Here is a 288,358-nt window from a genome sequence, read left to right as displayed (position 1 = left end):
AGTTCTCTGGGATTTGAAAGACTTAGGGATTCACCTATTAATTTAATAAATAATTCCGGGTATCTATCATATATTCAACAACAATGCAAAGTGCTAGAAGTTCAAAGATAAGATATAATACCTATAGTCAATACCCTAGCCAAATATGGTGTCTATAACCCACTGTAGTTTACTGGATATTAGCAATGGCAGCTTCAGTGTTCCTTGACAGATTAGGGCCCAAGTTGGCCACTATTGTTTCTCTTTGCTTTTCACTCTATCCCTCCCCCTTTTCTGTCTTCTAGACCTGAACCCCACTATCCTAACTTCTTGCTTTTGGTTTATCCTAACCTTGGGCCTTAACTAGCTATGGATCCTTCCAGACAGTGGTTCAGCTTCTGGCTATACTATTTCATGTTTCAGCCATCCCAAGTAAGCAAACATTCTTTTTGGTTTACCAGGTTCCAGCCCTGAGATTCCCCTTCTAAATACTGCTCTTCTCTAAGTACTCTTGCTTCAGACCCTTGAGCAAGACCTGAAAGTTAAACAAAAGAAACCAACATATAAACAGATAGCGAAACCGTTTGTGTGGGATATTACTCTGTAGAAGTCTACGAGGTATGTTTATGGCACAGAGGGAATAAGAAATACATCAATGTCTTAAAACTGTATAACCTAAATAATTTTACCACAATTTTAGAAGTGTTCTCTTTGTTCTCTACTAGATCTTCTCTATCCATTCACTAAGGACATATTTCACTGAGGACAGGTCTATGATGATATGCTCTGGGTATGCAATAGTGAGAAAGACCCTACTCTCTTAGAGATTAAAGTTCAGCAGTAAAAACAGATGTTGAGCAAGAATCACAAAGGTGTTCTGTGCTCTGAAGAAGGTCGAGGATCATTGGACTTCTGACAAACAGCCTTTACCTAGCCAGGCTTCTGGGAAGAAAGGAGCATCAAACTGTGGCTTCACATGACAATGTGCCAATTTCTTGTATACCTATAATCCATTTCTATTAGCCTACCCGAAATCCATTAGAGTAAGTATCAACATGAGCTACACTTTAACTCTCTTTTAGCATAAGGCTCTGTATTATTCAGAAATAAATATATTTACTGTTCGATTGCACTGAAATGTGTAAAACATTTCTCTTGCTGATTATATTTTATTACCATAAGTCCTTATGGAAACAAAACACCAAATGAACCAAAAAGTTAATGGACAGAAGTACATTCAGCTTTTTCCATAACATGTACCCCAACACACTGAGGTGGTAATTTGACAATGTACCAGGAGAAACTCACATTCACTTTTCTGCTTCACGTAGATAGATTTAAGAACAGTAGATGCACAAACGTATTCAATTTCCAAGATGTTATGTTCATAGTGGTTTTTAGGACAAACTACTGAATTGCTCAAACCTCACCTTTTCCACTAAATTAGAGGTTACAAGTAAATATGGATAAATCTATCTTCTATTATTTTTCAGCATTTATTGCATATCACATCTTACCTTTACATCAGTTTTATCTTGAATGCAGATCAGCCTCCACCACTGAGGGCCCTCTGTTACTGAGTATTTATTTACTCCCCCTTTAAATGTTCCACAGGAGACCTAGCATAGTCAACATTTAATAAATTCTTGGTGGATTAAATGGAATGCAATGAAATTAAGTGAAATATCTATAAAATCAGTCATACTAACTGAGTTTTGAAGTGATTGATCTCAAAAAACAGGTCTGGATACTGAACAGAAGGTCCACAACTGTATAAACATCCTCACCATGATTATATAATTATTTTTCTACAGAACATGGGGACATGAAAAATCGAATCACTAAATTATTTACTTCAATTGCTTTTTTTTTTTTTTTTTAACCAGTCTTTTCATTAAAAATGGTAACTAATTGTCTGGTTTAAATATTTCTTTCCTCCAACTAATTTGTATATAAAAGGAACAGCACCAGTGGAATGATCAAGTAAGGAAGAAACAAAAGTCCTAAGCAGCGCGTAGAGGACATGCCCTGAATTATCAAGGTTCTCTTGCTAATTGCAGCCCAATTCGAACAGATTGAGGTGTTGCTGTGTCGGAAGGAGGAGAGTCAAAAACCACAGATCCCAACCCTAAATGGGCACAGAGAACACACACAGCTCACAGGGAAGACTTGTCAGTACAGTTCCTTCCCCCGTGGAAAGCATTTTGTTAACTAGCATTAGTTTATAGCCAGTAGCTTTTCTAGAAGAAACAGGGACTCAAAACATACCCCAGTCTAAGAAGAACTTAGACTGCGATGTAGAGGTCATTGAGCAGAGATCAAAGAAAGCCTGCAGCTGTTCTATTCTGGTTGTCCTGGGGTGTTCTTTGATGTCTATATAACTGTTTGGGCTAAAAATCAGAGTCCCGTGGAGAAAGAGTCACTCCCACTTCTTCCACCAACTTTTATGGGTTTTACCAAGAAGTGGAGAATTAGGTAAACACTCAGGCATATCGGCTACTTAAGCATTTAGAGTTACAGGAGCATTTTTACTTTTGAGGAAAAGTGTGGTACATGGTTAGGTAGAAAGTGTACACAAGTTAAATTTTTTTTAGTACCTCCATGTTAGTGTAAAATTTCATAAATGAGAACCCCAGACTTTCAGGGATGAATCTGGTCCCTCTTTCAAGTTGCACATGTCATGTCCTATTTCTCAGACAAGGGCCGAATCTTTCTTTGTATATCTTTAGACATATACCCAGAAATTGTGAGATTAATATTAAACTGGGTAAACATATCAGCCACCGTTAATGCTATGTGTTACCATGACATTAGGCTTTGTCTTGCTAAGGTTTTATATATTTATTTTAAGCTCAGCAATTATTTCATTTAGGACATGTTGTTTTTGGTAATGATCCCTAAAATATAAAAGGTTTAATTGTGAGAGTAAAAGAGCGTCTACATGTGTTCAGGGGTTTAAGGGTAAATTAAAAATCTCTAATTTTCATACCCTCGTTGAGTGCACGTTTCCTAAGTCTTTTACTATGGCAGCAGTGCCAGCAGGTTCATTCGACCAAAATGCCACCAATCTGGCCTCCGTTGGCACATCTTCCGAGCCAAAATGAAATGGAAAGCAATTATTTAACAGCGCAAGCCCAAAGCCCCTATCCCACCATTCCTTTAACTATCTGGCTGATAGGTTTCTGTCTGAAACATCCCAATTAATTACAGCACTTCACACTTCGCTCTGACCGTGGAGACTTGCCAAGCCACTGACATTGGTCTGTCCTCTGTGTGTGTAAATGTCTCCAGGGCAAGGGAGTGCTTCTGAAGAGTGGCCACAGCGGGCGCCTCAGAACGTCCGCGGGCGATCCAAACAACAGCATGGCAGGGCGGCTCTGCTTTATTTCTCTTTAAAAGCCAGAGAGGCAGCACCAAGAAACCAACCTTTTTCCTCCACTGGGAAATTTCACTTCATCTCTGTGACGCTAAAGGAACACAATATTTAGAAAGCGTCTGATTAATGGGAGCAATGAAGACCTCCGAGGCAGGCCATGTATGAAATTGCTGACCCAAGTGACCCGTTGGTAGTTTACGCTGAAACTCACTATCTCTGCATTTGTACTCTATGAACAACACCTGACAGACTGCATAGATAATACACGGACCAACAGACAGATGACAACAAAATTTGCTTTTTGATTGAACACTCTGATGAAGAATTAAATAGTTTAAATAGGGCTTTTTTCATCTTTATTGCAATTCAGGCACCCTTCATCTGTTAATTGTGAATTATAAATACCTATTTTATGACAATTTCTGGATAGGCTTTTGCTTCTAAAATAATTTTTAAAATGTTTGTTTCATTTCTGCTGGGTTTTTGTCTTATTTTGTTTTCCTCAGAATGAAAGCAAGAAACTGTAAAGTTAAACTTTTCATGTCTTTTTAAAGCTTTGATACATTCTATTTCCTTTCAAAGTTTTATTTTGAGCAGTTGTTTTAGGAATAGGAAAATTAATTAGAATTACAGCTATTACAAAATGGAACGGGAAAGAGCCTGTGTTATATCATATACAAAGTACAGGGTCTGGTTTATGTATGAATTTTTTACAATATTCCTGGCTTCCCAATCACGCCGTGCATAAGTAGCTATAGGGTAGCCGGCGGAGGAGATTAAGGGATCAAGGGCATATTCCGTTCTGTGAGGTTCACCGTGGCTAACGCTGCTCCAGTGCTGCTTTTGCTCTTGGTTTCAAGGGGAACCTTAGCTCCGAGTTGGCCCGGATTATATTTTGGGGGCAACATACTGAACATTCTGGCTCGTGAGCTTAATATCTCAAGTGGGAACTGAGTGACTGTGCGTGGCACTCTCTTGCCCTGCCCATTTAATCTGTCTCTGCAGGGATGGGAGGTGAGGACACTGAGGATGAATTCTGGGAACGTTAAGAGACGCCTAAAGAGCAGAGGCGCAAAGCAGCACCGCGGTCAGGCATAAAAATGTCCCCAGCTGTCCATTTGGACACCACACACAAAGCAGAAAGATAAGCCCCCAAGTGAATTTATTTCAAAGTTCTAGCCTCATTCTTACAAAAACAGGCAAATAAAAGCTTACGTTTGTTATTCACATTAATAAATTAAACATTAGGAAAATGATGTGTTAATCTCCCACTGTCCTGTGGCTATTTCACTCCTTTCACACTTTTATGAGTGGGTTTCTCCAAGTATAATGTGAATGCTTTTGTTTATCAATCCTTGCTATTTGTCTGTTTTTAAAGTTATGAATCATAGTAATAGTTTAATAGTTTCTAATTCTGTTCAAAGGTAACATTTTTTACTTCAATGTGCGCTTTTTTTAAACATCCTAAACATAAAACAGTATTTCTCCAGGTGGATGGAAATTAAAATATAATGCTTTAGTATAAAGTAATTCACACCCCCAGCCCCACCCCAGACACTTACGGTGTATTTGGTGACAAGTTAAGGAGCCCACCATTTTGCAGAGCTGGGAAACATATCTGTTAACAAACCTTATTTGAATCTCCCCTCTCAACCATCTCCACTTTTGAACCCCTAGTCCAAGCCACAGCACTTGCTACAGTTCAGTACAGTGGGGTTACTGTTTCTCTCTCGTTAAGTTGGCAATACAGACAGTACGTTGATCTCTGGGACACTCATTCAGCAGAACTTCATTCAGCAAAAATTTATTGAGTGTCTCCTATGTGCTCAGCATTTTATGTTCCAGTCAGAGGGAACCACTTGCCATTCCTCCCACGCGCCACCCTTTCTAGTCTTCCTTCCTTTGATGGTAACAACTCCTCGGCCCAGATTACTCACCCTCATTACTTCATCACATATATCTCAGTTCAACTCTTGCCCATTTATCAAGGCACAGCTCAGATGTTTCTTCCTTTTGAAAACTATTTTTGTTTCTATCAGCGGGAGATGATTTGCTTCTTATTGGTGCCCAATAATATCTTATTTGTGCCCAGTTATGTCATTTGTGAAGTCCAGTACAAAATGGAAATGAAATGCCCCTTGTTCAAAACTTCCGAATTCCAAGAGTGGCAGCCGGGATCAAACCAAGCGTGGGCCCTGTGCGGCTGCACAGGTCTCCAGCCCCGTCTGTACCTCCACAACGCACTAATTGGCCTTCAATTTTCTTACTGCATGAGCTATTTTTACACACAGATTGACTTTTCTTTTTGAATATACTGTAGGCTCCTTGAGAATAGTGTCTGCAAATATTCTCACAGTAACCTAAAGTTAGAGTCTTGCAAAAGATCATATTCTAATTCTTGCTCCTGAAATGTAGACCATGGACTGACATCGCCTGGAAGCTGTGCAGAAGTGTAGACTCTCTCACCCCACCCAAGCCACTGAATCCAATGTGCATTTCACAAGACCTCCGTGTGGTTTGTATGCAGGTTCAAGTTTGAGAAGTTGGCTATATTTTTACGATATTCTGTTGTTTTAGTACCGATCCAGATTCCACTCCTGTGTGTTGTTATCTATATCTGTATAATATGCCACAAAACTTAGCAACTTAAAACAATGCCTATTTATTATCTGGCATTTTCTGTTTTTCAAGAATGTGTGCTGTGTATCTCGGTGTCTGTGCCTCAAGCTCTCTCCTAGGCTGTAGTCAGCCTTTGATCAGGAGCTGCAGCTTAACCCGGAGACTGGACTGGGGGTGACCTGACTCATTCTCAGGCACACAGGCCCCTTCGCAGAACGGTTTGATGACATGGTGAGAAATCCAAGAGGGAGCAAGAGAAGACCTTCAAGGGGAAGTCCCTGTCTCTTTATAACCTAATTGCAGAAGTGACATTACCTCACTCCTGCAGGGTTCTATTGATTTAGAAGTGAGTCACTAAATCCAGCCCACACTCGGGGAGGAGATTACACAAAGGCATGATAGGAGGAGTGAATCGCTGGAGGTCATCTTAAGGACCCTCTATTACACCCTCCCATTTAAGAGGAAATAAGAGCTAGAAAAATATAATTTCATCTGTTTAAGCTTTCTACAGACATTTTTTAAGGTTTTTTTTTTTTTTTTAAATCCTCACCCGAGGATATGAGAATATGTGTTTTGTTTTAAATTGATTTTAGAGAGAGGAAAAGGGAGAGAGGAGAGAAAGAGAAAAGGAGAGAGGGAGAGAGAGAAGCATCGATGTGAGAGAAAAACATTGATCAGTTGCCTCCCCCATGCATCCCAAAAGGAGTCGAACCCTCAACCTGGTACGTTCCTTGGCTGGAAATCAAACCCACAGCCTTGTAGTGTACAGGATGACATTCCAACCAGCGGAGCCCCCCGGCCAGGGCTCTAAGGTTGTTTTTTTTTTTTTTTATGTGTCCAAAGAAATGTACGTGCAACTCTCCCATACCATTTTAGGAATATGACATGTCTATTCGGCACATTTTTGTTTCATGAATAGAACACACTATTTATTTGGGGGTAAATATGAAATAATTTAAAATGTATGAATCAGAATTCTTTCATTTGCAGGAACCATAACCCAATTCAGATAAATATAAATAAAAAAATTTTAATCGAGTGCCTGTAAAATGAAGCGTGTTTGGCGTTTGGCATGGCACAGTTCAGCCAGTTTTACCAGGTTTCTCTCCCTCTTGCTCTCACTCGTATTCTCATTCTCTGTGTGTGTTTTTTCTTATTTGGAACTCATTCTCAAACAGATATTGTTGATGTGAAGAAACCTGACATTTCCAGACTAATGTCATTTTTACAACCAGAATTCCTATTAGGTAGCAAGTTTTGTTTTATGTTTTTTTTCCCCAAAATTCCAACTGACATCCTAGAATTAAATGTGTATCAGCCTGGCTTAAGTTGCATACTCTTTCTGGCCAGGAAAAGATATATATATAAAATATGTGAAGAGTCAGGCCTGGTATTGTGTCTAGGGCTTAGGTTGGGGCGTAGGGCCAGCCTCACTCAAAGAGCATGTACTAAGTGGGGGGAGGGGGGGAGTAAATCCTTAAAGAAAAATTGGGTGCTAAAAATTAGAATGGAGGTTGGTCCAGCAAAAACTGCATATGACAACTACAAATATTTATTCAATGCCTATAATGTGCCCAGTGCGATGTTGATACTAGGAGTAATTCTACTGCTGACTTGTATAGTTTTCTTCAACTTCTGAGAGGGAGACTCAAGAAGGCTGAATAAATGGTAATAAGGTGCACCAAGTTCCTTTAGCCGGTTCAGAGGGTAAAAAGAAAACCAAGCTAAGTGAATATTTTGCATCACAGAAATTTTTATAAATGTATATGGTTTTAAACAGTTATATTAATATAATTAAATAGCTTAAAATAGGGATAAAATATTTTTGAAGCAATTTTTTAAGGTAAAAATTAGAATCCCACACTATTGGCCTCATAAAAGTATAAACTCTGTTGCCACCTCCTGCTTTGGCTACGTCGTCACGGAGAGAGAGGACTCACTGCTTCCAGTCCAGATTTGCCTTTCTTTTTGATAACTTGGTGCCTCTTTCCCAGGAACCCTATTGAGGCCAGGTTAGGCTTAAAATAATTACAATGATCAAATATTATGGTGATTATTTTTCCTAAGCAATATGATCCTTAGGTAAGTCTTATAAATTTCTGAACCTGGTTTTGTGGCAGATGACAGGTTAGCTCATGTAATAGAATAGAGGGGGCCTTTATGTAACACGCGGTAAGGCAGTCATCCTGCCCACCTTTATTCTCTTACACTCTTAGGAGGTAAAGATCTGCAGGAACGCTGGAAGAATACTAAAAGTTACCGAAATAGACATGTTATTTTTCTGGTTTTAACCAAAAAGATAAAACTGGGGAGGAGCGGAGGGTCCGTGTTTGCATGCAGTTGTCCAGGGAATGGACACATGTTCGTTTCTATTTGCTTAAGGTTATGAGCTGCCGGATCACTGCAGCACTTGTAAATGATTTATGGAATGAGACACATTCCTGCTTAGCGCACAAAGACTATCGACTGTGCTGGCAATTACAGAGGCCGGCTGCTATTTTTAGTGGTAGAGTTACACAGGAACCACATTATTATTATATGGAATATCATGAAATATAAACTAAGCATCAACACAATGGAGTTCTTATGAAGTTATGCCTAACAGAAAAGTAGTGAGAATGATTGCGTTTCTTTGCAGTCTGTGCACAGATGCAAAATGAAGTAATTAACAGAAATCATACATAATTTTAGTGATAGCACTTGGTTCTGCATGGGACCTTAATGTTCACATGTTATATGTAACCCAAGTGTCAGTCTCATATCCCCCTTCAAGGGTACACATCCTCTAATATATTTGGACAAAATGGTCTGCCTCATCTGCACTCCCAGCCACGCGTTAGCCACCTGCTCCTCTGCTCACGCTGTCTGCTGGGCCTGGTGTATATTTCTACACCATTGCACCTCCAGGTATAATCCTGATCACTTCATTCCCTAAAGCACCACCAATTCGTGGCTGTATATGGGGCAAAAATTGTGTGGATTTGGGGAAATGGAGGGGATAATTTTCAGAGCATCAGAGCCCAGTAAAAATTTTAAATAAATTATAAGAAATTCTGTTTTCTTAAATATTTTTCAGTATTTCTTTCATGGACTCTTCAGACTTTTCTCTTACCTTCAAGGTTCATCTTTGCCCCAGGATTGCAGGTCTCTCCTTCTGCCCTTGACCTCCTTCCCACTATTCTTAAGCATTTCTATCTGCAAACCCCTTACCTCTGTGAACTCGTGTACTCTGCATTTGAAGTCTATGAGTCTACAGACCCATTAAATTATTTTCCCTGAAACATAAATAATTGGTCACACAGATGCATAAAATTAACACACACAGATAGGAAGCAAGATTGAGTGACACGAAAACACACAGTAAACAACTTATAGAAAAATATATAGACATAGGCAAGATGTATACATCACACACACACAAACTCAACATATGAATAACAAAATGAGACTGGGATAGAAAAGAGTGCTTTTATTTTGGTTGTCACCACTCATTAATTTGAATCAACCTTCTTGAAATATAACTTATGAGTTTACTGTAATCAAGAGAGTAAAAAAATGTTGTATACACCTAAAATATAAGCGTTAGTAAATAAACAGGGACCAAAAGATCAAAACAGTTACTAAATAAACAGGACCCAACTGTGGCATACTAAAGTAAAAACATATAATGAGCGTGCACACACACACACAGATGCACGCACACACACACACAGCCAGAGGAGCAAAGTATACAATAATTCAGGGGCATACAGCTCTAAGTGCTGATTACACGTTCTCATGATAAGCATAATGGAAGGATTTCCATAATTCCCATAGCCATTGTCTTGTCCCTGCTCCTTTTGGTGACTTCCTATTGACAATTTTAACCTGGCATCTGAAAATCGTCATCATCCTGTGAGTGGAGAAAGGACCCTCTGAGCAAGGGAGGTTTCAGTTATTGCTATTACTTTACTCTGATGTTTTATCCCCTTGCTGCATATGTTAAGTTTTACTGTTTCTTTTCTCCCCCCTCTACTGCATCTTTAACCTTCTTATTTTCCCTGTGGGGCCACCTCCCTGCGACGGGCAGCTCAGAGCTGGTAGGGTCCCGGACCTCCTCTGATCCCTGCCTGTGTCCTCCCCGGCCTCTCTCTCTTCTCACGCCTTTATCCAGCTCCAACACGAAAGGGCTTCCTACTCTCCCTCTGCCAACAATTCTACTCAGTCTCTGCTGCCAAGGCTGTTGGATCAACAGTCTCCTCCCTTAAAATATGGCTCCTTCTTGGATTTATTTTGATGAAATATGGTTTGAGTGAATATCTTTCCTTCAGAAAAAATCCATTCCTTGAGGAAAAAAAAAATCCTTTGAGGTTTTTGTTGTTGATGATGTTGTTTTGTTTTATTTTTAAACAGTGTCTCCAGAGAAACCAATACTCTGAAATTCCTTTATATTTACTTGAAAGAATCCTCCCCACCTAAAAAAAAAATAAAAATCCATATGTCAAAACTTGCTGGCTCTTTATGAATAGTAAAAGTATCACTTGAAGACGAACCACTTAAGATTTGATTGACCCGTTTATGTGTGTAGGACTCCGCTAGCCTCTAAGGAAAGGGTGGTCCTTTGATTGAGCTTAAAGAGACTGGCCCATTTACTTAATTTTCCAATGGCTACTCCCAGGACAACCTAATGGGGGCTTTTGTTTTTGTTTATTACAAAGTGCATTTAAAATATTTTGTGGCTTGTTTCATCCAGATATCAGCTTAAAAATCATCCCTTCGGATCTTAATAAAATTGTTCCAAACCTCTATTCAATATATCATGGAGAATCAAATGTCTTCCTCAAGATTTCTATGAATTTCTAAAGATCTTTTTGATTTTCAACTGTTTTCTTACATACATGTAGGGATTAACTTAGTGTCTAGATTGTCTTACTCTGTTTTTAAATGCTCTCATCGAGGAGGAACTCACTATACTATATTAAGGGTTAGAGAGATAGGAGCACATAGCAAGGCCCACAACTTAAAATTCCACCTTGGGTGGTTAAGGGAAAGGGAGAGATTAATAGGAAGAGTGCAGAGGATACTTAGGGCATTGAAATTACTCTGATACTTTAACAATAAGTACATGTCATTATACATTTGTCAGAACGCAAACTTATAAAGTGTACCATACCAGGCATAAACTCTAATGTAAAGTATAGTCTTTGAATGATAACCATATATCAGTGAAGTTCCATTGATTGTAACAACATCCTGAGTTCACACTGGTGGAGAAAGATGCTGGAAATGGGAGAGGCTCTCTCCCTCTCTCCCTCTCTCTCTCTCTCTCTCTCTCTCTCTCTCTCTCTGTAGCAAAGGAACAAGGGGCATATGGGAATCTCTGTACTTTTGCTGTGAACTTAAAACTGCTATAAAAATAGTGAGTTTAAAAAAATATTCCACATGGGAAACAGTCCTGCTCCTAAAGCTTAGCAGCAGTTTCCTTGGCTCAGGTTTTACCCCCCTACCACGCTGCCCAGCCATTTCCTCTCTCCCTGTCCTCTGAGCTCTCTCACCCCCCGCCCGAACATCTCTGCTTATATCCAGTGCAGGCAGAACTGCATTCGCCTTCACCAGCATAGCTCCTACACAACCATGCTGTCAGAATCTCCCCTGCAAGCTCCAAGTACCTTAAAAAGGTATTTTCCCCAAACAGACAGTTCTCGTCCTAAAGTTAGAATTCTGGAGCCAGCTGTTTGAGTCATTGAAATCTCAAACTCCATTCTATACAAATTGTGACCAAGGCTCAGATTGCTTGAAAGCAGCCCAGTGCTCTTTCATGATTTTGAATATTTTAATGCTTAAAATAATAAGAAATGTTCTGGTTCTATCTCTTCCCTTCTCATGATGCAGTGGGCAGGTCCATTTCCCATACCCTTTCTGTCTTTGAATGATTATTAAGAAAGGGTGAGCCCGGCCAGTGTGGCTCAGATGGTTGAGCGTCTGACCATGCACCAAGAGGTCACCAGTTTGATTTCCAGTCAGGGCACATGCTCAGGTTGAGGGCTCGATCCCAAGTAGGGGGCGTGCAGGAAGCCTCCAATCAATGTTTCTCTCTCATAGGTGTTTCTATTTCTCTCTCCCTCTCCCTTCCTCTCTCTCTAAAAACCACTAAAAGAATTAAAAGAACAAAAAAGATGAGTCCTTTGAAATCCTGAGACATTCCCAGCCACTTAATTTTTGAGCTTGTCTCTCTTAGAGTGAAAGTTAAATATTTCTGATTCTGAACTTGGGGTTCATTACTTTCCTTAGTTCTCTTATGCCTCTCGAGGTTCCAAATATTCAGTGTTCATCTAGGCAATCTAATTATGGTGCTGAAGAATTTCGACACCATAATTTCTATTCAATATACATATCAAATATGGGGAGATACATCAAAGGTTAAGGTTCCAATTTACCTCTACTATCCTCATATGAGTGATGCTGACTTTTGATCCAAGGTGATATCCAAACATTGGCTAAATCAGCTTTAATAGTGATCCTACTGCCTTTTTGTCATTGACTTTTCTACTTAATAGGGACTTATTTAATCCTGAAAATGTAAAGTAAAATGATTCTCAGTTGAATTGGTACCTACAGGAACATACTCATAGTCTGTGTATTCTGGGTAGTTTCATTTCATTTGTGGGACACAGTAGTCAGTAGCACATGAATTTAAAGTTAATATACTAAGATTACTATTGTCATAACTATCTGTACAGAGGTTTCAAAAAATGTTTTCTCAGTTATAAATATGCCCATACTTTGAAAAAAAGATATTGTTGTAAGTTTAAAGCCAAGTTTAAACTGTTGTTCTTTCTGTTGCTACTTGCTAATTAATTGTACTTAATTATAATTCACTTTTAAACATAGTCATTATGAAACAGTTAATTATTCCACATTATGGCAGATCTGAGTATAAAATAATGTATTCAAAGAACATCAAAATAATCTACTGAAGTAAATATTTTCCAGTGTTTGGTTAATTAGTACCCTCTACTGTTGAAAATTCTATAAAATTACTTATTTTCAATATATATTATTAAAAGTCCAAATTTAAAATCACTGAAATAAATATTATATTTAGCATTTATATTTTTCATATAGACTTCAATTTTTTCTGCTAAATATATATGTGTGCATTTATTAAAAATTATGGTTGAAAAATAGTTGTTATCCAATTGTGCAAACTTTATAAAAATTAGGTAAGAATGCAGTAAAAATATGACTTTTTAATTCTTTTAATTAAATTGGAAGAAGAGATATCAGTAAAATGCTTTTATAAGAACTGAGATCATACATAGGAAAGGTTAAAAAACATTGCAAAGGCTCTGTCTTGTATTATCCATTATGCCACTGTTTTCGTTATCTATTCTTGCATAACAAACCACCCAAACCCAAAACTTAGTGACTTAAAACCACCACCACCATTTTTTATTTGGCATCTTTCTACAACTTGGAGGCATCGTGTCTCTGACAGACATTTCTCTGTTGTCTGGGGTGGCTTGACTGGGGCTTGAGGGTCAGACATGGCTTCGCTCACATCTCTGATACGTCAGAGCGAGTCCTTAAAAAAGCTGTAGGACTGGCCCGGACCCTCTCCGTACTCACAGCCTTTCATCACTCAGAAGTCTCACAGGCACTTCTTTATTGGGCTCAATGCTAAGAGAGCCAAAACTAAAGCGACCAGGATCCTTAAGGCCTCCGTCTGGATCTGGCACAGTGTCAGCTCTGCCACACTCAAAGCTAGGCACAAGGTGAACCCCAGTTCTAGGCGAGGAGAAATAAACTCCACTTTGTGGCGGGGGTTCGACATGCATTTAGGGGAATGTGATGAACTGTCGGCTGGCAACTTTGCAGCCATCTCTCACAGTCACAATTAAGTTAGTACTTAGGGAAAGTGATGGTGAACGGGAATTTCAATGAGTTACACTTCAGACGTCAAATAAAAGAAAACAATATATTTAAGACAAGGCTGCTGCTTTTTAAGGCTTCTGAGACTCAAAAATATTATTTTAGGATGATAACAAACATACTGAGATGTTGGCCAAGTTAGATGTCAACTAAAAGCTACTAGTTAGCACCAGTTAATCAAATGCCACTGACTCTAGCCAGTTCAGTTTTGTTAGTAATCTATTTTAGGCACTCAGTATTTCCAACAGAAAGACATACAAATATTACAAACAGTGAATGATGTCCTAATAACCAAAATTATATATCAATTAGCACATTTTCAATTACCTACCACATTTGGCAATTAACATTTTGTTAATCATCTACTCTGCAATTTGATGTGACTTTCTAAAGTAATAGCTTACCCTCTACCTCTGAAAAATTACTGTTTACCATTGGCGAATATGTAATCAGTTCCTCAACTTTATATTTGATTTAGAAGTGCCTTGTGGTAATGGATTCACCTCAAGCAGGACTTGTTTGGAATAGTGTTCATATGTGAGGGCACACATTCCGAGTGACAGTTCTGTGGTTTGGATGTCCTCAATATACAAAAAGTATGCCAAAAATGGATTCACAGACATTAAGAAAGGATTTTTAATGACGTGCATTTGACAATCAGAATTCTTTTTATAGGAGTGTTCTCATAGCAGTGTAAGGAAACTAGAGCGTTATTTTGATTAATATGAAATCATATGAGCTGAGATTTTGAATAACACCCCAGTGCAGCACTTCTCTGTGCATTTTGGCAAGAAGTGTGGTGTAGTAGGAAGTACAAGGATTTTGACAGCTCTAACTTCAAATCTTAGCTCATCCATTTATTAGTGGATTTGTCAGCCATTGCTGTGTTAATGCTTCCTAACAAACCACCCCCAACTCTACAGCAGCAAACATTTGACGTGCTAGCTCCTAGGTCTACAGGTTAAGGCAGTTTGGCTCCACAGGGTATGCTCGGCAGGGCAGGTCTTCACACTGTGGTCAGGATGGGCTCGAGTTATCACTACAGGTGAGGTTTAGGTGCATCCTCCATGCATTGTGCCCACCCAGGGGATACTCTCATCACAGTAAATAGCATAAAAGCAAAAGACAAGCTAAACTACACAACACATTTAAAGCCTCTGTTCACGTAACACCCAATTATGAATATTCTATTCCCAAAGTCATGCAGGCAAGTCAAAATGAGGCAGAGACCGTACTGTTTCCTGAGAAGGGAGTAGAGAGGTGAGTTAATACCATCTGAATATTATTGTAATCTATTACAATACTTGGCCACATTGGGGCACTTTCCTAATCGTCTCTGAGTTTTCATGTTACCATCTGTGAAATAGGAATGATAATATAAAATTTTCAGAACTATGTGGGATGATCATACTCCTAACACAAAGTTGACTGGATAAAAATAAGTAGGTAGTGTTATTTAGTTCAATGAGGATCTGTGTGATGCAACAGATTTAGCAAAATTTGAAAGAAGTGAAATATTGGCTATTTTGAATTTACTGTCACTAATTAGTGAATTGCATTTACTTTTGTTAAAATCAATGTTGAACTCAGGCTGTTCATGAAAGTTCACGTAAAAACATTAAGTTCCATTTAATATAGTCATGAAGCTGTATTTAGATGTATGGTATTGTCTCAGTAATCTATCAGTAGATAAATTAACCAACAAATCTATATTAAATACTCTGAAAAATTGTGAAATTGTCATTGTAGAAAAGAACTGACAGATATAACGTAAGGAATTTCCCTTCTAGCAGCTTCTAATCTTGATAGAGAGTATAACACAAGAGAGTTTAAAACACAAATTAATGATGTAGATAATTAAATTGCAGAATTTGGAAGGGCAAAAATCTCAGTAAGTGGGTAATAAACATGAAAAAACTCATAAGACAGGAAGGACTATTGTTGTAACTTAATTGAAGGATTGGGTTTGAGTAATGAAAATGATTGGAAATTAGTAGCTGGGGGAATTTACATCACTATTACTATAATCCCAGCTCCCACTGTAAGGTATCTTCAGTACCTCGAGCTTTATGTAGGCACTTTACCTTCATGTGTTCATTATCAATCAAAGATGGTGATTGTCCCCATTGAAAAAGAGACTGACTCATAACTTAATTTTTAGACGTGCATCATAAGAGGTTTACAGACCTTTACAACTCTACACCCTCAGCTTTGACTATACAACACTCTCTCACATGGGTGACATACTTGGCTAAAGGAGAAAGTATATGTAGCATAACACAAAGAAGTAATAATTAAAAAGGAGGCTTAGTTTATATCATAAAGAACTTTGAATATCAGGCTAAAGAATATGAATGCTTCGTGTCAATAGGGGTTCATTGATGGATTCTGAGCAGGAGGTTGATGAGAATAAAACAGTGCTCTAAACAAGCCAATCTGACATAGACACGTTAGCTCACGTTAGATATGAGGAGATTATATAGAAGTTTATGCAATGGTTTAGCACTGTGTATGAAGGGTGTGCGACAATACATGGAAGGAGTGAAAGAGAAGAGGAATATTATGAAGGCAGAATTAACAGGATCTCAGGGAAGGCAGTTCTACTTTTTTAAAATTCCTCAAGTTATATTTTATATAATGTACAAAGGAAAAATTTCTTGGGATGATCATATAATATACAGCCTTTACTATTTTCTGTGTGTTTATGTGCAAACACGCCTGTAAAGAGGGGCCAATACATTTGTTCCCTTTCCCCTGGTAAGACATTCCATTGGCTCACATACATTATTGTTGAAAGACAGAAGCAGATGTTAATAGAAGTGATGTTTAATGATCTGTGACCCTATATACAAAGACTACAGCCATCATAGTCATCTGCTAACCACATCTATGAAAACTGGCAGTGCAATAGAATTCATGACCTTCAGATCTCAAGTACCAGCCTCTTTCCAGTGAGTTGAAAGGGCTCAGCTGGAAGGAAAATAAAAAAAGAGAGTAAACATTTGAACAAGTGTGACATCCTTCGTATTGGGGGTAAGTGATATATACACAGCTTTCTTTTACCTCTCATTTCCCCTGCAATTAGGGTGAAGCTTGTTCTCAAGGTGCAGACCAGCTGGGGTTCACAGAAGGGCATTACCACAGTTGGGTGCCAATCTTTAATGATGCAACACTGCCTACGTACACAGACTTCAAGGTCATCAGTAAACACGTGAAAATAATCACAACAAGTTTCTATTAAAAGCATCAATGATGACTCGATGGCCAAAGAAGGAGATTCACTATCTAATCAAATAGAATCTATAGACAGTTGAACATCTGTGACATTATATATGAGAGAAAGGGCAGTATACACATCAGTTGGAGGGTAAATCTCCCCAAGGTAGGTTTGATAGGTTTTGTTAATTATTACTAAAATGAAAGTTTCGCTTTGACACTGAGAATCACCAAGAGAGAAGCAGTTCCAAATTCTTAGGCATCCTGCCATGTTATGATTAATTTTACAGTCTATGCATGGATGTTTAGTTAGAGAAGAGAACTGTAGCTATCTTGTACAATCCATCAAAATAGTAGGAATAAACTGTCACTCCCAACATGAGCCGTGAACATGTTTATTTATGAGCCACTCTGTTGAAATTGAAAAAAAGAAAATCAAGACAGCAATGCATAGAGAGGCATCTGAAATGTTCTCTGTTAAGCGCTGGCTAATGGAAAGCATGCAACAAAGAGAACCTGGCTGATTTCCAGTTTTCAAAACTGTTGAGGACATTGGTTCAAATGGTTTAGGTTTCCTTTTTGACTCACCGTAAGACCCTTAAAATCTAATGGGAATGTCCTCAGAATTTGGCTGTTATGTCTAAAAGGAGAGTGAAATACTTTTTTTAAGTCTTTAATTTTAAACTTTAGTATTAAAAAATGAAAATATATATACCAACATGGTAAGTGGTTATCTTTGTGGAATAGTACTGTGGATGATTTTGTACCTTTTAAATTATTTTTTCTACATTATAAATTACATTTATAATGCTACATAAAACCAAGATCTTCATTCTCTTTTAAGTAGCCTTATCCCCATTTTTGGAGGACAATGATTATTAGCACAATGTAGGGACTCAACAAATATCTGTTAAATGAAGAAATGAATTAATTAACCAAAATTATGTCTAGCTAATAGCTCATAAGTAAATTGCTATTAAATTCCTGCTAATGTAATTATAGATATAAATAAAAGCATTCATATTTACATAAACTTTGAAAACTTTAGCTAAAAAAATCTGCTTATTATTAGCACCTGGGAGAAATTTCGACAAACTACAAGGCCAATCAAACTAAAAACAAGTAAAAGTTAATTGGCGACTCCAATGTGCTTTGCAAAAATAAGAACCATGCAAATGTAACAATATTTGATCCTCTTATTAAATAATAATGGGTCAAAGGGAAGGCAAAACTTTGATTACGGCAATATTAGGGATGTTGTCAAAGAGATTTTCTGATGAGGAAAACAATTTATTATTCAAAAAATTTGATCTAAGATGTTTTAAAACAAAGAACTAGGCAAAAACACTGAAACAAGTTAAGGTATTCAGAAAGAAAAGAGAGAGAAGAACTGATGATTCATGGTCTGATACTTTGTAAAAAGATGACAACTGGGGGAAAAAGAGCAAACCGGAAACACTTTCAGAGGAAATGAAGAATATTACTTGACAGAAGTGATTACAAAAGAAGTAGCAATCACAGAGGGTACATTAAAAATCATAAGAGAATACTCCATATATAATAAAATATATTTGAAAATATGGAAACCACTATTTGTTTAAAACGACATTAAAATGGTTTTCTAAAGTAGTAGAAAGCCTAGGCATTAACAAGTAACAAAAAACATGAAATAGAAAAAGTACCAAGAAACACCAAACCAGATAAAGCCAAGTCCTAATTATTTTTCTGGCAAATACTGTCGTACCTTCAGCAAGTAAATAATCTCTATTCCACTGAGATATATGCCATAAAACAGAGCATTCTGAATTTTTCCAAATGATTTTATGATGCTAGCATTACCCATCTAAAAATGTATGTAAAAAACTAACAAGCACTTTCTTGGGTCTTCCGCTTTTCGTCTTTTCCCGGGAACACTGTTCTTCAGGGTATGAATGCCTCTCACCAGGCAGCCTCAGAGGGCAGCTCCCCACAGCTCAAAGTCCTTCCCCGAAAACGCCCTCTAAGATTGTGCTTCCCAGCTTCTCTATCCAATTCAACCAATTGTATTTCACAGCATCACAATGTGAATTTCTTTTATGTTTTTTAAAAATGTGTTTTGTACATCTCTGGCCACTGGAGGGTAAACTCCATAAATACACAGCTGAAACCTCAGTGCCTTGAACACTGTTGACCATACAGTAGGCACTTAACAGATATTTGCAAGTGTGATGTCCCATTTATAAGTAGACATGCAAACATCTTAAATGGATATGTTAGATATTGATAAGTGGAATTTTACTTTTGGAAATTTATATAAATTAAATAATTTGATAAGTGCAAAGACATATATGTAAGTTATCCATACCAGTGCTGGTTTCTAATAGATAAAATGAGATACCATTGAAATACCTATCAGGACTGAACCATTTACAGAAATGCTGTATAGCTTTGCAAAGGAATTCCATGCAGCCATGGTACACAGAGTGATGGACGTGTGCATTTTCTGCTGTGCCTTTATACATACAAAAATGGAAACTATAGGCAAAATATTAACATTTTGTGCATATTAAAGTAATACATCCTTCATGTTTTGTTTTATAGAGAGAGTGATGCATAATGACAAGTACATAAATATCTTTAATCAGACAAAAAATGAGTAGTAATAAAATGGATAATAAAATAAGACTTGTCTTCAAGATATTAAATCATAGCACAAAGTTTTAATAATTAATATATTGTAGTATTAGTATAAGAATCAAGAGACAGGTCTAGCAGAATTGATATTGTTGATGTAAATATAGATAGTTGGTATTTAGAGTATGCCAAAGGACATATCACAGATAATTTAGGAGAAGGGATTGATTACTCACCCAATGGTACAGAGAAATGTGTCCAATGAGAGGAAAAATGCAACTTTGATTCTACTCTTATACTACATACCACATTTAAGAATAACAAATTAAATCAGAAAATAAAATAATCGGAAATTGAAATTACTTTTGATCTGTTCAAGAATTTAAAAGTATTTACTAAACATGAGAGCAGTGGAAGATATTATAAAGGAAAATACCCATTTATCTAAATACATGCAAGTTTGAAGCATTGCGTGCTGAACAAACACAATTTTATAGTAGAATTCTTTATTCATTCAATCAAATGCGAGGGCAGAACAAAGGCATTTCACATGTGAAAAGACACTCAATTCCTAGGTCTCTTTGGTAGAAAGATACTGAGGATATAATTTGACAGATACAGAAGTACAATAGACAAGAATCCATTAAGAGATCCAATATTAAGCTGATCTAATTCTTTAGACCTACAGTAGGCCAAAAGATCAGGGTTAGAGAGAAAGATGCTCCACAGAATAATCACTATGAAGGAGACAATAGAAAAATAAGGTATGAAAAAGGCATAAAACACCAGAGGGCAAAACAGGCAACTTGAAACTTCAGGAGAAACCAACAACTATAATCGAAAGCCACAGGTCAGTTGTACAGAAGCCAGTCGAAGACAAAGCAAGAAGACGTTGGTGTTCAAGAGAAAGAACAGAATGGAATGGGTACAGTAAAATTAAAAACAGAATGGCATTAGTACAAATATGAGTTATTAGAGTGAGGGAGAAAAGAGCACATATTAATTTTTTCCCAACAAAACAGAAGAAAGGCAACTAGCAACTCCAAGAGAAACCTACAATTGAAAAAAAAGGGTCTGATACAAGTATAAAGGAGAGCAAACCAGTGTAATTTTAGACACTCACAAGGCTTTAAACAAAGAAGAATCATTTGAGTGGCACTGGAATTGTAACATTGAAAACATAGACAAGAAATGTAATATAGAAGGCTATATGATCCAGAAGTAAATTTTATCTGTCTAGTCATAATCACATAAATAATGTCTCTTTATTTCAATTTCTATTTTCACTGATTTTTAAGAGAGAGAGAGAGAGAAACATTCATATGAGAGCAAAACATCGATAGGCTTCGTCCTGCGTGCCCCCTACCAGGGTCAGAGCTTGCAGCCCAGCTATGTGCCCTGACTGGCAACCAAACTGGCAACCTTTTGGTGCACAGGGGGATGCCCAACCAACTGAGCCACACTGGCCAGGGCTATTTCAATTTTTACAACCAACCTATAGATAAAGCAAGAAATATTTAATAAAGTGCAAAATACAGAAGTAAGAAAGAGAAATAGATTGAAATATCAGAGTCCTTGATAAGTTTGTTCATAAGCCACAAGGAAATCAAGAAGTGCTTAATACCCATAGGTTTAAGGATATGATTTAAAGATCAAATAATAATCAATAGATAAGTTAAAGATGGGTTTGCAGAATTAATTGGAGATGGAGATATAGGTGGAAGAGGGTATAAGTTAGCAAACACTTCATTTAGTGAAGATTCGACGATGAGATTTATTATGAGCAAATTATTTAGACACCCACATGTGAGTGGCTGAAGAAATAAAAATATAAATTGCAAAAGGGCGTTAACTCAGGAAAGTGGCCCTAAAATCTGGGAGTAATGAGCATTAAACTGTTGTGATCAGGTTAAAAATGTAAACTTCTATATTGTGATAGCCTACAAAGTAAAAAAAGTAAAAGGTCTAGAAAGTAAAAAAGGAAGATGCATACCTGGAAAATATTTGCAACACACAGGATAGCTTCAGGGTTAAAGACATAAATATCTTCTAAATAAGTAAGAAAAAAATGAATTTACCAATTTAAAAAAAAAGAAAGAAATCAGAACTGGTAACTAACAAAAGCAAAAATATAGTGAATAAGTATAAAAATTATTTCATCATACCAAATAAACCAATACTATATTTAATCAAAATATGGCATTTATTTTAAGCAGTTAAGTTTTCACAGTATTCTAAAATTTTATAATACCAATGCTGTGGTAGGGACAGTAATGTAGGTATTTCTACACATTGCATTTGAGGTGTTAAATGGTGAAAGGTTATAGATCAAAGAATGGTATATTTATCTAGTAGCTTGACTTTATAAATTTAGTTTTAGGAACTCATCTTAAAGATACAACCTTATCCATTCAAAGATTCATAAAATAACGTATTTCTATCAATATTATTTATAATAATTGAAAACAAGCAAATACCCAACTAAATGATTAAGTATGGGTGAAGATCTAATTAATGTTTTCTTTAACCATATAACAAGTGAGAAAAGCAGACACAATATGAGATTATTCAAAGCAGACTGCTCCTAGGGAGGAGGTGTGGGGGCTGGGTGGAGGTGGGCAAAGGCTGGGGGCGCATATCTGCCATGGTGTCAACAATAAAAAATTTAAGTATAAAAGCAGGCTGCTTACAATCTCAATTTTGTTATCCATATATGTTTAAATAATTTATATAATATATGTATTTATATGTGATTAAATTTATAAGTTTGCATGTATATATGAACTTAGGACCAACTGCAAAATGTTACCATGTCTGAGCTTATGGTTAATATTTATTATGCTCTTTATATTTCTATAATTTTAAATGTGTTCCTTTATATTAAATCAGACAAAATACATAGTATTTATGATAAACTAAAATTAAATCAAGTGAAAATACAGTTACTTTTATTTCACAAAGCCAGATATGAATTATATAATATAATTAATCTAAGTTGCAAAGCATTTTCAAGGACTTTACGAGAATTCCTGATGAGTGAGTAGATATGACTAATTCGTCATTTATGCAGCAAACTCCTTATTCATAAACAGAATTGAGTGTACTTGGAACACATGATCAAAAATTAGTAGAGGTTTATTTTATAAAGTTTTACTGGTTCCATATAAAATTTTAAATACCTATTTAGACTTAATTATGATTATAGAATTGCTCCAGAGACAGTTATCATATACATTTATAAATTTTTTAATTAAGTAAATTTATTTTCTTTTCATGAAAATTTAGCATTATTATCCCAGTAATTTTGTTTCAGTACCTATTCTGAATAATTTATCAAAGGAAAAGACAATAGGGATTTTTATTTAATTTCAATGTATTTTAATTAAATCAATAGACTATGTAAGTTATACATATACATAAAAAAAACTAGAATTTGCTGTAATATTATTTATTGTGGTAAAGAATTTTACACAGGCATATATGTTATAAACTTCAAAGAGCCTTAGATGATAGTCTGAGACCACTCACCTTGAGGGAAATATTATTTAATTTTACATGTACAACAATTTTTTTCTTCACTAAAAAGACAAAAGTTAATTGTTCAATAAACTGGAGGCATAAGTACCTGAATTGTTTGGAAAATGAAGACATTCTGTTTTCTTCTAGTGAAAAGGGGGGAAATAGAGGAGGGTTTCTGTAAATGAAGAATTAAAATAGATTGGGGTTAATGTCAGGAAATTTGAACTATATTCTGTAGGCCAAAGGGAAACATTGTGGGGTTTTTGGTGGGGGCATGACAAGATTGGGTTTATACTTTGTCAGAATATCCCACAGAGTTGCTCTGTGAATGAAGCATTCTTGATTTTAAAATTTAGTAAATGCATTCTAAGCTTATAGACATCTGTTTGGATAACTACAATGAGTTTTATCGTAGAAAAGGCTCTGAAAAGTCCTGCAACAAAATGTAAAATATGTTTAACTTTGTTAAACTCAGTTTTTGCGAACTATATTTTATTAGAAATTAGTTTTGGAAATAACATCTCACCTTCTAAATTATCTTTGAAAACAGCTGCTTTATAATGGCATCAATAAATTCTATAACGTAGTCTGAAATAGCAATAGAAGCCTTTACATCATGCATCATTCTCATGATTTACCAAGGGGTTTTACTTTTAGAAATTTTCTATATTAGGTTTCACTTGTTGCCCTAAAGCTTGTATTATTGTGTAAAAAAATTAATCTGGTTACTAAGTATACACAAAAGTAAATTCCAATAGGTTAAGATGTATCTAAAAAGTATAAAAATAATTATTTTAAAATAATAGTTATTTTCTTTATGAGATTTGCTATAGTCCATTAATTCTCTTAAAGGAGTTTATAAACCTTAAATATCAAACTCAAAGACAGTTTATTTTAGTGTTACTATGCATGTAAGCCCATAGAAATTATTTTCAAACCTTAAGTCATACTCTTTAATCTCCACTTTCTCCCTAACTGCTAAAAACTACAGATTCCATCCAAACTAAAACTACAATTTAGGATTTATGAAGGATTTAATTCATACTTTTTACACAGAATAGATATTGTGAGAATAAAAATCTATTTTACTAAATCATTTGCTCTCAGCCGAGCACTGCTCACACAGGCAGAATCAGAAAAGAGAAATATTAACATCTTTGAATGCCAGTGTTTGAAATACATCTTAGACTATTGACAGTTCTGTCTGACAGAGCTTTCTGACCACCTCATGAATTAGGAGAATGAACATATCCTTGAAAAGTTGGCCTCTTTTGGAAAAGTCATTTTCAGACGACTTGTCATCTCCCATTGTAAAACTCCTGCTCTGTGAAAGTTCTCTTGGGTCTTTATTTTCACTATTAGAAGAGACCAAACTCATTATGCTATTTAACACCTTGAACTAGACAGCAACTTGGCACAGGAAAGGAGTAGCCAGTGTTATATTTGCCATTAAATACAGGCACCTTTTAAACTATTCAGAGCGCAATTTTATTAAGCAAAAGGCATATTATTGGCTTAGGGCCATGTACTATAAATATTTCCTGCTCAAGATCGATTGATGTAGAATTACTTGAATAATGCTAAAGGAAATATAAAATAAGACCTAGATGTCAGATGATATAAAAGATTACATAAATGTCAGAAATTAAATTAAATTATTTCTAAATTATCCTTTGTGTATGACCTGGATATTGTTGAAATAGGGTCCATAGAGTCCAATCCCAGATATAATGAGAAGGTCGAATTTATACAATCTATAGGATGTGCAAAATTCCCTCTTCTCCAGGTGCTCTCAAAGTAGAATCCAGAAAAAGCAAATCAATTTTTGGCTCAAGAAAGAATGTGCCTTTCCCTTCAAATTTGGGAACATTAGCCAATCAATATCTGTTTGGATGTCCTTTCTTGCCTTTGTTACTCTAAATCAAGAGTCCTGAAAATTAAGCAGTATTAAAAGAAAAAATCTGAACACGCTACAATGAACTTTTACTGAAGCCAAAGTTTTCTTAGAGTGGCTACTAAGTGGTTAACACCAATCCTTTGAAAGATAGTGACACAGTCTCTCTTGCCTCCTTTTCTAAAAGATTCAGAGCAGCAACAGGACTTCATAAGAAAAAAGGGGAGTAACTATTTTGGAACAAATAAGAAGGTGATAGTTCTTGCAATTTGGGAACCCAAAAGCAAATTTCTTATGCACCAGTTAGAACTTCAACAAATAGTATTTGGGGCTAGATAGTGTTGTGTTCTTTGACAATGCAGCTTTCGCAATGGTGTATAAAGAGACAGAGAAAAGCATATTTGGGGCTCACATAATATATACCCAGGGAGATATAAAAAAATTATTTTGATGTATAAATATGTTTTCAACTTAACAAATTTATCTGAACAGATATGTGCTGTATTTTCCCCTAATTTAAGTTCAAAAGTTGGTTTAATGATTTTTGCTTAATAAAGAATATAATTTTGTCATTTGATATCCCTGAGACCAGCAATCAGTTCCACCGAAGCAGAGTTAATTTTTCTTATTCTTGATATAGGAAGTAAACAATGTCAAGAGAGCAAAATGTACTAGGGAATGAGGAATCTGAAGTACAGACACCTCCTCCTCACATAACCCCTCACTGAGAAGATTAGCTTACATGTGTTGTAATTTCCTAAACAGAGCACCAGTTCCTTAAGAACAGAGATAGTCCTACATAGTTGGATTCTGACAAACCAGCACATTGTGAGTACCTAAGAACAACTTAATGATCTACTAATTAAATTAAAGGTTAAAAAAAGTCTAATAATGACTACTAATTATATATGGATTCCAAAATTTCAACTTAATTAATTAAATAGACATAGAACAGGGCAGAGCATAAACATCAGTGTTTAAGCTGTTTCTGCCCACTTACCAAGTGCAATGAACTTGGGGAAGTCACCTCACCTCTCTACAACTCAGTTCTGTCTTAATTAAAATGACAATAAAACAATACCTACTACAGGGTTTTTATAAGTCTGTAATCAGATGTATGTTAAAGCTCTCTGTTAACTAAAGTCATTATATAAATAAAAGTATGTATTATTATTTATGCTAAAAATTAATGACAAATCAGCCCTATACCTATATACTCCAATAAAACTTAGGGTAACTAAAGATGATTAGTACCTCTATTTTTAAAAAGAAATGGTGTTTAGATTGAGAACACTTGAACATAAGGGTCTAGATTAGAAATCTATAATTAAAACTCAGGAAGTATATATACTATATCATATATTCCTGAACAATGATTTGATGAAGCTTATACATCTAAGTAAATTTAGAAAAAGACAATTAAAGATAAAAATGGAAAAACATTAACTCCTGAGGGACAGGGAAATAGTCGTATTTTAGAACCTATAATTTATTTAGTGTAATTGGTATTCAAATTTCATCTGAGCTTTAGCAAAATTGTTGCTACGAGCAGACTGAGACCAATTTCCCACAGCTGGTGTGAACTTCCTCGTGAAGGGTGTACAGCTGTAAGCCCTTGGACATGATTTTGCAGAGTCTAGCACACTCCCCAGTGAGTCTTCTCCATTTTATCTACACTGTCTCCAGCCACAGTCATACTTCCTTCATAACTAGAAAATCAGCTCACACTGAACTTTATTCTGATCCCGGTTTTTAACTCTATGTCCCTCAAATTTATTATATCTTATCTGGAAATATATGTATATTTTCACCCATTCTCTCCTCCTTCCTTTACTGAGTTAGAGGAAAATACAAAATCCTTCCTGTTTTCCAAGGCTAGTTATCTACTCGTGTCTTCTAGTTCCCTTGTGCCATCAATTTCTCTCTTCATTATATTTCAGACTCTTCCTCTCCCCTGGTGCCTTTGATTCAACTCAGTAAAATATCGATCTTTCTTAATGCAAAAATTACATTTCCAAATTTCTACAGCATCCTAGAGTAGAGAAAATACAACCTAGAATGTAAACTGAGCTGATCTTGAATGCCAGATCCTCTACCCACCACAAGCGTCCAGCAGAAGTCACATATTTTTTATTTCTCTGCCCTTCCAACCATATTTGAATCTAGCACGTTGTGTCATTGCGCAGGTTTTCTCTGTAATACTTTTGCTTTGATATCTCCCTGTTGGTTCCTTCCATAACTGTATAAAGTTATGCTTTGATTGCTTCCTTATTATTGACATTGCCTACTAATCTGTTTTCCCATCCCTCTCTTCACTGTCTCTGATCTATATTATACATTATTACAAGAACAGTTCCCCAAATCACACTTCTAATCTAATTTTTGTTGTAAAAAGATCTCAGTTCCTGTGCAAGGCATTTGAGAGATTCTAAAATATACCCCAAATGATTTTCCAACAATCTCCTTACAGCTGAGCTTCACATACACTCACTTTACAATGTCAGCTCAATAAAATTGGCCTGTGTTTTCCTGCCTCTGTGCCTGAAATTATATTTTTTTTTATACCAAGTTCACCCTTTTAAATTTTCTAAACACTGAGGGTGTCCTTGTTGCATCTTTAAAGACTCCCTTCAAAGTCTTCTTCTTCCAGTAAGTCTCCTAGGTTCCTCAACCAGAACTTTCCTCCACCCCTAACTTCTAGGAAGATTTTATGTTTTTACTTCAACATTTATCTTCTACCTTATACTTCTTTATCCATGTATATTTTCTTGTTCGGCAGATTCCAGCTCATCAACAACAGTCATCATGCCAGTTTTGTTTCTGCCCCACTCCTCATCAAGTCCTTTCACTTTGAAAATCCTTGGGATTCCATGTAAAGGGACGTTTGTAATATTTTAAATAAAATAAAGTAAATGAATGTTGACTTTATATATATCTGCAAAATAAAGAATATAAAGAGCCAATTTTTCCTTTCCTCTCACATGAAAACAGAAGTTCACATTCTGCAGCGTGTTTGTGCACACCGATACACACCAAGAGCCCATGAGATCTCATCAAGTTCAGGAGTGAAATCTTGTGCCAAAGTGATAATTTGCATGGTGGGTGAAGAGAGAGTAGATGACAGGGAGGATACAAGTCCAGTGAACCAAATCCGAAGTGGTAATTTTTACAACCTGCATAATCAGTTCTCCATATGTTTCCTGCAAACCCTAGGAAAGGTACTGTAGCCATGATCTCTGCCTTAGAGGAGAGCACATAAAGATTCACCTCTTAGTGGGAATAAATTTAGAAATAGAGAAGCAAGAGGAAAGCTTCTTGGCAACTTTTCCTGTAAGTATGTGCAAAGCTGAAAAGCCAAATGGAGAGAGGAGTCTGTGTATCACACACCACATGCAAAGTCATCGCACATCATAATGCTTTCAGATCGCATGTTCTTTCACATTCTCGGACACGGCACCACGTAGTGAAGCTCCCAGCAGCTGGAGGCATCCTGGTGCAGCAACGGTCTACCCAGAGCGCTCAGGGCTTCCTCTAGAGTTCTCGGCCGTAGTGGCTTGAGACAGATTGAAAGCTTTATGCTCACAAGTCGAATCCAGACTGTGACCTAAATTAATTTCCCTTACATAATTTTTAAAAATGTTTCAACTATTTTCAAGTCAAAGGAACCCTGTACAGTCTAAATTAGGGAAAGTAAATTGAGTTTACCTACTAATGGAGGTGTTGGTGCAAATTTTCATATTTCTAATATATAATTTTGTCTTTCCCTCTTGTCCCTTTGATCCTCACTGTCCCCCATCTGTCCCAGCAGGGGGCTATGGGCTGCCGTTTGAGCAAAATATATTTCAAGTGATTTGTTCACATCTCAAGGAATGATTTTGTTACCATAATTTTCAAATATATACCCTTTGGGTAATTTTCTTGAGACAGTGTCCCCATTATTAAAAAATATGAATACTTTTTTTCCTAAACTGGTGTGGTAATCTGGTTATTGGTCATGAAATATATAGTCATGAAAACAGCACATCAAAGGTGTTGCTCTTTGGGCTTCTGTGTCAGTGAGAACCCATCCCCCTTAGGAATTTCACTCTAAAGCAGACAAAGGCCCTTGTTCCTGCCCCTTATTGATCTCATGGGCTAACAGAAGTCCTACGGGAAGAATAAGCTACTTGCTAACAGATGTCTACATGGCTTTTCTAGTTGTGTTGGGGCGGTGGTGTGGTGGTAAGGCACAGCTTGTGGCATGATGGCATAGGTTTGATTGATCCCCAGATTCTCCTCTTCAACTGCTGTGTGATATTGGACGAGTTACTCAGAAAACTTATTTTGCATCTATTTAATATTCTGTGAAATGAGGATAATACAATTCACTTTCAAGGTGTCCTAAGGATTTAATAATATGACATGAGTAAAGCTGTCTAATGCCTTCACTAAAGATAAGTCTTTGTTCTTCTTCTTCCCCCCCTCCCCTCGTTATAAAGTTAATTCAACCACCGTTTTACCTTTCAGATGGATTACATGTGAGGGCCTGATTTTTAATTTTATCTCACATATGGTCCCTGTACCCATCTCTGTGAATATCTATTTCTAAAGCACTCTTTGCCTTTTGCCATTTAAAAAAGAAATGCTTATTTAAAAAAAAAAAAAAAAGTTCTAGTACACAAGCCAAATAAGCCTACAATAGTTCAGTTAATTCTCCTAACAGTTATTCAAATAGATATTATTTATCTTTAATCTATAAATGAGAAACTAAGATTTAAAAAGCTAAGTGACTTTTATAATACCGCGAAGGCTAAGCAAGGTTAAGTGGCTGCTGTAATACTGTAACATGAGGGAGCAGCGATTCTGGGAATTGAACCCACGTTTTCCAGTTTCAAGCTGAGTGACCTCTCTCTTCCCCCATCCTGGCAGAGCTTTACTTCACATAGTTTTCCTCCTGTCTCTTTAATGTACTTTTATAATTTGCATATTAAACCCAATATTTTGCCTTAGGCAGCTTCATCTTTCTGTTCTCCTTTAGGAACCTGGAGAAAACTCTTGCTATGGCTGTAAACAGGCATCTTTAGTCATAGTTACGTTGAGGCACTTATTGGGAGGGAGGGAGGGAGGGAGGGAGGGAGGGAGGGAGGGAGGGAGGGAGGGAGGGAGGGAGGGAGGGAGGGAGGGAGGGAAGAGGGATGGGGAGACAGAAGAAGGAAGGGAAAAAATGAGAAACTGAGTTACTGAAGGATCATCCTCATCACAAACAGTATGGACAGAAGTGGATTATTGATTATATTAGTATCTATAACTCTTTGAGTATATGCCATACCCTGGAGCAAATTTATATAGAGATAGATTAATAAATAATATATTATTAAACTCCCTAAAAATTCTGAGAAATAGATTTTATTATCTTCATTCCCAAAAACCCTACAAAACAGGGTTCATTATTTTAGATACAAAAATAGTCTCAGTGAAGTTAAATAATTTGCCTAAAGTCACATCATAAATTGGCAATGCAATGATTAAAAGCTTCTTCTATGTTGTGAAATAAAATGAATGTTTTTGTATGATACCAAGCAGTCTTTCTACAAAAATAAATCATGTATTCCCTTAATAAATAGTAATAACATGAAGAACTTTTTTAAGCTATCAAGGGTCTTTAAATATTAAAGCATATTTTTTCTAAGTATCTCTGTTCATTTTTGGAAATAATACCCTAATAAAATTAGTATCAAGAAATTATAAAAAACTATGATGTCACCTAAAAGAAGAGAATGCACATCTGATTTCTGTTGGAATGAGGGCTACCAAAGCACACACAAAGGGTAATCTTATGGAATATAAAGGGCCGAGAGTCTGAATGATTTTAGCAAATAGGACAGAAGAAAAAAAACAAAGAAAGAAAATCAGAAAGTGTCTCCACTTTTCACCAAAATGTTTATAGTTTCAGACATTCCTATTCTGAACCCTGATAAACAAAGTGCTTTTTATAAATGTTGTTCAGAAATAAACTCTGGGACATCCTCAAGACTGAGTTACCAAAACCATGAATGTGATCATAGATAAAGACCTTTAAAACAACAGGGATTTATTAGAAATCTATTTAGGTAAAAATGGCAATACACCAAAAATACAGGCTATGGCCCCATCTGTGACTAAAATTCTTAAATTTAGATGTATGATTGACAAATTGATAATTGTTTGGAAATACATAAACAAAATGTTAATAGAGGTTATGTCTAGATAATGTGGCTATGCATAATTTCAAATTTTATTCAGTGCTAGTTTGAATTTTCTAAAATGGACACACATATCAGCTTTTCGTAACAAAAGGCAATAGAGCTTATATCAAAATTCAAAGTTTACTTTGTTCCATTTTGGATGCTGATCATTCAGATATGGCTCATGCATTTCCTTCATTCAGGGAGATGCCACTACCAACTGACTGATAAAGAAAAAGAAAAATAAACTCCTTTTTCAAAGAGAAAAAAAAAAATAAGGGAGCCACTTCTTGGTTGTCAGTGTGATCACATCAGACTCTAAGACCCGAGGAGACAATTCATTTAGACTCTGTGCTGCACACAGAGCTACTGGTGCTATGCACACAATTATGACCATTGACAGTCGCTCAATCTCCTCTCTCTTCTGTGCCATTGCTGCCCTGGTGCTGCCTTGGCAGCATATGTAGGTTTTAAGTTGTCAATCATGATTCTTTTATATTCCCACAAAATGATAAAAACTCATAATATAAAAAGATGCCTGGTGGAGCAAAGTTTTTGCTGGACAATCACATTCCTTTCCCATGTGAGTTATTCTGTCAATATCCCATGCACCAAATGTGCTGCAATCCAAACAAAGCAAGTTTCCTTGTTTTAGTTTCCATATAATATATTTCAAAAACTAGGCTCATTTTTGAAGAATATTCAATGATTTCTCCACAAATTTCTGAGTCAGTCTGAGATTAAACAGGGAAATCAATCAGAACAAAATAAGATTCCTTTTGCCTTTCTATATCAAAACACTTCCAATCTATTCTCTAACTGTCCTCGGGAGTAAAATCTTCATTAAGCTGAAATACACACATTGCCATAAATCATAGAAAATATCTATCTCTGCTTTGCATATTCTGTTTTAGGCTGAGCAATCAATACCACTCACCATTTTCCAAAAGAAAATAGGTATCTTTTTTTGTTTTCAGTGTTTCAAATGGAATTTTCAGAAAACCTGAAAGCCAAAGAAAAGCTAAACAAGCACTAGATTACCATTATAATAAAAAGACTTTCAGTGAACTGAAAATTTAAATCTAAGTGTAGTGTGTGTGTGTGTGTGTTTCCTTCATGAAATAAAATGAACTAGGAGATGTTTACTACCCAAGAGATCAACTTTGAAAGCCCTAGAAGATTACCACAAGGAGGTCATAATCTTGGAATTTTAGGAATACCTACGTAAGGTATAAGTAATAAATTATTTCAGGAAGTTTCTGTCCCACTGCCAACCCCAGATGACCAGATATGTGGCTGGCCATACTGAATAATAAAGTTTGGGACCAGATTGTCCCCTTGAAATGTATGAACTGCTTGCCTTCAATTTCATTACTAGAGTTCTTCATGCAGACACTTCTCAGGAACCTCGAACAATTTACTATATCTAGAATTGTGTGAAATATTTACCTTGAAAATGGGAAATATTTCATTTTATACTGGAGTTTTGTTTCTTTTATTCACAGAATTAATCATATATACATTTAAAAAAACTTAATTTAGATTTTTTTTTGTACCTATTTAGTCTTATATTTATAGATTCGGATGTAGTGTTTTAATAGCAGTTTGCTCCTGGGAAAATGAGCCAAATATTCATAATAATATTTACTTATTCAAAATAAATGTTTCAAATTTTTGATGTTTTTTAAGTGCAGAAAGATTAGTATTCAATGTATTTCAATAAGTGGCTGTGAACAGTAGTTAGGACTTTGATTATATGTCTCATCTCAGCAAATCACCTTCAGAAACCTAGAGTGGCCTAACTTGAGTATAGGGCACTATTGAAATTACATTTAAAAGGCAGGGAAAATGTAGTTACAAGGTAAAAATGTAAGAGTAGTAATTACTTGGTCTGTGTTAGGGCAAAGTCATGAGACAGAGTCACAGAATGAAACCCAATTAGCAGAGGTTATAAAAAGAAATAAGGAAACACTTACTGTAAGTGCCTGAGAATCAAAAGAATGTCACTGAAGAGTGTGAGTCCACTACTTAATAGGAAAAGGGAAAATTATAGACTACAAGAAGGCCAACACGTCTAATTGCTCCTCGGGTTATTATTTTCTAAATACTAATAATTGTAAAAGGTTGTCTAATGTGATAATAGTTACCAAGGTTGAAGAGATCAAAAGGCAATGTCGGAAAGTAATAGATGGAGGTGAGTAAACATTATTGTAAATGTATTAATGGTATCCTGAGATGTACCAAAGAAGCATCTGATGCTGAGGTGGCAGTGAGAGTACAGGCTGGTAAAATAAATAGGAATCATTCATTCCTCTTTCAGTGGTCCAAAGGCGAGAATTATTCCAGTAAAACCTTTAAAATTGATAATCAGAAAATCAATCAGTTAGAAATGTTTGTTAAATGCCTATTATATTTCTAGGCCAGGCCATGAACTGCAGTGAATCTCTAACGTACATATGACTTATCTCTACTCAAGAGTATTCACTGCAGTTTTGGTAAGTAGCTAATGTATGTGTGCAGTAATTAAACAGCAGTTATGATAAACATGTAAAGTAGTAATAAAGGTATTCTAACCCATATATTATCAACAATCAAACCTACTAATGTGACACTAATAATAACTCCGACTACATCAACATTCAGGGAGTAGAATAAGTCTATTCTACCTTCTAATGCCTTTCTAATGCTCTCTTTGCCAGAGAGTTTTTTACAGGGTTCAATTCTCTGTGAAAAAAATATGATGGGTAAATAAATACTTATTGATGGATCAGAACATATAAATATACATTCTAACTTCCTTAGATCACAAAGTACTTTGCCTTATTAAGATCATAATAAAAAGACGATTTTCCCCACTTTATTTACCTGCATTCCTTTAAACTATTCAAAGACTTACAAATATTAAAAAGAACTTAAAAAAATATGACAATGATCAAACCTTATAGGGGTTTTATGTATATTTTATCTTTAAAATAGTCCTTGTTTAATTATTTACAGAACTTTGAGCCAACAATTAATAGTTGTGTATTATAGTGCTTCTAAAACTAAGCTTCTTGCTCGACTGGTGTGACTCAGTGGTTGAGCATCGACCTAGGATCCAGGAGGTCACAGTTTGATTCCCTGTCAGGGCACATGCCTGGGTTGTGGGCTCGATCCCCAGCAGGGGCCGTGCAAGAGGCAGTCTATCAATGACTCTCATCATTGATGTTTCTATCTCTCTCTCCCTCTTCCTTCCTCTCTCTGAAATCAATAAAAAATATATTTAAAAAATAAAAATAAAACACTTCTTCAACTTACTATTTACATCCTGAAACTCAGTGCAAAGCAGACGATGATAATAATAATTAGCAGTGTTTTGCTGTCTTATGGCTATAATGAAATATCATTAAATAAATCATAAATATTCTGGTAAAATAAAATTGAAATCTTTATAATCTATTTTAGAATGGCCTGTAAATAAATGAAAATAAATTTAGAAGTAAAGATAGATAGTACTTTCACCAAAAGAGTGTCACTATTGGTTTAAAAATTACACAAGACTTTAAAGAGCAAAGTACATAAAAATAAATAGAACAGAACAAAATACAGAAAACAATTGGGTGAGAAAAGATTTCTAGAGTAGTTTTCTAGGTGAGTTGTTTTCTGCTTCCAGTGACAGTAGTGAGTAGCATTCATTCAAGAGTAAAAAAGAAAGAACTCTTACCTTTTGCTACAGCATAGTTGGACCTGGAGATTATTATGCAAAACAAAATAAGCAACTCAGAGAAAGACAAGTAAACTGACAAACAACATAGAACCATAAGCATGGATACGTGGAACAGACTGACAAATGTCAGAGGGGAGATGGGTGGGGTAGAATGGAGAAAGGAAGGTGAAGGGATTAGCTAAAGAACAGATATGCATAGCCCATGGACACAGAGAATAGTGTGGTGATGGCCAAGGTGGGGGGCACTGGGTGAAGGTGGGCAAAGCAGGAGGAATGAAGGACATCTGCAATAATGTCAAAATATAAAATTTAAATTTAAAACAGAGTAAATAATTGATTTAATTTAATAAATTTATTAGTAAAATACATTTTAGTTCTTTCTCAAATTAAATAAAAATTATATGAATATTAATTAGCTTATAAAAGTTACTTTTAAAATCTCTTTAAAAATAAAAATGAAAACCTCAACAAAATATTGGCAAGCAAAATCCAACAATACATAAAAATCTGCAAATCAGTCAATGTAATTCACCACATTAACAAAATGACAGATAAAAATCATATGGTCATCTCAATAGATACAGAAAAGCCATTTGATAAAAATCAGTATCTGTTTATGAAAAAAACCTCAAAAATGTTGATATAGTGGTAACATACCTCAGTATAATGAAGGCCATAAATTAAAAGCTCTCAGCTAACATAGTCAATGGTGAAAAGCTGAAAGCCTTTACTTTAATATCAAGAACAAGACAATGACACTTACTCTCACTACTTCTTTATTTAAAGTTGTGTGTTTTATGTTATGTGTTTATTAAGAATTCTACACCATGACCAACTGGATTTTATTCCACAGATACAAGGCTTCTTCAATTTTCTAAAATCAATCAATGTAATCCACCCTATTCACCGGCTAAAGAAGAAGTATGCCATGATCATATTAATGCAAACATAGCATTTGACACAACTCAAATGCAATTCAAGTTTTTATTATAAAACTCTCAGAAAAATAAGACTAGAATACATCTACAAAAAATCTACAGCTAGCATTACACTAAAAGACTGAAAGCTTTCCCCCTGAGATCAAGATCAAGGCAAAGATGTCTGCTCTTTCCATCATATTCAACAGAGTGCCAGGAGTTCTAGCAAGTGCAATAAGTTGAGAGAAGGAAATAAAAGGTGTACAGATAAGAAAGGAAGAAATAAAACTGTCTTGTATTGTCAATGAAATAATTGGCTACATAAAATATTCCAAAAAATTGACAAAAACAAACACAACAAGAAAAAACACTCCTAGCACTAATAACGGAGTTTTGTCAAGTCTCAGGATCTCAGGGTACAATAAAGCAACTGTATTTGTATATGCTAGTAATAACATCAGGACACCACAACTAATAAACAAAATACATTTATAATGACTCAAAAACATTAAATACTTAAGTATAAAGCTGACAAAACATGCAGGGCTTGCACACTGAAAACTACACAAAACTGAAGAAGAAGACCTAAATAAATAGAGAGACATATCATGTTCATGGATTGGAAGGCTGAACATAGTATAGAAGCCAGTTCTCCCCAAGCTTAATGCAATTCCTATCAAAATCCCAGCCAGAGGATTTCTAGATATAGATAAGATTATTTTAAAATTTGTATGGAAATACAAGGAATCAGGATAACTAAAACAGTTTTGAAAAAGAATAATAAAGTAGGTGGAATCACTCTACCCAATTTAAAGAAATGTTATTTAGCTAAATCAATCAAGGTTGTGCGGCATTGGCAGAGCAATAGACACATAAATTAGTGGAATAGAAGACTCAAAATTGGACTCACACAAAAACATCCAAAGCAACTCAAGGAAGTAAAGATAGGCTTTTCAACACATGATGCAATTGGACATCCATAGGCAAAAGAAAACTTCACAGTTAATAGAAAAATTAACTCAAAATGAATCACTGACTTTTAAATGCAAAACATGACTATAAAACTTTTAGAAAAATAACAGAACATCTTGTGATATAGTGCCAAGAGAGTTCTTAGGCACTAAAATCATGATCCATAAAAGGAAAATGTAATAAGTTGGACTTAATCAAATAAAAAAAATTGCTCTGTGAAGGAGAGTAAAAAGATAAGCTACTACAGATGGGGAGAAAATATCTGCATACTACAGCAAAGGACCAGTATATAGAATATATAAAGAACTCTCAAAACTTAACAGTAAAAAGAAATGAATGAAAAAAATGGTTGAAGTCATAAAGAGACATTTCACTGCAGGGAACATGCAGATGACAATCTCACCACTTCTATTCAACATAGCACTAGAAGTCCTAGCCAGAACAATTAGGTAAGAAAAAGAAATAAAAGTTATCCAAATTGGAAAGGAAAAAGTAAAACTGTCACTATTTGCAGTTGACATGATATTATATATATAAAATCCTAAAGACTCCATCAAAAAAGCTGTTAGAATTCATCAGTTCAGTAAAGGTGCAAGATACAAAATCAATACTAAAAAAGTGACATTTTTATATACTAATATTGAACTATCAGAGAGAGAAATAAAGAAAATAATCCCATTTGCAATTGTATCAAAAGAATAAAAAGCTTAGGAATAAATTTAACCAAGGAGGGGAAAGGCCTTTATATTGAAAACTACAAGACTTTAATGAAAGAAATTCAAGAAGAAACAAATAAATGAAAAGAAACCCCATATCCATGAATTGGAGGAACCAATATTGTTAAAATATCCATATTACCTAGAGCAATCTACAGATTCAATGCCATCACTATCACAGTTCCAATGGCATTTTTCAAAGGAATGGAACAAATAATCCTAAAATTTGTATGGAATTCCATAGCCAAAGCATTTTGAGAAAGAAGAGCAAAGATAGAGGCATCGTGCTCCCTGATTTCAAATTATATTACAAGGTTATGGTAATTAAAACAGTTTAGTATTAACATAAAAACAGATACATAGTTTGGTGGAACAGAATAGAGAGCCCAGAAATAAATCATGCATATCTGGTAAATTAATTTACAACAGAGGAGACAGGAATATACAATGGAGAAAGGACAGTCACATGCAAAATAATAAAACTAAGTCATTATCTTATACCATACAAAAAAATTAATTCAAAATGGATTAAAGACTTGAACTTACCCAGCCAGTGTGGCTCAGTAGTTGAGTGTCAACCCATGAACCAAGAGGTTGTCGGTGTCATTCCCAGTTAGGGCACATGCCTGGGTTGTAGGCTTGATCCCCAGAAGGGGGCATGTAGGAGACAGTCGATCCATGTCTCTCTCATCGATGTTTCTATCTATCTTTCTCCCTTACTCTCTCTCTAAAATCAATAAAAACATATGGGGGAAAAAAAAACAAACTTGAACATAAAACGTGAAATATATAACATCTGAAACCATAAAACTCTTAGTAAAATACCTAAGTGGTAAGCTCATTAACAGGCTTGGCAATATATATGTTTTTAATCTGACACCAAAAGCAAAAGCAACAAAAGCAAAAATAAGTAAGTGGAACTACATCATGCAAAAACACTTCTTCACAGCAAAAGAAATAATCAACAAAATAAAAATACTACCTGAATGGGAAAAAATATTTGCAAATTACATATCTCATGAGGGGCTAAAATCTAAAATGTATAAAGAATTTATATAACTCAGAAAAAAAAATCCAATTTAAAAAGATAGGCAGAGAATCTGAATAGATATTTTTCCAAAGATGGCATATAGACAGCCAACAAGTACATGAAAAGATGCTCAACACCATTAATTGTCAGGAAAATTTTGTTTAACTGGATATATTTATAATAATTTCTTAACTGATTATTTTTAGTTCCCTCTCTTCTTAGACACTACTGAGTCACAGTAAGTTCTTGTATTTCTCCCCTAGTATCAAATTTAAAAACTCATTACTTTTTGTCACAGTTTATATCTGTGAAGTAATCAGTGAGCTTATTCTACTTTCCATGGAATCTTCCCTTTTCTGCTTATATTTGTGGCATTAATTCTACACTATAATATGTATCTATGTCCATTAGTTAGTCCTAGGTATAAAGTTAAATATATTATATGCTCATCAATAGTGCCCATGGCAAAGCTTCATCAATCGTCTCTTAGAGAGCTGAATCTTATTTTCTTATGATCTAGTTGGTTCTTCACGACAGTTACATGGGAACAATATTCTCATTTTTTTTTTCATTTTCATAAAATATTTACCTATAATCAAAGACTTCTAGCATCAATACTATATTATCTTAATAATTTTGCTTTAGAATAAATTTTAATTTATGATAGATTATGTTTCCCCATCTTTATTCTTTCCAAGTTGCAAGGATTCACCCATGTTATATGGGAATGTATAAGGGCACAAATTTTTAAAATCTCTATCTATGACACTTGAACTTGGATTTATGATCTCGGCTTCTCAACAAACATCTCCTTCACCAAACACACACACACACACACACACACACACACACACACACAATGACATTTGCTCCAGGAGTTTGGCATAGTTTCTAGAGATTTTATGTAAGATTCCTGATAGCTTGATATTCTGCTGGATAGGCATTATTAATTTTGCCCATTTCACAGTTGACAAAACTGAAGCTAATTCATTTTAATGAAATTGATCAACTAGATTATAAGTTTATCAGATATGTCTTCGTATACTTCAGAACATCCAATATTACTTGCCTATAAAGAACAAAAAAATTAATTATTGATTTGTTATTTACTTATTAAATAGATCTATTATTATGGATCAAAGAATTTATTGTGGGAAGGAAACCAACAGAACACTCTCACTATTTTGACAGATAATTATTAGCAAACATCAGGAAGAAACATCTTCTATTCTCTAGTTTGAGCATACAAAGTTGTGTTGTCAAAAATCTTGTACTAATTGTCTTTTAGACAAAAGCTGAGGTTTGGCAAGCTTACATATATAGTAATTGTCATTATCATGTGTGATTCATTAAAAACCCATAACAAAGCACTCTGTGGAGGAAGTTCTCAAAGCACTTCCCGTCTTCTGCTGATGTTATGCCTGTGAAGCTTGTTCTTTAGTCTGAAGCTGCAGCCATGGACTATTTTCATCAAACTCCCCTGTATTATATTCTAAATGATTATTCTTGTGTAAAAATGTGAGCTATCTTTGATTACCTCATGCCTAGTTGTGCTTTCTGCCCTTGCTTTTGGCTAGCAATTTATGTAGGAATACTTCATGTAAAGTTGTACCTAAATTTTTTTTTTAATTTCTTTCCCATACCTCTTAGATGTTATAATCAAAGTGAAATTGTAAAAGTTCACTTACTGGAGATGAACCATTTCAAAAATTTTTCTGAAATGTGCCTGAGAGAATTCCTTACTGCAGAATCTCTTCTGCATCAAATTTCAGTAAAACGACTGGCACAGAGCTGGTAAGCTCATCAAAATATCAGGAACTCCAACAAACAATTTCACTAGTATACAACAGACCAGAGTATATTAAAAAGTGTTTCTTCTAAAAGTCATAACTTGAAATTAAACATATTAACTGTAAGTTAATCACTTTTCATATGAGCACATATCCAATTCAGATTTATTTACTCCATATGACCTTTGTCTATAATACTAATTGTATAATAAGTAGAATGATTGTTATGTACTCATAAGAATTCAGGCAAGTGCTATATATATATTTGAGAAAAAACATTATGTCCCTTAATTTCCCTTAAGATAACATCCAATCAACTTCTAATGACAAGATGCTTTGTTTCTTTTTTTATCACTATTTATTAAGACTTATAGTGGATCTCATTATTATATAATCCACCATGTAAGCCAGATTCCTTTACAATATTTATTGTTTAATTATTATTTAAATCATTCTACTCAAATCAATCACCACACACTTCTTTATTATCCAACCATATGAATCATTCTAAATTTACCACATGCCTTGAATCTGCCTTTTAAAAAAATAAAATAGAGGCCCCTAAAGATAAAATTTTATTATGTCACTCCTAATATTAGCCCAATACTCACAAGTAAATAAAAAAATAAGTATATAAGAAGTAAACATGCCAAAAAAATCAGTATGCCTATTTATGCATAAAATATGTTGATGATGTTGATAACAATATTAACAATTTTTTACTACTTGTTCTGTGAGATAAGCACTATTAAGATGTATATTTTAATGATAAAGAAACAAGCTGAGATAATTACATGGCTTAGTGAAAATCATGTATCTAGCTAGTGGGAGAATTTGGAAAAAAATCAATTTTGATAAAAAAAAAATATCATTATGCTATACTGTCTCAGAATTTTGGAAAATCAGAAGGTGAGGTCTCATCAAGGTATGGAAGCCTTGAGTGACAACACTAAATATATCTTGGCCTTTTATAAGCGCTGTCAAAAAGTATGTTCTCACCTGCTATAAAGGTGGCCAGAATAAGGTATATCAGTTGTACATTATTAAAAACCAACCAACAAACAACCAAAATAATTTTTGGAGCTGTCATAATAACATGTGTTTGGCAGGGTGTGTGTGTGGAGAGGGTGGGGAGGAGTAATCTTTCTTCCTCAAGTGAAAGAAAATTGTTGTAAACCCCCATGTGGATGCACTGATGCTTAAATTCAAGGGTAGCTTTTTTACAGACATGGCTTTTAAACTTAGACATGGTGAATGACACATCAGGAACAGATTTAGGCTCTTCTGTGCTCAGGTAAAACTAGTACTGTGGCTTCAGCAGAGGTTTGTCAAGACCCAACAGATAATGGGATTTTCCAACCATGAAATATAGTGGAAGGTGTAGGTTATCAAACTACATTTTCTCTCTCAAGAATTACTTTTGCCATCTAAGAGTCACCACAATCTGTCTTCCATCATGTTCACAAGGGTCTTTTTGATCATAGTAATATCTAAAGAGAGTAGAGAGTTTTTATAATTAACAAAATTGTAAAGTTCTCAAGGCAAACCATATCAGTCACCTCTCCTGCCCCTGCCTCGGAATATTTGTTCTGTTGCCTCTAATCTCCTTTCACATGGATATGGCTAAAAAAGACATTTTGTACCTGTGCCCACAAAACCTTAAAGACCAATACCACATATCATGTGGCCAGTAAGCTAAATTGGCACCCAGAGCATGCCACCGAACTAGAAGCCAGAAAGCATACACTCTAGAAAATATAACATTTTTACCTTCTAGTAAAGGGTCTGGTTGGCATGGACTAGACTTCATCCTGTATTTTTCCAATATAATGTTTAACTATCAGAATTAATATATTTCATTTTGACTAGAGCATTAAGGTAATATACAATTAAGCGCTTCAGAACACGTCCAAGAATTCTTTAAAAAATAAAAAATAAAACAAACCTGAGATTCTTGGGAATTTATTTATGGGAGACACTCCAATAATTCAAATTTAACAAGAAACAAAGACACAATGGCCTTTTAAAGCTTGGAAAATATGCCTGGCTGGCATGGCTCGGTGGTTGAGCATCGACCTATGAACCAGAAAGTCACAGGTCAATTCCTGGTCAGGGTATATGCCTGGGTTTCAGGATCGATCCCCAGTGGGGGGCCTGCAGGAGGCAGCCGATGAATGATTCTTTCTCATCATTGATGTTTCTATCTCTTCCTCTCCCTCTCCCTCTTTCTGAAATCAATAAAAACATATTTTTTTAAAAAAACTTGGAAAACATGATGGCCTGTAGTAAAAATAAAATGTGAATGTAAAAATTGCTTTGGCAGAGTATTGAGGAAGGAGCTAAGGGGTTCCGAGTGGTTGGCGTGCTAGAATGAATTATTATATGTTATCAGTGAACGCCATAAGCTGCCTCTGCTCCCCAGGAGGAATTAGAAGAAGCTTCTTTCACTGAAGCAATAAGGGGTTGGTCAAGTGGTGAGGGCGCTGGCATTACTGACAGGCTCAGTTGTAACTTCGCTTTGAGGGTCAGAGTTGATGGTAGTGAAGTCACCTGGGTTCTTTACAGGCAAGAGAAAGGATAAGATTCTGGAACAGCACAAATCAGATGACAGCAACTAACTGTCAGAGGCAAGGTTTTTATAATTGCCATACAGGCAATAAATCCAGACTGGTAACCAGAGGTCGTGACTTACAGGGGTCTGTGCTGGTGGCTAATAGACATGGTGTCCTTGGAGTGAGAGACATGGATAACCAACGAGGGCGTCATTGACCTAGATAATTACAAAGATTAAGTGAGAGTGAGCTGAAAGTGCAGCTGATGCAGTTGAAAATCCCAGTGCCTCACCCAGCTTGTGTGCGAGTGGGCACGAAGGCATAAATCTTTGTATCTTATATCAGTGCTAACTATAAAAAGTATCTGGCAAAGAGGAGACACTAAATAATAAGGATAATATGACTCATTCAGCGGAGGTCAGACAGCTTTGGTCCTTGACCACTCCGTGCTTATGTGAGCGGAGTCACCGTTGGTGCTTTGGCCAATGGAATAAAAGTAGAAGTGACATGTGCCATTTCTGAGCAGGAGCTTTGAAAACTATTATGCTGCCTGATGCCTTGCTTTCCCCCCTTCCTTAGCATGCCAACGCCCTTGAAAGGAGCTGCGACACACTGGGTTCCAAGGTGAAACAGAGAAGGGGGGAGAGGAGACACAGCTGGCCGACGAAGTACATGGAACATGGGAAAATAATAAACCTTTTTTTAAAGCCACTGAGGTTTTTCATTTGCATTGCTAACCTCTCCTAATTTATACAACTGTCAGCTATCAATGCTGAGTAATTATAGCAATAATTTTTCAAAAAGGAATAATTAACAGTTCTATTATATATCTCATCATTCCCAGTGCTTAATTTTCACATGCTCCCGATGTTCCCATGACAGGGACAGAGAGCAGGACATACCCAGGTTTCTGGATCACGACTTGATGTCTCTTGTTTTAAAGAATGAGCTTGTTTTCCCTGTGGCAGAGCCTAAGTGTGCACAGGACTCATTTCAAGAGTGTCCCTGACAGGTGTTCAGCCGAGTTAAGTAATAGCTTCCTTATCGCCGTGTACAATAGGCTACCCATGTAAGAGTGCTTTCAATTTCAATATATGCCACCTCAAATGAATTCATGAGGCAATAAGTCAGGAATTTGCAACCTTTGCCTTCAAAATTTCATAAGGGAAGGCAGAGCAAGCAGCACATTCACTGCAGATTACATTGCTGGGTCTAAATCAGGATCTTCACCACTCACTGATAGTGTAGGGAAATACTCAGTTTCCTATCAATTTGCAGCAACTTTGTAGACCTATCCTTTATACAAATGCAAATACCGGCTCCAGTCTGATTTAACCTCATAAGGAGCTGCTTATTTGCAATGATAAAACGAAAAAAAATCTACAATAGTGTGCTAGGTAGTTCATATTTTTTATATTGAAAGATAGTTTCTTACAGGTCGAAATAACAATGACAATAAGAAGAACTCTCTTTCCTTACAAATATGAAGACCCTGATGAGTTCACTTTGGACTTGAACTGTAGCCTCAAGTTTTTACACTGTCATTAGTGCCTCGGCAGCCCACAGGCCATTGAACATACATTAATGTTTGTATTAAAGCCATTGATTCTTGTGTGTATTTCAGAGCAGGGAAGCATTAATTCAAGGAGCTTTCCTGACAGGTGTACCCACAGGTTGAGTACAGACTTTAAAATACAAGCATAGACTTTAAAATACAAGCATAGGATTAACCCCTTCTTTTCCTTCCAGTGAATCACTACTGTATGTTATTCTATCATTTTTCCTAGGGGTGAGGTGATGGGAATAGTCATTTATCCTGGGCCAAATCCCCACAATTGCTAATATAAATATTGCCTTTGTTCGTCTAAGAGACAATGAATCACAGTGTACTTTCCTTAAATTCTTCTCTCTATCACATCTCTTGGTAGTCCTGGATCAAAACCAGTTGGTTGTTTTTTTTAAAAAACAAAAGATTGGTAGTCAGACTTCCAGGGGGTAATGACAGTAAGTTACTACTTGCACATTGCCTGAATTAAAGGAATAATACTTTGTTCATCTAGTCTTAGGTATACCCCCACTTGAGCCTTCATGTTACCTCTTGAAAGACCCCCCCAATATCAGTTTTTAAATTGCTCACACAAAGTATTCCTGAGTGATTTTTAGCATATTATGGGATATAGCTTGGTGCTAATGCACTTCTTAGTATCACAGGCTATCTGATGGTTTCCCCTAATTAGATAGCTATGCACTCCTATTTTTTCCAGATATTTAATGCAACACATTTTTAGAGTCAGTGTCAATAGCAACTCCCAGTATCAAACATTACATATTCCTTACTCCAGCCATGGAGTTACTTATTCTGACAAGGATCTCATGGTGTCCACATAGATATTTAAATTCTTTCATGGGCCAATAGATGGCAAAAACACTTACTTTATGGGCTTGAAAGTATTGCCTATACTTCTCTAAGAAGAGGAGCAAAAAGAAAAAATGATTTTGGCAATTAGAAATTCCTAGACAATTGGAGAGCAGCTGCAGTAGAGTGACTAATCAAGGCAGAAGCTGTCTCAGGGGTACTTTTACTAATAATAGAGAAAGTCCAACAGCCGTAGAGTTTTCGAAAAAAGAAAAATTAAATCCATATACTATACAAAAATTATTTTATCATTTTTTCTCAATTCATTTATTGAGTGTTTCAATACTATCATATATCTTACTATATATAGGTCATATCTGTCATATATTGAAATGGTCAGTTTTGCATTTTGATATGTTTATAATTAAGTAGCTTTATTTTATTGAAAAAAGTCAGAATGTTTCCAAACATTCTAATGCAAATTGACTAATAATCTATTAAAATTTAGAACTCTATGTCCCAATTCCTTTACATATGCTCTTCAATACATTTTTACTTTCAAAATTACCAGTTCCCTTTCTCAATCATCACCAGAAACTTATAAGTATAAAGTTGTGAATCATAGATAAAAAAGTTTAGTAAGTTTATTAAAAAAAATTTAAGTGTGTACTAACTGTACTCTCTAGATCTCTACTACAAACATTTTTCTTTCTGTCTTACTTTTCTTTTTTTTTTTTTAATACATCTTTATTGATATCAGAGACAGGAAGGGAGAGGGAGAGAGAGGTAGAAACATTAATGATGAGAGAGTCATTGATCGGCTGCCTCCTGCATGCCCCCGACAGGGAATCCAGACTGCAACCCAGGCATGTGCCCTGACAGGGAATCAAACTGCGATTTCCTGGATCCTAGGTCAACACTCAGCCACTGAGCCACACCCTGCCTGGGGACAAACATTTTTCATAGAGAGTAATGACTAGTATTCCTCTTCTTGTCAGAAATATGTATACAGCACAATATAGTGGTCTTTACAACTATTTAGAGCTATTTGTTTTGGGGAAAATACATATTAATACCATGAAAAAAAATTTTATTAGTATTTTTTTTTAAATATCCAATCAAAAGTGGTAATTATGTTGGTCAACTGTCAAGTATTTGTGTAATTTTTGAATAATTTTTATTAATTGTTTTGATCTACACTGAAAAAAATCAGTATGCTTTTTATTCTTTTTCTATAACTATTAATAAAATGATTGCTCTCATTTATATTGCATATATAGACAATTTACAATTTATCATGCATGATGGGGCAACGTGCCTTCTTAACAGAATGCATGTTAATAGGCTTAGCTAAAGTTTAGTCTTACTATCTAACAAGCATGACCTCTTGTGATTTTGTTAAGCAGGTACATGAGTCTAGAACAGAAATTGTATGTAAATTTCCATAAACCTAAATGATAATCAGTATTTATCTTCTTAAACCAATGAAATAATTTTCATTTAAATTGGCAGAAGAAACTAGCTTCCAATTTAGCAAACCATGGTATAGGCTCAGATACAGACACAATATATTTTTGTAATAATTATTAAGTATTGTGTAGACTACTATATCAGTGGAGATACAGTAAAAAAACCAAAAAACCCAGAAATGATATCTGTTATTTCAACACAAAAGAAGTCAATATAAAGAATTGCTTAAGCTTATATTAGAGAACTGGAATTATGAAAAGGAAATACTGAGGTAAAACAGAAACAGTATCTGCTAGAAGTAGCCACCACCTTTGGGGCTGGAGAACAATGAGAAAAAGTGAGGGGGCGGGGAGAGCTGGGATTCCAACCTCTGAGCCAGGGGCTTAGTTCCTGACAACTCTGAGTGGTCTGGGTGTGGGCACAAAACTAGGCACTGAAATCAACTGCCCCTGCCAGGATGAAGGGTTATCGCTGGTGCCATACTATCAGGACCAACAATCAAAGAGGGCAGAGCAAGCCTTCAGTTCTGTTTTAGGCCCCTCTTGTGCCCCCTATTGGTGGAACCTAGCAGGGAGCAGCTAGCAATGTGTTTTGCAAGGTCTCCACCCAGCATCATGATACAGAAAGAATGAAGTTAAGAGAAAGAATGGATCAGTAAGTGACCATTATCTTTATTATTGTTATTATTGTGGAATTCTCCTTAAAATCTGAGGATTAAAATTCCATGATATAATGTATGCTTTTAAAAAATATACAGATCATGTGTCATAGAAATGTACACTTAAAACTTATATAATCTTAATAACAAATGTCACCTCAATAAATTTAATTTAAAAATTTAAACATAGACAGTGAAAAAGGAAAAAAATCAAGTTTGATGAACATTATTGGTGTATACTTTTGTAAACCTTCACATCGAATGCTTTTTACTTATATAAAATGATATTTTTAATGTATTTTCTCTTGGTACTTCTTAGCGCATTCTCAATTTCCCTCTGATTTTTTCACTTGAAGAAAAGTGATAGAAGCGTTTCATATCCCTGTTCACTCTCTTTTCTGCTCCTCCCCATAAGAAGGGCAGTTTAGCTGGCTGAGCTGCGCCATTTGTCAAGTTCATCAAGGAATGAGTGAGCAACACATTTAGATGAAAGCCACTCCTTTCTTATCCATGAAACAATTTATTTGCATATTCGTATTGTTATTGGATGACTAGTACAGATTTAATGATTGATTTTCCTATTAATGCCATATGCATCATTTATATTTCCGTTAAAAGTATAATACTAATTTTATAACACTAATGAAAATATTTTCCTTATAACTATATGTAGCAAAAATATATGATCAGTTGGAGTTTTTCTTTTCCCATTTGATCATTAGTGGCAATTTCTATGAAATATAAAAAAGAGATATTTTTATTTTGAAATTTAGAAAATTGTCATTAAGGTATTGTGATTAGGAAAGTTATTAAGTTCATACTGAGAGTGGTACTTGTGACAAATTTGAAATTAGAGACTTTCTCTTAGATATACTTTGTCCACAAGCAGCTGTAAAAAATGCTAAGTAAGAAATGCTTGAATAAGGGCCTTGAGGACACTTGCCTCCCAAGTAAAAGATCAGCTCAAATTAATTTATCGATTTCTATTTTGAACACTGATGGATTTACCTGTTTGTAAGTGGGGTCCTTAGTTAAAATTCCCAAATATTTTAAAGCAGTCCTTATATCTAAGTGAGTAAGCAGGTAGGAAGTTCTTTGGAGTTTTAGAGGATCTTTTTTTAAAAAAAATCCTCACCGGAGGGCATGTTTTTCATTAACTTTTTTAGAGAGAGAAGGTAGAGAAGGTAGAGAGAGAGAAAGAGAAACATTGATGGGCTGCCTCCCATACACGCCCCAACCAAGGATCGAACCCCCAACCTGGGTATGTGCCCAGACTGGGAATCAAACCCTGCACCTTTCAGTGTACAGGACGATGCTCCAACCAACTGAGCCACAACAGCCAGGGTAAGTTTTAAGGCACCTCGATTTCATTCCATGAGGACATGAGATTGAAAAAATTTCTATGACTATTTAATTTTAAAAAATATTTTAAGTTAAAAGATAATATTTTATAGAAAAGGGCACAGAACGTGTACAGTCCAATGAATAATCATAAAACAATTACTCATGTAATTTTCACCAAGGTCAAGAAATTGACCATTGTTATAGACGGTGGGCAACTTCTAAGACAGACCTCGCTGACACCGGCCTCCTGTTTATCATGCCCCTGTGTGGACTGGGCTTAGTGACAGCAAAAACAGAACAAAACAAAACAAAATGAGGCAGAGGTGACAGGATGCCACTTTTGAGATTAGGTAATAAAAAGACAGTGGCTTACCTCTTGGCATTCCTTCTCTTGTTCTCCTTTAAATCACTCACACTGATAGAAGTCAGCTGCAAAGTCAGAGGCAGCCCTGGGGAGAGACCCACAGGAGTGAGCCTGGAAGCGGATTTCAGAGGCCTGCCAAAACCACGTCAGTGATCTTGGACTACGATACTTCAGGCTCATTCAAGGTTTGAAAGAACCATCTTGGCTGACACTTTAATTCACCCTCGTGAAAGACACTGAGACACAGTCATCCAGGTAAGTAGTACTCTGATTCCCGACACAAAGAAACTGATTTAATAAATATCCGTTACTTTAAATGCTAAGTTTGGGAGTAATTAATTACACAGCAATAGGTAACTCATACTCTATTACCCAAAAGGCCCTTGCATGTCCCCTCCTAATTATTTCCCCTCTCCCCTCTCCTGTCCCCAAAAGTAACCACTATTCCTACTTCTAACACAAAAGTTTTGCCTTCACCTGCCTTTGAGCTCCTCGTGAATTCAACATGCAGTTTATGTTCTTTCGTAGCCAGCATTTTTTGCTCCACATTATATTTGTCAGATTCATTTTCATTACTGTATAGTGTCAGTTTGAGGCTCTTAGGTTTTTTGTTATGAAAATTTTTATGAATGTCTCTTGGTGCTCCGATTTATATTATTTCTGATTAGTATAAAGCTTCAGCTAGAATTTCGGTATCAAAGAGTGCGCATATCCTCCACGCTGGCCTGTAAGGACAAACTGTTTTCTACAGCGGTCTCGCCGATTTTCTCTCCCAAAGCAGAGCATCACGGTTCTCACTGCCCCACATCTTCATCCAATTTTGCTATTTAAGTTTTTTCGTTTTAACCCTTCTGCCGCGGGAATGGTAGTAATTCTGTGTGTTTAACTTACATCTCCTGATGACTGAGTGCTTGAGTGCTCTTTGGCTATAGAGTCCTGCCATGTACTCTGCGAATTTGCGCTTTCCTTACGGATTGCAGTAGTCCTTTATAAATTCTGGATGCAAACTCTCTCTTAGTTATGTGTTTAAAGTCACCTTGCCCCTCTTGGGGGGAAGGGGAGCTTGTATTTTTTTCTTCAAAAGGTGTCTTCTGATAAACAGTAGGTTTTACTTTAATCTGATTTCTCAGTCTATTTTTTATGGTTAGCACTTTTATAACTAATGGAAGAAGTCTTTCCCTTTCCCAGGGTCCCCCTTTAATATGTTAGAAATTGTAACACTTTACTTTTCATAATTATATCTACAATCTACCAGGAATTATTTTTCTGTAAGTGTGAGGCATGTATCAGATTTTCTGTTTTTCCCCATAGATATACAGTTGACACAAGATGCTTTATTGAAAAGACCACCTTTGCCCCTTGGCATGGTGGTGTCATCTACATGGTGACCACATATGTGTGCTATGTTTCTGAACTCTCAATTTCATTTCATTGGCCCCCATCTCTGTTGATGTGTCAATACACACTGCCTTAATTGTTATGATTTTATAAAAGAGCTTGAGTTTTGATATCTGATAGTGTAGGTTATCCAGTTTTATACTTCCTCTTCAAAATTTGGTTCTTTGCAGTTCCATGTTTATTTTTAATCAGTTTATCAATTTTCCCTAAAAAAAAAAAAAAAAATTACACCCTTCAGGATTTTGGTTGGGATTGCATTGAATCCTTAGATAAACTTAGGAAAAACTCACATATTCACAGCAATAGGTTTTCCAGTTCATAGATTTAGAGGCCAAGACATACACTGATGGGGACACCAGCCATGTTTAAGGTCTCTGAAACCTCCATTTATGTCAATCCAGTCCCATGTGAATCCCCAAATCTCAGCTGTTCACTCTGTTCCTCTAGTAGTAGCCTTATGGGCACGTTTACATAGAAGTCTTTGCTTTTGCCTCAAACCTACAACCAACAAGTGCCTGCAAGGACAGCTGTAGATCCTTAGCTCTTTTTTCCCCTTGCTGGAACTTTACTCATTTTAGTCTTTGTTGCCTCTGGAGTTCCCTGATGCCTTTAAATAAATGATATTCTATTTTTTCCAGGTTTCCTATTTTCTAATTGTTTTTGATCTGCTTCAAAATGCTCCATCTTACCTGAAAGTGAACTTCTCTAAGGACTTATATTTTATTTAGACCAGCAGCAATGGGTGATCTCCTTAATTTACTGAGATTGAGATGGTTCAAATTTTGGCTTCAAACCCTGTTAAGGCCAGGATATGTATTTCTTATTTCTGGTTTACCTTTCCTCTGCAATATAGCCCTTAGGAGATCCTAATTCAAATGAAAGGAGTTTTCTAGGGCTCCTATTTTGACAAGCATACATTTGAATTTCCATTCGTCGACATTGCTCATTTGTCAAAAGTTCTGTTCAGTTTGCCTCTAATAGCATGTACAGATGCCTCTAAACCTAGGAAAAGAGCAGGCCCAAATATTGGGTTTACTTCTTGGGGTTTCCATCTTTTCCTGGAACTTGGCCCTGTAATTCCTCTTGTCTTGTTAGATCTCCAATGTCTCAAAGGATTTGTTCTTATAAATTTTTCCTCAGCATTTCTAGTTCTCCCAATGAAGAAACCTGATCACATTACCTAGTTAATATTTCTTTAAATGCAAAAGCATAGAAAAATTTGCTAATGAGTTATTTTCACAATAAGGAAGGTATTAATTTTTGGACTTGGCTGAAAAAATAAAGTAGTCTGATTTGGTTTGGCATCTCTTTGTTTTGTTTGTGTTGTTGGTTTTAGTTTTAATGCTTTTGGCTACAGTGCCAAAGATCTGCTCTGTAAGTTCAAGTATTTGGAATGAATTTTTTCACTTGAAAAAATGGTAGCAGGGACACATTAAACATAAGGGCTCACCCCTGTTTTAATTTTTGAGGTCCCATTTAGTGCCTTCATTTGGCTGGTCTTCTGCCAATTAAAAAAAAAAAAACTTGAGCATTTTAGCCTTGCACATGCTTTGCATCTACAAAACTGCTTATAAAAATTTATAAAGTGTGCTCTTTAGGGACAAAGAAGTATTCCATTTTACTGCCAGTAATACCTCAGTCCAGACAGTATAGTTCTATGTTTTATTATTGAACATGGATGAACTTTACGAATGTACATATACCAGAACCCTGAAAAATCCATAATCTAAATATTCACAATCCCCCATTATTTCTGGGTATCACTATACCCTTGTTCACAATGTTTGCCTCCTCACAACCTGTGCATCAGGTTAAGCTCCTTCAGTTTATCGTGTTTGCTATTGCTCTAAGTGTTAGCATATGCATTTCTGCATTAGTTATCTATCGCTGTGTAACAACTTACCACAAAAGTTAGCAGCTTAAAACAACACTTTAGTTATTTTCTAAGTTTCTTAGGTCAGGAATCCAGGCATAGCTGGGTCCTCTACTTCAGGGTCTCTTATAGGCTGCAATCCATCTGTCAGCTGGGATATGGTCACCTCGAGATTTACCTGTGGAAAGACCTACATCCAGGTTCACAGAGTTGTTGGCAGGATTCAATTCTTTGAAAACTGTCAGACAGAGGATCTCAGATTCTCACTGGTGGTTGACCAGAAGTAACCCTCAGTTCCTTGCATAGAGACTTTTCCAAGGTACCATCTCTCTTCAGGAAACCAAGAAAGCTGAGAAGGCAACAGAGTCTGTTACTTTCTTATAAGGTAGAAGTCACAGTCTTTTGCAATCTAGTAATAATGTGACATCCCAGCACTTTTACTATATCCTATTGGTTAGAATCTAGTTACTAAGTCTAGCTTACATTCAAGGAAAGGGGATTACACAAGAGCTGGAATGCAGAAAAGCTAACATATGGAGGGAAGAACTGACCAAAAAAACATATACAAACGGGACTCATACTCTTCGTGATTAGTTATGTCCCAAGCAATCTTCCTGAGGCAGATTTCTGATCATAGCATTACCCTGCCCAGTAAAAATATCAAAGATTCTCTTGCCTGAAACTTTCCACAATCAGATCTTAGCATTCATTTCCAACTTTTCTATTTTTTTTTTACCACTCCTCATGAATTCCATGTTCTAGCCAATGCTCTTAGCTTAATTCATACAGTGCATGCTCTGCAGGTTTGTTCATGTTGTTCCCCTGCCTGTAACAGGTCCTTCTCTTACTACAAAGTAAGATTTTCAAGCCTGGAAATAGAATGGACAATAGAGGGCACATTATTTTTTTTCACTTATTTATAGAGATAGCACCAAAAGAGGCAACATGTATAAAACTTAAAAGGCAGGATTTCAGGTATAATAGAGCATTACTGAAAGCCTTCAAGGCTACCCAACAATGAAGTAAACTACCTCGAAAAGAGTGAGTTTTCCATTTTTTAGAGGTTTAAATGAAGACAAAAAATCTGTATATTACAGGGATAAAGGGGTTTCAGGGTTCAATGGGAGTTAAAATGAAAAGATTTCTAAACTAAACTACCTTCCAGCTCTTGAGTCCACAAATCCGTGAATTTATATAAGGATAAGAAAGCAAAACTATTTCCTTTGACATGCAAAGATGAGAAAAAATTATTTACATAATAAAATTTTAATATAAATTATACTTGCTATTTAATTTTAAGCTGTGGGTTTAGTGGATGTTCCAATTTTCTAATTGTTTACGAACATTAGCTGTTCGTACAAATTCTGAAACCTCCGTATTTCAATATTTTTCTTATTTATAATTCATAATTATCATAAAAAACAATGGAATTACCTAACATTCTAAATTTTAAGATAACTATGTTTGTAATTATTGTGCACAAATGAAAGGTTTTATTTATAGAAGAGGAAAGATAGTACAATTTAAAGACCTTGTTCCTATCAACTATGTTCTTAAGAATTTCCATAAAAGGAACTCAGTCCATATTTTCACATAATCTTTGGTTATTGCTCATTTTAGGTTTATTGATGAGACAGAAATTCAGAAAAATATTTATCTTGCTTTAGAAAAATTCACAGATGCAACAGCTGCCCAAACTCTTGTTGCTATTTCTCGAGATAAGTTGGAGCAAGTGGTGTACAAGTGTTGCTTTGAATCATTGCATGGGTAAGAAACCTCCAAAACCATGCCTTCTAGCTTTCCCAGAGAGACCAGAAGAGACAGAGAGAAAGGGAGGGAGACAGAGAGAGGTCAAAGGAACCAGGGATGTCCATTTCTTATTGGAGCACTGGATTAACAGTCTCTCCTAATGGTTTCCAGTAGAAAAGACCCAATCTGTAGGTAGAAACTGGGATATGTTTTTAAAAGAAGAAATTATGGCAATTCCTTTTATTTTACTTTATCTAAACTCTAAGATAACTCAAGTCAGAAACCCTGTCTAATTTGTTGTTATGGCAAGGCTCAGTATCCATCACACTCACACAAACATTTAAATAAATGTTCAATGAATTAGTAATTGAGAGAACAAATACGAGGACAGATGCATGGGACTCAAACAGTGTCCCAGTGTTCTGTTGGGCCTTAGAACTGCTGACTTGTCTGTTATCATGCTCCCAAGGATCATGTATCACAGAAATAAGGAGACTTGCACGAGACTAAACACTAGTATTTACTGACTCCCTGATGAGGAGAAGTAGAATTAGGTGTGGAGCCATCTGGCTGGACTGTTTCTGTCATATACGTGATGTGATTCGAGTCAAATAAACCAGGCATAATGAAACTGACTATTGTGTAAAGTTGGTGTTATGGCCATAAGACGACACACACTCTAGTTGATGGGGATGGAATTTCCTTTAAGAGAAATGGAAACTTCCATCTTGGGAAAAAGTTAATCCTGGGACCGATGGAAGTGGATTTTCGATTAGGGGAAGAAAAATTGTTCTGGTCTTCCTGGAGCCTAGAGTAGGTCAGGCTCTGAGATGTGGTAAGAGATGAACTGCCCTGTGGGTCAGGAGTAGGACAACAGGCAGCCAGTAAGGGGAGCCTGTGAAGGGTCTGGGCCTGGGCAGTTGTTAAAAGTCACCTTGTTCTGTACACCTTCTACTTTCCCAGCTGGTTGCTAAAAATTAATTACAATTTGCAGTATGGGACTCTGCCTTGTGTTTGGAAGGAAATGAGCACTTTCCAGAGTGTTCCAGTCGCAGTAGCGGGGAGCAGTCACCGGAGGAGTGGTGGCTGGTGGTAGGTCAACAACAGGACCAGCCCAGGGGTCAAACACTGTGGAAGTCCAGAAAAGAAAATCCCTGACACATTGTTTAAAACAATTCTTTAGACATTTAAAGAGTGGTCATTTGGTAACCAGTTACCTTGTCTGTAAAATGGGGTGATAATACTTGTCCCTGCTTCCCTTCATGGAAGTTAAGAAAATGTAAAATAATTAATGACTGTAATGTGTTTGAACACCTTGGAAGAAATATTATATATAAGCATATGATATCATGATTACCCTCATAATAAAAAGAAAAGAAAATATTAAAATAACAATAATATGTACATTTTCAACACCTGTGGTTGTATATGAAATATATAACTCTTTTTATTGTTTTCTGTCTAATCCAATGCACCTGCATTAAAAAATGTACCCCAATGGTCTAATTTTAAAAAGTACATAAAATTTAGACAGGTACTTATTCTTTTATTCACCCCATTGTGCCTAGGTCTCACAGAACATATTTTAAATAATATACAGCCACAAAGAGACCACTTCAATACAAATCTCAATAGTGTGGGTTAGTAGAAATTACTTTTTAAGGCAAACATCTGGCACCTCATAAATATATATCAGCTTTCATCAAGAGTTTTTCAAACTCTCCCCATATATAAGCATTATTAATTCAGCATATTGTACGTAGGTTTTTAAAGTAGTCCCAAAGCAGAATTACATATGTAAAATATGTGCTGTAATATCTAGGCCCGTGCAGTTCATAAAGAACAAGACATTAACCACAATGCTAACTCCTTTTGATTTAATGTACTCTGCTAGCTAACAGGGGTGATTTTTTTAAGCACAGATACAAGAAAATACTCCAGTTAAGCTTAAAGGCAGCTATTTATTCTGACTAATTTTTTTCCTCTCTTGTGACATTTAGCAAATTATTCTAGGCTTACATTTAGCTTGTGTCAAAAACATGTCTGAAATATTTTACTCTGGTTTATTTCTGTATCTGAAAGAAATTTTAAGAGACGATTTGCCTTTGTAAAGGCTGAATTCAGAACACCTTACCTGGTACTTCTCCTTTTCCAAGTATTGAAAAATAAAAGGATGTTCACTCACTAGTAGCAACAGGTGAAAGACCTAATTGTGTATCAGGACAGTAAGGCAACAATATGTGATCCCACCAAGTCTCAATAAGTGCCCTGTCACTGTCTGCCTTACATGTCTGAATCCCACAGGCTTGCTCACAGTGTGTCCTTAGCTGCCAGGGTAGTTGGCTGCCATGATAAACACAAAGAGATGGTCTTTGATACAGAGAGAAGCTTCCTGCTGCAAAGTCTACAGCACTGGCTCTCTCTCTACAGACCTCTGGTAATGGAGCTGGAAACTGACAAAGTACAACTACTACATATGGGACCTTTATTCTTCCCTCTTCATTTGAGCTTGAAAGACTGTCTCCCAATCTCTGACAAGTCCCATTTCACAGCAGAACCGAATGGTCCGAGAAAGATCTCTGTAAGGATAAACTAGTACAAAAAAATTACTGAGTGTAAGAAATGATAGGGAAGTCCAAAAAAGAGTGACTCAGAAGAGCAGTCAGAAGAGTTATGTTCTCTAACAATATTTTTTTTAGATAAAAAACATAATCAATGCTTCTTTATAGAAGTCAAGGCAGTCACACAACTATGAGGCAGACAACCAAAGGGAAAATCTGGTCCAGAAGAAACTATACAGAGAGCAAAATACAATCACCAAATTAAAAACCTCAATGAGGCAAAGATTAGCAAATTGAAAAGGCAGAAACTAAATGACCAACACAGTCACAGATAAAGAAGAAAATCCTGCCTTTTGTGGCAACATGGATTAACTTTGAAGGCATAATGCTAAGTGAAATAAGTTAGACAGAGAAAGACAAATACTGTACATTTTCACTTATACATAGAATCTAAAAAACGGCAAAGTTGATTGTCTAACTATTGTGCTGTGTACCTGAAATCAATACAAAATAATATTGAAAGTAAACTATAATTGAAGAATAAAAATTTTAAAATGCAAAAATGAATAAATCAAAATTTTTAAAAAGCCAAACTCATAGAAATAGAGAGTAGAATACAATGGTGGCTGCCAGGAGTTGAGAGAGGGGAAAATGGGGGGATGCTGGTCAAAGGGTACAAACTTCCAGCTACAGGGTGAATCCTAAGATACAACTGGTGACGTTAGTTAACAACAGTACTATATATTATACAATGAAAGTTGTTACGAGAGCAAATCTTAAGTGTTATCACCACAAAAATATTTCAATGTGAGAGGCTAGAGGTGTTAAGTAACCTTATTTAGTTATTCATTTCACAATATTTGTGTATCAAATCACCACATTGTTACTTAAACATACCTATGCTACATGTTGATAAAATCTCAATAAAGCTAGGAGAAAATAAGAGATGATATTACAAATATAATGCCTGAGAATTTCTATGACAAAATCATCCAATTAACAAAGCGCAATGAGAAAAGTACACAATTAATAAAAATAAATTCAAATCCAAACATTTGTTAAAACTTCCAAAGAATAAAAACAAGAGATTGAGTGCTTGTGAAGAACAATTAGATTGAGAGCAAATATTGTTTATCAAAAACAATAAAGGCGGAAGCCATATCTTCAACATGTTGTACTTAGAGTTGTATACCTAGATAAACTTTTGTTTCAGATCAAAGGAGAAATAAGGACACCTTCAGGGAGACGGAGTTTTACCTTCTGTGAGTTCTTACTGAGAGTATTGCTAAAGAATGTGTATCTGAAAGCAGTAAATTGAACTATGAAGTTGAAATAGAAGGTTGATCAAAGGCATTGGAAATCAACAAAACAGTCTTACGGAAGCACTGACTGTAAACAAATAATAGTAACGATAATATCAACATGACAAAAATAAAAATAATTTATGAGGAAACATAAAGTAAATGATTAAAGGGCAATATCAAAATGGAAAACATTCTAAGAGCCTAAGATCCTGCCAGATATCATAGTCTCAAAGTACATAATGCAAAAACTGTAAAAAAAAAATCAAAAAGAAGTTGAATTAAAAACATGGAACAGTAAAAACAGCTTAACAGATCAAGTTGGCTTGATAATCTTCAATTTTTTCAGTAAGGACCATTAACAGCAAAAGACAATTTAGTATTTTACTTCAATAAATATCCATGTTTGTTTAAATATAAAGCTATTGATTCCACAGCAGAAAAAAGTATTTCAGTAAAACTGATAGAGTTTCATGTTTCTATTGTGGCTTTACCTAATCCGCACACATTTCTATAAGGCTCTGAGTTATGCTCATCATAGAAAATGTCCTTGTCTTCAAGAGCTTACAGTGCAGTTTTACTGTTGCATTATTCAAACTGTAAGGAACATATTATTCCCAGGATAGTAAATTTGGCTTTATTACTCAGACCTAACAAAGTAACACATAACACATGCACATAAACTAGGGTTCCCGCAGCCTTTTGAGGTTGTCCAAAATACTAGAACATGCTTTTCAAATGTTTATTTAAAGAATTTTACTTCATAATGAATTAAGCTATCTGTAGGAAGAAAAGGGAGTTCCAGAATAGGTATTTTATTAATAAAATACTTTAATACTTTAAAGAAGAGAAAAACAAATAATCATCTGGAAAAATGCCAAAAAGATGCCAAAAAAGTGTTGTCTTTAGAAAATTAAATGTAGAATGGTACTTCAACATGTACAGGACAAGAAGGTCTATGCTCTCCACTTACGATTCCACATTATTTGAAAATTCTTGTCAATGCGATAAATAATTAGAAATAATTTGTAAAGGAAAACTTCCAGAAGATGCCATTATCTACCTTAAAAGTACCAAAAAAAAAAAAAAAAAAATCAACTTAAAATGCTTAAAAGAAAAAAAATGCTATGTTAGATGTGAAATATAAATATAAGGAAATTAAAAGTTTTCTTGTATACCTAATGGTATCTAAGATGTCGGTCACTGTAGCAACCAATGTCTAAAATATATGGGAATTACTTGTATGAGAAATAGTTATGAAAATATGACAACACTTCAGTGATGAATAAAAAAATTATTTTGAAAGACAGCTAAAAGGAGGGAGTCATACCAGATTTCTGGATTCAAAAAAATAAGATTTTATAAAGGTATAAGTTTTCCAAAAATTATCTGTATGTATAATGAAATTTTAATCAACATTTCAAAAGGATATATTTCAAACTTGACAAAAATAATTCTAAACTATATCTGAGAAAATTGATTGTGCTGCTCTTGTGCCCTCTCCCCTAGAGAAGGCCATACTTGTGGAAGGCATTGGGACTCTATGCTACACCTCCTGGATCAGGCATCGCACATATAGGTGGACTGAAAAGTTGTATGTGACCATGGTTAGTTAACCACATATCTTGATAGATGAACTATTTCATACTAATTTCTTGCAATGCTGTTATTTGTGTTTCATAATTGAATATCCACTAAATAGACCTTGGTACTTAATAATTGCAAATAAAGAGTAGACCAAGCTTTGACTTCTGATTTACTCCTTTATTAATGGCTATTAAAATAAGCACTTATATTTATGGAACACTTCTAATTTTCTAGGAACTTTACATGCATTTTCTCATTCGATCTCTATACAAATATCATATAATAGCTATATCGAGAATTCCATGAGAAAATTAAAGCTCAGTGAAATTAAACACCTGTTGTTCAGTTACGTATTGCTAAACTCAGTCAATCCCAAGCTTTTTTTGGCTCTAAATTCAGGCCCTTTCATTTTGCTGTTATTTTCTTATGGTTTTATTATTTATTTTATATCTTCAATCATTTTTAATATTTATGTTTTAAATTTTATTTCTAGTTTAGTCATTCTTCTCTTCACTGTGTCTGCCAGTTCTCACGTTGCTGTATTTGCTATGCATGAATAATTTTTTAGTCAAAAATCTATTTTATTATTTATTTATTTATTTATATTTATTATTTTCTTTTGGAAGCCCTAGAGTTGTAGAAATGTCACTGGAGAGATATTTTTGGCTTGTTTATTCTGGAGATTTCAAGGACTTCAATGATCCTGGAGCAATTTTGACATTGAATTGTTGCCATGTAGTTCTCAAAGCACGCAGGGTCTGTGCATTATCACTTCGTATTTATATGTAAAGTAGGCTTGGAATTTCAATTTCTCTTCACTGATCTTTTTCCTTCAGAGACAGAGACTGGAAATTGCCCTAGTCTCTTTCGGGAAGAGCGGGGAGAGGAGTGCGGAGCTTTCCGCAGGGCCTGCCTGGCCTGTTCCCTGCAGCTCGGAGGCCTTGCTGCCTGTCCTGGGGCTTCCTAGGATCCAGGGCCCACTTCTTCAGCCCTGCAGGACCCCAGACCCCAATCCCTCGGCCACCTCGGTATCGGCCTTGACTCACCGCTTTTGCGATGTTTCGTAATTGATTTCAAACAAATGTGGATTCCCTTTTTATTATTTTTAGTTTAGATATTTAGCTTTTTGAGTCTACTGTTTCCTTATGTTTATAAAGGGACAATTCTTCTCTCCCTCTCCATGTGAGCTGTCCTGGCACTCCATGTGTTTCTCATTTCTTCTATGGACTGAGAATTGTTTCTCTCTGCCCTCACCTGTTGATTGTGCTGCTTTCACTTCCTCCCAAGTGCTTTCTATTCCCTTACCTCCTTCTTATTTCTTGATTTCTTCTATCTGCCCTTTTTCCTGGGGTGCCTCTTCCTCTTTACTTATCTTAAATATCAGCCTGCACCTTTCCCCATCAGTTTTTTTCTTCCCATTTTTCATGTAACTTTTTAACTGTTATCTATACATTTTGTTCCGTTATCTCTTGTTGAATGTGATATAAGTCAGAGCTGGAATATTGTGCTTTTGTGTGTGTGCTTCATTGATTAGCTCAGAACACTACAAGAAATTGCAGCCAAATGGGGCTTAAGGGATCAAATTATAATGAAAAATTAATTAAGTTAATTAACTGCAACTTGGAGTTTGAAGTATAAAACTCAGGTAATCACTCCATTGGGTTAGGGGCTCCATTATTTAGGGTGTAACAAAGTGTGAAATTTAAACTGAAATTAGGTAATTTATCAAAATAAAAGTCTCGACTCTACATTCTAAACAAATATAAGGCATTTTATTTTTGGAGGAAAGGTATATTATGTACGTCAGGGCAACACTTATAATGCAGATATTCTGCAAATGTGGTTCTCATTCTAATATGTAAAGATGGTGAAAATTATACCAAAGAGTTTTGATTGTTGTAGGAATGGAGTCACACTATCATTTGGAGGTCGCCACTGAATAGGACCTCAGTTTGTTTAACAGAAATAGTATTAGCTCATAGTTACTGTGCACATACTATGTGTCAGGGACTATTCTAAGTGACTTAACTTTAATCACTCATCTCCTTCTACAATGACCCTAAGAAATAGGTCATATTATTATTTCATCTTACATATGGGAACTGAGGCACAGACAGGTTAACTTACTTGTTCAAGGACACGAAGGTATTTGGTTTTGGAGGTAGGATTTAAAATTGGACAAATTAGTTCCAGATTCTGGCATTTTAAGAATCATTTCACTTTAAGAAATATACTTGAAATCTAAAGAAACTACATTATAACAACCATGGAGTCCTCAGATAGTTAATATTAATCAAGACCTATCTATGTATTCTTTTAGCAAAGTGCATATTAATATTTTAATTATTTCATAAATGTCTATACTTTACATGAAGAGATAAACTTTTTTTTTTTTTTTACCTGAAAAGGAACTCATTAATATATTGCCACTATGGGGGTGTGTTGTACAAAATGAATTTATGGATTTTAGTAATACTATGAAAAGAGAAGAGCAGATGATTAGTGTAGTCTATTAGTATAGTTTAAGAGAAGTTGGAGGAAACATTCATCACAGGACCATCTTTACCAGGCTTTGGTCCCAGCACTTACTATAACCACCTATGACTTTATTAAGATAAAGACAAAGAGAGAAACAGGAAAAAATAGCACATATAAAGAAAATTATTTTGACAATCTTTATTCAAGCATAAATTAAGAAAAACAAGAAAAAGAAACAAAGACATGAAGAAAGGGAGAAAGTAAAGAATGAAGGCTGCCAGGGAGGAAGGAAGGGGGAGAGGGGAGGGAGGGAGGGAGGGAGGGAGGGAGGGAGGGAGGGAGGGAGGGAGGGAGGGAGGGAGGGAGGGAAATAAAAAGAGAAAAAAGGAAGAAAATGAGAGAAATAAAGAAAAGAAAAAGAAAAAAGGAAATAAAAGAAGAAAAGAAAAATTACCTGTAACCCAGCTTCTTGAAGGTCATTGCTCTCCGTATTTCGGTGTCTGTTCTTTCTAATAGATACTATGCATGGCATTAAAAATATGCACGCACACAGTGGCGTACACATACTCACTTGCAGGCTGCTTCTTTTTCAGACAGTAATGCACTGTCAACAAAACATGTTCTGTGCCATTAACCAATTATTTATTTTTTTACTTCTCACTTTGAAATAATTCCCAATTCGCAAAAACATTTAAAAATTAATACAAAAAGTCTGTGTCTTTCACTCATCTTCTCCAAATGCTAACATCTACATTACACTATAAAGTGATCAAAACCAGAAAATTACCATTTATACAGTAGTAGTACTAGTCTAGCTACCTCACTGAAATTTCAGCAGTTGTCCCACGCATGTCCTTTCTCTGGTCCAGGATCCAGTCAGGATCACACATTTCATTTACTTAGATGTCATTGAGTTTATTTAGACTGCCATTATCAGAGAAAATTCTTTAGTTTTTATTTTTCATTATCTTCACCCTTTTGAAGAGTACCGCCTGTTATCTTGTGGAATGTCCTTCAATGTAAGGCTCTCTGATGGTTCAGGTTATAGACATTTTTCCAAGTATATTGCAGAAGTGATGTTGTATTATATCAGGAAGCTCAGTGCATTATATCAGGAAACTCAAGTAACTGGTATGTCCCATCACTGCAATGGTTAAATTAATGTTTTGACTGAGATGGCATCTGCTATGTCTATCCACTGTAAAGCTACCATTTTTTCCCTTTGCATTTAATAAATTAGAAGATGGTTGAGATTATGTAAATACATTATTTCTCATTATACTTTTGCCCACTTATTTTAGCATCCATTGATAAATCTTGCCTAAAACATTTATAACTGCAATGTTTACCAAATGTTTACCAAATTTTCTTTTTCCATCATTCTTTCTATAATTTTTAACTTGAATTCTACTATAAGGAAGAACTGTTACTTATCTCTTATTATTTATTTATTTACTTATTTATTTTCTTATTTAAATATATATCATTATAGGCTCATGAATATTTGTTTTCTTTTGTTTTATAATACCTTACTCTTGTTAATTTTTTCTTGCTCTAATTATGGCAAATTTAGCCATTCAAACATGCCCCAATAATTTTTTGGCCATTCCCTTTCCCTGTACTTTCCCTGCCCTGAAATCTGTCATTTCTCCAAGGAGTCCTGGTTCCATTTGTTGGAGAGTGGCATTAGGAAACCAATATCCTGGCACTGGGTATGCTAAGTGCTGCTTGGTTTCCATTGTTTACAGCCTTTTAAGTAAACAGAGTTAAGAAATACATGTATGTATACACACTAATATACGCACATTTATATATTATTTGTCTATTTATATATCTACATTAAAAATCATGAATTTATTCTAATATTTCCAATTCCACTTCAACAACTCTTAACCTCTTGTCTTTCCTTACTTATAACTCCTTTCTTCCACAATAGAAAACCTGGCACTTATTACCCACATTTTCTACTCATTTGGTCAATCAAAAATACACTTAGTTTCCCAATTAGTTACAGATTCTACTACTGAAATATGACAGTTGTATAAAGTTATTTTTGTCTCTGTCAGATTATATAGTAAAAATATTGTTTTGCAGAGTTACAAAGAGTTATTCCTTTTTTTCCACCCCTTCAGTGCATTATGTTATTCATTTGTGATACTATTAAGCTCAGTTACATTCTTTAGATTTTATTTTAATCTCTTTCCCTTAATCCTGGTTTCTATTAATTTATCATTAACAATAATTTCAGGTATATCAACTCAGAAGAGCCTAAAATTCACTTACAGATCTGTTGTTGCCATGCTGAAATTCTTAATTTCTGAAACAGGGACCCCTCATTTTTGTTTGGCATTTGGCCACTCAAGTTATGTAACAGGTCTGTGTCCTAATGAAGGGATCAACATATACCTAGTAGGTGCTTCCACATTTACCTGCTTTTATTACCTTAAAATAGCAGCTTCCATCATCTCTTCTCATTCACTTCCCCTTATCCAAAAAAAGTTTATTGTTGAATTATTAATTTCATGGTCTCCTAGTTCTTAAGAAATATTAAATTCTTAAATACTCCACTACTTGTTCCTTCTTCAAGTTCCTCAAACATGGCCATATGCCTGCAACTTAGTGGATAGAAAAACTCCATCAGGACTTGTTAACTCATCAAGCTAAAATTGTGTTTATTTATGGTAGCTATCTCAAAAATGCTTTTATTTTCTCTCTACTTACATCACTCCTCAAATTTTTACAACATAACTTTAGTCCCTTAGAACTTCATTTTCAAAGTTCAACAATGATTTACCGATTGGCAGAATCGGCACACTTTCCCTTGGTTTTCCAGTCTCCTTGACATTGTCTTCATTAATTTTTTTCTACTTGAAAGTTCCTCTTCAACTGCCATTCATGATAGAACACTCATGCCTTTCCTTCTCTTCTCTTGTGCTTCCCTCCACCTCAGTCTGCTTTCTCTGGATATAAAAGTGGAACATAATTATGCTAAGTGAAATAGGGCAGTCAGAGAAAGACATGTATCCCATGATCTCACTCATATGTGGAATCTAATCACCAAAATAAGCTGAACAAAACAAACTGGAGGGGATCGACGGGGGGAAAAAGGGAGCCATCTGTAATACTTTCAACAATAAAGATGAATTTTTAAAAAAGGTGACCTTTTTGCCAACACCTCCAACTTAGTCTTAAGTCTTAGTCTTAGTCTCCAAATTACTTGTAAAATGGGTTCTAAGAAAAAAAGAGAGAGGGAAAAAAACAGAGAAAAAAAGGGGTAAGAGAATTTAAAAATAAATTTCTAATTTGTATCTTTATTGATTTCCGAGATAGGAAGGGAGAGGGAGAGAGAAAGAGAGAAAAACATCAATGAGGAGAGAGTCATTGATCGGCTGCCTCCTGCACGCCCCCCACCGGGGATCGAATCCTCAACCCTCAACCCGGGCATGTGCCCTGACCAGGAATCAAACCACAATTTCCTGGATCACAGGTTGATGCTCAACCGCTGAGCCACTCTGGCCGGGCAAGGGGTAGGAGAATTTCACAGCAAGATGCAGAGGTCGAATCCAGACCAAAAAGAATCCTGGAGAAGAGTAGAAAACTGAGAAGTCCTCAGGACTTCACCACAGACGTCTGGGAACCTCTCTCCAGGGTTCTGCTATTGAACTGCTTCAGTCCAGTGAGTCCTAACATTCTGGGAGGCTTCAAATTCCCAAAAGAGAGCATCTGATTGAAGCATCTTATACCTTGGATTAATCATCTTTGGTCCAGTCACGACGAGGAGAGTCATGTTCCCAGACTCTGGAAAAGACCCTAGTTGTTATCTACTGCAAATATTCACAGTACTTCCTACATTGAAGAAAATATTTCTGCTTTTTAATTCAATTTTGTGTGATATAGTTTAAAGAAGACATTCAAAACCTAGCCAGTAAGTACCCAGGAAAGAGTGGCTAAATTAAGATAAAATCAAAATTATATATATATATATATATATATATATATATATATATATATATATATATCAGGTAAGAGAAGAGTTATAGGGAGGAAAATATACAATAACAGTTTTCAAATATTTTAAACTTATGAATTAGAAATAGTCAACTTATTTCATAGCTCCAGGAAACAGAAATGAATGCCACAATGTAAAATATGTGTGATCATATTTCTTAGCTCAAAGTAAAGAGAATATTTTTAAATTACAAAGTTTTTCATTAACAACATTGTGAGAATTAGAGCACCCAATAAATATTATAGGCAAACTCAAATTTTCCTCTCACTGGAGATGTTCAAATTGAATGTTAACCATCTAATGTGGACTATTTAGAGAAATATGCTGATACTGCTTGAATATTCATAGTAATCACTGCCCCAAAACATAATTATATCATGTTGGCATTGGAATGGGTATTAGGTAATCTAGTCTACTTACATCACTCTATAAATGAACAACTGAGCCTCTATGAGGTTATGAGGCCACGAGATTGGTTAGTGGCAGAACCAGAGCAGAAACACCGTTTATGAATGCTCCACAAACCGGGAACAGAGGACATCTACAATGAACAGAGGAACATAATAGGCCACAAGGAGGAACACTGGTTAATCTTAGTCCTTAACGTCAAAGTTATTCTGACAGGCTAAAGCTATAAAGTTTGACAGAGCACTCTGTTCTTCTACGGGGAAATAGCTTAAGCTGGCATTTTTTTTCCAACCAGGATAATAAAAACTGTTTACATAACTTTTAAAATATAAAAATAATATAAAACAAAACCAAAGAAAATGTAGAAAACAGAGGAAAGAAAAATCACTGATAGCCCCACTCAAAGACAATTATTTTGGTACTTTGGCTTACCTAATTCCAGCATTTTTATATGTTTTTACATGGTTTTTCATATACATGTTTTTTACATTATGTGTATGTTTATACATGGTTTATATATCCACACTTCCCATATATAAATTCTGCACCTTTATTTTCACTCTTCTTCTAGGTATTATCACACACTTTTAAATAGTTTTTTTTTTTTCCTTTTTCCTTTAAAGGAGTTATCAAAAACCAATTTTAAGGAAATATCTTAACGAAGTGTTTTTAAATGAAATACTAAAATTTGATAGCATTTTTTCCTATTGTAGCAATGTTCAGGTACATCTAAGTCTCCATATTTAACTTGAGAAAATTTTCTAACTACTTGGGATGAAAGACTGTCTTTCCTCCAGAGTCATTCTCATCTGTGACTATTTTAGGGAGGAGCAGATTTTTGAGGGCACTCCCACAAATTCCTTGGCCATATATCCTAAGTTCTCTTCATAAGTAATGTTTCACCTCTCCACAGTGATACATATGGTGTATTAATTTTCCCCTAAATTAAACAGTGTAAGTGACTGTAAAATATCCCAGGTAAACTTTCATGTACATTTAAAGCTCATATAAGATCCTGCGTTTTCCTGTTTGGAAAACAAGTATCTCTTTCTTTCATAGATGAGCTGCGTTTTGCCAGAACATTATCTTTTTAGAGTTAATCTCGTGATAATTGAGCAAGACATGCAGGGGGTTGTCATCAGGGTGAAAATGAGTGTTTGGACGATATGAGGGCTGTGAAAGACACGGATGGAGACAGAAATGAGGCGTACCTAGTATTCACCTGTTTCATTGAAGTTGTCTTATGACAGGTCTGTCACTCCCAATTCTTTGCAGGGTTACCTCTTTCCACTCTACTGCCAGAATGGTGTTTTAAATGTTCCTGTGACTAAATATCTCAGTTACTTCCTTAACACAATATTCAAGGCTCTTTATGACTAGGGTGCCCATTTATCCTGTTTTGTTAGGAAAGTCCCAGTGTTCATCTGTTATTTTGGTGTCATTATTTACAGCATCCCTTTACTTTCAAAAGTTTTCCAATTTCAGAAAGTTTTATTGTCACCATACTCATGACCTACCTGTTACCGACCCTTTCAGTCCCTTCTGCTACTGTCTAACTTGCACTTTTAGTTCCATACCACATAATCCATTCAGCAACTGCAGACAATGTATATGCACTGAGTCCCCGCCCCTTTGTCAGAGCTACTTCTTTTATATGGAATGCCTTTCCTCCTTCCCTACTTTGGTAAAATCCTATCTTTTTTTTTCGTGGTCCAGATCCAAGGTCACTGCTCCTGTCAAGTCTTCTATGGTCCTCTCTGCTCACCCACTGCACTTAGTCTCTCTGCCACTTGAATGAAATGTACTTTGAGGTTCCAATGCACCAGTATATTTTGATCAATGTATACAATTTAATTTTTGCTAAAACAGAATATACGTAATGTTAAAGTGTCTAAGAAGTGAACATGGGCCCGGCCGGGCATGGCTCAGCGGTTGAGCATCAACCTGGGATCCAGGCGATCGGGGTTCGGTTCCCGGTCAGGGCACATGCCCGGGTTGCGGGCTCGATCAATGACTCTCTCATCATTGAGGTTTCTCTCTCTCTCTCCCTCTCCTTTCCTCTCTCGAAAATCAATAAAGCTATATTTAAAAAAAAGAAGAAGAAGTGAACATGGGGTGAAGGGAGTTCCTCATTATACCTCAGAGCGGGATACAAATGCTCTGTTTGAGAGTTAAGCAGAGTCTGATGTTAAGTGAAGGTTAAGAGTGACATGTGAGAACATCACAGCACTTGTTTAGATGGACAGTAAGCAGTGCAGCTCCAACAGCGGGCTGTGCTGCACAGCAGTGGTTTCTTTTACAGACACTAGGAAGACACGGTGGTGCTGTGCTAGTGACTGCACTGTAATTATTGCTCACCTGCTTAGTGTTCTACTGAGTCTTTTAATCACTTCAAGTATAGTGTCAAAACCTCTAGTATTCAAAACTGTGCTGTGGTGACCAAAAAAAAGAAAAAAAATGAGAGCTCTTCGTATGGTATTTTTGAATAAAAGACGACCTGAGAATATATTCTGCCACAGCCTAAGTGTGATCTTAGAAAAATTATTTAAACTCTTTAAACTAAGTCTCTTCTTCATTCAAAGAGGGGGGAAATACCTATTTTATAAGGGTTGTTGTGTTGATCCCATAAAATCATGCTTATAAAGGGCTCATGGAGTAAGTACTCACTAAACATTGCACCCCTGCCTAGGTAATCTTTGTGTACTGTAGTAGGTTGTGTAATACCATAGGAACTAATCAACTGGTGCACCTTTGTGTCTGTGGGGGGAAATGAACAAAAGAAAACCAAGATATTTGTAATACTTGACCGCAATGTGGTGACAGAGCAGTAGTATCAGTGCAAAGCAAAGACAGTGAACTTATCAGAAGAGATTCAAGCCATCCCAGGAGACACATCAGAAAATTGAAGGAGATCATGAGTGGAAAAGTATTCAGAATTCAGTCCATGGGAAATGAATCAAGCTAAAATAAGAAAGTAGTGTGACCTCAGTCAAAAGGGGCTAAGGCATCAATCTTCTTCAGGAACCAATGTGAAATGAGCTCATAAAAGAATGGCATCAAGTAATTAGCCTAATCTCCCAGGGAGAGTTTTTGAGACAGACTGTGGCCACCCAATCAGCGGTGAAATGTTTCTAAGAACATCTTATGAATAAATTAATTAACTGGGCCTTTATCTCCTAAGAAAATGAAGAGGGCATCCTCCACATGCTTGAAAATCCATTTGACCCACTTGATTGAGGTGAAGATCGTGCAGACCCTCTCACATGCTCAAGCATTTACACTCATGTAAACCCAGTGACTACAATGCTTGTCTAAGTACAAACACTGAATACGTGTTGACTGTATCTAAAACAGAGTACAGTTTTATTTTAACCATATCTTTAATCCTGCTATACAATAGGGATGGATGGGGCAGTTTCTACTACACTGGCAAGACTAAGAAAGGAGATATTTTGGAGCCAAGCAGACCTTTTTTTCATCTTTTCAAATCCCATTAGAAACATGTATGTTCCCAGGACCAGATCTTAAAACAATCAGTTTTTATAGAAGGTTCTGGGAGTTGCCAAAGATGCCACAAAGAAGCAATATACACATTGTTATCAACATCCCCTGGGGAAAGTAACTCAAATCACTTACCACTTGAGGAGAAACACAGTCTGAAATTTTGAGGTCTTAAGAAAGTCACCAAAATTCTGTCATAGGATTGTGTGAGCTCTTAAATTTTTATAATTTGATGGCTAGAAGATACATTAAAATACTTCTTTACTCTTAGTTGTACTCAGTGACTGCAAAATTACTATGCAAACAGATGATAGGCTTTTTTCTAATTTATTTGTAAGCATTTCTTTAAATATTGTACCTTAAAAAATAAATAAATACATAAATAAATATTGTACCTTAATAATATAGCTAGAATTATCTGATAAAGAGAATATCTAAATGGTAACATTAATAATAATATGTCAACAACCTGTGAAATGAGTTCCATATTATGCCACATGTTAGTGGCTGTAAATTAAAATCAAAGAAGTTATTTAAGGAAAATGATTGTGGAACAGCTTTTAATGTGTTTTCTTTTTATAATATTAGTTAATAAACATATTTAATTTCAAGATTAAATTTATAGGGTAATTTTCCCTGAAAAGAGAAGGCATATCTAAGTAATTCCAAAAGTATAAACTGGCAGATCTGTTCTCTTCCTTTCTGAACCAATCCTTCTTTAAATCATGATAATAAATAAAGTGCTTAGACTTCAAAGACTTTCCCTGTTGGGCAGGGAAAAACACAAAACTAATCCCATTTACTAAGAAAAATTGAAAGTAAGTTATATCTCTAAAAAATAAGAATAAAGAAAACAAATTTATTTATGGAAGGCTCTGGGGACTCCACATGTACTTTGGCTTGTGGCTGCACAACTCTGGCCTACTTTCCTCTTTTCTCTTACATAAGGCATTTTCTCTTTTCACTTACATAAGGCATTTATTGTGTACTCAAAGGATAATGTATGGAAAATGGGCCACTAAGTAGAAGGTAGAGAGAATCAACATACAGCTTTATTATGTTCTTTATTAATAAATTCCGCAAATACTAAATGAACACTTAAAATATGCCAGGAACCCTACCAGTGCAGGCAAGATTGTGATGGGGGGGAAACCCCACAAAACAAAACAGTATCCTGGCATTCACACACAAAGCTTCTAGATTAGTTGTAAAGATAAATATTAAATGAATTATTAATTAATTAAAATTGTAACTTGGTCTGTCATCATGAAGCCCAGTCTAGTAAACTTTGCTATCTAATGAGTAAGCAAATAAACTCAAAGGTTGGAAAAAAATTTACAATATGTAGTTCAACTTCTTCATTTTTACTCACTTCTCAGTCCCCTTTTACCTGTTAAAAACACACAATGCAACCTACAGATGATGTATCAATGCACCATAGAATTATACAGTTGAAACCTATATAATTTTATTAACCAATGTCACCCCAATAAATTTAATTAAAGTTTTTTTAAATGAAAAAAAATACCACAGAATAAATTTCTAAACCGTTAAGGAAAAGACAAATGCCTTCTAAGGTCACTTTCAACATTACAGTCTATAATTCAAACTTAAAGTGAAATGTTCATAAGTTAGCTCTGTTTTTGATGAATAGAAGCCTTGCTAATTACCGTGTTATGCAACTGGCATTGAAATTCAAAGCTAGAGAACATACAAGGAAACTTGAAAATGTTCTATCAGTTAGTTTGTAGATATGGCAGCAAGAGTAGCTTTCCATCATGCCAAACACCCCAATCTTTTTATTTAGTATTTTCAAGTTTCTGTTAATTAGGTGGTAGTAATACAAGTAACAATAATAATAATATCCGGGTGTCATCAGGTTTCACTGGACAGAACATGATGTTTGATTCTAATATACCTGAATTTAAATCTTGTATTCTATTACCATGTAAGTTTTCTAAGAGACAGTCAGACTTCCCTCACTTTAAAATTTAGAGAAATAATAAGCACTTCACAGTATTATTGTGAGAATTTTCTGAATTGTCCTATCTAAAGACCTTAGTATATAACAGCTGCTCAAAAATGTTAATTCTCTTTTTAATGATTAATTGACCCAAGTAAATGGTCTCTCCTATTAGGATGACTAACCCAGATTCTAGAATAATATACCTAACTGGCTACTCTGTATCTCTATTTGGGTGCCCAATAGACAACTCAAAAATTAACAAGTTCAAAACAGAAATCTTGACTCAATATCAGCCCCAAACCTTCCCTACCTCCAAACTGTTTCTTCCCTTAGATTTCTTCACTCATTATCAGTGGTACCTGGATGATCATATCACAGATATAAAAGGCAAAATTGATTCCACAGACCAACTGATAGAACATTTTCAAGTTTCCTTGCATGTCCTCCAGCTTTGCATTTCAATGCCAAAAACAGTGGCCATGTTTCTCTCATGTACCCCAAGTATGGCCATTTCCATTGAATGCTGACCCCCTCATTCACTTCTCTCTTGTCTCACCTGGAATATTGTTCCTAACCTGTTCCATTATTGGCTTTCATTATTGGTTTCCATTATTGGCTTTCACATGGCTCATTTCCACATGCTAGTTAGGGCAAACTTTCAAAAATATAAATAAAATACTGTCACTCCTCTGATTAAATCTCTCCAATGACTTCTTATTGTGGTTAGAATAAAATCTAAACTCATTGTCTTAGCCTTAATCATATCATTTGATTTGGCCTCTGCCTGTCTAACCATTCACCACACTCCAACCAAACAGACTTTCTTTGCTAAGTTCATTCTCTCATCAGGGCTTTTTCATATTCTATTTACAGTGTCCGTGCCCTAGTTTTTAAAATTGCTGGTCCTTTTTAATAATTCAGGTCGCAGCTCAAATGTTAAGTCCTGAAAGAGATCTTCCTTGGCCATACCATATAAAGCCGCAAACCCTCCTATCTCTGCACCATCACACCTGATCTCGTATTTCAGTTTTATTATTATAGCACTTATTTCCATGTGAAAGTATCTTATTTTATTATTTGGGTATGTGTTTAAACCTTTCTTGGAAGGTAATCACCAGAAGAGAAATCACCTTCTTGACTCTTACACTACCTGGTGTCAACTGCCAGACACACAGTAACCACTCAGTGAATGCCATTAGAAACTTCAAAATAGCAGATGGCAACAATAAAACAACAAAAATAAGTGCATATTGTGAGTAACGCTCAAATGTTCACAAATATATTTAAGTGTACTAACAGAAATAGAGAAAATAAAGAGAGATAATTACTTTGAAATTCTAAATCAGTGGAAGAAATGTTTGTATTTTAAAATATTGATTTAATAACCTTACTTTCCTTTCAGAAGCACTCTTTGCCACACATTGAATAATCATACAGGATCTAATTACTAATAATAAAGATATACTATTAAGCAATAATAATGTAATTATTATGGTTTGGTTTATAAAACAAAAAACATAAGCAAAATAACATCCCCTAGTAAAATTTTAACTCACATAAACATTTAAAGATCCAAGCAACCACGCAGTAGGCTTACTTATATGAGCAGTACAGTGTAATTTTAGCATTTAATAAATTAATAATAGTCATTGCCTTTAATGAAGGTCATGCAATTTTCTTCTTCAAGTCAATATAATAATTCTGAACTTTTATAACTCAGGGAAAAATTATATGGAGGCTTGAAAACTATTCAAGTAAATCATGAATAGCAAAGGTACACTTTACTATTGGAAACTTTATCAGTGTAAAAAATAAACACAATTATGATTTCATTTGTGCATTCTTGTATCTGTGAATACTCTAAATGTTGCCTATTAATTCTTAGAATTATGTTAAATATACTGAAGGAAGATTGGTTAATATCCCCTGAGATTTCCATGCAAAATAAATGTCTGTTTCATTTGGCTAGTCAGGTGGGAAAGTAGGAACACAAAGTCAATATGAATTTACATATCATACTGTGCTGTTTCCAAAGGCTCAGGAATATTCATTTTCCAGATAGTAATCACTCTTTCCACTTTATAGTTTGCAAACATCACATACATTATCTCATTTGCGCTTCATAACAATTATTTGAGGTAAGTATGGCAGAGTATTGTTTCATTTTTACAAATGAGTAAAAAGAAACATGAGGAACAAAAATGTGAGTAATTTTTCCAGATCGCATGGCTAGAAATGGACAAATCAGCAATATAGCCTAGGGTTGGAATTTCTATCGCAGAATTCTTTTCATCACACCATCCACCTCTGTTAATTTCCCGACAAGCAGGACATGAAGTAATTAAAGAAGAGTGCCTTGAGCTATTGCTACCCACAGAAGTGTCATGACATTCATGTTTCCCTGCAACAGCAGATCCAGTTCTGATTCTAAGCAGGAAGTGTCTCTTAAAAACAAGGGGCTAGAAAACCCTCTTGCGTCAACAAAGCTACAGAACCGAATACTAATTCTGCAAAGAGAAAGCAGCTGCTGGTAGACAGAGCTCTCAGAATAGAAGAGCAGAGAGCAGCTAGCTGGAAACTACTCTCAAAAGACAGCAGTTTCCAGAACATATTGAAATGAAGCACAGATTTTTGTAGGAATCAATTGATAAAGATCCAGTGCTCAAAGATTATACAAAGAGGAAGAAAAACAGGAAAAGACTAAGAATCTTGTATTAAGGAGCGTGTTTCTCAATCAGGCAGATTTGGGCAAGAGAAACTTGATATGGAAAGATCAAAACCCAGATTGGACCATATCACATTGTTAAATAAATATTACAAGTCTTATGTGAGGGGAACTTGGAAATATCAGAACCTCCATTATGCCTGTTATAGATCTTACCTGACTGCACTGTAAACTGTACAAAATCTTCCTTTGGTTTATGGATTTAGTTACTCTGGACAAATAAATCTGCTACCTTTTTTAAGTTCCAATATGAAGACACTTCTCTTGATATGTTTATATGAAGACACCTAGAAAACGCAGGTCCTATTAGAGCTAAAATTCTAGAGCTCAGGTTTGATTTAATTATTTAGTTAACCAAACTTATACCTTTCTGAATGAAGTTTAATTCTGTCTTAGGCTGACTGTGTCCCTCTGCTCATGGTCACTGCTTCCCTCAAGGCCAAGATTGATCATGCCTATGTCCCTCAAGGCTCCAGAAAGTGCTCCCTCCCCTATTCCCCCTCGGCCAAGGTGTGATAATAATTTGTCTGCTAATATGCCCCAGATTGTTGCAATATCCTTTGTGGTTGCCATACACCCACACCTTTATAATTAGGATCTCTATAAATATATCATTCTAGAATTAAGTGTGCCATCTGCTTCCTGTTGGTACTCTAACAGATACAGACCCACATAGTGCGAGACTCTTTGTTACACAGTTCTCATCACAATCATAACATATGTACTGTTGTATTTCCTATTGATACAAATGAAACTTGAGCTTGTAGAATTTAAATAGTTTACCTAATGTCACACAGACAGTAAGAAGACACCAGAATTTTGATATCGAATAATTTGAGCCAAAACCTCTGATATTTCCACTATTGCACTGACTCTTGAGTTTGTATTATATATGTATATTTGCACATGTGTATGCTTTATTGGTAGCAAAGATTATTGTAAAGTTTCAGAATGTTTGGGTGAAAAAAAAAATAGAAGAGATAAACTATTTCAAATCCTTTATAAGTAAATAAGGTAAAGAAACTGGGGGAAAAAGTAATTTGCTCAAATTCACAAAGGTATTGACTACCAGCCATGAGTCCACACACACACACTTTAAATAGAGATATGTAACATTCAATGACCTACTGATACAGAGGTAAAATGGTAAAACTACTTTGAAAAACAGATTGACAGTTTCTTAAAATACTTACTGTATGATCCAGAGATGCTACTCCTGGTATTTACCGCGTCCCGCAAGCATATTCATATTGTTACTCATATTGTTACAGCAGGCAGTTAGTTAGTTATTAACGAGGAAATTCAGGGAACAAACATCTGATTAAGCCAAATTAACTAGGAAGGGGCAATTTATAATCACTCAGGGAACAACCAGCACCTTCCCCTGATTAAGTGGGGAGGGGGAGCCCCCTGTGGGGTAAGCGCATGCTCAGTAGAAGTGAAAATGGTGACCATAAAGGGGAGGAGACTACTCTGGGAAAATGTGGGTAAAAAAGACCAAATAGGACAGGGCACAAAACCCCAGGAGATACAGGAAAGGTATTAGATAGGGTGAAAGCACCAGCACAGGCCTGGAAAAGCCAGGAAAGAGATTGGGAAGTTTGAAAAGAGGCCTGCACTTTCCCAAAACCCGAGGAAATATATATGGAAGTTGAGAAAGGCCCGTCTCTGGGTGGCAGCCCTGCTGGCCAGAGCATAGCGCCAGTTGTGGCCTGGGTGCCATCAGCCTTGGCGGGAAACGTACAGATGGGAAATTAGGCTTGGAGAAGTTAAGTAACTTGCCCAAGGTTACACAGCTAAGGATTTTTATGTCAGCTGGGAGCAGGGACTGAGCTAGACTTCAGGGGCCTCAGGTGCTGGGAGTGATGGCATTGCAGCTCTGGGCCCTGACTCTTCTGGGCCTGGTGGGCACAAGTGTGGGCCTGCGGCCTGGAAGTTAGACTTCTTCCACAGCAAGGGGGAGCTGAACCACCTGGTCATGGATGAGACAGCGGCAGAGGTGTATCTGGGAGCAGACTGGTAACATCAACCAGCTTCTGCTGCTGGACCTGCTGGGGAAGCGCCTCATCAAGTGAGGCAACCTCTTCAAGGGCACCCTAATAAATCTTACCACTATTGCTCAAATCCTCCTTTGCAAGTGTCCCCGAAATGCTTTTTCTGAACACTGCAAGAACCTATTCCAGACCCATCTTCCTCAGGTAACAATGTCTGTACAAAGACTTAAATATAAATGTTCATTGCAACTTTATTTGTAATCACCAAAAACAAGAATCAACCCAATGTCCATCAACAGTAAAACTGGTAATTCCACAACAGAATACTACTCAGCAACAGACAGGAATGACCTACTTACTAATACATGCAACAATGTGGAGTCTCAAAATAATGTGCTAAGTGAAAAAAATCAGTCCAAAAAAAAAGGATTTTCTGATTCCATTCACATAGAAATTCTAGAAAATTCAAGATAATATATAGTAACAGAAAACAAATGAGTGGCACCTGGGGACTGGGAAGGAGAGAGTGACAGGAGTGCGGGAAGGGTGGAAAACAAGAATTACAAAGGGTCATGGGGTTAATTTAGGGAATGAAAGTTGTGTTCATTATCTTGATCCTATTGACAGATTTACAAGTGTATACATATATCAACTTATCAAAATGTACACTTTATATATGTAACATTTATTGTATGTCATGTATACCACAATAAAGCTGTTAAAAAATTATAATGACTATGTATTATTTTTTCTATTTAAATTATTTTAATTAATTGTGATTACATTATTATGTATCCAGATTCTGACCTTGTAGCAGTAACATAGTGGGTAAAGAGTTTCTCTCAGGGGAAAGGTTTATGGAAAAAGTCCTATGTGACAACTTAGGCAGGGGGCTATTGCCCAGAAGTCTCCCCATGAAATCTAGCCATAAGAGGGGAAAAAAAATAAAGCAATGGGAAGGAAAGACCAGAGGATTAAGAAAGATGAACACGGGTTAGGAAGTGGATATGAGTTTGGGAAAGTCCAGGAGCACATGAAGGCCAAGGTCAGTAGTTGAACATCTAAGATATTCTCCCAGGCTGGTCACCTAACAAGTACAGTCTAGAGTATCTAATTAGATTTTTGAGGAGAGTTTAGAATATTTCATTGACTAGGGTAAAACAAGCGACATCTATTCTAAGCTAGGTAATGAATTCACCAATTAAATAAAAAAGAGATCTCTCAATGATACCCCGTCAAAGGGACTGAAGTCCTCATATTTAACTAAGAAAAACACTGTTTACATGATGTAAAAAGACTGTGTTGATGAAGTGGAATTGTGGCCAGTGAAGTTGAATTGTGAACATTTTCTTTCCCTGTTGTGTATATAAAATAATTGCTCTTTGAAAAATTAAAATCTCAATTTAATGATAATGCTTAGGGACTGAGAGTTCTTGTTAATTGAATTTTTTATTTATACAATCATGGATGACAATCATAGAATTTCACAGCTGGAAAGGACCTTGGAGATCATTTAGTCCAGCCTCATTTTATAGATTAGGTAACAGAGGACCAAGAGGTTAAGTAAATGGCCCAAGGTGGCAGTCAATTAGTGACAGAACTGGGATTACAAGAGAAACTTAACTAGAACATGCTATTTTGTTTTAATCCTTGTGATTGAAAAATTTTCCACTCAAAAATGTATTCATCTACTTAAATGTTTTAATATGAAAATACAGGAACTCTGAACCTACAGTGAGGTTGTGCCCCCAATTTCTTCTTTTATTAATTTATTTAACTCATATTTGTTGAACGTTCACTATGTTCTGGGGACTAATTAAGTTTTGAGGATAAAGAAATAAAATGTACAGAGCTCACAGTCTAAGGGATTGTCAGGAAGTAAATGTGATAAATTCCATGACAGATGTAAGCACAGGGGCCCTGAAACTGCACCAGAGGGGTATCTGCTGAGATGGAAAAGAATTGTGACAAATGTTGTATTAATATAAAGAACATATAAATTAGGGATACACACACACACACATATAAAGCCATAAAGAAAAACAATAAAGGAAATGCTTATCACAAAATTTAGGATAGTGATTAACTCTAAGACGGGATGAAGAAGCCCATTGTGGCAGTTGCCGGAAGCCCATTCAATTATACTAGTCATAATCAATTTCTTAACCTGGGGGGCACATTGTATCATTTTTTAAAATAAATATATACACTTGTTTGTGTACAGACTATAATACATTAAGAAAAAATAATATTTTAAGCAACTGAGAGATAAAATATTAGGAGAGTGAGTGAAAACTATAGTCCCTTTCATTAGCCAAGGATTAAAAGGAGATTCCACAGGAGCTCAAGGGGTACGAGGGGCAAAGAAAGTAAATATTTCAGTTTTTCTGGTCACCAAGATAAAATGATTCAAAATTAAGATAGGAGGACTACATCAATAAATATAGTTATGAAACTGAAGAATGTTAAAGTCTGTTTGCGAATGGTGGTCAGGCATTCCTTTCTGTTAGACAAAAGAAAAATGGGAAAGAGCTAATTGTGAGAAATTTTAGGAGAGAAAAAAGACATGGTCCTCATGGCAAAAATAATGTTCCATATTTGCTTAGCAAGGAAAGGCAAGAAGAGGTGGTGAGCGGGGGATAGGGGAGTGGAAGGGACATGGATGGGGCAGAACTGTCCTTCGAAGCTGGGAGGAAGTGAAAATGTGTGGAACAGCCTCTAATGGACACAAAAATTACCATTAAAGTCTATCTGAGGAGTAACAATGAACCTGCAGTTGATTACACTGGCTGTCTCCTGCCTTTTTTTATTTTTAAAACAATGATTAGCAATGATTAGCACGCTGGTCAGGGAAGTGGAGAGATCGGGGAGCTGAGAATAACGCAGAGCGCGTCTGGAACTGACAGAGGCAGCGAGGAAACACAGGGAGTAGGGCCGTGTCATAGCCTGGCCCACGGTACGAGATGTGGAGCTACAATTAGGCAAACAGAAGAGTGGAAAGGAAGAAGCCACTTGGAACTTAATCTGAACCCACCAGAGCAGAACAGGTGAGGACATTATGTTTTAGGATTCAATAGTTAGATTTGCTATGAGACTAACTACAAAGAGCACATGAAAGGGGGGCGGGGTGTAGGAGGTAGTGTGAGCCATGAATGATGTACAAAGAATGTCATAAACTCTACTTGGATTCAGACAAAAGTCAAAAGGGGTTTGCAAGAGCAGGTGTTAGATCCCAGCAGGAAGGCAGAGCACAGCTATAATCTGGTTGATGGCCCAGGAAATTTAGGAAGAAAAAAGTTACTATTCAGAAATAGGTCTGTAGGTGGGAAATAAGGACCCATTTAGCAGGTGGGTGTTGAGAAGCAACCTTTTGTACTTCTAGAAAGAAGTACAAAAGAGGCCAGGGTAAAAGGGACCCAGTATTAATTAGCCCTGCTCTGGGAACTGAACCCCTAGGGATAAGAGCAAGTTTGATTCTGAGCCTCTGCTCTGGAGCTTCAGGCTAGAAGAGCCAAGAGTAAGGCTAAATATCTTCTGATTGGTGTCTTAAGCTGTTCAGCTATTCTTTCATAAGTCGGATGGTCTCAGAACTGGGGGAATGTGAAGGTGTACTAGATGTGGACAAGGGGACTCAGTCCTATAATCGGGTTTGAAACAGTGGAGTCAAGAGAACTGAGGTAAGTACGGTCGAAAAGCATGAAAAGGTGGTTTAGGCAGAAAAGAATTAACATCAGGTCCAGGAGACTGGCGGGACTCAGGGCCGGAGCCACTGAGATGTCTGTGCTTGTGACTGATTCACTACGCTGGTTCTTCACGTTTTCTGCTAGTTCATATCTGTATCCAGGCTGGACCAAGTGATTTACAGTCGCTCGTCTTCCTTCTGATAGGTGCACTTCAAGGTCACATTCATCAGAATGTCAGGTCACGGGGGAGTATTTTCAAAGACTCCTGCTACTCTTAGGGAGCTGATGTGTTACCCAAAACACATGAGCACCTGTGCTGTCAAAAATGCTGTGCTATGTGAAAGTGCCACAGACACACATATCTGACTTCAGGAAAAGTGCAATCAGTTCCACACAGGAGCCATGCTTAATAGGAAAACAACAATCCAGTCACCCCCCCTTGAGAGTGTGGAACATTGTCAATCATTCCGGAAAGTTAAAAAGAGCAGGGGAGGGGCTACAATTTGTGAAAATGATTTGATATGTGAAAAATGAAAGGGTCAGATCCAAAAAATGAGAAATGTAGGAACAAATTTTCATATAAAATAGAGGGGATAAAGGTATATTTTTATTTCAGAACATGTTCCTTATTCAAGTGTATTTTAAAGTTTCCTTTACATATGAAGAATAGTCTTAAAGAGCCATGTATGAAAGCTTCACTGCAATACTCTGCACTGCAGAGCACACTATAGTGAAGCAAGTCTATCTGGGCATCACCTGGAGGAGGCGTGTTCAGTAAAATGCCAAGAGGCTCTTAAAATAATTTCACTAAAGCAAGTCTCACAAATGAAACCATGAGCACAGTGCTTTAGCAAAGTTTCAGCATATATCTGCATTTTAATACTTTGGAATAATAACTAGAACAATTGATTAGGAATGAAAATGCTACACTAAGCATCTATGATGAAAGTGCTAAAAAAATCTCCATTTCATTTTCTTTTTAAAATAATTAATTAATATTTGATAATTATATAACAATTAATTACATATTTAATTTTTCACCTCTTTAAATATAAGTAAAATATTTTTAAATTATCTACATTGTTAATATCTTGTTGATTGTTGATTTTAATTACTATCCACAGAAAGTTTAAAATTAGGTTTCATTTGTTTTAAGGACAAAATTTTCATGAAAGCTTTTTTTCAACCATATGTACCCTAAGAAATACTTTAATGCATCATAATTTAGCTTATGCTCTTGAATAAATAATTCCACTTAATGGAAAATTTTCTTAAAATGTAAATGCTATTCAACTTCATTCTACATAATTTTAAACTAATTCTACAAAAAAACCCATACATTTTTGCGAAAATGTGATTGTTCATTTTTAAGTTAGTATCACGCAAACACACGTACATACACAATTGGCTAAAAATGAACAAAAGGTATGGCTGTATAAAATACTAACACACACACACAGAAAAAACCATACACTTAGAATTTTTTCTAGAGAATAAGTAATCATGGACATAGAAGAGAATTTTATCTGTTGGGTTCCCAACAAGAAGCAGATGTCACAGTAAAACCAGGACAATTCCGAAAGCTACCTGAATATGGGGCTGTTACGGAGACGAGACAAGGGTCTAAGGGAGCCACGAAGCACAAAGCAGCAATGCGGGCTTGGTAGAAGCTGTGGAGCTGCTGCACCCTGACAAAAGCGAGAAGAGAGCAGTTACTGGACTGTTCTATTTCCAGAGAGAGAGCCAAGAGGATAAATACTTGAGTTCACTCCCGTCCCTCCCTCGGATGTTCTACAGGACTCTCCAATGGCCAGACCCAGTTAACAGCCTCTGGGCACAGGAGCCCTAAGTAGGCCACTGGCTCTTTTCCTCAGACAGAAAACCAGGTAGAGAGGGGAACAGAGGATCTAGAGGAGCCAACCAACAAATGGCCAAGCCAAAAGCTATAGAGCTAAAATTTTCCCCTAAATTAATATGTAAGGTGTTTAAATTATAGCAATTATTGAACAGTATTAGTAATTACAACAATTAGTAATTCAACCAAGAAATACTTGGTTGAACTACTTCTAGAATCTATTGCCACTATTGACAGAGTTCACAATCCAGCCCAATACAAATCTCATCTCTCCGTCGCCACAGTTAGAAGAGATATTTTCAGGGGTTTGGTTCGCACACCCGCATGCATTAATGTATTCAACAACAAGGTTCATCATTCATTCTTTCAATCATTAATCCATTCATCCACTCTGCCAGGCACTGTGGATTAAAAAAGGGATCTCTGCTTTGCAGAAATTCCCAGTGTAGTGAAATAGACAAATTTAACAACTAATTCGAAGACAATGTTTGTGAAAAGACCTCAGAAGAGGGATGCTTTTATCAAAAAGCTAATTTTTGACCTGGGACTTGAAGAAAGAATTATTCTAGACAGGAGAGAGAGCTTGTGCAAAAGAATAAAGTGAGAGGTTCTGGTATGTTTGGGAAACCACAAAAAATTCAGAGTGATGTGGGCACAGTGTGAGGGTGGGTGAGAGATGCAGATGAAACAGAAAAGGTGAATTGGGACCTAATTATTAAGGCCTTGCATGCCATGAAAATAGCTTAAATTCTGTCCTAAAGATAATGGTTTTCCTTTTTATTTTGCCATAATAATAAAAATACAGAGAGGGGATAGTGAACTTATAAACCCACAGGTCTGTCAGCAGCATCCTTAGCAGTATTCCGCTGCAAACAAAAAAAAAAAACATTTTAAAGTCATACCTTACTGAGAAAACAAATGAGAATCTTGCATTCTCCTCTTCTGTTGTAATAACATAAAAGGGATGTTTTGACCCACTTACAAATGATTAAGATGGCTATTATAGCAAGCCAGTTATGGTTAGCTTGAGGTTTCTAAAAACTCCCATGCGTGATCTGAGAAAGCACCCTCCCCAGGGAGTTTAAGAAGCAAATTTGAGAAGTTTCATAAGGCAATAGAGAGACAATGGAAATTGTGGGTGAGTGTGTGTGTGTGGGGGGGGGGGAGACCTTTAAATGATATAGAAATAGTGGGAAAACATCATAGGCACAGTTATAATGGAGAAAAGAGACCGTATTCAAGAAACGAAGAATCTAGTGTCTGGTAACACTGGGAGATTAAGAATGAAACAAGGGTGATTTCAAGGTTTCTATCTGGGATAGTTGGTCTCAATGCTGATGACATTTTTGAAAATCACAAAAAAAAGAGAAAAGTTTGTGAATAAATGTAGTGATCATAGCTGGGGAACATACTGAGTGAGTTTCTAGAGGAAGCCATACGGATAAGTAGAGATTTACAGAAGAATGACACAAAATCAGGTCTGGATTTCCAAAAATAAAGGTTGGGATTCAATGTCAAAAATTAGCCATGCACCATGTTAAAATACTTGGCTGTGGAGACTAATTTCACTTATTGAAACATTACAAGTTCATGGAGCCCTGGGCCATATGACAGACTTCCCACTTACTGTAAAGGCTGCACAACCTTAGAAGACATGCACAACCTCCTCCACCCCTCCGCTCATCACGGAGGCGCACCCCCTCATCTGCCTCACACATCTGTCACCTGTGAGCCCCTGATGATGTTTAAATTTGCAGTTTGGTGAAAGCCAGTTAATTAAATTACTTATAGGAAATAAAAGGAGGGGACTAAAAATGATAAAGGAAAAGAGATGAGAAGAGAGAGACAATGAAAGGGAAGGTGTGGGGGGAGGAAGAAAATAAGAAGGATGTTTTCCCTGAGAAACAGCTGAAAATTGCCAGGAAAGGATTGTAAGGATGGCCAAGTAAGCAAGAAAGGGATTGCGCTAGTCCAGCAAGTAAGAAAACAGAGAGTTTGCGATGTCATGAAAGTTAAGGGAGGAAAAATTTCCAATAAAGTAATGAGAAATCCCATGCAGTCAAGAGGTTCGATTCAAACGAGTTTGGAATTTTGGAGATTATTGTTATCTCAACGGGGGCTAGATTGCAGTGCACTTTAGGGGAACGGAAAGTGAGCCAAGACATCCAAGTAACCCGAAACATTCTTTTAGTGTGTGATTTTTTTGTGTTTTTGAAAAGTTTAATCCACATGATAGAGTACATGAAAAGAGCAGAAATTAATATACCAAGTTATAAATTTATTCTTAAACTTGAATTTAAATAAATTATACTTTCAGGATACACATATCACGCAAAATGACTCATGCTTTATTCTAGAATGTTACTTGAATGTGAGGATAGATGAAGATTTGAAATAAACCAACTTCAAGACAAGACTGAGGTGTGTTTTTTACTTGATCTTGATACAATTCACCCTGATTTTATAGGAATGAAAAAAATTATTACTGAAAGTATGTATTATGCCCAAGATTTTACAGATTATTTTCTCACCCAAATACTAACAGATACATTTGTGGAACAGTAGGAAGTCCATTCAGAGCTAATGGCCTGTCCTGCAGCTTCCCTGTATCCGTCAGGTTACGGCAGGAAACCAAAGACATACTCAAAAGGATTGTCAGTGGAGATGATTTATGGGAGAGACTATTGTACAAAGGCTCCAACACAGTTAAAGGAAAACAATTAAGACGGATATAGCTCAGGACAGGCTAAAGAAGGCCCAGGCTGAGTAAGGAAGGAGGGGGAATATTTGCTAGAACCCAGGTGAACACGTAACTGTAGGGGAAGGACAAGACGGGAACTGTGTTTTTAAGAGAAAAATAGCTACAGCCAATCAGAATGAGGGCTGACAGGAAGGGGGCTAGGGGGATAAATATGTCATACTCATTGTCCCCCCAATCTCCAGTATCTGGCCTTCTCTCCCACTGTCTAAACCCAACCAGAAGCCCTTATCCCAGCAATAGAGGTGCTTGATTTTCTCTCTCACTGTTCGGAAGACTCACACATTAGGCAGGTACTATAGCCTGTTTTTCAATAGCATCCAAGGTCATCTCTTACTTTTGAGGGAATTTGTCCTTGCTATTGTCTGTGAAGCGAGGGAAAGTGCTCCTGCTGCTATTGACTATGAAAGCCAGAGGGCCAGACCTTTCCTCTCGCAGCCCTCTGCCCACTAAGGCAAGAGACGTGTCCTCCCGAGACTCTAAAGTTAGAGGAAGGAAGCAATATTAACCAGGGAGTCAGGGTTTATTCTAGAGAGAGGAAGCTCTGGTCACTTTAGCAGCAGCAGTAGCTGCCTGGCCAGGCTATTCCTGCTAAGAACACTTACAGTATTTTCTATACTTTTATTACTGGAACGTCTTTAATTCAATCCATTACCCTAACCTAGCCTTCCAGCTTCTCGACAATTACATGAGCTCCAAAAAGTCCTTCCAATAAATGCTCTTGTTGGCGTCTGTTATGCGTACTCAAGGGCATCCTAATGTCTGTGGTTGCTGTTTGCAACACTTGAGTTGCTGGTTGGATGGTAACTGCTTTGCCCATGGAGTAGGCGGGGTTATTTCTTTGCACCCGTGACCTGGACCTGTCCCTGTTTGTTCTTTCCTTTTCACCCAGTGCTCAGGCCCCTTCTCAGTGCCCTACCTAGTGCTCCCTTCGCCATGACTCTGCCCTCATCCAGAGCCCTTTTTCCCCATCTCTATCCATTTTTTTTTTTTTATGTGTAGTATTTTTTTAAATCTCAATACTCATCTTTGGAAACATTTTCATTCCAAAAAGTTTAATTCCAATATTTGAATTCAGTTCGATGTGTATAACTGATAGAAGCTTGATGTGATAACCAATAGACGTTTAGGTATCAGAGGCCAGCTGTTCGTTGAGATACCTGAGATACAGAACAGAAGGACCATCCTGGCAGTCTTAAAAACCTCAGCAGTCAAATGACTGACTACTCTGCTTAAAAAGTGTAATGCAAGGGAAAGAGGGAAATTAACATTTTATACTTGTCTACTTTAAGTCAACTGCACTGTGCTGGCCACTTTTTGAAGTTATCTCCTTTCATTCTCACAGTAAGAGAGTTTAGATAACTTCTCCAAGTCACTGCTATTTTGTGACAGAGCTGGGATTAGATCCTGTAAAGTCCCACCCTTAGCTCCTGCCACACTACCATCCTGCCTCAGAATGACAGCTACCCCTTTAAAGACCCTGACACTCACATATGAGTGTGAGGAAATTAGTGGCAGCAGTCAGTTCAGTGACAAAGGTACAAGAGACTACATGGCACCTCACATTTCAAGATGAATTTTTGACAGCACAAAAGGCACTTTATTAAGAAGTCATGAATTCGATTGGGTTATGCTTAAAACATCTACTAGCAAGCCACTTCTTAAATTACCATTTTATGGGCTATGGTATTGAAGGAAAGGAAACTGAATAATTTGCTCATGTGTCAGAGGGAGTCTGCTTGTGTACCGTTAATGATAATGAAAATATCTGACATGTAATAACGTTCTGGTAACACTTAAATCAACCTGATTATACTGAAAACCTAATAAACAGTAACTACAGAGTTTTTTAATATGCTTCTGGCTGAAGTACTGCCAATCTATAAAATATTTCTGAATTCCAAACCGCAATGGATGTGTTAATCAAAATAGAGGAAATAAAAACACAGCTTTGATTGAGTACACTTTTAACATTAAATTAAAGAAAAATAACTGAAAATCATATTTTGAATGTTAATTTTAGGGAATTAATATTATTTTGTGGCCACGATGAGTTTCTTTAGTGTAATTGAATTCTTTTTGGTGATTGGGTTTCATAGGTGTGACTGGAAGCAGCTGGAAAAGCAAATCGAGTTTGCTCAGGAAGATATTAATGGCATTCTGAAATTCCTTATCCCCAAGAGAAGGGTAAAACTTTAAGCTAAATACTTGAAAGAATACACATTTTACATGTTTCTTTTATTAGTGATGAGAGTTGCTTATTAATCAATGTTTAACAATGTAATTACAGCTGTTTTAGTCTCACCAGATAACACAGAAATAAATGACCTGCAACTAGTGAAGTGTGCAGATAGGGTAATGAATTCTTTCCATCAGCACACTAATTTATTAGTAATAAACAAAGACCATGATGAATTAGGAGAATTGTAGAGTTTCTGAATATTGAAATCAAATTTCCAGATGAAAGCATTTAATCATTAGTTTTTCCTTCATTTATTTCTCTTCATGTCTGATAATGGATTGGGATTTGCCTTTTTGGACTGCATTAAATAGTTCATTGAAACCTCTTCTTTCATACTATTTGCAAGTTTACATTGATCCAACTCTTATTGTTACATATTAGTCTGACCTAATACTGAAAGTAGACTAACTTTAATTTCAATTAATTGAACTATTATGTTTAAAAGAGCTCAATGAAACACTATTTGATTAGCCCTGTTTTCTTAAAACTGGCTTTAACCACGTAGAATTCTATTTGAAGATTTCAGTTAACTCAAAGGAGAAAGACACAAATGCATGCACATTGTGATAAATATCACCACTATCCTACAGTGAGGGAAGTCATACACACCCCAAAATAGCATTGTACAATGTTTGTCATTTTATAAACACTCTTTGTTTAAATTCTAGTGTTCCTTTGAACTTCACTAGCATACAGTTCTTCAAATATGAACTTTACCTGGTGGCATACATTAAATAAATGCTCCTTCAATTACCACCAATTTGGAGGGCGAGGGAGTGGGACGATGGCAATCTCAATCTGAATTCCTAAGTTAGAAATGCGATGTTGCTTTAAAAGAAAAGAATTAGATGTATCATTGGCAAATATGTTCTTCCATACACTGGGCTCCCTTTTCATTTTGTGGATGGTTTCTTTTGCTGTGCAGAAACTTTTTAGTTTGATGTTGTTCCATTTGTTTATTTTTTCCTTTGTTTCTCTTGCCCTAGGAGATATATTAGTGAAAATTCTGCTACATGAGATGTCTGAAATTTTACTGCCTATGTTTTCTTCTAGGATTTTTATGGTTTCAAGATTTACATTTAAGTCTTTTATCCATTTTGAGTGGAGGGAAGGAAAGGGAGGGTATGGGGGACATCTGTAATACCTTCAACAATAAAAATAAATTTAAAAAAAGAAAATAATTAAAAGCAAGAGCTACTGAATACTTTCTTAAATTACTTAAGAAAATTAAGAAATTACCATACTTAAATCTATATATATTTTGTTGAACTGTATTTTAAGAAGTGGGTTCTAAAAGAAAGGTATGAATCCTGTTAAGAAACAGGATGGAGAGTGAGCTAGAAAGTGGGAAACGTAGAAAAACAAGAATGTGAAGAAAAATAAATTTTTGCACTAACTTTCTGCCCAGAATGGAAATGAGTCTAGCAAGAAAATTACTCTTTCCTGATGAGAAAGGAATTTTCAGAGACACCAGTGGGTGACACTGCCCCCTGTCTGAATCTGCACAAAGTTGGAGATAGTCTCTCCTCTAGCTCTGGTGCAGCCTGGTGGAACAGAACACTTTTTCCTCCAGGTAAAAGAGGCAAGTAAGCAGAGAGAGAACGACTCAGGTCTGAGCCCAAATTAATTCAGTGCTTTCTCCCCGTGATAACTTATGAAGAGGGTATTAGATGCCTCAACTTTTTAAGACTAGAGAGTGCAGCCTGAGAAAGGGCCAGAGAAATTAGAACTGCCATACATTGCTAGTGGAAATGTAAAATGGGATTCAGGCACTATGGAAAAACGTTTGACAATTCCTCAAAAAATTAAGTATAAAATACCATACAACCCAGCAAATCCACTCAGTATATACCCAAGAGAAATGAAAATAGGTACTTAAATGAAAACATATTCAGGCATGTTCAGAGTAACACTGTTCACAATAGCTAAAAGGTGAAAATCCAACAAAAGGAGGAATGGATAAACAAATTGTGGCACCCGATGGAATACTGTCCAGCCATAAAACATAATGAAGTCCTGATACGCGCTTCAACTGGTTTGAACTTTGAAAACATTATGCTAACTGAGAGAAGCCCGTCACAGAACACCACATATTGTAGGACTGCATTTATGTGAAACATACAGAATAAGTACCAGGCACAGAGGCAGAGCAGGTTGGTGTTGGCCGCGGGCGGGAGGTGGGGAGGTGCGAGTGCAGAGTCACTGCTTAATGGGCCTCCTTTCGGGTGATGAAAGTGTTTCAGAACTAGATAAAGGTGACAGTCGCAAAACATTGTAAAAGTACTAGATACCAGTGAATTGACCTAAAAATTGTCCATTTTATGTTCCATTAATTTCACTTCCATAAAATTAAAAGCAAAGAAACAGGAAAAAGCATAAATGATGGCGAAATAGGCTCCATTCCATACAGAATCGGGGAATTAAAATCAGGGTATCTACTTACTAAAAAATTCATACGATAACACAAAGTCCAATAAAGTTCAACAATCAATACATATAAAATCTCTAAATATAATAAAATGGAAAGAAATTATTTAACTTGATAAACATTGAGAACAGATATTTAACAAAACCTACCATTATAGTGTATGGTGAAATGTGAAAATCATAACACAAAAGTCAAGAACAAGACTAGAATGCCTGTGTCAGCTGCTGTTATAATGAAAATTACTTTGGACAGTTTAGATAATGCAACTGGAACTAAAAATGAAAAATTTTAAATATTAGAGGAATAAAAGTATATCTATTTACATAATTTATAATATATAACACCAAAATCCAAGAGATACTATATTACTAGTATTAAAATAAAATCAAATAAGTTAAGTAGATATAGAAAAAATATGCAAATGTCCATAAATAATTTCCAATAACAAGTTTAAAAGTAGGGCTAAAAAATTAGTATCCCAGGGACAATTTTAAAAATTACAAAATGCAGGAATAATTCTTTTAAGTATATGAAGGAAATTATAAAATATTATTGTAAGTGGTAAGGCAAAATCTGAACAGTTGCAGAAATATACTCTTCTCTGGATAAGAATGTTTTATATTATTTTTATTAACTTAAATCTAATTCAATCAGTATTTCAACACAATTTTTAATGTGGTAAAACAAATATTCATATGGAAAAATACATAGTCTATGAAGAGGTAACAAAATTAAGAAAGAGAATGAGTGAGAAAAATTATTTAAAAAAATACTAGCTTTCCTAAATACTAACAGTGCTTGCTATAAAACATTTTGTAATAAAAATGTGTTTTGGTTATGGGAAGATAGAAATAAATCAGTGAGCCCTAGAAGGGATGCTCAGTTGGTTGGAGTGTCACTCTGTACACCAAAAGGTTGCAAGTTTGATTTCCAGTCAGGGCACTTACCTAGGTTGTGGATTCGATTCCTGGTTGGGGTGCATATGTGAGGTGACCAAGCGATGTTTCTCTCTCACATTGATGTTTCTCTCTCTTTCCCTTCCTCTCTCTCTAAAAATCAATTCAAAAAATACCCTCGGGTAATGATAAATAAATAAATAAATAAATAAATAAATAAATAAATAAATAAATAAATAAAACAAAATAGAGAATTCAAAATGTAGATTAAGTATATATGATGACTCACAACACTTGTTTAAGCAGTTAGACACCTGAGATGGAGCTCAATCTCTCACTATATGAAAAATCAATTTTGAAATTAATTTAATGTTTAAATTTTAAAAATAAATTAAAATATTACAAGAGCAAATATCATTTATGGAAGAGATTCCCTTAATGGATTATTATAAATGCAAAAAACAACTGCAGGTTCAGATGTTATGACTTTTGCTAAAAAAATTTTTTATAAATCTAGAAAAGTGACCATATGGTTGTAAAAGGATGGGTAAAGCTGTAGTTAGGAACACCCCAAAATGTTAACATATTTACATGGGATTACATTGAAAGATGGGAGGTAACAAAGTAAGGATAGTGAGAAATTATTAACATTTCTTTATAGATCTTGGCATTATTTAATTGGATGTGATGAGTTCATGTTATTTTTGTCTTATTTGGAATACATTTTACAATGAAGAAATACAAGGTAAACCTTCTGAAATAGAAGGGTGGCTTCAGAAGTGTGACAGCAGAAGATTAAGACTGAAGAGAAGCCATTAGAAATTTGAATTGGCAAGAAGAAGAAAAGGATTCATCAGGCCCAGGCCAGGAACAGAACCACAGGACATTCTCACCACTGTAGGTACCAATACCATTTAGCTAAATCAGTTGCACAGGGTTCCCAGAAGACTGGGCAGAATGGCACAGATCCCCCAAGTGTCCATCCTACTGAAGGAATCAGGGATTGGGGCTCCTCAGATCTACCATAGAATCATGAGGGTTCCAGCACGGCAGAGATCTATACAACTAGCTCCAAGCGAGAGACGGGGGACTGGAGAGAACGAGGCACTAAATAGGGGTGCTTGGGATGGAGTCAGAATCTGGGCAAAGGAAGCTGTGCCCATTTAGAAAATTGTTTTCCATATCAATTAAGCCAGTGTGTGTACTATACATATATATATATACATATATGTATGTGTGTGTATATGTATATATATGTATTCCTCATTATTGTGGCCTACTTACTAGCCTAATTGATATATAGAACAATTATATATATAATTATATATATATAAAACTCATTAAAAGACTATTGGCTAAAAGACATCTTTTGTAAAATTTAACGGCAAACCACTGTATTCAGTGAGTTACATTCATCATTTCAGGTTGTTACAATTACTCTGGGAGATACATATTTTTATCTCCATTAGACAAATAAGGAAACATATTCAACAGCTAGGAGAAACATGCCCTAAGTCACAAAGCAAATAAGAATGGGGCTGGGATTTGACCCTAGATACGCATGCATATATCATTATGTATCATTCAACATTGTACCCAAGAGTACAACTATAATAACCTTTTTTATAGTGTTCCCTGAATAATATTTATTTTGAAGATATATGCCTGGAACTAAGAGCTGGACTTATTACAAAAATCACATTTAATTAGTGAACAGGCACTATCCATTTTTTTCCCTTTCATACATTTTTTTTCTCTTTCATACAATTCTTTTAACAGTATGATCTTGGAACTTAGGCCTGAGTTATTGAAGCTATAGTTATTGAAAACCTTTGAGAAAAATGAATGAAAGTAACTGCTGAGATGGAACAGAAAATTCATTATCAGTTTCTGTATAGTGGAAACACAAGGATTAGAACAAGGGCTCGGAAAGTTTGATGAGCACTACTTGAGGTTATGTGATGATACAACTTACATCTGAAGATGAGACAAAGAGAGAGGGTGATATGAAAGCAGACACTGAATTGAGATAATCATCAAACAAACATAGCTTCAAGGAATTTACACCAAAAACCATAAACCAATAAAGACCCTTTGCTGGGAGACATGACATTAATACATACGTATTTCCCAGATTGTCCAGATAGCAAACATGACAAATCATTAGTTGATTTAATAATTCCTTTTCCCGCAGGTGAAAATCTCTTTGTTGAAAGACAATGATATATTTACAGCATTTTGCAACTACATTCACCTGACCATCCAAAATCAGACGAGGTTATTAAAAATGACTTATAAACTGTGGGATCTACAACATCCCCATACAGTTTGTGGGTAGCTCTTTGTGTGCAAAGAACAGGTTAACCTGTTACAGGCACGTGGAGTATGTTTTTCTGGCCAGTTGCAGATGCATATATAAAATCTGACTGCTAAGTGGACTTCTACCAAGGCTTACGTCTGTGCAATAAGCTAAAAGGATCTTGCTCTATCAAGCTCTGACAGGGAGCTCTATTGGGAATTTCAGCTTCACATTCTTCCTTTTAAGATATTTCCCTTGCAAGGGACTTCAGCCTTGTCATGGCAGAAGCAAAGGGAGTTCTGTCCGCAGCATTTGACTATCACACATCTCAAGAAGGGCTGAGTTAGAATAGGAATTGGGCTTAATGCAATTTAAAATAACAATGTTTTCACTTTTGTACCTATTTTTCTTTTAATGGATTATCTTTTGGCCTCTTTTGTTTTTTAATTTGTTCTACTACAATTTGAAAATAGTAATCAACAAGTACATGCTAAAAGCAGTCTATTATGAGGGTAATTGAGCATTAAAGAACAAAGCTAGATTTATATCACAAAAGCATGCACTCTCCTTAAACAGGTCCCAGATTTGGGCGTTAAATGTGTTCCTGTGCTTGCTTCATATTAAAATATATATATATATTATCCAGTCCTCAGAGGTAGTTCAGGCACCCACTAGAGCAACACTGCTACCTGCTTTTCAGAAACACTCTATATTTCAATCAAACGAGTAAAAATGGAAGTCCTATTATAAGACATCTAGTTGTGTGTACACACACTTCCTGAAAAAGGACTTTGCTTACATCTTGATTTAAAGCAGTCTTCTCTCTTAATGATCTTTATAACATTACCAACATTTACTAATTTGCAAACACTTACTAGTCCCTGTATCTGCATTATTTTGAGTTGTGGACATCACTTGGCTCTCTCACGTGGAGTATAAATTCCATGAAGACAAGTATAATCTGTTCATTGCTGTACCCCCAGTATCTGCAACATAGTGTGGCTATGAAAAGGAAAGGGTAGAGGAGTGAAAGAAACAGCAAAGGAAAAGAGGGTAGGAAGGGAGGTGGAGAAGAGAGTGAAGAAATGTATTTGTAAATCTGCATCTCAACTCAGAATACTCAAATTAGCCAAACTCCACGTGTTAGTAAGTTTGGAGCCTGAGACTACTGAAACATGCTTATTAATGACTTGTAGAACGCACCAGAAGAGGGAGGTAGATGCAAACGTATTAATCTGCCAAAGTTTACAGTGGTTTTCAAAACTTTACTTGGAAAGTGTTTTCAACAAATGGTGCCAGAGCAACTGAAGCACGGGTCCCGATAAATGAACTTTTACCAGAATGTCATAGCTTATGAGAAAATGTTAGCTCAAAAGTATCACACCCGTAAAATGTAAACTGCCAAATATTTGGTAAAAAAAACATAGGACAGAGTCTTAAGTCTAGAGCAAGCAAAGAGATTTTAGGCTTGACAACAAATACAATTTATAAAAGAAAAAAAATGATACATTGGAGCTCTCCTTGTGAAGATAACGAAATAACAAGCTACGGACTAGGAGATATCATTTGTAAACCACACATCCATAAAAGGCCTTGCATCTAGAATATATTTTAAAAAGTTAAAACCTCTCAAACTCAACAGTACAAAAACAAAACAATGTAATTAGGAAATAGAAAAAAAAAAAAAAGATGTGACAAGTCATTTCACCAGAGGATAAACAGATGGCAAATAAGCACAAAGGAAAATGCTCAGTATCATTAGCCATTAATGAAATGTAAACTACAAAATGAGATACAGTATCATTACATACCTAAAGGAGTGGCTAAAAAAGAAACTGTGATAATACCAAATGCGACAAGGATTCAGGAAAACTGGATCACTAGTACACTGCTGATCGGCATGTGAAATGGAGAGCCCTGGCCGGCGTGGCTCAGCTGGTTGGAGCAGGTTCCTGTGCACCAGGTTTCGGGCTTGATCCCCACTGGGGAGCGTGCAGGTCGCCACGAATAGATGTTTCTCTCTCACATCAATGTTTCTCTCTCTCCCTCTTCCTCTCTCTAGGATCAATATTTTTTTTTAAAGAATGTAAAATGGTATAGCTACACTGAAAAAGAGTAAAGCAGTTTTCTTACAGAGCTAAACTTGTGCTTACCCTGTGGCCCAGCCAGCAGTTTGCACTCTTGGGCACTATCAGAGAAACAGAAGCTTATGATGATACAAAAACCTGTACATACAAGTCCATAGCTTTATTTATAGTGGTCAAAATCTGGAAATAATTCAAATGTCCTTCAGTGGGTGCATGGGTAAATAAACTGTGGTATACTCATACAATGGAATGCTTCTCATCAATAAATGGAATGAACTATTGCCCTGCCAGTGTGGCTCAGTGGTCGAGTGTCAACCCATGAACGGAGAGGTCCTAGTTCGATTCCCAGTCAGGGCACATGCCCAGGTTGCAGGCTCAGTCCCAGTAGGGGGCGTGCAAAAGGCAGCCAATCGATGTCTCTCTCTCATCGATGTTTCTATCTCTCTATCCCTCTCTCTAAAAAAAAAAAAAAAATCAATAAAAATACATATTAAAAAAAAAGAAAGAAAAGAATGAACTATTAACACACTCAACAACTTGGATGAATCTCATGGATATTTTGCTGAGTGAAAATGGCCAATCTCAAAAAGTCACATACTATATATGATTCCATTTGTATCACATTCTTAAAATCACAGAATGATAGAGATGGAGAATATATTAACGATTGCCAAGGGTTAGGAATGCTGGGAGAGGGAGTGAGTGTGGCTACACAAAAGGAGCATGTGGGATCTTTGTGGTGATGCAATAATTCTGAATCTGGATTATGGTGGTGGCTACACAAGGGGAAAAACTGCATAGAACTACACACACACACACACACACACACACAATGAGTGCGTGTAAAACTGCTCACATCTGAATATACTCTGTGGATCATACTGGTGTCAATTTCATGGTTTTAATATTATACAGTAGTTTTGCAAGATGTTAATACTGACAGAAACGGTGAATGGTATACTGTCTTTCTTTGTACGTTTTTTGCAATTTCTTTGAATCTGTAATTCTTTAAAAATGAAAAGTTTAAAAAATCACTTAGAATCTTTTAAAAAAACCCAAGCCCAGCCTGCCTTTCACACAAATTAAGTCTCTAGGATTGGGATCCAGCATGTTAAAAGCTTCCCAAGTGATTTCAATAAAGAGCCAACATTAAAAAAACAATGTTCCAAAGCAGTGGCTCTCATGGTGTGATCCCAAAATCAGAAGCAAAAGAATCACTTGGAAATTTGTTAGTCATGCAAATTCTCAGGCTTCACCCAAGGCCTTCCGGGTCAGGCACTCAAAGACTGGGAACTGGCAAGTCATGTTTTAACAAAACTTGTAGGTCCCTCTGATGTACACCGTCTCCAGCATGGCAGCCACTAGCCACAGGCAGCTATTGAACACTTGAAATGTGGCTAGTGCCACATGTTGAAATAATAATATTTTGACATATTAGGCTAAATAAAATGTATTAACAGATTAAATCTCACTCTTTATTTTCCCCAGCTCTAGTGGCATATAATTGACATATAACATTGTATAAGTTTAGGGTGTACAGCACCATGGTTTGATAAACATATATGCTATGAAATGATTACTATAATTAGGTTAGATGACACATTCATCACCTCACAAAATTACAACTTGTTTGTGACGTGAACATTTAAGATGTATTCTCTTAACAACTTTCAAGTATGTAACAGTATCGTTAACTGTAGTCACCATGCTGCACATCAGATCGGAACACACTCATATAACTGGAAGTTTGTATCCTTTGGCAAACGTCTTCCTTATCTATTTCTTCTTAATGTTTTAATGTGGCTACTACAAAATTTTAAATTACGTACGGCTTACGTTACATGTCTATGGAACAATGTTGCTCTACAGCAGTTATTCTCAGCCCTGAGTCTACGGTAGGAGGACCCAAGGAACCTGAAAAATAACACTGGTGCCTACACTCTGCCCCAGATTAACCTAATCAAATTGTTAATAATGGGGTTCTGCAGTTGATCATTTTAAAAAGTTTTCTGGATGATTTTAATGTGTTTCCAGGTAGGAGAATCATTGACCTAGGCCAGGTTCTAAGTTTTTTCAGCTTGAATTCCTTGTACTTGGGAACCTCTCCCCATCCCACAAATGCACCTTCACACATAATTTGCATATATTTAAAGGTATTGGCAGGCATCATATAGAGGACCCCTGCTTGACAGCATTTCTGATTTCCTTTTAAGAAACTTGAACTAAACAGTTTAATATTTTTTCATGTCCTTACATTTATTATCACACTTCATTTTTAAGTAGGTAAACTGGAGCTAGGGTGAGTGGTCCATCATAATCTTGCTGAACTCTCAGAGGTGATTTTTTTAAACTTACTAAGTATGCATAATGAGAACTTATCTTGCTTAATTCTGCCTTATTTCCCCAATAATTATCTGCTCTATTTGAATATTTATGGCTTTCTTTAAAAATGAATATGCATCCTCTGATATATTGTTTCCTCTCTTGAATTTCATGTATTAGCTACTCTAATGACCTTTAAAGACTTGAATTTTGATTAATAATGGCACTGCCAAAAATCTTGCCTCCATGTAATCTAGACTATGAGAAATGTCCTCCTATCTCTAGCTGGTGTGCTCAGTGGTTAGAGCGCTGGCCCACGTATGGAAGGGTGGCGGGTTTGATTCCCAGTTAAGGGAACGCACCTGGGTTGCAGGTTGGAGCCCTGGCCCAGGTTGGGGTGAGTGTGGGAGGCAGCTAATCGATGTGCCTCTCACACCCATGTTTCTCTCTCCCTCCCACTCTCTCTAACAATCAGACCGTCTATCTCACTGAAAAGGAACAGTCTGTTAATTGTGTGTATTTCTGCCAAAGGCTAAACAGTAGAATGTACTTTGTAAAGTGTCATGAATGCAGAGAGGGAAGAAATAAAAGAGGGGAAAAACAAGGAGGGAGAAATGACAAGGAGAAGAGATGACTAACTCTATTTGTATCTACTTCAATTTCTTTCTTTGGTGCCTGATAATTTTTTGAGGACAGGCCTTGGTTAAATTTATTCCCCGGTACTTAATTCTTTTTGAAGCAATTGTGAATGGGATGGTTCTCCTAGTTTCCCTTACTGATAGTTTATTATTGGTGTGTAAAAATGCTACTGGTTTCTGGCCCTCGCCAGTTTCCAGATGTTTATTTGGAATCCTGCTACCTTACGGAATTCATTTATCAGTTCCAGTAGTTTTTTGGTGGGATCTTTAGGATTCTCTACATATAGTATCAGGTCATCTATAAATAATGACAATTTTACTTCTTTCTTTCCAGTTTGGATGCCTTTTATTTCTTCTTCGTCTCTGATTGCTGTGGCTAGAACTTCCAGTACTGTTTTTTTGTTGTTGTTTTTTGTTTGTTTTTTTTTTTTTTAAATGAATCTTTATTGATTTCAGAGAGAGGAGAGGAGAGGGAGAGAGAGAAACATCAGTGATGAGAGAGTCATTGATCAGCTGCCTCCTGCACGCTCCCCACCGGGGATAGAGCCCTCAACCCGGGGATGCGCCCTGACCGGGAATCGAACTGTGATCTCCTGGATCCTACGTCGATGCTCCACCGCTGAGCCACACCAGCCAGGCTCCAGTACTATGTTGGATAAGAGCAAAAGTGGACACCCCTGTCTTGTTCTCCATCTTAAGGGACACACTTGTAGTTTTTGCCCACAGAGTACTGTGTTGGCTGCCTAATGACCTAGTCATTTCACTTCTGGGAATATATCCAATGAAACCAGAAGCACTAATTCTAGATAATATATGCACCCCTTTGCTCACTGCAGTGTTATTTACAACAGCCAAGATTTGGAAGCAGCCCAAGTGCCCATCAGTAGGGAGTGGATAAAAAAGCTGTGGGACATTTGCCCAGTGGACTACTACTCAGCCATAAAAAAGAAGGAAATCTTGCCTTTCATGGGTGGACCTAGAGAGTATTAAGCTAAGTGAAATAAGCCAGAGAAAAACCAGTACTATATGATTTCACTTATATGTGGAATCTAATGATCAAAATAAACTCACAAAGCAGAGGCAGTCTGTGGATACCGAGACCAGACTGACAGCTGTCAGAGGGGAGGGAGTTACTGGCTGGGTGAGAAGTGTGACGGGATTAAGCAAAGAAAAAAAAGAAAGACTCAGGGACACAGACCACAGTATGGTGATTGCCAGAGAGAGGAGGGGTGGGGAAGCAGAAGAGGGTCAAAGGGGGATAAACAGTGATGGAAGGAGACTTGACTTTAGGCGGTAAACACTCAATACAATATAGAGATGATGTAGAATTGTATACATGAAACCTATATAATTTTATTAACCAATGTCACCCCAATAAATTCAATAAATAAATGTAGAAGGACATACCGCAGGCGAAGGGGTCAGGGCTGGAATAGGGTACGCCTAGGCTTGCTAAGGGAAATAGCCAAATCTGTAAGTGATGAAGTAATCTAGAAAGGCAGCTAGTACACTGTCCAGTAAATATTTTGATAAGAAAAATGGCATCACATGTTAATCACTGCCATCAGACAAATTCAGGAAAACACAGTAGGTGGCAAGCAATAAGGGCACTGAAGAGCAGTTAATATCCAGGCAGACGGCAGGTGGGCCACGTCAAGATGTTATTTCAGCAGGTAGCAAAGCCTAAGGCGTAGGGCTTGGTTCTAGGACAAGGACCTGGCTAGAGGGGTGGGGTGGTGGAAAGTTTACTTAAGGGCCAAGGTAAGAATTAGAATACCAGATTTAGGAAACCAAATATAGACCTTGACTCAAAAATGAATCACTGGTCCTCCAACTATGTATTTCACAGTCCTTGAATTCCGCCTTCCTAACGCCAGGCGTAGTTTGCATAGAGACTACGGTGAAAGCCAGTTGGCTCTACTAGGTGTAGAGAGAAATATGCAAAATCTGTGAGCCACCTAGGTCTTGGAAATAGTGCATTGTATGTGTATCTCAGTAGTGGAAATGTTTCTGGGTCTGTTCGTTATTCTAGTCAGATACCTTTAAATGAATAAATGTGACATGATCAGCACTTCCTTTTAACTCTGGGATAAATGTCTTACAATAATAATCTGAAAAAATTAAATTTTGAATAACAGATACAACTAGAGAATATATTTTATGGTAATCTCTATAAATATGATAAAATAAAAGGTATACATTTTGCACAATTGTACAAAAATATATGCCATCATATTCAAATTCCATATACAACTTTAAAGATTTTTATATACATATCTGTAACACTAAAATGTATATAAAATGTATACTTTAATTTATGGTCAAAGATGTATTTCTTTAAGGCTCAGACTTTATTAAAAACATGTAAATAAGTGACTATAAAAGTATAAAGCAATTTTTTTATTTATTAATTTTTAGAGAGTAAGGTGGAGAGAGAAACAGAGAGAGAGAGAGAGGGAGAAACATAGACTGTTGCTCCACTTATTTATGCACTCACTAGGCGATTCTTGTATGTGCCCTGACTGGGGATTAAATCCACAACCTTGGGGTACCGGCACGATGCTCTGACCAACTGAGCTACCTGACCAGGGCCTAGAACAATTTAAAAAAATACTTATTTTCAAATATTTAAAAAGGTAGAACCCTAACATGGACCCTAAGCTTGTACCTCCTTCCCCTCCCCCCCCTTTTCATTCGTTATCCTTCACCATCCTGCCACATAGCCTTGGGAACAAGTATAACTGATTGAATCATAGGTGTTATTCTCTGAAATGGACACAACTACCAATTATCTAAAACGTGAGGATTTACTGCACAGTTTCCCAAAGGTATCTGAGGACATGCATATAATTATAGTATATCTTTATTCAAATTTAGAAAGTAATCCTTCTCTTGAAAATTTAACTCAAAGGTATATGTAAATATATGATAAATTATTAAAATACAGAGATGTGATAGTATAGAAACATTAAATCCAAGTTGAGATGTGAAAGAACTCTCATAAGGGGTCCTTTCCTTCTCTATTGGAATGCAGGGCCATTTCTTTTTTCCCTGTACTTGTGAGGCAGACAAAGTAGGTTTTATCTTTTATGGTTGTCATCTATCCTTAAACAAGTCAACTTTCTTCCATGTTTTTCACATCTTTAGCTTGCCTGTTAAAAGACTGCACAGAGAGTGACTATCAGATATTAAAATACTTAATTAAACTGAGATTGATCTGTCATTTCATCAATCTAAAATCAACCAGAGAATGTGCCAGCTTAACTTCGTAGCTTTAGCTAAAGCAATGCATCTATAAAACCAAACAATAGTAATAATGATCTCATAGAATCTGAGATGGATTATAAATTTTCATGATTTTTTTTATCTGACCTGAGTGCAGAGAAGGGGGGGGCGAATCTGGGACAAGACAGATGATAAAGGCCTTATCCTGCATTAAATCATCTTGCAGCTTATGGTCAGTAGGGTGATTATGAAGACATCATCGTGTTGATATGGCTGAAATCAACACTGCGTAAAACTGGCTATTTACCTATTTCTTTAAACATATGATCTTCTCTGCTTTTCTAAAATGAAACATGAATCACAAAAGAATCGTGATGGGTGTTAGGTCTCTTGAGTATTGGCCTATGCTTTGTCTGCATATGCCCCCAGTAAATATTTAATACTTGAAAACCCTATTTTTAACCGAGGGCTTCTGCCATTATTTTTGTTCAGGAATACTGTGCTATTTAGATTGTGAATCTATAATCAATTTGATCCACATCATCAAGAGGAAATATAGTCACTTATCTCTTTTAAGTTGGCTTGTCCAACTTAACAGGAAACCTAGCATCTCCTTCTCAAGGTTTTCTCTTCTCCATAGTTGTCTAAGAACTCGAGGAGTACACTCAGCCCAAAGGGATTGGATTTCCTCTAAAGATTAGTATGTTTAGTCCACTAGTAGCTTTATTTTCATCACTGCCATAATGAATAACTTTGAAAACTGGCTTTACACAGAATTGATTCAGTGTTGCCTTGTTCGATAGATCCCTCCCCAGCTATAGTGTCACTCCACATTTTAGCTACAGTGGTTGCTAAAGGTCTTTTAGTTCATATTTACCTAATTAGTAGAAACACCACATTTGCGTTGCTGGGTTCAGAGGGTCTTTGAGCCTCAGACATATGTCTCCACCCAGCAAATTTTAAGCACAGAATTCTCTTTCCCTCACAATGAGTTCTTCTTTGAGACTCTTGGGCTCATTTTCTTCTCAGTCAGAACTATTCTAATATTTTAGAGCTTCTAATGTCCTTGAATCTCAAATGAGATTGGGTTGGGGACTTGTGATATCTTTCCTACCAGGAGAGCCTTTGTCTCATACAAATCTTCCCAATGCCTCTGTAGAGAAGAGCTCTATGTGTCCAGTCAAGGGGCAGTATTAGGCACCACCCTTGGCAGTGGATAGAATTCCACCCTTAGTGGAGAGAGTATCCAGAGCTTTATGATTTTGCAGCCTAGGGGAAACTGTTCAGGAATTGTTTTCTCCATCACTTAGAAACTCAGTTTCTAAATTACTTTGACGCATAGAAACTCCTATTGTTAGACCTGCTCTTAGACCTCCTTGAGAGCAGCCAGGCAAATTTTGATACAATGTTAGTTTTAGTATTAACCACGGCAGAAAACTAGGGTGTATAGTGGTATCTAAAACGCTCCTCAAACTAGGGAGTTCTAGGAACTTCACAAGATCCTTAAAAAATCAGAATTGTCAAGTTCAAGAGAGCACTCAATCCCACGCCCGCACTGTTTCTAGGGTAAAAGTCTTTGGGAGTTAAGTGGGTGGAAAGTAAGGAAGAGAGTGTCTCTGGACTAAGTTCCTCAGATACTTAGTTTTTAAAAATTGGAGAGCGTTTTTCTGCAATATAATTCACCTTCTAAGGTGCCTTTGGAGCCCCTTCAGTTAGCTTGGCCTCTGTAGACTGAGATAGGTTATAGAACATTTCACAAATTTTTACGAAGGTCTTTAGTAGGCTGACAGAGGAAAGACAGGATAAAAGTATAAATAATATTAATTATATGTAAAGTTATATATATGTAAACATATATAATTATATATGTATATAATTTAATAATTTCCCCGTTCTTATTCAGTATGAACGTGATTGGTCAGGACACCCAGAGATTGTGGTGCCCCCTGGTGGTCATCGAATTATCACAGATATTGACACCTAAAAATCCACTAGGTTTGAAGAGCTAAAAAACTGCAAGATGAGAAATCATGAAAGCATGTAGAAGTAATTTGCATAATTTAAGCTAGTTCTTCCTATCAGTGCTGGTGATTTGCCAAGCCAAATCAAATTGGCAAAATCAAATTTTAAAAAAATTCTGAAAAGTATTGGACATGTGCTAATTTTTAATATAACATGCAACATTTTCTATTAGTAGTTCTTTTACTATTAGCCAAATAATAAACTTCATTTTACTTATCACTTTTGAATATTTTAAGTAATTAGAAAATTTCAGATTGACAATTTAGCAATATTCAACTGGACTCTTGTAATTTTGCTATACATTGTATTTTTATTTGTTAACCTGTCTTAAATTAACTCAGTAATTGTAGTTGAAGAATTATAATTGTAATCTTCTGAACATTACAACTTATCTGACCTCATAAAAGTGAATGAACTTCTATAAAGGCACAAAATATAGTGTTGACTTATGATTTAATTTCTGACCTCTGCCTTCCTATATGGCCAGCTAAATATAAGTTTAGAAGAATAAATTAAATTATTACTTTTTAAAAATGAGTTTAACTTATGTATACTTTTTACATTGGATTGCAAATAAATATTTTATATACACTACATAAATCACATCAATGTAAATATATGTGATTTTTCTGCACAGTAGAAATATTGTTTACATTTTGACTGAAATCACAAATAGAGAACCCAATTTTCTGTAATATCTATTAACTGAGACATAACATTTCTTTTCTGTTTATAATCAGTTTCTTCTGCACTGTACCTTTTCTAATTCAGTTTAAATTACCCCCTTTTCTGTGATGAACTTCTATTTTCACATTTACCAGCTGTGAATGCATTTAGACAGTAAATGCAAAAGCAGTAGGTTCAGAAACAGCCCTTTGATTTCATTGTTGCTGTTAACTATTTAGTTTGGCACCTTAGATTTGTAACATACTAAAGTGTTAGGTTGTTCCCCTACATTCTAAAGGCTCCTTTACTACATTCACCGTACACACACACACACACACACACACACACACACACACACACACAAGGCTTTTATTTGAAAATTCATGGAACTTATTTCCTGAAGTCTTTATAATTTACTACTAAGTAATTATTTCTCTCTTAAAATCACAAAATGTCTCCCCGAGATAAACAGTGAGATAAATGATAGTACTGAAGCAAATTAAAATAACATCTGTACCCTTATTTGATGTGTGTCTTGTATTTATACATTTATTTTCCTATATGTACAGTTATGTGTGATTATTAGTAATAAGATAAAATAACATGATACATAAAAATTGGGCATACTATCTTTGAATCTGAAAGTAGGAAAGTAGGCATTTTTCATCTTTCTACTATATATTAAGGATAGATGTTTCAAAAGAGGGGATATAAATGTAAATATTAAAGTTTCAATCTCTTTTTTCCATGTATTTAAAATTAGCTAAATATATGTAGGCTACTTCATCAATTGTATTATACAATGAATACGTAAAAATTAAGAAATAGTTTTCATAATCTCTGCTTTGGCTCACATGTGTTGGCTATATACACCATTTGGTATTGCTCAGGAAAATGACTTCTTGTCTAACTTATTTTATATACACACACACATTTATAGTACTTCTTACTATTTGCTTTAGGGGTAATTTGCAAAAATCATAAATATGAAGCCAAAGTAAACCATTTTTAAAAGTTATATAAAGTAATTAACCATTAAATGTTATTTTAAAATATGAAAGTTTTATAAACTGATTATTTTTTATTTCAATGCCTTCATGTACAAATAGGTTTATATGCTTTGCTACTAGTCAAATATAGTCTAATACCAATTTATATACTAAAATATATGCTGTATAGTAGTGTATAACGAACATTCTCCTCTTGGCTAAACCATTCACTTTTACTTAAATGCCATGACTTCTTTATCAATATACCTAGATAGCAAAGAAGAAAAACAAGGAGGGGGTGGGGGAGAGGAGGAGTAGGGGAGAAAACAAGAGAAGGTTGGTAAACTTAAAATGAGTATCACTGTGCAACTCTGCAGAGAAAACTGTCAGCAGCCTGGCACATGTGCATTTAATGTGAAGCCTCTTGTCTCTAAAAATAAAAGCGAGGCTGCACATGCCCCTGTGTCTGACAGAGAGAAGGGACACAATGAGGCAGCTCCCCATACCACCTACACTCAGCAGAGTGAAGGGTGTTACTTCTTTGGTTTCCTGGTTTAATGGAAAGGTATTTGTATTCACATCACTGAGTATTAGTCATTCAATAGATGAAAGGAATATTTTAAACTTTAAAGGCTACCTTGGTGTCATTTGAAGAAGTGGGGATGAGACCCTGGGGAAAGTGTTGAAATCCTGCAGAATTATTTTAACTATTACAAGTGGTTTCATATTTGTGAGTTTGTGGTTCTGAGATTAATAGTTTTATAGCCCGAGTGTGGGCATTTATGTTTTTAATTCTAATGTTGTACCTTACAGTTTTTACTCTTAAAGCATCTGTTTGTGTAACTACCACTCGATCTTCTCTGTAACAAGTGTACTTTACTTTTTTTTTTTGGTGTCTTTTCAAGGTTAATCTATTGAGCAGTATTTATTTTCTTTGTGTCCTTTAAAAGACACTTAGGATGCTTTTATATATAATTTCTAAAATATTTAATAGGTGTAATGCCTAGGAAAAAGTAGCATTTAAGGAAAAACAAAACAAAACCCTACAGAGCCAAAGAGAGGTTAGAGGCGAAGGAAATTTCATTTCTTTCTCGTTTGTAATTGCATTAGGCAAATAAAAACTATAGGAGACAATTTACCATAACATAAAAATTAAAAATCTGAGGATCTGTCATCTCTGAGAAGTCTGTTAAAAATACCAGAAATAACTCATTTTTCTTTATGTTTCCAGCTAGAAAGACAGGAAAAGTTTGGAGTCTTAGGCGAGATCAAACTTTGTGCCTATCATAAATAAAGTATAAACAACAGATTTTCTTCAAAAGGAAGAGATACAGAACAAGAACAAAATGAAGTACATCTTAAACGTGATCAACTTACTTTATGTGACCTTTGAAATGGATGATTTGACAATTAATGTTTTAAAGCTCTTCCTCTCATTATATTACTTACCTCTGGTGTTGCAAAGAGTCCAAAACTGCCTAAGGGTAAACCTATTTCTCTTTACACAGTCGTCCGCGACATTTTAGTTGGATGAATTGAAGTGGAGATGTTGATTACACTTTTTATTGTTTCCCTTGGAGAGATAATTATTGAACAATTATAGGAAAGTAGTTGCTATTTGCGAAAGACGTTTTGCTTTATGAATTTAATGCGTAATAGTATTCTTTAAAATTAATCTATGCAGCGAAATGGGAAAGGATCAAAGTGGGGAAATTCAAAGAAAACCTCAGAAAATGATAAACGTAAAAAAAAAAAAAAGAAAGATACGGAACCGTCTGAAGGTTCTCTCTTAATGTTCAACTTCACCCAACAAACTACAGTGAAAAGATAGGGCGGGGTGAGAGAGACACGTAAAACAAAAGACTTCCTTTCTCCACTCCCTTTTCCTCTGTTTCTTTTGCCAGAGCTTGTTGCAAACTCTTGGAAACGCTGTTTGAACATAATGCATGTGGTTACTTTTATTCTTCAGGGACTGTGCTGGGTGGTGCCTAGAGCTGACTGCTTTTGGAGTAACAAAAAGAGAAGTAGCAGCCCTTCAAGAACGGAAAAGAACAAAGTTCTCCGACTCGCGGAGGTTGTAACAACAAAAAAAGTAAAAGGCACTTTACTTAAAGGCACAGCTCATTTCGCTGTCGGGGCAGCGTGCTTGGTGGCTGGGACTCCGCTGGCATTGCCTCTGGTTTCTACACGATGTCACGGAGTAACGCTGCACAGGGGACTGTAAATTGGGAGCGTTATTCTCCAATTGATTCGGCTGCACGAGAGCCGGGGCTGCTAAAAGCGGAGTGGCCACCGCAGCGCGCACCTCGGCTGCCATCCACGTCCTTCCTCCCCGAGCATCCAGCACGAGCCCGAGCCCAGAACCTGGAGGGAATCCTGGACCCGCAACCTGACTCCGCTCGCCGCCCATTGGCCCGCTCCCCGGGCCCCGCCCCCGCGGCAGGAGCGGCCGTTTCGCCGGGACCCGCCCCTCGGCCCTGGGAATCGCTGCCTGGCAGGCCGGCTGCGCCTGCCACTCAGCCCGAGTGGCGGAGGCTCTGGGCTCGGAGCCCCGCCCCCTCCCCCCTAATTGATATTATTGGAGTGTGGAGCAAGCGGCGGGTCTGCAGTCGGAGACTTGCAGGCAGTGAACGCGGTGCGAACTAACAGGAGGGGGGAAATTTTTAAAAAGCTAAACGTGGAGCCGCCGCCGGGAGATCGAGAAGGGGAATCGATGCAAGGAGAGCGATAAAAAAAGAACCCACTTCGGAGCAAACAGCATTTAAAAAGCTGCGACTCAACTGAAACCTAAAATAAAACCTGCTCATGCACCATGGTTTTTCAAACTCGGCACCCTTCGTGGATTATTTTATGCTACATCTGGCTGCTCCGTTTTGCACACACCGGGGAGGCGCAGGCTGCAAAGGAAGGTAAGGTGATGGAAAAGCAAAGTTTGTTCTGACTTATTTATTTAGCTGTCTACCTGCGCGAGCTTGCTAGTCCGCCGGGCTGCCGACCGCGCCTCCGGCGCGGGGCGATCCTCCCCCGCTAGCTCCCCGCCCCCTCACCGCTCCGGCTGCCCCTGGGCGGGCGGGCGGGCGGCCAGAGGCGCCGCTCCCAGCCGCCTGGAGCCCGCGCCCCGGGCTGTCGGCCCGACGGGGCGGGATTTTCGCGCGGGCAGCCTGGAGGGCGTGAGCAGCCACTGAGGGCGGTGGGATGGGGCGGGGGGCCGGCCGGCGAGGTCTTTCTCTAGGACCCGGGGCGCGTTAGCTCCCTTGCTCTAGCCCTCTCCCTGTCCTCCGCTCTGCGTTCGTCTCGGGTGGGTTCAGCTGCGGCCGGAGTTGGGCCGGAGTTGGTCGGAGACTGGCGAGCGCAGCCTTCGTGTTCCCGCCCGCCCGCCGGCGAGCGGCTCAAGTCCGGAGCCTTGCGAGAGGGGCCGCGACTTGCGCGAGCTGGGGACGCTCGGGCCGCTAATGAAGTGCTCGCTGCGTCGGCGGCGGCGCGGGCCTGCGGTTGGCGCTCGGTCGCCGGCGCGGAACAATAACGCCGCGGAGGTGAACCGACTCCGGGAGGGCGCCCGGCGGCGGCGGCGGGGGACGTCTCCATCCGGCGCGCTAGGCGCGCGGGTCCCGGTGGCCCGGGGCAGCCCGAGCCCAGAGCGCTCCGCCGTGCCGGGGAGGCGGGGGGCAAGCTGGGGCTGTGCCCCTGAGAACGTGCTGCCGCCTAGGCGACCGAAAGTCCCCAAACATTTGCCCCCCGAGTGGTCAAACCCTGCGAGAGACCTGGACCCCGAGGGCTGGCTGCGGGTGGAGGGAGCAGGTTTCGCTTGGGCACCCGGACGCGCTCCGGTGTGGGTATGTGCTTCTCCTTTGAACCGCTGACAGAAGGTAAAATACCTTTCGGTGCCTGTAGTTGGAGCTGGGGAAAAATAAATCCTGTCAATGGAAATGCCTGGCTCCAAGCAGTGTCACAATTGAGCCCCCTCCCCACACCGTGTCTTCTGGGCTGTGAGTCTAAGGTTGATTTTGCGATGTTTTAAAAGCACAGTACTAATCATTCCCTGTTCCTGAAGTGTGGAAGGTGGAGAAACCCGATAACAGATTCAGGTCATGGCGGTGGTGGGGGCTACATATCGGTCCTCGCCTCATCTGTCCCTGACAACTTGGTGATTCAGTGCCATGCCCCCCCCCGCCCCCCCGTCCTCTTCGAGCATCCCTCTTCGTTCACCCAAACCAAGGTCTTGTCCTACTTCTTGACGCAGCCTGACCTTCTGACCCCAGTTTCCACACCCGCAACCTGTGTTGACTTTGAACCCATTCAGAGGAATTTTCAGAGAAAACCGTTGACTCCGATGTGTCGGTTACGCGTTTGCGGCTGAACCGACGTGTGCTAGAAACACACACCCAGCCACACCAAACCCCACATTTCTACTCTCATGACATTAGCGATTAGGAACATTCAACCCCGGAACCGTGCCCCGACTCCTCGGGAATAGCAGGAGCTGCGGAAAAGTTTGCACGGCGGCGGCAAAGCAGGGAGCGCGAGCCCGCCGCCCGCAGCCCCCTGGAGCCGGAGCTGTAAAGAACCGCATCACTAGGGGGAGAGGCCCCGCAGCCGGCTGGCCGCTCGCTGGCCTTTCTCCGGGTGCAGGCTACGTGGACGGGGTTCTGATTCCAGGAGGCTGAGTTCTTCCAGCGCTAAGTGAGATATTTAAAAGGTGGGCGGGGTGGCGAACGCGCCGGCTGCTCGCTGCTGACGCTCCCGGCGCTCAGTGGCGACCCCGAGCTGCGACTCCGGGGGCCGCCGAGCCCAGGCGCGGCCGGGCGCTTGCAGGCGGGAGCGGGGAACCGCCCGGAGCAGTGCCCGGCCTCCGGGGAGACGGGGCGGCTGGGGGAAGATGAGGCCCCCTCCTCCCCTTTCCCCGAACACTCTCTCTCGGGGCGATCAGTTCCCGCGCCTGCGAGCGCGGCTCTAAGTCCGAGCCTGGCGGCTGGAGGTGAAGCGCCGCGGCCGCGTTTCCTCTCGGTCAAGGGGCCGCCGCTCCCTCAGGGGAGGTGCTTCCCCAAAGGCTGGGCTCCTGCCGCCTCCGGCCGGAGCCGCGGCGCCCCCGGCTCCCCGGAGTGCCCGGGTCTGGCCGAGGCGTGATGGATGCGCGGCGCAGCCCGCTCGCCGTCTCGCTGCCCCCGCCCCGCCCCGCCCCGCCGGCGGCCCCGCCCCGCCCCGGCCCCGCCGCCCGCCGCTGCCCGCGCGGCCCTTGGCTGGCTCCGCCGCGGCGCCCCTCGGCCCGCTCGCCCCCCCCGCCCTCCCCGCCCTCCCGTGCGCTCGCGCGGACTCCCGCAGCCGGCGCCCGGCGCCCGCGCTCCCGGGCCGCCCGTCGGCGGGCGCGAGGGGCAGCTGGAGCCCCGCGCTCTGAGCCGCGAGGCTGAGCGCACCCGGCGGGGTCCCGGGGGGCGGGCGCCGGGAGGGGCCCGCGGGTCGCTTCGGAGCTGCTTCCGAGGCGCCGCGCGGGGGCCGCTCCGGTCCTGTTTTGGTTTGTCCCTCGGCGTGGTCGCCGTCGGCCCCGCGGGGCGGTCCTGCTCCCCGCCTGCGGAGGAACGGAACGGCGCTGCCCGCCCCGGCGGCCGGCACTGGGGGCGCCGCGCCCGAAAGGCCGCTCGTCTCCTATCGGCAGGGACAGCACGACACTGATGATAAAACAAATCGTCTCGAAACAAGAGTCCGCGGCACCCACGTTGTTTCCCTGTGCTTCGTCTCTGTTGTTGAGAACAAAAACAAAATAAACTTTAAAAGCTACTGCATATAAATTCACTAGTCCCGCGATTTATTGATGTTCAAAGTGCAAAATACAATTTCTGTGTTTAAAGTGTTTTTTTCCCTCCTTATTTGGGAGAGAGTCAAGTGTTTGTGACCAAAGTTTGTGTTATCATTGTCTCTCCTACAGTCTTAAGTGCAAAACATTTTTGGGGGAAAAAGTGTCTCTATCTATCATCTATCTATCATCTATCTATCTATCTACCTATCTACCTATCTACCTATCTATCTATCTATCTATCATCTATCTATCTATCTATCTATCTATCTATCTATCTATCTATCATCTATCTATCTATCATCTATCTATCATCTATCATCTATCTATCATCATCATCTATCTATCATCTATCTATCATCTATCTATCATCTATCATTATCTATCTATCTATATCTATCTATCTATCTATCTATCTATCTATCTATCTATCTATCTATATCTATCATCATCTATCATCTATCTAATTATCATCTATCTATCTATCTACCTACTTTTTTCAGTTACAGGGAATAACCTTGACTAGCATGAAGGAACTGAACACATAATCAATGTGTTCTGTTTTCTAAGCATAACACGTTTTCATTTCCTTTAAAGTACATTTTTCCCCTCTAGTGACTATTTAAAAGTTTGTATAAGCATGTATTTTATTAAAGCCCAAGTTTTAACATTTTGCTGAGGCTGGATGTTAACCGTATTTATATACTCGAGAATGCATTCACTGTTATTTGTGGGCAAAATTGCTCTAGAGTAAAAAATACTTTAAGAGGGAAAAACTCAGATAACAAACCAGTCTGAGCAAACAGCGAATGCTTTAGGAGGGTAATTGTCTTAAAAAGCAATAAAATATGTCAAATTGGAATTATGATATATGCCACTTGAATATGTTATAGCAATAATACCAGGAGCATTTGTTACATTTATATAAATTTAAATTAATTGCATTATGATTTTTGATAGCATAAAACTGGAATACAACTTTTAAAAAGACAAGTCAGAAAAATAGTCCAGTCAGAGTTTAAATATAGTATTTTGAGAATTAGCTAATACTTTGAAACCTTTGGAAATTAAAAAAGTAGAGATATTGAGAACAGATGTTTGAGTAACTGAGAACTACGCCTTGCAGATACCAGCTTTTTCTAAGAATAACATTGTGTAATATGGTGTTTAGTCATACTCATTTTAGTCAGAGAAGACACTGCGAAAAAGTTTAAAAAATAAACCGCAATTCTCAAAAGGTGCTAGGAAATACTTAGGGCAAAATATTGTACATCAATGACTATCTTAAGAGTAATTTCGAATTACACTTTATTATATTCATGTTATCATATTTTGCAAAATTTGGAGGGCTCGATGGTTTATAAACTCTTTATAATATACAGTTTCTATAGAAACAATACATGACAGCAATTTTTACCCTCATTTTTATGTTACTTTTGAGTTTTTAAATTTACTTTAATATTTTAATTAAAAGATCAAATATAAGATATTGTAATATATTTTCTTCCAAAATGGAGTAATGTACTTGTATCAAGTAGGTCGCTGTTCATGTCACTATTCATTTATATAGGTAACTGTTTATATATCTTAAGTCATAAAGTGATAATTATATAAAATGACTTTTACAATTGTGTTTAAATTTTGCATGTAACACTTGGAAATAAACCTTTTTTTTTTTTTTTTTTAAGTACTACTGCTGGATTCGAAAGCACAACAAACAGAGTTGGAATGGATCTCCTCTCCACCAAATGGGGTAAGCGCTTCTCATAAAATATTACACTTTATTTTTTAAAGTAAGACATAAAAAATTTTCCTTCTCCATAGTGGAGTTACTCACATTCTTTATATTTAAACAGTTTTAATTCCAAATATCGTATTCAGTATTCTGTTGTATTCGTCGTGAGACGTTTAATTCTTTAAGTAAGAAGAAGGTATACCTAGGGCTTGGGACATGGGTTTAAAAAAACTCTGTAGCCATAATCTTTTGAGTTCTCATTGATTGTGAGTGGTGTCATACCTCAGGTTCCAGGCTATAAATGCTAACTAATTACAGGGAACAGTCCTTTCAAAAACTCTTTTAAACCTCTCTAGTTGCTTTGTACTTCTTTAGTATAATAGCCAGGTGGGTAGGTTGTGTGTAGTTCTTTAAAACAGCATGTAATCTTTTAAAAACAGTTTTAGCATCATTCAAAATATACTTTAAAAGGTAGCTAAAAATGTAATATGCTCAATATTTTAGGATACAGTTTGCTATAAAATAATAGTTGGATTCTCCAAGTTATATCATGTGCTGTTATTAATCAGAAGTGATGGCAGAGCATTGCACACATTACAGTAAAAATCTGTTACAATAGGTATGAACAAAAGCAGTCAAATAAAAATCTATGAAAATATATGTAACCCTCTCACCCCCAGTTTTTAACCATTATGTTTTATATATCAGGAAAGATAGATTATTTTCTTAAATTTAGTTCAATGTCTTTGTCCTTAGGTTTTTTAAAATTGTGAGAGTGGGCACATACTTGTCCCTTATTAAGGGAGAGGGCTCTGAGAAAGCAAAGCATACCCTATTGTTACTTCAGTTAATCTTTGGCACAGTAAGACACCTGGAATCAAAGAACATGAAGTATAAGCGAGGATATAAAAAGTGTAACAAATTTTGCAAAGAAAAGAACGAAAATCCAAAAGGGGTTTTTGAGAACATCATAAAATCTATGTCATGAAGTAGAAGTCAGTTTAAGAATGCAAAATGTGAAGGATGAAAATCTGTTTAAAATATTCTGATTTTTCATTCAGTTAATATTTGAGAGATTGCTTACTATCATATTGTAGTTTTCTGTATTGGGCAAAATAAGTTATGAAAAGTTACAACTATTTTACAGATTAAGTATAAAAAGTACATGAAGTTTGAGGTAGGCATGCAATACTTTTCTTACAAGTGGAAGTTTTCCATGAGTAAAATAATGTACATTATAGGAAGACATTCACAATAAAAAATGAAATACCTTTCTTGCCAATGATAGATGTAGCCTATTTTCTATCATCCATCAATTAAAACAAATAGAGATAGAGGGTGGTTTTTATCTCTAAGGAGAAGTAAACTGATATATGATTGTAGTATTTCATCCATGTAATCCATGAAATGATAAATTATAACTGTCTATGTTATCTTGGACTCAGATGGGCATTCTGTCAGTCCAAAGTATCTGAATAACAGTTACCCCTACATATCTGAAGGAATCAACAGATAATATTAGGAAATGAAGATTGATAGTATTTTCCATATAGGAAATGGATTGGCTTACATGTGATTAAAAATCTAACTGGAAATAGTTATTAAGGTACAAGTTTCTAGAAAATATTTTTATAAGCAAATCATAAAAGCACAATATCTGAATTAAGACTTCTTTCTCAATGGTTTCATTTGTAGAAATCATTGCAGTTTCTCAGAAAATGAGATAATAAAACACAAGTTGCTTTAAATGCATTTATGTCGTGTCACTATTTGTTATCTATACATAGTTATCTTGAAAATTTCCTCTCAGGAATAAATTTTTAAATAAAAATTAAAATGAACTGGGATTCATAGGTTAGTAAAATTGATTTTTCATAGATAGAACAAAATAATGTAATTGTTCTTAAAGTTAGAAAAAGGAATTCTTAAGATATATTCCTTTATAATAATTAGCCTTGGTTTCTTCAAACTGGGAAATTATTAAAAAGAGCACATTTATCTTTGGAGCTTTTAGTATTTTAGTAGATACCATTACCAGTTTTACTTCTTTTACTAATTATAATTTAGAGACAAAAATCTACCTGTCTACATGAAGAAACTTGGTTGTATTTGGCTAAGTGCCATTCAAACAGATTATAAGCAACTAATGGAAGCAAAGGGAAAATATGCTCACCACTAACTACTCAAAAATTCGAGTTGTATTGAGTAAAAACTACACATGGTAATGGGTTCTTTGCTGTAATTGAGGACCTTTTATTATATGTATAATAAAAGTGTAGCAGTTATATAACATCACACAAGAAATTTCTGAATTACAGTATATTGCTAATTTGTCAGTTTTGTTTGTTTTCTAAGAAAATTTTAAAAGTAGGTATTAATGCTTTATAGAGAATTTAAATAGATTCTCAATCAAGTTTTACAGATAAAACTCATTAGCACATGCTTATTAGTTTATTTTCCCATCTGCTTTTCTTGAAACAATAGTTTAAATATTGCATGCTATATGACTTTGAACTTTAATACTAATATATTTTTATATTTGGCATTTCATATTGGGGAAATGAATAAAAGTAGATAACAATTTCATTAATAAGGCAGCATAAATATAAAGTGGGTAATTTTGTAATGATGGTAAGAAAGGACATAAAGAACTGGTATTTTAGGCTTTTGGGGCTATTTTAGGTGAAATTACTTTAATTGCTAATAGTTATATAATTAATATTATACACAGTTTAATAATATTTAAATTGTCAGGTCTGCTAAACTTACTATTTTCCTTTTTTTGTGACTATATATAATATGAGTTTTCTATAGCATGCATTGTGTCAGCATATCAGTGGGCATTTTGAAACATCTGACATTTTTCCTGTCACAAAGCTTATTACTAAAATAAGATTCAGGATGCTGATTTGCCATGTTCATTTGATTTTCTATTGAAAGCAATTTATTTACAACGATGAATCATACTTTTATATGAACACTATTTTATAGTTATATGGGTTTATGTACAATATTATTGATAACACGGCAATAAATTTATATAAATACTATTTTATAGTTATATGGGTTTATGTACAATATTATTGATAACACTGCAATAAATAAATAGCTCTGTAAAATGCTACTCTCTTATGTCTCATTTTGAAAGACTGTAAGAGTCCACATTGTGAATATCAACATGTAGTGGAATCCTTTTACATTTCAGAGTACGGTTGGCATTTTCTTCCCTATGTTTTTAGGTGCTTTCTAAGTTTAAATGTAATGTTTACACTTAAAATGTCAACTGAGTTATAAAAAATTCTGCTATGTGTCCATATGCATATGCATTGAACTGTAATATAAGTAATTGTGTTGTGCATTTTAGTCCATAAATATTGTAATCTCAATGGAGACTACAGATGTAAGCAAGCATGTGAAAAGAAACACTAATATAATACACTAGGAAACAGATATTAAACAAAATGAAATATTTGTTGCATGTACAAACAATGCAAGCAACCGAAATTCTCTGCCGCAAGGATGAAGTTGAAGGGAGAATGCTCTCTCCTCAGGTTACAGTGTTCGTCAGGGTCGGAATCCACTTCTTTCAAAGATGTGCATTTGTGCTGTAAAAGATTCCTCATGCACTCTTGAAATTAAAATGCTATTTTTTGCTGGATGACTGATGACCTTTATTTAATTTTGCAGTGGGAAGAAATTAGTGGTTTGGATGAGAACTACACCCCGATACGAACATACCAGGTGTGCCAGGTCATGGAGCCCAACCAAAACAACTGGCTGCGGACTAACTGGATTTCTAAAGGCAACGCACAAAGGATTTTTGTAGAATTGAAATTCACCCTGAGGGATTGTAACAGTCTTCCTGGAGTACTGGGAACTTGCAAGGAGACCTTTAATTTGTACTATTATGAAACAGACTACGACACTGGCAGGAATATAAGAGAAAACCTCTATGTAAAAATAGACACCATTGCTGCAGATGAAAGTTTTACCCAAGGTGACCTTGGTGAAAGAAAGATGAAGCTTAACACTGAGGTGAGAGAGATTGGACCTTTGTCCAAAAAGGGATTCTATCTTGCCTTTCAGGATGTAGGGGCTTGCATAGCTTTGGTTTCTGTCAAAGTGTACTACAAGAAGTGCTGGTCCATTATTGAGAACTTAGCTATCTTTCCAGATACAGTGACTGGTTCAGAATTTTCCTCTTTAGTCGAGGTTCGAGGGACATGTGTCAGCAGTGCGGAGGAAGAGGCGGAAAACCCCCCCAGGATGCACTGCAGTGCAGAAGGAGAATGGTTAGTGCCCATTGGAAAGTGTATCTGCAAAGCAGGCTACCAGCAGAAAGGGGACACTTGTGAACGTAAGTAATATGTGCTATTAAAATTCTACTTTCCTTTTTTTTTCTTTCAGTATCAAAGTCTTTAAGTAATAATAATTATTTGAACATGTGAGTCGTCCCTATGCCAGCAGCCTGATTCAGTAGATCTTAAGCAAAGTCACTATTGAACTTGCCAATGATTCTGCACTGTGATATCTGCACTAAGGGTATGTAATAAGTATTGGCAATAATGGTATTTGCCCTATCTTGACATAGAAATGAACAGTTGCACATTGAGCTATGAGATTTAAGAGAGGAGAGTGAAGTGACATTAATCAGGATTTAATGATAAAGTAATTCCTTCTGTTTTGAAACCCCCATCTTCTGGACTTGTGAGTAGCAGTAAAAAGTAGGTCGAGAGGTCTGCTAACAAGAATTCTACTGACAGGACAAGTACAAATACAGTTGCAGGCTTTTAGAAATATTTTTTATAAATACTAAAATTTTGATACAAAGTCATCACATTTCACTTGATAAATCTCTGAGGTTACTTCTGCCAAAGCATAGTTCTTTTCTGGACTAAATAATAAAATGAGTGTATTCCTGATAAGTTGCATTACAGTAGACCACATTTCTGTGGAAGTGGGCCAAAACAAAGTTTTAGTTATCGTAATACATCAGCTGGACGTTTTGTATTTGTTTTGAAACAATAATAAGCCTGTGAATTAGTGAACCTTATGTTTTATAAAACTGGATTTTTCTATTACATAACAGTATGTGGTCATAATAATTGACCAGTATTTTTTTTTAATTTAAAAGTATGTTACATGGACCTTCAAAACTTATAGATATTTTTCTGTTTGTGGATATCCTGACAATTTTCTTATTACTTATATCTCTTTTAACTTGTAACTTATAATACATTCCCAAAGCTAAATTTTATATATTCTTTTAGTACTAGCCAGCAGCGTAATTTTAATATTTGCAAATATTAGTTAATTTAGGGGGGACTGTAACTAGCAGTAATTCTTATAACTAAATTTTGGGAGGTAACAGTATGTGCAGATACTCTCTCATGTGCTTTACATATACTAGTTCATTTAATGAGGTAGATATCATTATCATCTCTACTGTACAGAATGAAAAATTTGGGCTATCAAAATAAATGGCTTGCTTGTAGTTAGGTTAGTGAGTAATGTTTGTCTTAGCTCAGGTTCAAACTCAGAGCATTCCGATTTCAGAGCCTGCGCTTTTAACAAGAATACTGTTCTAGTTTCCATCACAAAACAAGGAGAATCCTAGCAAATATTATTCTGTTTCATTGCTGAACTTAAATGTCTTGCTAACAGTAATTTGGTATATAAATCAGATTACTTCCCCATAAAATTCTCTTTCTAGTAGGCTAAAGAAGTAATAAAAAAAAATTTAGATCTATGTTGTCCAGTATGGTAGCCAGTAGATCTTTAGGTTCTGAAAAGTGGCTATTCAAAATTGAGACGTGATGTAAGTATAAATTATACTCTGGATCTCAAAGGTTTAGTTTAAAAAAAAAATGCAGAATGTAATATACATCGTTAGTAATTTTTTTAGAGAAATTGAATACAGTATAGTAATATTAAAATTAATTTCAACTGTTTCCTTTTACTCTAATAATGTGGCTCCTAGAAATATAAAAATTATGTATGTGGCTCACATTATATTTCTACTAGAGGCAATATTTAGATCCAATAACTGAGCAAGTATAGTTTTCTGTCCTAGTTGAAGAGTTAAATACTTCATTTGGATGATCGCTAGCATATAAAATACTTACGGCCCAGCACTCAGTTATCATCTTCTCCATAGCTGACACTGAAGTGAACTCTGCAAAGTAACTGCAGGTTCAGGTCCCATAGGACAGCTAGCAGCCTTCTTTTACACCCCCTGAAAGAGTCAAATCTGTCTACCCACTGTCTTCTTCCCCTTTCTGTCACTGGCAGTATTTCTTGCAGAGTAGAAAATCCTGCAGGTTCCATGTATGTAGAAATCCAAAACTGAAGATTTACCACTACTAGTAGGCAGAATGCTATTACACTGGGTAAGTATAGAAATATTCTTAGTTAACTAATCAATTTAATTTAATGAAAGACAATGTTCTTATTGATTAGAGGTTAACAATTATTTGAAAATGATGGCGGACTCAACAATCAGTATTATAAGAAAATTTTAAGAACATAATATTACATTTTAGCTATAAAAGCAGTCAGTTTTAGTAGTATGAAGATTTTGATTGATGTGAAAATGGAATGTAAAACTTTAATACAGTTAAAAATGGGAAACCTAAGAAATAATACAGGGATACGTATAAAAGTGCACAGTAAAATTTGTCTAAGGAAAGACTAGGAAATAACATTAATGTTTATATGTTAAATAACATTAATAACATTAATGTTCTTTTAATGTGTAAAGATTTTAAATAAAATTATAGTACTTTTTTTCATTGTGTATAATTTAACTCATGATTTCTACATTTACTTGTTAAGAAAAATAAGCAAGAATACTTGTAAGTATAGAATTGAGTAGGAAACACAGTCTTTAACTGCGGTCAAGAGATATATTTACGGTGAAGAAAAAGTCTCCAATTTCTTCCAAATGAGCAAAATCATCTCATTAAATGTGTACTATTAAAATTATTCACATTCATTTATTTTGGTTTGAAGAATTTGGACCTCATTTGAATACCAAAATTACTTTCACCTGCAAAATACACTGAGGTACTTAAAAATAAAATAAAATTACTTCACTGTCATCGACATTAATTATGTATTAGGATAGGTGGAATTAGGTATAAATAGTAGGAGTTTGTTAAAGAAACTGTGATTAAAGGAGTCAAGACACCTCCTTACCATTCATCTGTGAAAGACTACATTTTTGTAAGTTAATTGTTTATCAAATAACTTTCTTACTTTTTAACCTTGGTGATATTGACAAAAGAATTAAACACCTTATGCTTAACTGTGGCACTATGTTCATTTGCAAAATCACTTCCCTCCTTGGCATAATTCCTGGGCATCACTGTGAGAGTGCTTGCCCCTGGAATCAGTCCAGGCCTGCCTGGATAGTATTCCTCCTCTTTCCTTTCAGTGATCCTGTTCAGAGTTTGAAAACAAACTCTAGTCCCATACTGAGGAAAACTGAAGTGTTTGGGACAGGATGCTAGTGAGTCCCTAGCCAAATGAGGGTGGTTAGCCATTTAAAGGCAAGTTTATCTGAACACTTTCTAGAGCAGCAGGTCCTTGTGATGTTTTTAGAGTATAATTTGAAATTTGAACGACTAGAAAAACTGAATCACGGTTTTAATCAGTTGATGTAAGAGTTTCTTTCCTTTGTAATTTTGAAAAAATAACTCAAATTTGAAAACCAAATATTTCTCAAGTCTAATATATGGAGAACTTCTGTCTGATTCCTTAATTCAGTGCTTTTATGAAGATTTCTTTTTATGGTCACTTAAAAATATATAATTTCAGGTAGTTAACCCATATTAAATACAGGGCTTAGGAAACAGAGCAGTAGTAACTGGCAGGTGTAGTTTAAATCATTTAAAAAGGGGGAGATTCAAGGCATTCAACAAGGATAGGTCATAGATTTTATGTTTTAGTTCTTAATAGATGACAAGTTATTTTTTTAACTTTATTTTTATTGTGGACATTATTACATATGTCCCTATCATTTTAAGTGCTTCACATCTATTAACTCATTTAATCTGGTAGGTAGGCACTATTACGACACAGTTTAAAGGAGAAAAAATATACTTTTACTGAAGTATTACATTATTTATATAATTCTCACTTGAGGTTATGTTTTTATTGGTTTTTAGAGAGGAAGGAAAAGGGAGAAAGAAACATCGATCAATAGGTTGCCTCCTATATGTAAGAACCCACAACCCAGGGATGTGCCCTGACTGGGAATCAATCCTGCAGCCTTTTGGTATACAGGACGATGCTCCAGCTAACTGAGCCACCCGGCCAGGGCGGTTTTGTTTTGTTTTTGTAAGGAAACGGAAGTACAGTAAGGAGTGGGTGAAGTGCCTAAAATCACATAAGGAGTGGCAGACTACTGTTTAATCAAGGCCATTTTGCTCTAGAATCTTTGTCTGTAACCAATACACTGGACCTCATCTTTATAAATGAGCATGTTATCTATCACAGTCTTTTATAAAAATAAACTTTCTTTTAGGATATCTTGAAAGGTGATACAAATCTGAACATATCTTTCATTTATACTAATTTCAAAATACTTATGTCTGTCTTCCCAGTATCCTAAGTATTTCATCTGCTTTGCCACCTTCTTTACTATTCTAGTTATTTTGTTCACATGGCACTCAACATGTGCTTTGTAAACCACAACACAGTGTCACTTTATTTTGTTGTTTTAAATATTTTTTTAATTGATTTTAGAGAGAGAGGAAGGGAGAGGAAGAGGGAGAGAGAAACAACGATGTGAGAAACATGGATCGGTTGCCACCTGCATGTACCCCGACCTGGCAACAAACCCGAAACCTGGGTATGTGCCCTGACGACACTCAACCAGCTGAGCCACACCAGCCAGGGCATAGTGTCACTTTATTATTCAGAAAGCTTCAGGCTCCTAATTACCAATAAAAATTTCCTGCTTTTTAGGTTAGCATTTAAATTCCTCCAACATGACCCTAATCTTTTTTTCTAACTTTCAATCACGTTTATCTTACTTGAAGCCCCTGTTCCCCCTGCCTGGTTCTTGTCTCTCACTCTACCCTTAAGCACATCTGTAGATATTTTTATGATGTCCTATTACTTAACATTTGGCCCCAAATAAACAGAAAAACAAACTGAAACCTATTGTACCTTATTAATACTACACTTCCCAAACTTCTTCAGTGACTTCAGTCTTCCAAATTCCGATGGTGATTACTGGCAGTGCCATTCTCCTATTCTTACCATAATAGAAATAAGTTTCTCATATCTGGAGCAGACTCCTGCCCATGTTTGCTAGTTATTAGCATATCATCTTCCCTTGTTTTTTTTTTACCCGCAATGCCACCTAGTTTATCTCAGGCTGTGGGAATTTTCCCTTTACGTGCAATTTCACTTAAATACCACTGATGATCTCTCCTTGTGAATACTTATAAATACTTTGCCTTTTCCCTATGGGAATCATCACATGCTTTCTGATTTTAATTGTTATTTGTGGTTTCCTTTTACAGCTTCTAAGCTTCTTAACAACTGAAATTTACTTATAGTTTTCTACCTATCCACTCTAGTAGTTCCTTACACCACATAAATCTTCTAGTAAATGTTTATTAATTTTCTTAAAGACTTAATCATATACACCCATTGCCAAATTAAATATTTTTCTATTTTAAATTTATATGATTATTTAATTTCTAGTTGTGCATGGCTAGTCTCTATGATTAGTCTTAAACTTCGTGAGCATGAGAACCCTTTATTATATTTCATATTCTCATAACATATGGCAAGATGATATGTTAATAACTAGCAAACGTGGACAGGAGTCTGCTCCAGATATGAGGAATTTATTTCTATTAAAATAATATTTCCATTTATATTTATTCATTGTCATATTATTTCCATTCTATTTGTTACTATCTTTCAGTGTTTTCCTTTACAACTTCATCTCCCTCCTCTAATGAAATGAAAGCCATTTACCTTCTTTACTAAATGTCTATGTCTTGAGAAAGACAGAATTCAAACTATCTAAAATAAGAAGTTCTTAAAGTATATTTATTATTATCTTATATGGGAAAGTGACTTTTGTTATGAGATTATATTGTTTTGCTTCCAAATTATATATTATAAATATTTTCTTGAATTGCTAAACAAGCAAAAAATAATAGAAAGAAGCAAAACCTGAGAAATCAATTCCCAAGCTAATATTACACTCTATAAATTGGAAATTACGTAAATTTCCAAATATATTTCTTCTACTTGAGTTATAAGTACATCACATTACAATTTTTATACTATTGTTTAAATTATTCACTTTCAGCCCCGACTGGTGTGGCTCAGTTGGTTGGAACTTTGGCCTGTACACCGAAAGGTCACAGGTTTGATTCCCGGTCAGGGCACATGACCCAGGTTGCTGGAATGACCCCCGGTCAGGGCAAATGTGGGAGGCAACAGATTGATGTTTCTCTTTCACATCCATGCTTCTCTCACTCTCTATCCCTCTTCCTTCCTCCCTCTCTAAAATCAATAACAACATATCCTCCGGTGAGTATTAAAAAAAATTATTCACTTTCATAAGCTCAGAATACTTGTTTTAAGACATTTTTAAATAGGAAATGTGCATAGATCTAGAACAAGTGCCCTCCCTGTGCTCTAGTCCCACAGCCCTTTTCCCTAGGGGCAACTGCTATTCTCAATTTCTTCTGTCCTTTAAAGAAAAAAAATGGAGAGAGATCATTGTGATTCTTAAATTTAAAATCATCACAATTTTCTACAACATTGTAGACTTCATTTAAAATTATACTTTTTACTTATCTTTATATGTACCCACAGTTCATTTATCTAGTCCATAAATAAAGGACAGGAAGAAGGAAGGTCTTATGAAAATGAAAAACATAATGAAAGAAGAAAGTATGAAATTAATGTGTCTGATTTAACTTTCTATGCTTTATAAGCTCAGTTTATATTAGGGCTTTTATAATTATCCTAAATTTGGCAAGTATAGGGTCACTCTTTTACATTTCTAGTGGAAGTTTAAATTGGCATTAATTTCTGGCAGACGATATCATAATACAAATCAATGATACCTTAACATTTTGCATTTAATTTGATTTTTATGTCCAACTTCTAGCCATTTCCTATAAAATGATTGTCACTCTAATTATAATCTATAAAATATTTACTTTATTATGATAGTGTGTGTAATGTGGTTATTTTACACAAATAATAATATCATCTTCAAGGAAGGAATTTAACCCTGCTCTATATTTTTCTTTATGTACGTAAGTATTCATCACATGAGTCAGAGAAGAAAATTTCAGAACATCTTTTTTATTTCATTTTTTTCTCACATTTAAGTTATCCCATCCTCTGCAATATATCTCACAAATTTAGTTTTATGGTGGCATGTCTCTGTTAGGATATTCATGTAGTGTTAATACTTGGAAAGTAGAAGGTTACATGCATATATAATGTGCATTTTTTAAAAAATCTGGTAAAAAACATTCAACTTTGAATTTAGCGAAGTATAGTCATTGTTTTCTGTTTTTTACCTGTGATATCAATTTTGTTAAAAGTTATAGAATCTGAGAACCTGTATGTATAGGTCATAGTATTAATCCCAAATAACACAATTTCACGATAACCCAGAATAATACATACCTCAGTTGATTTAAATGTCCATTATTTTTCACAAATTCTGTGGTCTTTTTGAGAAGTATGGGAGGTTTATTATTTAGCTGACTTTGTTTAGTTGGAGGTCAATGATTGACATAGAAAATCAGGGAAAATCATTCTGGGGTACAGCAATTTGAAATTTTTTTAATGGAATTTTTTAAGGGAAGACAGTAATCTTCCCTTATCTGCAGTTTAGCTTCTCACGGTTTCAATTACCCATAGGCAACCACAGTCGGAAAACATTAAATGGAAAATTCCAGAAATAAACAATTTATAAGTTTTCCATCACACACTGTTATGTGTGGTGTGAAGAAATCTCACACTGTCTCCGTCCTGTTTGGGATGTGCGTCAATCCTTTCTCCAGAATATCCACACTGTATCTGCTACCCACTTGTTAGTCACCTGTGGCCGCCTCGGTTATCAGATCAACTGTGCTTGTGTTCAGGTAAACCTTATTTTATTTCAGAATGGCCCTAAAGTACAAAAGTAGTGGTGCTGGCAATTCACATATGCCAAAGAGAAGCTGTAAAGTACTTCCTTTAAGTGAAAAGGTGAGAGTACAATACAGTAAGATATTTTTGAGAGAGAGAGAAAGAGAGAGGCCGCATTCACATAACTTTTATTACAGTATATTATGTTTTATTTTATTATTAGTTATTGCCATTAACCTCTTACTGTGTCTAATTTATAAATTAAATTTTATGATAGGTATGTATGTATAGGATAAAACATAGTATATATGTACAGGGTTCAGTACTGTCCATGGTTTCAGGCATCCCCTGGAGACCTTGGAAGGTATTCCCCTGGATAAGAGGGGGCTACTGTACTATAGAGTTTAAATGTTTCATTTGGCTCATTCACTTATATTATTTACTATTGACGATTACATTGTATCTGGTTTCCAATGTATTAGAAAATCAGGAGGCTTTGAAAGGACACACACTGTGTTTTATATTTTATTTCATATGTCACCCAATTAACACCTAGGGTAGCCCCTCACCTATGGTGGTGTAAGACCTGCACTGCAGCCATTAACACTGGAACCTGAATTACAGCCTTCTATAGAAAACCTAGATCTGGGGAGAGGAGCACTGATGCTCTTATTAATAAAATATAATATTGATCAGATGTAATTATTATCTACATCTTTCATTCATTATTTGTTAAAATCGGTCAACAATCTATTATGTTAATGTTGCCTACTCTACTTTTAAAGAAGAGCACTCTTTCTAAAAGACTAGAGTAAGAGAGGGGCATAGGAGTAGGGGATAAAATATATCTAATGCATCATTAGATATAATGAAAATTTATTCTGAGAAAAAGAAATTTAAAATCAGTAAGTTCACTATACTATATATTTTCAAATGATTTATGTTTTATCTTTGTTTTAATAGTAGTTTACTGTCATTATCTAAACTAGTTCCCATGTAGACAATGACACCTAATGGCATTAACTTACCTAATCACATTAATTAATGACATTAATTTAAACAAGTAGATGGATTAAATAAATAATCTTAATTGATTTACCCTCTGAAACACATTTATTATAACACAACTGTTCTGTGGACATTCTTGCACTCCTTGAAGTTATAATTTCTTCCAAGAAAATTAGAATAATAAATTCTCAGAGTTTGAGTGTCACTCAAAGATTGCAATAGTTAGAGGGGGATTTTGGTCTTTTTTTTTTTTTTAAGAAATGGGACAGCTGAAGACCTCGTTTATAGTTCTAACAGGACATTCATGACAGATTCTAAAGTAAAATCAGAACTTACTCTTTCCAGTTTTTTTCCACTTCAACATAATGCATATAATACATATACACATATGTACACACACACACATGTACACACACACTCACACTGCCAGCCTCTACCCCATACTAGAGGAAAAACAAACGTTAACAAAATGTAACAAAAAAATTATCTTTTTGTACTTGATCCATTTTTGGACTTCTAAATTGTTATATACTAATCTTTTAATTTTTAAGTGCTGAATAGTTAAAAAAATATTTTCTCTGGAAAATTCAATTGACATTTACAAAGAGGCTGAAAACTCATATAGGATATTCTTGGATTATTGTATATTTTAAAAATAAAAAATAAAATAAAGCTTCCTTAGCAATGCCTTGAAGTTTTCTTTCAGAAAGCAAGACAATTTATAAATTTTGCTTAACTTTAAAATAGATTATCATTATTATTTTTTCAATTCTTGAGATATTTTACAAGATCATAAGAAGGTGAAGTTTAGCAATTAGCACATTTTGGATATTGTGACAGTTGTATATAAGTGTTTAAAATGAGAACAGTGGCCACCTCTGACATCAGAAGCCTAGAATTTCAGAGGGAGCAGAAACTGCTGTTTAGCCTGTGGTTTCTGACTGGATCTCCTCCGAGAAACCTGCCCCTCATTCTTTGCTCCTGCAAAATGTTTCCTTCAAAACTGAGCTTTAAAATTAACACAGGCTAAGCTTAGACATTCAGGCTATGAGCTGGAGCTGGGAATACGTACGGCTCCAGGTTTATGATGATGAGACAGTATTTTAGTTTGCGAAAGAAACCTGAGAGGAGCTTTCTAAGTTTGCTGCTTCAGCCATGCTCTTCCTGTGTCTGATGTTTATTCGGCACAAAGGTGATGTATGAGAGCGCTGTGTTTTTCGAGGCTGAATATAATGGCTGGATCCTTTTCCCCTTTGTAAATTTTCCCAATAAGACAACCTTGCTCTCACTTCAAATTCAAACAGCAGTCTCATTGATTTTCAGAATTATTCACCAGGCCATCACTGTGCGTGTTGTCAGTCATCCTTCTTTCTAATGTAGTTTATCTTTCAACGTGGTAAAGTGGATGCTCTTTGCCATCACTGCTCCCTCTGCTTTCTTTTCTTTCTGCATCTTTTCCTATAGTTTCATAGGCTTTGGCAGTAGCTTTTCATTTACCTTTCAGAAAATTCTGCATTCTCCCCGATTTAAAACTTTTTAGAATATACCTTCCCAACGATTAAGTGGATTAAAATAGTGAAAGTACATCTTCCTTCTCTGCTCTGTGTCTCTACTGAAATAAAAATATATAGCTTTTTTGCCTTCTTTACATGGCAGTGATTTTACATATTATAATTCAGTGTTGTACAAATTAGTAAATTAAGAAAAATATTGAATCTTGTTAATAACTATTACTAATTATCACTGTGAATTTTTTATCTAATCCTGGCAAATCTTTCTGTTTTGAACTATAATCCATCTTTTTATGTTTCTGTTAAAATTCTTAATTAGGTATAACAAAAAAATCTAGTTTTTGCCTCTTCAAATCATTGATAGTTCATTATTTACAAAAATTTATAAAATTAAACTTTTAATATTAAACTGAGAAGAGAGTTTCATAATGGAAAGGTAAAATGGTAAATTTAAAAATGAAAATCACTCATCATAATATATGGCAGAACTTGCATAACTTGAATTTTAGCTTGTTTTTATTGGGCTAGGAAAAAAATCCACACTTTGACTATAGTCTCTTTTGTAATGTTTGGACTGTGACTATATAATTTTAGAATTACCTCTAGCAGGCAATACCATAAAGAAACTCAGTCAAGGTATGTATACGAATGCCTAATCAAAGTTCTTAATCATTATTTTTTCAAAAAGCTGTATGTAACAATTTCTGTTATTGTGTGTTTAAATCAGAGAGAGATGGCGACTGAACAACAAAGGAGAGTGTACTAATAGTTTAAATAGTTTTTCCTCCAGGAAGGCAGATTAAGGGTGAATATGAAAGAGGCACAAGGTTAGAAGACTGACACAACTTCTGATCTTTAGTTTTTTAAGGATTTTCTGTCATTATATACTCTATTGCAGAGACAACAAAGTACGTGTTAGGTATGTAAAAGACAGCATAAATATTCAGGAGCCTGTGAATACAGCCCATTTAAGCTTATATGATACCAGCTGAGACAAGGTTGAGTTGGAGAAAAACAAAGCACTAATGTATACAGAGTTCACATTGAGCACATCTTTTATTGCAGCCACTTTTTTTTTTCTTTTTACCATTTCCTAATGTACGAGATGAAAACACACACACACAACAAACAAAAAACCTAGTCTGCTTCTACATATAGACTAATCTACACTGAAAATAATATACATTTTATTCATATAAACCAAGACGGCATGATTATTATTCACTAATGTCAATAGCTAACTGCCCGTCACTTGAGTCAGAGTTGAGTCTGATAGAATGCGGACGCTGATTGATGGACAGATCCTGAGAATCTACAGAGGCAGACTGCTTAGGTCAGTTGAACATATAAAATCATCCTGGACTTGACTGAGCATGAATAATCTTGTTGCTTTTTTTTTTTAAACATTGCATAGTACCAAGAATTCATTTGACTTTTAAGATTAATTTTAGATTTTTAGCATAATTATCAAATAAGAGTAATAACTGATTTGATTTTTTTAAAAAATCAGGTCCTGGTGCTCTAGCTCACAATTTGATTTTGTTTATTGTCTTACAGAGAGATAAGTAAATAAAATAGAATAAAAATTGACAGTTGCTTTGCAGATACATACTTGAAATTATTGGAATTTTTCTTAGAGAAATACTATTTACTTGAGAAAATAAAAGTTAAGAGTCATTGAGGTGTATAGTCTATATGATATTTAAGATAATAGTGAACTGTGTTCTTGAATTTCTCCTTGAATGACTATCAGCATTGTATATTTTTGATGGATTCCTCAACCATAAGAAGTGTATTTCTTTTAATGATAGTCATTAATAATATATCAAAATCTTTGCAGAAATTTTAATTGTTATTTTCAACTGTAATTTGTTAATTTTCTCAATTTGAATGAAAGCATTAGCACTTGAAAATAATACACAGAATTTCAGAATCATTTAATATAGTGTTAATAGTTTTTATTTAAAAGTGGAGGGAAATGATTATATTTTGTCTGCAATTTAATGAAAGGTTTAACTTGAATTATAATTGTTGCAATACTTGTCTTCATTTTTGTGAAATTTTTATTTTCAGTTCTCTTTTTTGTACTCATATTTTAGAGCTTCACAGTTATAAATCCATATGTACTCAAAATGTTTATTTTTTAAAAAGCAATTTGTAAGAACTTTTTATCTTGTTTGCATATGCATTTTAGAACATTTGAATTTGAGGTTATGTAATTTCTCTCACATTATTCAAAATCAATAACAAACCTCCAACATATTAAAATAGCTCATAGTCGGCATCTCAAAGCAACATGTAATTTATTATATCATTGCAGCATCTTTATTAGATAATAAATATTTTTATGTATTTTTTAGTCAAGGAAGGCCATATTTCAGAGTTTAGCCACTAAAAATGGAAAGCAAAATACAGTTCTGAAAATTATATAGAATATTTTCAGGTACATTCATTTTAAAATATGGTTGTCAATACTGCTTATATAAAATGACTCAGAAGGACTTTTTTCCCTACCTGCTGAATATTTGTGCAAAACATTTTACATGCTAGTCATCACATAGACATGAGATGTTGATTTTGCCATTCAGAAGTATACCTTGAGATTATCTCAGAGTTAATTTCTACAAAAGAATGACATTGGGAAACTGAGATAAATAGTTGAGCATTTTCTGTGCTGACATGATGTTTGCCTGTCTGCTTGCATCCTTTCCAATAGACAGCAGAGACGTAATTACAAAAAAAGACATCTGTGCCAGGGTTTAGCTAGCCAAAGAGGGCAAGCTCTTGTGTTTAAAAGGTAGGGAATCAAATCGATGAAAATGTCTGGACCTGTTAGCGCCAATAAAGCTGAAGGCTGCTGGGAAGCTCAGGGAGGGTCTTTTGTTGTAGAGATGGAGAGACCCAAACTACGACACTTTAGGGGAGCAGGGTCAGCGAAGGAGATCATCCATCTTCCTCAGTGGCAGCTTTCTGTCAGATCCCGATTCCAACCCTGTCCCGTGGAGGAACTAAGCCTTTCCTGTTGACACCAGCCGATTCTCAGCCAAGTGTAAATGAAGCTAATATTCACTGACCTTATGCATAGCAAAGGAAGCCCTGTGTGTCATTTGAGAAATAATGTTATCTGACACTTCAAAAAGTGAATGATGGACTGAGTGTGTTTGTATGTGTGTGTGTGTGTGTGTGTGTTTGTTTTTGTTGGTCAAGTAAGCAAATACATCTTTTTAGCCACTCCATAGTTTTACCTGATTTTCACAATAGCCACAGATCTTCCCTTTTGACACCAATTTAACTTTGTGTTATTTTCATTTACACGTCAAGATGTTTTCACATGCAGAGCTTGAGTGGGCTGTAGAGCAAGCTTTTATTTGGCTTCCTTAAGTTTCTATAACAGTGTCCAGTCACAGAAGAGAAGATTCAGTTTTTCACTAATAAAATATATAAATTTCCACAAAATTCTGAGTTACTAGTTCACATTCAAAACATAATGAAGCAGAATATATTTCTTTATGATTATAAAAAGTGGAGCGCTCTCATTAGAGAGCACGTCAGAAAGGGTTTATCATTTTAAAGCATTGTCTTAAAATTATTATTTTTAGTTAGTAATGTCTATTACAACCTAGCAGACTTAGTCTATAAAGCAATATTTTCCTATATTTTTCTTACTGAGGGCTATATTTTAAATTGTATATTGTGCATATATTCTTGCTCTGAAGGATTTTTCCATAGTACTTTAAAAAAATTCTTGCGAAAATGAATTAAACTGTTCCAGTGGTCATAAATGTCCATTTTATCAACAATATTAAGTAGTTATGTACACTGCAACTAAAACATTACCAAAGACAAAAATAGAATACTTGTGATAAATTAAAACAACCATTTTAAAGAATGTGTAGAATTTAGGGTTTAGGGGAAAAACACATGAAAGCATAGTGTTGAATTTTCAGAGTTCCGTGGAAGGTGGCAATCTGACATGGTGGATTTTATGAGAGTCTCCAGGATGAATCTGCATCTAATTGACATCAATCATGTTTGAACTGAAAATAAACAGTTGTAAAACTTTTGGAATCTGTGTATTGATTTTTGGTCACCTCATCAGTCTTGTTTATTTGTACTTATTAAAGGAGGAGACATGTTTTTTGTTCCACCAAACTTGAAAAGACAGCATTTGATCAGGAAGATGTATTCTTCTTATTTTTTTACAAGTAACTAAAATCAGATGAGATCATACACAAAGTTTTCTCCTGGCAGTGTTCCAGAACCTAATCATACAAAGACACTAAACATGTGTTTAGTCAGTTCTTATGTTTTCCCTCATATCTGCCTGAATCTAAGCACCCTTTTAAGCAAAATGATGCTCAGAGACCAGAGAGAAATTATCCTTGTTGATAGTAACTTCACTGAGTTCTGACATCTCTCTCTCTGTCTCATCAATTATATACTGCAGGATTTGAAAATGACGTACATATAAAATGCAAGTATTAGAGTTGTAGCTTTGTTTATGAATTGTATACACTTACAGACATCAATTATTTTCAAAACAAAGAGTAATTTTGTAAGTTAAGTTGTTGTTTGTGGTGGTGGTGATGGTGGGGAAGGGGATGGACTAAATTAAGCTGATATTCAAATATCTTGAATTGCATTATTTTGTGCAGTGACTCCTGCAGATAAATTCAGTGGACACAAATGCACACAAACTGCTCCAGAAACGATAGCAGCCTCCAGGCGATGGCTTTTCTAAATGATCTACATAGTATAGTAGCTCTCTCTATAAACATTTGTAAAAAGTTGTCTGGAGTACAAATATAATTTTGCTTAAATTTTTTATATTACGTTGTCATAGATTTTTCGGATTTCTTCAGAAATATGATTCAAATAGTTTCCATAGTAGAATAAAATAAGGAATAATTGCTTGAAAGGCCATAGATTTTGCTTCATGGAATCAGTGGTTAATGGATTTAGCCAGGTGTTTGAATCTAAATTGAAAAGGCCAATTGTACTTTATGATCTGCAGGAGTCAGATTAGATTAGTAACACTAAAGTTTAGAAACTGGAGTGTCATTTCATGCTGCTGTTAAGGCTCAGCCCCTTTGCCCTTAGAACTTCAGTCCAGTTAAGCCCTGTAGCCCAGTATAGGGTTTTTAAAATATGTGAATCAGTGTATTGTGGTGTCATAAAGGCCTCCGGTAACTTTCTAAAATTATTCCTTGTTGAATAATTTGAACTAGTGGTGTCATCTCACAGGATTTCTCAGCTTATTCTTAGAGACATTATTTGGATTGGAAACTTCTTTGAGACTAAGAAGGTACTAAACATTACTCATGTACTAATATAACAATCATTAATTGAGCAACATTACTCAACATTATAGTAGGTGCAGTATTTACATACAATACTGATTATATTTCAGATTTTTAGGAGCTAAACAATGCCTGAAATAATTGGGATTCCTAGAGTCCTGTCAGAAAGCCAATTGTTGAGGGCTGTGACTTGAGAAAAGATGCCAATAGAGGGTTATTAAAGATGCCTGAGGAAATCATGCCACTTCAGTATGAATTATGATTTGCTAGAACAAGTCTTAAAATGAGTTTCAAAGATCTTTAAAGTCATTCAGGCTGTAGAATCAGTGCATCCTTTCCCAGAGTTGATTGTTATTATTGCCATATATTATTAAATGAAATGAGATATTTTGCCCTGACTAGTACTAGTTTTGTGATCTGTAAAGGAAGAGGTTGCTACAAATTATTCAATAAATAAGTTTATATAAATGTTAAACAGTTATTCCCAATAAAAAATTTGCTTCTATTCATTTTCAAGGAAAAATTGAAACATATTTCAGGTAAAAATTAATTCTTAATTTTATATTTTATTGTATTTTTTATTTTTAAGACCTTACATGGGAAATGTATGATATCAAAGTACACATTTTTAAAAATAACAAATTGTGCATTATTGGGTAAAGGAGAGCTTAACATACTTATATTTTTAAATATGAAAGAAATTACTTTGCATTCAACTCTCCCCACCTGAAGAAAAGCTTTTCCTTGGTAGTGATTTTATATACTGTATTAAAATATACTAAGTGTTACTTTTGTATGTTGAAGCAATTTATGGAAAAACCTGGTAAATGGGTAGTATTCAATTTTAAATGCTTTCTGTTTTTCCTGTTAAAAAGTAAAAAAAAACAAAAGTGGGACAGGTTATTTGTAGTGTAGTCAGCTGGAGAACTATCAGGTGAGTAGTGACATCTCTGAGAGCCATGGGAGTTGCGTTTTCCTTTGTTTCAATCTGGAGGAATAAATAAACCGGCAGCTCCAATACTTGGTCTGACATTTCACAGGACAACTGAAAAGGTAACCATCCCTTTGAGGGCATGGTTGATTTTACTTCTGATTCTTACTGTGCTATAGGGATCAAGGATTTCTGGCAAAGCTTGGCCCATGTTTGAGGTCAAGAAAAGGGGGTGATTTTTACTTTCTCCACCTGCAGGTCTCTGAAGTTGTATGTAGATTGCAGTTTACTCTGCACTGCTTTGTCAGCATAGCTGTGGCTTTTTTGACAGTTTAAAAGAACCCTGAGAAGGAAGGATTTGGGTGTAAAAATTGTTTTTTCTGTTGAGTGGGACACTACTATATACTTTTTAAAAATTTGAATTGTAACGTAGAATTCTGAAAAAATTTGGTGTCATTTTATATTGAAGGAAATTGTCTAATGCTGCCTGATGCTCCAAAGTATAATCATTATAATGGGTTTAAATCGAATCGCAATTCAGATCTTGGGATTTTAGTTTTAGGTTTTTCTATCTCCTAAACCATGAGGAGTTTAACTTTTATTCTATTTTTAATTAGCTGGAAGTTAAATGAAGAAGAAATAGATTAGAATAGTGGATTGTTTTATTCTGTTGCTCTTTTAGCTAGTTAAATAACTAACTAACCAGCTTTCTCCATTTCTCCCTCCCCTCCTTTCAACCTTTCCTTCTGTTATATATTTATATTTGTAAATATATATTGTTCATAACTATATAGACATATTCATAAATATATAGACAGTTATCTCAGGTCCACAGGCTTTGCAGTAAATCCTTTCTTATCTGGATCTTTTTCTTTACCACTGAGGAACTGGTTCCTTCAGTTCTGCCTATTCATGCTATTTCCCTTAGTCCCTCCTCTGTTCTGCTCTACCAAGGTATAAAAGTTGACATGTTTTTGTTTATTTCTTGGACAGTGGTATCACATTAGTAGTTTTTCAAGTGAAGATGACATTGAAGTTTCCATTCATGTTCTTATACCTGTAATGATCTTTCTTGCCCTCAAGGAAGAGATGCTTGTTTTGGAATCTCTGTGAACCTCTCGAGGGTTAGTACTAGGTATAAAATTCCAGACGGATTATTCTCATTACAGTGTACTCATATCAGGCTACATGTACTGTTAGGCTAGATTTAAATATTTGTTGACAATTTAAATTACTGCCAAAATTTAATGCATTTTACTGAGAAACAGTGATGACACTGACAGGAATATAATATATAGCGGGCTTAGAGATTCTTCAGTGCTGCATGGAGAGTAGAAGATCAAACAAAAAAAATACTGGGTTTAACAATAATTCAGTACTAAAAACGCTATTGGGAAAAGATGCTTGGAATATAAAAACAATTCAGTTTAGTTCAACCAACACTTCTTGAGTGCTTTTTGTTTATAGATTACTATGATAAATGTGTTAGGGAGAGATAAATTTATATGAGTTTATGGATTGCCAAAAACACTTAAAATTAATAATGCTAACAGTCAAGCAGTAAATATTTAACTCCATTTGAGAAATTAATTTCCACCTTATATTTTTTTTCCCTTTTAAAATGTCTAACCAACAGGAAAGTACAAACAAGAGCCTAATGAATACTCTTAATGTTCAGACTCTCCAATTTTTAAAATATTGCCACATTTTTATTTGCTTCCCTTTCTCACCCTTGTGTGTGTGTATTATATACTTATATAGCACATATTTACATATATAATTTTTTTTTTCCTGGCTGAGCCATTTAAAAGTAAGTTGCTGATGTAATTACATTTAACTCCTAAATACTCTAGCATTTTTCCCAAAAGAAAGACATTCTTCTACATAAACATAATATATTTCAAATGCAAGAACTTTAATATTTATTTAAAGGTTTACCTACTAAAGTATTTGTATGTTTATTTCCCATTTACCTCAAGCTGTCTCTTACAGTTGTTGGGTTTTTTTTCCAATTCATGATACAATTAAAGATCTCATAATTGTTTTGTTATTATATTTGCTTTCTTCCCTTTTAATCTAGAACATTCCCTCAATTTTTGTCTCACACCTTTTTTTAAGATTGTAGATCAGTTACTTCTTAGAATAATGCCACGCTGTAGATTAGCCTGGCTGTCTCCTTGTTATTAGATTCAAGTTAAATTTTTTGGCAGAGATACAGCATAGTGGATGTGTTTTACTTCCGATTGTATCACATCATGTCAGCTTGTCCCCTAAGTTTGGTGACTTGGTTAAGGTTATGTTATTGTGCGTTTACTGTTTTCCCTTTGTAGTTGATACTTAAAAACACTATAACTTTCCAATTCTTTGACAGTCTTTAACCCTTGTTTTATTCATTGATAATAGCAGGTGAAATCATTTATTACATTGATACTTGCAAAATGTTGATTTTCTAATTTTCTTATTCCTTCTATATTTCATAGTTTGTTTTATTCTGTAAGAAAGAGTTTTTTTTCTTCCTAGTTGTGATTTTTTTTTTTTAATAGTGCTATGGACTCACAAATTCTAATAAAATAATTTTTAAAGTGAGTTTCTAGTTAAAGAAGAATGATTTCTACTTAAAGAAGAATGAAATTGAATATTAATTATATACTTTAATGTCATAATTTTTAAGACTGAAATTCAAGCCCAGATCTTTCAGTCTTTGTTCTATTATTTTTTTACTTTTTTTTTTTTTGCCTTTGAAGAGAAATTTAATGCATCTTTATTGTTATGAAGACTTCATAATGAGTGAATAAGTATTTCATTTTCAGGAGGCTTTTTGAGACATCTTTCATATTGGGAACATAACCCAATTAATGTAATTAGATAATGGTTAAAATATTTCTCTTTGGTCTAGAGATACAAAGAGGTTCAAGTTCAGAATCTGTCACCACGTAGCTGTGTGAATGGGCAATCTGTTTACTCCCTCAAGTCCTTGGTCTCCTGAATTCAAATGGGAAATATTAATATATCTATTTCAAGAGATCGTATATGGACCAAATGATCTAAAATACATACAGCACTTGCACATGTACAGTGCAAGATAAATATGCATAAAAATGAGATGATGCTTGCCAAACATTTAGTACTAACACATGGTAAATGACCGATAGATGTTAACTACAATTGTTATTCTAAAAATTGCTCACTGTATTTCTATTTTGGTAAGAGAGGCTGGAAATGATCCAGAAGCCTTATTAATTCTCCCTTCATAAAGTGTCTTCAGTCTATCCAATGCACTTTTTTCCCATTCTACTGTCACTATCTAAGTTTAAGCCCTTGTCTTATCTTCCTTAGAGAATATCAGTAGCCTCCTAATTTTTTGTTTGTTTTTATTCTTACTCCCTTTCAATATTTTTCTCTACTTCCCCTCCACAGTAACTTCTTTTAAATGCAAATTCAATCATGTCACGACTTTCTTTAAACATATTTACTCAAGTAGTTGCCAAGACAGTTCTTACCATGTTATTCAAAATCCTTTTTTACTTGCCTCTGTTTATTTTAATATGCATTGCTTAACTATACTGAATAATTTGAGGAATCCAAAATGCTTTCTTTCCCCTTGTGATCTCCAGATATTGTAATTTTCTGCCTATTTTGCCATCTCTTTGGGGGAGGCTTTTCTAATCTTATCATCCTCCACTCCTCTTACTGTCCTCTCCCCCACAATTTCACATCCATGGGACCAGACACGTTTCCAGTCTGCATCAGCTTTATTGTAGTTTGCCCCCATTAGATTATAGGTTACTACAGAATGATGGCGCTTCTTCATATCCATTAAAAATAGCACCCTACCTGGCTCCCTAGCTACTTAGTAAATAGAAGAGAAAGGCTTAAACATATAAGTGTAGTTATTTAATTAACTTCTATACAGCCCAACACAAAAGTCACAGTTCTTATTCAGTGTTCAATTAACTGCTAGTTAGCAGTTAAGTACCAACATGCAATTTTTGATGATGATGATGATAATATGGATTTTCTTTCAGGGCAAGAAAAAGATCTTTGACTCTGAAAAAGGGCCTACCAACCTAAGTGTCTGAGAATAGGGGATTCAAACTATTATAAAATAAGCACCAAATGAAATCTCATATAGGCTGTCAAATCATATCATTAAATAATAATTGTTTACATGGGAAATTGTTAACAATATTAGGCCAAGTAAAAAGCTGTGCACACAGAGGTGTGATGTCACTTTTAGTAAAAGACTGGGAAAATAGCCATAAAATTCTTAATGCGGTTCCTCTCTGGCCAGTGGGATATAGGTTATATTTCTTTTTCTTTGGATTATTCTATCTACTTTATGTTTTGTGCAGAGATCATGTATTACTACATACTATACATATGTATATGTGTTTGTGGGTACAAACATACCTATCTAATCTATCTATAATTTCACAAAGCAACCAAAGGGATATGGATAGAACATGACAAAATTAACCCATCCTTGCCTTGGTTTTTACCCTCATTAACATGTGGGATGCAAGTACGTTTTTGGTGGTTGTTTAAAAATATGGAATACCACTCTAGTAGTTCCACTCAAGTGGTATTCCATACAGTGTTTCTAATTTTCAGTAATATTTTAGTATTAATACAAACACACGATCTAGACCAATTTAGTAAACGTATCACCATAAATGTAGAGGCTAAACAGGGACTTTGTGGGGTTTAAACTTAACATTTATTAAGTCCCATAAATGTTACGTAGTATCTAACATTTATGATTTTTTCTGACTGCTGGATGACAGAGAAATAGATTATGTGAACACACTATAATATGTAAAATACATAAAACTATATGTGTGCACCCACACATATACATTTTATATTCTTATAGGTTACTAGTCCGTGAGTTGTAGCTGTTACTAATAAGCTATTACACATTTGGTCCATTGCATTGTTTGTGGCAATGGGTGTTGCTTATAGAATAAGCTCTAAATGAGTAGCATGAATTCGAATAGGTTTTACATATGACTTCCCCAAATGTAAGTATCTTTTTGTTGGAGGAAGAAATTGGTATATAATTGCATATTAATTCCAGAAAGAAAACCAAATTAATTATAAAGTTAACTACTAAAAGGAAGTAGTTATATTGTAATGATCATTTTTAATGGCATATTGAATCTTGCCATATTATGTATATTACACATGCATTTGTATTTGTTAAGGAACTAATTTTTCATTGTCTGATAATGACATAGTCAAAATCTCTGTGTTTCTTAGTTCCAATAAAAACAGTTTTTAGCTTCTGTGCCTAACTTTCAGTAAGTTTGTTTTAAGGAATTAACACTTGTTTTCATAAGAGACTACAAAGAGTATTTTAAGGAGATCAATCATCTGTGAATCATATGATGAAGTATAATTTATGAGTTTTTTAAAAGATATATAAATGTGCAGCCTTTAGCCCTGCTTCGTCCTGTATAATTTTGGTAGATCAGCCTTCTCTACGTAGATGCGCTCAGGTGATAGATAACATCGGAGGATTTTGATCTTCGATGCTTCTGCAGCACTGGGGAATTTGTGATTAGTAGAGAAGATGGAAAAGGCTGCCCCACGGCTTGTGTTTTCCCATCACAACTGCTGTCGCCCACTGTAAGGGTTGCATCAGGAGAACTTCTGCTCCTGCTGACATTGTTCGCCCAAATTTATCTCCCCATCCATTAGCTGGAAAAACAAAACTGTACAGAGCATCTGTTCTGTACACTTTTAGATAGACTGTATGTTCATCAAAGTATAAATGTTTAAATAACTAGTTACAATGAAAGTCAGAAAGTGGTAAATTCTGTATATATTCTAATTAAATGAGCAGACATTTCAACTGCAGAAAAAATAAAGGTTTATAGGAGATGATACGTACTTGAGTTTTAATAGACAGATGTGAAATCATACAGAGGCACCCCCAGGCCCGGTGAACTTTAGGACTAATGGTGGGGCATGCATGAAATTGCAGGTCATACTTGGTGATCAGATAGCTGGGATGTGTGTGCAAAGGATTAAATAGTCATAAAGCTAGGAAAATGGAAGAGAAGTTGGATTAAATCTTGGGCGGAGAGCTTTCTATGTTACAGTATTAAGGAATTTATACTACCTTTTGTAGTTATGAAGAAATCATCAAGAATTTGTAAAGGTGCTGCGAAGGCCTGAGGAGAGGCAGGAGCGGGGTGGAGGGTGTCAGTGGGGGGGAAAGAGGGGACATCTGTAATACTTTCAACAATAAGAAGAATTTTTTTAAAATTTAAATAAAAATAAAATTTGAATAAAAAAATAATAATAAAACATGGGTGTGAATTGGGGGGAAAACCAGAACACCAAAAAAAGAATTTTTAAAGGGGGAGGGGTGTGCATATAATCAAAGCTGTTCTGTAGTAATCACTTTAAGGGAAGCTGAAGACTGGATTAGAGGTGAGAGACACTGAAAGCAGCAGTATGTTTTGGAGTGACTCAAGGTAAAGACTGTGAATAAGGACCCTGTTACTGAGAAAGGGATGGAAGGGATGTGTTACAGACATATTATGGAGATAAAACTAATGCCTCAAAAAACAAGATATTAAGGATGAAACATGACTGGAGAGTTTTTGACCTTAGCTTTTACCACTATCCTTTGTAAACCCACTTCAGCCAAACTAACTAACTTAGTTTGTCAATAGTTTCTAAATGTAGCTCTTACTTTTTGGTTTCAGTATTTTTTATTGTGCTTATTTTACTATCCTGACACTTCTTTTCTTCCATATCCTCATAAAATATTCGTATATTGTGTGTCCATCAAAAACTCAAGTGTTAACTCTTCCAGGTAGCCCTCTCTGATTTTCACGGTCATACTAATCTCTCCTTAGAGATCCAGAATATTTTATTTGTATATTTCTTACCAAAAAATAATTACCTAAGATATTATGTTTTAGTGGTGAAGAGCAAACGTTTTGGAGCTAAATTCATATTCTACTACTTACTAGTTGTGACCTTGGACAAATTACTTCATCTCACATAATCTCAGTTTCCTCATCTTAAATTGGGGAATCATGATAGAATCTGAGGAGTCTGAGTGATATCCAATATTAAATTATATAACGCCTATGTATTACTGAGTGACATTCCCAGAAACAAAATAAGTGTTTGGTAAATATGTTAGAAGTGTGAGGTGATATGAATTACCTGAATGATTTAAGGCAGTGGGGAATGAGACTCTCCCACCAAATATTGGGCCAGTCAAATTGAGCATTCTTAATGCTGGCTCTTAAAATAGGATAAAGACTTTGATTGGGTGCAGTGGACAAATAAGGGAAAAATCATTTTAAATACCCACTTTTGCTGATGTCTCATCCTTGGTCAGGTCAGAAAACCAGGCAGCCTGGGCTTTTCCGTCGAAATGAACGTGGCTGTGTGCAATGTCAGGGATATCTCTGGGAGTGACTTGGGTATGCTAGGTCCTTGTCAGAGATACTTGTGAAAACAGCAGTAGTTGAAAAGCTGTGGAGACAAGTTCAGTTAAATCCTGGTGAGAGCTTTCCAGGGAGCCCCATAAGGGTCGGCAGTACCTCATCCCATCATGGAACAGTGCTGAGGGCAGAGACCAAATTTAAGTGAGCCACGGAATTATTGGGAAAGTGAGAAAATGGCTGGAAAGAAAATAGACAGTTGGCATGAAGAAAAGAGATGAATGACTAAAGTTGTCAGAAGAGTGGATATAAATTTCTCTAATTATTTGGATGGTCCACATCAAAGTGTTTTCTTTCCCCTCTGGAGGGTTTATAAAGAGAGACAGAGTTTTGAGAGGCCAGTGTTAATGACTTTTTGTATTCAAAGTTTTCTAAAATTATTTGATTGATAAAATTTGGATGGTTGACTTTACGATAAACCCTTTTTCCGTAATTCTTGGTCATGTTTATAGCAGTGTTGGCAAGCAAGGCTGGGGAAATGATCATCTAGGCTCCTTGAAGGAGATGGGCAAAAACGCAGGATGAAAGTGGGAAAGGAAGGAGTTCCAAGGCTGAGATCACAGTGGGAAGTTCCAGAGTTCGTGCCTGGGAAATGAAAAAATTCTGATTGATGATGATGGCTTAGGTATGGCTGTGCTTGCTGACAGATGGAGATGCTGTCAATTTTTCTCTCCGAAGATGGGGCAGAAGACAGGATGGGAGGATCACAGGGTGTAAGAAAAAAGAGTAATCTGCCACAGAATTCCAGAATCTAATCATCTTTTCTCCTAACTTATTAGCCCATTGGGTTTCACAACCTTTGATATAACATTTCTAAGCGTTTTATTTTCTGATTTAATTTGTGATTAATTTGCTAATATTTATTCTTCAGTTGTCAAAATTACTAAATACATGAGTTAATTGCAGTGCCACAAGAGGCAGCTTCTCTGCCCTACAGAGTAAGTCAAACTGAAAGGTCCCTGCTTTTAAGGACATATTTTGAAATGCAAAGGATTTTCTAGACTAGAAGTCTTTAGTTTGCTTCAGAGAGGGTAGTAAAAACACAATATGATCTTTTAAAGGCATATGCATTAGATCTTACTTGTGTTTCCCAATTATAAAAATGAGATAGACATCACTTACTTATCTAATAACTTAAAATAATGGCTTGCTTCTATTGCTTATTTTCATTTTAACTTAAAATTTATCACCTTATTATTTTCTCAATTTATAATTCAGTAGCCAAGGACAGATTGCACGGAGCACTGAAAGTAAATAGCAAATGTGATCCTTTAAAATGAATATACCTGTGACTAGAACAATAAAATTTTTTCAGAAAAATCTACTACGTATTTCTTCCTAAAGAGGACTTTATCATTTTTAAAGAGGATGCTTTTCTGAAAATGTTCAGGAGGAATTGCTTAATGGTAACTGAAACAAAAAGCGAATGAAAGCAAGCAGTTACCTTCTGCAGAGCTTTTAATAGTTACAGTGAAAAAAGAGGGCCACCTGCCATGTTGAATTTCATAAGTATGAATGATGTAGAGATACTTGCCAATACATTCATGAGTAGGTGAAAAAAGAGGGGTTTTATATAGTAAGGCAAACCTTCAAATGGAGTTAATAAAAGACAAGGCTTTTCTTGACCGGGTGGAAAGTTATCTGCTATATAGAAGGGCCTACTGAATGAAACATTTGTCCTCACATTTCTTTTAATCTGCTGTGAGGTTCTGCCTGTTACCTCACTTGGGATAATGTGGCAGTTTTGTAAGGATGAAGAGAATGTTACCCTTTCTCCGTTCCTTTAGCTTCTCCATGCAGCATTTCCTTGAATTTCACAGTACCTGCCTGTTTTTAGCAGCTCTAATTTCAGACTATCACTTTCCTGGACTAAAGTGTAAAAACTGATATTCTCGTCTCCTTGATGGAGAATATTCAAGAAATGCAATCCCAGTGAGAATCCTGCTTACTAATGGATATTTCTTTCTCCAGGCTTCTTAAAAAAATTCTGTTTCTGTTTCAACTCTTTAATAGCTCCTGTGCTTTACAAACATGGGTTAAAATGCCTGGTCTCCCTGCAGGAATGCTTTTGTGGTAGCATATTGCTTTTGTGTTGTGTGTTGTAAGTGGTTATTGTGCACAGCTCACACCTTAATAGTTTGAGTTGAAGTATCTTTCTGGGCCACTACAAAAATATTTACTTTGTCCTGTGACTGTTTAGAACTGAAGTGCAAGAATCCAGAGAGGTATAATAGGGTTTGAATTGGTTGGTGTTTTATGCTTTGTTTTTTAAAGCTAGTAGGGTATTGTTCTTATAGATTGAAAAATGTTCAATGAAAATAAAAGATTTTGTAAACATATTAGAGACTGTTTTGTAACTGTGGCAAGGAACCCAGGTCCTTGGCACTAAACGAGGGCACTCTAGTTAATGTGGAGGAAGGCTAAAAACAAGCAAAGACAAAAAGTTCTTACAGTTTTAAAGTCAGTTTTAAGCAAGTTGTTACTGTGAAATATAGCGATTCTAACTCAGTTCTAAAAACATTGGCAAAGGAGCTGGCTGGTAAAATTTCAAAAATCTCCAAATTTTAGAACTTTGGTTATATCTAGGTTATTTAGTTATTAGAGCCGTATACGAAAGCTAATTTTACTAAGGGGCTCATCGTTGTAATTTCGGGACCTCTTAGCCATTTCCTTTTGTTATTATTTCATTGTAGTGACTAAGGTGACATTCATTCTGTTGTCATTATTAATAGCTCCCCTTTCACTCTTGAAAGGGTCCTGGTTTGGATAATAAATTACACAGTCATCTTCTGTATAAAGCACTTAGCTTCCTCTTTCAACGCATTTCATGTGTTTCCAAAGTAATCGCTTTTTATCAGTATTCTTATATATTATAGCTTTTTAAAAATATAAACTTAATGTTATTTATCATATCCAAAATAAATTTATATATGAGTAACTGGTAGTTATATCCACTAACAAAAGTAACTATATTGCCCGGAAGTTAAGTTATTAAACTGTGACTCAGGACTTCATATTTCATGATAGCAAACTGATTAATTATAATTTTTTGGAGTCCAATTTAGAGCTGAAAATATAAAGCACCTTATAGGATTACTTGTCAAATGCAGCTAAATGGAAAGAAAAATTATGTTTTGGAGAAAGAGGCAATTCAACTTTTTTACTTCACTGGAATTAATGTGGGTTTCAAGTGAACTTGCATGAAGGCAAATTTGATTTTCATATTTCATTAAATATTTATGTTCTGATCATACTGCCAACTAACCCATGTGAAACATAATTTTAGCCTGGACAGTGCTATTAGATCTCTTCTTCCTGTATTACTTATATTAATATGAATGTCTATTTATAAATTTATTCACTTAGTTATATTCAGTATAATCAGAGGTTATGCTTTTATTTCCATTTCTATGTGGAATGATCCCTGAATATACATGTACATTTATGAAATGATTAGAAAATTACACTTGGCAGTCATCAGGAGCCAGAGTGTATAATACATACCACATAGCACAGGACTTTGGCAAAGGTCTGGATCCAGGAGAAACACACCACCTGGTTCTACTACCTGGTCACATCATAAGTTGGTGTAAATTACTTGATCTTTCTGAGCCTCCACTTTCATCATCTGTCAAGTGAGGGAATTTTCCTTGCCTTTGCCTGTCTCTCAGGATGTTGCGAGGACCCTCTTTGCTATTGTAAGTCAAACTGCATTTTTATTTTTTACAGTATTTCAAAATTGAGCCTGCTGGTGTGTGCTGGATAATTGGGAGGTGTGAGAGTAGGGACTGGAGGCTATCAAGTGAAAATCTGTTGGTTCTTCCTCCAAGATCTACTGAGTGTCCCGCTCTGTGAACAGACTCGGGTGTCCCATTACGGGCCCCCGTCTTGCACCGGTAGCAGGGCCGCACCCTTCTCTCTGTCCTTGTGGCTGCCTCCTGCTAACTTACTGTAGCCAGAGTGACCTTTCCAAATGTGAGTCTTACCACAATACTCCCTTCTTAAAATCCTTCATAGTGGTTTTCTGTTTCTCTTAGATAAAGTAAAAGCTTAACCCGCACCCTGCCTTCTTTTCGAGCTTCATCCCTTGCTTGTCTTCCACTTGTGCCCTACATTACACCACAGTGACACTCTGCCTCGCCTCAAGGGTGCCATCTTTCTCCTCTTTGCGCTTTCTTTGCCTGTGAATAATCTCTTTCCACCCTTTTGTAAAAAAAAAAAGTATCTTAGTCTGTAGGTTTCAGTTATAGCAGAAGAGATGACACCTATCTGTGTTCCTACAGTGAGCCCCTTTCCTAACACGTTTGGTTCATGCCTGCTCGCTTAATTATTGTCTTCTGCTAGACTGGGAGGTCTGCAAGGGCAGGGACTGTGTCTTTCTTTCTTCCCATCACGCCTGTAATTCTTCTCATATGAGTCAGGTAAAAAGTATTCAGTATGTTTGTTGAATCAGTAAGCAAATGATTACAGGAAGATAGTACATACAGTAAATAAGATGAGCTGTGATAAACATTTGACCCAGGGCTACTGTAACAATAGCATCAAAAGAGCAATGGACAGGAATTAACTTAGTGTGAGCGTCAGAGGAAAGCGGAAACATCAAGCTTCCTCCTTTTGAAGGAATGACAAGTTCAGGTTTGTTTGTTTTTTTATTTTGAGTTTTAGGTTATGATGGGCTTTATAAGTGGAGGCACCTTACATATAGCTGGACATTTGAACTAAGAAACATTGAGATGGGAGAAGGGATGGTGGTAATAACCATAGTCCCGTCAGCTTGAATCTATATAGCACTTGTTTTGGTTTTTCAAAACTTCTTTTTTTTTTTTTTTACAGAAATGTCAAATGAGGTTAATTTCTTAGCAAATCATCTAGTGCTTTAGCTGGAGAAATTTGAAGAAAAACTAAGTTTATGGAAGATAAAACTGATTTTTGTAACAAAGTTATCTTCTATTTTTGTTTAAATATGGAAAAAAATCTAGCCACAATCCTTTTTATTTTGCTTAGTTACGGAGGGGTTATTAACAAAGAGATGACCAGGACTCAGAAATAAAACTGACAGATACTTGTTTGTGGTGAAGGAGGGTTTCTCAGCAGTAATACTATTGATATTTTGCACCGGATAACTCTTTGTTGGGAAGAGCCCTGTAGGATGTTTAGCAGCATCTCGAGATGTCTACCTACTAGATGTCACTAACATCACCCCCCTTATAGGTAAAATAATAAAAAATGTCTGCAGTCTTTGTGAAATAGTTCCTGGGACCAAAATACCCACTCTAAAAAGTAGTACACTACATAATTAAAAATTATATCCCTTGTCATTGATAGGAAAACATTGTAATATATGGGAGCCTCGTAATTCCCATGTAAGTTGTTTCTAGATCTTTATTTGGTCATCATTAATAAAATGTAAAAGACCAATGTGACCACTCCAAGTATTGCTAAGAATGAAGGGGTGAGGACTCCTGGCTACTTCTCTCAGAAAGCAAAGACTGCTAAGGAACAGAATTGATGGGAACCTAAGGAAAGGATGAACGACTAATTTGTGGCTTGAGGATCTGCTTCAAAGAGTTCATGGCTCTGCTTGCATCTTTGACTTGGGGCTCAGAAGTGAAGAGTTGAATACTTACATTTCCCCAAAGGAGAGGCTGCAGTTAGAGGGTGTGCACTTACATATATGGTCATCTTTATTTTTGTTCTGATGCATTGATATGGAAGACAGTGAATATTTATCTTATAATAGAAGGACACGATTTTCCAAAAAGTCGGCCACATATATTCCTATAGGTGGGAGAAGCATCTTCGGCATTTTCGTCTCACATATTAGTATCATTTACTTTCTCAAAAGATTCATGTCAGTTGTTTGGCTGCAGACTACCAGTATTGTAAATATATGAAAATGAAACTACAATTTTTCACTTGGTTACTGCTAGTGATGGTATGGCATGCTTTCTGGAGTATGTTCTTTCTCTCTTATCTTCAGACTTGTTATTAATTATGAGAAGGCCCTACCTTCTTCTGCCTAACTTCTCTGAAATCACCATATCATAAATCTCTTATAATGAAGGTTCTGTTGGCATCTGGCTAAGGGAAATAATGACAGAATAAGCCCTAAAAGTACTGTGATTTTTTTTTTGTGGTCATAAAGGAAGTGAATGGTAGCTTTCATTTTTCTTAGTAGCCTTTAGAAAAAAAATTGTCAGATTTTGCACATGTGGATGGAAAGCAGATTGATATTAAAATGTATATGGACTTACATCACTGTTAAGGGTAGCAAAGAAAAATCGTGGACTGGAAAAAAAGTTGTATTATCATAGAAATCTGTTCTTTTTATATTACATTTTCCCTCCCCTCCCTCCCTCCCTTCCTCCCTCTCTCTCCCTCTCTGTCTTTCTCTCCATGAATGTTTTATCTATAATAGCTGCCTGCAAGATACTGGAGCTTTTCTTTCCCCTTCCAAAATGTTTGAGTTTTTATCAATCTTTCTTATGTTGCTTTATTTTGGCATTAAGTGACAAGTTGCACAGATTGAAATGTGTTTGGCATACTTCCTTTTATTATAGGTTAGAGTTGTATCTCTGCCTAATAAACATGCTAAAGAAAGTATGTTTGTTCAGAACAAAAACAACAAAAGGGAAAATAGGTTAATTTTCCAATGAAGGTTTTTTTTAAATGTCATTTTAAAGAATTCAGTATACATGATTTTTTTAGTTGTTGAAACTATTAGAGGAATTTCTAAGCTGAAACTTACAGACATTTAGCTACATGATTTACATATTCATGCAGTTAAACAGATTATTTGGAAAAAATGTTGGAGGATATTCAAAATGTTTGTTTTAGTGGAAGCAAAACTATCATAATTTTAAAAAAGTTTTCTTTAATAACATAATAATGATAATTATAATATTAACTGACATGTATAAAGTGCTTAGTATGTCCTAGACAATGTTATAAGTTCTTTAATTTAGTCCATTTAGCGATTTGTTAGGGAAAAAAAACTATTATTATTCCCAGGCAGTTTCTTATGTAGTGTTTGATCCATGGGTTTCAATGCAAGGTATTTGACTCCTAGCCTGAATTGTTAAATAATATTCTCTACTGTTCTATAAATGTTTTCTTAGTCATCAATACATATTCACACATATACGTTTCTTCTATTTAGGCAAATAAAATTGTAATCTACATAAATACTCGTAAAACACCAACATTCTGGGCAGTATTAAAGACATGTTTAGTGAGGCATGACACTCAGATGGAAGACTTTAAAGGGCCAAACTTGTGAAATATAAAGGAAATATAATTAACATTTTTATATTTAATTGGAAGAATATGTTAACTATCTTGTAAGATTGTAATGAGGGCCCGGCCGGGCGTGGCTCAGCGGTTGAGCGTCGACCTAGGATCCAGGCGATCGGGGTTCAATTCCGGGTCAGGGCACATGCCTGGGTTTCGGGCTTGATCAGTGACTCTCATCATTGATGTTTCTATCTCTCTCTCTCCCTCTCCTGTCCTCTCTCTGAAATCAATAAAGATATAGTTAAAAAAAAAAAGATTGTAATGAGGGAATAATATACCCAGTGTTAGATCTGTAGAGATATAAAGATATATAGATATGGACAGACATAGACAAAATATTATATATAGTGCTTAATTATAGGAATGGGAAGAGAGAGGCCTCCTATCAGTTGCCTAAAGCAGAGGTCATTTACGGCTTCACTAAGGATGTGTGGTTTGGAATTTTAGCAAATACGTTTGTGATGAATCTTCTTCAGGAAGTTTACCACATAGCTTACTCCTTGATATAAATATCTCTAAATTTGAGCCTGACTGTAAAAAAATAATAATAATAATACTCTACTTCAAAACCTTTTGTGAGACTCCATATTATTTGTGTGCTTTCTGTTGGTGGGGAATTTAATATTCTACAGATTGTATGTCATTCTATAGATTGTGTGTCATTTAGGGATATAATGTAGATGGAAGCTTTATAAAGGAAAGATACAATGAAGATCAAGGTAAAGAGTAATCAGTGCACCTCAAAATTCTCATTTTACAAAATATTTTATATGACATAACTCTATCTATTTGTTTGATAAGAGAAGGATTTCATTTTGGGAAAATCTAAAGGCTTCCAAGCTTATGTTGATACTGTGGCTAGACATATTTCTTTAACATCTGTAGCTTGAAAAGATCTACCTTTTAAGCCTCTTACTTAAAGGACTACTAATTTAAACTACAAAATAATCATGTTGAAAAATGGCAAACAGAACAGTCACATTCTTATAAAGGTAGTCCTTTTTCCTTTTATAATTGTTGAAATTTGGTAAGGACAATCCTTGCTCTTGTCATGTTATAGGTATTGTTCATTATTGTGAAATGAGATGAAAGCACATAAAATATTTCAAACATCAGGTACCCCCTTTTTCTATTGGTATACATCCTCTCACAGAAGTGTGTTTTTCACAAGTTCTTGTAAAATGCTAGATTATCCCTGTTACATGGGACTCAGTCAGTCACACCTTAGATTTTTAGACATTCTGTTTATTTATGCATATATACAACTAGTAATCTTATCCGTCTTTTGTTGAACATGTACACCAAAGGGCAATTCAACTTAAATGTTGAAAAATAGATCTATTCCGAAAATATTATCTGACCCATTCCACCTGGACAGTATGTCTCCTATGACTATATCTTCATAGCCTGCCATCTGCTTTTCTTCTGTATGTTCTTCACCATTGCATTTGGGTACAATTTTGGAACTTTTTCTTTCCTACCTTATTATCTGTATTATGTTTAGTATGAATTTATATTTCTAAACCTTTAGGTAGGTTTTGATATGATTTGATTATAATTAATTAGACAGATTTTATGCACTATCAACTTTCTCTACACAATATTATTATTACAGTACCATTAGTTTAGAAGTAGAATCAATCATCATATTCCAGAGAACTTTCAACAAATCATTTTATTTGGAAATATTCACATTTACATTATTATCCTTTACCTGGAGAAAACAGTATTTCACTTCTAAATTTCTCAATAGTTTCAGATTTAAATATGCAGGGGTATATATTGAGTCCAATACTTTGTAGTGCTTTTCTGAGCTCATTTTTAATGTTAAGGTGCTTTGTGTTTTTATCCAGTTTTCCTGTTACGTTTAAGTTTTAACTTGAAAGAAGTGAAATAATATATATATATATATATATTCATATAAATAGGCTTTAACCCTTAGTTTTGTGATGCCTCTCACCCCATTAGTCATAGACTAAATGAATTAATTTATCTTAGCAACATATGAAATTGAATGAGGAAACAAAAATGTACAGAAGGGTGTATGTGTATATATACATATATATATATGTATATATACACACACACACAGATATATATATATATGGTTGCGCTCATAATGAAAAAAAATAAACGATGTAATAGCCCACTGTATTAAAATGAGGGTTTTTTTTTTTTTTACTATACAATAATTGTTTTTAAAATTTGAAAGAGAGCCAGTAAGAAATAAATTGAAATCATTTTTCATAGTGTAAGGCATCAGTGATATTTCTGTGTTTTCCAATGGAAATGTTAATGATAAGAATTTATTTTAATAGTGGCCTGTCTAGTTCCAAATTACTACCATAAATGAAAGAATTTGTGTACACGCTAGAATATAGCAATTCTAGATTATCTGAAACTATAATATTCTTGTTGTTGAGTTTGGAGGACGAGTTAGTTATTCTTAAATAAAGAACTAAACTAGATGTCTTTTTCATATCTAACATAGTTACTTTTTATACACTTTACTAAAAATTATATTAAAAGACATTCTAGCAGTACCTACATTATCTGTTTGCAAAATGCTCTGGATGCAAAGTAGGTAAGATACAGATAGAGCTGTGACAGATTATTTGCTTGGTATAGAGAGAAAAATTAGCAATGGACTGATATTCTGTTATCCACTTACAGAATTTTACTATTTTCTATCTCTAATGATTGTTTTTCTCACATATATGTAAATATGTACATATACATATGTGTATTATGTATACGTCTGTTTGCTTTTTGTGTATGTGCGTAGCTAACTTCTTTTTTGACTAAAGGATTGAGCTCAGCAACATCATTTGTTGTAAGGATTTATTCTGCCTGTGATTTTCTTTTATTTCTAAAACTTAAGGATTGAGTGAATTTCCTCATTGTTCTGATGTATCTTTTTTAAATGTCATGCTTCAGGGTAAACTGATTTTTTATGATCTTTGGAAAATTTTCTACTGACATCACAGAAATGATTATTTATCTCCCCACATGTTCAAATGGCATTAAACTGCTTTAGGGTTATTTGCTCCACAAGACTTAGTATTGATCCACATTTTATAACTGACTAAATAAGAAAAATATAATCTTTACAAAATAGCTAGAAAGATTGCTTTAACTGATGATTTTGTTTTAATCATTTTGGAAATTATTGCAGAAAACTGATGGTGAAAAGGCATGTCTGAGACTGCTTCAAATGGAAGGACTGTTTTAAAATGTAATTAATTCTTTATTTTGGCTGTGGATCTTAAAGACCTTTCTACAGATAGATTTAAATATATTGCAGGGGAAAAATCTTTTATTGATGAATCACTCACAAAAGAGTCTAATTTTAATTCTTTGACTTGAACTAAAATATGTTCACTTTATTAAACACAATGAAATCTCAAACATTTGTATTTATATGTATATTTCTTGTCTTGCTGAACATCTTTGAATTTGAAGTAACTTGCCCTTACGTAATATTCTGATATCGCCAGATCCACTATTAGAGTCATTGAGAAACAAGCCAGTAACTGCCACAAATAGCTCTCCAGGTTAAATATAATTGGTCAATCACATGTCCCTACACACATTTCCTGCATGTCTACCTGCGCTGAGTAGTTTTCTCACTTAACATCGATGAAATGCTACAGCTTGGCAGGAAAGGTGACTTTAGAATCTATATTCACCACTGAAATAGGAGATAGTTGAGCACATTGTAAAAGATACAAATTAAAGCACAAAATTTTAATTTATATAATATAACTTGTATGAAATACCAGAATCTTAACTAGCTAAAGCACATAATCAAATGCTTATACATACCATTTGATTGTACGTCAAAGGTAGAATGATATTTAGATATCATCATATTGGATTTTTAGCAGATTCATCTTTGGTCCATTGTCCGACAATGCAGAGAGTAGGCAAACAATCAGGGAAGGAATAATTTGGCTATGTTTGCCTAATAATTTTTGTTTCTTGTGTAGATACACATCTGGAAATGGGGAAGTGGCTCAGTGTTTATCAAGGTAGAACTAGAGTGAGATCAAAACTTTGCATGGAAAATTACATTGTGACATAATCATAATAGTAATTTATTGAGTGCTGTTCTCCACTAGGCACTGTGCTAAGTCCTTCACCTGAATTATGTAGTTCATTTCACAACAATCTTATGAGGTCATCTTGTTACCAGGTTTCTCTGTGTTAGATGTGGAAAAACAGGGCTCAGAGAATTTAAGCAAATTTACAAAGGTCATGCAGCTAGTACATGCTGGAGGGGAAGCCAAACTGATCATTTATAATAAAGGACAAGTCCTATTGCCTTTTCAGATTGTTGAAGTGAGCCCTTATGTGATGAAATTAACAATGTATATTATTCAGAATATAAATTTTATCTTTTAAGAAATGTTTTAAAAATGATTATGTCTAAACAAGAGTAGTTTTCAAAAGAGGAATTCTCACTCGTATATTTTACATTATTTTTTTGTATGTGGGGCCTACATTATCTGACCTGATATGTTTTCAAATCTGTGAGGAATAATTTAGCATAATAAGAATGAATAATAAAACTAAAATTACAAAACTTATAATAAATGTAAGAAATCTTTGAAAATGAACTTGACAGTGGCATAAGTGCTATAGTAAATTGTGCTGTGTCTCAAATCTTCCTAGCACCAGTTGCTGTTTAAGACTTCTCCTGTTGCATCCTCTTGTTCATGATGACAGGACCTGAAGGAAATCTTTTAGAAAAATAAAATAATACTGTCAAAAATAAGCCACCTTTTTTTAGTTACTACAAATAAGTAATGAATGTTTGAGTTTGGTCAGTTAGTTTCCCCTAAGTGTTTTTAATCCATGGCAGCCCCATAACTATACTACTTAGCTATACATTTGAATTAGATTTAAGATTACTGTAATTTTAGTTATTTTCCAGTGGGGTTACTAAATTCTAAGATTTCATACATAATTAATTTTTTTTTTAATCTATAGGTTGATCTCTCATAGTGGACCTATGAGGACAATATTGAGTGAGATCCAGAAGGGTCTGATTTCATTTTGAATCTTTTATGGGAGTTGATTTTAAGTAATTTACTTCATTTTCAAACTTCATTTCTGGATACTTTTTTTGCACAAACCAAAATGAATGTGCACATTTCTGGGAACCCAGACAGGGTTTGACAACAGTGGTACAGTGCGAGTTAGAGGTGAATTGTGAGGCAGAGGAGTTCCTGACGCAGGGGCACGTCTGTCAGGAATGGCCCGGGAGGCAGGGCCCCCTTTAAGAACCTGTCTTTCACGCCCTAGCTGAGGCACCACTGAAGGACTAAGGGGGTGTTCATTTGTATGTGGGGTTCTGGGGTGGTGGTGATGGTGATAGAAAAGTGTTTTTAAAGCATTTCATTGAAGACAGTTGTATGGGAGTTCTAACAGCTAGATAACTGATTGCCCTGTTATTGTTAAAACAACCTTTTTACAAATAGAAATATAAAAATAACTAGTATGTCTCTAGTGCTTGATAATTAGTAACAAGGAAACAAGGTCATGGGAGCCCAGGAATGTGAAGTGACTTTGTCTAAATTACATGCCAGTACGTGGCGGAGTGGATTTGAACACAGATCACTTCCATTAATACCCAGTTCCCTTTCTCTGTAGCACATTCCCTCTTTAACACAGCCAAATATTTATAAAGTCGAGTAAGAATAAAAAAGAGATTTTAAGTGTTCTAACGTGGCATCTTTTTATTTCTTCTAAATAATTTTTGTAACGACATCAGAATTATGCTGACATTCTGATAAAATAAAGAGTATTTTAATGCCAGACCTCAGAAAAACCCTTAGCATATTCCAAACTGATAATTTAACAAAGGAGAAAACACGGTGTTTGCATAATGCTTTATTTCCTTTTAGTCTAAATCTTAAAAATAAGACTTTTAAAAGCTTCGTATTTCATACCTGTTTCTTTTCCACTATACACTACCGATAAAAGCACTAAATTAAGTGACACAAATAAATAACACCTATTTAGTAATGCCCCGAATCGAGTTTTCCCGTTTAGTGTCACAAACCCCCTTACCCTGGGCATTGGGCGCCTGGGCGCCAGCTTTTCCCCTGCGCGCTCCTCCCTGCCGCGGCGCAGGTGAGCTGGGCGAGCCGGCCGGTGCCTCGCCAGCTGTGATAAACTCAGGTGCGTCGTGGTGTTTCCATCCTGCCTGCCACTGCTCCTTCTCAGTGTGAGAAATCGCAGCGTATCGGTGACAGGGGGTCTGGCTTTCAGGCAGACTTTTGTAATTATTCCCTCTGAGGCACTGTCAATAGGATTAAAATACTGGATCTGGATCTGTCTCTCCCAGATGAGGTCAGCACTTCGAGCAGTGGGAGTGCTATTTCCACAAGCTCTGCTTCCCCCTTTGCATTATAGAAGCATAGACGTTAATATGACACAAATATTTGAAAGCTCCTATGGAAACAGACTCGCTTTGCCTGGATTAAGTAAAATGTCCATCTGCAATAAATAAAATAGCAGCATTCATTATAATCCCTAACTATGTATGTATGTAGATTCTATAATATTAAAGCCCAGAAACTTTCAATTACAGAACAAGCCACTTATATAGTTCATAATTAATAAACTTTTTGCAGCTGCATAACTGTGGCCGGAAACATCTGCAAAGCCTCATATTTTACACACAGACACATATGTATAATTCCTTCAGAAAAAGTTCAATTGTGCTTAAAAGCACAGGTCTGGAAACAGAGTAAGACCTGAGGAAGCTGAATCTAGTTGTATTCAGTTAGCTCATGGAAGAAGAATTGAGAGGGTTAGGAAGGAAGGAAGCCAGCCTTTGTCTAGCTAAATGATGTGGGGGAAACAATAAGAATATTTAAAATCAGTTCAGATATTCACTTAAAACTCACTTTGTAGATAATGTATTAAAAATCTCCCCTAAATATAAGCTTGCTATTGATAAGAATCTATTTCTTTTAAGTTATAAAATTACTCAGATAAAATTGCTACTCCTCAGATAAAATATGTTATTATTATGTGACTCTAAAATTACCAAATGGGTAAAAAGAATATGTTGATTATAGATTTTCCAAAGTTTTAAATAATTTATAGTTAATTTATTTTACCTAAATGCAGCTTTATAAAAATAGATCAATATAGAATATATGTGTTAGAAGGGCAAAGTAATATATTATCAATAGATAAAATTTGGAACTTTTTTCTTTGTTTACTTAAATGTTTAGTTTGAAGTTGTATTATTAATGGGTTTTATTATATATAACAACTTTACTGAGATATACTTCACATGCCATACAATTCACCCATTTAAGTGAACAATTCCATATTTTTTTTGTATAGTCATAGAGTTGTACAATTCTCACTGCAAATTAATTTTAGAGCATTTTCATCACCCTCAAAAGAAATCCTGTACTCATTAGTAGTCCCTTGTCATTTCTCCTCACTGTTCCAGCCCCTAGCAACCACTAATCTAGTTTCTATCTCTATAGGTTTGCCTGTTCTGAATATTTCACATAAATGGAATTATGTAATATATGATCTTTTGTGATTGGATTTCTTCACCTAGCATAATGTTTTCAAGGTTCATGCATGTGTGTCAGTATTTAACTCCTTTTGATTGCTGAATAATACTCCATTGTATTTATTCATTTATTATTTGATGGGCATTTCCGTATTCCACTTTTTTGGTTATTACGAGTAAGTCTGCTATGGATGTTTATATGCAAGTTTTTGCATTGCTGTATTTTTCCATCTTTCTTGCATACATACCTAGGAGTGGAATTGTTGGGTAATATGGTAATTATGTTTAACCTTTAGAAGAACTGCCAGATTTTTTCAAAGTGGCTGCAACGTTTTACATTTCTAGCAGCAGTGTATAAGGGTTCTTATTTCTCCATATTGTTCCCAACACTCGTTTTGTCTGTCTTTTTTATTATAGCCATCCTACTGGGTTTAAGTGGTATTTCATTGTGGTTTTGATTTGCGTTTCCTAATGGCTAGTGATGTTGAGCATCTTTTTGAATGTTTATTGGCCATTTGTATACCTTCAATTGAGAAATATTTATTCAGATTCTTTGCCTATTTTTGATTGGCTTACTAATGAATTTTAACTTTTATTTTTCTTAGAACTCTAATTTTTAGATTTTTCAATGTCTCATTTTACCTCCCTCATCAATTTTATGGTGGAGATATTTTGTTATGCATTCTTTACAGATTTTGGTAGTCTGAGAAAAGACCTGGAACCTACAGAATGATGATTCTAAAAACCCGGAAACGTTTTAAAATATAGAAATGTCCAGGCTCCAGGAATGATTTGATTACTGTGACAGGGCGAAGGCATTAGTGTCTTTTGAAAGCATCCTTAATGTGCATTCATAGAGCATAGCTGATGAAGATAATGGATTATCAGTGCCTGGATGTCTAGAATGGTGTCCAGTATGTCTGAGATTAAAATTGGAGCTTACGATTTCCAACAAAATAACCTGTTAAGGACCAGGGAACCTGTCTTGGCTGTAGAATTCTAGAAGTATGTGGATTTTCTGGGATAGGGCCCTTACAAATATAATCAGATAAGATACCCTCTGTGTTTACCCTTATAGGTAATAAGGGCAAGTCTGAGCATCTCTACCCTCACTCAAAAGTAAGAGATATTCCATTACACCTAATTGTTAGGCTTAAAGGGTGGAAATCTGTCCGTGGCTTTTGGATGGCCTTTAGCATTGTTCGTTGAGAACACAAGAGTTTTTAAACCAGTGCCCTCGTTGTTCCACAGGCTGCCTCATGAGGTATATACTTAAAGACCTGGTGCCTGTTACTTAAACACTTGCCGCCCATTGAAGACAGCTGTGGAATGTGGGATTGTAAGAATAATTTAATTGAGAATCAGAGCTCTAGGATTCTGTATCAATTCACTTATATATTTAAATACCTCTGTGTTCAGAGATATTTTGTCGCAGTACTATAGCTCTTAAGTAATTGATTTACAAATGGGAAACCCTATTGCCTTTTGTGTTCTTTTTAATGAATTTAAATTCCAAATATTATTTGAACCAATTAGGACAATATTCTTATGTAAAACTGTTGAAATTAAATATATTAAATTACATTTATTTCTTTGCAGTAGATACTATAACAGGTCTTGTAATACAGTATATTGTAATATAATTTAGTAGATATATTGAAGTAGATAATAATGTTGCTGTCTATTAAACAGAAATTTCATGGTCTTCCTTGATTTCCTTTTTCTTTGGTATTTTTTCATTTAAAGAACAGATCAGATGAAAACTTGCTTAGTATATAAAATCTGACAAGATTATGGTTCTTGGCTCTAGAATAATGAATTTATGTTATTTTATTCATTAAGGCCCTAAGGGCTGAAAAAAAAGTCAAAGGAATTAATCCCAGGCCCTTGTGGTAACACTGAAAAAATACTATTACTAAAATAATAGGTAAAAGATTTTTTTTTACAAAAGTAATCAAATATTGAAAACAGATTTTATACATATTTCCAATTTTCATCAATACAATGAAATATTATCTAAAGGCATGTTGAGCACACAATGCAATATACAGATGATGTATTATAGAACTGTACACCTGAAACCTATATAATTTTATTAACCAATGTCACCCCAATAAATTCAATGAAAAAGAAAAATTATAAACGGGAAAAAATACAGTGTTCAGTTAAAAAAGCAAAAAGCATCAAAAGGCAGGAAATTAAAATGGTATGTTTTTTATTGTAATTAACTTTACCATAGACACGTACTATATTAATTAAAGTCTGCTTTGAGTTCAAATGCTGTTGAACAAATTGAGAAATAAAGCAAAGGAAGAAAAGTTTTAAAACTGTGATTTCACGATTTCTAGAAAGTTATTCCTGTATACTTTGTAGTTATATATGAAGGGAATTTGTCTTTGATTGAGGCTACAGAAGTCCTTTACCCCTAAAACCTTTTTGCTAGTGCTTTTTAGAAAACCAGCTGCATTTATAGAGGAGAAATTGTGTTGATTTCCAGGTAGCCTTTTTGGGAGCAGCTTGGAGAACTCATCTAATTCTTCCTATGTGGTTGACTCTCAGATATGTCACTTCACACCAGTTTCTGTCACTGAGTATTTTACTGAAGCTATTTCATGTAGCTATTTCATCTAATTTTTTAAAATATGTCTTTATTCATTTCAGAGAGAGGAAAGGGGAGGGAGAGAGATTGAAACATCATTGATGAGTCATTGATCCCCTGCCTCCTGCACGCCCCTTGCAGGCAGGTGCCCTGACCGGGAATTGAACTGTGATCTCCTGGATCATAGGTTGATGCTCAATCGCTGAGCCATGCTGGCCAGGCTAAAATTTTAATTTTAAGAGCATCTGTTACTTTCTTCCCAAACTTTTTAACCACCCAATTGCTCACTGTTATTGCAAGAGACGCATCTTATGTTGTTGCATGTTCTTGACTTAATACCATAGCTCCAGAGATTTTGTACAATAGTCTCCCTTGTCTGTGGGGGATATGTTCCAAGACCTCCAGTGGATGCCAGAAACCATGGATATTACCCAACACTATATAGACTACATTTTTTTCCTATACATCCCTACCTATAATAAAGCTTAATTTCTAAATTAGGCACAGTAGATTAGCAATAACAACTAATAATAAAATAGAACAATTATAACAGTGTACTAAAATAAAAGCTATGTGAATGTGGGTTCTCTCTCTCCAAATCCTGTTTGTGCTATTACTCAGCCTTCTTCTCGTGATGGTGTGAGATGACACAGTGATGAGATGAAGTGAGGTGAACGAAGCAGGCAATGTGACATTGTTTAGGCTCCTGTTGATCTTGACAGCACATCAGAGGAGGATCATCTGCTCGGGCGATCCTGGATCGCGGAGCCGTGCCAGTTGACCCTGGGTAACTGAAATGCAGAAAGCGAAACCACGGATGAAGGGGGCTGCTGTACTTCTTTTTAATAACTCTAAATTAATAGTTTCCCTAGAGGTTAAGTCAAAACTGTCTTGTTACAACTCATTATTTTCAATATTAACCGAACTGAAACAAAATATTACTTCCAAGAAAAAATGTTAAGACTTTTAGGACCACATTTTTCCAATATTGCTTCTATCATTATCTGTTTAATAAGAGCCATGCCTGTACTCCATAATTTTGCAGGAATCGTCAGTGCCAAAATTCATAGTGAAATTGAGAATACCCATTTAATATCTCTTCTGTAAGGTATGCTAGGATATTATTTCATAGTTTTCTAAGTTAAAATAATAGCTTTAAATTAGTAAAGGAGTATAATTAAAGACAATAGGGGCACCTTGGAAATTAATTTTTAGGGTTGCCAAAGCCCTTGAGAACCATTGAATAAATGCCAGACTTGGGCTCATTCAGTAGTCGACGCGGGTGGAATAGCATATGGCTGAGGATCAGTAGTCCTGTGTTCTAAATCCAGTTTTAACCCAGACAAACAGAACTATTTGAAGAACTCAGGTTACTTTTGCTTCAAATCTGCTTTCCCATCTGTTAAAGTGGTAACAGAATTTAATGTAATATAAAAGTTGATGATAAGGATTTTAAATTTCTCTACATTAGGTACCATACATATTCTACAAATCATGTATGTTGAGCAAAAAAATGTACCTCCTTGTTTGTGAGAAAAATGGGAATAAGCCTTTAGTTAGAGGCTTTTATTGACAATGGAAGATAGAAAATTTGGAGGGATTCCACTAGGTAGTTTGCTGCCTAGTAACCTGGAAGACTCACCTAGTAGATGTTGAATCCTGTGTACCCCCTGTGTCCCTCTTCCTAACCTCCTCTCCCTGTAAAAACTAAGTAAATGATGTCATCAGAGGCTCTGAGCATATAACTCTTCTCTGTCTCTCCCCTCGAGCCTCCTGTTACTGTCTCTCTTTTTCTGTTTTTAATTCTCTGGGTCTTAATGTTATCAAGTTGCAGGTTGTGAATAAAGCATTGCCTTCTCTATTTTATAGATGTTGTATCTGGACTTTGAATTACAGATAATACTTAGAGCAGGATACAATGAATATTTAAAGAAAGGAGTTTCCATCCTGAATTCTTTAACCGAGCAGTTCACCATTCTTTTCTGTGGCAAGATCATATCTTTGGAGACATTTTTAAGTGTTATATTTTTATTATATTATTTTGTAATCAATCTCATTGTTTTCTCTCTGTGTCTTAGATTTGTAGTAATTGCTACTGAGAACATGTAAAGATGCATTAAGCTGCTTTGCTCAATATGTTATGAGTTTTTCCTCTTGTATGAAGAGAGGAAGCCAACTAAAGGCAGACTGGCTTCTGAGCTCAGTAGTGGATGGTATATTTACAAAGAGATGGCTATAGTTCTGTTTCCATATCTAACACTTACCTATCACAGTGTAACATATCTTTAAGTTTCTAAGTTATCTAAAATACCTATCTTGTTAATGTAAAGCGGCTTTATTTTCTTAAAACTCAGAAGGTGATTTTGAGCTCTCAAATGTATCAGCATGTGAGCAAAAGTAGAAAATATTTTCTACTGGAGAATATACCTCCTTGATAAGATACGATAGCTTTTCCTACCAAAGAGTGAAAATGTGATTAAGTTACTGAATAATGCCCAAGTTAAGAACATTAAGTCAACTTGAATATAACAATTTAGTTATATTTGAACTTACGTTAAATGTTATAAATCTATAAAGATATGATTTATTAATTTCTGTTAAATTTGAAGGTCACTAAAACTTAAATATTCATTTAAAAAATATGAAGGACAAATTGAATTTATTATATATATTTAATGTATCATACCATCTATTAATAAAACATTGTTGAGATAATAAAAATTTAATTTGCTAAATTTTAATTGAAAATGAATATATAAAACATCCAGTGACAGTAAATGGTTCAAGGTTTCTTGATTTAATAACAAATAGGATGTAAGTGAATAAAAACAACCTCACTAGAAGGTGATAGAGATGCTTTCTGTGCCTGTCTGTCCGTTGCTGAGAGCATTTGCTGTATTAATGTGACTCTACCCTAAGCCTCTCTTGGCTGGGGAGAAACGGTCCTGGTCTCTTTACAGTTGATGGCTTTCTCCTTAATTCTGGTGAATAGGTTTCTCCTATTTATGGGATTTCATTATTTTTAGTAACAAGGAAGTTCACTTAGTGGAAACCCACCTGCCTTAAAAGTTAAATTGGTTGAAATTATATTTTGAAGTTTCCTGAAAATTTGAAGGTAATATATTTATATCATTTTCAAATGAAACATTTTACAGCATTATTTCTAGTAAGTGATTAAAATTATTTCTTAAATTTTTCATTATAAATCAAATCAACAAAAAACATTCTTTTACAGCCATATTTGGTGAAGAAAACATAACTTTTGAGTGTGTTAATGCAGTTTAGCAAACAAAAGTTAATGATATTGAAATCAACGTTACCTTTGATTAAATATCCTAAGATTTTGTCTAAACAAATTATGCTTGTGTTCAGTTTTGGGCTCTGGACTTTAAACTGATGTGAACTATAGGTACAAAATTGGGTTTTTATTATTTTTGTCTTAAAATGGAGTATTATAAAATTGGGTTATTGATATACACTAAACAAAATTTTATCATAAACAGCTTGTTCACAAATCATATTTCATATTTTATTCTTTGCTAAATAGTAATGAAATTTTAAAAAGGTCTACTTGCTCTTATGTTTCTATTTTCACTTTCTTTTGCATACCCAGCCTGTGGCCGGGGATTCTACAAATCTTCCTCTCAAGATCTTCAGTGCTCTCGATGTCCGACTCACAGTTTTTCTGATAAAGAAGGCTCTTCAAGGTGTGAATGTGAGGACGGATATTATAGGGCTCCATCTGACCCACCATATGTTGCGTGCACAAGTAAGTTCACAAGAGTCCCTTCCTACATTTGTACTATTGTGACATCACTGAGTTAGGCAAAGAATTTGTGAATATTCTTAATTATTATTAAATATTTAAAAATTTTTCATGAACCTCTAAAGCTAAACAGTAATGCAAAATACATCTTACTTCAACTTCAGTTTAATTTTTATGTCTGCAAAATAAAGATGCATTTTAATAATATTTTTCACATCTATTTAATAGGAATCATAAAATGTAAAAGTTATTTATTTGAGTCTTACATGTGTATGAAATGTGAGTAAAAAGTAATGGTTTCTAAATTAAAATTCCATCACTAAATAGAGCAAATCTCACATCTTGGTGCTTCAATTAATGAGTGTTTGAAAGTCCCAAATCCAAACCAAATTCCAGACAGTCCTATAAATCATTCTTGAGCACATTAAAAATGAATAGATGTATTCTCTGTTATACGGTTAAAAGGAAAACTGTTTTTAAACAACCTCACAACTGTTTTTTTTTTAGGCGTATTAACTGTTGTTTTTTAATTGCTTGGAAGTAAAATAGCTAAAGACTGTGGCAAAAGTACAAAGACAGTTGTTATCCTGTTTTCATTTTGACATATTAAATGGAAAATAAATAAAGCCTCTTGCCAAGTGAATTCAAGGAGGCTTTTATATGGCTTCTCTAGGAAAGGTAATGAAACGTTTATGTGAAAGAAAGCATTTCAACTCGTTTTCTCTATGGTAATTGAGCCGCTGGCTTAATGACCCACATGGTCCTTTGGTGCATTTTGTTTGCCTTTTTCTATTTTTGTTTATTTGTTTGTTTATCTTTGGTTCCTGAAGGGCCCCCTTCTGCACCACAGAACCTCATTTTCAACATCAACCAAACCACAGTCAGTTTGGAGTGGAGCCCCCCTGCGGACAACGGGGGAAGAAACGACGTGACCTACAGGGTGCTGTGCAAGCGGTGCAGCTGGGAGCAGGGCGAGTGTGTCCCCTGTGGGAGTAACATTGGATACATGCCCCAGCAGACCGGCTTAGAGGACAACTATGTCACCGTCATGGACCTGCTGGCCCACGCCAACTACACTTTTGAAGTTGAAGCTGTCAATGGAGTTTCTGACTTAAGCCGATCCCAGAGGCTCTTTGCAGCCGTCAGCATCACCACTGGTCAAGCAGGTAGGCTTTTTCCTTTGCCTCCCCTGAGGGAATAATGTCCCTACATTAGCGAGGTGTCTCGCTTGGGTATTTAGTTAACTTGGCTACACAGGACTCGATTATTCCAGCCTGTTGATTATTCACACCTTTAACTTTTCTTTGTTATTTCTCCAGTTGCCTGTTAAACCATTACTAGACTCATTAACATCTCCTCCAGAGATCTGGCAGGAGAAGTAAAAGGGATAAATTGTAAACCAGTTAAGACTGCTCTAAGACTAGAAACTCTGTTGAAAAATCCAGAGGAGAGTGGGTACATTGGGTAAAACGAAATGCAGGGTATCACTGGCATTTTTACCTTTTTGTGTGATATGTGCTCATGATCAAAATCTACATGAACATTAGGAACAGTGAAAGAGTTGGCTGCACTGCCTCCCATAGTGTTAACCAATTTTTAACCAGTTAGAATGTGATATTTGAAATATATGGCAAGTCTGCTTTAAATTTTGCACGAGGGAATTTTAAGTTCACCAGGAGATTTGTGATGGTATTGTTTGTAACATTGAAATAAGTACTTGGGAGATCTCATGACGATTTCAAAAGAAATGAATTAGAATATATAATAACCATGATTATGAACTTCTAGTTTAGCCAAAAAGCAGTTTTCACTTATTTTCTTACTGGCATTTGAGATGCCCTGTTCAGTCATTTTTTGCTTTGCTACCTATGTTTTGGAAAGTACAAATTGGGAAGGAAGTTTTATAAATTGGAGACTTTCTAAACCTTCAGAAAAATATTAACTACTGAGGAAAATTTCAGAAATTGAGGGCTTTCTCAACCTTTTGAAAATGCTTGCTGCCGAAGGAAGATGCTATGCAGGAGATGCAGCCAAGTGCTATGTCATCGTCATTAATAAAATTGGACTTACACTGGAGCCCTGAGTTGTGTGAGCATCATAATAAGCTTATAACAAGGTCTTCTTGATCTTTGGCTGGCTGTCAAAAACCAGTATTATCCCAAATTCCTGGACATAGACTAATCTATTCTTCATTTCTATGCCAATTTTAACAGAGTTACTTATTTAAATTATATCTGCAGAATGAAAACTATGCATATGGTCTCCTGCTTACCATTTTGAACAGATTAGTAGGGTCTTATTCTAAAGATTTCTTTTCGATATTTAAAAGGCTATTGCAAATTAGATCTCCCATGTAAAAGCAGCAGAAGTCTGGAGGTATAACAACATAGAGACTTTTAAATCTTCAAACATTGGGCAAAAGAAATAACTAATTTAACTGATATTTGGATTGATGCATTTTACTTGCCCTACACGATTTACTAGTCTTTAAAATGTTGTTGTCGTTACGTTTTTACTTATGTTGCTGTACATTTAAATTTGTCATCATAACTCTGCAGCGAGTGTATCTGAGACACTTTAGGTTCATGATTGTGATACTAGCACTATCTTTAGAACCATTAATAGGACTCTGAGGTCTACTGAACTAGAATAACTGCTTACTCCTGCTGATATCAAGGATATAAAGGGACATTTTAATTTATTTTTGAATACAACATACAGATGCTGAATTGATACCCCAAATAGATTTCACCAAATAGGTTGTCTTTGGAATTAGTTTTCTTGCTCTTTAAACGTCAGTGTTTAATTTTTCAAGTTTACACTAACACCAGCTAAATGGATCATAGATTTTCCATAAATTTCCAAATCAAATATATCACAGTAGTTGGGTAAAGTGGCTTTGGGCGTTGATTCTCTTCTCTTAAGAGTAAACTAGACTTGTTTGTCTTGTGGGAAGGAGGTAATTTAAATGTGCAAAAATTAGATTGTGCTGTTCGCACGATTCTGTAAATATACTAAAAAAATATTGAATTGTGTACTTAAAAATTAGTGAATTTTATGGTATGTAGATTTTATTCCAATAAAGCCATTAGACTTTTTATGAAGAATAGATATAATAAAGTTAAAAAGCAAACTAGGTTTGCACTTTTATACTGAAATATTAATGCACAATTGCCTCGTCTCTACTCCATCTCAAATACTAAAAACCCATGAATTTTCATTGTTACACTGTTAGCTTTTTCTGTTAGCTTTTTCTACTTAAAAAAAAAAAAAAAAGTGTTTAAATATGGCAGCAAGCTGTGGTAATTTTAAAAGTTTTAATTTATTTTTTTAACAGAACAGATTTAGAATATGTAAGTGACTCTTCTACTCAATTTGTATACCACTTCTCCCCCTACATGCATCACCAATAGTTTTGCTTTTTTTTTTTTAAAGGGGAGTGATTTGAAACTTTGTGATCCTTGAAATTCTCATTCTCCATTTAACCAAACAGCAGCACCTCCCACCTAGTTTATGCCGCAGTCACTTCGGGAATGAATTTAAACCTCCCCCTCTGGTTTGTTATCCCTCTCGTCAACCATCCACTGTGCCTAGTATAAAACAAAGAATCTGAATGGGGAGGGGGCAGGAATACAAAGGAAGAATGGCGCAGAATCAGCCTGTGTTTGAAAGGCAGCCTGTGCTCTTTGTAGTTCCTTTTCTATGATGTTTGGCGTCTGGAGCTCAGACCCTCCATAGCAATGTTTGTGGAAATGGAAATACACTGAGGACCCTCTGTCCTTATTGGTGTTACAGGAACTGTGCTCCAGCCCCAGTTCTGCCACTTAGGAGGTGTGTGCTCATGGATGAATCGCTAAAGTTCTTTGTGCGTAAAATGGGGATAAAATAATATCGAGCTTCCTGTATTATTTTGTTAAATGAGACAATATTAGAGAAAACTTAAAAACCATTATTACATAACTGTTATTTCAGCGAGTAGCAAGGTGAATGCTGATTAGCCCTCTTTTTATGAAACCCTTTGTGAGCATATGTCAAGGCAAAACATTCTAAAACCTTTATCTATTGCAGGGTGGGGGGAAATAATGGAGGCCCAGAATTGTCAACGATGTGCTACAACATTGGAGGAGGGAGGAGTTAATTTTGTTTGGCCTGTATAAAATGTAATTCTTAAGCCACAAGTTATTGTAAGACTGATGTTCTTATTTAGACCAATAATTAGCTTTAAGATGAGAACGGTAGCCAGAAGCATACTATGTGATATTCATATTTAGGTAATTTTTTTAGTTGCTTATCATGAACATATGACTTACATAAGCTGGCTGATATATATTCTTTTTATTGTTGTTTTTTTGGGAATGATATTGACCTAGTAACAAAGAAGTCACAGGGATCAAACTTACATACTTGGGAGAGATTTGAAGGACATATAAGTGAAGGGAAAAGCTCATCCATTTGATTTATGGCATGACCCTCATTCTTCTTTACATTGGAAGGCTCTCTTGAACAAATATGGTCGTAATCATTACATTTGTGTTCATAAGAGCTGACTATTTAAATGCTGCTTTTCAAGTACTGCTTCATCTAAGAGTACTGATGAGTGTGTGTCAAGTACTGTGGAGAATGCTAGGATAGGAAGGTAAAGAATGGTCCTATCCTTATGAGGAGCCCATACTGTATGTAGTAGGATATATATTCATTTCACAACTCAAGATAGGGCACTTGATGCCTGGCCGGCATGGCTCAGTGGTTGAGCATCAACCCAGGAACCAAGAGATCACAGTTCTATTCTGGTCAAGGCTCGTGCCCGGTGAAGGCCCATGCCCAGTTTCAGGCGCGATCCTCAGTAGGGAGTGTGCAGGAGGCAGCCAATTGATGATGTTTCTCTCTCGTAGATGTTCCTCTCTAAAATTCAATAAAAAAATATTTTAAAAAAACCACATAGGGCACTTGAATAAAAAGTGTTGCCTGCTGTAGAGCAGTATTAGGAAAAAATTTCAGAAACCCTGAAGGACTGTTTGTTTGAGGAAAAAAGGAAAGTCCTCACAGAAAAGATGCCAGTCAGTCTTGAGGTTCAGAATAGATATGTATTTGCCAGGAGGAGAAGAAATGTTATATTTGAGGACCTCTCCCTTTAAAACTTTATAATTGGCACTGTATTCCATCCATAGACCAGTTGGATTAACCTAAAAATGGTCTGCAGAAGTATGAAAGTTAATAAAAACAGGCCACCCTAAAATTATGGCTTCTTTCTGTAATACCTTTATTCACTGTGGGATCATTTAAACAGTCAGACAATTTTAACTTTGTTAGAAAAACAACACAAAATTATAAAATGTGGTCTTAACTCCAAAGAGACTTAGGGGCGTAGCAGTGATTCTTTGGGTCAGTGATTACATTATGTTTGTCTGTGTCTTACAATCAAACACAATTCTTTTTTATTTAAATATTAAGAAAAATGTTATTGAATTTATTGGAGTGACAGTGATTAATAAAATTATATAGATTTCAAATGTACAATCCTATAATGTATTATCTGTATATTGTGTTATGTGTTCACCACCCAAAGTTAAGTCTCTTTCCACCACCATTTGTCCCCCCTTACCCTCTTCTCCTCCCTCCACAGCCCCCTTTTGCTCTCCCCCCCACAGCCTTCCTCCCCTCTGACAGCTGTCAGTCTATTCTCTGTATTTGTAAGTCTGTTTCTATTCTGTTTGTTAGTTTATTTTGTCCACTAGCTTCTACATGTAAGTGAAATCATATGGTACTTGTCTTTCTCTGATTGGCTTATTTCATTTAGTGTAATATTCTCCAGGTCCATCCCTGCTGTCACAAAGGGTAAGATTTCCTTCTTTTTTATGGCCAAGAAGTATTCCATTGTGTAAATGTAGCACAGCTTTTTTATCCACACATCTACTGATGGGCACGTGGGCTGTTTCCAAATCTTGGCTATTTTAAATAACGCTGCAATGAACATAGGAGTGCGTACATTCTTTCAAATCAGTGTTTTGGGTTTCTTCAGATATATTCTCAGAATTGGAATCACTGAGTCATAAGGCAGTTCCATTTTTAATTTTTTGAGGAAACTCCATACTGTTTTCCACAGTGTCTGCATCCGCCTGCATTCCTGCCAACAGTGCAAGTGGGTTCCCTTTTCTCCACACTCTTGCCAGCACTTGTTTGTTAATTTGCTGATGATGGCCATTCTGACAGGTGTGAGGTGGTATCTCATTGCATTTCTGTGATGATTAGTGATATTGAGCATCTTTCCATATGTCTGTTCACCATCTGTATGTCTATTAAGGTCCTTTACCTTTTTTTAATTTGATTGTTTGTTTTATTGTTGTTGAGTTGTATAAGTTCTTTATAAATTTGGATATTAACCCCTTATCAGATGTATCAGCGAATATGTTCTCTCATTCAGTGTGTTTTTTCTTTTTTTTTAAATATATCTTTATGATTTCAGAGAGGAAGGGAAAGGGAGAGAGAGAGATAGAAACATCAATGATAAGAGAGTCATTGATCGGCTGCCTCCTGCAGGCCTCTGACTGGGGATCAAGCCTGCAACCCGGGCATGTGCCCTGACCGGGAATCGAACCACGATCTCCTAAATCCTAGGTTGATGCTTAATCACTGAGCCACGCCCGGCCGGATTGTCTTTTCATTTTGTTGATGGTTTCCTTTGCTGTGCAAAACCTTTTTGTTGATGGTTTCCTTTGCTGTGCAAAACCATTTGTTTATTTTTTCTTTTTGTTTCCCTTGCCCAAGGAGATATATCAGAAAAAATATTACTATGAGAAATGTCTGAGATTTTACTGTTTCAACTCTAACACTTAAGTCTTTAATCCATTTGGAGTTTATTCTTGTGTTACAGGAACTTTTAAAATTTAAAATGTACTCAAAAAGATGTCATAGTTGAGTCACTTAGCTTCTTTGGACTCATGTAGTCTTCATAAGTAAGACATTTGAGACAGAAGACCTCTAGGATCCTGTCTTATGTCCATAATTAAATGGACATAGTAATAATACAATACAAAATATACATTATGCATTGTTGATTGCCAATTATTGATAATTGAGTACTATGTGTACAAATAATGTAATGTTTAGTGGGATTGATAACTATAGAAAGCATTGGGAAGCAAATAAGGGTGAAAACTGTAACTTCTTGAAAGGGGATCTAATTTCCCAAATTGGGCTCCCCAGGAAGGAGAAACTTAGATGAAGTCTAGTGTGCAGGAGCTGGATTAGGGTGTACACTTGTAATCAGTACCATCGGAAGAGAGGGGCAGGGAGTATTACTGAGCAGAGAAGATGATATATGATGCAGTCTCATTGTAATCCTCAGCCTACATCACGGGGAGCTCTCTACCTATAAGGGACCTTAAGATTGTCCAGAATTGAAGAGATAATGGCAGGCTTTTATACCTCTGTGATGTCTAGACATTGGCTGCAGGCTGCCCTAGTTAGGGGCAAAGTGTCATTTTTTCAGACAAAGGAATTCTAAAAAGAGCTCAGGAAACTGAGCTCTACTTTCTGGCAGCTAGCAGCTGGGCTAATAAGTTCTTCAGTCCTTCACCAGGGGGAGTGTGGGCAGTCCATCACGACATTCTTACAGATAGTTCAATCATGCAAAAGAATTGAGAGGGCAAAGTTCAGAGTGTGTTTAGAGAATCCTGGTGTAAACTAGTGAATAAAGATTTGTGGGAAAGAATAATAGAAAACTTTATTTTTAGGAAAACAGACCTTTTTGGTACACAAGGGGAGAACCTTGTTTTTGAAGAGCCAATGACATAACTGACCCAGCTTAAGTTTTAAACTTTGTATATTTTCCACAGAATATTTGATGTATTACACAAAGTCATTTCTTACATAGAGATTGATAGATAAGTATATATCTATATCTATGTATTTATGTAGAAGACATTTTCTGAAAATATGAGAAAGTATTAGCAAATCTGCCATTGTTGTGCAGGGAAACATCTTAATTTCTCTACCAAGATATCCTACAGAGTCTCTCTCAAAAAATATATATATATTTCCCTCATCACCACTTTTGTGCATATAACACATACACATATTATCTAATTAAAATTTCAGGTAGTCCTAGCCTGTTAGAGGGTCAGCCTGCAGACTGAAGGGTCCCTGGTTCGATTTCAGCCAAGGACATATGCCTCAGTTACAGACCCGATCCCCAGCCCTGGTCTGGGTGCATGCAGGAGGCAACCAATCGATGTGTCTCTCTCACATCAATATTTCTCTCTCTCCCCCTTCCACTGTCTCTGAAAAGCAATGGAAAAAATATCCTCGCGTGAGGATTAAAAAGAAATTGTTTTTTCAGGTAAATTGGTAAAGTTGGTAAGATAAGTATTAATAACATTTACAAGTAAACTGTTGGATTTTACAGTGTATGACTTACAGTGGTCACATAGTAAACGTATAGTGGTGACCTTGATTATTGCAATCAAGTACACTGTTGACCTCAGAATTATTGTGCCATATAATCTTATCATGGGCTGCTATCGTAAATAATTTAGCTCTATAATCCTGTATCTGGGAATTTGCAGATTGATTCGATGGCCTGGTGATAAATTACTGTTCAATGAAAAGGGGACTTACTAATAAGAAGTGTTATTTCCTGAGGATATTAATAACAAAAGTAATCTCTGGGAGAGAGTATTGGTAACTATAGTATTTGCCTTTTGGCTATGATTTTATTGTCCTTCAAGAAACTATAAAAATAACCCTGCATATCTCAATTTGACTAATTTCCCTTATGTTTTCAAGTGCCCAGATCTTATTTCACTGTCAAAATTAAGATTTGCTTCAGAATTCCCTTTACTTAGCTTTCTGAAATATTTATATTAAGTGTCAAATGAAATATAAGTATGGAGTTATATGATATAACATACATAGTCAAAATTACTTTTTAAAAAAGAGAGTACCAGAAGTCATTTCCTATATTTGTCAGAATATCTTTACACATATTTATTAATGTGGCTCAACTGTGACTATTTTTCTCATAAATTAACTCAGATAATTTTTTTCAATGATTTAAAATAGTAGTCCAAGTTATAAGTAAAATAAATTCCATTTAAGTTTATATATTTTTGTATTCCTTAGGATTATACATAAGCTCGCTTTATATTTTAAGGGAACTTGATATTAAGAAAAAAATATTTTCTTGCTTGAGAGCATTTACTGATTATATTGAATAATATTAATGCAGCAGCCTTCATAAGGTGAAACAAGATATAAATGCAAGAAAAGCCACCACCACCACCAAAAATATTTTATACAAATAGTTTTAATGTTCAAACATACATACATACTCACACTTATGCAGTCTGCAACAGAAAGATCAACTGAATGGGATTCCTTTACAACAGTAAACCATTCAAAATATACATTTCTGTTTGTTCCTATTTTATAAACCTGATGTATCTGAAAGGCGGAGCAAATTCAGTCATGCTAGTAATTCATGCCATAGTGCATGATATTTTAAAAATGTATATGTTTTGCTTAGCAAATAGGAATTTTAGATTATTTGAGTGAATTTTAATTCTTTAATATTGAAGTATTTTGTTACACTATTGGTTAAAAATTTTATGTGTGGATACATTTACAGTTTTTCTTTAGTGTTCGTCGGTAATTAAAACATATATAAAGGTAGATTTTTGGATACTCTTTGAATAAAATTTTTATTATGGGAAATACAACCATGTCGGAATTAATACTGACAACTACAACTTATTGAGTGCTTATTATGAGCTTGTCACTTTACATGTAAGGACCCATATGCCCAGACAGTATCTTTACATCCCAAACTTATTATGGAAATTTAGGAGAAAATTACGTCTTTGTGTGATACTGACTTACAGTATTTCATGCTTTTTTTTTTAATCCTCACCTGAGGATATGTTTTTACTGATTTTTAGAACGAGAAGAAGGGAGAGAGAGAGAGACAGAGAGAGATATCAATTGGCTTTCTCCCATTCTCGCCCGGACCGGAGATCAAACTTGAAACTGAGGTATGTGCCCTGACCAGGAATCGAACGTGCAGCCTTTTTGGTGCACGGTGCAGGCTCAAGGGCTCAAGCATTTTCTTATAACATTCTTCACATATTATCTGGGAGGTGTTTGTCTTCTCAGTTTGTAAGAAAACAGTGGCATCTTGGTCAGTCTTATTCTCTAGGCCCTGTAACATATTGGACTCAGGATACATGCTTAGTAAATCTGTTGAACAAATTCATAAATTCTTTATTGTAATATGAAAAGAGACTTTATAAGATTATTAAGATTAACATTTGAAGGTTCATTTAATTCAAATTCAATATAATTTTATTTAAATTATGCAGTAAATACATAGGATAATGATTTCAAATATAAAATTTTTGCGATTTGGCCTCGAAACTATAGACATTTTTAAAATCTTAAAATGAGTTTTCAGCCATAACTTGGTATCTAATTTAGGACAAAAGCTTAAAGTAATCCTGTTATAAAATATTAAGACATAAACAACCTTTACTTTTGAAAACTTAGAATTCTTCATATTTTGAAAATCTTCTGAAAATAGAATTAATTTTTGTCTTTTTATATGACATTGAATGTAGTAGAAGCATGAACGGAAACCAAGATTTGAGATTTTTTTCATTAGTGTTTAGGACTACTATTTTAAACACATGATATCAGCTTTTCATATGTTATTTTAATATTTTTTATTTAGTAATTTTTGACTGCTTCAGACTATAGCATATACCTGTTCTGTGATTTTCATAATTAAAATATATGTAAAGAAATGCCCCTAAACAACCTGTGTTCTCATCCTCACACATTCATCTTTATCTCACCTCCATGTTCTTCAGTGCCCATACCTTTGTGAGTTGTCAAATCACCCCTTTCTGCTTTTATAAATATGTGTAATGAACTACTTCTATGTTGGGCTTAGGGTGAGATGTTGAGCATACTGTTTAATGGAAGGACTCTAGACATTTGAAAGAAACCTAATATAAGGTATTTTAAGTAGCCTCTCATTTTCAATTTAAGACATCTTAATCTTTTTCTTAATTTTTTTAATCTCAGCATTGCTGTTTTGTGGATAATGATATTTAAGATCTGGGAAGAAAGAGCTAATTTGTTCATTAGCTTAGATTTAATGCTGCTGTAAACTGAATTGTGTCCCCCGACCACAAATTCCTAAGCTAAAGCCCTAAGCCCCAGCATGACTGTATTTGAACACAGAGACGATAAGGAGATGATTAAGGTTACATGAGATCACAGGGTTGTGGCCCTGATCCTGTAGGTTTAGTGTCCATATAAGAAGAGACCCTAGAGAGCTCTCACTCCCTCTCTGCGTTCTTGTGCCCAGGAAGGGCCATGTGGGTACACGGTCAGAATGTGGCCACATACAAGCCAGAAACAGCCTTCCTCAGACTCTGAACCCTGCTGGACCTTGAGCTGGGAATTCCAGCCTCCAGAACTGTGAGGAAATAAATTTCTGTTTTTTAAGACACCCAATGTATGGTATTGTGTTATGGCAACCTGAGAAGGATAATACAAATACCCACCCTTGAGATCATTTAGTTCTATATGATTATTTTGAAGGAAGGTATTTATTTTCCATATTCATGAGGATAGCTAAAGTGTGCACACTTTTGTGGATGGGGCAAGGAGTGTGTAACATTTCTATAACCCCCCCTCCCCCCCTTAGAAAAGTGCTAAACTTATCCAGGGCAATGCATTAGTTAAGTGGCAGAAAGACCAATAATAATATATTTCTTTTGGTATCCAAGACAGTTTTATTTAACAGAGACAATTCATTATCTAGTAAATTATGTGATACACTATATTGATGGTAGTAGAACATTTGATACAAAATAAGTTATGAGATTTGTCCCTGAGTTTTCAAGCTTGATCAAGTTCATCACATTCTTGGCAATGTTAAACGAGAGATCTCTACATGATTAAGAAGTGAATGCTGTTTCAGGATTTTCTAGTGAAAAAGTTTTTACAGTTCGATATTTTGGAGATTTAAATTTGTAACTTGTTAAATTTAAGCTTCCTCTAAATAGGCTCTTCAAAAATGTATGACTTCCCATTGGGATCATTATCCTGGAATACATGACAGAATTATGTAAAGTAATTCTTATTATGTATGGTGTCCTTACAGGAGATCCTTCATTTTGCTACTGTCAGTTTATCAAGTAGAGATTACAGCAAATTAAAAATGCATATAGATAATATAGAAATAGTATCTATAAAGAAATAGCCACTTTACTTTTAAACTCAAGAAGTTTGTTAAATTAAGATACAGAAAATCTGTACCTGAAATATGACTAACCAGACCACCTACTCTTTACTTTTAGGGGAAATATATACAAAACAAATTAATAGCATGGACTTAAGTAAAATATGCAAATTTTTTTCAGTATACAACCATGGGTTAATATATATTGAATTCAGTCTCTTTTTCTAGAGGTATTAAACAATTAAGTAATTTAACAGCAAAACATATGTAATATGGTATAGCGTTACTACATTAAGAATACCAACTAATATTTGTGAAATATTTTTAACAGGAATTGAATCAAGTGGTGATTTTTCCTTAAGTTGAAGGAAACTAGTTACCTAATTTACTTGGTGGTGTTTCATAGTTCAAAACGGTTTTTACCTGTGAGTTGTTTGCTTAGTTCTTATAGAGTAAACTATTCTAACCATTTCCCCAAAGTGTTATTAAAGGAATAGCATTGATTTTTTTCTCTTATTTTTTGAAACAGACATAGTTTTAGAAAAAATTCATTTCATAGTCATAAATCAATAACCTGCATTTCAGAGAATGAAAAGCCAGTGGATGGTAATTTAATACATTATTTGTATATAAACAGGTACACATAATGTGAATTGATGATAATACAAACTTGGGCGCATACATTTGAAGTACATATTTAGGCCCCCCCCCCCCCTCAGGTCCTATTTCCTACACACTGATACACCCAACCGTACATACCATTTCAAGCCCTGGATAAACTGGGGGATATAACATTGGAAAAGGTAGGAGATAATCTTTAAATTGACAAGCATTTATTTGTTGTTCTGTTTTCAGTACCAGTGTTAACAGAGAGTAAATGTTGATTATTTTATTCCTTCCTTCATTGGTGATAAATTGAAGCACATTCGATTCAGACAAGCAATCTGGTGGAATGATGCAGAGCCACCCACAGAAACATTTGTACTAATCAACCAACGCAGTAAATTAGAGCTACAAGGAAAAGACATTGATCCAAGAGGATCATTAACAGTTTTAACCAACTGATCTAAGTAATGGTGTAAAGGAGAGAACACTATCAAGATCTTGCTTTTCAGATCTGTCTATTCCTACTGCAAAAGCTGGATTGCTATTTGTTTCTATTTCAACTGTTTTATGACTTAAACTCCTTTTGTACTATTGTAAGCAAGAAAAAAAGGTCAATTAAGTGGTAAAAACCCAGGAAAAGCTATCCATATTTCCTGCACCCCATTTACAAAGAGGTCACTCTCAAAGGGAGGGATAATTGCAGCAACCCAACAAAATTAATCAGGGAGAAGGCAGAGTGGATGATGTATATTCTGTGACAAAGTGCGTGGCAGGGATGTACATACAAGGCTCCTTGCTTTGTTTAAGACACAGGGCTAGAGAAGGAGATCTGAGAAACAGCATAGCTTTAATGCACACAGTTCTTAATTGTCCATAGCATGTTGACATCAGATAATTAGTGTCCTGATTTTTAATAATATTTGATAATGAACTTCAGCATGTGGAAAAATGAAAAATCATTGTCGGGGCATAGCATTCATAATGGCAGTCACATATGATAATAAATGCAAAGATACTGGTTAAGCCTTTTCATTATTGAAGTTTATTCAAGTGGTGCTAATACTCTTAAACATAACGGCCTTACCTTCTGTTACATCATGTGTATATCGTGCATGTGATCTGATATACTTATGTGTATGGGCATGCATCTGGACATTTGTATCTATATGTACTTTTTTGCTTCATATGTTTTATGAGTGCATATATATTCCTAAGTGAATGGGTGTTAGGATGGTGGTGGAATCTAAATGTTATACATCTGAGAATCATAAACCCCTGGATGGTGAGTTAATGAATGACTTTCCTTGGGAAGAGAAGATGAAGGTATAATTTAAACGTCTGAGAGAAGTTTTGAGAACACCCAGAGTTAGGAGCTGACAGAATGTGAAAAGCACATGATAAAGACCAGAAAGAAAGGTGAGGCTAGTTGGATAGGAGGCCTGTGACAGCAACGGAGGGAGGCGACATGTCCTGAGTCAGTCGATCATAGAATCAAATGTTACAGGAGGTCAGTACCATGAACACAAAAGAAAGTCTATTGGATTTGACAGTTTCGAACTCTGGGAAACAATTTTGATAGAAAACTTGGGGTAGAAGATGTTATAATCATGTTTGTCATGGTGGAAAGCAAAGTATAGCACTTTGTAAAGGAGAGAACACTATCAAGATCTTGCTTTTCAGATCGGGCGGTTACTACTGCCAAAAGGCTTGCTACTTGCTTCTATTTCAACTCTTTTAAGACTTAAACTCCTTTTGTTCCTATGTGGTGTTAAGTGCTCAATGGTGGCCGACTTGAATTGTAATAGATGACTGTTTATGCTGATTTCATACAACATTCATCAGACTGGCAAGGACTCTAAAACAGAGCATGAGTCTGAGTTTTGTTTGAAAAAAAAATTACTGCCTTTTTCCTTTGCTAATACATTATCATAACCTTGTTTTCTCCTTGTTTTGACATCTCTTCTAATTTCCCCGTATCCCTGACATCACTAAGAGCCCACATTTAGCCTCACATAAATTTCATTGTTGAGAACCCAATAGTCTCAGAAATAGAGGTCAGAAAAGGTAAGCTGTTAATTGTATGAAGATAAACTATACATTTATAACGACATCTTCTCTAATATATTTATCATTCTTCATATAAAATATTGCTATAAAATCGAATGGGTTGTTATCTCATAAAGATTTGGTCTGTTACTATATATAGATATATAGTTACATACATACATTTTTTGTTGTGCTTTTAGTTTTCATATTTCTTTCTAGTCCTAGTTTCTTTTCTTTCTCACAGACATTTTAAATTATGCCCCATATCATGTGCTCCCTTATAAAAAAGTAGGAGATCCACCTAAAAGTTTGGAAACTTTATTCTTGCTATTTATAGTATGTTAATACTACTAAGCCTTTATCTTTTATTTTTTACCACATTACCTTTAAAAATCATATAAACTAAGAACAGGAAGCCATAATGCCATTTCAACAGACCTTGGGATTAACATGGTTTGTGAGTCACTTCTGGTGCACCTGTAGCATTAAATACCGGTGTTATGTTTAAAAAGATACTAACGGGCCTCCTTGAGAGTGCTATCTCACTGCTCTGATGTTTCATTATTTTCTTCAGTCCAGGGATGAAATGGATGAACGGATCTTAATTATAGTGTCCTGGTGACTCTTTTTTTAAAACCCACTTTTCTGGATAAGCATCAGCTAATCTAACAAATCATGAAAAGTTTACTTTATAGTTTGGTTGGGATTAAGTTACTAACTGGAACCTGCCGGGAGCATAGAGAGCAATGTGTGCTGATAACATGCGTTGGGTATTTACCACACCTGTTTTCAATTTTAATCAGTAACCTTTAGGAATGGAGAACTATAAACAAAAGATTCTCTGACAGATGTATTTTCATACGTTTACCTCTAGCACTTCAAACATAAACGGGCCCCATGTATCAAATTTACATACCTAAAATCTAATTGTGTGTTTGCCTAAGAATCTCTGTACTTCTGAGTTTTCTCCATGTAGAAAGAACTCTGTAAAATTTATTTTTATTTGCAACAATGTTAGAAGTATGTGTTAGAATTAGGTAAGAGCATTCGTGACGAGCCCTTTAATTGCCTGTAGGTAATAGTGCACCATAGGTTTTATTATTTTGATTGCTTTTTAATTTGAAGGGTTTTTATTTTATACTGAGATGGATGATATATTGAGAGGAATTTGACTTCATATTTTGGTTTGTTTTAGTTTAAATAAAACATAAAGTGTAAACTTTTGGAAACGTTACATAATTATTTTAGGGTTTGTAATAGTACATTAATATTTATGTTATTATTTAAAGATTTCTGTTGAACAAAAATACTTCAACTTGTATGCTAAGGTTATTACTTTTTCCTGACAGTAATTGTCCTTTTCTGTGAATTCCATAAACCCTCAACAAGATGGCATGGTTTTGCTGTTTAGCATTAGTTTGTTCTTTCAAACAAGAAAAGTGTTAGCATTTTCTTTATACAGGTCACTAAAAGCAGAACGTGTTCATTAGTTAAAGTGAGCAAATGAGTAACATGTAAACCCATATTTTTCAATCACTATCATTTAATTGGGCATTTTGTTTCATCTATCTGCTCTTAGTGTGTAGTAAACACACCTAAGAGAAGCCAACATGGAAATTAGACTTAGCATCCCTCTGGGTAACTGAAATGACCCTGCTCTTGTTATAAAACAGTATATTTTTTATTATTCTTAGACTGTAAATAAATGTATTGACAGTACAAAATTAATAGCCTATCCAGGAAGACTTTATTTAATAATGATGATATAAAATATTTTATGTCATTCGATTTATCTAATTTATAACTCTGATTACCCCAGCATGTCTTTCATCTGCAAGAATTGCTCCCTGGGGACTAGTCAATTTATTAATTCGTCACTTGTTCTTTTATGGTTGCAATCCCCATTATAGTATGAACATGGAGCAATATTTTCTTCTGAAAGCTGCCAGCCGCCTGGTTCCAGTCTAGCTGACCTTTTGTTTGTAACCATGATCCTAATGGTTTTTCGATTGGCTTCTGTTTCTAATAGGTTATGTTACAATCTACCTTTTTGTCTATGATAGGACAGCAAGAGTGAATTCCACGCCTGCAATTACAGAGTTTTGTAAAAAGGAAAGACCTGCTTCAAGTTAACCTGTAGGCTTTTGTAAAATGCCTTTTGATTTATCTGTCACCTGATCCATCAGCAATGAATAATTTTCATGGAAGGTGCACTTTAATTACATTCGCATTTGACTTGCATTATCAAGCCCTATCTAGGTAATTAATCTCACCAAGTATCCAATTTCGGCCTTTATTGCTGGCAGGCAGGCCTCCTGAATTATGTGTCCGTGAATGGGCTTTGGGCCTTTAACCAGGCAGACCCTGAAAGAGATTTGGGGTGTTCCAAATGCTGGAACCATGTCTTAGAAGTTTTTTTCTTAGATGTTTTGATTAAATTATATTTGACATCACAAGTACACTTCCATATTCAATGAAGCCTATAGATTATTATAATCATGAAAGCCTTCACTTCTAGGTGTAGCCAATCTGCATGTCATTTTGTATGTTGTGGACATGTGCTAAATTGTTAACCGTAGCTAACATCTTTATCAATCTTCTGATATAAATTTGCCAAAGTTACCACCTAAAATTTTGGGGATAAAAGATGGTTAGATCAAAATTAGAATGCCTTGCAATTAGCACACTTTCTACAGTATACTCTTGTTTTCTACAATTTTCTTTATTCTGAATTAAAAGGTATCTCACCTTTTATGTTTTTCCTATCTTTTTATTTTGATGATATTCATTCGTTAATTACTTACACTGATACATGCCAAAGTTCAATGATATTACCAACTTAGTTTACACACATACACATACAATAATTCTAAAAAATATAATTTGCCTTTCTGTTATAGTCTTGTTTTATAATTTAGTGAACACATGAAGTGTTTTATAATTTTCTAATTTAGAAATTATGTTTATAGTTTACATAGTGTTTTACTTCTCTGAATACATCTGAAAAATACCAGAGCTCCTTGAAAATTATAAAATATAGTATCAATAGATTGGCTGTCTGTTTGAAGGAGATCTAAATATCTGACATCATTTTAAGCCAAAGATTGCCTGATTAGCAGAAAAGAAGACAGCCCAATCTGTACTAGACCAAATAGGTTATAATGGTTACACAGTGAGATATTTTGAAAAATTTGGACTGATGATACTGGGGAAATGATGAGTACTTTTTCAGCTTCTACTATTACCACTATATAATTAAGTCCATAAATCTCTGCTTCTACCCCTTACCTCTTTCACAAAGCCCTGCCCCATACCTCCACAAGGCTGTAGGTTATGATGTTATAAGTATTTCATCATCAAGCCAAAACTCTACATGGCTAAAATTTAACTTTATTTATTTTAAAATCTTTTAATGTATAACTTCAATTTTACCCTTTGTAGTTTGTGAAAATAATTTAATGCATTTTAATGTAATATATATTAAATATGGATTTGTAAAACATTTAATATTGCTTTGTAAAAATCACATAGTATTTCTTTATCCAAGTGTTTACCTTGCCATTTAGAAATGAGTCTTCTGGTTTTTTCTTCACAGTGATTTAACTTCAAGAATAAATATATTTTACCATCCATGATATTTCTGGGATGGAGATGCAATAATTTAGTTCAATATTATTTCTTTTAGATTTGTTCATATTAATTGCTTATAAGCTACAAGACAGTTTAACTCAGGATTTAAGTTGGTCAGGAAGATTTGTTACTGAATTCTTCACTATTGTGAATTCCTCAGTAAAGTGTGTGCATGTACTCATATGTAAACATATACACACATGGACACCCAGATATGTATATGTCATGTTATAAATTAAAAAACCATTTATTCTATGAATATACTATTAACATATCCTTCCCCGAATAATTAATTGGGTATATAGTATCTGTTAAATAGTTAGATTTCCTCTTAAATATTAATATTCAAACACATAATTTATATGGCTTTTAACATCTGTCCCTACCATTTAGTTTCTTTATGGCACTTCTGAATCATGAGAGTTTATATTTTTCAGTAAGTGGTATTGTTCCCTGTTACACCATTTTGAATTATGAGTATAATTATTTATATTTGTTATATAAATAATTTAATGTTTACAAATAAAGGAATTGTAAGAGAGATTATTTGAATAAATAAGAGAGATTATTTGAATAAAATCTTGTAGTGAATCAGTAGGGTCTACTTTAGAATTTTAGGAATGTTTGTTAACTAAAAGCATTTCATCTGTGTTATTTTGCTTCTCTTCTCTATATTGTTCGATGTAGATTTTTCTCAGTGTATTGACTTGCCAAAAAAATGTATTGCTTAGGTTGTTTACATAGTCAATAAATATATTGAGCTGAGCAGATTGCTTACCTACATCAATATAAAGTCAGTTTATATATAACAGTGCACTGAGAAAAATAGATTTAAAAAGACCTATCAGACAAGTTAGACTTAGAACTCTGGATTTCAAATCAGAATTTTTCAGTTCAGGTTACCAAGCTGCTTTTTTAACTTGGGCAAGTAATGCAATCTCTGTATTTTACTAATTAATCTCAGTATTACATGAAACAATACATGAAAAAGTGTTTTATAAAATAAAAACACTTTGCAGCTTTCAGTTGGTGGTTTTGCTATAATAGAATGGAGTTGTCACCAGCTATGCTATAAATTTAACTAAATTAGCAAACTAATGCTGATTATACTACAAATTAAAGTTGGCTAAATTCTCATAAAATATTGCCTTCTCAATAACCAAGACTACAAAAATATAGACTTTTCTATATACCTATTTATGGGCAAAATCATCGTAATTCAGGGAATTCTAGGGATTAATAAGAGGTATATTAGATATAATTGATTTCTTAAAATTCACTTTGAATTCTTAAGACACTATCTCACAATAAAAGAGTTTTCATATTGTTATACTTTTAGAAAACGATGGTAAATATCAATGCTATGTTTTATCCCCTTTTTTTGAAAAATTAAGTAGTGTGAAAATATGTTGGCACCTTATGGTACGATATGCGTATGTATATGGATTATGTAAAATTTAACATTTGTTTAATTTTTCATAAATTTAATTCTCTAGCAATACAGATAAGTATTATAAACACATATAATTTTCTTTATCAGAATACAGGGCGTTTTCCACTACTGGACTCGGCTTATGTTTTATTTTGCGAGTAAGACAATGTAAAGTTGGAAGAGGGTGATTTACTAGAAATAAATTGAAAAGATTCTAAAGGTCAGTAATTTCTAGGTGTTTTGGTTTTTAAGATATATCCTAGTGTGCATCTCTGTTAAATAGTAAGAGAATGAGAAATGGCTCATCTTTGTTTTCTATTACTATTTAATACTCAGATATAGTTGATAACTTTGAGGAAATTTTAAATATTTGGGAACATCTGCGTTTGAAATTTAAGCCCGCTTGTGACATACTGAGGTTAGGTGAAATATGACTTATTGAAATACTAATTTAGAGAGAAAGTTTAATTTTGATGCTTCAAATATGTTATAGAATCATGAGACTATGCCCTTGTGTGGTTCTGTACGAGCTTACGAAAGTGCCGGGAAATTGCTCTCACTTAACGTATCTGACTGGCTTCCAGTTTTCCCTTGGTTCTTTCTTGGCTAGAAAATGAGCCCTCGACTGCACCTTCACGCACCCCCCCCCCCCCCCCCCCGGTTAGATTACTTCAAACTATTGCGAGTGGGGGGAGGCAAGAAATAGGAAGCCAAAAGCTGTAAAACACAAGAAGAAGAGAAAGAGGAGAGGAACGTGCATTTCGTCTTTGGACAGACTAGTGTATGAGAGCAGTTGCAGCAGTTCTGTAACTCAGAGGCCGTTTCTTTGCCTTTACATTTCTCCCCCCAGGGGTGTTGTTGATGGGGATTTCCGGCAACATGACAATATTCTTGAGCCTCCCGTTCTAGACTCTCGTGCAGTTTGGCGTGTTAGCTCTTCTGTTGGTCTTCTCTCACCCCCCCTTTTCCTCTCTCCTTGCTGCCCTCCTGCCTTCCCATTTGTCTCGGTGGCCAGCAGCTAGGCACGGGAAGGGCCTGCTACAATGGGAACCACTATTCCCAAACCCCAGGTCACATGAATGGTGAACAAAGAACAGGTGGTTCCGTGAGAATTCACTTTGCCTGCAGGACAGGATGCTGCTGCTTTTTTTTGGCCCTGTGATAGTTACTTCTCTCTCTGAGGCACATCTCACGTGAGAGCTGCAGGCTTGAGATCCGTGGTGGGAATAACTGCAGCGTTGTCTGTGATACTGTCCTGTCTGATAGGGAAAAATATTGGAATATTTTCTTTGCCTGTTAGCTTTCTATGACAGAAATCTCTCGGTCATCGACTAAATACACAAATCTGAATGAGTGTTTTTAAAAAGTAGTTGTTTGAGGCTCTTTGAAAACAGAATTTCTTTCCCTCGGACACTTAAAAATTTTTATAACTAAAAAGCAGCACTTGGTCCAATTTATTTTATATTTGTAAAGGTAGCTTTTCCTAAGGGTAGATTCGGTCCGAGAACTACCCACAGAAAAGCAGGTCTCATTTCTAATCTGTATCCCAAAGAATAAAAGTGGAGTCTTTTGTTACGGCGTTATTCAGCCAGTGTGTAAACACATCCACTTACTACAAGATCTTGTGATTCTGACCTTTTGGAAATGGTGTGCGGTCACTGGAACCTTGCTTTTGATCACTGGTAATCTTCGACATTACTGAGCAGCCTTATCTTTGAGGATCTTTCTCTAGCTCAGAGTCAGTCTCCCGTGGGAGAAAAGTAAGGTTTTGAATTCTGGATCTGAAAACAAAGCAGCCTTGCACTCTGCTGTTAAGATATCTCCCGTGAAGATTCTCACTGCAGTGAATGTGCCTTCAGCCAAATGCAGAAAAGCGACCCAGTCACTTTCAAGTGCCCCTTTATACTTCACACCTGCCTTTTTCCCAATGACTCCCAACCCCTGTCCCTTACAGATAGCAAGCGTCTTTGTTTTTTCTTTCTTTCCTACTGTATATTATAAAAAGGTGTCCAATTTATATCACTCCAAACATCCTTCAGACTTATGGTAAAATTGTTAAATTTGAGGAAGGATGCCATTCAAAGCAAGAGATTGCTCTTGGCTGCTTAAGTGGTAGCAGCTAAAGGAGCTGGTTTGGGAGGAAAACTGTTCTCTTCTGTTACAAGGTGTAAAAGGCTTTGTCTAGCTATACATTTAACTACTCACTAGGTTTTCAAAGGGACAAGCACACTGTGTCAATGCAGTTTGTAATGTGTGGCAAATGCATAGAACCTGAAACTTTCGTGCATGCCTTCAACTCGCCTGATTTACTGATGATAAAGTCGCTGAGGCGAGTGTAAGGAATGTTCCTCTGGGCAACCCTAAAAATCAAGGGCAGTGTTGTAAATAAAGTTATACGATGGTTGTTATTAGTTTTTCCTTATATTAAAAGGTCTCTCTATCCGTATTATGTTCAGATCTCTAGCCCACCATCTCTGTAGAATATCAAGAGATGAAAAGGGAGTTTCCCCTGGAGTGATTTGTATCTTAATAATCTTTTTCATTATTAAACAGATTCTATCTCTAAGATTTTACTAAATACAAAGGAAATTGATGTAATTGATTTATGTTAGTAAAATATTATTAACATAAGAATTTAGAAAGTATAACTTGTTTCCAGGTATCTGTTTTAATTGCTATAAATAGCATGGGATTTAAAAATAAAAGCAAAAACTGGAAGATTATAGGTTAATTTTTGGGTCCAATAGGTTTTCCCCTTTTGCTCCTTTCTTTTTCTTACTACCTTATATCTTTTCTGGTGGTCTCCCTCGTAAAACACAGGTGTTTTTAAATATAATTATTTCAATGCTTTTTTAAAAACGTAATTCCTTATGTCCCATATGACACCCAGAATTTTAAATAATCCTTTGTAATTATAATGTAAATACCAATGAAATGGTAAAATTTTAAATAGAATCCATGTCTGAGGTTTTGTCTGAGGGCAGAAAGCTTATATTACAACCTTGTACAGATAATACATCACATGTGTAGATGATTATGTTTACTTTGGATGAAAAGTTTCATTTTTTAAGTTCTAATACTAAAGTTCTAATACTAAAAACAGAAGTAGAGAGAATTTTTATTTTTCTTGAGTTACCCCCATACATTTTAGGAGTAGAAAAAGTCAGATTGGAGTTACATAAAAGATGTTTAGGGATTCAGTTGTGCCTGTTAACAAGTTATTGTCTCCCTAGGTACCAAACTCGCAACAGTTTTGTGAGGCATGTTATTATTCAGAATGCAGGCAGAAGTTAAGCAAATTGCCCAAGGTGATAAGGCTATAACGTGGCTGGGTGAGGAGACCAATGGGGTCACACAGGCCCTAGGTTATATTTCCTCTCTCTGTTTGATTTTTGTAGTTGTGCTGTCCTATTTCTGGGGGTGGGGGGAGTCAGTTCTAAAAAACATGTGATGCATACTCATATTGGGAAATTTCTAAATACAGTCTGCATATCCTGATCTGCACTACTTTTGGGTTAAGTGTAAAGGTGAAATGTGCAAATATATTTGTTGTTACCAAGGAAAGAAATCTATTTGCCTCACACTTTGAACCTGCATATTTGTTGGTTTGATTCAGAGCATCCTAGTTGTAATGCATGGATGATTTCAACCCAGAGGAGGAGCAATGATAACATCTAACATGCTTCTTTGGACATTTTTTCCAGCATTAAATGTCAGATTTGCTCCCTAATTGGAAAGTATTTCAAATTGTAAGTGTAGTATATGCCAGTTAGAGAGTTATCTAAAGAAATATAAAATTAATATAAATTAAAATATGAAACTAATTTATATTATTTTGATGAATTTGAACCAACATTTTTTTTTTAAATGAAAACTTTTGACAGTCCATTTACTTTAAATCTTTGACAGAGTATATTGTTGATCATATCAGTTTATTTTAAAATTCAAAAATATCCTAAATAATATTTTGACTTAATTGTATTAAAAATTTTAGGCATTTAAAAAAATATCTCTAGCTTTTGCCTTCAAAATTTAAGGAGTACTATTAGAATGTGTACAGAACGAGTACTAATATTTATACAAACTTGTTTACTTTTGCCTTGCACAAATATATTCCTATATGTAGCAAAAAAGTTATTAAATTTATAGTTGAGTTCCTATGTAAAAGCTACATATAATAAAAATATAAGCCAGCTAGCAAAGAGAAGAAGGGAACTTGCCAGTATTGTAAAAGTTTATATCAGGTTAATGATTGCAAATACAAAAAGTTCACCTTCTGTAAATAACTGATTATTTTTATAATGTATTCTCTTTGTAGCCATAGCCAGAATTAGCAGAAATGTAACCTGTCATAGTGAGGGTAAAAAGAGTTATAATTTCCATTATTGCATTTATTTTATTTAATGGCATTATTATTACTTTATTAATTTTCTCAAGAAGACTTATTATTTATATTTATTGTGTGCTTGATTGATTTCCACTCCCACCAGGTCCACTGAGCTCCGTGGTAAACATACTTTGAGTCCAATTCTGTGAGAATATTCTTAAACAAGTGTTCTTATTCAACATGTTTTCTAAAGTCAAGCACCTAACAATATCAGGTACATAGTAGATGCGTAATACATATTTCTTGGAAAATATATTGATACATAATTTATATTGAATTGAATTATATGAATAAATTTGACTTAGATTTGTCTATGTTCCCCTTAAAGCAGAGTTGATAAGATGAAAGCCTATTCAATCAGTATTGGCTTATGGATACTATGGAACAGATAAAATGACAGAGTGGTTCACACTAGCAGCAGAAAAGTGAAAAATAAATACTTTTGAAGAAATAGTACATTGATAGACTGAATGGACAATGTAGTTGAATTGCTGTTTGACACACACACACACACACACACACACACACCCCTTATATTGAGGAACTTATTGGGTGAGAAAATGCCATTGCCTCAATAGTTTGTATATTTCAGGTAAAATAATTCTTTCTCAGTTATTCAGAGTATTTCTTTAACTCTCCATGATCATTTCTGTGAAAAATATTTATGTGTATGTACATAAATAAATCTACTATGCACTCTAGAAAGACTTTCTTTTTCTAAATAAGTTATAAAATAAAGACCTATGTGTATGTTTGATTCAAGTGAACTCTGGGTCATGCTTTTTATATTTGTTTTCCACTAAAGATAATATCTGCATATTTCAGAAGGCATGTGTTCAAGAGTTGCAGAATTTGAAAAGGGTTTATGGGTGAAGGAAACTGAGAAAGGACATTTTGAGTTACTAGAAGGAAATCACTGGAGAATTTAGAAAACATGGTTTTATTATAGTGGTGTGAACATATATGTGGAAAATAAAACTAGCAAAAAACTACTAGGCCATCTTTGTTGACTTCTTTTTCTAAAGTACAGTGATATCCCTATTTGTAGTATTCTGATTTATACATTTTTTTTTTGCCAAAAGTTATACCTAAACCCTTATGGGTTTACTTCATTCACATATTGCCAGTGTACACTCCAACATTTGCAGTACTTCAAATAGCCATTGCTGTACTGAAATGTTTGATTTATATGCCCACTTTCAGATGTGAACTTGATCACATTTTGAATGTGGCAGATCTTCTAATTAAAGCCACTTAAGAAATACTCAGCATTGATTAGGTGTGTTTGTTCTCCGTAATGTAAAGTCCTAAGACCAGGTTGAGAGTAAGGAGTCAATACATCTTTGGCTCCTTTTGAGATACCTTCTAGGCTGATGCCCAACTAACAAAGAAGAGGATAAAATATTTTGCCCTTGAAGAGAGTCACCTTCATACTATGATTACCATTTTATGCACTGTGTCAAAAAGAATTTTAATGACTCTATAACATTGTATAACAAGGATTGCTCCAGTTTCCTTTAGTAATCTCCTCCCCTCATCCTGCTAACTGGGAGTGACATTTCCCTCCATTCCTCGCTAAGCATAGGTTTTCTTTGGCCAATGTAAAATGATGGGTCTGGTTATACTTTAGGTGAGAGTTTACACTGCAGTACAGGCAGACCTCACTTTATTGTGCTTTTTACAAATTGAAGGCAAGAAAGACCCTCCACGGGCAAAATGACTATGTCTCACTTTATTGCAATTCTCATTTTCTTTAGTGGGTTAGAACTGAACCAGCAATATCTCTGAGGTATGACTGTAATTTAACTCAGTATTATTGCTTAGTGTCTCTGTTCCAAGCATGAGTCTTTGGTTTTGTTTGTTTGTTTGTTTTTTGAGTCTTTGTTTTTTTTATTTCAAGTCAACTGTTGAGTGTGCTGGAAAGATGATAGGCCTTCTAGAAAGTTGACCTGGTTTTACTTGCTGGTTGTGCCACATTCTCATTGTATAAAGTAGGCTGCATATAGAAAGGTTATTTTATACATAGAGTTATCAAAAATATTTGATGAAATAACAAGAATCTTTGAGAACATCCAGGAAGCCACTAAATTTATTTAACCTCAGCCATACTTTCTAATGGATGCAACGTATACTTTGGGAAATGTCCCTTATTTTCAAAATTTTACAAAGAATACCTATGTTGGGAAAGTACATGAAAAATTCAAATATATCAGAGTTCATGGGCCATGGTATAGCACTCACATTTTTTTATTAGGTGTGGAGCAAAATTCTTGGGCGATCTCTTGAACCATATGATATTACTGTGCTGGTATGTCTAAAAAATCACAATTTTATTTCCATATTTGCATTAATATTGCTTTTGGTCTGGCTCAGATGTTAACTGACAAAGATTTGCAAGCTTTTATGTCTGAAATAAAAACTACTAATGATCATCAATTAAAAATTTTAGTTATTTTGCTTAAAAGATAAATGATAAATGTTTTGTGGCCAGTGCCTCATTCAGAATTTGAGAAACATTCGGTAGTTATATATCTTAGGTATGAATTACTTACCTCATTACAGTAGAGATCTGAAGAAAGAAGATATTTATTCACTGTAACTGATAGTAAAATATAAAATTTCTAACTGAGACAAAAGTTAAAAGTTAATCATAACAAAAACACACATTACTTTATTAACCTCCGTTCCATGAGGAGTTAGTTATTTGTGTGTGTTAAAATGACGAGACTTTCACAATTACGGTGTCTTCACTGCAAGTTGGTTTTGATAATGAAAGATAAACATGGATTTTTTATAATGCAGTTTTGGTTCATTTGTTCTACAAAATGTGCCTTTTTTTTTTCTCATGCTTTCTTAATTTTATCTTTAAGTAGGAACTTAGAACTTTTCCTATTTTGTTGTTTAGTGAAAGCATTATTTTGACCATGGTGGATGTGTAGTTTGCTAAAGGAGACAATGCCATCTTTCACCCTTCTGTCCCCAGAGAATCTTTCTCCTATGATTAAGTTGTGTGCTTAGAGGGGATGCATTGATTATGTAGAGCTCCCATGGGAATTCTCTAATGAGAATGTATTATTGCCCAGAGTGCACAGTGAGCCCCTTACGCTTTAAAATTGCTAAAACTCAGGAACCAGTGTCCTAGGAGAAATCTTGTTATCCAAAGATGATAATGCTGGGTAAGACTGGCTACCTCTAAGCGGTAAAAATCAAGAGGGTGTGGCATGTGCTGTCCTTCTAGGAAACTGTGGATTCTGGCACACCAAAATTCTTTCCAACTGGTGAAAATTCAGTAGTGAAATGTTTTCTCTTAAAACTTTCATTCATTCTTTTATCATTCAAAAATCTTTATTTGGTATTCACAAGTTTCATGCATTTTTTTTAGGTGCTGGGGGAAAAGCAGTAGACAACAAAAAATCTGCTTTTAGTGGGAATTAAATACACAGGGTAGAATAAAGTCTATTAAATGTGTAAAATATTTAAAAATTAGATGATGTTGTCCAAATAAACTGTAGGAAAGGCATGAGCAGAGTTTCAGAAGGGTTGCAGTTTTTAAAAGGTCATCAGAAAATGCTTCATTGAGAAGATGACAACTGAATAAAAGCCTGAGTAAGATATGAAAGCAAAACCAAAAATAGGAAGTGTTCCAGCCAGAGGTACAAGGTGTGCAAGATCCTGAGGAAAGAAGATGCTAACACGCTGGGCTTGTTCAGCGAAGAGATGGGTATACCTGGGGTGGAGAGACAGAGGGGAGTGGAAGTAGAGTTCAGTGTTAATGTGGTTGGAGGATATTGTGTTGGTTCTTCTAGGTCATTGTATCCACTGACTTTAGATGGAGGTGGAAAGCCACTGGGGATATGAACAGCGGAGCGACGTCAGTCTACTTCCAATTTATAATAATACCATTCGGCTGCTACATTAAGAATAGATAAGAGGGGCTCAAGGATGGAAGCAGGACATTTGTTTGGGAGGCTATCGCAGTGCTCTAGAAGAGAGATGAAGTTGGCTTGTGCTGTCTATTAGCAAGGGGATGGTATGGAGTGGTGGTCAGAATCTGGATGCATTTTGAACATAGTCAACGATTAGCTGACTGTGGAATGTGCGATATGAGAGCGAGAGACCAAGAGTGACTGAGTATTTTAGCCTGAACAACTGAAAAGGTGAAATTGCTAATAACTTAAAAAAATTTTTTTTTACCCATGATTGGATTTTTTACATTTTATTTCTTGGTCATTTTAATGACAGGTATCATGAGAATACAACTGAGAAGGGCTATTTCCAGGTACAGCAGATTTGCAGGGGGTCAGGCTTGAAGGAGAAGCTTAGGACCTCTGTTTTGAACTTGCTAAGTTTAAGATGCCTAGAATTGCTTCTAACTGGATATACAAATCTGGAGTTTGTGTTTGAGGTCTGGGTTAGTGATATAAATCTGGCATTATCAGCATAGATCTGGAAATTAGAGTAATGAAACTAAATGAGATAATGGAGTTAGTATAGATGAAATTTAAAAAGAGAGTTCAGATCTGAGTGCCAGGACACTGAGTGGTGAAGAGCAATCAGAAAGAGTGACAGAGAATGAAAGGCCAGTGAGATAGGAGGAATGCTCAGTTTAATGCCCTGAAAACAGAGTTATTTCAAGGAGGAGGCAGTGATCTGTGCCAAACAAATGTTAATAGCCCTGCAAAGTGAGGAGTGGGAACTAAACTTCAGATATAATGAACTCAGCATGAGTCTAGCGGTCATCAGAACATCTCATATATTCACATGATCGCACTAATCTGTAGACTAAGGGTGGCTGACATTCAGCTCTGCTCTACACTTGTCATCTCTACCTGGGAGTATTGTGCCCAATTGTGAAGCGACTCAATCAATAATATGAATTCCAGTTGAAAGAATGGGGTTAACTAAATTGGAAGAAACTGAGGAACATATTATATTAATCTTCAAACAACTATGAAGTTTTTATCTTAGAAAGTTTTGGTTAGTTACAGTTTGTTGTTTCTGTCCATTTATTTGTTTGTTCAATAAATGTCACAGGCCTATGAGGTGTCACACACTCTGCCAGCCACTGGAGATCAAGGAGTAGGCAAGGAAGACAAGATTTTTGTGTTCATGGAGTAGACTGAAAACTTTTAGTCCAAAACTGATATGCAATGATGAGATCCCAGGTCTCTGTGTATTCCTGCAGTAATAGGAAACTCGCTCACTAAAAGTGATGAAGAGGGAAGAGAAAATGTAATCTTACTTTAAAAATTCAAGGAACAGTGATTTCTCAGTTTTAAAAATTGCTTTCTGTACTTATAATTTTCTGTGAATTACTGGAAATCATCACAAATGGGGAATTTTAGATCACATGGCAGTCAGCCTTTCTTCTAAGTTCAAGTTAGGGTATTCATTAGATATTTAATACTCATATTAAGTTCATTTAGGATAAAATGACACTGATTAAATGACACTGAATATTGTGGCAATGTTGAATTGAGATTCAGGTTGTGTTTTTACTCATTTGTTAAATAAACACATACTGAATGCCTACTATATGTCAGGTAATTTGCTGAGAGCTGGGATTCAGTGATGAAATGGTCATAGTGTCTCACAGAACCTAGGTTACTGGGGGGAGAAAGATATCAATCTCTTTCCTTTTTCCTTCCACTATCACTGTGAGGTTATTTTTAAGAGTTCTTATGAGATATTCATTACATGTTCTTAACCTAGGAATAGAATTATCTGCTGTATGGCTAATGTTTTGTAAAGGCATCAGGCAGTTTATAAATCCAGAATTATTGTTCTTGAATCTTTGATGGATCTCATTGATGGCAAAGACAAAATGTTATGTCATTTTTTCACTAAGCGTAGGCATCAGATCTACATCTATCTTGAGCCAGCAAAGAAAACAGATAATTATTTAATCTCGTGTGTTTGATGATAACCATTTTTCTTGGCAAATGCTTGAATTAAGCAAGTTGTCTTCTTTGATATTTCTATGATTCAGAGTCCTTTTTTTAGCCAATTAAATATATTCAGATTCTGCAAAGTGTGTCTGAGTAAATATAAAATATCAAGCATACCAGTGTGTTCAAAACAGTTTCTTTTCTTTTTTTTTTTTACTGCAAGTTTTAAATGTATACCTGTTTGGGATATTAAGAAAAGTGGTAGCTCATTTTGTTGGAATGTTTTATAAATTTCCATTACTGATTATATCTTTTATGTTTTACCTAGGTAGATATATAGTGTCCCGAAAAATGTATACACACACTTTGAATAATTATAAAGGCAGTGTTTATTAAAATACATTTAATTTTCAAAATTGAACTATCAGCTGTTGAAGTGTGTATACATTTTGGAGGACATCCTGTGTATTTTGGCAAAATCAGGACTAGGTGTGGAGAAGGGGAAGCAGTGTAGTTTAGGAAGATGTTTGTTGTATCCTAACTTTTAGCATTTTAAACAAAGCTTTCAGTTATGAAAATTTTTAGATGATTGATCCTAGCAGATATTTATTTCGAATAAGTACCCATCACTGTTTTGGCCTATGTTATCACGCAGCTGGAGGGGCTTGGCATTTGTTTTGATAAAGGGGCACACTATCCCTTTTAGGACAGGTGAAGAGTTTTTGACTTAAAGAGTTTTGATTATTAAAATAATATATATGAAGTGACGTAATGTTGACATTTCTATAAAAGCCATTTAGAAATAGTTCTTTCTAAATTCCATTGCTCTCCCATTTGGAATTTAAGATTAGAATTGAGCTATATTTTTCAAGTATTTTCTTATGTACATCTATTATACTTGGCAATTCCAATTTTTTTCTGCTGGTAGACTCTTAAAAGAAATTTTGGTCTACAGCGTACGTGTTTGTATGTGTTGTGATATAGATCTTTTGTTTTTTTCTCCCTAGAGGAAGATCAGAGATAAAGGCTAAAGGGTGTTTTTCTTGTAAAATACCTGAAGAAACTCTCTATGTGTACTCACTTTAAAACTCATCTCCTCCCACCCACACCCATTTTTTTATCCTACATTACCTCAGTCTTAGAAAAGGCATATTTAGGGGAAAGAATTCTTTTAAGGATTTTTATTAATAAGTAGAGAATAGAATAGTAAGGGGAAAATTTGTGGGTACAGGGTTTGCACGTGCTCCTTCTCCTTACAAAATAAACCTCTTCTACCCTTGCAGTAAGCACACACGCATTTCCTGCTGCTTTGGGCCAAGGACTTAGACTTGTAAGAAATCTCAAAGATCTGAGTGCTTTCAATTTGCTTACCTAGGTGCTAAGAAATGCAGATCTGTGTTTCTCTGTATAAATCTTGAAGAACATCCTTGAGTCTTTTTTTTTTAAAGTTTATCTTTATTGTTGAAAATATTACCCCCATTGATCCCCTGCACCCCACATTCACCCACCCCCAGACCTTCCCCAGGCCAATGTCTGTGTCCATGGGTTATGCTTATAAACATACAAGTTCTCTGATTAATCTCTCCCTGCTCACTGCCCTTTTCCACCTTCCCTCTGAGACTCCTCAGTCTGTTCATGCTTCTATGTTTCTGGATCCATTTTGTTCATCAGTTTATTTTGTTTATTTTATTCCACATATAAGTGAGATCATGTGGTACTTGTCTTTCTCTGACTGGCTTATTTCACTTAGCAAAATACTCTCTAGTTCCCTCCATGCTGTGCCAAAGGATAAAAGAGCCTTCTTCTTTACAGCTGCATAGTATTCCATGGGGTAAATGTGCCACAGCTTTTTTATCCACTCATCTACTGATGGGCACTTGGGCTGTTTCCAGATCTTAGCTATTGTAAACTGCGCTGCTGTGAACATTGGGGTGCATAAGTTCTCTGTGATTGGTGTTTCGGCTTCCTTAGGATATATTCCTAGAAGTGGGATCACTGGGTCAAATGGCAGGTCAATTTTTAATCCTTTGAGGAAACTCCATACTGTTGTCCACAGTGGCTGCACCCGTCTGCATTCCCACCAGCAGTGCCCTAGGCTCCCCTTTCTCCACACCCTCGCCAGCACTTGTAGTTGGTTGACTTGTTGATGGAGCCATTCTGACAGGTGTGAGGTGATACCTCATTGTGGTTTTTATCTGCATCTCTCTCATGATTAGCGACGTTGAGCATTTTCTCATATGTCTCTTAGCCATCTGTATGTCCCCTTTGGAGAAGTGTCTATTTAGGTCCTTTGCCCATTTTTTAATTGGACTGTTTGTCTTCCTTTTGTTAAGTTGTATGAGTTCCTTATATATTTTGGATATTAACCTTTATCCGATGTGTCATTGGCAAATATGTTCTCCCATACAGTGGGCTCCCTTTTTGTTTTGTTGATGGTTTCTTTTGCTGTGCAGAAGCTTTTTATTTTGATGCAGTCCCATTTGTTTATTTTCTCCTTAGTTTCTCTTGCCCTAGGAGATGTATCAGCAAACATATTGCTACGAGAGATATCTGTGATTTTATTGCCTATGTTTTCCCCTAGGATTTTTATGGTTTTACATCTTACATTTAAGTCTTTTATCCATTTTGAGTTTCCTTTGGTGTATGGTGTACGTTGGTGGTCTAGTTTCATTTATTTGCATGTACCTGTCCAATTTTCCCAGCACTACTTATTGAAGAGACTGTCTTTACTGCATTGTATGCTCTTGCCTCCTTTGTCAAATATTAACTGACCATAATGGAGTGGGTAATTTCTGGGGTCTCTGTTCTGCTCCACTGATCCTTGATTCTTTTCTTGACCATGTGAACCCCTCTGACTTTCCCCAACATACACACACATATTTTTTTAAAGCATGGCCATTAATGTTATCTAAAAGTGTTGTACACAATTCTGAGAGTATGCAGTTTCCTGTTTCCAAACTTTTCCTATTATATTGTGTGAATTTTCACTAATATGTTATATGAGTTCTGTGATCCTATTTTTACCTCAATGACAGTACTGCTATAGTTTTGTACTTTGTGTCTTTCATCTGCCCTTGGGTTTCCTAAAATCTAATAATAGTTTAGAGATGATTCTTCCCCAAGCTAAATATGTTAGCCACTGAGGTTTATGTAGTATTCTTTAGAACCATCTTAGATTAATTTGATTTTCAGGCAGAAACTTTTTTAATTATTTGAGATTTCCTTGGTTACTCTGCATAACTGAGGCCCAATTAAAAAGATTCTGAACTACTTATAAGCATATTTCCTGCTAATAAATTCATATGTAGGCAAATAAAGCTATCCCAGGACAAACAATGCAGATTTAAAAAAAAAAAAAATCCTTCTATCCACTCACATTAAATTTACAGGTTTTTTTCTAAGCAAACACATCAAAAGATAACTATCAATACTTCTCTGAAAATCTCAAAAATATTTCTTGTGCTAAAAAGCTTTGCCCCTTTACGGATGGCTGAAGGTAACTTTTGGCAAAATAGAGCAAGCAGACCACTGATAACACTTGGAGGTGGTTTTGTATTCAGGATGAAATGCATGTGAAATATGTAAGTGGAAGGACTCCTGGAGGTAAAATTTTAATATTTCAGTTGTAGATAACTGTCTTTGAAAATATAGCTCTTTATACAGATTTGGTGTGAAAATGTTTAGTTGAGCAGATGGAGATCCAGCTGGTAGAGTATATGTTTGTCAGGGTATCTGGCATTTAGCTACATCCAAAAATGATATCAAACCGAAAGATGCTAAAGAGCAGCTCTGTGTGAAAGCCAGTAGGATCAGTTAGGGGTAGTGTTCCCTCATTTCTGATTTTCCAACCTTGTAGGAATATGTTTTAATTCAGATGGAATTTTTTCCACTTCAGAAATAAAATCTGAGGATATGTAAATAAAATTGTCAAACATCTGCCTTTCCAAAATCTTGATTACTAAGACCAGGAAACACATGCTACTTTGTGTGTTCAAGTTTAGTACCTAATGAATAGCCTATATCTGCAAGCATACAAAATCACGCACATTTCCCAGAACTTTATATTCAATGTACTTAAAATCATTATTTTGGTTTCAAGAGCTAAACTGTCAGAAGTGGCGGAGGATAATGAATAGAATACTGAGAAAAAGAAGGAAAGCATTTGGGGAAGGATGGCAGGGGTCCCAACGATATTTGAAAACATTTTACCCTGTCAGATGCCAGTATTTAAGCCCACACTGAGGTGGATAAAAGGCCAGTTGAGTGTGGAATAATAACATGTATGTTCCTAAGTTTTAGAGCATGTACATCTGGTTGATTAATATAGTCTACTTATTCATTTCTTTCCTAGAGAGATGAATATTTAGAAATAACCTATTTTAACAAAATTATTAAGTACATGTACTCAAAATGTTCTGTGTTACACACGAGAAATTGTTTGTTTGAATTGAGATAAGTGGGCAAAAGCCATAATTGCAGTTATAAAAATTTTTCACATCATGTTTTTTGTTTGTTTCTCCCTTTGGATACTGTATTAGTAAAATCTGAACTCAAGCTTTTAATTTAAATTCACTGAAAATGACCAGTTTGATGGACTGCTATTTATATGCATCCTAAATAGCATTAATAAATGTATTTAATAGAACTGTTAAAACTCATATGCACACATACCCATGTGTTCACACACACACAGTGGCAAACAGAATATCCCCTAAATACTTGAAGCTGCTTACCATAGGTAGTAAAAGTATCTGCAAGTGGCTTTTGGAAGGTTTACCATAGAAATTTATGTGAATCACTGAATCCAAACAGAAGTTTTGATCCTGATTTGACCCAATGACTGAACTCATGATTTAGGAACCCAAGTTTTAAAGGTATAAGTCAGGATAAGATAGTCACTAATATGCCTCCCTGATTCAGCCTTTAATATAACCAGAGCTAACTGCACTGCTTTAAAATATTCCCTTACCACAAAATTGGGCTGGGAAAAGCATGTCCGTTAGTGAGCATGGAGTAGTTAGTTCAGATTTAGAAATTGTTTAAGGAAGAGCATAGCATGTATCTGCAAAACTCTATACATCTATTAGAAAAGCACCCCTCTAAAATAAAGGGCCTCTCCAGGGAGCTTTATATGTTAAAAAACAGGATAAAAAAGAATCAATATTAATAGACTATAAAAGATACTTGCTTTTGATTTTCATGCAATTTGTTAGAATATTTTTTCTTGAATTTTAAAAATAATGCATATTTATGCTATATTTTCTCTCTTTAAAGGCCTGTCTTAAACTTTGTTTATATCTCTTTTCTATACTATAAGTTATACACAGTATGTTATAGATATGTAATATGCAAATTACATACAGTATAAATGATATGCATATACTTTTTTAGTTTTACACTTGTTCATATGGAAAATGATACTGTAATTAATAAATTATAATACAAGAATAAACTCTGTATCTTGCATTCTCACAACTGTAAACCTACTTTTGCTCCAAGCTGTGTGTGTGTACATATAGGTATTATATATATAAAAAGGTGTGAGTGTATGCATCTGTGTGGTGTGAAAACGTGATTGCTTGATTTACTTTATACTAAGTTCTGTATTAGGTTCTTTGCATTCATTATTTCAGTGAATCCTCACAGTACTTACTTTACTCTAAGTAATATTCATTTCCCCATTTTATGGATGAAGAAGTAAAGGTGTATAGCATTTGAGTAACCCAAGGTTGTACAGAGACAGGAATCAAACTCTAAACATGCTTTTAATGACAATGCCTAATAGCCTTTCCAACTTATGAGTGCTTTTAAAGGCCAAAATTAAGTCTTAAAGGGTATAGTTTAGATATTTGCCTGAGTAATTGACCAAATAACTTGAACAATTTCTAAACAATTGGCCGGTTAATGTTGAGGTTAGTATGGAGCTGTGTGGACCATGAGACTTGGAGAGGAACAATGCTCTGAAGGAAGTAAAGTGTACTGAAGATCCATACAAGCCCAGTGGGGTCAGCTATGTCAGTTCCTGAAGGTAAACTAGAAATCTAGGTGTTCTGGTGAAATCTTCAGATTTAATAATTTCTATATAATAATGCAATTTATAAACAAAAAATTTCCCAACTGTGTCAAACACCACAGATATATTAGGAAGGAAACAAGAAGTGCATTAATTTTTTAACACAGCTACACAGGCATTATGGGTTGAATTCCAAAGGAAAATAGAGTCTGAAACAGAGATATGTAGGCAGGAAATTTATTGGGCACTGCACTTGAAATAAACAACTATAGGATGCAAAGGTATTAGGACTGGGCAGAGGAACTCATTGAGCTAAGATTCTGCCCCAGCAATGGCTTTAGCCAATCCCATTGATTAGGGCTGGGTGGGCACTGTAGATTTGTCTCAGTTGGGGCAAGGAGCCAGACCTTTATGCCATCCCCCTGTCTGCTATTAAGTAGTCATTAGATATGCCCCTGCTCGGGGGGGTATGACCTTGGCCCAGGTGGCTCTTGTCAGCCTAGAACAATTTTCAGAAAGACACTCAGCAGTAAGCTGTCAGTCACCAATACACTTAATACCAAAGAAGAGATGCCAGGGGCTCTGGATGGTGCACCACAGCACACACTACAGCCTGCCATCCAGTCTAGCCCAAGCTACTTTAACCACCTAAGTCATCTAGTAACTGTCCTCTGACTATTCCCTATTAATCTAGTCCCTTCACCAGAAATGCCTCTCTTCCACCTCTGCATATTCACATTCTATCCATCCTTAAAAATCTAAGTCTCTCTTTTTCTATGAATCTTTATAGATCATACTCAGCAACTGTGATTGATATACACAATCAACAAATAATGTATTGCTGTTGCATGTATCCCATTATTTGATTCTTTGAATCTCAAATGATGTCCCCAAACTTCATGTTAGGTGCTTGTTACAAATGCAGATCCTGGGACCCACAGTGAGGAGATCCTGATTTTTCTAGGTAACTGGGGTAGAGCCCATTTATATACATTGTTTATATGTATGCAGGTGATTCTTATATAGCATTTTGAGATACATGAATTTAAAGAAATACATAAAAATACAGATTTATATACATCTTCAGGGCATGGTTTCTGTCCTGTACAGCTCTTTTTAAAAGTGTTCCTCCTAGCACTAATGATAAGTAAGTAAAACTTATTGCTATTTTATTTAACAGTTATTACATGAGAACAAAATATAATAAAAATATATAAATTCTTTTGTAAACCACGGAACATTTTATAAATGAAATAATATTTTAACTAATCAAAATTATTTTGAGAAACTTCTGACTTGGTAAGTTCCTACAATCCCGTATTTCATCATTTTAATGCTGCCTCAGGACTTGGCTAATTGTGTTGGGCCATCTTGTCTCTAAAGCATTAAATACTACTAAAACTGTAAGCTTTAAATATAATTTTCCAAATTATATTTTCCAACTAATGCTTATGAAATTTCATGTTATCAAAAATAGATTTCTTCATTATAAAATATATTTCCCTCAGTTTTAATTGCACATCCGACCTGTGCCTAATACTGTCTTTTCTAAACCACGTAAGAGATAAGTAAGCGTTATATGTCTGCCGAACCTGGTTTTTCTAACTACGTTCTTAAATATATTTACTAAATATGAAAGGGAATTGTTTTCCTCCCCAGTGAACTAAAATTGCGTTACAAATCATTTTGTGCTAATGATTGTATTCTTTTAAAATAGCCAAGCATATTTAGTCTCTAATCACTTTGCCTATCACTGTAATATAATGTTAATTTAAAAGAATTCTCTTTTGGAATGAAAGAACTAATATGCTGAATCTTTATTCGAATTGTACTTATATATCAAAGTGCTTTGCTAAGCTTTTGTTATATCTGCCAAATATTCTAATATGCTGAAGCGTCTTAGTTTTAAAATATAACATTTATTAAAGCACTTCTAGGTAAAATAAAACCAGGCATGAAAATATAATATCAGATAAAATTTCTAAAGCTGCACAAGGAAGTTAATTAATCAATGAAATGGATCAGTAATTTCTCTTCCTTAAATGAGGAACCCATTCATCCTAGCACACAGTACATACTACATATTTCACCCTGAGTCCATCTTTAATTGTCTACCATACTTTCTTATTGCAATATTCTACCCATTTTAATACACTGTTCATTATCTAAATATCTAATAAGTGTGTATTAATAAGAGGGATCCTCAGCATAGAAAATTAATTTTTCAGCTTACCACAGGAACTCAAAAAAATTATAAAATATACTATTTTGATGTCTTATAGACATTATTTTTCAAGTGAATTTATAATGATCAGTTATTGGTTACTAAAGATTATTAGAATACCTTTAATTCTTGGTTGCTAATATTTGCAGTCTCAGGAACTCCTGTTGACTCTGCCTTCCACATATTTATGTATTTATAAAATATACATGTAGAATCTGACCACCTTTTTCACTTCAGTGTCTGTCTGGCTGTTCCAGGCCACCAGCACTTTTTACCTGGATAACTGCCAAACTTCCTGAGAAAGTCTCTGTTCTTCTACACTTTGCCTCTGGTGGGCCATTCTCAGCATGGAAGCTATGCCCTTTTTAGAGCATAGACAATTCATTCCTCTTCTGAGGAAGCTGCTGTAACTGCCCATATCACTCCGAGCAAGAGTGCAAGTTGAAAGTCCACCAGGCCTTGGGTGGCTGGCTCCCTGCCACACCTGCTGCCTCCCTGTGCTCTCATCTCCTGCCGTTGCCCCCTCACGCCCATTCCAGCCCATCACCCCGGCTGGCCCTCATACACACCAGGAATGCTCCCGCCTTTGAACCTTGGTTCTGGCTCTTCTTGCTGCCTTGGAGTTTTCTTCAGCTGGATGGCTGTTTGGCTAGCCATTTCATCTCCTTCAGATCATTGTTCAGATGCTACGTAGTCAATGAGGCCTGTCTGGACTACCTATTTAATATGATCATTTGTAGCTTTTCAGCACCCTGCACCCTGACCCTTGCTCTGCTGTTTCTTTTTCCTAGGCCACTTTTCACCCTCTGCGCTGTACAGTCTCTTAGCTGTTAGGTTTATTGTCTATCTTCCTTATTTGTGATGTAAGCTACATGAAGCTATAGATCTTTCTTTTTCTTGATTTCATTTCTCTGACTCAAGAGTGTTATGAATATAGTAAGCCCTTTATAAAATATTTGTTAATTTGAATTGAATTGTGAAATTAGTAGGAAGAGGAACTAAACACATTATTTATATTGAAGAATTTAAATCTAAACTTAAATAACAGCAAAGACTGAGAAATTAAGACAACGGAAGAATTACTTATCAGAAAATACCAACACTTTCTTTCTTTCTTTCAGCCACAGTGTAGTTTCCTAATTCTGAAATTTTAGGCAACTTTAAAATAAAATTTTTAAAAAAGGAAAGACTGACAAATGAGGAAAACTGCATGAAGCTTTAAGGACTAACCCCACTTTGTTATCACCATAAGGGTCACGATATAGACAAGAAAGGGGGGGGACTTTTTTTAAATGACAGTATTGTTTTATCTCCATTATTTCTTTTATTTATTAAAAAAACTTAAATTACTGTTGAAATACAATATTGTATTAGTTTCAGATATACAACATAGTGATCAGACATTTATACAACTTACAAAGGGAGCGCCCTGGTAATGCATTATTTCCTAAAATTGTGTTTAAAAACTGTATGATCAAAAACAAAATTGCATGATTAAGGACATCTTTTAAATTAAATGCATTTACTTTTATTAAAAATATACTTATTTACAGGGTTATCTGTCTTTTTTTTTTTTTTTTCATTTCTGGTGAAAACTGCATTAAGGAATATCACTAGTCCACAAATCTGAATTTAAATACCATGAATTAGGGAACTGTGGGCTCCAAAATACCTGATTCTAAGTAGTTTCTGCACATAGCTTTCACTTTCTCACCAAGCAGATGGCAGCATCGTGGCAAACTATGGAGACATGCAGGCCAGTTGATTCTGCCATGAACTGAAACTGTGCTCAAATTTGTAGGCAAAATAACAGCAAGAGAAAAACTAACACTTTGAGAGCCATATTATGTACCAAGTACTGTGTTAGTGTTTTCATATATATTATTTCATTTAAGAAATCCATGAGTTAGCAAGAGAGAGACATTAACACATAGAAGTGCAATATGTCTTATACATACAACGTTTTTCTTCGGGGGGGGGGGGGCAATGCTGTAATTGGATTAGCTCTTCAGGCTTCATGCAGTGTAATATTTAATCAAAAGGAAACAGTAGAGCATTCTAGATACAGAAAATGATTATGGAGAAGGTATGGGGGTAGGACAAAGAGGTATGATTATTGGATGGCTTACTTAAAGGGAGATGAAAAGTTCCAATTCATATTGTAACCTCATTAGATTAGCTATTTCATCTCTTTCTGTGGCTAATGACTCTCCGGGGCATTCTTAAGCCAGCTGTGACGGCAGCAGGAGCCAGTTTCAAATATTGTAGGTGCTAGACAGGGTCAAAGATTCCTGCTTTTATAAGAGCTGAAGGGATTGGGGGCAGGTAGCATTGACGTGGAAGGGGGATACAACCTAGCTCTGCTTTAATTCTGGTAAAACTGATTCTGCCAAAGCCGTTAATATTTAAGCTTGTAATTATGTGAAACTCCGTGACCAAGTATAAACTCTGCTTAAGAACTAAATTTTCATATGCCAGGACCTTATTAAAAGATAGTTCATAGTTAGATCAATCACTTTACTAATGTTAAAATGGAATACTCTGAAAAATGTCTATGAGGACCCACCATGCTTCATAATTCATGTATAAAAAGTACCAAGAGCAGCATAAAACTGGGTCCTATTTAACTGTCCCTCAAATTAGGACCTTTCCTTTTTTAACAGCCTTGTTTTTAGTCTAGCTTCTATTTGTGGATTATATCTAGAACTGACTTCCACCTATCATTCATGGAGAAATGTGAATTCATTTCCACATTAGTTTATTTAAAACATAATTAAAATAGTAAATCTTTTTTAAAAAATCTCTATAGTAAATTCCAAAGCCAGAAAGCGATGGGGTTGCTGCAGGATTGTTTTATGTCTACTCAGGCAAACATACAACTTGTACAGTAGAGAATAAAGCCCTCGAAAGCACCTGCTCTGAACCTTGCTCCCATTCTAGCAGAAAGAAAGAAGAAAGGAAATCCGAAGCGTCTAGCACATTATTATTTGTTTGGCAAAGAGCAGCTAGGGAGAAATGACCCTAGTAAAAACAGCAGGTAGTTTTACTAAATGTACAATATGAAATTACTACATTCCATCTTAAGGCTGTGGTTTAGTTTTCTCTTGTCAAGGCTAATTATTATTTTCCATCCGACTTCACATTGTTTTCAAAATTTGTTTTTATAGCTACATCATTTATATATTTAGAAGCCATATATATAAGAAATATACTGAGAATCTTGAAATGAGCAGCATTAATTTATATAATGTAGAAACTCAATAATCTACAGGAAGTTATTGAAAATACACAGGTTTTCTAAAATGTAATCAGAAATAGTAAAAATATATGCCTTAGGTTTACTTAGTCATTTTTACCAACTGGTATAGAAAGTAATTGTTTTACTCAGTTGATATTTTACATGTAAATGATAAATCACATATCTAATGAGCAACTTGGGACCTGATAGGTAGACATTTAAAAGAGTAGATAATGCTAAAAAAATATCAATATTCACACTGAAATTGTAATGCACATAATTTAGAAATTCTGTAAGAGTAGTAGTATATAATCAAATACAAACAGTATCAAAACAATAGCTTTCAAGGTCTCTCAAAATATCTGTAGCTCCACAAGGAAGAACTCCAAATATTTTCAGGTTGATTCTATAAGAGCAAATTCTAATGTTATAAACCACTTGGCATGTTCAGCTCAGCAAATGGAAAATGTATAAGGATTTGGTTTTCAGCATTAAGCTGTTTAGGAAGTTGGAAAGGGGACGTTATGCTTATTCTTAAACATAGTTAATCTGCTACGTATGCATTATTAAATAGAAAAGATTTTTAGAAATCAACTCCTGCCTGCCTTACCAGTCCTGGTGTGAGAGAGTAAAGCAGGCTCATCTAATTATTTGTTGGCTTCATTCTATTATCAAAACTATGGCAGTGCAAAACCTTCCTATGATGGCATAAATAAATCATTCGCTTCCTATTAAATTGTTTTCATTGTACCTTCTCACCACTTTCTAAAAAGGTAAGGGCTTATCTTTTCCATTTTCTTTTTTAACTCAGAAGAACTTTAATTTCTACAGTAGGACCATGAGAGCTACATTTTAGGATCCTCAGTCTAGGAGGCCTACTCCTACAGTACAGTTCTTATAATAAAACTCTTTCTTTAAAGGGAGAATGAAAAACTGAGTGAATTATCAGCATTTTTATCATGAGTAAGAGAACACATGACAAGAAGCTTAAATAAATTCATAGGCCATGAAATTGGTAAGGCAAACGCATGATTTTCTGTAGGTAAAAAACTGAACAAGGAAAGATCAGCAGATAGTCAAGGTGTTCATTTTAGAGTTTTAAAATGGACACATTGAAAAGTATGCAGCAAGAAGTTGGGTGATGTATCCACAAGAGGGAAACTAAAGTGACAGATGTTTTTCAAATACGAAAAAGAGTTGATCATTGCTTTATACAACCAGAGAATTTAGCTGAAATCAAAGTGAACCATTATTTACAGGGAGATGGAGCATTTTTTGGGTCATTTTTGGATTGTTAAACATTAAGTATTTTATCTTTAAATGGCCTAAATTTGTAAAGTTTAGGCCCCTTAAGACAAAAATAGACCACGCAACCACTGAACATTCCTGTGATTATGTCCTTCTGTAATGAGTATATCTATAAGATATTTGACACACAGTTTAGAAGAAATTATTGTAGTTTTTATTCAGTGCCTAAGTGATACATATTTTAATCACGGTCTTAAACTCAATGAAAGAACTTAATATTCTGTTTTTTCAGATTTTGAAATTTTGTGTATATCCACTTATCAACTCATTATTTATTGCTATTTATTTAAGAAAATCTTATTGGCAGCTTAATGTTAATTTTTAAGTTTTTGTATATATCAGTGATTTTTAATATTTTTAAGAAAAATTTTGTAAAATCATTGCAATATTTATTAAATAACTATACTATTTTATAACACGCATACTTTAGCTTCAGATTATTATCAGCTAAACTATATCTAAATGCAAAATTCAGGGGTTTTTAATGGATGTAGCATTATACAGGATTTTTTCCATGTAACACTTTTTTTTTTTAAGAAAGGAGCAATGTAACCTAACTGAAATTTCTCAACATTTATTTTCTAATGTAATTTATTTTTATGTATTAAAAATACCAAATTACTTTATTTTCCTGAATAAAAATAAATATTTCCTATGGAATATGCTTAATTAGCCTCAGGGGGGGAAATGTGAACACAGTAAGATTGTTTCAATAGGACTGTCTTTAGAAACATTCTCAACAGCCAGTCCCATGCATGCTGAGACAGCTGTTGTTAAATAGAACTCACATCTTATAGGAACCAGGCAGATACATTCTTTACAATATTATCATCTATTTACAGAAAGAAAATTATTCAAAGACTTGGTGCTTATTGTTAAATTGTTTTACGAAGGGGTTGTTTCAATGTACACTGTATATAACAGAATAGGAGAGAACCTGCTGTGAGTTTTGTTTTGCTTTGTTTTGTTTTTAACTTTTATGAGATTACAGAGTGAAACACTATGCAAAAAATTGATGTCATGTACTAGGAGACTTTTCCATTGCTGATTTTGATTCAATTTTCAATGTGTTTCATAATGAAACTGAAAAATCACTCGGGGGGTTGAGGGGTACAACTTGCTCCATTGAGGCCATATCCAAAATTTATATGAACTGGACTCATGTCATAGGCCAAGTAATTTATTCTAAAACTCAGCACCATGAAAATGTAAATTAATTATAATAATTCATCTTTATTGCAGACTTTTCAAAAACATACCTTTTTGCAGTCTTTTTAAATGCATTTGTTAGATGTCTGATAAAGCAATAAAGCCTTCCAGGAATTAAGGACTTTGAACAAAATGTAAAGTGACTAAAGCAGTTAATATCCACCTCTTAGAATTTTTTCTCCATACCCCTAATCTCACTTTCTGTGACTTTAAAAAAATTTTAAAATGTTGTTTTCTAATGTTAGTGAGTTTAACAAAACATTTATCTCCAATGTTCATTTAATTGTGCAACTATAAATGTTCATTAATTTCAGAAGTTTGTTAGTGCTTTTAATTGCTGGCCTCTACATGAACATTTATTTTGTTCTTCATACTTATCTCAAAAATAAAGTGTTTTCTCATAATATAATATTTGGGTAGATATGTATTCATTTCTCATATACTTATGTTTAATTGTATAAATTTTATAGGATCATAATTTATGCAATTTGAAAAATAGACTTTATTTAAATGGTATATATATTAAAGATGTCTTTGTTCCGCTTTATTAAGCACCAGGGACTTTTTGCATTGTTTAAATAAAATGATCATTTCTTTATAAGCCATCAATTTTTATCAAGATTAACTTTTCTAACGATAAATATATGATATAGAAGATTTTTAAAGTAGCCATCGTATTATGAGAATTTCAGAAATTAATGTTATTCTACCTGTATGTACTCTTTCAAGAAAAAGAGATCTCTGAAATGTATTAAGATATTTGAATTATTTATAAAAATTGTAAAACTATTTGAGGGGGTATTAAATATCATATGATTTCACTTACATGTGAAATCAAAAAACAAAAGCCCGGGCGGTGTGGCTCAGCAGTTGAGCATTGCTCTAGTATCCAGGAGATCAAGGTTCAATTCCCGGTCAGGGCACATGCCCGGGTTGCGGGCTCCATCTTCAGTGGGGGGCATGCAGGAGGCAGCCAGTCAGTGACTCTCTCATCATTGATATTTCCATCTCTCTCTCTCCCCCGAAATCAATTTTTTTAAAAAAAATAAAGGAACACACAAAACAGAAATAAACTCATAGATACAGAAAATATTTTGTTGTTTGCCAGATGGTAGGGGAGTTGGGAGGATGGGTAAAAAAGGGAAAGTAATTAAGTAAAAATTGGTAGTTACAAAATAGTCATGAGGATATAAAGTATAGCATAGGGAATATAGTCAATATTATGTATACAATAACTGTATGGTATCATATGGGTAATAGATTTATCGGGGTGATCACTTTGTAAGTTATATAAACGTCTAATCACCATGTTGTACACCTGAAACTAACATGATATTGTATGTCAACTATAATTGAAAAATTTTTTAAATATTTTTAAAATTATTTCCAATAAATAAATAATTCTACACCTAACTAAACTAACTAAATAATTCAACTAACTAAACTTTTATTATCAGAAATAATAGTGCATTAGTTCTACTAATTGTAACAGCAATACTATTTTTTCATTTTGTGTCCTGAAATCTGTCACGTGGCAGCTGGAGCAGGTGATGAAGGGTCGTCTGCTCGGCATCGCAGTGAGCCACCGAGACAAGGCCCTAGTAGCCCAAGCAAGAGGGAAGGGCGATGGCTAGAGCCTGCGAGGAGTGAGTTATCGTGTAGCATATCACTCAAGAGTGATTAAGCCTCAAAAGATTAAAAATGGTCAGCATTTCATGAGACACAAAGAATATGCTTTCTGCTTGGACAGCGTCGGGCTCCTGTGACTCCACCCTGTCGGTCTGACACTGGAAGCTCATTCTGCTCCAGTGTCTCTCCCCCCTGCACCCTCACCGGACACTGCAAGCAGCATTCAGGGCAGTGTCCTCTCTTTATTTTCATAGTGCTGACGTCTGAACAAAAGTGCCCACATCCATATTCATTGTAAAGAAAGAGTGATATTTGAGAACTAGGTAGAAACTTTTTACCTTCACTATTTTCAAGTAACCATAAAAGGTACTTTTGTTATTAGTAAATCTTCCTGGTTTCATCCAGACTCAAAGGGCGGTTGCAGGCTTTCCCCAGAATAAAAAAGACGGGCTGTGATCACGCAGTCATCGAGGGGCAAGGGACACGGCCATAAGGATCGGCCTGTGGTAATATGTAGCATACGCGCATGTATGTTTTACCGTGTTTGTTCTTATCTTCCCGCTGTCTGCTAACTGCCTGATCTGAATGCCGTGAGGTTAAATTTGTATTAATTTACCTAAGGGGAGCACACATACTTGACTCAAAAATTATATAGTATAAAATTTAAAAATAATAATTTCAATTTTCATTAAATAAGTTCATCTCCTTAGAAACATTTTATTTAGGGAGAGAAAAACGATGAAGTTAAATAATCTTTCAAAATACCCGTTGCTGAGTTACTATGGGTGTGAGTTAGTCCAGGGAGAGATAAAAAATACAGCAGAGAAAAGTTATTCACAACTTGTTATCTGAGATGGAACAACTCAGTTCATTATCTGATTGGATTTCAAGGTTTATTATCTTTGATTTATTTCTGCTATGTAAGTGTATCTATCTACTATGATATTTGCTATTAAAATAAATAGTAATTTCTACTAAAAGGATTAAATGATGTGGTTTATCTTCACATATAGTTTTCCCTCCTTCAAGAGGGAATTTCTCTCACCCGATGAAGCAAAACCCAGTGTTCCCACTGCAGGTCATAGAGTTTAGTTCAACTTTGTAAGGAACCTGATATTTAGCAAACTCTCAGAGCGCATTCTTTATATTTTATTTCCGCAGAATCTAACATTATGGTTCCTTTATCCCATTAAATGAGGTAAAATGTAAAATTCTCAATATAATTTCTGGCACATCAGCAAAATAGTCATTCAGCTGGGACTCATGGGAGGGCTTATGAGGATACAGACATGTGGGCTTCCACAGCTCTCCAGTCAAATCATACTTTTACAAAGTTATTTTAAAGTTAGAGACATGTTTGGACTTATTCAGATAGCATGAATCTAGCATAAATACTGATTTCCACACTAGTTTTTCTTTTATGTAAAAATATTAATGAGCATTTCTACTTTTTTGGACCAAACTGTATTTTATTCTGATATTTTATTGTGACACTCATTATAGAGACTGATTTATTTTAAAGCAAAAAGATTAGGTATTAACTGAATATCTGCTAATGAGAGTAATGTGACTCTATTAAGTACTGTTATCTCTGTGTGAACATTTAGGATATATGGGAGGAAAATATTTTTAAAAGTGTAAGTTTGCAAAGATGGCACTAATGGAGGTATTGACAGCAGAAAAAGTTGTTTTGCTTAATTGCCAGTATCTATTCCCATTGGTAATAGGATAAATTAATGACTTGTGATTTTTATTTGCTTGGCAGTTACAGTACATGTTATTTTTTCACAGTAACCTAAATATGTCTAATAAGTCTAAATTAGCATTAAAACTTATGAGAATTAGAAGGTAATAGTAATCCACTTTCACAATAACTAGTTATTTCTCATTAAATTGCTTAATTATATATATTGTGCTTTTTTTTTTCCAGAGAAGTATTTCTTACATGGGCATTTTAGATTGGAATTGCCATGTGGCTTCTAATGGTTATACAGAAATTGTAGGAGAAAAGATTCCTTACAAAAAGCGATTTATAACCACCATAGGTCACTGTGGAATTATTAGATTTTAATCCACAAAATTCTGTATAATGGAACTGCTTCAGCCTCTCATATTATTCCTTGGGCTTTGACTTGCATAATTTCTCTTTTCACTACCATCACCTTCTACTTTCCTTTTTACCATATACTGTTTTCCCTACTTAATCAGATCTTCTCCCATCAGTAAATCCAGCCCATGCTTTTCTTCTATGAACCCTTTAGGTTTTTCATTGAATCTATGGATATGTATTTTATATCAGGAAGCGAGAGTGGGGAAGGTATAGAAATAATTGTGGGGGAAAAGACAAAAATTTCAGTCCTTATGGTGCTGTAATTTATTTTAAAAATATTTATTTTTCAGATAAACCCTGAGTTACGAGTGGAGATAACCAATGACGTGAATAAACTATATGGTCTTTAGAAGCTAAGAAACAGGAATAGGGAGTAGAAATGGGGTGGTGAGGCGGGGGCTGATTGACAATTTTAAACAATAGTAGCAGGGGGAGATTCATAACAACGAGGAGGAAAGAGAGCAAACCATGGACATGCCTAAGGAAAGAAAGTTCCAGACGGATGGATGGAACACTGTTTGCGAAGCCATATGTGAACTCCCTGCCTGGTGAGTTGTGGCAGCAGGGAGAAGACTATCGCTAAGAAGCAAAGGCGAGTTTAAAGTACAGTAGCAGGCAATGAAGGCAGTAGCTACCCTGGACTTGGCCTTTTTACTGAGGTGTTGGGAAGCCACTGCAGAGTTTCAGCTGGGGAAGGACATAATCTGACCTAGGGTTTTATATATCTCATTTTCTCCACTCATATCTTACTTAACCTAATTATATTCCCCTTTAAGTCAAGGACGTCAGGTATAAGCAGTCACTTTCACATCGCCTGTAGCACCTAGAATAAAGTCGGAGGCGCGGTGCATGCAGTGAATGGTCGTGGATTTGGTGTGGGAGGTTGGAGCAGGATGGCTGCGGACTGGCAGCTCCAGAAGGCTTTTCCACACAGCATTCGTGCGCCCTGTCGAGACAGGCCGTCCAGCAGAGCTTGCTTTGCTGTCTTCAATCTAGAACAAAGAGTAGACTACAATCCTCAGGAGCCTCTCTGTTGTCTTTCAGAATATGTAGTTTCAACAAGTGCCCCAAACTGGGGACTTGTGCGTAACGGCCCCTGCACCCTGGGATGCCTGTGAGTCGTTTACTCTTTTCTTTAGTGGATCCTGTGACTTAATCAGAAAATGTTCCTGTGTTCTCTTCATTTGAGTGCAGTGAGGTATGTCTTTAACATCAGATACAGAACCATCTTTCTCCTGTTCGTTTCCCAGACATTTATGTTTTGCAGCATGTGAGAAGCATATTAAGTGGCAGTTAGGTTTCCACAGACGGTGTTTGACAATTCAGCCAAAGAAAATCAGAGGGAGGAATTCATGGGAAAAGGTGACTTAGAGAAGAGAGGTGGAGTTCCTCTAGGCATTCATAGAATAGAAGGAGTGTTCCCTTGCCGTGCTTTTTCAGATTTCAGAAATAGAGTTTCACCTTCCATTTCTCCAGGATTGTAAATCACCTTTTTACAGACAAAATTATGAAATTAAAAATCTCCAATAGAAGTCTATTTAATTTAAAAATGCAGAGTAGATATTATACTGACCCATATGCTTTTGTCTCCATTTTTTTATTTTTATTTTTATTTTTTTAAAAAATATATGGTAAAAAGTTTTACTTCTTAATGTAATCTGTATGCTAGATCTGAAATTTCAGCCATCGACAATATTTCCCATATCTCCACTCTGCCTTATTTTTCTTGCTAACACTCCTCACTATTAGCACAGGATATATTTTACTTATTCATATTATTTCATGTGTATATCCTTACCCCCATTAGGATGTAAGTTCCTTGGAAGCAGATACATATATTTTAATCTACTGCATTAAGTATTTGTACATTAAATGAAATTAGTAAGGTATATTTCAAATTATATATACAGTAGTGGCTCGGTTTTCGAATGTAATCCGTTCCAGAACCGTCCGAGTTCTGAAACGTTCAAAAACCGAGGGATCCACAACCAACAGCTGGGCCTCAGGGTCTTTCCCTGAGCGGAAGCCATGGGGCATGTTCGACTTCTGAGGCGGGTTCGAAAACCGAAGCATTTCCTGCCGGGTTTAGGGCGTTCGGAAACCGAGATGTTCGCCAACAGAGACGTTCGAAAACCGAGGCACCACTGTATGTTTCGTTTGTTGTCTTTTAACTTTATATATGTTACTGTTGACAATTTTTTTTGAGTCTATCTTTTGCTTAGTGGTTTACAGCTGTATTATGATGCTTAAAAAAATTTATTCAGAACAAAGTTATAAAATACTTATTCATATGTTCTTTTATTAAATGGACTAGATTTTATATTAAAATTTTAAGTTATTAAGAATATATTTTGTATACAATGTGAAAATATTTTTAACTCCCTACTCCCTACACTAATCTTTTCAGTTGCTTTAATACAATTTATTATAAAATTAATTCTTCTCACACTATTTAAAATGCTAAAAATTTTATGCCTAGGCCATGTAGAGGCTGGAGCCTATTTGTGGACATTCTAGTCTTATTTAATTCTTCATTGTTTGTTTTCTTGGCTAATTGACATCGTTTTACTTATTATAGACTTAGAATTTTATATTTTGTAATTTGTACCCTAATTATAATTATCTTTCTTAATATACTTACTTTTCCAGCTAAATTTTAGTCACTTTGTGTTGAGGTTTTTAAAAAAAATATTTTGGAGTTTACATTGAATGGTCATTTTATTGAATTTGTGGATTAACATGAATAAAATAGATAGCTGTCCAGCATGGAGTCTTCTCAGGACATATTCTGTTCCTTTATTTAAATGTTTCTGTGTAGCTGAGTAAAGGATTATTGTTTTCTTTATATAAGTCCTGTTGATTTCTTAAGTTTATTCCTCAGTGATTATTCTCAAATCAGTTTTATGTTTGAAGGAAAATGAAATAGCTGTTTGACTTTCAGAGTTGCAAGACAAAGTCTACAGTAAGAAAGCTGACTTTTTATTTCATAAAATTTATAAATGTGTGCTGTATCTTGAAGATCATAAAATACCGCATGATGAATAATTGATTTTGCACTCTTTCTCAGCCAATTTAATGTACTGAGAATTTCTTGAAAATGCTTCACACCTTGCCCAGTAGACCAGCTCTAACAAAAAGGCACCTGTAAGTGGGACTGTCTTCGTTTCTGTTCTTTGTAGTTCTAATACGTGGATCAGGAAAGTGTTGTCTGTGGCTCCCCAGTTAGTAGAAAATTGACATACTGGGAAACTGACCATAATACGAGAAGAACTGAATTCTAGTCCACTTTCCTACTAAGTGACCAGTTCCCTTCGACAAGTTACTGCACTTTTTTGGAGTCTCCGTGTCCTCAACTATAGAATTCAAGATACTGAATTGGAAAATATATTTTAATGTATTGACTCTGCTCCCACTATGACTGTTGGCTGCATAGGTGACAGGGAATAAGTCGAAGTCCCTGTCCTTATGGAGATTAAATTCTAGTGCCCCCAAAACCATTCTGATTCTAACATTCTATGTCTGTCTTGCAAAATGTGATGAAGTCCGGGGAAGAACTAAGCCATAAGTTATAATCAAGAAAGTTTTATAAAGCCTTACAAAAACTATGCTCAATAAATCTTAATTTATGTCCCTGTTCAACATACCCTGAAGTCAGAACTTTTCCTCACTGTGAATTATATTAGATTGAGATCAACATAAAGATCACAGTAGGACAAAAACAAAGGAGACAGAAGTCATAGGAACAGCTTCTCCGTTTACAGGATCCTCCTGACCTACTAAACATCTTCTGGAAAGAGAACCTCTGAAATCACACACACCTAAACCTAGAGCTTGTTAAGTTGCGGGCTAATTTTGTTCCCACCCAAACTAAGGTAATTCCAACTCTAATCAATTGGGAATTACATATAAAATATCATAATGGAAATAAGGGCGAACTGGGCATTTTTGACAGAGACATACAGAAGTAGCTTAAAAAGCATTGAGTAGTTTAAAAATTCTAGTAGCTTAAAAAGCATTTAGCTCAAGCTTTGTACTGTTTTCGTTCAGGCTGGGAGATATGGTGTATAGGGACCTCAATTACTGAGTTCCTGTCTTTAGCAAATAGCTGCCCTGTAGGTCACTAAGTGCTACTGCTGACAAGGTTGTGTATGAGAAAGCTTTTATTTTAATAAGTAGTGGCAACTTGCACTCATAAAGAACCTCCCATTTCTCAAAACCCTTCTTTGGTTCGGAATGGCTACACGGAACTGCAGTGACCTCTGGAACAGTGGACCTACACCATTTATTAACACGGGACTAGATGGGGCATGAAAAGAGAAGAGACTTTTGAGTAGAGACAGAGCACCAAAACTTATAAAATGTGGCTTGGGGTCTTTATGGCCATATTGAACAAAGTGAACTTCGGTTAAAAACCGTTTTTCTTAAGATTCATATCAATAACCTACAAATAAATAAGCTCGCTTTCCTCAAAAGGAAAAATAACTTAGACCTAGTTTATGTCCTTAGTGTTATAGATTTAGTGACCTTAAGAAGGTTAAATTATTTTAACCTGTTTCCTATCTATAACATGGTTAAAATGCCTTCTCCAAAGACAGTTTTGACCATTAAGTTAGGTAATTATATAGGTACCTTCCTCAGTATGCAGCATTCATCAGTTGGAAAATGAATAGTGGTCAATGTGAAAGCATAATTTTAAAAATGCAGTTGACAGTTGCAGAAACAAATACATAAAAATGTACAAGGGACCATATGTTATGCAAGATTTTATATTAAAAAACTACAAAACATTTTCAAATGACATAAAGACCTAAATATACAGAAAGTTTGACAATATCCATTGCTTAGAAGTCCTCATACTATAAATATATCAAGCCTTCTCAAGTGAATTTTTATATTCAATGTGATTGTAATCAAATTTACAATAGATATGTGTGTGTGTGTGTGTGTGTGTGTAAAACTTAATCAGTTAATCAGATTTCTGAATTGAATGAAAAAGAGAAAATGAATAGGCATCATTAGCACAATTTTGAAGAAAAAGGTGTGGAAATGTGTTATAAAGCTATGGAATTAAAAATATGCTCTCAATAAAAACACAGATAAGTAGCCTAAGAAAACAGAACAAATGTCTCAAATGTATATAGAAATAGGATAATATAATAGAGGTGATATAATTAAATAAAAAGTACTATAATACCATTTATTGTACTGTACACAATAAATAACAATCAATTTCATAGAATAAAGACAATTGTGAAGAGAAAAATATAACAAACAATTTTGAAGATAATACAGAGGGCTCTCTTTACGGCCTCTGATTAGAGTAGGAATTTCCAGGAAACCCAGTCCATAAAGAAAAGGTTGATAAAACTAACTATAAAAGTGAAAATAGAAGCCTCACAGTAGGAGGAAATATCATGTATATTTGATAAAGGAGTAGTGCCCAGTATTTATTTGGGTGAAAAATTACAAAATACTAAAAAAATAAAAACAACCTGTCAAATACATGAAATTGGTGAAATAGGAATGGCCAATAAATCAACAAAATTAGGGAAGTATAAGAATGAACAGCAACAAAAGACGATTTAACACATAAGAATAAAATGTTAATTAAAAATGTAATAATCTCAGGGGTTGTCAAGAACACAGGAAAATGGAAAATTTTGTAAATTTCAGGTTGAACTAGAAATGTATAAACCTGCTTAGAGTGATGTGGCAATATCTATCAAACTGAAAATTCTCTTACTAATGAAATTCTAGACACACCCACATGTTCAAATGGTTCACTGTATCATCTGCAATCAATTAATTATAAATATAAATGGAAATTAACTTAAGCGTCTATTAGGAAACAATGGCTGTTAGATAACATGTTTTTAGAATATGTAGGAATTTAGACAGATTTCTTAGCCAAGTTTTGTCCAAAGTGTCCTCCCCATTTCAAAAAGTTATCACATTTTGTGGGATTTGAAAGATTTTTTCAGGAAAAACAAAAGTTAATTTGAAGCATTTAAATCTTAAACTTTGAGAAGATGGCCACTATACAAGCCAGTCTAGTTTTAATAAAATGTGTGCAAACAAAGCAACAATATTGATTGTATCATACTTTCTGTAGACCTCCTGAACTTTGACTTACTATCAATGCCACACATGAAGCCTTACCTATTAATATATGCATTGAAAACATTGGACTTAAACTAAGCATGTAAAATTAATAATTAAACGAGCTATATCAGTTTTTGAGAGCTGATTAACTACAATTAATATAATCAGAGATTCCTATGATGACATATATTTGTATATTTTTTAAAACAAGGCAACATTTAACTACAAGTTTGTAGCACCATAGTCATATGATTGAAAACATTCCCATCAATAACAAGGTTCAAACTAGTTACCCATGAAAAAATGTGCATTTCTCCAACAAATATTTTTCAGTTTTAGTGTATTGATAGTTATATATACATCAACTTTTAAACACATCTGGATGGAGTTTATTTTCTTAACCAGTATTGACATTGGATTTAAAGTTAGCCTACCTTGTCATATTGTCCCTGATGAACTGTCCGTTTAAGGGGTCAGGAAAATCCTTATTTTTACATGAGAAAAATTACTTTAGTATATTCCATTCAGAGTCCAGAGTTAAAACCCCAGCTATATTGTCATCTCCACATTCAAAATCATAGTGTATTAAGACTTTTTCCACAGCTAATATCCTTGAGGTTGACATCTTCTTGTGACTGAGTAGATAGCAGCAAGAAATTCAATTACCACAAGCCGGCTCTGTCATTGCACCTGTCTGCTTGCTCAGGAAATGATTTGTAAATTGGGCTTTATCTTTCCTGTCCCATAAATCTCCTGTCCATAATTGACACTTGTCACCACAGATGAATAGTGGGAGAGAAAAAAAAAATCAGAAAGTAAATGAGAAGCCCACCTGGGAAATGATGTCTTGTTGCCTTTGGGAGTCATTTACAAACAGCAGTATCTACGGGCCAGAGTTTTTATCCACAAGCAGGTGGCAAACATTTTGCTACTAAAAAAATGCAACGCCTGTGCTGAATCTCAACAAAGATAAAACAGAGGAACAATAATTAATATATGAAATGTTTTCCAGAGAATGTAAACATGTCTCTCAAGGTAATGGAAGCTTTTGTTTACTGTTTGTGATGCTCACTTATTGCTGCTGCACATTTAAGTATCAGGTTTGTGTCTGGCTTGTCAAAGTGCATTCATGAAGCAAGCATTTTGGCTGCCTTGGGAGTTGATATTGTCACTTGTTACACAACTCAACATCAGTTCAAAGTTGTTTGATACCGGTGTCAACAGATTGATCTAAAAAACACATAAGAATGACAATGTTTTCTTTCATATGTCAAAGAGAGAAACAAGGGATTTCATAGAGATGATCTTGGGAGCGATCACTAACTGTAAACACATGACAGATGAACCTGCATACCTGATTTTCCTAAATGGCTCATTTAATTTTACATTTCTTTCTGAAGCTTATCTCATATTATGAAACACTCATATTTTAAAACAAAAAAGTTCAGAATTTATTAATAATCTCTTGATGCTGAAATACCCGAGTCTTCTAAAAAATATTTTAAGAATTTTTAGTTATTACTAAAATTATGACTGTTTTAAATAAAAATTATAAACACAAGTGCACACACATTTAACAGATAGGATATTTTACAAACTAAATTATGAATAACAAAAAAATCATAAGCATCATAAATGGCTTTGCATAGCCTTTTTCACATATTCCTGATTTTTTAAGAATTTCATTCTTAATTGTACATGATTTTATCAGTATTTTTTAAATATGCAACTTATTATTAGGAAAAAAAGAATTCTTTTTGAATTTTGCAAGATCCAGAATGATTTATTTCATCTATATGGTTTACAAATATATTCTGACTTACCAGGATAACATCTTCATCACTCTCTTTGCTTGCACACATCAGCACAAAATATAAAGAGTTTATATCTCCTCTAAAATTAGACCAAAGATCAAGAATGGAGCATTGGCAGGACCTAGATTGAACCTGAATACCTCTCCACTAGCTACTGCTCCTCTCACCTGTGGCTCGCTGGGTTGTTTGCCTATCTGCCTAGTATTTACAGAAGTTGTAAGCAATCTGTTATTTTTATATGACAAAATGAAAGTTTGAGGAAATTAAGTTGCTTTTCTGTAGGTTATTATTAGTGTAAAATAGATGATTTCTTTGTGCCTACTTCAGTAGGCTGGGCTTTTACACACAATGGATATTTTGTGGATATTGATCTAAAGCAGTAGGTATTTACAGCATAGTACAGAGGTATTCCATAACCCTTATCAGGGTCAGCTTTGTCATTTAGAAACTGAATAACAAAGGAAAACCTCTCAGTACAAGTAGAATGCTGCGATTTACCTGCCTTTTTAAAAAATTAGAAGCTTTCCAGTAACTATTATATCTGCTACTAATCTAATGAGTATCATCAGTCTGGACATTGATATTTAAAATATTAAAGAAATAACAACATTGGGAAGCATTGAAAACAGAGGTGTGAATATTGTTATATTCATATGTAAAAAAATTGTTTTAAAGTTTCTTTAATGCATTACTTTCATTTTGTTCCACAAACATGTGAAATACCTGCTTTGTGTTTGGTACCGTGCAGTGTTTGGGGATGTAACCGTGAACAAATATAGTTTCTACTCCAGGGGAGCTCATATTTTGGTAAAGGAGGAAGGGATATAAACAGGTAATCACCCTAGTTAAAGGATATACCAAATACAAAGAAGCTGAGCCTCTGATTTGCTTGAAGTTGTGAGCAGAAGCTTGCTAGCAGACTAGGGTGTAAGGATTCCCATGTAGAAGAAATCGGGCAGCCATAGCCATGAAGTCACGAAATGGAAAGTACAGTTTAAAAAGAGAGAGTTTTCCCTGTTAAAGAAACTCCAAGGTGTTTTGCAAGCCTCGCATATAGATAGGAGAAGGAAATAATACGTAATGACGCTGGAAAAGTAACAGAGGCCAACCATGACAGACCGGTATGCTGTGCTATTACTATGACAGCTTCCATTTATTTTATACTTAGTATCCTAAGCCCTGCACATCTTTTCTCACTGCGTGCTTTCAACAGCCCCTTAGAACGTGACAACATTATCTCCATATAAGAGGTGAGAAAACTGAGGCACACAATAAAATGAAATAATGTTCTCATATTCACACAGCTCAAGGTAGCCAACACCATGATAGTTAACTGAGGGTTTTACAGGCACTTTACAGCATCAGAATAACATAAAGCAAAATATGTTTTAAAGAGTTATAATTGATGAGTTTAAAGAAGTGTTATGGTCGTACTTTCAAATCACTTAAAAATAATAAATCAGTTTATTAGCAGAGAAAATTTCCTCTAATCGGAAAAACTACAGCTTATAATTAATACCCAGAGTTCAACATATAATACTTTATATTGTATATATCATCCTTACATTTTAATTTGTGTGAATGATTTTAAATTTGGTAGAGCATTTACCAAGTCATATTCCCTATTAACCCACAAATAAAAAGAAATTAAGTAGGGCATAATAATTGAATAAGACAGTACACCTCTGCACCTCAACAGATGCCTAAATATGGTATATCTCTGTGGACCTACATTAAAATATTCAAGGTTTCAAACATATTGTATTTAAAATATTTATGTTAAATTTTAAAATGCCAGTTTGCATTAGAATAATGTAAATGAACTGAATGAAGATGTTTCTTGATGTGCTGTTTTATAAAGTCAATTTGGCTAGGTTTATTTCTTCTTTAAAATCTTTCTTAATACTAACATTTATTGAAATGTTGCTAATTGCTAAGTATTGTGCTAAATGATTCACATTCATTATACTTTTGAATTCCTGTAACATTCTTATTATTCCTATTTAAGGTCTGATAAGCAGAGCTGGGATTGAATCTTTTCTGTATTACTTCAAAGGTTTTAAAGTTGAGGAAGGAGCATCTTTAACAGTACATTTTCTTTCCATTTATTAAAATTACACATATATATACATACATATACATATGCATATATGCACACATATATAAACATATACATATATGCATGTGTGTGTGTGTGTATATAAACAATACCTAATCTGTATGTTGTGGTTGTCATGCTGGTGGTTAATTTTAAGCATCAGAAATCAAATTTAATTTAGACTGATTTGCAAGTACTTTTCTTTTTAACTCTGGAACATGATGGAGTTACATTTTCAGTGTGCACACCTGTGTGTATATGTGTGTTTGTGTGTGTGTGGGGGGGGGTGTTTTCCAAGTGACCTTTTGCACCTTTTATCTAAGGAATAATGTACAGTTTCCAAATGGATCATTGGGTAGTAGCTAACAAATGTTTCTTTTCTTTTTTTAAAAAAATGTATCTTTATTGATCTCAGAGAGAGGAAGGGAGAGGGGGAAAGAGAGAGAGAGAAACATCAATGATGAGAGAGTCACTGATCGGCTGCCTCCTGCAAGCCCCTGACTGGGGATCGAGCCTGCAGCCCGGGCACGTGCCCTGACTGGGAATTAAATTCCGATCGCCTGGATCTTCGGTTGATGTCAGCCTGTGAGCCACACCCGGCCAGGCTGTTTCTTGTTTCTAGAACACATAAGCTGATCACCTGGCACCAGAAAATTGTTCCCTGTCTGTTATTTAGTAGACTCCTTTTGAATTGATGACTGAACCGAGTCATCAATCAGATAACCCACACCCTTGTATTCCCAGCTACTGTGTACTGATTCAACAGGTGGACAGTGAGGAAGCTTTTAGGAAAAAAATTAATTCATTTGAAATATAGTGTTGGAGGAGAGCATCTACCTGGACCTATGAACAAGTAGGTCCTAGAACAAATTAAGCCTGAAATATCGCTGGACTTAAAAGTAAATAAACTGAAGCTGCCCTGATTTGAGCACATCATGAGAAGGTAGGGTTCTTTGGAAAAGACAATGATGCTGGGAAAAACAGAAGGCAACAGGAAAAGAGCAAGACCAAATATGAGATGGATGATTCCATAAAAGAAGCCATAGATGTGAGTCTACAGGGGCATAGCAGACTTGTTGGGGACAGGGCATCGTGGACATCACTTACTCGGGGTCATCAGGAATGGGACTTGATTCAGTGGCACTTCATAACAACTGCTATTTAGTGATTAAATATTAATTTATTTTACATCTTCAATAAAATATTTTATTTGGCTGTGTGGTTAGATGCTTAATGGTAATTCTTTCTTGTCCTTGACATTAAAAAACAACAACACTAGAATGTTATTAAATTCAAGTTTTTATTTTAAAATAATGTAGGAATCTTTCATTCAAAATACATTCTTAACTACAAACCATATGGAATCTGCCTCTCATTTTTCATTCGTGTGTAGCACAAAATATGTTATATAATTGCTTTTGTTTGCCATCCAAGACAATGTAGAACAGAAATGAGGGATGTGTTCAGAAATATGATGCAGTTTTCTAAAGAAGTGTACCATTGGACAAATTTTATTACTGGGCAAAATAGAAAATGTACTCATTTTCCACAACTATTAAGCATTTGTCAGTCAGTGAATCGCAAGTATTATGTGAACATCAGCAGGGTAATATTTGCAACATAGACAATTGGTATATATTTCAATGTTGTATTTATTTCCTGCAGTTGTATGTTTAGTTTTGTTTTACACTAATAAGGAATCAGATTTATAATAAGCAGAATTACCTTTAATGAATCATTCCTGCAACTTTCTGCCAGGCCCTTAAACTGAAAATGCCAGGGCACTGGGCACCCTGCAGAGCCTTGCTATTGCATTGAGTGAGATAAGATTATGTGAATATGTAATGGAAGGTTCACATAACCCTGCATTGCTTCATTCTCAGAGAACAAAAGTTGTTCTGGAGCCTTGATTGTAGTCTGTGGATAGTCTACTGATTTAGACAAAGAGATCTAAAATGAAATAAACCTAAAACTAAAAATAAGAGGGGTTGGGGGGAGAGGAAAGAATTTTTTTCTGTTTTAGAGGAAATTTTAGATTTGAATTTTATAACAAAAATTAACTCTGATGACAATAATCCCTTGAAATTAGACCTGGCAAATTGATCCACAGAGTTGAGGAAACGTTTATTGCTGTTTATGGATGTATTGGTCATTGTTTCAGTAGAAAGCTGAAGAGTTACTAATTTCATACCTTTATTCAATATGGAGTTAATTTTTAGGGACTATAGCCAAAAAAATTTCTGAGACTGTCGTATATAACTGAGAAGTATCTTTGAGAATGTACAAATCATTTTTTCACAATACTTTTTTGTAGTCAAACATTATGGAAATCATTAGCCATAGAATTATCAATATATGTTGGTATAAATTACTTTTAACCGTAAATATGAAGTTTTTATGTAGGTATTATATATGTATATATATGCACATTTCATTTTCCCCCCAAAACAGTTATAAGACCAAGAGAATGTGTATAAACTAAAATATTTTATCATAACAAGCATTTAAATAAAAATTGGGGGAATTGAAACTAATATTTTGATGGGCTTTGTTTTATTAACAAGTATGTTATATATAACCAGTAATTTTATATGTCCTGTTTGATCTCCAAAATCCTGTGTGGGTACACAGTGTAAGATGTAGTGAGAGAACTTGGTTGCATTTGGAATTTTTAAAAAATAATATAAAGTAAGGTCTCAGAATACTAAGCAAAATTATGCTAGGTTTTAAAAGCTTTGAATTTAAAATCTTTGAGTTAATAGTTTGAACTCATTAGTATCAAAATTTATCTTAATTATATATTGAAAATTACCAAAATATTGCTGACTTTTAAGTTATCATCCTAACATACATTGGTATCATTAGTTTGTTTTTTAATCTTTTGGGATTTTATGATATTTCTCCTTAAAGAAGTGTAATATACATAGCAATCAGTAGTCAAAAAATAAAGTCTGATCTTAAGGTATATATACAACTTAAGAAAGTTCTATGAGGTATTTTAGCCCTTTAATTTGAGAGGATAATTAACTAGAAATAAAATTAAATTTGCTTCCTAGAGGAAATTTTTAGGTAGTTGAGAGTTGTTATTTATTTAGTAAACCGGAATTAAGTGTCTACGTAAAGCTTGGAAACTGTGATACATAGAAGGGACATTATTTGTTACCAAAATCATATACGACCCCTACCCCCAGCCTTATGGAGCATACTAGTCTTCTAGTGGGGGAAATAGACATTCATCAGGTAATCATACAAACTTGTCAGTTTCCACCTCTACAGTGCTGTAAAGGGAGAATTCCTAATTTCCCTCATGTACGTTTACAGTCACTCCACACTCCCACACCAGACCTACCCAACTACTAATCTACTACTAGTCTCTCTATAGGACACTCTTTCGAAACATTTCATGTAAGTAGAATCACACAATGTTAGTCTTATGCATCTGGCATCTTTCACTTAGCATAAAGTTTTTGAAGTTCATTTACGTTGTACCATATAGCAAGTCCATCATTTTGTGGATTTATATATTTCCCTTGTATCCCATTTCATCCGTCTACCAGTTGAACCTTAATGTTGTTTTCACTTTTTGACTAGATGAATAATATTGCTATGATCATTCAAGTTTAAGTTTTCATGTAGACCTATATTTTCATTTCTTCTGGGTAGACAATTAAGTGTAATTATTGGGTCATATGGTAACTTTATATTTAACTTCTTTAAAAAATTGTCAAACTTACATTTTCACCAAGATTGCATGAGAGCTCTAGTTTCTCCATGTCCTTGTCAACACTTGTTATTATCTGTCCTTTTTATTGTAGCCATTCTAGTGAATATCAAGTGGTGTTTTAATATGGTTTTAATTTGCATTTCCTTGATTAAAAATGAGCATCTTTTTATGCAACCTTGAGGAAATTTGACTTGTTGGTTAAGAAGAAGAGGCTTGCTAAGGAAACAAAAGAATTAGCCATACAGAAAAACTAGAAGAGTGGTCATGGAAGCCAAGGGGAAAAGAGGAGAATATTAATGCCTCCAAGAAAGGTGAGGACCGAGAAAAGTATTCACTTGGTTAGATGAGGGCATTGGTGGCCTAGGAGCAACTCACTGGATAGGATGAAGTGGACAGATTGGAGAAGATTGGAACATGAATGGGAGTTGAAGAAATGGAGGGGGTGAAATCTAGATAATTTCGTTGGCATATTTGGCTGTTAAGGGGAAAAGAGGAATTCCTCAGCAAATGGAAATGGATATAAGCTTGAGAAAGAATTTTATTTCCTGGGAGAAGGTTAAGTTGGTGTAACATCTATTAGGAAGGATCCAAAGAAGAGGAAGACACTGGTTATATAAAAGAGAAAGGCTAATTTGCAGCAAAATATGTTTATCGATTTATTTAGCATATACTGAGTGCCTAAACCTGCATGGTACAGAGTTCCTTGCTGGTGCTGGGGATCAGTGTGAGGCGCTCATCCTCACGAGGATTTCTCAAGTATATAATGGCTAAATTAAGTCATGATACTGATAGGTCTTCTTGTAAAAAGTTCTCTATTATGTTCAGTTAACATGTTATTCGTGCTGCCTAGTAAATGGCTTCTCTCATTGACGATCTGTTTAAATCACCTGAGATGACTTTTTTTCGGGATAGTGGTTGTTGCCCTGTTCAGGTATCTTCAACTATCTGGTCCTACAGGGAAAAGCTTTCCTGAAATAACTATTTGACGCAACCAAACAGAAAAGAAAAAGAAAAGAAAAAATGTTTCTCACCCGTCTTCAACTTGACAGATAAAGATTAGTGGTATCACAAATATCTCTCCAAGTCCTGTTTTACATAACCTTACTTTTTATCCGTAACCTGGTGCCTTCACTTAGGAATCGGCATCACTTCTCTTGGTTCTTTCTGTTCTGTACGTATTCAGAAGAGAAAGTAGTTGAGGTTGTGGGGACAGGAATCAAGTGAGTGAATGCTCTCCCTCCCCCCTGCTACTGGGATCAAGATGAGGGTGGCAGACACTGCTAGTTTCCTCCCTAATATCAAGTTATTTTTTCTTATTTACTATCTTTTTTTTTTTTTTTAGAGCAGCAGCATACCCAGCTTAAATTTTAAGAAATCCACGTTCAGCCTAGGGAAAGAGATGAATGAAACCTAAACAGGAGCTTGCTAGAGTTTCCTGGAAAGGTTGGCTGTCCTAATTTCAATCCCGAGCACCCCTGCATTGCCGTTTCATTGCCTGCCGCAGCTCAGATGTGATCGCTTTACCGTAGCAGCAACAGCAGCATGTTGCAACCCTGAGAGACGGGCCATGAGAATCATCTTTACATCCTTGAGCCACAGGAAAAAAAATACCAACTGCCTATTTGTGGAGCACATTCTTTTTTTCTTTTGCACAAGAAAACAAACAAACCTTAAACCACTATTTGGGTTTTCTTATTTGCAGCCAAAAACAGACTGTAACTCAGGGATAGGCAAACTTTTCCTGAAAAGGACCAGATAATAAATGTTTCATGCTTTGTTGGCCATATTTTCTCTGTAGCATTCCTCACCTCTGATATTTTATCACGGTAGCAGCCAGAGACAGTATGCAAACAGGTGGATGCAGCTGTGCGTCAATGAAACTTTGTTTACAAAATCAGGTGACTAGCCAGCTTTGTCCCCTGGTCTTAGATCTTCACTCTGATAAACGGTGAAACTGTATTTATTTGCTAGTTAGTTATTGGGATGGTTATTTCCTGGTGGCTGGAGACTATTTAAGAATAAAGTCAAAACTCCATATATGGAAAGGGGAGGAGACAAGCCAAAGCTGATCGGTTTCTGGCTAAGAAACGGGAGAATTTTAGGAGGATTTGAGAAGATCTTAATTACTTTATTGAAGAACCTGTATTCACTATAGTAACAAACATTTTATTCATTGTATTGTTTTTTTGTTTTGCCTAGTTACTAGTATTAGAACTGTTTTTATTTCCTTTTCTATACAAATCTGTATTTTAACAATATTCTAGGTCACATACATAATTGTGGGCTAACCTGGAAGTCGAAGTGCTCTTTTTGATATTGTCCCTATGAGAAATGAAGTCTAATTACAAACAACTAAACTACAATTAACTTTTGGAACCAAACTTAGTCATAAATTAGTAACTCTTCTTACATACAACTGTTCATTATAAACCAGATTTTCCCACTATATAAAAGTGACTCCTTAGTTTTATGTCTTGATTTTTAAAGAATTTTAAAGATAGTTAAACTGAATGCTCAGCTTTCTGTGAAAAATAATAAAATAATAAAATAAAATAAATAAAATAAAATAAGTGACTCCTCAGGTATTGGCCACTGTAGGAAATTGCATTAATTTTCTCTTGGTACTAATAAATTAATGCCATGGTGCACCATTGGCATCAGACAGGCTTAGGAAATTTAGAGTAGTTTTCATTTATGCCTAAATTCCTAGGCAGTAGCTTTCACATTGTGAGGCCGCCACTCTAAAGTGCAAGCTGCAGTGCTGGCTGAAATGGATTGAGCAGACTCCATTAAACTGAGCAGTAGGTTCTTGAAATAACAAGTCTTGACTGGTACTGAGAAGTTACTTTTAAGCAATAGGAATTTCTTAAGTTTGTGCACTTTGGAGATAATATATATTCAGAGTACCTGGAGCAATTGAGATGATAATATTTGTTAATTGCATATTTTGAATGAAGTATTTTTAATGAGTTTTGAGATATTTAAGTTTCCTTTTCCTTTCCTCTTCCTCCCCTCCTCCTCCACCACCTTCTTGTGTAATTTTCTTCCTTCTTTTGTTCTTTCTTCTCTCTGCTTCTCCTTGAATAATTCAACTTATAATAGGATGGGAAATTAAAATCAAATTGTGAGGAGCACCAGAGTGATGATTTGGCGGGGGGGGGGAGCTTAAAAAACTAAAATGGACAAAACCAGTAATGGACAATTTCTGCAATAAATATTATTATTACATAGTATTTAAGAAAGTAGGTTGGTTAGGATACATATGAGTTTTCAGCCTAGAAAGAATACATTGAAAAATAATTCATACCAAGGTAGAAGACGCAAAGAGGAGAAATAGAATGAAAAGAAACCATAAAGTGGAAAAGTGTGACACTGATAGCAGCCAGAATACAATGGAATCGGTCATTTTCTTCAACCATCATCAATAAGTTTGGGATAGCGTAAAAGAATGGTGTAATATGGAACTGGCAAGCACATTTTTGCTGTATTATGTTTTGTATTGTATCACATTACACACATGTACATTACTCTGTAAAGGGATATGCCCTCAATTATGTATCATGTAATGAAGTGGCTTTCAAAATTTTTAAAAAATAACAGTAGTAATTCACAGGTGCATACTGTGTGTCTTTACTTTGCTATATTCATACATACTGTTTACAAAATATTATTTTATTTACGTTGTAACTCTATGAAAATACAAACGCACCCAGGATTTACAAATTAACCCCTCATCAATTAAAATTTTAGTCAATACTTAAACTGAGATTGGCAGTGGGCCCAATATGCGTTGACAACTGACCAATGGCCACAGTAGCTTTCCCCACAACCCACACCTCTTTGACCTTAAAGCATTTTACAGAGAGATTTTGCCAGGAAGTGCTGACTCCTATAGTAATTCATTAAATATCCAAACAATTGGTTTCTAATTGTATGATGATAACAGAGAAAACTTTATTCTCAGAAAGATGTATTGTCTAATCATGTTGTAACTATTGCTTTAAAGAACAAGGCTGTTATTAGTTAATCAGATTGTAGAATATTGGCTTCTGTAGTTGCTGTTATGTTATATTACCCTACTGAAAATATATTGACTTAATTTAAGAATGTACTTGACTGGAGCTTCAATCCAGGATGCTTTTTTTTTCTGCTTCAACATCACATTCATTTTTTCACAGAAATTTCAGATCTTAGCTTTACTCTTATTTGTCTTTTTAGTGACTGTGCTTAAATATTTTAGAAATCCATTCTGTGATAGCTTATGTATTATATTGTGTATTTTACATTTTGAATAAAAATCATCCTAATTGGTATGTTAGATAACAATGCAAATAACATCATTTAATTTTGAAAAAGAGAAATTCATTTTCTACTGATTTTTTTTCTCAACTACTTATTACAGAATGAGATTGTATGTTTGTTTTAGCTACACACCACGCTCCTCTCCAACCAAAAATAATTTGACAGACATTTATTACAAATTGATTGTTCATAATTGCTGCCGGCTCAGTTTCCCTTAGTTCCGGTGCTTTTTTTGTTAGGTAAAACTTTATATTTATTGCTCTTAATATTATTACTAACCTCTTTTTTTACAGTCAGGAAATTAAAGTTTAGTGAAATCACGTTAGGATTTTTTACATATTCCTACATACCCCCCAAATTGAACTGATATGGTACGTGATACTTAACTGTGTGTGTGCTTATGGCCTCGTGTGTTGTTATTGAAATACATTTATAGGTGTTTTTATATGGTTTTCTTTTCTGTAGTGCAAAAATGAAACACCTGTGGGGAAGAGTAAGGAAGCTAAAAGTTGTGTGTTAGAAAATACTAAGCCTTTAATAATACAGAAATATTTCTGATTTCAAAGGATTGCTAAAAATGAATTCTACACTGTGTGGCAACAGAAGTGTTCAGTCAAGACTATTATTCTGCTGTTGTCAGATTTGCATTTGACTGCTCTAAAGATTTGTTCATTTTCACTCTTTGTATTTATTTAATGGCAACCTAACAAATGTCAATAGATTTAACAACTTGAAATGCATGGCAAAAGGTCATTTCATGCTTGTTGACCCATCTTACCTCATTGTATTCTTTACAAATACAAATATTTTTTCACTCACCATTCTTTGTTGAAATTCAATGAGAGCATTTAAGTGTAGTAACAATGCTGGCTAGTATAAATAAATTACTTTTAAAATCCAAAATAAAATTCATGAGCTTCGCTGAAGTTCTACCACAACAAATGTTTTTTGAATGCATTGTGTTTTGAGTGTTAAGATAAAAATATTTTCACGTCATTATTGCAACATGAAGTTTGACATATCACATTATCAAACTATCCTATCACGATCCTTTTTTTTTCATAGACTTTATAAATAGTCCAGTAAGTCTTGCTTTACGATCTATGTGTATTGGTTTTCTATTGCTACCATAAAATTACTACAAAAACTTAAAAACAGCACCTCTTTCTTATCCCCCAGTTATGCAGCTCAGAAATCTGGGCACAGCAGGGCTCTCAGCTGGGTGCTCTATTGACAGCCTCCCGGGGTGAAATCAGGCTGTCAGCTGGGCTGGGCTCTGTCTGGAAACTGGGGAAAACCGCTTCCAAGCTCATTCATGTTGTTGTTAGAATTCAGGGCCTTTGCACTTGTCGGGCTGAGGTCTCCGTTTCCCAGCCTCTGTCAGCCAGGATCATTCTCGGATCCTGAAGGCTGTCCCCACGCCTTCTCATGTTTCCCGGGGTGCCTCTGACAGGCTGATGCCCCTCCTGCTTCACTCCTCCCTGGCTCCTCCTTCAGCAGCACCTCCCGGGCCCTGGCTGGAGAAATCGCTCTGCTCTTAAGGGCTAATGTGATTAGATGGGACCCACTGGGGAAAGTCCAGGATAATAACTTTATTGTAAGATCTATAACCTTAATTACAGCTGTAGTGTCCGTTTTGCCATATACGGTTGCACATACACGTATTACAGATATTAGACTACAGGCATCTTTGGAGGGCCATTAGCCTACTGTACTGCTTTTTAAAATTGTCTTTTTCCCCCACCTTGTGCTAGGAAATTTTTCCGTACATGAAGATAAAATTAACATTTTAGGGGGGAAATCGAGCCTTTATAAATACAGTTCATCGTAAAATGTAAATGTATTTTTTGTTTTTTAATTAGAAAATGATTAAGATCAAAAGTCATGCCTGAGTGCTTGAAGCACAAAATCTGTAAAGTGTTGATCGGTTCAGCTCTGTACATAAACCTACCATTCCTAGTGATTATTTTTTAATTCAGAAGCTCACACTGACCCAGCCCACAAATTTACCTCCTGTCTGTTATTAGATTTCTGCTTTCGTGTTGCATCAACTTTATCAACCTTGATTTCATACTGTGAAATGTATCCCTTTGAACAGTTCGTCTTCTGACTTTCCTAAGGTCATCTTTCACTGTCATCTGTACAGACTCCAGATATGTCCCCAATAAGTCATGAAGATCTTTAAGGGTAAAGGTGCTCCATCTGTTTCTTCAGTTAAAATTAATTTTTACATCTGAATATTTCTAGAAACTTAGGTGAGAAATGAATCTGTTAATCGTTTGTTAGAAGCCCTACTAAAAGTTTTTGTTTAAAAGCTCCTCTCTCTGAAGTGTTTGTTTTCCCACTTTTTCAAATTCAGGGAATTTATTATTACTGGTTACTAATTATTAACTTCACATCAATTCTAATTATATTTTATTTCACTGTGATAATTGTGGAAATTACAATTTAAAGGTCATAGCACCTAATTGTTTGTTAACTGTATATAATTTAATTGTGTACATATTCTTTTCAAAATGAACTTCAGGTTTAATTGTAGTAAATTGAATATTTTTGCGTGAGCATGACTATATTTTTAGTGAAATTGTAACAATGTGATTAATAGATCATATATATTCACCGTAGAAATTGAATTTTAAGATTATTTTATTGCAACTTCAATTTTACTTGTACATATAAATTTGTCTGGAAAAAAAATGACCCTATTAGAATCTGATTAGCTTAGCTATATATCTTTTGGGTTGTATATCCTTTATGTCTAAGACATTCAAACTCAAGGGAAAATATTATCAGTTTTCCCGCACCAAAATATTGTATTTGAAGGACGTAAGACAGGGAAAGATTTTTCCTATCATGCAATTTATCTATTCTCCGGGGCCATGTGCTAGTACTTCTGTCTCTGATCCTCTTAAAATGTGTGACTGGTTACAGTATCACCAAGGGATAAAATTTTAAAAAAGGGAAATATATAGAAAATCAGGAATATAGTCACTCACAGATATGGCTCCTTGGGCAAAAGAGGGGTGGTGGAATGTGGCATACTGCACTGCTGGTGCCGACAGATGAGTTTTAAAATACTGTCTGTTCAAAAAGTATTTTTAGGTATTTCTCACCAACCCCCAATTACCATAAATTTTATTGGTAAAGGTGTTTTTTTCCAGGCTGAAACAATGAATATCATTTTAGTGGGTAACTTGCAGGAATCGAGTCTCAGTCTATACTTCGATCTTGCTGTAACTTTTCACAGAAACGAATTGAGGTAAATTTATACACCAAATGTCCCCCATACCTTGGAGAACTCAGCGTCTCCAGCCTCCTTCACCTTAATATTTAGGGACAGAAATTAATCAAAATGTCTTACAGTTTGACTTAACTGAAAATCGCAGTAAGCTCTGTGTGTTACTTGAAAGAGCCCTAGAGATGGGTACCTAGTGACTGCCTCACCTGTTTTCAGCTCCCCTTTTCCAGATGGCACACATCGCTCGTAAGCCAGCAGCTGTACTGGGTAATTACAGGTGGTTGGCTCTCACCGTAGTCTTACCTGTGCTGCATTCGACTTTTTGCTAATCAGAGTTAGAAACCGATTTCTCGGAATGATCTTACGTGAATTAGACCATTAGAGATGACTTGCTAGGTAGAATCTCACCTCACACTTAGTTGGGAGTGTTTTCCTCGGGTACAACTGGAGGAAGCAGCCCCCCGAACATCGCAGCGGGCTGAGGGGAGCTGAGCATGTTCTGGGCCCAGGGGCAACTCACTTTGGAAACAAGTGCTGCTTCACTGCACTTACTCGGCTTGGAAAAGTTGTGGCAAAAACTAAGATTTCTTATTAGAAATTGGCTTCATTGGAAGCATATCAGGAACACATTTATTCTGTAAACACAGTGTGTTGGGGACGTCAGCCGCATCCCCCGAAAGCAGAAGCTGTTCCGCTTCATCGTCCCTAGTTACGCTTTTGTTAGTAATCTGCGAGGAAATGGGAGTCGTGCATCTTCCACGTCCTTCCCTTACAACTGCCACGCCAGAAAGGAGTGAAAAATGGATTTTTTTTTCTAGACATCGATACAAGAAAATATTAAAAAGTGGAAGAAACAAAATAAAGCCAAAGGGATAAACATCAGAAGCCTGCTTAAACAGCTTTGGCCCCATATAATTGCTTTTCTGTCAGCAGGATTATTAACAAATTTGGACATCTGAAAATTAAATTAACAGCCTGAAAATATTTTACAGAATGAGATGGAGCATGATACATGGAACATAATGACCCCCCTGAAATTCAGCCAAGCCAGTGCAGCTACTCATTTAGACGGAGAAGACAACTAGTTAATCATCACCGAGCAAATTAGACAGAGCAAATTAGTTCCCTGCATTCCACAGTCTTAGCTACCAAAAAGAGTATGTGCCACTAATTAGAATGAAAGAACTCTGAGCACATTATTATCGATATAGAAAGAGAGAGCAAAATTATAGTTTGAACTGCTTCTATCAAAGCTTGAGACCCAGGTTACATAAGTATAAATTTCATGTGCAAGAGTATGTATGTGTTTTCACGCACATATTTGAATATCAGCAGCTTTAGCATTTTCTTGCCTTTGATTGAATGAAGTGTAAAAAATTTTTTTTAAGGTTAATTGGAATTCTTTGGGAACACACACACACACACAACATGAAAGCATTTTTGTGTGTGATCCCTTTACTTGAAGATTAAAGTAGCCATTTCATACACTCTTTGTTACACGATATTAAATTATTTTTTTCTTTTATAAGCGTATTGCTTGTTGCATGTGAAATAAATATTTGGACTTAGTTTATCACTGGAGATTAATCTGAAATCATATTTTGTAGCCCTAATTAGCATTCATTTGCTTAATTGTCATTCTCAGCCCCATCATTTCCATTTTTTAGTAACTTGAACAATGCTATCTTCTGCTATTTGCACTTTAATTTAAATTTCTATTAAGGTTTATGAGCAGTAATAAGGACCTGTTTGAATATTCATTAGCTCCTGAATTGTGAACTATGAAAAGGTGCTTTCTGTTACCTTCGTGAAACTGGCACAGCATGGAACTGATCAGTTGTGACATTTGATTTGAGGCATCCAGTGAATTTTCTCATTGTTTATTGACACATCTTGTCCAAACAGCTCCCTCGCAAGTGAGCGGAGTAATGAAGGAGCGAGTGCTACAGCGGAGCGTGGAGCTTTCCTGGCAGGAGCCGGAGCATCCCAATGGAGTCATCACGGAGTATGAAATCAAGTATTACGAGAAAGTAAGTGCGAGGGCCGGGAGATGTACCGCGCTGTGCGCCTCAGGCCGCCCTTCTGCGCTGCGCACTGAGGCGGCCGTTAGGCCCGCTGTTGGGGTACCTCAGGCTTCATAGTGATAGCCATCGTCCCTGAATCTCTGGTTCGTTATTATAATTTCTGTGTATTAAATTTCTGTTACACAAATGAAAATATTCCATTAGCAGTGTATGTATTTATTCAGTTTTTGAAATCACAATAATTAGGTGGAGGAAGTTTTAGCACCACACAGCCCAGTGCGTTTTTGAAAAATGTTTCTTTTAGGACGCCTGTTTGGGCCTTTAATGATTTATTTTATTTATGTGGTTTCAGTGATAATTATGGTGTCCTCAAATTATTCAGTAATTTGAAAATTAAGAATATTTTCTGCAATCACTTTGTAGTTTTCTTCTAAACTTCAGAATCGGGTGACGATATTCCATTCCTTTGCATTCCTCCTGAAATGTACTTCATTTATGTTATGTTAATCATGTCCATGACCACTGCTTTACACTCCTCTCTCCATGAAAAAAAGTAAGGCTAAAACCCATGTGCTGCCCCCTTAATCTCCACAGTGGCTCAGTTTTAATGGGCAGTGGTGTCTCCGAGCGTGTGAGTGCATTTATTTTTGACCCACCCGGAGCCTGGGAGAGCATGGTGCCGCCCGGTCACCAATTATGACGCAGGCTCTGCCTCAATCCCTGGCTCAAGGTTTGAAACATGGGAACTGTTGTCATTAGTAGTAGTAATAGTGTTACTATTACTGACTTAAATGAGTTAGCTGAAGTACTGTAATACACGTATAACTATTTTAACCGTTTAGACAGCATTTTAAAATAGGAGCTTAAAATTGCAGGACATGTTAAAGGGACTGTGGTAATAAGAAGTTGAAATAGAGAGAATGAGAAACATAGGCATTAAGAAATAAAATGGCAATAGATAAATACCTATCGATAATAGCCTTAAATATAAACAGGTTAAATGTCCCAATCAGAAGACATAGATAGGGTAGCTGAATGGGTAAGAAAACAAGGCCCTAATACATGCTTCTACAGGAGCCCCACCTCAGGACAAAGGACTCACACAGGATGGAAAACCTCCCGAGGGCCTTAAGGGAGAGACCAACAGCAGTACAGTCATACCGAGGGACCTTCCATCCCACGGACTGTCCTGGGTAGGTCGTCCAGACCTAAAATCAACAAGGAAACATGACTCTAAACGACACACTAGGTCAGATGGATTTAACTGACATTACAGGACATTCCACTCCAAAGCTGCAGAATAGGCATCCTCCTCAAGTGCACACGGGACGTTCTCAAAGATAGACCACATTTTGGGACACAAAACAAGCCTCTACAAGTTCAGGAAGACTGAAATACAGTCATCCTCTCAGACATTTACACCATGGAACACTATGCAGCTGTAAAAACGAAGGACCCCTTCCCCTTTGGGACAGCATGGAGGGACCTGGAGAGTATTATGCTAAGGGAAATAAGCCCGTCAGAGGAAGACAAGTGCCACATGATCTCACTTGCATGTCGAATCTAAAGAACAAAATAAACCAATGAACTAAATAGATCCAGAGACATAGAAGCATGGAACAGACTGAGGGATCTCAGGGGGAAGGTGGGGGTGGGTGGGGAGAGATTAACCTAAGTACTTATATGCATATATGCTTAACCCATGGACACAGACAATAGTGGGGTGAAGGCCTGGGGGCAGGGGCACAGGGGGGATGTAATCAATGGGGGGAAAAGGGGACATTTGTAATACTTTCAACAATAAAGATAAATTTAAAACATAAAATAAAAATAAAATAGAAGCTTAAAGTTTTGGAAAAACTTGGGTAGTCATCTACTTGAATGAATAATTAACAGGCACATAGTGCATTGGTGATAGTTAATATTTTTCCTTTTGAAGAGAAAACATAGTTTAAGATTAGTTTCAGTGTTCAAATTAAGTTTACAGTATTTTGACTTACTATTTCCTTTATAAATTTGTGACTCCATTGCCAAAGTTACATTTTAAATACCCCATTTTGTACCAGGGAAACATTACTTGTCCCATCAAATATGGTTCTGAGGAAATCCTTGTTTTTAATATTGGTTTTATGTCTGTTTTCCAGTGAGCTCTAACAGTTATAATCCCTTCTGAAACTGCATCAGATTTCAAAAGCAAAAATGTACATTTTTGTAATGTAAGTTATGTGGTAAATGAGAGTGAAGTTTCTTACAGTGGAACAAAATATTTTGTAAATCCCTACTCTGGAATACACTTGTTCAAGTAGTTACTTCTCTATTTTGCATGGTAGAAACAAAATGTTTGTACATTCGCCGAACTTACAAATCAGGCAGTCATTAAAGGGAAATAACTATTGCATGGTAATGTATGTAAGCATATGATTTCTATATATATATACATATATATATCATTATGTCATCTAATATTAGTTATACCTTGTTTTGTTTTAGATAAATGTATATTTATAATACCAACTATCATTTTTATGAATGGTTAAAATGAAGACAATCACAAATCAGTTTCACTATAAATAAAAAATCCGGTTTGAATATACATTTATTTGCAGTTTTATAAATAACAATGTGACAACAAATCACATAATCAGACTGACATTTTCAGATTTTGGTGAGAGTTTCATTGACAGTCACAGTTGAGCACAGGCATTTATTATAGAACAAATAAGAAACTGTCTAAAATTGTATATTTGAATGAGCCGTTTTTATCTTTTTTCATAAATAGCCCATTAGAGGCATATCAATTGAGTTTTAAATTTTTATTCATTTGAATATTGTTTTCATGGAGTTTTCATATTCTTGAATTTTTAAAATTACTATATTCTTAGGCTTATCACATATAATATGATTAATACATTTGTAAACTCCGTAAGCTTCACTTTATATATCTGAAAAATGAGGAAACTGAACAAAACTGTATTGTTTAAAATATTGGTAAGCCATAAATTATACAATACTTTGACTTTTATATTAATACTTTTAATTTAAAATATTCCTTTAATTACTATATTGTAAAAGTGGTTTTATTCTGTTATAAATGCCATTTTAATGAAAACAATTGATAATGTCACTATGGCAGCAATTTTCAACCTTTTTTATCTCATAAACTACTAGAATTCTGTGGCCACCAAAAAATAGGTATAATTTTCATTGATTTTTTTTTTAAAAAAGAATAGTAATTACCTACTGTTTTTGCTCCAATGTGAATTTTTTAAAAATCAGGTGCCTATACTTGGATATAAGAATTTCTGGTACCAAGAATTAACCAGTCAGATGCAACCTTATTATGCAATGTGACCTGTAAGATTCAACTCTGTTATATCACCTATATATTTATGGCTCAAGTCAGGACATTCACAACAGACCTATTGTGTTGGCTGTTGTCATTTTTTTATTTGACATTCTAAGAAAAAAGAGGTTAGTACCCCTGACTAAATAGTCAGGCATTACATGTTTTAAAAATTCTTGCAACACACTGGTTGAAAATCGCTCTACTATGTTTGTAATGTTAGCTAAATTTCTTGATTTAATAGCTTTCTTCATTTTTAGCATATGGTTTTTTGCTTGCTGAATAATATTCAGCAAAAATATTAAAAGAACTATGTTATGAAGTGAAGACCTCAACTAAACCATAGATTTTACAGCTGTACCCCTGTCCTGGTCATCAGGACATTTGATTTTCTTTATGGCTGAATAGTTCTTTCCATTCTGCCCTCTACCAACAAAGCAAACGTTCAAAATATCATACATGTTTAAACAAAAGTATTTCTCTTTGAAATTTATAGAACAAAGGCATGTGTTCACATTTACATTTTATATTATTTGAGAAACAACTCAACGTACAATAGTCCACAGAGTATACAATGTAGCCTTTGTAATAACAATGCAGCAAATTGAAATAAATTGCAAAAATTGGCTGTCAAACTGCCTGGTTGCAATCACAATTAAATATCCCCTGTATATATTGTTTCTAGGATCAAAGGGAACGTACCTACTCGACAGTAAAAACAAAGTCCACTTCAGCCTCCATTAATAACCTGAAGCCAGGAACAGTGTATGTTTTCCAGATTCGGGCTTTTACTGCTGCTGGTTATGGAAACTACAGTCCCAGACTTGATGTTGCTACGCTGGAGGAAGCTACAGGTAAAATGTTTGAAGGTAATTACCACCTTTGATTTGGATTCTTACTCTCTATAACTCTTGCACTTTTTGTTAGTTGCTAGGAATAATGATTTGGTTTAAGATTATTTTTACTTTGAAAGGTGAAGATATATGCACATAGATGTACTTTGTAAAGGTTATTCAGAATAATAATTTAAAATGTGCTGTTTTGTTTTGAAATGTTAGAAACTGGTGATTTAAATTAGTCTCTTTAATACATACTGACTTTATTTGGAAAAGACGAAGTTAGGAATATAAGCAGGACTTGTTCAATACACAGGCTGGTTTTGTACACCCCAAAATGAATCTGCTCTAGTTGTGTCAGTCAAAGCTGCTTCTTTACAGAAAGCTCAAGGGAAGCCAGGATGTACACCAGGGTGGGCCAGAGAAAGAGAATAGGTAAGAATCTGTGTTAATTTAAGTTACTTGCCCTTTAGTAATGGTTTCAAAAATTGAGTTCAGGAATATCTTAGAACTTGCATTTATTTTTATCATCACTTTTATTTCTCCTTTTTTGTGTGAAATATTTCAAGCATACTAAAGATAATATTTAAAGTATATGTGAAATATTAAGTACATTTAAATGAGTATCTCTGTATCTACCACTCAGCTAAAAAATAAAATGTTACCAATATCTTGAATCCCCTTTATCATTTTGCTTATGCTTTATAATGCAGCATAGGAACACAGCAATGCCTGTGTCTGTAGTGTATCACAAATAAGCAGATGCATGGATGGCATCCTGGTTTATCCTCAGAGTGCAGTTTCAGAACAGCTGAGTACCACTGCAGCTTGTCCTTCAGCTAGCGGATGTCTCAGCATGTATTTTTATATTTTGAAATTTTTTTATTTCTCCTGATGTCACTGCTCAGGCACTGTTACCTCATCACCACCTTGCCAACCTAGCATTCCCACAAAATTCTAAACAAAAATGAGCGAAAAAATATTACATGAGAGAAAAAATATTATATTTTCTATCCTCAAGATTAATAAAAAGTTTTTTAAATAAATTAATACAATTTTGATCAAATAATTATTTTGACTTCAGAAAAATATTTTCATACATCTTTAGAAGGTAGAATAAACTGATAAATATACTTCACATTAGCCAATGATTAAGTTTGCTAACAGTATTCATCTTTCAAAATTTTTTATATTTTTAAACTAAGCTGTCACTCTCAGAACCTCAAATAATAAAACATTGAAGTAAATATGAAATATAAATTATTTTATATAATTGTAGATACAAAAGCATCAATTTTGAAAAGTCACATAATTTGCTGTTATAAAATTAATGCCATTATTCTTTATTATTTTTTAAATGGAGTATGTAAGATTAAAAATGAGAATAAGTTCAATAGCCCCAAAACCATTAAAGAATTTTAAGTTAAGATTTCAACATGTAGACATTTGAGTGGTCTTGTGTTAAATCTGTCCTCATAGTCTTCAACTTGGGTTGATTTAATGATATATATGACTTCTAATGTAATAAAACACTTCAAATGATGTTTTTTCATGTTCTAATGAATAATTTAAACTTAAGTTGAAAACGTCGTTTAGTTATCTCATATTTACCTACACATTTTTATCGGTTAAACCTTTAGGTTTGAAAACTTGCAAAATATTTTCATAATATGTTTGACTATATTTTCAAAATGGGTTTCAAAATATTTTCCAAGTAGGTTTGAGAACTTTATAAACTCTTGCGTATTGTGTGCTGAGATTCATACTTATTATTTTCATTATTTTAAAATGAAGTAAATAAGACTCAGAGAGATTAAGATGAAGTAGTGTAACCTGAGTAATCAAATGAAATAAATCTTAAAACTGGACTTTTGCATTAGAAAGAATTGGATGATATTTAGCATGAGAGCATTCCCTCCCTCTGGGATGTAAAGTTGATGAAAGAATGGTCATATGTCCTGCTAGTGCTTGACATGTAGAAGGCACTCAGCAAATAAACAAAATATAAATACCTCACAGTCGTCATCTGAGAACAGATTGTCGGTATCGGTCGGTGTGAGGAGACATGTTCCTGGTTTCACATCTCAGCTCTGCCATGTCGGGATGTGGGACCCTGGGTGAGCTGCTTCTCTGTACCCTAGTTGCTAGGATAGCCAAATCCAACTCACACGGTCTTCTGAGGATTCAATAAATTGATGTACACAAAGTGCCAAGTACAGTGCCCAGCACACAGCCAGTCTCAAGTGTCAGCTTATATTAATGAGCACAACCATTTCAAGCTTTTTGTCTCAGGAACCCTTATAGGCTATTAAAAATGTTGAGGATCCCCAAAGAGATTTTGATTATTTGGATTATACCTATCAAAATTCACCACATTAGACATTAAAACTGAAACATTCTTTAAACACACATTTCATTTGCCGTCAGGGTGATGAAATCATCTCATGTCATATAACTTCTGGAAAACTCTGTGTGCTTGTGAGCATATGTAAGTAAAAAAAAAAAAAATCAGATTACATCATATTATATGAAAATAGTTTTAACCTTGCAGATCCCAGGAGAGCTCTTAAGGGACCTTCAAGGGTTCCCAGCCCATCCTTTGAGAAATACTGATTTAGCACAAGGTATTGTGCTAAGAATTAGACACATGACACAGTTGATAACTTCAATTTAAAGTTTAGTAAAAGACAGGCTTGTGCAAAAGTACTGTTCATGCAATTAAGTGCTGGTCGAGTGCATGTCCCAGTGCTACTAGTGTCAGGAAACAGTGACTCACTGTGCTGGGAAGAGCAAGAGGGAGGATGCCACTGAAGAGAAGTCACCTGAGCAGTGATTTAAGTTTGCTAACAGAATTCATCAAAAGAGAAGTTAAACAGTTTATTTCATTGCATGTACATCCTAAAAGCCCCTTCTATGCAAAGTTAACTCTACTGTTTTTATAATTTTTAAACTACGGTGTGTTGATTAGGGCACTTATAAACTAGTTTTAAATTTTATTACCCATGAAAGAGTTGAAAATATTAACCATAAATGTTGGCTATGGAAAGATTAAAGTGTGACCCTTCCTATATATAAAACTATATACATAAATGTGCACAAATTCCATTTCATCATTCCCCTGAGTTCAGTTTTCTCATTGGAGTTCTGCTCCTGAAGCTAAGGACAGAACAGAACCTAAGACAAGCAAAGGATTAGCCCCATGAGACACATAGATTGAATGGAAACAATTTGTACATGTGTAATTTTTCCTTCGTAAACAGCCTACTCCATTCTTTTCTCTCTCTTACTACATATAAAAAAGACAGATAAAAACAAAAAGCAACCAAACCAATAAAAAAAAAACCTTAAAGTCATCTTTTCTTTGTTGAACTGTAATTCAGAGACAAAGCTTAAAAGTTGTTTTCTCACCCCCACCCCAGTTTAGTCCCCTTGGGGAGTAAATCAGCGGGAGAACTGGGAAGTGTGTGTAATACCTTTGTTCAGAAATTATTACACCAGAGCCGGTAATATTGTTTTTCAGGGTAAAAGCTCTCTATAGTTAGCATAGGTATAAAAAATTCAGAGATGAGTTGTCAAAAGGGGGAAGACTTAGATCAACTAAAGGAAGGCCAATCAAAAAACAAACAAACAAACAAATAAAATAAAAAACTTCATTGCTGCTCTTCCTATGGATAATTTACTGCTCTGGAGACCCAATCCCTTGTCACCAGCAAGAAGGAGCAGTATTTTCCATCGTGCCATAAATTAAAGATTACAGCCATTGATCGTTTCAGGAATAAACAAACTATATTAGTTGGACATTATATATTATATGATATTTGCAACTGAATCATTTATTGGAATATACATTTTAATTGTTTTATATATCTTTGATTATTTTATGAAGTCGGTACTGGCATTGGAAATATAATACTCTGGGGGAAATATGACAATTGCGAATTGCAATATAAGTAAAGCTTCACTAATTTGGAAAAATGGAAATGGGAAGGCCATGTGCCTCTATGACGAACTGGAATCAGAGGCTGCTTTAAAGGACACGTAAACATACACTGTTCCCAGAGAGACTCCCGAAAGGCCAGCTGGGCTTGTCTTAACGAGCATAGAAGAATCACTTAGCATCATGCAGGCAGTGTCTATGATTAGATAATGCTGAAATGTTTTTAAAGTACTTGCAGAAAGTTTGCTCTTTCATAAATAGCTAACCTCCTCTATAGTCTTAAACTCTCGTGTGTGCATTGCTACTTTGTCAGGTTAATACGAGTAATTCTGCCTGCTTCCTTAATTGTGGTGCATTGTAAAGTCATGATGACATACTGTGATCACGTGATGAATTTTATTTTAGACTGATAATATGAAAGATAATGCACTTAAGGTACTTTGAAAAAATGCACAGATTATGTATTTTGGTTCCCTTTTCATACACCAGAAAAACAGATATAGAAGGATCAAATACATGCTGAGGAAAAATAGGGATTTAATAGCAACTGTAGATCAAAGATCTCTATCTCTGATTCATAACTAAGTTTTCAACAACCTAAGCAGGAGCTAGGCATTCAATAAGGCATTTCATAGGTTTCTTTTATAGCTGAGGAGTATAAAATAGATGACGGTATTGTCCTTACCAATTCTCTAAAATGCAAAAATAAGCATTTACATTTACATTGTTACAATATAATGCATTTATTTAAAATTAGAGGTGATTTCAATAGCATAGACGGCTCTCGTTGATAAGATTTTGTTTAAACCTCTCAAGTTCTTGCATGATATTCAGTGTTTCTGAGCCTGTCTCCTCTGTTCGCAGCCACAGCCGTGTCCAGTGAACAGAACCCTGTCATTATTATTGCAGTGGTTGCAGTTGCAGGGACCATCATTCTGGTGTTCATGGTCTTCGGCTTCATCATTGGAAGAAGGTAGGAAACTAATTTCTTCTAATCTCCGAGATAAAATGTATTGATTTTTCAAAATTATGTTACCCATTACGTATTGTTCAGCACATTAGAATAGGAAATGCAAACATTCTTTGTCTGATACGAAACATTAAAGGTCAGTAAGTTTTCATTCTCCCAAGGTCAAAATACACTTTGAGCTTAATCGTTGTCTTTAGTTTAAGAGGATGAGTATTGTAGTTTCTATTGGGCACATTTATTCTTTTGGTTAATGATTGTGGGAACCATTTAAAGTCTGTTGTCGTTGTTGTTTTCCAGAAAAAAAATGTGTAAGCAAATATGTACTCATTGATAAATCTAAATTTACAAGTATGTTCCATCTGCATTGTCTCACACGAATACTTTATATTCTGTGCCTTTTTAAATCATATGGATGGCTATATTATTATTGAGTTGATAACTGTGGATAGCAAGTTTCTGTATTTTGTTTATAGACCTAAGTAGCATGTTGTAAAATAATTAAGGTATATTTTACGGAATTTTAAATATATAAAGTAAGATCATTGATTGTGTCTGTCACACATTTGATTTCTTTTCAGGCACTGTGGTTACAGCAAAGCTGACCAAGAAGGGGATGAAGAGCTTTACTTTCATTGTAAGTGTTTGGCTTTTCTTTACTTTTATGTATTAAAATTAATACAGAAATCTGGTTGTTAATATTGGCATGAAAAATTTCCTAGCGCCTCATGCTCAAAATTATAGAGTGAGCTCAAAGTATTGTTTTAAAGCATTTGACATTATATTTAGAATGAAAAGCATATAATATGAATTAAAAAAAATAAAATATATTCTGAAATGTAACCTCTTAAGAAATTTTAATATAACTGCAGGGTATTAGCCTGTTTTTATGTCACTATCTTTCCTTTTGCAAACTTTGCCCGAATGTTTCCTACTGTTCTAATAATAACCCATTAAATGTTGCAAGGCCCATGTTCTAGCTAAGGAATTCATATCAAATTAGGATTTCCCACCCAGTGAGAGATGCCACCTTGAAAGGCTAAGGAACCTCTTTCTTTTCAGCTACTATGCATTATCTATCACTGATAGGTTTTTTTAGCAGCATGAAAAGTGTAATATATAATAGGATTTAATCCTCCAGGGTTTTCATGTGAATTTGGGTTACCTGATTCTTCAAAGTTCATTTTAGAAATCATATTTGGAAGAGAGCTTAGGGAACCAAAAAAAATAGATGTCCATCTGCATTACTCTTATTCCTGTTCAACGTGGATGGCAAGGGGAAAAAATGAGAGTCATGTGAGTGAACGTTAGGATTTTATGCATCCAAAGTAAAAACCTAACAATCAATTGATTTTAATTCTGATAATCCTTGAAGCTATTAAGAACAATTTTACTTATTATTTTTCTTAGTAGCAATAATCTTTACTAGAATTTTTCATGGATAGATAAATTTCTTAAATGGCATAAGAATTATATCTATTATTATGTTATTTATCACATTATTAGGTTAATAGCCAAGAAGATATTGTCATGTACCCACTCTAAAATAACAAGATTATATATAAGCATCAATCAAAGAAATGTGTTGTTTAAAGACACACATTTTGAATGCTATTTTTATCATTCCTGAGTTTCTTTAATATGTTTTTATTTGTTGAACCAGAAGTTATCATGACTTTAATTTTCAAAATAGAAGTGGCTTTCCATAATATATATCCAAATTGATTATGAAACTCTTTAGAATTCCAACCACTGAAGGTAGGAATGGTACTGGGGATACAACAAATTAAAGCAAAAGTTATGAGCAGAGGTGGCTTTATTATGAAGCTTAAGCTTCAGGGCCCCTCACTTCCACAGACCCCTGCTAAGGACCTGGTAAAGCCCTAGCTATTTTGTGTGTATAATCTCTTTTTACTTGAAGAGGGTATCCCAACTGTAGAAGGTTCAAGCCTCATAAAACTTAAATCCCCCCTGATTATGACTGAATAAATGTGATTCCATCACCTCCCCTCTGGGATTATGTGATATGCTCCCGATGTTGGCGCTTCATTTCTGCTAATCCAGCAGTGACTTGTGAGCCTCAGGGATCAGAGTGCCACAGGCACTTTTTAGTTAGAGGGTGTACAGAAAAAATGGAGGTTACTATTTTTCTCTCTCTTGACATGAGAGAATATATTTAACACTTCCACAGACAGGAAAAAGAGGATCCAAGCTTGAATGCCTACATTTTTATATCTAGTTTAAAATGTATATGGAAGAGTAACATAAGACTATGGTTCCTGGAATCCCTGATTCTGTCCACGTGTGAATAATTTGATGGCAGAATCATTTAATATTGCCTTGATCAGTATGTCACTTTTGTTTCCTTTATGGAGTATTTCTGAGACATCTCAAAACTATCAAATACGTTTTAGTTTATTTGGCTTTAGCGTGCCGGTTAATGCAGAAGGTAAATTGAAATATGGCTTCTGTAAAACTTGTATAGCCTTATGCTTAATTGTCATCACTCAGTTTTAATATTTTAATGATTTGCTTTTTTTACTTTTGACATTCAGTTTGTAATTAGGAAAAATAGAGCTGCATGTTTTACTTGCTAACATAGACAAGATAAGCTCGATAAATATACGGTTTTCATCTCTAAAGCAAAATATCGACGGTGGTTTTAAGATAGTTAACATTCATGAGAAATGTAAATGAACTACTAAAACACAAAAAAAAAGGCTCATCGTCTTAAACTGAGGTGAGCAAGAGAACAAAATATTCAGAAATGATGTCAATATTTTTTAATTTTAAAAATCTATTTTTTAAATGGATAATGAGACCAAGTGCACTTAACGTACCCACTTCTGGTAAAGCCTTGGTATGCCTGAATCACCCTTTTACAAGGATATCTTTCCTTACCTTTTGATGAGAACCAGGCATTTTATTTGATTTTATGACCGTATTTAAAATATGTAAAGTACAACACAATGGTCACCAGCCGTTGACAAGTCGGTGTCCTTTTATTCCGTTAGTATACAAACAATTTTCTTAGGTGCTAAGACTCCAGATTGAGTTTTCACGGAAACCTGAAAGCAGCCATTTAACTAGCTTTTAGAGCCCTGAAATTTAATAGAATGTCCAGTCGTTTGTATCAGGCACCCTCCACTCTCCGTGGCCCCAAGTGCCACATGTAAAGATATAAACACAGTGGAGGAGTTTAGCGAAGCCATTCCGATTTACATTTTGTTTCCTCCTACCATTTCTTCTAACAGTGTCTTTCAATCCAAGCTGGGCAGTATTTCATGTTTTCATGCCAAAATTGCCGTGGCCTGTCAAAATGTTTTATGACAGCTTGAATAAAGAACCATCAGAGACCCCGATTGAGATGCAGGAGGTTACCTCCACCCTAGCTCCCTTATCACAGAACAAAACCAAAAGGCAGAACAGCTGAAAGAAAGAGAGAGGATGGCTCATGCTCCACCTGCCTGCCAATCTGGGAGGTTAACCTATTGTTTTCTTCCCTTCTCTCTTTCTCTCCTCCCCCTCCTCCCTGTACTCCTGCTTCTCTCTTTTCTCTTTCTATCCCCTCTCTCTTTTCTTCTTGTGTTGTGTTTTTTGTTTTTTTTGTTTTTCTTTTCATGTTCAGCTTTAGTAACAAATGAGCATCTGTCAGTTTTATAAACTGCAACAGTCATTGTTTAAGACAATCAATTTTGGATAAACAATCAGCTACAGCAGGATAAATCAAGATTTTTAAATCCCACTTTCCTTTATACATTCTGCTTCCTTTGGTTGGTTATGTGTTTATTTTTAAAGGATAATTTTAATTTAATGCGATGACATAAGCACAGTTAGGCTGCAGTGTAAATACATAAAGAAATATATTGTTCTCCGAATAGTGAGATTTAATGAAAAGATTGTTCAGTGGCTTTGTTAAAAACAATAAAGTTTTTCTGAGGATGTAGTGTAATTCTTTTCATTGCATTAATATGACCAAATATATGCCTATCTTATCTTTGTCTTTAACCATACGACTGATTTGGAATACATTATTGTAACTGAATTTCATTTAAAGTTTACATAGCATTCTCTGTTACCTGCATGCTTCTGGGTGCATTTTAAGAAGATTTTAACTTTTGCAACTTTTATGATTCTATGTTGTTTGAATCTTGACTACCTTTTCTGAGGCATATTGGCTGCCTCCTTCCAGAGCCTTATAATTGAAAGTTCACATAAACCATTCCTCTTTCCAATTGTGTCATACATGGTTAGCAGATCCCAGGAATATTGTAAATTTTCTAATTTTACTCTGGACTTTGTACATTCTGGCTGGCCTCTATTGCCCTGTAAGGTAAAGATGAAACTGTGTTTTTTAGTAGATTTCTCTCTCCGAGTCTGTGATAGCGGCCCTCACATCTTGTATTAATTTTATGTATATGTCAACGGTGGTTGGTCTTTTAAAAAAATAAACCAAAAGAATAACTAAGATGTCTAAATGTTTTTAATATTGCTGTCAGCGTAGTAGGCTACCTGTATATGAAATGTCTTCTTTTCCCAGTGTATGTATTTGATTGACTGACTGATAGATTTACAAATGTTGTTTCCAAGTCCATTACTCACCTCGATATGGCTTGAACTATGCCACGATAGCCGTGAATTTAATTAAACCTCCAGTCAGATAAGTCATGTCAGAGAATTTGGGTGATGTATTTTGTTGATTTACCGGAAGAGCAATTCAGTTAGTGACCTATGAGCTGGATCCTATGTAACCTATAGAAGCTTGCAGATAATACCTATGCGCCAGCAGACTGAAGTAGTCTGTTAAAACTGCTGCGAATCAGGTGATGTGGAAGCAAGTTCACTGTTCCAAGGAGCACTCTGCATAATGAAATTCCTGGGCTGACTGCACAATAAGTGCTTTGCTTCATCACAGTCATGCTTTCTTACATCATTACAGTTAAATTTCCAGGCACCAAAACCTACATTGACCCTGAAACCTATGAGGACCCAAATAGAGCTGTCCATCAATTCGCCAAGGAGCTAGATGCCTCCTGTATTAAAATTGAGCGTGTGATTGGTGCAGGTAAGGCTGCTGTGGCTTCCTTATTCAGCTCTTCCATTTAGCCAAGATCGAAAGTCATACATCATAATGACAGGCAAATAATTATACCTCAAATATAGAACTTTTGCATTTACCTGAACTATTGGAAGCAATGAGGCTGTACTTGTTTATGAAATCTTAAGAGAAAAAAAATGAAAACGAAGCTTGTGGCACGGGGAATCTGTGTATCTTTTGTCTTCTGTTGGGTTTTTTAAGATACTGGGGTTTTTTGTAAGCTGTTTTTTAAGTTTTGGCCTGTACAAGAAATGACTTAGTATTTTAAAAAGTTAGAATGTTTCTGAATTTTACTGGAGTATATTTCCTCTTACTTGACTTACCATCTTCTTGCTAAGCTTCCGTTTTTCTATTTTTTCTCTTGCATTTGTAGGTATTAGGTAAACCTCGTACTATTTAATTTCATGTAGAAAATTAATATGTATGAATTATCGAAAAGGAATATTAGTTTCTATGTATTTGATGTATTTTCATAATAACTACATTTTTCAGTCCCAGTCCCTTTAATCTGGCAGCCCTGGTGCATATGAATTCCAGGCTCTTAAATCTTGAAGAGCCATTTGCCCCTTAAACCATGAAAGCGGTGGCAATGTTTAGCATTTGCCAATGTGCCCTTTCCTATAGTAGGCAGCATACATTACACAACATATTTCAGATCTAAATTTTGTTTCCAAAAGAGGTTGTTGTTTTTTTAATTCAGTTAAAAAAATAGTAGCTTGTGTAACAGTTTAGAAAAGCTTAAAAGTGCTTTTAAAGAATTATTTGCATTTTGTTTGAGAGAAGACATATTTCTGAAATTAAAATACATCTGCCTGTTCTGTTACTTCAGGAGAATTTGGAGAAGTCTGCAGTGGCCGTTTGAAACTTCCAGGGAAAAGAGATGTTCCAGTGGCCATCAAAACCCTGAAAGTCGGTTACACAGAGAAACAGAGGAGAGACTTTTTATGTGAAGCAAGCATCATGGGGCAGTTTGACCACCCAAATGTTGTCCATTTGGAAGGCGTTGTTACGAGAGGTAGATATTGATTGTATCTTTCATTTATCAAGTGGACTGTCAGAAATTAGCATCATTTCATAAATAATAAGGGAGTCAAATTATGAACATATTGCATATTCTAAATGAATGTTTTTCTTGGTATGAACTGACTAAAAAATTCTTTTGTGTCACCAGGAAAAAAACACAAATAAATGCAGGATTAGAGTTAAAGAATAAATCTGATAGAGCAACTGATACTCTCATTTAACTCAAAAGCCATGGAAGTGATACAGTTTAGTCTTCATATTTTATATAAAGTATCATTTTCTCTGAGTTTGATTCACAAATCAAGCTTCAGAGGAACACACTGATTTTTACTGTTTAATTTCATGAATCATGACCATCAGACATTTGAGGACTCTGACCTTAGCAGCAGCACTAGAAACGTTCGCGACACACAGCTCACCCATTCAGTCTTTCAAAAGAGCAATGTGTTTCATCTGGGGTGAGGAAAGGAATAACCCTGAAGTTGAGGTTGCACTTTCTGAAGCAACATTTTTATTTTCTTACATATGTATATTTTTAATTTTAGGGAAACCAGTCATGATTGTAATAGAATTCATGGAAAACGGAGCCCTAGATGCATTTCTCAGGGTAAGTAGCACAATTACTCTCCCATTCTAAATATATTGTATACATGCTACCAAAATAATTTCCTGAACTTTTTTTTTTCTCAATGTAAAATGCGAACAGTATAAACGTTAACAAGTTAGAAAGTTGTCTTTGAAAAGCAGATTAAAAATCAGTCTTAGACTAGATTGAACTAGAATCATTTTAATCATTCAAGTGATACAGTGTAGTTTAAAAAAATCGTTTTCATTAATACACTACCTCAAGTACAGAGGCTACTTGAAGCCCTGTAATTTGAATACAGACTGTAGAGTACATTTTACTTTCCTAGGACAATTATAAATGAAATACAATGGTAATACAGAGAAGACTAGAAAGTGAAATAACCATTTAATGTTAGTGCCATGGTCCCAGTTCTGCTCTGTGGAACCATTTCTATTATACTGTTACGTGAACACCGAGCATAAAATATAGAAGTATTAATATTTTTAAAATTAATAGTATGTGATTATTTTTGTAAATGTTAAATTTTAAATATTTAAACATACGTATTTTTATCCTCAGAGACTTTTCACCTAAGAATATGAACTCATATTAACATTTTTTTAAATGGCAAAGAGAAAATAATCTAAGCAATAAGAGGCCATGCAGAATTATCATACGTGATCTAGAATGATACATTCAACCCAGACTTCTAGGCATTCGGAGGATTTAGAGAAATTTGCACTGCTGCATCTCTGTGATATGCACAACTATAGGCTCTCGGAGGAAAGCATCACCTAGCAAGTTAACTCAAACCAGTGTCTTCATGCACCGTAGTTGTAATTCAGTTGGAGAAATCTGTAGGTTAAAAATATGTTCAAGCTATATGATAGCCAATCCAGTCGCATATAGAGTTCAGTCCCATTTGCTAGTACATCTATTTTAGAGACTCTTTGTTGCAAGTAATGTTCCTACTAATAATGAAACAAGGAAAAGTATAAAATGAAAACAAAGGCAGCCAGTATAATCATTTTCTACTTCGTAGTTTCTCTTTATCACTAATTTAAAAATCCCCCCCTTTTTTTTTTACCATTTAGAGAAAATATCTTAATATCTGTGTCTTCGTACCTTTATATATTTTTAGATTATTTATATAATTGTTTACCTAATGAGGAAAACAGCTGTCAGGGATATGCTTGGACTTTCCATTCCCTAACTTTCACCTAAAAATTAGCATATGCTTTTGGATTTGTATAATCTGAAACTATTATTAATAACATATCAATGTAAATAACTGAATACCAAAACTGTTTTGTATTATTTGACTGTCAGTTAAATCAGCATTTGTTAATGTTTTTCTCAAATGTATTATATAGAAAATTAATTAGTAATTCCTATTGTACACTAGTAAGTAACTAGTGTGCAGACTTTTTCTTTCCCTTCAAAGCACAATTTACTGGACTTTTATTTTTGTCTTCCTGTAGAAACATGACGGGCAATTTACAGTCATTCAGTTAGTGGGAATGCTGAGAGGAATTGCTGCTGGAATGAGATATTTGGCCGATATGGGATATGTTCACAGGGACCTCGCGGCTCGCAATATTCTTGTCAACAGCAATCTTGTTTGTAAAGTGTCAGATTTTGGCCTTTCCCGGGTTATAGAGGACGATCCAGAAGCTGTCTATACAACGACTGTAAGAAAAAGTCTATTACTGCATCTCTCCATGTTCCTGAGATTTTCCTACCGAGAAAGCAAACCTTAGCAATGCAAAATTAACAGTAGAAAAGAGGCAAATTGATCTCAGCTTTTTTGTGTTACTGTTTTTTTTCCTTTTGGAAGAATCATTGTTGCTTTTATAGCCTACATATAGGATAAGAGAAGAAATAACCCTAAGAATGACAGCATGCTTATCTCGTATTGGGATGTTCATATAAATAATGTGCTGTATAGTCATATACAACATCTAGTTACTAGCATCATACTTGCAGCAAAAAGTATATACTATTTTTAAATAAAGATTTTTTAAAAAATATTAACTATGCCAAGTCTTACAACTTTTGTGAGACTCCATAAAAGAGAAATATGTGAGGGTTTACTTAAATGCCCCATATTTCATTCCCTTTTAGTAGTTATTTTGCATAATTTGTCATTTTCTTTCGACTAGACTCTTTCCTGAGACCACATAAGGCCTCAATGAAATCTTGCAATGATTTTAAAAAACATATTAGTAACTTTAAACACACTTAGAGAGATTCAAGATGGATAGGTGTGATACTGCTGAATTGCCAACCAAATATACAGATGTTTAATGGTAGTTTTATGGCTCTGCTGTAAATGATTTATAAGTTATTATACATAATTAAAATGTTGATTTCTTTTTATATCAGGGTGGGAAAATTCCAGTAAGGTGGACAGCACCTGAAGCCATCCAATACCGAAAATTCACATCAGCCAGCGATGTATGGAGCTATGGAATAGTCATGTGGGAAGTTATGTCTTATGGAGAAAGACCTTACTGGGACATGTCAAATCAAGATGTAGGTGTTACACTACTTAAACCAAAAGGATTTAATACATTAATACCCATTATTATTGGAGTATGTAGGTGATGGCTCATAAAAAGAAGCTTCTATAGAATTAAAAAATACAATTGTTGAGTTTACATAACTAATACTACAAATTACCACAATAATTACCATAAATTAGTGGTTCAATCAACTTAATTTTAGTTTTCATTTTGAAGGACTGTGTTATCTTCTTAATTTAAATTTTCTAGATATAATAGAAGCCTACAGAGGATATTTCCTCCTTAATAAAGATGATGATGCTTTCCACAGCTGTAGTGGGAGAGTCACATGGGTAAAAGAATCACTAATGGAGAGGAGGGTGAAGAAGGTCGTGACTGTGGTGGTTGTTTCTGTTTGTTTGTTTGTCTTGTTTTTCTGTAATGTTCTGAAAAAATCTGTTTAAATTACGGTTGATTGACTTAATTAAATATTAATTTCATGAGACAATCTAGATTTTATGATCAGTATTGGTAAGTGTTTCATAGTGATATTTTAGAATGTAAGTACAATGGAAGTATTTTGGAAATTCCTTAAAAAACATAGTCCTCATTAACGTGTATCCTGTTACATGCTAAGACATAAAATGTGCTATTTTTCTTTGATACAAAAAGCGAATAGCATTTTCGGAGGTATACATCTCACACCAAGAGACCACTTATAAAGTAATAGGGGATAAGTGAGTGTGAATTTTGCTCCTATTAGGTTGAATTTTTTTATTTTTTTTATTTTTGAAATTGACATTTTTATAAGATCTGAAACTTTCAAATACTGGCAGATTTATATAGTTCAACTTAATGGCAATGTGAGTGAAATTTAGATAAAAATAGAGAAAGTGTAAATCTAAGAACTAGGAATCTGAAGAAGACCTAGGTTTACAGCTGGTGAGAAAATTCTCCCAGGGAACCAACCCACTGGCGAGTTTGGAAGCGAAAGCTGATGGAGGCGCGTGGGGAGCGCCCTCGCAGACACCGCCCTGTACAGAGACCCACACGCTGGGCGGGATTCCGATTGAAGGGGAGGCCGGGGCAGGTTGATGAAAGGCTTTGGTGAAGGAATTTGAAAGTGTTACAAATGCACGTTGTTGAGCAGTAAAAATGAGTAGTGCTCGGGGGAAGTCTGTATTGCCATTAGACAAAGGGTGTGACTAACCAGCTGTTTGGATCAGTCAATTCTGTAAACACAGCAGCAAGAGAAGCTGGCTAAAGTTAAAATTGTGTTATTTTTCCAACAGAGATTATGAACGTTGTTATATTAAATCAACGTCTTTGTTTTTGATTTTAGAATTTTTCCATATCAAGTTTCTGTGGTCCTCAAAACTTATAAATAGTTACTTTTAGACAATGGAAGTCAAGTCAGACTGTTGGTAAAGTTATTTTCAGTGTATTTCCCTACAAATGTCTGCATTACCTGAAAAGTTCACAGCCTGAAAAGGCAAAACTTTTAAGTCATTTAAATCTTTTGGTATTTTCAATTGACTGGTGACATGAATCTTTTTAATTTTTGTAAATTATTTTTGGTTTTGGTTTTGGTTTGTCAAAGATAAAAGTCTAAAGGATGAGTTCGTTTGGCAGAGGCAGAGTTGTTAATATTTGGCAGGTCTCAGTGTCAGAGATTTCATGGGCTGTCAGAAAGAGAGCAAACAAATCCTTGGGGCAGAGAAAGAGAAATATTGATATTCCCTAGATACTCAGTAGAGTTTTATTTCTTTTGACACCCTCCTTCTGTACTAGATTCAAACATAAAGGGAATGACAGGAATATAAGATAACTTAAATTCAAAGTTCACTTAACTTCTGAAAACAAATAACAGAAATAGTTAAGAAAAAAATAAATATCTTCAGTTTTCATTTTTAGAATTCCTTAAGTATTGTTCCTTTGTTTTTCTTCAAAATTAAATATCATTGAAGATATAATTAGTGTATCGAGAATTAAATATTTTTATCGATTAAATTAAATTATGTCTAGAATGAAGTTTTGTTCTGACGTAGAACATTTAGCACCATCTTTTTAAAATTTTGAAGGTCTTAATTATTAAATTCAGACAGAAGTTTATGTAATAGTAAGAGATTACCTATGCAGTTCAGTTTTTGTAATAAAATTGATGGTAATATTCCTCTTATAGGGTAATATTTATTATTTCATACTTGTTGAAGTGCTATTTGAGCAATTATATGTATAATTTTCAATACAGAAATGGTAAAAAACCTGGATAATTTAAAATAATTCCATTCTGGTAAGAAATTCTCTTAAGTGAAAGCTTTTTTTACTTGGAGTCTCTTGTAGGAGTTCATAGAGAGGCTTGAGATCCCTGAAACCCTTCATGCATATGGAAATTCTGTGTGTGAGTGAATATATTGTGTTTTACTGGGAAGTTTGCTTTCATCAGATCTACAGATATATTAATTTTTTAATTAGCCTAGATTGATTTATTAAGTGAATCAATTCACTTAATAGTGTTTAAATTTAGCTGCTAGGAATTTGTCGGCAATATAGAAAGCCCCCAACTTAGATTTTAAAAGACTTTTAATAAGATGCCATGAAAATAAGTAGTAAATTTATGGTTTTGTTTATAAGCAGGTTCACAAAATTCCAGGCTGAATGCTGAATAAAGGGAGGTTTCTGTGATGGCTCTGAAGAAATAGAAAAGGGGTATTGTGAAGTCAGTGAGGTAGATAGTTTGTTGCCAGGAGGCTTTAGTTACTTGAGCAAGAACTTGGGAAAAGATAATATGCACAGGTATAATGATACCCACACCCGAATGCATTATGACTTGATTAAGGTTTGCATGAATGCTCATTGTATTTTTGTGTACTTATAACTTTCTTGAATTTTTACTAAATGTTAGCAGTTCGAGTCTAGTTATTTGCAATTACTAAAATCAAGGCTGAGCCTTCTAAATAAGTTTCCAATTTTCATTCTTCTTAAAAGTCTGCAGATGTATAGCCCTTTTCATAATGGCTTTTCAGAGGAAAATCTTCATATATGTAAAATGTAGTCAAATGTAATAAATATTATAGAAATTGAAAATACTCATAATTGGCATTCACAGCAGCTATCTTTTCATTGAATTTATGTCTTAATTCAAACAAAATTTTTACTCTCAAATTTTGAAATTCTATATTGTATAGATTAGATTTTTTTCTGTGTATATTACTCAACAGAGTTATTTCTTCTCACTGAGTTAGGCCAGTCAGTTCTTAATGTTCTCAGTAGATAGCCATAAAGATGACAAAAGTAAGCTTCTATAAAGATACGGAACATGAAGATGAATTCTTCAAGTGGTCCATTTTAGGACATTTAAGAGCTTTGAAAGTATAACACATGTAACTAAATTTATTTTCAGCTAAATTGTGAGCCCTCAATTTTTTCTTTTAAAAGCCACCACTAACTTATGACTTTGTATTTTTATATTGATAGAAACAAACTTGTGATTTTTTGGTAAAACTTTGCCATAATCACATAAGTGGGGTCCGAAATATTTGTTGTATAAAATGTGGGTTATGTTGTGTGAGGGTAAGGAAATGACAGTGAGCGTGAGCAGAGAGCAGAAGCCAATCTCGGTACAGCCCATGTGGAGCTCATACAGGCCCGTTTCCATGAGTCATTCTCTGCGGCTTTTTTCTCTTAATGACAATGGTACTGCAATCATACTGAAACACTTCTCAACAAGCAACTTTTGTGTTTATTCCTGAGTATTTTTTTTACAGTATATACCCAAGTGCTCCCTATCATATCCCAGTGGGTGTCACGGATGGCATTTGCCCTACTCACTTCTTATCTTTCAGGGAACTATCTAGAGTTAGAAATTACTTGTGAATGGTTTTTCTTTGACTTTTATTACAATACTAAGGCTAGATCTGGACAGACAAAACCTAGGTGTTTCCGGTAATTTCACAAAATGATGTTTTAAATAGATTACATGAATCATTACGCAATGCTCTAAGAAGCCTAGGTTCAGCCATCTTACCTGTGGGCCTTGTTTCCAAGAATGTGTAACAATCTATAGAAAGTAATCCTTATTTTCCCATTGGAAAGTATAATGAAGCTAACCAAATTAAAAACTGCAGAGCCTCTAGGTTCAGTTTGTGCCAAATCATCCGCTGCTGGCTGGCGTATCCTCAAAGGGCATGTATGCCGAATTGTGCTCTAGAGGGGCCCAGGCTCCCAGCAAGTATCGCTAGTGCTCCTATAGGTGAGGGCGTGATCGTTAATGGGAGCATGGGGGTTCCAAAATTGATTCCCAATCCAGAGCATCTCTTATTTTAAATGTTATGTATTGCTGCTCCTTTAAAAATGTATAAACCACTGTGTCTTTGAGAGCTACAAGTTCCATTTTGGATTGCAATAAATGTTTCTCTGCTATAATGATAGGAATTGTGTAATTCCTATAATGCAATAAGACAGCTACAGAGATTTATTAATTTTTATTCCTGTAAGTCTTTAATGGTACTATACTGTGTTCATTGGCACAAAGGCTTAAGAATTTCTTGTGTTCAGAACTAAAGAAGCCCATGGGAGAGCTAGCTGTTGGAGAGCATTATGTCAGGAGGATCATGATAAGATTTAGGTTTACATTTTAAAAGATTATTTAGAGGGAAAGAAAAAAGGAAAGCTCATTCTACCTGCATTGTTTCTTTCTGGACATCAGAAGACAAACCACAAGCAGGGAAACCGGTCAGGAGGGGATAATAAGGATGCTACAGGCCTGGGAATGGAGTCCTGTCAGCTCAGAAAGATGCTGCACATGTTCAAAGGCGAGCAACCGCAAGCCCGAGGAGAGCCGCTCCTTCCCCAATGCAAAAATGCCTGCCAGTTGTTTATTGTTTGAACATTTTGCATACTTAAAGTTTTAGAAGTTTTTTATTTACATATGTATAATTTGTTTAAATAGCTTAAACCCAACTTCCCAAAGTGCAGTCTTCTTACTTTTATTTAAGTTGTTTAACATATAGTACTTTTGAGTCCAAGTATAGTGCTGTCACTGGATAGTTGTACAAAGACATGTGAAATTGTTTCATTTATGTTTTTTTTAATTTAATTCCTCCCATAGCTATATATTAGTGATCTATGCAGTTACCATTTATGAACGTTTGCTTATGTGAAGTATTAAATGCCTGTGGAAAGTGCAGATGAAGGTGTCTAGTAAACTGATGTACAAGAATAGTGATCAGGAGAGGATTTGGGCTAAGGATTTTATACTTACAATACTTCTCAGAAATTACTGTAATTAAGTTAACCTATTTACCTTTTAAACTTTATCAATTTCCAATTTGCATATGTAGATTTTTAAATTCAAGTGCACTCTTTTTTTCTCTTACAAAGGATGTTCTCTAAAAATTGTCGAAGCCAGCTACTTTATTCATTCCATCCTACAACCTTTTACATTTGAATGTGCTACTTTTGAATGTCAGCAGCAACTTAAGGATATGATTCCATAATTTACCAAGTTTATCAACAATTCTTAAAGCCAGTTTATTGTCTGCCTACTTTGGGCCTTATTTTCTTCAAAAACTCAAGGTCACCTCTTCTCCCCCCACCCCCCCACCCCCCCACCCCCCCCAGAGTCAGTATTTCTTCTCTTTCTACTATATTATGTCAGTGTCAAAGGGTTTGTTAATCCCCCTTGAATATTTTAATGTTTTGCAAGCCTTTCTTATTTGCATTGTTTGCCTTCCTATTATTTTCCTTGTGCTGCTCAGATTTGTAAGAATTTCTGATTTTTAAGATCTATTTTTTCTTTTCATATAAATAAAAAAACAACAGGTCTGAGTAAGTAACTTTTAGACTTTCTGATTGCCACATACAAATGTCTATAGAAGCCTGCTTTTCATTAACATTCAAAGGTTGATATAAATAGCATTTTAGGCTGTTATTAGATATAAATGGGCAGTGATATGCTGATAAAAGTTTAATAGCCAGGACTCTGCTTGGGAAAACCCTGATCTGTGACCTTCTCAGTTTCCTAGTGTCACCCTTTTTCCCCCTCTCCTCCCCCAAAGCTAATTTCAATCTGCCGTGGGAGGTCACTAAACTTAGCATATAAGCTTCATATTATTTAAAATAATAGTGTGCTCGCTAATATTTTCTATCCTACTACATGCACATATTTTGATATCTTGTTTAAAAGTGTTATTTAAACTTTGCGAAAAGTGAAACTTTGGGGAGTTCAGTTTTGAATAGCACAGAATCCTCTTACAACTTGAAAAATTTGTAGGCATATATGTACATTCACCGCTATATTCAAGTAAAATAGGTCCTTCACATGTATTACCCCTTTTGAAACTTCTGGGATGACATTAAAAGATTTTCCACCTATTTTACCCTGAGTGAGCTTAATTGCTGTTCCCCATTGCTGAATTAACTAGAAAATGTCATATCCTGCACTTCATGTACCCCTTAATAACATGCTTAATATTCATGGATGTTTTGAGGGGGGAAAGTCTTTAGCAAAGCAGTGTGCTTCACTTTTATCAGGATATTTCACTTTGCCTACTGGACAGTTAATTTAATTATAACTGAACCTCAGTCAGTAATATTTTTAATGTCCTTTTGGCTATTAGGTTATAAAAGCAATAGAAGAAGGCTATCGCTTACCTGCGCCCATGGACTGCCCGGCTGGTCTTCACCAGCTGATGCTGGATTGTTGGCAAAAGGAACGCTCCGAAAGGCCAAAGTTTGAACAGATAGTTGGAATTCTAGACAAAATGATTCGAAACCCAAATAGTCTGAAAACACCCTTGGGAACCTGTAGTAGGTAAGAAATACGTAAGGGAATGGAACCTGGGAGAAATTAAAATATTCACATGAACCATTTGTCTCCCCAGCCCCACCCCAGTGGCCAGTTGACATTTGTGTTAAATTATAAATCCATATTAAATATATTATGTTTACAGAAGTTTTTGTTTTTTCTTTTCAGATGGCTTACCTCAGTTGAATTAGTGTTTAAAGAGACCTATTAATTATTATTGCTTTCTTTCTTCTTAAAAGTTATGATATACATCAGTGGCTGCCATTTAGAAAAAATTTTTAATTGAAATTTTGTGAGTAGGTGGCATTTCACATTTTGAAATTATTATTATTATTATGCTGTGTGTTACTATTGCCCTAGTTTGTTACGTATTATCTATTTTATTGTTTTGCTATGGGTTATGTAAAATGATTCTCTAAGTTAACATTTATAAAAGCAAGTTAGTACATGATTAAAGAGGTGTACCAGCTAAAAAGAGTCTGAAACACTCCATTCTTCGCACTTGGCTTCCTCCGTTGTAATGCATATTAGCAGTTACTCAGCGTCAGCTGCCAGGTAAACCTGAGGCTCCGGTCTGTCCTCTGGGGAGTCAGGCCTTGTGGAGGTGTAAACTCACCAGTTGCTCATAAGGCGCCATCAGTAGTGTGAACATAATGTTCTTCATAGCACCCTCATGGTCTAAACAAGTCAGTCCACAGCCAGATGTGCTTCTTTATTCCAAGTTACTTTTGGAGAAGCAAATGAACAAATATTTACTGCTCACAAATACTGTTGGCTGCACTTTTAAAAATGCATGAAAGATGCAATCTGGTGGTCATCAAATATAAGTAAAATATAAATTTTGGAATCTGTAGTTATTGGGTAACCTTTATGCATTATATTTTATTAGCATATTTGTTTATATTTATATTTTTATATCTTATATTTATATTATTATAATATCAATGCAAATATGTAACTTTATTCTATACATCCTTATTGTTGTATGGGACAAGACATTTTTCCTTAGTAGTTCATAAAAAAAAAATTATTTTTCTGTTTTATTCTTATCTAGGCCAATAAGCCCTCTTCTGGATCAAAACACTCCTGACTTCACTGCCTTTTGTTCAGTTGGAGAATGGCTACAAGCTATTAAAATGGAAAGATATAAAGATAACTTCACAGCAGCCGGCTACAACTCCCTTGAATCAGTTGCCAGAATGACTATTGAGTAAGCTTAAACTTTTAAAATTATATTTAATTATATTTTAAAATGTATTAGGTACAATCCAAGCATTATACAGTAACCTTCACAGCAACAGTTTTATTAAGTCAGTTGTTTCACATACAACAAGGCTAAGGCTCAGAGAATTTAAATATTTTCCCCAAACTGACTCAGCTAATTAAGTGGTAGCTAATTTGTCTCGATAGCCAGTGTTCTAAACATCATTCAGTGAGACTTCCTTTCTCATTAATCACGGTATCATTTAGGTTCCTAATCTTTCTTCATTGCAAAGGAGGATTTCTTTCGCCACGTTTGTATCAGACATTAAACATCTCAAAGTTTCAAACCCAGTTCCAAAATGCACTGGGACATTCAATATGATTATTGTCTGAAGAGGTCAAAGTAAGCCTAATTTAACTCACTGTAACTAAGACTTTAGTTTAACATACCTTTTGGAAAGTATATGATTAATTGAGTCAAATTTTTTTTAACCTTAAGAATCACCTGATAGCCTGGCCAGCATGGCTCAGCGGTTGAGCATCGACCTATGATCCAGGAGATTGAGGTTCAATTCCTGGTCAGGGCACATGCCCGGGTTGCGGGCTTGATCCCCAGTCGGGGTGTGCAGGAGGCAGCCGATCAATGACTCTCTCATCATTGATGTTTCTCTCTCCCTTCCTCTCTCTGAAATCAATAAAAACATATCTTTGAAAAAATAAAAATTACCTAATAAAACAACTTTGAAATTGCTGTGAACTGGAACTAAAAACTAATTTTTTTTTGGCTCCATCACTGATTATGTGGTCTTATGAAATCTACTTAATTTATCCCAATCTTGGCTTCCTTGGCTGCCGTGTAACTCTTATGGATGATGCAATTCCTCTCAGTCAATGTGTTTGAAAACGGGAAACAATCATGAAGGTTTTATGTCCTGTTGTGAGAAGGGTTTAACACTTTTCAGAGAGATGAAGGCCAGCAGTCAGATATTGTTTCCTGGCATGTCAGGAAAGATAAGCATGTACATGAACTTAAGCATGTGCATGCTATCTTTAGTTTTCTGCTAGTCACCATTCGGGTAGTACTGGCATAATCATGTCTGTCTCTCTGAAGTCATCTACTGCCATGAAAGACTGTGTCTTTCAAAGTCATATTAGATCACTGCTGTTAAATACTACAGTGCTGTCCTTTCGCTATATTTTAGCTGCTCGAATACCTAACTTCAATCTTAATGGCTATTAGTAAAGGTAAAAGTATGTACACAGATCCAGTTAGCTTATGTCAGACTTAAGCTATTAAACATGTGTAATGGATATTGTACTCTTTACAATTTATTTTTCTGAAATGTAGTCAAATGAACAGAACTGAAAGTAAGTATACAACCAAGAATATAGTCAGAATTATTATGATATAATTAAACTCAGTATAAAAATTTTATGATCATTGATGGTTCTTGATCTACTATAGCCCAGAAGTATTTCTATTCATACTATATTTTATTTTAACAATTAAAATTCTTAAACTCCACTTAGGTTCAAGAATACATTCCAGATAGCATTTCCTAATCTTACCTTACATTAATAATAATTTTAAGACTGATAATTTCTCATATGAAATTTCAGATCACTTTAAAAGTAACTTATCTTGGCAGATTGAGAGCCTGAGGTTTCCACAATGGAATTCTCCTTGATGCAGTTGCCAATCTGACCCACCATGGCAGGAATATGTCGTAATACCCAAGGATTCCAAGATAAAATCTGTTTGCAGAAGACACACAGATTATTTAATTAAAGAGTTGATGACAGTTTAGTACCAAATAAATTCTTGGTAAGGTAACTAATGAAAAATGCATTTGTCTTTTTCAGGGATGTGATGAGTTTAGGGATCACACTGGTTGGCCATCAAAAGAAAATCATGAGCAGCATTCAGACTATGAGAGCACAAATGCTCCATTTACATGGAACTGGCATCCAAGTGTGATAAGCATTTCTCCCTTATGAGGGAGATTTGGGACCGTGAGAGAACAGTACTGGCCTTCAGTCATGCATAGAATGCTGCTAGAAGACAGTTGATGTCCTGGGTCCTTCCTACAGTGAAGAGAAGATTTAAGAAGCACCTACAGACTTGAACTCCTAAGTGCCACCAGAATATATAAAAAGGGAATTTAGGATCCACCACTGGTGGCCAGGAAAACAGCAGTGACAATAAACAAAGTACTACCTGAAAAACATCCAAACACCTTGAGCTCTCTAACCTCCTTTTTATCTTATAGACTTTTTAACATGTACATAAAGAATTTAAGAAAGAATATATTTGTCAAATAAAATCATGATCTTATTGTTAAAAATCAATGAAATATTTTCCTTAAATATGTGATTTCAGACTATTCCTTTTTAAAATCATCTGTTTATTCTCCATAAGGACTTTGTTTTAGAAAGTTGTTTATAGCTTTGGACCTTTTTAGTGTTACTCTATGACACATTACTACACTGGGTACTTTTGAAAGAATCTCAAATTAAAAAAAAAACCACACAAAACACAGCATGATCGAAGATATCTCTGTCAGAACATCGGTATCCTTTTTGTGCCATGTTTTATTTTGTTTAATCAGTGCTGTTTTGATGGTGTTTGCTAATTGGCAGGTAGTCAAGAAAATGCAAGTTGCCAAGAGCGCTGATATTTTTTAAAAAGAAATTTTTTTGTAAGGAGCAGACAACACTATCTTTTCAATGAAAAAAGCAATAATGATCCATAAATACTATAAGGCACTTTTAACTGACTGTTTATAGAGTGATTTTACTAGACAGAATTTACTAAAAAAAAACAAAATTCAAATTCTAGGTTTTTGACCTAAAAATAATATGAGGCACTTCATCTGAAGAACATTGGTGAAGGCAAGCCTCTGAGAGCAAGAACTATCCAGTGTTATCTAAATTTAGTGTGAGCACATCAAGATTTTTTTCAATATCCTGACATTAGGAAATTTAGGAGAAATAGTTGGCATATATTTTATATCCTGTTCTGTTTAATGCAGTCCAAACACAAAAGGAAAGAATTAGGTTTTATTTTAGAACTCTGAAGCATGATACAAGGGGCAGTTCACAATTTTCACCTTTCAAAACACATTTGCTGCACAGGATATCACCAATGCAGTTAAAGGGAAAAAAAAAAAGTTTTATTTGTGAACGCTGATATGAGAAACTTAAGTGAAAGAAAGAACACTTTTTACCATGGAAGAAAGAGGTGAAGGATCTGACTTTCTTTAAGCTTTATTTATTATTCTATATTATTTGATTCCATGTTAGAATTTCACAAGCAATAATTAAATGTGTCTTTATAGCTATTTCAGGAATGTATACATATTGTGAGGACTGCTTTCAAAAGTTATGAAAATCATGAACTATCCCAGAATTGAACTGTTGTACTTCCAAAGAGAATTGGGCTGTTTATAATGATTTTAGTAGAGAAAGATCCCAGGGATCGGTCATAATTGGTCTTGTTTGGTAATGTGGGCATCCACAAGCAAACAAATAACAGAAGCAAAATCTGTAAATGTTCCTTTGTAAAGCTTGTAAATTTTATTTATACTGTCTTGTTTTGTACACACATTTCTCTGTAGTGGGCTCTGAATACATTGAAAATGCACTATATTTTTCTATTTTCCTTGCAGAGCATCACAAAAAAACAGGTATTTTCAGTGCTACATAATGTGTTTCCCCACATTTAGGACCAAAGATGGCTATAGAAACACTCAAATGGATTGTTTCCCAACCCCCTCCCACCCCTCCCTACCTTCCTTTTTTTTTTCTTTTAAATCACTGTACAGTGTTATTTGTTATTTTAATTTATTTTTTTGACTGACTAGAAAAATCATTTTAATTTCACTAAAATGTTTTTTGTCCCTAAGGAAAAATAATCTGTAAAATAATTTTAATTAGCATAATATAGTCAACTAGACACTTCCATTTGTAATCTTTGTAATAGACTGTAAATATATTTTTGGAACTATAACACAATGTGCTCGAGGGTTATTTTTCAGTGTCTGCAGTGTATACAAGTGTTTATACTAAGTACAGCACTTTACGATTCTAATCAGTAGCATTGGCCTTTGTGAGAATGAATGAAAGAGTTTGAGTGAGTGCTCTTAACTCCGTTTGGATTCTAGACTCACTAATAATGAAGTTCTTTTTCTTGTCCATAGCTTAAGGTGCTTATTTTTTCTATTAAAGTTAAATTAACAAAAAGCCATTCTAGAAATAGAAGACATAGTATGGTACATGCAAACGGTGTCTTTCCTGCTTTTTTCTAGCACTAGATTTATAGTTGAGCAGTCTTTCTTGAGTAGAAGGGCAGAATAAAAGTTTTTTTTGAGTTTTTTTCAAAAATAACTTTTTTCTTCAGCAATATACCTCATCTGCCTTAAATTTTTTACAGCTCTTTACAGGGAAAGGGGAGAAGGGATGGGAAAGACACACAGCACAATAGAAAGTGTATGATGACATCGCTCTCTCGTTTGTAGGTTTCTTTTCCCAATCAACATTATGATTTTTAAATACATGTATGTGAAACAGATATTCAGAGAAAAAGAATTAACATTGTGATGCTGATTGTAATACTCTCTTCCAGAGAGAGATGAAATGGTATAACACTAAGAATGTACAACTTGCACCTTGAAATCTTTTTTTGACAAGTTAGTGCTCAGGGGAGGGAAAGTAGAAAAAGCAAATGTCAAAAATAGTATTCAAAAATTATAAAAATGCAAAAGGAAATGGCCTCCTTGCTTTGATAGAGCCACCTTGTTTAGAACGCTGTCTTCACCCCCAGCTCGGGTTTTGCATTCAGTACTGAAATAAAAGTAACGTTTGTTCCATCTGAATCTAACATTTCCTCAGCGATTGATCTGGGCCTTGTTTACTAGAACTGGTGGTTTATGCTTGTCAGAGCACTATTAGTTGACTCATGTTGTATACTTATGTAATCTACATTAGCTAGTACTATTTAGGACTATATTTTAATTGCTCCTCTTATCCGTGTTTTTAAGACAATTAAAATGGTGTAATTCACCTCTCTTTTTTTTTAATTTAGGTAATGCTGATATTCTCCCTTTTGTTTCCTGAGTAGCCTAGAACTGTGCTACTCCCAGATGTGCATGTTCGAATAAATTACTGATGTGTATTTTTTTGCTATATGTGGAGAAATCATGGGGAACTCGGGGCGAGATGTGCTTTTTGTTGGTTGAATTTGTCCCTCCTTGCCTAAGGATTACTACAGGGGTCATCCTTTTATAAGGACAAACTGCTTTTGAACAGTGTCTTTAATGTATCAAGCACAAATAACTCTTTCTTCAACACGAATCATAAGTCTCTTTTTACCAGCTTAAAATAATAAACGAGTCTATTAGACAATGTAAAGAAAATCCTGTCTCCAGTCATTGGCGGAGTCCTTGATGTCCCGTACTCAATCTTTATTTTCTTACATAGTATCATGAAGGGAGATGTTTAGAGTAAAGGTTTTTTTTACTGAAATAGTTAATTCATGTCCTTTGTTTGCACACTAATGTAATCCCACTCTAATCATTACAGAACAACAAGTTAGGAAAGTGTCTTCAAAGAGCCATACTGTCAGACAACTTAGTTAAAACCTTTGTTTCTTTTTGAAACTACAACTGCATGGAACTAACAAGAATATTTGCAGGGGGAAAGTAATATTTCATCATTGGACCCTGACAAATATTGTATGCATTTGATATAACAGCAACTTGGAAAGTTTTTGCATTTAAGAGTCTACAAGGTGCAAATGTAGGATCCAGAGCAAATGGGAAAAGTGAGCTCTAATGCTCTGATTGAGTTGTGTTTTGTCAACACCGACATGGTGATCATTTCAACTTGCACCTGAAGAAAACTAAACACTCCCTTTTCTACAGCATCGCCATCTTAAGCTCTACAAGCTCCTAAAAATATCCAAACATTTCAGAAAATGAGACCAAGCAAATACCAGATGAGGTGCTATTGGTCGCTGGTCATCACACCTGTGATGCTGAGGCTCGGCCTAGGCTGAACTGAAACCCAAAGCTAATCCTGAAGTGTTGGCCACCCCTGACTATTCAACAAGCAATGCCCCTGTTAAGTTCACAGTGTAGCCTGAAACAAGGAAGGGCTCTCAAGGGTTCTCCTCAGCACTGGATTCATAAGAGGCCAGAAATACACTATCCTACCAGCACTCTTTCTCCCAAAATTGTAAAGCCATTAAGGATATATAAGTTCTATCAGTAACTAAAAATGAGATTTAATACTTATGGTAATCATCAATAACCACTTTTTGTTGAAGGATGTTGATCTAATGTTAGCCTTTGTTTTACGTTGAGAGCTGCAATGAATAGTATCAGTTTTGAGGAAAGCTGCTGCAAGCACAACACAAAGCAAAGAGGTGATCAAATTTCTAATTGCAGGAGATCATGGCTGCTGATATTAACAAATGATAAAAGACAGCACGGTGACTGGCAGCCTCTCAGGCTGCTCAGAAGGGAACAGCATCCTCTTGGCTCTGTGTCAGTCCCCTGGGCAGCCCCCGCGTAGCTGCTGTCACCTGTGTAACGCATCTCCACGTGGCTTGTAGAATATGGGCAGGAGAGTAAAATATTTCAGTGGGAGTGCTTCTGTGAGCCTCCTTAGACTTACGTGCTGTAAGGGGTGTTTCTCTCAAGTTCAGTGATTGACTATAATTAAATATATGATTAAACGATAAAGGACCTCTTCTGATTGACCTTGAAGTTAAAATAAAAGTAATTCATTGATCTTGTTAGGCCTATTGCACAAAGTTTGGTATGTAGCAATAAGTACTTCTAGTCTAATGAACTGCAGGTATGTAACAGCACTTTAAGTATGTAACTGTAGTAGGGATTCCTAAACTGCCAGCACCTGATGATTTGAGGACAGTAACAAGTGAGGTATTGTCCATTTTAAACCTCCATGAATAGCAAATAAAGCTCAATCTGATATAACTTGCATCATGAATGGCATTATTTTAAATATCCCAGGTTCCTACTAGTGAAGATTAGCTTTGTTTCCCTTTTGAAATTCACAGCCTTTAAGTATATTTGTATATTTTATATATAACTATAAGAACGCACAATATATGTTTAAATGTGCCGTTAATCATAGATCTTAAAGACATATAGGAAGAAATGGGATCATTGTTTTAAGTAATGTTGGTTCTAGCACAGTAAAGGACAAACATACTGTTCAGGTCTAACCAAAACTAAAGTGAATGACTGGAAAACAAACTAGAAAAACAAATAGAAAAAGTTAACTACATTTGCAGCACTAGTGTTCATATCAATCATGTGCTTTTAAAAATATTTCCTAATTCATAGAGATGAGGCAGACAATTCAGGAATGCTTTTTATTACACTGATGGGTAGACTCTATAGCAAACGGCAAGAGAAAGTCCTGCATTTATCTGATGCCCCCCTCTGTCAATTTTTGGAGACACACACTGTTAACATTGAAAACCGGACAAAATAGGAGACTAAAAATGTGCTCTCTCCAGATGAAAGAGACCCACACTTTTCTTCAGCTCTGACATTAGCACAAGTGTTTTGGGGACCTACCAGGCAGGAGATCTATCGGCCACGCCTTATTGTTATTCCATGTTTTCACTAGACCTTCACAGGGTGCACCCCAAGCTCCAAGGGTATTCACCAGAACCCAGCTTCACATAAACAACAGGAACCTGGTGCTGCAAACACACCCTGCTTTGCCTGAGAAACGGCAGGAGTCAATGCTGCTATTTCAGCGGCTCCATTCATGGCCAAGGGCTAGCTGTCAGGTTAGGTGTGGCGCGGGGCCAGCAGAACGGGGCAATTAAACCTCTTCCGATCTACGTACAAAACAAAGCCAGCAAACACCAAACAACAGTGTCCCTCAGGTTTTGAAAAGAATCAGTACTGTATATAAAATGGTATATAACAGGCATGCACAGCCCTGTCCAGCGCGGCTCAGTGGATTGGAGCGTTGTCCTCACACCAAGAGTTGGCGGGTGCGATCCTGTTTGGGGCACATGTGGGAAGCAAAGGACCGATGTTTCTCTCTCACCTCTCTCCAATCCGTTTTTTAAAAAATTAAAGGCATAGATGAATTACAGGAACTCGGTAGAGTCAGACAGGAGAAGCTGAGTTTAAATGGAGAGGCAATGAAGAGCCATTAGCAACTCTAACCAGCGAAGGGATGTGGTGGAAATGAAGTTTTAGGAACCAAGGTCTAACAATGGTGCCTGAAATATGAATTAATTACTCTTTATTTCTGGATCAGGGCAATAGACTATACACTTCCATGCTTTCATACCTTTGCTCTCCACTCTCACATTCCCTCTCACTTTTCTAAATGGGAGAAATTTCTCTCTTCAACTCAAAAGTTATTTCCTCCAAGTCTTCACTGACACCCAAGAGCCAGAATCCTCTCTCCTGTGCTTCGTTTACGCTGCCAGGGCTGTGGTTTTCCTACTGCGCTGTGTCAGATTTTCGGGGTGGGGGGGAATGGGGGGGAGGGTGCGTGTGCATCTCTTCCACTAGATCAAGTGCTCTTGGAGGGCAGAAGCCAAATGGAAATCTTCGCATTATGTCCTTTGGGACTTAACAGTTTCTGGCACTCAGTAGACACTCTATAAATATTTTAGAATCCTTGAAGTGCAAATTAATTCAAATTGTTTTTTGTCTTAAAAGGTAGCAAGGATCAGGTGCTCTGAAGGATGCATGGGCGCAGTGAAGGTGGAAGAAAAACGGGTGTTGAGGGAGAAAAGTAATCTCAGAGCACGGATGAATGCCTCTGTGATGGGCTGGGGCAGCAGGCATGCCCCGAGGGACTGAGCGCGGGAGCTGGAGACGTGGACCTGGGTGAGAAAGGGAGGTGGGAGCAGCTGATTAGTAAACAAGGCCAGGACACATCAAATAGCAGCATCTTCCAGATGTTCAACGGAAGAGGTATCACTGGTTATAAACAACAGAGCAAGATTAAAGAAGAGTTTGAAATCAAGCAGAAAGAATTAGACTTGATGAGAGAAACAATGAAGAGATATTTACCAATATCTTGTTTGATGAAGCAAAGACATGGTGAGAATGTGTTTTTTTAAGGAACAGTAAGCTGCAGAGATACGTAAGATGCAGTTGTGACTATTTTTAAACTAGGCCTAGACAAGGGAAAAGAATATTTTTCTTTTTTTCTGCAATGAAAATTTTCCTCATTCCACCTCTCAGCCTCAAGATAGTACTGGTGATTCTATAGTTAAGTAAAAAATACGATAAAGCCTATTGTTTCCGGCCAGCCTGTAAAACTGCTTACCATCCACATCGGGAAGAGGCAGCATAGCGTCGGGGAAGATTTCAGTTTGAAGCCAGGCCATGTGGGACTGATTCCTACCGCTACATGCGTAGCACAGGGAAAATGACTTTTTCTCTCTACCTTTCCTCTTCTTTTACCTGTAAGATGGGCATAAATAGTACCCACTTCATGAGTTGTTAAACTTATCATTTGATTCTCGGAAAATACTTAGTAACAGTATCAAATGCATAATGCATGTTAGCTCTTACAATTTCTTTGGGAAATTTTTTTTCTGTTTAACAAATACTTATAAACACACTGTTGTGAATTCTGAACTAACTTACAAATGCAATTTTCAATATAAATTACGTTTTTGCCCCAAATCCCATTCTTATCCTTTCCTCAGTTGTTGTTTTTTTTAATCATCATTAATCATTTTTCTCAAGTCAGTACCCAAAATGTCAAACTTTTTTCTGACCATAAACAATTGCTCGCTACCTCCTGCTGATTTTAGCCTCCAGTATCTCTGTAATCTACCTTTCTCACAGCCACTGCCCTAAACTAGGTTTTTCTCATCTCTCATCTAGATTAATGTCACACCCTCCTATATGTTTCTCTTCCCCCAATCCTTTTTCATCATAATTTCAGAGTCATTTTTTAGCACATAAAATGTTAACCCTGGTTTAAAAGATTATGTGATGGCCCCTTACTGATCAGAAAACTGCACTCGATTATGTAACATAACATCAACAACTGGGACTGTGATCTCGACCATTATCCCCATCTGCCAGACGCGGCCACTTGTGCATTTGACATACAAAGTTCTTTCGCATTCCCTTGTCATTATAAGTTCTTTGAGGGGAGCAGTGAATGTATTTTATTTCTCCTGGTATTTACTGAGCCCAACATAGATTTAAAAGCTGGGGATGACTTTTAATCCTATACTTCAAAGCAAGAATGTGTAATTATCTTTAAAACAAATGCTGGACAAAAAAGTTAAATTTGAAGAAAAACATACAATCCACCCCCCTCAATTTACAATTAATATTACAATGAAGTATTATAATATTATAATATTACAACATACAATACTTCAAATGACTTGAAAAACCTATGGAAAAATATAAGACAAAACATATCCTTTTGTTAATAAACATCGCATTCTGAGTTATAGAAAATTATTTCTATATGTTTATATGTTAATTTACATTTTATCTCATCTAAATATATGTTTTAAATTTTGTATTTCAGCACCATTGCTAAAGCGGTAGGGAGATTTCTGCATGGCTTTATCATCTTTTCAAGATGTCCAAAAACCTCTTATTTTTTATTACCCAGTTATACAATATTTTAGATTGTTTATCTGTCAGTTACGTTGCCTCATAGATAGGAAGTAGAGGTTTTGTCCGACTCATTTCTGTTTCAAAGCCTGGGACAGGGCCTAGCACCTTGCAGGTTCTGAACAGGTGTGCACTGAGTGATTGAGAGTCACATGACCCTCAAGCCAGGGAGTCTGACACTCTAGCAGTAAGTCTTACCCTAATGCATGAGGACCGTTCTCCACAACTGAGCCTCTTAATCACTCTCATTCTACTGAAGTATGTCTCGTTTCAAGTCACAGAAGGTTCCCAGATGCTGTACTGTATCATTCCTCACCAAGCCCCCATCTTCATTGACCTGAGTGACATGCATAACCCCATCTGAAGTTTCAAGACCACAGTTGTCTACACACCTTGTACAAACACATAATCCAAATGACACCAGCAATCGAGGGTCAGGTCTTAATTTCTATTTTTTTTAAAATATATCTTTATTGATTTCAGAGAGAGGAAAGGAGAGGGGGAGAGAGACAGAAACATCAATGATGAGAGAGTGATTGATCGGCTGCCTCCTGCACGCCCCAGACTAAGGATCGAGCCTGCAACCCTGGCATGTGCCCTGACCGGGAATTGAACCCCAATTGCTTGGATCCTAGGTCGATGCTCAACCCCTGAGCCACACCCAGCCGAGCAGGTCTTAATTTCTGATTTTATAAAAACATAATATTTATGTTTAATCAACTGCTCACAAACTCTTTTGATTGGGAAACAGATATGTAATTATAAATTCATTATTCCAAAATACTATTCTGACTACTTAAAATATGGCCACTGTCATAACATCTCTATATTTCTTCTCCCCATCTTTTTCCAAGTAATCAAGCTAACACTTCATGTATTTCCCTAGCCTTATAGCTATTTCTTTCCTTTCGCAAGAAATCTGCATGGCCTCAGCACAAAGCAATAGCACACTCAGTAATTAGCGGTTTTCTTGACTTTAATATTCTTAAAATGCATACTCTCATGCATTATAATTTATTTATGTATGTATGCTGATTTAAATATGCTAAATGCATGCTTTTATAATTCTAACTCTACCTGTTTTCTGCTCCCAAAGCAGCAGCAGACCCTGCGACCTGTCTGGGCAGTGTGTTTGGAAATAAGGTTGAAGAGGTTTTGCATCTACTATTTTCATACAGTCAACGAGTTAATTTTAAGAGCCAAAATCTGCTACTAGAGCCATACGTTTAATTACATTTTTTTGCCATTTTTCAAAAGTGAAAATATCATCATGTTTCTTACTTTCTTTCCTTTTATAAAGATTTAATTTTAGAATTATAGCAGTCCAAAATCTCTCTATGCACAAACTACAGCCATGAAGTTGGTGCAATGGGTCTTTCTTCCCTCACATTCACCCAGCACTGCACATGGGCTGGATAAAAAATGCCTTGCACATGGCAGGTACATCATCAATAATTTTGACTGAATGAACAACTATGTAGCTGCCATGAAGGTTAAATAAATACATTTCAAGTGCAACTGAAGTACAGTCTTTCACTTCACAGTATATCAATTTCGACTACTAAGTTTTAGCTACCATTATATGTTACTCCATATAAATTTAATATCAAAGCCCTGGGCGGTTTGGCTCGGTGGTCAGAGAGCCAGCCCTTGGACTGAAGGGTCTGGGGTTTGATTCCGGCCAAGGGCACGGACCTCGGTTGCAGGCTCGCCCTCGGCCCCAGCTGGGCGAGTGCGGGAGGCAACCAATGGATGAGTCTCTCTCACATCGGTGTCTCTCTCTCTCTCTTTCTCCCTTTCGCTCTCTCTGAAAAGCAATCGAAAAATATCCTCAGGTAAGGACTAAAAAAAAATTAATATCAAAGAAGAATCTTCACATTTAATGAGAATAAGAATAACCAAGGTAGAGGGAAAAGTTAAAAGCTCTCAGATGGAAGTATTAGTCCTGGTCCCATTATTTACTGATTCCTTGACACTGGCAGAACAATTAAACTCTTAGAAATTCAGTTTTCTTATGCATTGGGCCTTGCTTTTTATATTATTTAACAGTAATTTTATGAAGAACACATGAAATTAAACAGATGAATGAGCTTTAAATAATATGGAGCAAATTTTAAATAACATTATAATGATTTTATTTCTTTGAATTGAGTTGAATGCTATCTTCTTGCCAATTGTTTTCCAGTAGTTTCGATTTAGCCTGGTCAATTCAAATATGAGTGTTTAGGAAAAGATATTGATGGTTTTTTACTTTATTAATGATTTTGGCATATTTTCTTCTCATCCGGGTTGGTATTTCCTGATTCCATTATTGCTTTTCAAGCTTTATAACTTATATGTTGCATAGTCTAAGAATTCCTCTGCTTTGCTTTCAGTTCAGTGGCTTCCAGTCAAGCACAGTTTCAAATTCAAGGTTTTTCTTTTTAGCTTCTAAGGCTTCCTGGGACCTTGCAGCATGTAATAAGGTTTCTTAATCCCTTAAACTCTAAATCACATCCCCTACTCTCCAAACTACATACCATTTATCTGCTCTTAGAGCCCACCTGGAGTTTCTTAGCCATCATGAATCCTGTGTGTTGGCCCCAAGGTTACAAGAGGTGGATGTTACTCAGCACAGGTGTAAGCTGCCTGAATTTAACAACTGTAACGTCTGCATGAATAAGTAGTTTGCTTGTTTGGTAGTGCTCCAGGGTATAGTATATTTTGATTTCTCTATTTTGATCTTGTCTGTATGCATGTCTAATTATGTCTGTTGGTTTAGTACTGTGTGGGGAGTGTTAGGTAATGTTATTATCCAGGGTTTGCTCATCTTGAAATGTCAGCCATAGGTGTAGAGCAGAAAAACTAGAGTTGAAACGACATGAGTAAGTTTGGGTTAACATTGCTTTTATGCTCTATATAATTTTAGAGGTTTATAACGTGGATGTAAATATTCACATCGTACTCAACCACAGCAGGCCTTTTCTGACCCTTCTCACCAGGTTTCAGATGACTGGAAAATCAGGTAAGAAGATGACTGGCATTTCTGAGATTTTGTTTGTTTGTTTGTTATTGTTTGGATTTTCAAATGGCTCACTCCATTGAAAATGAAATAGATTGCATTGCTATTTTTTTATTTTAGTATATTTTCGACAGGTAGAAATCTGTATGCATATGTGTAAAGAGCAATGCTCTAAAGCTATCACTTCAAAACTAATGTGGCTGAATAAATTAATACACAAAAGCTATTGAGACTAAAGAAACATAATTCAAAGAGTTATTGAAGTAAACTTGGTAGTTTCTCCACCTTAACCATAAAATTATAACTATTATCATATAATTTCTAATAATATATGGTATATTGTGTCCTGATTTGCATTTTGCTGTTTTCTAAATCTCCTGCAATTCTGTTTCTCAAAACTCACACCTTTGGTTATCAACTTTGCAACATCCTTTCTCAATTTAACTTTTCAATACCTGATGGCAAAAGGTGAGAGTCGTCCCAGGTTTCATTTCAGAAGTAGATGTGTGAAATTGTTACCTTCATGGGATTCCAAGATAAGCCACGTCTCTTCTGTTCTTTGTCAAACTCTAACAAGTTTGAGCAAGGCAGGCATCCATAATACGAGAGCATGGCTGGGAGAAAAGGTTAGTAATGTTTATATCTCAAGAAGGAAGGAAACTCCTTCGGTTTTACTTTCAAATCCCAGTTCTACCAATTACAATTGATGTGACCTTGGGCTGGTTACGTAACCACATTTTGCCTCATTTTCTCCTCTGTTAAATGGGAACGATAAATAGCACCTGCTTCATAAGCTGCTCTTAGAATTAAATTAATTAATATATGTAAAGATCTTAGAAATGCACCTGGCTGTTATTGTTCTACTCATTACGCTCGGTGACTGAAGACCCCTCAGTATTTGTAAGTGAAAGGCAGAAACCCATCGGAGGCGGGGAAACCTCATGTTAAACATCCACAGAGATTTTGTTGAGAGTAACTTAAATGCCATGCATTTTGCTAGGCCTCAGGGCCCTGTGATTATGGAAGAGTTAATGATAAAGTATATAGAGAACCCAGAAAATAGCTTCAGAAAACTTGAAAGAAGGACCTACCCCTGACTCTGCGGGCGGATTTCCGGAGCAGAGCTCGGACTCCAGCAAGAATGGAAGAAAACCCCGCTTAGGCACTGCCCGGGGCTGCGAACGTGAACTGCGGGTCCCTTAAATCCCTCCCTGAGAGCTGCAGACGAGACGAGTGCACAGATCTCGGAGCTGGACGTATTTTGCTTCCGGTGCAGCCGTGGCCTCTCACTAATTGTGACTTTGAGAAATCCCCTCAAACTTTTTGAACCTGTTTCATCACCAGCCAAGCAAGGCTAAAATATCTGCTTCAAAGTGTGCTTTTGAGAAAAAGAGGGAGAGTGGGAACATAGCACAGTGTCTGCTAAAATAACACAATGTTTCCTTCCTCCCCTCGATTGCACCAAGTGTGCAAAAGCACATCCTGCGGCATAGAATATGCCTCTTCCTTGGTTTACCAGGGTCTGTCCCCAGAGATAGAAATGGTGGCAGCCCAGGCAGGTGGAGTAGTGACCATATCTCCACAGTATACATGACGACCCTGACTAGTCTCTTTTTCCCAAGGAGCAGATTTTTTTCACTCTCCCCACCCAAAATTGCCTTCCTAGTACGGAGCAACCGGGGTATGACACAGCCAAAGTCCTTTATTATCACCACATCTGAGTTGTGTTATGATGAGCGGAAGTCTTTCAGTAGGGAAGCAGAAAAAAGAACATCCACTCTCCACCAATAGCCCCTAAACCCATTAAATAATCAGGATAACAGGTTTTAAAAATATATCAAAAATATTTAAATAACTCAGTTAACAGTATCTTCCAAAGCTCAGCTGACCTCACAAATGTATTGAATCTCAGTAGAAAAAAAAAAGTCAAGATGAAATAGATAAAAGCCAATTAGTTGTTGAAGCAGAAGTATATTGATGAAATGTGTACACACACACAGTCACACACACTCACACACAAGAGAAATAAGCTCAATGATGGCCTGGTGCTTATAACCATAAACCAATCCAATACCACAGGTAGTGTGGATACGACAGTAGTTTAACTGCCTTTCAAAACTTGATGATATTTAATAGAAATGTAAGCCAAAGGAAGAGAAATCCCTAATTATTGTTTTTATAACTTAATTTCCCATTTTACCCAAACTCCCTTTCCTTTCACTACCATAATCTATTGAAAGTTAATTTTCAAGAAAGTATACCAATTGTCTGCCTTTCTAAAACTGCAGAGATTTGCAAAACCCATTTCTTTCTTATTTTCTAAATAGCTGTAGGCAGAATCATAAAAATTATAGAAAAACATAACCTTCCTCTACTTTATCTTGATATGCATTCTATATTGTGTCACCGGTAGGAAAAATAATATCTTGCCTTCATGCACAGTTCAGCATATAAAAGGGAATCTATTTGAATAACTATGCAAAGAGCTTCAGATAAACAACAAAATGCAAATGAAGAAAGTATCTATGCCCCATCCTTCTGTGAATGTTTTACAATGGACGCAGGCAAACTTCCAGTTGGAGAGCAGGCCGTCATCGACCTTACTGTCCTAGCCAGACTAATGTGATGCGGGCTGAAATCGACACTGGAAATATTGGAAAAAGTCTTTCAACTTAAAAGTTGTCTTTCACCTTCCAGTAGTTGGGCTTTCCTGCTTTTACTAAGGAATTTGAGCAGTGTTTTAATGACTTCCATATTTTAGAATTCCAATGCTTAGTTCCTACTTATATGGAGGCATTTCCACTTATTTACGGAAGCTTTTCATGTTGAATGTTTTCTAATTTCTTTCTTTCACTTGGAAGGTAGCAGTTAAAACTTGCTTGAAATACTTTATTTTTTACAACTTTTCATGTCTTAACTATTTTTCAGGGAAAATCCATGCTAACTTAATTGTACAGATCTTAAAGATAAAAAAGAAAATTTGGCCTTTTAAAAAAATATGTTCTTCATTGGTTTTAGAGAGAGAGGAAGGGAGAGGAAGAGAAAAAGAGAGAAACATTGATTGGCTTCCTCCTGCACACCCCCCACTGGGCATTGAGCCCCCAACCCAGGTATTTGCCCCAAAGGGAAATGGAACCAGCGACCTCTGGGTACACAGGATGACATCCAACCAACTGAGCCGTACCGGCCAGGGTTGGCCTTGTTTTTTAAATATGAAAAATAATCACATAAAGCAAACAAATTACGTAGTATTAGATAACCTAAGATCATCTTGAGAAAAATAAAATTTTCATATTTACCTAAAATATTTTTTATGGCACTATGAAGAAACATTTGCAAATTGCTTACCAGTCTTTAGAAATAAAGAAAAGCATGACGGTCAGACCCTTCTGATAACTAATACTTTCTCACACCATTATCAGAGAGGGATCATTTATCAAAAGCCTTGAGAGGGATTCTGGAATTTAAAACAAATAATTTTACTTCAAAAAAAAAAAAATCTATGTAAGAAAATTTCTTTCTTGTTTATATTTGGAAACAAGTTCCCACTGCTTAATAAGCTATAAATTAAGTGTTTTATATGATTACCTAAACCCACACATTCTAATTTTTTGTCAGTTCCACAACTGCTAGCAGCCCTGATCATGTCGCTCACAAAATTTGAAATTGTGCCAGATACTAGTATTTTTTTTGCATTTCCCACTTTACTTGAGTATTGTTTCATAGAAAAGCCAAATTTTGTAGAAATAAGCCAGCCTCAAATGATTTTGCCTGAATGTTTGTTTTAATGTAGAAATGTTAAGCTTGCAAACTAATGTTATGTATAACAACGGAGAGTGGTGTCTAGAGTTGAGGTCTCCAGGTTCACATTTAAACCAGTTGACTCCCAAACTTGGACACACAGAAAAATCCACTGAGGGTCTTTTAAAAATACTGACTGATGCCTTGCTCTCACCCGCAGCATTTGGATATAGTTCCTCTGGGTGCAATCTGCACATCGGGATATTTCTTTCCTTAAATCCAGGTGATTTCATTGTGCAGCAGTTTAGAAACCACTGACTTGAACCGGGGATTTACAGGCTTTGGGACGGGCCAGGGTAACACTCTCCCAGCTCTTTCCTTACTTAAAAGAAATGATATAAATGATGATTGCTTGAAAGTCTTTCCACCCCCACCCTTCATAACCTCAGGAAAAATGAAACAGTTGCCTCTGTCTCCTGATTTTTCATAAAGCTTTAGACATGTCTACAATGGAGGAATGCATGGGGAAGGAGAGGGATATTCATCTTAATTATGTTAATCCTCCTTAGCCAAGAAATGGGAAGTTGAGATCATCCCTCTGAATCAACAGAGAATATGTTTATTATTGTCATAAAATTGTTTTGGATAATTTGAATACAACCTTTGGGTTTGTAAAAGATTCATGAACTAGCACTATAGATTTCCCAGTGGGTCACTCTCTACCATGTAGAATATCAAAGGCTATGACATTCTCCCCCAATTGTTATTTCAGAATTCTAAGTGATTGCATCAATTTACCTTTATAATAGTCATAGTGATTTTGCCTCTTCATGGAAAATATTTTTGGCAATTTGAAACATGGAACAATAATGCTTTGTAATTTCCTTACAAGAAAATTTCAGAAAATGCTTATAAAGTTTGATGGAATTTTATTGGACACTTGTGAAGTAAATAAATATGTTTAGGACATGGGCTAAAAATGAGCCAGATATTTCCACAGACTTCACAGATCTGAAATTGTTTGTGATACCTGATATTCTAAATATTAGAAGTCCTCTTTAGATATATGTGTATAATCAACACTACAAATTTAATTTATTGACTATGTCAGACACCCTAGAGATTATCTGTTTTTCTTATTTATATTCAGTAATAAAAATAATAATCGTTAATGTTCTGTTAATAATAATAAACAGTTTGCCAAGAATCTGCTAAGTACGGTACATGAATTATTTCAACTATGTCTTCTAAAATTCAGTAAGGTGAGGATTTTGTTATTCCCATTTCTTAAATGTGGAAATAGGGTTAGAGAGGTTAAATAATTTCCCAAGATTCCACAGAGAAAAAACTGTGAGAGCCAGGAGTCAAACCCAGGTAGATTAGCTCCAGAATCCAGACTCAATATATTGTAATGGAATTAAGACCAGACCTTAGCCATGTGTGTAACATCTAACATCCTGGAGAAAAGATTAAATTCCAGTCACTGTTATTGGTCAATGTCATAGCTTATCCAGGTATTTAGAAACATGAATGTGTATTAATTTTATTTTTAACCAAGTACTTGTTTTCTCTTACATGCAGTTTTTATTTTTACATAAATGGATTGACAATTAACAAAATCCAACTTTTTTCAGAATAAATACATAAACATTTTAAATAATAAAGACTCTATTTGAATTATCACCATCTGCATATAAATTAGTGAGGCTTTCTTTTCTCAAACGTATTTGAACTTATAAGTTAAATAGAATATTTATTGCGGATTTGGAGCATAACCACCCCATCCTTGCTTTACCCTCCTGTTATCTCACAGGCACACTAGTATGAGAGGCCTGGCTCTTTAGAACATCAAACTCAAACAGCTTAACCCATAACTGCTTCCTTTCAAGGAGTTTTAATAAATAACCCAAACAGCTGTTAGGTTTTTCTAGTAGCTACAGTCACAAGGTGATATGTATTCTGATGTGCTGAGGCAACACCTAAGCTCAACAGTTCCTCTTGTAAATTATTGTCATTCCATAACTGCAGACAGAACTTGGCATACATTTTAGATGGAATCTCTAATAAGCTAATCATCTATAAATTCCAAGAAGCGGAGTTTCCACTTAAAAATGAATACCCTACATTTTAGGTACAGATGAAAAACCATATCAGAAGTATTAATAAACATAAACAGAATTACAGGATAAAAACGGTCCCTAATTCAGAGAAGATATTGCTGAAAATACAGACACACACTCACACACACACAAATTCAAGTATGGAAGGAACACTCACGTAGGATTATGTAGTGTTTTGATGAGAGAAAAAAGCACGTAAATCTAAAAGCTAAATGTCAATGGATATTTACTGCTGAACATTACATCATAGCCATCTGCAGGGAAGTAGATTGCTAGACTCAATATGTGGTCTTTTTTATTTATCATGATAATTCTATGAAGCAGAATGATCATCATTCTCAGTCCACAAATGAGAAAACCAAGTTCCAGAGCAGTTAAGTAGCACATTCAAGGTCTTACAGCCTGATGGCTATATTTCACTCTGAAACACCACACTCTTCTCTGCATACAGTCACTAAAATTATTTTGCGTTTTTCTGCTTTCCTGATTCTAAGTGGTCTCCTGCTTGACCAGGAAAGAAATAGAGGTGTGTATCTCTAGTGTGTGGTCATAAGAGCTTTGCCAAACCATAGACTGTCAATTTCTTACATTTAAATGTAAATTAAGAAATACTTTTATTTAAAGTGATCTTTATTTCATGCTTGTTTAGTGATGGGTTTATTTTTTAAATACCTTCCAATTAGAAACATAAAGATAGGTTAGTATCTAGTTCCCAAATTAGAAGTATCGTTTTAAAATATTGAAAGAAAACTTTAATAAAATTCAATAAGAAACATGAAAACATTTTGACAAGTGAATAATCAATAAAGTGATTCTATTTTCTCAGTACATGTTGTAAAAACATTCCTGATCAAGTCTTTTAGGTGCTGGGAGGCATGATGTTTTATGCTTTTTGGAAAAAAGAGCATAAACAGAATAAAATATGAGAAAAGTGATAATCAACTTAAAACTTTAGAGAGTAGAAAAGACTACAGCAATTTTATAGTCATGAACTACAGACGGCTACAACTAATTTTGTTAGTGCCTTAAAGTGGTAATGGAATGCTGGGGCTGTAAGGCTGAGAATGATCCAAGGCTGAAATCCTCAAGAACCACGTGATCCGGAAACTGGGGGTCTGTCCCTCTGTTTCCACCCTGCAGACCTGTCACACCTCTAATGGCTCACTGACATTTCTTAAAGAAAACTATTACTCAATTCATAACAGAAGCTCAGCACATAAGTATGAAAGGAATAAATAGCACTAGCAAAAGAGACTTGGTTTCTAGTTTCATCTTGCCCAAAACAATGGATCTGCTAACCTCTCTGAGCCTCAGTTTCCTCATTTGTCAAGTGAAGACCTTGAATTAGATCTCTCAAAGGGACATTACAGTCACCAGGAGGACTTGTTAATACAGACTGCTGGATGCCACCCGAGTTTCTGATTCTCTGAGTTTGAGGTCAGGTGGGGGGATTTACATGACAAAATTCCCAAATGGCCCTGATGATGGCTGGGACGCCACTTTGAGAACCACTTAATTAGATGGTCTAAGGTCCTTATTATGTCTAACATTCTGATTTTTCCATATGAAGATTTCAAACTCATTCCCAAATTTTTTTCTCCAACAATATCATAATACTGACCTTTCCACATATTTATTACATAAATAATAGAATAAACATATCCTTATACTGGACACTCATAGATAGCCTTCAGTATTTTCTAGGATTTTTTTTTTTTTTAGGGAAATAAAACCTATACTATACCCAGCCTATTGCCTTTAGTCTATTGCTCTTATTATTAACATTAACAGACATGAAGGCAGGGAAGTTAAATAACTTTCTCAAAACCTTGCTAGTGAGAAAACACCAAGTTTAACTCAACTTCTTTTCTCCTGGGTCACTAAATTATGCTTCAGTTCAATTTTGCTTTAGAGGTGTGCCTGGTATTATATCTTCCACTGAGGAAGGATTTTGAATTTATTTTGGTATCTCTATATGCTCTAGACATGAATAGATTCAAATCTGAATCAACACAGCAATCTCAGGGTGCAATTTTTCTGGGTAATAGTGTGAACACAATGATACCGACAGTCAGAATAATTATTATCACAGCCCAGCATAGTAGTTTGAATGTGTATCTGATATGTCAGCTTTGATATGAGTTTTGGGTATACATATCAGTTTCATAATGCTTTTTTTTTTTTCTTTCAAAGAGACAAGTTCAACAAGAGCTCTTTAGCAGTCATGAGGCTGGGACAAGGTTATATAGTTGCTTGATATCTCCAGCGCTCTCCTGTCACCCAGCTCTTACTGCAATACTTAGCAAATATTTGTCAGCAAGGAGCCAGAGGAGGAATCCAAGGGCAGACTCATTTACCAAGAGGGTTATTCTGTCACAACAGCTATGGGGCTCGGGATGCTCTGGGAAGTTTCCTCACAGTGGAACCAAATTAGTTTTTTTCATTTATATAGGTCAATATGAAAAGATTACATTACCTTTCACCCCTTTTATAATCAAGCCACACAAATTACTGGTGTCTGGATTTAGACCAGGTCTTTTTTGCGTGGAAACAAAGGGGTAATATAAGACACCATCTCATCTGGGAAAGATTCTTGTTTGTCTCCTAATTTCCTGAGGCATCTGTGAAACTTCCACTAGGCTGGTCTCTCATCCCGGGCTGGCCCAGGCAGCAGGGCTGGGTGCTGAGGTGTGTCAGCCCCCCGGGAAGTCAGGGAGTAAGAAAGTCTGGTTTACTCCACCAGCCTGGACTCTACTCTGGCTCCTGAGCCCTGGCTTGGACCTTTATTCTTACATTTTGGTATCCATGGTTTCTCATCTGTCCTTTGCCATAAAATTGACTTCTGACAATTTAGTAGAATTTCTTGTAAATAGTGTTATAATAAATAAAAATTTAAAGTAAGAATGGTGTGATTGCTGGAAGTTTTAGTCACTGGGTCAGAGTTTGTGAAGGGGACATATAGGTCTCTAAATGTCCCTCAGTTACCAGTAGGTTCTGACCTCAGTATGGTGGCATGAGAGCCAAAGTAATGACAGTTCTACTCATGTCACTCAGTGTCAGAAAATACTCTCTTTAGATTATCATCATGTGAGTAAAAATGTAATAATTGCCTGGCATGGAGCAAATGTTTAATTAGTTAGATCAATAACTGTGGTTATCAAATTAGGCATAAACTTATTTGTGGTGAAAATCCTCTGTAATGAGACTAGTATCACCTTAATGCACAGCCCATGCCCCAGCCAAATGTTTCCTGTGAAGGGCCCTTAGACTAGATGCTCCCATTGCCCCTCCGTATTTATCACATGTCTTGTACACACTGGTCCTGTGAAAGTGCTTCTTACTTCTTTTCTTTTATTTTTTTTAATATGCTTTTTTATTGATTTCAGAGAGAGGAAGGGAGAGGGAGAGAGAGCGATAGAAACATCAATGATGAGAGTCATTGATCGGCTGCCTCCAGCACACCTCCTACTGGGGATTGAGCCCAAAACCCGGGCATGTGCCTGGGGAATGGATCCACTGGTCATGGGGGGCAACACATTGCAGGGGGCTGGGGTCTTGTGTGCTCTCTCTTTCCTCTTGCTGTACCACTTGAGCTTAGTATGCATGTTGTCTGTTCTCAGAGACCTCAAGTCATGCACCGTTCTCCTCCCTGGGTGATGCTTATCTGCCTTTGACCTTGGCTACACTCACGTTATATCCAATCTTGTGGCACAGTCTAACCACCTAATAAAAGAAGTTTCAAGGGAGAGATGTTGATAGCTTGAAGCAGGTAGCAGTGGTGGAGCTGGTAAGAAGAATTAGGTTATGGATATATTTTGAAGGGAGAGACCACCTAATTTACACTAATTGAAATAGGATGTAAGCTAAAGAAGCAGTGTAGTAAAGGATAACTCAAAGGACTGAACAAATGCAGAAGAGGAAAGCCTATTAACAAATGGAGAACACTGGAAGGGAAGCCTATTTGGGGTCAGGTAGAGTCAGTGTGTTTTTGGAGCTGTTAACTGGGAGGCTATTTGATACACACAGATGACTGTGGGAGGTGGCAAGAAGTAGTTGATAGATGGGTCTGGGATTTAGGGTAGACACCGAGGCATCCACATGTAGATGGCAAGTAAAGCCATGAAACTGGTTGAGATTGTCAAGACTGAATGTAGATGGAGAATGGGCCAAGGGTGAACCTGGGGCACTCCTGAGACCAGAGAGGGGACGAGGGGTGATGCTTATCTGCCTTTGACCTTGGCTGGGAAGGAGAGCAGGAAGGCAGGAGGCAAACCAGAAGGGGGCATCGTGCTGGGAGACAGGGAGCAAAGGAGCTTCATGCAGGAAGGAGTGATCAGCTGTCAGTCACTGGTAAGCCAAACAAAATGAGGACGGGGAATGGACCAGGGGTGATCTGAGAATGGCAGAGTTTGCAGAGCGGTAGAGGGAAATGTTTATTGAAGTAGGTTCAAGGGAGAATGAGAGAAGAGAAATTGAAGATGTGAATATCGATGTTAGGCTTGCCTCCTGAAGTTTATATCTTAATCTTTTGGAAAGATTTACTTTTAGACATTTTACTGAATGTAAAACTTACATGGCAATTAACTTAATAAATTCCTTTTTAACATCTGATGAAACATCTGTGCCTTTTTTGTTCACTGTGATGATTGAGATGTATGGCGGGCAATAAAATTATTCATAGTGTTATCCTTCTGAATAAGAACCCACCCTTTGATTCACACCATTAAATAGCCTCCTCATTTGTGAGCCAAAGAGTCAACCAAAACCTTGGACTGGGTCCTAAGGATATTGGTGGGTATAAAAGAACATTCCTTAGCGGGTTTATTTTTCTTTAGTATTAGTGCTGGCTTGGCTCATCTCAGCGTCTGTAGTAAATTGCTTTTTACCCAGGAATTTGCAAATAATTTAGTTGGAGAATTTCTAACCATATGTATATATATATATTTCATATTAAATCCTGGCTAAAATCCATCAGTTCTGGAGCTGTATTGTTTTACAGATTTTGTGACTGGTTTGTCACAGAAAGTAGAACAAAATCCAATTTTTTTCTTTGTGGCTGGGTTTCAGTTTCGTTTGGCAATGCTAGTGTTTCAACAGCGTCTACAAGATGCTTGATGTTGGGTCATAGCTGAGGCTGAGCCATTCTGGAGCATTTCTGATAACACACATTCATAATCCTGAGCCCAGTGTATCACCAGACAGACTGAAAAAGGTTGGCTTTTCCGAGTAATATGTCCCTAGCAATCGATTTCGTTTCAATTCCAGTACAAGCAGATGGATTTCAATAGCATGCACAAAACAAACCCTGCAATTTGAGAAAGAATATTTACTTTTTTCTCCCCAAAACTGTTCCATTTCAGCATTGGATTTTCTCAGAGCAATTACTAAAAGTTAACAACTTTATAAAAGTTATAAGAATTTAACACAAATATTTAAATATATATCTTTATCTCTATATCTATACATCTATATCTATCTATCTAGCCATATATATTGCTCTCAAACTTGTGATAATATTTATTTCTGGAGATTTCTAGATGCAGGAATAGAAAATTTAAATAAATGTATCATTTGTATTATATAATAATTTTAAAATATCATTACTTAAACATCTATAACAAGTGTACTTATGTATAAACAAAGAAATCCCCAAATATATGGGAAGGGTAAAAATGAGTTTTATGTAGGATTTCACAGAAATACATATCATCTGTATTAGTTTTCCAGGGCTTCCATAACAAACACTATAGACTGGGTGGCTTAAACAACAGACATTTACTTTCTCACAGTCTTGTAGGCTAGAAGTCCGAGAGCAAGGTATTGATAAGGTAGGTTTCCTGTGAGGCCTCTCCCCTTGGTTTGTGGATGGCCGTCTTCTCCCTGTGTCTCCATGTGGTCTTCCTTCTGAGTCTATGTCCAAATTTCTTCTTGTTAGAGGTACATCAGTCTCATGGAATTGGGCTTACACTAATGACCTTATTTTAACTTTATCACCTCTTTAGAGACCATATGTCCTCTCCAAGTACTGTCACATTTGGAGGTACTGGGGTTAAGAATTCAACTTAAAAATTTGAGGTGGGGGACACAAATTCAGCTCATATGATTTCCTATCATAGTAAACAATTCAAAATTCATGTCTAGAGCAGTGGCCATCAAATATATTTGAATGTCTATCTTATTAGAAAAAAAATCATTTTAATACATACCCACAACATTTATACATTTATTTATAAATTGGGACATCTGAAACATACACAAATGTGGACAGTTTAAAGAATTACCTGAAGATAACATATATTAAATGTTTCCTTTTTGTCATAGCTTCATAATATTACATAATTTCTCAAGGAGCAAAATGCTCTAGGAAGAAGCTTATCATATTAATGATGAATACAATTTTATACTTCAAATAATTCCTGGTCTATTTAATTTTAGGGGGAACAACTTCTAGTCAGTCAGATTATCATTGATTTTATCTCATAATGTGACTGAAGAAGAGGCCCAGTCCAAGTGAATATCACTCCGCATTCTAGTAATCAGGGATTTGGGGCAAAGCTTACCTTCAAGCAGACAATACATAAAGCAATAAGCAGAAAAACATTGTCCCTAATGCAATAAGGGCAAGGAAAAAACAGTCAGCAAGATAAAGGGAGAAGAGCTATTTGAGTTGAGATTTCCATTGACAGCCTATGTGAGGTGACATTAGAACAGAGACCAGAATACAGTGAGCAACACCCTTGGGGAGGTTGGAGCAGTGCTCCAAACAGGCAAGTGAGGTTTGCTTGCTGCCTGTCTCTTTCCCAGAAGAATATAAGCACCGCAAATGCAGGAAGCCCTGGCTGTCAGGAGAATTCAGGTACCTCAGTATCTTAGTGGTGCCTGGTACAGGGTAAAAATTCAATAAATACTTGATTAAATTTAGTTTAAAATTTATTTACCTTTTGAAAAATTAGTTTGGTGGTAAGTTAGGGAAGAATTATAAAAATGCAATGGACAAATGCGTTTTAATAATAAATCTGCCAAGATTCTATGAGAAGAACAAGGGTGTGAAAATAAGTTCCATATAAACAATAAGAAATATGTAGAAAATTTTAAGTGGAGTGTTGATTATTAAAGGGACGTGGAAAGAAAAAGTAGACAACTAAATAAGCAAAAGAAAAGGGAACAAGTACTGTTTTTAATTCAGTTTCTGTGGAAACTTAATTTCCAGGTCTCAAGTTTCAATTCTTAATCATTTTGCAGAAACTCCCTGTCATCTGGGTTCTCTGGGAAGCACAGCTGAGATGGAATTAGGAGTTCAGGAGTTTTATTGGGGGTAACAGTTGTGAAAGGCAGAGGAACAATGAAGCAAGACAGCCAAGAAGCCCTCAGACCACAATGCAAAGCAAAGCTGTCCCTGTGAACAGGAAGGCAGGGCTGGGGCCGAGGTGGGGAGAAGCAGGATTGGGCAGGGAGCATCTTCTGCTGACCTGCAGATCTGAAAATGTCTCCAGTGCCCCCAGAGGAAGCTTCAGAGCAAAGAACACCCTCGGAGGAGACCTGCATTGTACAGAAATGGCTAGGCCCCCTACTCCCGCAGGGCTTGGTCATCGCTGGGGACAGCCAGGAGAGAGCAGAGGCAGACTCTGCAGCACAAATGCCCAGAGGCTGCCAGCTAACTGCTCCTTGCAACCCCACAGCAAGCTCTGTCTCAAAGGGAGATGGGAGAGGTGCACGCAGTGCCTGTCACTCTCACAGAAGAAGTAGCCACAATGTCAGTTTGAGTGGCCTTCAGGGGACTCGCATGAAAGGTCTCATCTCCATCACTCTTTTTGTTCCCTTGTGTTGGCGTTATTAGTTTTATCAATAGTCAGACTGATTTGGCAGAAATCTTTTTAAGGCCAGTATTTTGTGAGCGTTGATTTTGGTAAATTCAAAAATTCATACAATTGTCCACAGGTAAACTGCAAACACTGCAAATTGATAATGCAAACTGAGCAGTGAGGATGTCCCATACCCATTCTACCCTTTTCTCAAATTCCTCCTAGAATCTCCATCCCATGTGGCTGTCCTACACTAGTGGAGTGAGGTGCCAGTTCAAGTCTCTAGTAATAGCAACAGAGCGTATTTCTTCATCTTTGTCTTACTTATTAAGATGCACACAAACACACACAACTGGAAATTCTTTCTTCCACGTGCCCACGTAGAGAGTGGGAATGATCTGTGACATGTAACGAGAGGCATAGGGCCATGAACAGGTCTGCAGGCCTTCTGGAGGCAGGATTATTTGCAGGGTTTTGCTACCACACCTGCCAGCGGCTGGTATCAGGGGAGATGCACACAATTTGCAGAGCTACTTTAGCACTTGCGCAGGTGGCTCTTCATATGGCAACTTCACGACCATTTTTTGAGGGCTTCGTATATGTCAGAGGTTTCTTATGTGTGTGTGTGTGTTTTTGGGTTATTATTATCATTTTTTTTTTTGCCTGAAGAATAGTAAGATTATTCTATCCATTTTGTAGATGGTAAACTTGAGACATAAATAGTGATTAAATATCTCACTCAAAATCACACAGCTAGCCTGTGCTAGAGCTGGGATTCAAATCAAGATTTGATTCTAAATTTTAAATTCTAACCACTGATTTTTTTTCTCTTGGGATGCGAACTTACAGTGCTTACTAAACTATAATTTTTTAAAAAATAGAAAGAAGAGTATCACTTTTGGTCCATACATAGGATATAAGTATATGTGTATTTATTTTTCTTTGTTTGTGACTTTTTTCTACCTCATTACTTCAGATTTTGCTTGCTGTGTATGGTCAGATACTCTTTCTATGCCTTACTTATATTTCAAAAATTCCATTGCTGTGATATTGAGAACAGGTTTCTCATTAGTATTCAGGTTACAATGAGAGGAAGCTGCCAAACAATGCACATGAAGGAGGCAAGGCTGTCATTATACACAGAGCTGGTGAGAAATATCAGTCATTGCTGGTTGTTCATAGGCTTTTCTTTCATTGTTGTGGTTGTTGCTGTTTTTTAAACATGGGACTCGTTTAGAAGCAGCCTCTGCCTGCATGGTAACCTGCCGAGAACATCGGTAGTGTCTGGGTAGGTTGAAACCAGAGTACAGAGCTTAAAAGAGATTAGGGAGAGTGCCAGGCACACAGACTGAGCCTCTGAATCAGGTGGAGGTCTAGTTGACCTTTCTCAGAAGGCAACAAGATTTGCTCTCTTTGTTCTTGGCAAAATTACTCAGAATTGCCATGTTCCTGCTCTGTGTTCAGAAATGCCTAGAGAAAGGTCTGCTTTGACATCCTAATAAGAGCGGCCATCTATAACCAGCTCAGCATGCCTCAGTGGGCAGGACGCAGCGCA

General features: G+C 35.6%; 1 protein-coding gene across 8 annotated transcripts; it reads left to right on the top strand.

Annotated features, from left to right (window-relative positions):
- The first annotated feature begins 107,436 nt into the window (after positions 1-107,436).
- On the top strand, positions 107,437-264,893 carry EPHA7 (EPH receptor A7). Of its 8 annotated transcripts, none has more exons than XM_081139497.1 (17): positions 107,437-107,774; positions 112,342-112,406; positions 116,076-116,745; positions 161,782-161,937; positions 162,765-163,100; positions 233,082-233,206; positions 237,229-237,397; positions 242,226-242,289; positions 242,865-242,920; positions 247,223-247,348; positions 248,211-248,396; positions 248,950-249,011; positions 250,454-250,663; positions 251,358-251,507; positions 258,097-258,290; positions 259,339-259,494; positions 261,351-264,893. In XM_081139497.1, the coding sequence occupies exons 1-17, from the start codon at positions 107,678-107,680 to the stop codon at positions 261,463-261,465; spliced, it is 2,937 nt and encodes a 978-aa protein (XP_080995623.1). In that variant the 5' UTR covers positions 107,437-107,677; the 3' UTR covers positions 261,466-264,893. The 8 variants fall into 8 exon arrangements, with proteins under 8 accessions (XP_080995623.1, XP_080995621.1, XP_080995620.1 ...); XM_081139495.1 differs by having other exon boundaries at positions 242,181-242,289; positions 247,235-247,348; XM_081139494.1 differs by having other exon boundaries at positions 242,181-242,289.
- Positions 264,894-288,358: the final 23,465 nt, after the last annotated feature.

Source organism: Miniopterus schreibersii (assembly GCF_964146895.1).
Source record: "Miniopterus schreibersii genome assembly, chromosome: 6".
NCBI classification, from domain to species: Eukaryota; Metazoa; Chordata; class Mammalia; order Chiroptera; family Miniopteridae; genus Miniopterus; species Miniopterus schreibersii.
Note: the sequence above shows the minus strand (reverse complement) of the source record. Positions and strands in the feature narration are given on the sequence as shown.

What these genes read in the sequence shown, in the direction of transcription:
- EPHA7 (XM_081139492.1), top strand. Translation starts at nt 107,678, where the DNA reads ATGGTTTTTCAAACTCGGCACCCTTCGTGGATTATTTTATGCTACATC. An exon ending in TCTCCTCTCCACCAAATGGG is followed by an intron (nt 112,407 to 116,075) that starts GTAAGCGCTTCT and finishes TTAATTTTGCAG; the next exon opens with TGGGAAGAAATTAGTGGTTT. An exon ending in CATCACCACTGGTCAAGCAG is followed by an intron (nt 163,101 to 233,081) that starts GTAGGCTTTTTC and finishes TTGTCCAAACAG; the next exon opens with CTCCCTCGCAAGTGAGCGGA.